Raw genomic sequence first — 288358 nt, forward strand, 5'->3', positions numbered from 1 at the left:
AAAGAAAATAAAGAGTTCAAGGTAGGATGGAAGGTCTACTTGAGATTTGTGTGTTTAGATTTAAAATAAGTCCTTCAACATAGTCCTAATTTTTACTCTAGCTATATTCCCTTTCTTGAGCACAAGCACAGAGGAGATGAAATGTTGAGTATAAACAGGTTCTAGTTTTGCATGCCAATATGAGGTAGTTAAAGAGAGAGATAGGAGCTAAATCTATATTCTAGGGAATGAATGCAGTTCTTGCAAATGAAACCTAAGTTTAATAAAAAGGAATACGAGAATGTGAAAGGACTGGCGAACAATTATATAAAACATCCATATCTTGTAGGATCTCTGGAAGTAAAACTTTTTGGAGTGTGAATAATATATTAAAAATAAGTGATGTGGAACATTCTGAAGTTGCAATTAAAGATTAGGAAGTGTAAACTCACTTTCTATATTATAGTTCTTGGTTTTGAGAAGGTCTAGTGTCTAACTTTGGTAGAAAATAGCTGAACTCAAGTGGAGAAAAAGAATGTTGGAAATAAGATCAAAGAAGTAAGAGACTAGGATGTTAAATGGATAATCCAGTAGAAAGTACTAGCACCACTAATAATGATAATAATTGTGGGAATAGTGGTTACAACAGTTTTCAAGAAATGAGAGAAGTTTTGCATTGATCATAACTCAAGTTATTATCACAAGATGTTATTTCAAAGGAGTCAGGATAAAGTCTGGAATTGTGAGGAAAAACATGGAGGAATCTCTTCATCTTCAGGGGTTATGATATTTGGGATGTTGATATTAAAATAATGAATTCTTGTGAAGGCTGCAGGGATTTTGGTCAGATTAACATGGCATAGAAAGATTCAGAGAAGAGCTGAAGATTATGAAGGATTAAGCAGGATAGGGCAAGAGTTTCTGAGGGTAAAGTTGAAAGGTTGGGGAGTTCGGGAAATTTTCGAGGGGTGGATTGCGAATACTAAAAAGGTATTTGAAGGTGGCAGTGTGGATTATAATTGAGGACCTAGAAAAGTTGTATTTCTGGTTATGATTGAGCTAAAAAAAAGTGACGTATAATGTAGTTCCTCTAATGGTTTTTTAAGAAAAGGCAGGCAAGCATTTTTTTTAGAGCCTTTTTATTCAGATAACTTCTTATGTAGCCAAATCAATACCCATACATTCTGCCAAATACATGGCATTCTTGCCATCTTGATTAAATTCAGGGGCACATTGATCTCTGAGGGCTGTCAAGGGTGAAATAGCTGTGTGGCACCCAGAGTCTTGTGTTCCACCTGAAATTCTGCTTAGGATGGAGCACACGAGGGTATACCAAGGGAAGATGAATCTTTGGGATCACAAACAGCTCTGTGGAATCACAGAGAGATTCTTTCACTTGTCCTATAAGGCAGTGTTACAGCAGGGAAAGTGTGGGGTCATGTTAGGAGGATATGCAGCTCTGTGGGACATTTTGTATCTTGCTCTTAATGAATACTATTTATTACTCCTGAAACTAGTATATGCATGCTGCGTGTTCTAATTTTTCTCTCTGTATCCTGATTTCCGTTTAACATTTTTGTCTAGTTGTATACCTGAATTCTAGATAATGTCTTAGATTGATCTTCTGATTGTCTAACTCTTTCTTCAGTGCCACGTATACATACATACATACAAATATATATACAAGTATATACGTATATGATTTATGTATATATGTGTATATATAGATGATTTAGAATTGCAAATTATATATACATACATACAGATATATATGTATGTATATACATCTATACCTGTACATACATCTATACATCTGTATGTATGTATATATAATATTTGCAACATACATCTATACATCTATATGTATGTATGTATATATATAAAATTTACAATTATAAGTCATCATTGGTAAAATCGTGCCAGTTAGAAAGATATGCACTAGAGTTAGCGTTATAGTGAGAAAACACAAATAAAGTAGTGGTTGCCCTAGAGGAATAACAATTTTACATTGAAAAGACCCCATGAGAACTACTTTGTGTACAGAAGTATGATTCTTGTAATGTTTCTTGTCTCCAGGGTTTGGTCAAAGATTAGTCGTCACCAACCAGGGTCTGGACTAAACCTCCTCATTCTGGGCAGGGTGTGGTAGCTCATGCCTGTAATCCCAGCACTTTGGGAGGCTGAGGTGGGCAGATCACAAGGTCAAGAGATCCTGGCCAACATGGTGAAACCCCGTCTCTACTAAAAATACAAAAATTAGTTGGGCCTGGTGGCGCGTGCCTGTAGTCCCACCTACTTGGGTGGCTAGGCAGGAGAATTGCTTGAACCCGGGAGGCAGAGGTTGCAGTGAGCCAAGATCGCACCGTCACACTCCAGGCTGGTGACAGAGCGAGACTCTGTCTCAAAAAATAAATAAATAAATAAATAAAACAAAGTAAAAAATAAAGTCAAAAACCTAAAATAAAAGAAGTTGTCACGGATACAAATTAAAAAAATAAATTCCCAAGAAGGTTTTGAAATGGAAATCCTGGGCAAAATTTGCCCAAAAGATATAATTCCGAGAAAAATCCTTCTGAACTTTTCAATTCATGGGGCCAAATCAATAACTAATTTATAGGATCTCTTTCTACTAGCATTTTTTCTTATACAAAAATAACATTTATGATACCAGACAGCAGAAGAGGCATTAGATATAGACGTTAGATATCAGGAAATGATTTCAACAAAGTACAATACAAATCAGGTTATATATAAACAGTCCTTCAAAGGAACCTATTCCTAGGAAAATAAACTCAATACTGAAGACATTCAATTAAATATTATAGCTCAATTCATTGTGGTGTACATTAGGAAACTTCAGTGGGTAGAAACACAAGGTGTCTCATATGCACATTTAATTGAGTGAGAGTCTTAGTCAAAGGCACAGAGTATTTCGCTAATTCTTAATGATTCTCCAATTCTGTCAATGTTGAAGGACAAAATTGAAGACTTTAGAAGACATCCACAGACCTGAAGAAAAGCCCTTTAGCCAACTTTTCATATGTGTAAACTAGAAATAATTGTCTAATATAAGCTACTGAGATTTGGGGATGGTTTTTTATACAACATTATTGCTACAGTGCCTGATTGATAGAGCTAAGAATATCAGAAATATGTTTTATTGCATCCATAAAGATTATAAACCTTGAGTAATCATAGTATATGGCTGAGAGTAGAGAGGTAAGACTTTTGGGTTATAGAAGTAAAGTATATATTATTTACTAGATATACAGAACATATATTAACTCTATCAACATGACCTGCTTTTATTCCTAGTCTCCCAAAGTGAATTCTGCAGAACACACTCCGTTGAATATTCATAATTTTAAAAGCTGTGTGGCCAAATTGTTGTTTTACATGTTGTATAAAGAATAACAAAAAAGGCCAGGCGCGGTGGCTCACACCTGTAATCCCAGCACTTTGGGAGGCCGAGGCAGGCGGATCACGAGGTCAGGAGATCGAGACCATCCTGTCCAACATGGTGAAACCCCGTCTCTACTAAAAATGCGAAAAAATTAGCCGGCCTGGTGGCGGGCGCCTGTAGTCCCAGCTACTCCGGAGGCTGAGGCAGGAGAATGGCCTGCATCCGGGAGGCGGAGCTTGCAGTGAGCGGAGATCGTGCCACTGCACTCCAGCCTGGGCGACAGTGTGAGACTCCGTCAAAAAAAAAAAAAAAAAGAAGAATAACAACAACAACAACAAAAAAAACAGGCACCATCAGTCCAGGGATTTCTTGGGGTTTTGCTTTATTTCTTCTGATTCTGATTACACTTTCTCATCCTTACCACCTTTATTCTAGGCTATTTTTCCCTATGCATTTAGCATTTATATGTATCTGGTTAAAAAACTTGACCAAATTATCACAGGGATTGGGAATTTTTCAAAATTTCCTATCCATTTTGTTTTTAATATCTTCAATCTTATGGAATGAATTGTGTCTCCCCCTCACTGACCCCCAACCAAAATTCATAGGTTGAACTTATAATTTTTAATGTTACTGTATTTGGAGATAAGGACTTTATGGAAATAATTTAAGTTAAATGAGGTCTTCAGGGTGCGACAATAATCCAATAAAACAGGCGTCCTTATAAGAACAAAAAGAGACACGAGGAGCATGTGCATTCAGAGGAAAGGCCATGTAAGTACACAGCAAGAAGGCAGACATCTGAAAGCCAAAGAGAGATGCCTCACCAGAAACCAACCAAGTCAGCACATTGATCTTGAAATTCTAGACTCCAGGAATGTAAGAAAATAAACGTCGGTTGTTTAAGCCACCCAGTATGTGGTATTTTGTTATGTCAGGATAAATGTCTGTGGTTTAACCCACCCAATCTTTGGCATTTTGTTATGCCAGCCCTAGCAGACTTAACACATGCAATTAGATGCTTGAACATATCTGAAATATAACATGATTAAAACTGTATCATTGATTTTCCTTATCACTGTACTTTCTTCCCCATCCCAGGCAATTAAAACTACATCCAACCAGTGGCTCATAAATATATTTATACTTATATTTGAATAATCTGTTTCTTTTATACCTCCCAATATGCAATTTATAGCAAGTTCCTGCTTAATTCCATTATACCCCAAATTGATTTGTCTATTTTTCTCTCTTGCTGCCAATCAATTCCAAATCACCCGTACCTCTCACCAGTACTACTACAATAGCTTCCTCACCAATTTCCCTCATTCTACTTCTACTCTCCCATAATTTGACCTCCATAGAGTTATCATTGTAATATTTGGGAAATATAAGCCACACCATGTCACAATGCTGCCACTCCTCTCAATGATTTCCTATTGATAAAGGCCTTTCCCAACCTCATTTTTTACTCCTCCATGTCTTGTTCACCACACTCATTCACAAGGTCCTTTTCTCTGTGCTGATAAATCACCAGGTTCCTCCCATTTCACTCCTACTCTGTTCTTGCATGGAGTGTCCTTTTACCAGAGCCCTAAGTCCTAGCCCAAATATCGCCTTCTTAAAAAAGGACTTAATAACTTTCTTATATAAAGTTTTCCTTTATTGTCAATATCTCTTTAGCTTTTATCATGTTTCTTTATGAGTTCCTTCTTAACATTTAACATTATCTGAAAATATTTTCTAGTTCTTGATAGTCAGAAGGTTTTCAATAAATATTTATTGAGTAAATACATGAATAACTATTCAAGAGTTATGTTCTTCCAGCAATGCAAACATGATAGGACTGGAAAAGTATATGGGTATAAGGACAGAAGGCATATAATACATGCATACACATATGTATGTGTATATATGTGTGTCTATGTATATCTACCCGAAACAGAATTCTTTTCGTTGAAAGTGAAAGAAGGAAAAACAAAAGGGGGAACTTAGAATAGTGGGATATTGAAGGAATTTGGGGACAAATCATCTTAAAGAACAATGAAAGTTGGGCTTTGGGATCAATTATAAGTAAACATTTGGATAAAGTCTGACCTACCTTCCTTCCTTCCTTCTTTTGCTCTCACTTACGTTTCAGTATATGGGTTTTATTTTACTTTTTTGAAAATTGAAGGAGTCAAAACTATTGTTAACTTAAAAGTTTCATATCTGGAAGAAATTTTTTTAATTCCAGTTTGAAAATTCTGAGAGTTTAATCTGAGTGAGTATGTTAGTGTCTGTAGCTTGTCCGTACGCCACCATAGCTAGAAAAGTGGGGCCATGTAAGACTGTGGAATCCCAATGACTATCATGGAGATACACAGATATGTTGGGGGAAGGGAGGAAAAGAGAGCCTAATTTCCAGAAGGGACAGATGCTGGTAGTACCATACCATTCATGCCCTTTTCAACAGTTACAAAAATAGTTATGTGCTAAAATGATCTCCAACAGAGTCTAAATCATAGGGATCTGCAAAACTACCGTACAGCCCCACTCTGTTCATTCAATATGCTTGGTATAAAACCTATACCTAAGAAACGTGAGCCTGCCAAAGGTTTAACATTGAAACTATTCATTACTGCTTATTCTAATTCAATACAGAAAAAAAGTATGTTCTTTATGTAGATGTGTAGATGATACTTTAATAAAAAATTATAAGATATCACATTGAAATAAGACCATTTGGTTAAAACATGATATATGATATATATTATTTTAGTAGTAAAAATGATAAGATGTCTATTTCAGGATAATCTATAAATAAAGTTTGATTAAAATCTATTGTTTATATAAATAAAGGGAGAAAAACATCCTCATTCTTTTTTTGTACACAAAATAAATTAGTTGTAATGAAAATAACTAACTACCATTAGCTTAGTTCTATAATGCAATTTTAAGAAAAGCCCAAGGTGACTTAGCATATTTTAGAATTCATTTATTTCACTTTGGGATGAACTTTTTACTCTGTGATTTGAAAGCAGCACACTTCCTGTATTCCATTGTTTTGATGTAAAAGTGGATCATAAAATGATTGTGTGATGAAAAATAGCTTATACCATTATATTCCTGCCCAACTGGAACTTTGCTTTAATATAGTTTTATCCTTTGATTAATGTTCCATCAAGGTGGAAGTCACATTGTGATTTCTGTTCTTGATAACATAAATCATGATCATAGTAAACGTAAACTTTCAGAACAATATCTATTTGTTATGCTTTGTTAGGTGATGGACACTATGGTATTTAACTATGACATAAATCTTTTCTCTATTCAGTACAAAGCTACCTTGAACTAAAGCTCTGATGATAAAATACATGATGGAAGAACATAGTTAGATTTGCCTGTCCAGTGATTTAGATGCCTTTGTTTCAAGAACAGTATTTATTTAAAAATATAAACATTGTCTAAAAGCCTCGTTTCCAGTACTTTGTATACAGATATTTTTTTCTAAGTTAACCTAAAACACTTTATATTAATTTTGAATCTGAGATTATATTTCATTTTATGTGCTTTCTACATAAAAAGACATTAATATCTCACAATAGGAGTGTGTTATATATTATTTCTAAGAAACAGATTGGAAAATGGAGGACGAAAGCTATCAAATTACCACATGAATGACTAGAAAATAGTTTTTTTTTTTAAGTATTCAGTGCTTTCTGTCTTGTTTTATTTTCTTCTGTCCTATTCCGGGAAAACATTTTGCTTCTTTCATAATATTTATGCATGGAAATATATGTAAATTTGAAAGTAAAACTGTCTTGATTAAATGTCAATTGGTATCTCTGCTTCATTGTCTTTCTACAGCTTTAGGATAAATTCTCATGACACTCTTTACTTATCTTACCTATGTCAAATACCCCCCAAAATATAAATAATTAATGGGTATTCATGTTTCTTATGTCAATCTTTCATGTTTTGGTCAGCATAATTCATAGATGGCCGAAGATTTCTCACTCTACCCTGCCAATTACGTTACGTGATATGACACAGTGGACCTTAACCTAGGTGGATTATATAAGACAAGGGGGCCTAACATCACCGCACAAATCTTTTAAAAGAAGAAAGGTTTGGCCAGTCACGGTGGCTCTTGTCTGTAATCCCTGTGCTTTGGGAGGCTGAGGCAGGTGGATCACAAGGTCAGGAGTTCGAGACCAGCCTGGCCAATATGGTGAAACTCTGTTTCTACTAAAAATACAAAAATTAGCCGGGTGTGGTAGCGGGTGCCTGTAGTCTCAGCTACTTGGGAGACTGAGGCAGGAGAATTGCTTGAACCCAGGAGGCGGAGGTTGCAGTGAGCCGAGATTGTGCCACTGCACTGCAGCCTGGGGGACAAAGCAAGGCTCTGTCAAAAAAAAAAGAAGAAGAAGAAGAAGAAGAAGAAGAAGAAGAAGAAGAAGAAGAAGAAGAAGAGGAAGAGGAAGAAGAAGAAGAAGAAGAAGAAGAAGAAGAAGAAAGGTTTCTCCAACTGTTAAGGGAAATGAGAGAAAATTGGAAAGTAAGAAGGGTTCTTTACTGCTGAGATTGAGGAGGAGACACATGATAAGGACTTTAGGGTCGTTCTTGAGAAGCTGAGAACTGACAGTCTGCAAGAAAATGGGAATCTCAATCTAATATCCACAAGGAATTAGACTCCACCAGAAACCTGAAAGAGCTTGAAGGTCAATTGTTCTCCAGAATATCCAGAGAAGAGCTTGGCCTGACTGACAACTTGCTTTAAGACTCATGATAACTTAAGTAGATAATTCAGCACTGCCTTTTTGGGACATTTGACTTACAAAAACTGTGTGATCATGAATCAGTATTGTTTTTAAGCTGCTGAAATTGTACTTTGTGACAAAAGAATAAGAAACAAATATATATACTTGCATATAACTTTGTAAGTGTAGGCAGCAAATCTATATTGTCATGCATTGCTTAATGACAGGAATAATTCTGAGAAATGACTCATTAGGTGATGTTGTTGTTTTGTGCAAACATCATAGAGTATACTTCCACAAACCTTAACGGTAGAGCCTACTACTTACCTAGCCTATATGATATAGCCTATTGATCCTAGGCTGTAAATCCAGTTATTGTACTGAATACTCTAGGGAACTTAACGTAATTGTATCTGTGTATCTAAACAGAAAAGGGTACAATAAAAATAAAATAAATTATAATATTATAATAAAATTATAATTTTATGAGACCACTATCATATATGTGATGTCATTGACCAAAATGTTATTATTCAGACTGTAGTATCTTCTACAATATCCACATTGTTTAGCATAATATGTTGGATATATCAATGTTAAATAAACATTTGCCAAATAAATAAATAACTATGTCCAGACATAAAAATATTCTAGATATGATTGTGGTTTCTGGTTAGAATTAAGTTTCTTTGTTCTGAAATTATAACTTTTTGGACCCTCCATATGTGATAGGCAGTATATTAATTGTTCTACTTGTATTATCTCATTGAATTCCCACAATTATCCTATAAGAAAGATACTATTACAGTCAGTCTGTCTGAGTGACAAATATTGGTCTTAGAGAGAATATGGAAATTTTCTGAGGTGATTCAATGGTGAAAATTAAATTTCATCTCAGATGTGTTAAACTCAAAAGTCCTGTGATCAGTCATGTACTTGAAATTATAAACTCTTTCACAGAGACAAGTACACATTGTTTGTGCTGTGTTCAAGCCATTAATTCAGTGCCTACTCTTTTGTATGTATTTGATTGAGAGGATATATTACTTATGTAAGATATCATATTGAAAAATGAAACACAAATATTTATTTAAATGCATCCTTGTCTCTCTCCTTCCCCATCCCTCCCCTTCATTCCTTTCACTCTTTCTTTTTTTCTTTGCTACTATTTGCTAGTCAATTAAATCATTAAAGAGTTGCTGGCATCAAAGATTATATGGGATTAGTGGAGTTAACATCTTATATAAATGACATAAATAGCAACAAATACCTTACACCTCCTTCATTTCTCCTTCTATCTTTGATGCTGCAAGAAAGAGCAAGGAGGGCCACGTTTCCTTTTTTATACAGTAAGTGCCAAACATTGAAGAATTGATAGTGGTCTAGCTTACTGTCCATATTTGGGGTTGGGAGAAGCACAGAACATTTTTGATTGGACAAGTAGAAGAAAGTAATTAGATTGGCTATTAAATTTGCGATGGCAGAATGACTTCTTAAAAAGGACAGTAATAAATCTAACAGCTTATTTGTTCTGTGTTTGAACAGAGCTCGTCCATATAACTTCATAGATCATAAACTGTATGAACTGTATGAATCCATGAATGGCATCCCCTAGATTTCTACAACACACAAATTGTAGAATTGCACCTAAATAACTTGGATGGATCCTGTTGTACTATCAAGAAAAATATTAATCTATTCTTTTTATTGTGTTGCCTTTTAGAATGTGGTAATGCCATGGAACCCCTTCCCTTGACGAAATAAACTAAAATATTGACCACTATGAATGTGTGATTATAATACTTGTAAGGACTGTTTTTAAAAGTGTCAAAGAAAATCACATCCTCAGATGATTCTCAGAGTGCGTGTTCACTATGAATCTGATATGAGTTAAGACAGATGAAACATGAGAGATGGTTCTGCACTCTCAAACATCCCATTCTTCACCATTTTCCCTTCTCCATTGTTTCTCTCCTCTGCTAGCAGTATATGAAGAGCCCACTATAAGATACTGATTTATAACAATAATTATAAACTAATAAATTTAGTTATCTCAAGGTAAAAATAAGATATGATTTAATGTGCTAATTAGGGGTAAGGCATTAGTGTTAGTAAGAAGAGGGAATACATTTGTGTTGAAAGATATTCAGATTATACTTGAAGCCAGTTAGGAGTGTTAAGAAAAATCCTGGGTGTCTAATGTAAAATACATAAATCAAAGGTACTGGATAAATACTGTGGTTACAAAAACAAACAAAAATACCAAACGATCAAGTAATTTATTATGAAGAAATAGGCCAGGGTGGTGGCTCACGCCTGTAATCTCAGCACTTTGGGAAGCTGAGGCTGGTGGATCACTTGAGTTCAGATGTTCAAGCCCAACCTGGACAACATGGTAAAACCCCACCTCTAAAAGATATACAAAAAGAACTAACAAATAACCAGGCATGGTGCTGCACTCTTGTAGTCGCAGCTACTTGGGAGGCCCACGAATTCGAGGCTGCGGTGAGCTATAATCGTGCCACTGTGCTCCAGCCTGGGTGACAGAAGAAGTCCCTGCACTCCCAGCCCCCACAGAAAGAAGTAAAATATGGTTAGATGACACATTTCTCAAGAAGCAATGCTACTGAAATTTCAAATTGCACAATTCAGAAAATATCTGGGGCCAAGATGGCTGTCTCTATGCAGCCAGGTGGAACAGCTGCCATGGAAGGACCAGGATGACTGGCGGCACTTCTAACAGATCTTCAGATGGAAAGCACTGAGAGTGGACAGAGGGAAGATACAGAAGCTGGGTGAAGGAGGAGGAAGTCGGGAGCCCTGGACGGGGCTACTGTGCACTGGTACTCATTGCTGGCTCCCAATAATTCCTGGAGAACTGGCAAAGAACAACCTACTTACACCTCTGCACTCTGGAACCCTGGAAGGAGGAGACCCCTTGACCACCAGAGATAATTGAGTTGGCAGGGAGAGCTCCTTAGACAAGTAGTAGGGGCAGCTGACCAGCTGTTGAAGAGCGAGGAGGGTTTGCCATGGGAGCATCCCTACTGGAGCATGGCCGAGGACATCCATCCCCCTTGGCTTGACTGGTTCCCATAGGAGAATTTAGCTCTAGGGGAACTATTGGACTGAACTGTGCAGAGCAGCCTTGCCCCTCAGGGGCCAGTCCAACCTGAGCAGCCTTGGTCTGTGGGTCTCTCCTGGGGCCACAGCCTGGCTGAACCTGCTTGCAGTGCAGCCTCAGGTTCCCTGGGGACCTGCATCATAGCTTCTTTGCTAGAAGACAGTACTTGATCAGCTGAGAGCTCCAGCAGGGCAACCCTTGCAGCCATACACCAGCCTGCTCACTCTCTCCTCTGCTGCAGCTTACCCCCCGGGCCACAGTCACCCTGCACATCATTTTGTCAGCATGTGTATAGGCAGGTGGATTTTGCCTTCTCTGCCCCACCAGCATGCATGTGTGCATGCACCCTGCCCTGCCACTGCTGCTGGTGGGAGTGCACTTCTCTCCTCAACTCCCACCTTATCACCATTGCAGTCAGAGCCTTAGCAGGCACACAGTCACCAGCCCTGCCCCTGCCAGGAACCCAGCAATTTCATATTTGGCCATACTAAGCTTCTTAAGTAAAGGAGAAATAAGATCCATTCCAGACAAGCAAATGCTGAGAGAATTCATTACCACCAGACCTGCCTCACAAGAGCTTCAGAAGGAAGCACTAAATATGGAAAGGAAATATCATTACCCGCCACTACAAAAACACAGGTAAGTACACAGACCAGGTGGCACTATAAAGCATCCACAAACAAGTCTTCATAATAACCAGCTAACATCATGATGATAGGATCAAATCCACACATATCAATACTAACCTTGAATGTAAATGGGCTAAATGCCCCAGTTAAAATGCACAGAGTGGCAAGCTGGATAAAAATCCAAGACAGCAACCGTATGCCATCTTTAAGAAACCCATTTCACATGCAGTGACAACCATACGCTCAAAGTTAAGGAGTAGAGAAAAATCTACCAAATAAATGGAAAACAGAAAAAAGCAGGGGTTGTAATCTTATTTTAGACAAAACAGATTCTAGACCAACAAAGATTTTCAAAAAGACAAAGAAGGGCAATACATAATGATAAAGCATTTGATTTAATAAGAAGACCTAACTATACTAAATATATATATACACCCAACACAGGCGCACTCAGATTCATAAAGAAAGTTCTTACAGACCATTAAAGAGACTTAGACTCAAACACAATAATAATGGGATACTTCAACATACCACTAACAGTATTAGACAGATCATCAAGGCAGAAAATTAACAAAGATATTCAGGACCTGAACTCAGTACTGGATCAAATGGACCTGATAGACATCTACAGGATTTTCCATCCAAAAACAACAAGCTATACATTCTTCTCATCACTACATGGTTCATACTCTAAAATCAACCACATAATCAGATATAAAATAATCATCAGTGAATGCAAAAGTTATCATACCAAACACTCTTACAGACAACAGCAGAATAAAATTAGAAATCAAGACTAAGAAAATTGCTCAAAACCAGACACTTACATTGAAATTAAATAACCTGCTCTCGAATGACTTTTGGGTAAATAATGAAATTAAGGCAGAGAGCAAGAAGTTCTTTGAAACTGATGAAAACAAAGATAGAACATACCAGGATCCCTGGACACAGCTAAGGCAGTGTTAAAAATAAAATTTACAGCACTAAATGCCCTAACATCAAAAAATTAGAAAGACTTCAATTTAGGACCCTAACAACACAAGTAAAAGAACTCAAGAACCGAAAGCAAATCAACACCAAAGCTTGCAGAAGACAAGATATAACCAAAATCAAAGCTGAACTGAAAGAGAATGAGACATGAAAAATCACTTAAATGATCAGCAAATCCAGGAGTTGTTTCTTTGAAAAAAAAAGTAATAAAATAGTTAGATCACTATCTAGACTAATAAAGAAAAGAGAGAAGATTCAAATAAACACAATTAGAAATGACAAAAGGTATATTACCACTGACCCCACAGAAGTACAAATAGCCATCAGGGAATATTATGACCACCTCTATGCACACAAACTGGAAAATCGAAAAGAAAAGAATACATTCCTGGACACATACACCCTCCCAAGACTGAACCAGGAAGAAATCGAATCCCTAAATGCACCAACAGTGATCTCCAAAATTAAAACAGTAATAAATAACCTACCAACCAAAAAAAGCGCAGGACCAGGTCAATTCATAGCTGAGTTTTACCAGATGTACAAAAAAGAGCTAGTACCATTCCTACTGAAACTACTTTAAAAAAAAAAAGAGAAGGATGGATTCCTCCCTAAGTCATTTTATGAGGTATCATTCTGATACCAAAACCTGGCAGAGATACAGGAAAAGAAAACTTCAGGCCAATATCCACCAATGAGCATCAATGCAAAAATCCTCAACAAAATACTGGCAAACCAAATCCAGCAGCACATCAAAAAGCTTATCCACCATGATCAAATAGGTTGTATCCCAGGATTGCAAGGTTGCTGCAACATATGCAAATCAATAAATTTGATTCATCCCACAAACAGAATTAAAGACAAAAACCTCACGATTATCTTAATAGACACAGAAAAGGCTTTTGATAAAATTCAACACTATTTCATTTAAAAAACTCTCAATAAAGTATTGAGGGAATATACCATGAAATAATAAGAGCCATGTATGACAAACTCACAACCAACATCATACTGAATAATCAAAAGCTGGAAGCATTCCCCATGAAAACCAGCACAAGACAAGGATGCCCTCTCTCACCACTCCTGTTCAACATAGTAATGGAAATCCTGGCCAGAGCAATCAGGCAAGAGAAAGAAATAAAGGGCATCCAAATAGGAAAAGAGAAAGTCAAACTATCTCTGTTTGCAGATGACATGATTCTCCATCTAGACAACCTCATTGTCTCAGCCCCAAACCTCCTTAAGCTGATAAACAACTTCATCAATATCTCAGGATACAAAATCGATGTACAAAAATTAATTGCATTCCTATACACTAACAACAACTGAGCTGAGTGCCAAGTCAGGAATGCAATCTCATTCACAATTACTACATAAAGAATAAAATACCCAGGAATACAACTAACCAGAGAAATAAAACATCTCTACAATGAGAAGTAAAAAACACTGTTCAAAGAAATCAGATATGACACAAACAAACGGAAAAACATTGCATGCTCATGGGTAGGAAGAATTAATGTTGTTAAAATGGCAATACTGCCTATAACAATTTATAGATTCAACGCTATTTCTATCAAATTACCAATGACATTCTTCACAGAACTAGAGAAAACTATTAAAAAATGCATATGGAACCAAAAAAGAGCCCAAATAGCCAAGGCAATCCTAAGCAAAAAGAACAAAGCAAGGGGCATCATGCTACCTGACTTCAAACTATACTACAGGGCTACAGTAATCAAAACAGCATGGTACTGGTACAAAAACAGACACACGAACAGACACTCTTCAAAAGAAGACCTAAATGGGGCCAACAAGGATATGAAAAAAAAAAAAGCTCAACATTACTGATCAGTAGAGAAATGCAAATCAAAAGCACAATGAAATCCCATCTCACACCAGTCAGAAAAGCTATTATTAAAAAGTCAAAAATAACAGATGCTGGTGAGGCTATAGAGCAAAAAGGAATACTTACACGTTGTTTGTGATTGTGGAAAACAGTGTGGTGATTCCTAAAAGACCTAAAAGCAGAACTGCCGTTTGACCCAGCAATCCCATTACTTATATACTCAAAGGAATATAAACTGTTCTATCATAAAGACACAGGCACATGTATGTTCATTGCAGCAGTGTTCACAATAGCAAAGACATAGAATCAACATAAGTGCCCATCAATGGTAGACTGGCTAAAGAAAATTTGAGACATATACACCATGGAATACTATGCAGCCAAAAAAAGAATGAGATCATGTTCTTTGCAGGAACATGGGTGAAGTTGCAGGCCATTATTGTTAGCAAACTAATGCAGGAACAGGAAGCCAAATACCACAAGGTCTCACTTATAAGTGAGAACTAAATAAAATGAACACATGGACACACAGAGGGAAACAACAGACACTGGGGCCTACCTGAGGGTAAAAGGTAGGAGGAGGGAGAGGATCAGGAAAAATAACCAGTGGGTACTAGGCTCAATATCTGGTTGAAAAAATAATCTATACAACAAACCCCTGTGATATGAGTTTACCTATGTAACAAATCTGCAGATGTACCCCTGAACTTAAAATAAAAGTTAAAAAAAGAAAGTCAATGTCTTATTGTGCTATGTAAATAATTAGTTCTTGCGTATTATTTCCTATTAACATTGTATATATCTCAGTCATTAATTAATCTAACATGATTAACATTAATCAGTATCACAATGTGACTAAAGGTAAACTGATTTCAGTCACAATCACATTTCTAATTTATATTTCTGAAACATTTTGTTTCCACATTATTTGAAGACATATACTATTTCAATGACTTTAAAATGAATACCTAGATTGGTAAGCATAAATTTCTCAGTTTATTTCTCCAGGTTGTGCAGCAAATTATAACTGTAGAAATTATGTGAATTTTAGTACTGCCTATGCCACATTTTGGCAATGTGATCTTGAGGAAGTGTCTGATATTGTCAAGAGGTTTCTAAATGTCTAATCTTATTTCTTCAAGAGATTAACCAGTTTTAATTAAATTACTTATTATCAAGACAAGATATACCAATTTAAACAACGTTTAATGTGGATTTTAATTTTAAAATAATCAATGTAAACATTTCATTAATTCTGTTCATATTGGAAAACTTTTATGGTTTAAGTGTGCATTGTCTAAACAGAATAAAGTGTTTACAACACTATAATAAAATATAAAATATGCATATGTTAATGTTTACATAACTTAATTGTATACATTTATTTTAAGCTTTTTCTTCTCTAAATAGGGACTGTGAATTGCAGAATAATATTTTTTTCTGAAACTATTAATTATGGAAAAGGTAAAAATTTTACATCAAATTTTGGAACTGCTATGCCTGGGAGAAAAATACATTTAATTAACATCAACACCAGCATTTCCGTTGCATAAGCCAAGTAGACATAAAGTACTGAATGTCTCAGCTATAACTTCTTTAAGAACATTATTGTATTTTCTTGAATAACTACATGATTTACAGAGTGTTAGTGAAAAAAAACTTTATGTTCAATGCTATTGGGATATACGTTAACCTGATTAAATGTCTAAGAATAATAAAACTAGAATTTGATGTTATATTTCCTTACAGGCAACTATCAATTTTGAAAGAAACCATCTATCACAAAGACAAAAAAAAAACTGTTTTCAGAATATTTAAATTACGGAAAATATGCAATGAATCGCATTCTGATGAACCCAGGGGGCTGATAAGAAAACTGGAACTTGCAGATGAACATAGTACACAAAGTTCTTCTCGGTTTTCTTTTCATTTTCCAAACATTTTATATAGGCTTATTAGGTACAAATGAATGTATAACTGTGAATTTGCATCTAGTTAGGGACACTGGAGAGAAGGTTAATAATATTGCCATCTTTTAAAGACGTGGCTATTAGCTGTAAACATAATTAAATTGGATTTTTGTTAAAACTATGCTATAGAATTGTGAATAAAGCTATTTAAATGAAAGGTCAGGGCTGTACAGGTAATGATGTACTAAGTTTCCTTCCACATAGGTTCAATATTTTCTGTACATCCTTTGGAATGTTATCCTAGTGTTCATGTCTGCCAATATCGATGGAAACAACTATGCAGTCACCCCTGAACTTGGGTGTCTGGGTTTGGTGGAATGAACACTACTGGGAGTCAGTGTATCTAGAGTTTTGTACTGCCTGTGCCAAATTCTAGCTCTGTGGCCTGGAAGAAGAGATTAAAATTGAGGAAGTGATTTCTAATTTAAAAATTGGAAATTCTAATTTAAAAATTGAAAATACAAAATACCAAGAAATTATATTATTGCAACCATTAGATTAAAATAGAATATAATACTTTTTAAAGGACAGTTTCTAAATATTTATTTTTATCTTATGCTATTATATTAGGCTCCAAAATGCTTTTTTTTTAAAAAAAAAAACAGCCTTATGGAGGTATACTTGACATATGATAACTATGCATATTTCAAGTGTGCAAATTGATGAGTTTGACATAGATGGATATGCATCCACCCATGAAATTATCACCACAATCACAATAGTAAACTTATTCACCACCCCAAAAGTTTTCTTGTGCCTCTTTGCAAATCTTCCATCTCATTTCTAAAAGCCAACCTAATTCCTAGGCAACTCCTGATTGGCTCTCTGTCACCATAAATTAATTTGTATATTCCAGATTGTATAGAAAAGGAATTATAGGGCCTGGCATGGTGGCTCACGCCTATAATTCCAGTACCTTGGGAGGCCAAGAGGGGCGGGTCACTTGAGGTCAGGAGTTCAAGACCAGCCTGGCCAACATGGAGAAAACCTGTCTCTACTAAAAATATAAAAATTAGCAGGGCATTGTGGTGCGCACCTGTGATATCAGCTACTGGGGAGGCTGAGGCAGGTGAATCGCTTGAACCCGGAAGGCAGTTATTACAGTGAGCTGAGATTGCACCACTGTACTGGAGCCCTCGAGCCTGGGCGACAGAGCCAGACTCCATCTGAAAAAAAAAAAAAAAAAAAAAAAAAAGGATTATATAGTGTATACTCTTTGCATTTGGCTTTTTTAACACAGCATAATTATTTTGAGATTCAACTATGTTGTTCCATGTCACAACTGCATATTAATTTTTATTGCTGAGTAGTACTCCATTGTAAGTCTACAACACAACTTATTTATTAATTCACTTGTTAAACACTGGTGTAGTTTCCAGCAGCTTGCTACAGGAGATAAAGATCCCATTATCTTAACAATTTTATTGTCTGTATAGTAATATCTCACTGTAGTTATTATTCCCATTTTCCAAATGATTCATGATGTTAAACTTCTTTTCATGTATCTGTATATCTTCCTCGGAGGGCCTACTTTTTATTCACCTTATGTACACTGCACTTACCACAGTGTCTTGAATATGATACACACAGGCAAAATATAACTTAACATAAATTTTGTCAGATTTTGAGTAATAATATAGTTTTCATAGATTTGTCATCTTTAAAAAATGAACTTTTTTTGTAGAATGAGTTTAGGTTTATCTAAAAATTTGAACAGATAGTACAGAGGAAATTCGTATACCTAACACCCAATTTTCACTTTTATTAACATTTTACAAGAGTATGATACATTTGTCACAATTAGTGATAGAATATTGATACAGTTATTAAATCAAACCATATTTCATTCAGCTCTTTTCATTTTTACCCAATTCCCTTCTTCTGTTCCAGAATCCCATCCAAGATTCCATATTACATGTAATCGTCGTGTCTCCTTAGCCTCTTTTTGGCTGTGATAGTATCACAGACTTTCCTTCTTTTCAATAATCACAGTTTTGAGGAATAATTGCCAGTTATTTCATATACTGCCCCTCAACTGAGATTTGTATATGTTTTTTCTCATTACAGATAGGGGTTACGGGTTTTTGATACAAAGAGCATAGAGGTGAATTATCATATTCATCAGATTATACCAAGAGCATCTACTATCAACATCACTTGGTTTTGTGACAGTTGTTAGAGTTTACAATATTCTATAAAATATATTTTGAGAGAGTGGTAGCTAATTTTTAACATATATATAATTTGGTCCATTTCTCACAAGATTAAAAGAAAACTAGTAGTCTCATTAAAATTCACACATTTTGGAACCAAAAATATTATAGCTGTCTCACAACAGAATAAATATACATGTTTGAAATGCAATTGTCTCTCACAACCAAGACATTATCTAAACAAATGTCTCCTTCTGTCTGCTCAATTCCTGTCCTATTTAATATAATTAGTTTAGCTTTCTAAATGCAGGTTGATAAATAGTATATCATTGTAAAACAGAGTTGAAATATTCTTACGTCTTAAGCAAAAGTCTAACTTACAGTTGTCTATTTTAAGAAAATAAACGGGCTAAATTTTATTACTTAATGAAAATCTGAAATCATCCTAAAGTGTCTCAAGGGAAACAATTTGGTTCATGGTGCAATGTAAAAGGCACACACTAAAAATGTCCTAAGTTTGAATTTCATAAAAGCCACTAACAAGATGTTTGCCCATTAGAAAGACTCTTAACTCCCTTGAGTTCTGTTTTTCCATAAAATTGTATCGTAATGGTGGTAAGATGATCTATGAAGATTTCGTTTTTTTTTTTTTAAGTTCCAGGATACATGTGCAGAATGTGCAGATTTGTTACATAGGTACACATGTGCCATGGTGGTTTGCTGCAACTATTAACCCGTCATTCAGGTTTTAAGCACAGCATGCATTAGGTATTTGTCCTAACGCTCTCCTTCCCCTTGCCCCGCAACCCCCAACAGGCCCCAGTGTGTGATGTTCCCCTCCCTGTGTCCATGTGTTCTCACCGTCAACTCCCACTTATGAGTGACAACATACGGTGTTTGGTTTTCTGTTCCTGTGTTAGTTTGCTGAGACATTGAGAGATGACAACGTGCTAGCAGCCCTTGCTCACTCTGGGCGCTTCCTCGGCCTTGGCGTCTGCTCTGGCCGGCTTGAGGAGCCCTTTGGCCCGCTGCTGCTCCGTGGGGGCCCCCTGCTGCTCCGTGGGGGCCCCCTCTCTGGGGCTGGCCGAGGCTGGAGCCGGCTCCCTCTGCTGGCGGGGGGGGTGTGGAGTGGGAGGCGCGGGCGGGAGCCGGGGCTGTGCACGGCCCTTGTGGCTCTGCGCAGGTTCTGGGTGGGCCAGGGTTCCGCGGCCCCGCGGGCCGGCACTCAGCGCCGCCGGCCGGCGGGCGCCTGCTGGGCTTGATTAGGGGACCAGCTCCCTCTGGGCTGCCGGACTGCCCAGGCTAGGTGCTGCAAAGTCCCTAGGCGAGTGCCACTGAAGGATGAAGCCAGCTGGGCTTCTCGGACCGGTGGGGACTTGGAGACCTTTTCTGTCTAGCTAAAGGAGTGTAAACGCAACAATCAGCACTCTGTGTCTAGCTAAAGGTTTGTAAACACACCAATCAGCACTCTGTCAAAACGAACCAGTCAGCTCTCTGTAAAATGGACCAATCAGCTCTCTGTAAAATGGCCCAATCAGTAGGATGTGGGTGGGACCAGATAAGGGAATAAAAGCGGGCCACCCCAGCCAGCAGAGTCAGCCTACTCAGATTTCCTATCCGTGATGTGGGAGCGTTGATTTTTTGCGTTTTTTTTTGCTCTTCAGGAATGAGTCTCGCTGTTGCTCATTCTGTGGATCCCTGCTGCGTTTATAAGCTGTAACGCTCAGCGCTAAGGTCTGCAGGTTCAGTCCTAAAACCAGTGAGACCAGCGACCCACCAGAAAAAACTAGCAACTGCAGACGCGACGCCTTTAAGAGCTGTAACACTCATCGCGAAGGTTTGCAGCTTCACTCCTGAAGCCAGGGAGACCACGAACTCACCAGAAGAAATAAACTCCGGACACATTTGAGCATCTGAAGGAACAAACTCCGAACACACCATCTTTTAAGAACTGTAACACTCACTGCGAGGGTCCAAGGGTCTGCAGCTTCATTTTTGAAGTCACCAAGACCAAGAACCACAAATTCTGGACACAACATCATTTCCTGTGGGATCATATTCTGGAATCACAGAGGTAATTTATTCCAACGCAAATCAGAATTGCAATCTATGTAACAATATTACCTACACTTTTAATTGTTCACCTCCCTTCTATTTGAGCACCTTTAGAGACAGGAACTCAGAATACTCACTCCACTTGCATATCACCATCTACATGCCGCTTACATGCTGAAAATTTTATATTTACCAATTGCCTACTCACTTGAATTTTTAATAGGTATCTCAAACTTGACGTGAGTAAAACTGGGCCCTGACCCTTTGTGTGTGTGTGTGTGTGTGGGTGGGTGGGTGGAGGGGGGGGTCAAAAAACAATATATTTTCCATTTTGTTTTGAAAATTCTGAAAAATCTAAAAAAGCTTAAAATATCTATAATCATGCTATTTTGAAAATCATAAAGAAGTAAAATTCTATTCCCCAACCCACTTTCTAGAGAAACGTTGAGTATCATGACACATTGTTTGGTGGAGAAATAACCAAAAAAAAAAAAAAAACTAATTTCTGGGAAGATCAGGTTTTACTGCAGAGGAAAAAGAATCTAGCTGGTTTAGAGAGAAACAGTTTTATCACTGGAGTATTACATAAGATTTTATGACTGTTGGGAGACTTGAAGAGGTGAACTCCAAGCTGCTCTTCCAGCAACAAATTCCCAAGCAGAGTGGGGTGGTGCCAGCTCCACAACCAGCTGATCTGTTATTGTCTTCATCAGCAAAGGGGTGGCTCACACCCTGACTGTCTTCCAGGTTATCTCAGTTTCTTTAAAAAAAAAAAAAAATTCAATAGGTTTTTGGGGAACAGGTGGTGTTTTGTTACATGGATATGTTCTTTAGTGGTGATTTCTGAGATTTTGGTGCACCCATCACTTGAGCAGTGTACGCTGTACCCAATGTGTAGTCTTTTCTCTCTCACCCCCATTTCACCCTTCCAAAGTCCGTTGTGTCATTCTTATGCCTTTGTGTCCTCAAAGCTTAGGCCCACTTACAAGTGAGTATATACAATGTTTGGTTTTCCATTTCTGAGTTACTTCACTTAGAATGATAGTCTCCAATTCCATCCAGGTTGTTACAAATGCCATTATTTTGCTCCTTTTTATGGCTGTGTAGTATTCCATGGTGTATATATATATATAGAGAGAGAGAGAGAGAGAGAGAGAGCATTTTCCTTATCCATGCATTGATTGATGGGCATTTGGGTTAATTCCATATTTTTTTCAATTGCTAATTGTGCTGCTATTAACACGTGTGCAAGTCCTTTTCATATTATGACTTATTTTCTTCTGGGTAGATACCCAATAGTGGGATTGCTGGATCGAATGGTAGATCTACTTTTAGTTCTTTTTGGAATCTCCACACTGTTTTCCATAGTGGTTGTAATATTATGATAAACATTAATTCTCACTACTCTAATTTGAAAGCAAAATTTGTTAGGTAGTTACTTCTACTTTTAAGACCCACATTATTTCTCTTCTGAATGTTTTAGGTTATGCTTCTTTAGAATACCACAGTCAATTTAATTCATAACTCTGACTCATAGTTGTATTAAAATTCTGCTGTCTTGTATATCTTTTTGTATATATATATATATGTGCATTTCATGCTCATGCTTATTAAATATAGAATTTAAAGAGTATTAGTTTTGTCCCAATCCAGAAAAAATTTGGATGATAACTTTGTTGAGAAATCAGTATTATTTTCTCTCAACGTATTGTTTTATTTTAATTTTATATCATCCTGATTTTCTTCAATGAAATAAACTGGGTAGTATTTTATATATCTAATATTTCATATCCCAAGTTCTGCTAACTTTGACTTCAGGATTAAGACTCTTAATTGCTCATGGATGTTTATCAAAATCAGATTAATCAAAAGATTTAGCAAATGTGCCTCGTTTTCTTGATTAAAAGCAATCAAATGCTGAATGTTTTCCAAGTAATCTAAGGGGGAAAAAAAGATCTAAATGACACCACATGCTTCCAATTGAAAATAGAGTAGAGTGCGTGACAGCTTCATTAAAGCCTTGTTATAAACCACTTTTAACAAAAACAACAAAAATCAACATACCCAACAAATCTGAACCGTGGGAAGAATACTACTGGATAACTTTGCCATTCTTTTCCTCCCTCTGGCTAAGTAACTTTATTCAATATTTTTATCTGGTAGCTAAATACTCTTATGTAATCAACAAGATGTCTAGAATTTTTCTTCTCTCGTAATGTTAGTCTTGAAGCAGTATCACTTCCCTTTAGTGAAGAAAAAGAGTATATTATACTGATTTTGTGAAATATTTTTGATTTAGTATAAAGAGCAACCATACTTTCACTGTCATGCAGTGTTCAAATAAAAATTATATATCTGGCGATGGTGATATACCTGTAAAAATTCAAACTTTCTCTTTAAAATAATCTATTGATAATGTTCCAGAAAAGTTAATCTAAGAGTTTAGCAATGATCAAAGTTTTTCAATTTTGCCAACTTCATTTCTATAAATCTATTGTAATTTTGTTGAGATTTTGTTTTGTTGTCACTACTGACAAATATAAAAATGGTACTATATGATATTCAGTTCTATCGGATGTTTATTTGTATTTATCAGATGTTTACTTTTTAATTCTACAGAAACATTTTCAAGGTAATTTATTGGAGAGTTATCTGAGAGAATTTTCATCAGATATTTATATGAACTGAGTCTATAATTCTTTTGTCTATCAAATTGATAATGCAGACTGGAAAATCCACTTAATAGAAATTGAGGCAATTTAGAATAAGAGAGGAAATTACAAAGAAAAGCTAATAATGGCACTGAAACAAAAAGAGAATTCAGAACATGATGGCTGGGAATGACCTAATCTTTACCCCGTCTCCTTCTGTTGTTTCTGTTGCGTGCCAGAGAGCTCATATTTAAGCTCAAGAAAAACAAAAATGAGAATGCCTAACAGGCTAAATTGTATTTTCTATGTGTGCATTTCCTACACAAAAGTATAGCATTTTATGATTTCCAACATATTTTATTAAAATGCATAATATATCTATTCACACGTAAATGTTCTTATAATGTCTATCACATTTAAGTGGAAATTTTTACATTTCCATCTAATTTTAGTTTCTTTAACTATAAAAGATTTACGCAGGCTCTGGTTATATGTGATTCATACACACAAGAATGTACACACACACATTTTTAAACATGTATAATGGCAGTGTATGCGTTAAAATTATATTGACAAAATATGAGTAGATTTCTGATGTATCTGTGAACTCTTCAGTACATCAAAAAGGAAATAAATTTCTTTACTTGCTGTTTTCTCTTTCTACTGTGTCTGTAAACATGCTGCATTTATTTCTCCCTTAAGTGGTATATTTACTTTCTGCAAGACCACGAGGCTCTATTTCCATGGTACACTTGAAAAAAAAAATTAGCCCAAATAATTTCAAACCAGAGTTTTTCAGTCTTCACATGATTCACCTACTCTACTTTTATACTCGCTTTCATGTAAAGATCTAAGTAATGTCAGATTTGGGGAGAGAGGCTTGGACAAATATATAAAATATGGCATGTGCTGCCTGCTATGAGAGACTACAAATTTTCTATCACTTGAGGTCAGTAGTAGAACTGAATATTATATGCAACATTTATGAATCAGATGTGAAAATATGGCCTGTATGGATTCTAAGGAACTTCACAAGTACACTTTTCTGAGTTAATTTACATATTTTTTATTACTTACATGTATATGATAGTGTTTTTATATAGTGCATGTTCTTATTTCCAGTTCATTGATATTCTCTTGTCCTCTTTATTACTTGGCAGATCATAGTGCTGATAAGCAACTGAAAAGGATTAAATTCTAACATCTCTTGTAGTGTGCTTGCATCTAAATGAATGCACCACAAATATTTGTGGTCTTCTCAACTGTCAGCACCAGAATAGTCATGTGTGCTATTGATGGTTCTAGTTATCTCTTGTTACATAACAAACTGTCACAAAACTGTATCTTAAAGCAAAAAATATTACTTCTTTCAAATTTGTAGATTGAGCTCAGTTGACTTCTTGATTGTGGTTTTCTATGTGGTTTTAGTCAGATAATGGCTAGCATTGTAGATATCTCAAGATTTCTTTACTTACGTGTCTGATGTTTGGGTTGGAATGACAAGAATAGCTGTAGGCCGAGGAAGCTTTTTTGTCTTTAGGCAGCCCCTTCCTGTGGGCTTTCTCAAAACATGGCAATCTCAAAGCTATTGGACATCTTGCATGGTGGCCAGCTTTCCCCAGAGTGAAGTTTCCAAAAGACTAAAGCAAGAGCCAACAATTTTTCCTATAATCTTATAACCAGAAAAATCAGTGCCACTTTTGCTGCACTCTATTATAGGGCCAGCCTAGATCTAAAGAGGGAGGAAAGGGAATTTACAAGGAAATGAACGCTAGGAAGTGTGGTTCACTGGGTAGGAAGGATTGTCTTCTAGATTAACTACCACAATGTTAACCAAATCAAGAAAATTTTTAAAAATCTGATTTTTAAAAATAATTGTTACTAGAAAGATCAATCCAACAAAATTTAAATAATTATCTTGAGATTTCATTTACCTGCATTGCAGTGGGTGTTGAAATGTAATTATGTGTGAAAAATTTATCTATTGATTTACTTATTTTGCTATAAACACATTCTGCTAGATCAATGAAGTTCCCATTAAAATATGATGTTTCTCAGTAGTCACAATAAATCTGCTTCACAGTGTTAAGACAGCTAGCTGATGACTTTCAGCTCTTTATCGACTGTATGACAGAGAACTCTGGGACATCAGTCAATCATTTGCCAAGAGAATGTAAAATGTACAGAGCTATTTTCCCTGAAAATATGATAATTTTCCCCATGAAATTCCTGTGGACTCCTTATGAGATTCAGGATAATCCTCAATTTGTGCAAACTTACTTAGATTTCAGTACAAACTTTGGTCTTATTTCTAATATTTATTGTTCTTTTTTAAATCAACAATATAAAATCATTGTATCCCACTCGAGATCATTCAGTCTAAATTTTAGCATTAACTACCTCTTGACAAAAGAATAGTTTTAAAACTTGATGATTAGAGAACATTTCTAAAGGAAATCATAACTATACTGAAATTATTTTACCACTGACAGTCACTGATAATCATTTTTTGGGTTGGTCATTTTTGCCTGTGTCTGCAAGAGGAATATTGATCAGGTTCCCTCTGCTCTAATTTGACCCAAATAAGATTAAACACCTAACTGCATGGCGTATTTTGCCAATGGAACTACATTCTGGGATAGGGCCAAGCCCATTCAGCAATATTAATTGATGCATTACTTCTAGGTCAGATAGACTTTCTAGAATATTTCAATCCATATTAAATTCCTCCTCACACATCTTAAGGATCAATTTGTGTGTAATTCTCGAGGATGATAATGTTTTATTCACTTGATAAAAATAGATGATTGTGTCTAGATTATTTATCTATCCATACTTAGAGATGTTACATTCATCGAGTTTTACTAAAATTATTACTGTCCCAAACTTTTAAGCTCTTGTTTGGGAAGTATGTCATCCAGATTTTGTAACACCCAGGTGTTTTACACATTTCAAGTTCAGATTATTCAACTAATCATTTTAAATACAGCTTTTAGACTCATATGCCAGAAAACCAAAAGTGATATTATTATGATTTTTCAATTTTCTTTATTTATGCTAACCAGATTATTAAAAAGACTCAATAATCGGTAGTTTAATCACTGTACCTTAGTACTCATGCAAAACAAAGATGGTAAAAATAATCTTATTGAGGCTTCAAAAGGTTTTTTTGGTCAATATTAAATTTTCTTTAGGTGCACATTCTTTTTTACTTATTAAGTATCTGACACCATTGTTAAATAAGTGGCATAGAAACAATCACACTCACGTTTGGGAAAAAAAGACTTTAGAGTAAATTGTGTATTTTCTGTCAAAACGGGCAAATGATGCTACTAAAGAATCACTATAAAGAAATAATCTAAAATTAATTATTTTAGAAGTGAATATTTTGGATAGATATGTTGCAACTATGAGATACTTTTTAAAATGATAAACATATAACCTATTTCATTTTTTTTACAGGTAATATCCTATAATTCATGAATTTCAAGTATATAATTCAGTTTTTAGGTAAATTTACCAAGCAGTGCAAACATTAAAATAAATCCATTTTCAAACATTTCTATCATCCAGTAAAATCCATCCAGCCTACTTATTGTCAATCTCTTCCCACCTCCCTCAACTCTCACCCCAGGTAACCACTATTTTCCTTTCTGTCTCTATAGATTCCAGATTTCATGTCATTTCTTATAAATGGTACAACAAAATAGATGGTCATTTTTGCCTGACTTTTTAATTTACATAATATTTTTCAAGTTTATTCATACTTATTATGAATAATGCTACTGAGAGCATTAGTGTACAGTTCTCATGTGAATATGTTGGGTATTCACATACCCAAAGAAAATTAAATTGATACACCATATAGTAAAACTAGGTTTAACTTTCTAGGAAACTATCAAACTGTTTTCTAACATAGTCATTTAGTGTGTGTAAAATAGTATATCGTTGTGGTTTTAATGTTGTTGACTATCTTTTCATGTAGTTATTAACCATTAGCACATCCTGTGTAATCCTTTTGAGAATATTTTGTCTTTGGAGGTCACAGCTGACAGCAGTAACTAAACCATTTTTTTAATAGAATGATTTATTAAGACTATTTTGAAAAAGACTGTGTGAGAATCCTCATGTCATAATTGGTGTTGGGATGGGCTTAAAAGTATAAAACTAAAATTGCAGTGCTTTGCTTGAGGATGTTCTTATGCAATCTGAATTTCATGCAAAATAATTATCTGGGGATTATTATGATGCATTCAGCATATAGTGTCTTAGCTCAACTCAGACTTAAGTGAGTAAATGACTTCTCAGGTAGATTTGCTAGTTAGGCTTGTCATTAATAAAATCATGTTAACCCTGTTCTTAACTGGATCCTTAAGCCATGTGGTTTCTATGCAATTGGCTGTGTAACAATAGTTTTCTAGGTATTTCTTTAGGCATTGACTCTAACCATCAGTCTTGAAGTAATAATTACTCAATATTTGTCAAAATATCACTTAAGACCTCTACTTCTAGAAATATGATGGTTGAGATAATATGAAAATCCACCTGCTGTATCACATACAGGATAAATGTCAATAAAAATAATTTTATATGCCCAGAAGATCTTGTAAAGCAAGAGAAAACTCCAAATACTACTCAGCCCCCACCCCTCAAAAAAAAAAAAAAAAAAAAGAGTAGCAAGAATGTGACTTCAGAGTAGAATAGCAAACAAACATGGACTCTGGAATGTACAGCACTTTTGAACCTTGGTTTGAGCCCATGTCAGTGGACAACAAACCTGAACCTACAAAAAAAATTGTATATTCTCAATAGGTGAATAGGTAGACTAGAACAAAATTCAACTTGCTAGGCATGGTAAGGGCTTTATAAAGAAAAGTGTCTGCCTGTACCATAACCTAGGAAAAGAATTATTAATAATAACAAGCTAATAATAACAGCAATAACAAAAAAAGCCTGACTTTAAGTTGTCTTGAGGTTTGAATTTTTATTATTTGGATGATCATGGAAAATGGAAATCACAAGTTAGGAAAATATTTAAAGCTTGATAGTGTCTCTGACACCCAGAAGAAGCAAATACACAATTTCTCTAGAGAAATCATGTTCTACTGAGGCTATTAAGGATTTCCACAGCAAATATTTAGCCAATTATTAGCTACCAATAAAAAAAGTACAAGTTACATTAGCAAGATACTGTCATAAAAATGACAATATCCCTCACGGATTTGGTATTCTGGAATTATGAAATACAGAATAAAAGGAAACGCTTAATATATCCCCCACAAATTTTTTAATGAAACAACATAGCAATAGCAAGAAACCATTAAAAATAGGTTAAAACAAGGCACTTAAAAACACCAAGTAGGACACCTATCTGGATTCTAAAGGTAAGCCATTCTTTCCCATGTTGTCCCCACATGCTAGACTGCTCTGCATCTCATCTCAGTTTCTTTTTTTTTTCCTGCTTTATTTGGCGCCGGGGAGACTTACCTACTCTCTTAAAAGTTTAGCTGAGCATGTAAAATTATATTTATTATGATTTATAAAGCATCCGGGTGATATAGTGCAATAGTTTAGATGTTCATCTCTCCAAACTTTATTTAAATTTGATCCCCAAGTTGGAGGTGGGGCCTAATGGGAGGTGTTTGGGTCATGGGGGCAGATCCTTCATGAATAGAACCCTGCTCTCTGGGACAGAGTTGGAGTGAGTGAGTTCTCATTCTGTTCTCATGAGGGCTGGTTGTTAAAAAGAGCCTGGTGGCCGGGCACAGTGGCTCACACCTGTAATCCCGGTACTTTGGCCCAAGTGGATAGATCACTTGAGGTCAGGAGTTACAGATCAGCCTGGCCCACATGGTGAAACACTGTCTCTACTAAAAATACAAAAAAAAAAAAAAAAAAAAAATTTGGCAGGCATGGTGGCAGGCACCTGTAATCACACCTACTCAGGATGCTGAGGCAGGAGAATTGCTGGAGCCCGGGAGGCAGAGGTTGCAGTGAGCCGAGATCATGCCACTGCATCCTGGTACCTAATTCCCCTCCTCCTCTTGTTTCCTCTCTCACCATGTGATCTCTACACACAAGCTCCCCTCTGCCTTCTGCCATAATTGGAAGTAGCTTGAGGCCCTCATCAAAAGCACACGTCAGCACTATGCTTCTTGTACAGCCTACAGAAGTGCATCAAATAAACCTCTATTCTTTATAAATTACCCAGCCCGAGATGTTTCTTTATAGCAATACAAATGGACGAAGACTTACAGCAAGAGGATTTTTAAGAATATTTCATTTTTAATATTCCTGGAGATAAAAGTGTCAAGTAATATTTTGACAGAGAGTAATCTTTACAATACCTTTTAAGAAAGCAGTTTAATGCATTTGTCTTCGACATTGATAAAAATAAAATTTGTTTTATCTTGCATACTGTGTAATTGCTAAATGCTCCTCTCATTTTGATGTTTTCTAATCATATAATTTTTGATTTTCCACAAACCCTACGTAGATTCTATTATTTGTGAAAAAGATTATTTTATTCTACCTTTCCTTTCTTATTTCTTTTATCTGATTTAAGTTTTTAGAAGTACAGTCACTTTAGAAATATGTATGTTACAATCTATTGAAGCTGAATTTGTTCATATCCTGTAATACAACAATTCCATCTCTAGTATTGACCCAAGGGAATGCATAAACAACTTCTACCAATGTCATGTACTAGAAAAGTACACAATTTGTCTGAAAACCACTGCCAACCGGTAAAGATTGTTAGCAGTCTGAGAAGAGATAAGAACAGACATTTCTGTAGCATGTTTACATTGCGACTTATCCAGTGTAGGCATGTCCAGTGAACTAAACGATGTACTTATTGATCTAGTAAAAGTTTAGAGTTACATAACATCTAGTGCATTAAATTCTAGAATGTTCTGTCCTGCTAATTAACTGTGGCTTTCTCCCTTTGAATTTATAATTGTAACATATACACTTTCCTTTATGTATCTTGAACTTCAATAAAAAGGGTTTAAAAGTCATTCAATTCTACAACTTCAAACAATATAATTAGAAACATGCCTAACAGAAAACGTGTGAAATGTCCATGGAAAAATATACATTCTTAGTGAAATGCATTTTGAAGGACCTAAATAAATGGATAAATACAAAATATTAAAAGTCAGAATAATATGTTTATTCTATTCAAAATTATAATCAAATGTAATGAAATTATAAATTACATTTGAAAGATATTTTTATGGAATTTAATTTTAAATTTTATATTGAAATAGGAGTAAAATAAGCAATGTACACCTGAAGAAAAACTGTATAAGAAATTGTCCTACTGGAAAAAAACCTGAAATGTCGGGCGTGGTGGCTCACTCCTATAATTCCAGCACTTTGGGAGACCTGAGATCAGGAGTTCTAGACCAGCTTGGCCAAGACGGTGAAACCCCATCTCTACTAAAAATACAAAAATTTGCCGGGTGTGGTGGCATGCGCCTGTAGTCCCAGCTACTTGGGAGGCTGAGACAGGAGAATCACTCGATCCTGGGAGGTGGATGTTGCAGTGAGCCAAGATCATGCCACTGCACTCCAGCCTGGGCAACAGAGTGAGACTCCATCATACAAACAAACAAAACTATTAAGGACAAATTTTAAGACAGTGTGATATCAATGCAGAAGCCAGACCTAGAAACTGACCTACATATATATTAAAACCTTGATATATTACAGGGTAATATAAAGTGATATATTGCTTATGTATTATAATTTCAGTGAGGACCAGATCACCTGAAAATTGTGTCCTGACAATTTCTTATTTATACGAAAAAAACGTTTCTTAGCATTATTTAATATTTAAAAGGCTCCAATAGAAAACATGCATTTATGCTTTGGAAGGAAATACAAGAATGTACATTTATTTCATCAGCAAAAACAATTTATTTTTTTGTTTTTGTTTTTGAGACTGGGTCTTGATCTGTTGCCCCAGCTGGATTGCAATGCTGTGATCATAGCTCACTGCAGACTCTAATTACTGAGATTAATCAATCCTTCTGCCTCAGCCTCCCAAGTAACTGGGCAGAAGCCACTACACCTGGCTAAGAACAGTGTTTTAACAAAGATAAAACCAAGCTCTGCCTTAAAGAAGCATGGAAAAGTCAAATATATTAAAATTAATATATTATTTTTTAAACCAAAGAAAATACCTGGAAGTGCATATACAAAGTGAATATAATGAACAAATGATTATTTTTTTACCACATATTAATTAGGAGATTGAGGGCTAAGCAGTGAGAACAAATAAGAATTAACATTCAGATGAGTACTACATTGAAAGTTGTATTTCTTTTCTTACAGTGCAAACAGAGTGACCTTGGTTAGTGGTGGCAGTATATGTGTGTGGGGGAGTATGTATGTATGTGTCAGGGACAGGTGAGAGAAGGTAGGAAGAGGGTTTGTTTGACACAATCATTTAGGGAAGAATCATTAACTTTCTTTTCCAAGTTTGTGCTTTGGTCCCCATCCCAATCTTCAGAAAGGGAAAGCATTGAGTAAGACTGTATTGAAAGGTTGTTTTGTATCTGTCCTGGATGTGACACACGTAATTTCCACTCATATTCCATTGGCTGGGACTCAGCAGCATGATATACTCCATCATAAAATGAGACTGAGAAGTGTAACCCGGAATGTCCCAAGATAAAAAATAAGAATAAAATTTTGGTAACAGCTATCAGATCTTCTCACAATATGCAAACAACTCACATAGTCAATAGAAATGGTGAAATATACCCTATTTCAAAAGTAGCTGAAAATCCATACACATATTTTAAAGAAATGCAACAGAACTGTGACTAAATGCAACATTATAAATAAATAAGGATACACAAAACCAAACCAAAATAAAAAATATTTTACCCATTGTGGTCAAAAATTAAAATGAATACAAAAGCCAGGTGAAGGCGCATAGCTAGTTATATTGTAAATTACACTGTAAATTAGTACACCCAATTGTGAGTTGGTTCAGACAGTTAGGGAATAATTTGGCAATATCTGATAAAAGACAAGATTCACATACTCTATTACTCAACAATTTTGTTCCTTTACATAAATTCCTAAAAATTCTTTCACATGCACACCAGAAGAAATATATCAAAATATTTAGAGTAATAGCATTCAGAAAAGTGATCATCTAGAAATAATTCAAATGTTCACTAACAAAAAAATGGATACATATATTATGGCTCATTCATAGAATAAATGCCTGCAACAACTGTGAAATAAACTAATGATACTGATAGCAACATAGATGAATTCAAAAACATAAAATTGAATTAAAAAGGACAAAATCATAGAAAATTATTTATCATAGGATATTTTGTATAGTTTAAAATTCAAACTAAAAAATGCATTGTCAAACTAAAACATATTTTATATGTGTGCATATATATATAATTTCAATTAAAACCAATAAATGTTGAACACAGAAGAACAGAGGTTATCCACACTGAAAAGACAGAAGAATGTCATCTGAAAGATGATCATATTTGGGTTTTTTCCTTGCTTTAAACTGAGTTGCAGATCTAGACCATTTATTTATTTTGTTTAAAAATTATATAGATTCAATATAATATATTTTTTCTTTTATATAAGTGATACTTCTTACAATAAAATATTTAAAATTGATTAAGATCAGCAAGACAGTTTATCAATCCACTCCTCCTGATTTTCAAAATTATATCACCAAATAAAACCAGATCAGCTGAGAGATATGTAACCACCCATATAGTTTCTGATGTTCTACTTTAAATTTATTTTACTCTTCTGTTGCCCTTTTCTATTTTTATAGAATACTTAAGTGCTATATTCACAGATTTACCCTTACAGATGTCCTGATTTCATTTTATCAATTTTCTATCTTGTAATATTTTATATTTTATATACTTAATATAGTTTCTGCATATACTTCTGTATAATAGGAATTTTGCATATGTTTTATGTAAGTAGCAATTCCAAAAATATGACTATAATACTATATTCTAATTTTATGATAATTTTAAGCATTATGCTTTTATATTCCTAAGAGCAGTTTAATAAAGAACATCCATGAAATTAATTAAGCAATGCTACTTAAAAACTGGTGAACACAATTTTTCAATATGCAAAAATTTAACAGTTCTATTCATGCCCAGTGAAGTTTCTGCTAAAATCGTATCCTTGTTTACTTCATTCCCAGACAGCGTAAATGATTTAGTTAGGAGAAGCAAGAATTCAGAAAGGAAGCAAGAAACCAGGAGTCAAAAAGCAATTAGCAGAAGCTGACAGTGTGGCTGAACTTAATAAAACACTAATAATTGTCTCTCTAATTCTTAAAGGAAAAATTTGAAGCCATTCACTGCTGAAAATTATATTTGAAAATAAAACATTCTGTCAGTCTTTAATGATCTGAGATCTATTCTTAATTCTTTGTGATACTCTTTTTTTTTTTTTTTTTTTTTTTGAGACTGAGTCTCACTCTGTTCCCCAGGCTGGAGTGCAAGCTCCACCTCCCGGGTTCACACCACTGTCCTGCCTCAGCCTCCCGAGTAGCTGGAACTACAGGCGTCTGCCACCATGTCCAGCTAATTTTTTGTGTTTTTAGTAGAGACGGGGTTTCACCGTGTTAGCCAGAATGGTCTCAATCTCCTGACCTTGTGACCCACCTGCCTCGGCCTCCCAAAGTGCTGGGATTACAGGCGTGAGCCAGCATGCCAGGCCATTTCTTTCTAATAATTTTAAATGAGATATGTAATCATAAGGCCTAGTATTGTTATTTTCATTCCGTATTCACAATAGCTGTATACTGTCTGATAAATCTTGTTATCTCCAATGATACGTTGCAGAGTCATGCAGTTATTGTGGAAAACAAACCCTTAAATCATATAATGTGTGTGTGTGTCTCACCAGAATTATTTTATAAGTTTAGAAAATCAAATCATGTAAAATATGGATATATATTATATGATATATATGATACTAGTCAATGGGAATTAAACTCTGGAATTAAATTCCTTGAGTCAATGATAGTAAAATATGTAGGAAGATCATGTGTCTAACTATTCTTTGTGAAATAACATGACATTGAGATCTATAGACCCAGCCAACACAATAGACTCAGTGGCTCAACGGAACCTGCCATACTTCTGAGTTGAGGTCTAGTTCAGACCATTCACCTACAGCAGGCCTTGAGGATAGCATGAGAATCTGCACAGAGCTGTCCAACATAAGACTCAGACATTTCCACAAGGCCATTACACATTTCTCAAATATGCACCAGGTGTGTCATGATGGTAAACATAGGAGGAGAAGAAATCTGAAAAGGAACACGTGTCTAAGAAAAACTGGATCATTTGAACATAGGTTTGCAAACTTATGTTCAAAAGAATCTAAAATGGTATTAATTCACAATGGTATGCTCCCCTAAACTTGTTAATTTAGATCCATGCTAGAACTTGAAGAGGAACTTTTTTATTTTTTATATTTTTGAATTGTGCTATCATGAATATTTTATCCTGCTATACTAGGAAAGGTAATTCTTATTATTAGTGAATAATAAATATTTTTAAATTAGATTAAGAAAAGTTAATGAAAAGAGCTCTTGAATAGAAACTATAAATTCTTTTTTTCTGATTCACAAGTAATCTTGTGAAAAATGACGATGGCTGTCTACTAGATTTCAGATATCCTGTGAAAATTAGAAAAGAATATTCACTTTCTGGGTGGCTCAAAGTAAAGGTAGTACATAAAGAATGAGGATAGTACTCATAAATCCATTTTATATCTATTTATAATGACATGTTGATAAATTGGCTATATTTTCAGAATTATTAACCCAAGAACATTTTGCAGCCTATTTATGGAGAAGACACATTAAATCTCTACTACCAGCTGCAAACATTTTCTTCTCCTAGGAACACTTCCCATTTTCTAAATTGTCTTGGTTAGTGTATTTTTTTTCTCTCATGTCATGGAGAATTAGCAGATGACCTTATATTCTACTTTTCAAAGAAAATAGAAACCATATGAAGTGATCTCTCTCAAGAACACTTATTTCTACTTTATTACCTCCATTCCTTTCTCCATCCAGTGTAACTGAACTTCCACAGCTCCTACTCCAATGAAAGTGCTAGATACATTGATCAAGAAAAATATATGGAAACCACAAACTCTTCTTTGCTCTGTGATTTTGGATTGCATAAGTCAATCCTTTTTCTCCCATGGCTTCTGAGACAATACTGTCTACCTTTTGGCCTTTACACTTTACAAAACAGGTACACCTCATTTCATTGAGATTAACTTTATTGCCCTTCATAGATACTGCAATTTCTTACAAACTGAAGGTTTGCAGCAACTGTGCATCCAACAAGTCTGTTTGCACTATTTTTTAAAACATCATATGCTCACTTTGTGTCTCTGTGTCACATTTTGGTAATTCTCACAATATTTCAAATTTTTAAATTATTTTTACATCTCTTAACCTCTTTACATCTCTAATCTATGATAATTAATATTACCATTGTAATTGTATAAGACAACTTAATTGATAAATGTATATCTTCTGACTGTTCCAGCAGTCATTCTCCCATCTGTCTTCCTCTCTTTTTGCTTCACTATTCCCTGAGACATGACAATAATGAAATTAGGCCAGTTAATAACCCTACGATGGCCTGTATGTGTTCAGGTTAAAAAAAGAGTCACATGTCTCTAAATTGACATAAAAAGCTAGAAATGATTAAGCTTAGAGAGAAAGGTACATTGAAAGTGGGGAAAGGCCAAAAGCTAGGTCTCTTGCATGAAACATTTAGCAAAGTTGTGAATGCAAATGAAAAGTTCTAGAAGGAAATTAAAAATGCTACTCCAGGGAACACGTGAACGAGAAATGAAAGTGAAACAACCTAATTGCTGATATGGAGAAATTTTAGTGGTCTGGATATATCAAACCAGCTCCAACGTTCTCTTAAGCCAAAGGCTGATCCAGAGCAAGGCCCTAACAGTCTTCAATTCTTGAAGGCTGAGAGATGTGAGAAAAGTTTAAAGCTAGCAGAAGTTCATTAATGAAATATAAGGAAAGGAGCTGTCTCCATAACGTAAAAATACAAGGTAAAGTAGCAAGTGCTGATGCAGAAAGTGCAGCAAGTTATCCTGAAGATCTAGTCAGTATAATTTATGATGGAAGCTAACCTAAGCAAAATATTTTCAATGTAATTGAAACAGCATTATACTGGAAGATATCATCCAGGACTTTTCTACCTAAGGAAGAAAAGTCAATGCCTGAATTTCCAGCTTCAGAAGACAGGTTTCCTCTCTTGTTAGGGGATAATGCAACTGGCAATTTTAAGTTGAAGCCAGTGTTTGCTTACCATTTGGATAATCTTAGGCCCCTTAAGAATTGTGCTAAATCCGTTCTGCCTGTGCTGTGTAAATGGAACAGCAAAGCCTGCATGACACCACATCTGTTTTAAGGCATAGTTTTTTTGAATATTTTAATCCCACTGATGAGACCTCAGAAAAAGAAAAAAGAAAAAAAAAGATTTCTTTAAAGATATTACTGCTCATTGAAAATGCACCTGGTCAACCAAGAGCTCTGATAGAGATGTACAAGGGATTAATGTTGTTTTCATTCCTGCTAACACAATATCCATTCTTCAGCCCATGGATCAAGAAGTCATTTTGACTTTCAAGCCTTGTTATTTAAGAAATACATTTTGTAAGGCTCTAGTTGCCATAGAGAGTGATTTACCTGATGAATCTGAGCAAAGTAAATAGCCTTCTGTGTAGGATTCACCAGTCTTGATGCCATTAAGAACATTTGCAATTATTCACAGAAGGAGGTCCAAATGTCAGTATTAACAGGAGTTAGGAAGAGGTTGATTCCAACCTCATGGATGATTTTGAGGGATTTTAGACTTCAGTGAAGTCACTGTGGATGTGGTAGAAATAGCAAGATAACTGGAATTAGAAGTGGGCTTGATGCTGTCACTGAGTTCCTGCAATCTCATGTTAAAACTTGAAAAGATGAGCTGCTTTTTAAGGATGAGCAAATAAAGCAGTTTCTTGCAACAGAATCTGCTTTTAATGAAGATGCTGTGAACATTGTTGAATTGACAATAAAAGATTTAGAATATTATATAAACTTAGTTAATAAAGCAGCAGCAGGGTTTGGAAGGGTTGATTAATTTTTAAAGAAGTTCTACTGTGGGTAAAATGCTACCAAACAGTATGCTATGAGAAATCTTTCAAGAAAGAAAAGAGTTAATCTATGGGGCAAAGTTTATTATTATCTTATTTTAAGAAACTGAAAAGCTATTCTACGTTTCAGCAAACACCAGCCTAATCAGTCAGCATCCGCCAATGGAAGGCAAGACCCTCCATCAGAAAAAAAAAAAATTACTTTTTGAAGACTCAGGTGGTTAATAGCATTTTTTAGCAATAAAGCATTTTAAGCTTAAGGTATGTATATTTTCAGACATAATGCTATTACTCACCTAATAGACTATGGTATAGTGTCCACATAACTTTTATATGCACTGGGAAACCAAAAACTTCTGTGATTCACTTTATTGCAATATTTACTTTAATGCAGTGGTCTAGAACCAAATCCACAGTATCTTCAATATACGCCTGTCTTCATTTTCTCTAGTTTTCTGCCAGCATTCCCTTTCTTCTCTTTCTGTTTATTTGTCAATGAGCTTTCATTATGTAATTTTGCATCTATCTGTGATGAATTTCTAATCTACACTTACCAAATCTCTTCCCAGTCTCCAGATTGATATGTGCAATTGCTTGTTTGATGTTTTCATTGGGTTATCTCACACAGACATTTCAAAGATCTCTGAATCTCTGATCATTACTTATTATGCAAATTGGCTTTTCTCCTTTACCTTGGTAAATATATCTACAGACCTCATTCTTAGAGTTCCCTCTTTCAGACTCTCACATCCATTATAATCAAGTCCTACAAATGATAGCTTCTAAATAGCCTATAGTATATTCTTACTGCTCTGTCTCCATTTCGCTCTATTAATTGAGTAGCTAACATTACCATTTATAACTGATGACTATGATGATAATTATTACAATGATCCACAATATAATTTTTACTCTTGTAAGTAATGTTATTAGGTATCCATTTTACTTGTATGCACACTATCTTTCAGACAGTTTAAGCCACTTACCCATAATCTCATAGGCTCTAGTACCCATGCTTTGTAACTAATCTCTTTAGACACCAGTTTATCTGCATATAGGCCATCTTTCACAATAAATCCACAATTATTTGCTTACTAAAAAACAGATCTGTATTCTACACTTTTAGAACTTTTTTGCATTTGAGGCAAATCTACAATTAAAATTTATGTTTCACAATGGCATAAAAAAACTCTCAGACCTACCTAGGAGGTCCTATGCTCACATAGTTTCTCTCAGAAACACAAAGTTTCAGCCCCTTCAAACATCTGACCTTTCCCCCGTATTCTTTGTCCCATTTATACCTTCTTCTATTTGAAATCTAGTTCTTTCATTGAAATTCACTTTACCTCCTTTCTCCCTCTCTAAATTAATAACTCATATTCGTTAAACTGTAAACCATTCCTTAACAGCATTAGTAAAAATTAGCATTTTTAAGGTTAATTTATTTGTTCACAGAGTAAATTTGGGGAGCCACAACATTGTGCCAGTGACAGTGACAGGGCATTGGGGGATATGACTGAAAAATCTCTGTCCACACAGAAGCTACAATCTAGTATTTCCTGATATTTTGTTGTGCTTAAGATATAGCAGATATTATGCCAACTTATTTAATATATCATTTAACCTTTCAGGAAAATATATGAAAAAATTATTAATAATTACTATCCCTATTTTACAATTAAAAACCCGAGACAGGCAGTATGTGACAAACTCAAAGTAATTGCCTCTCTTTTAGTCATTAAATTATGACTATTTAATAAAAACATTACAAATATAGTTGAGTACCACTTAAAAGTTCAAACTCAAGATGAAGATGTTTGCAAGTGGCATTTACAAAGACTAGGAAAAACTTTTTTGCATGTTGATAATAAGATAATTTGGTATGCCGGAGAGCATGAAGAAGTTCCCAACTTTCACATAGTTCAATTAATTAAACCTTAATGACTTCAAAGATCTGGACCTCTTGAACTCAAAGAAGCCCACAGCCTAGCGAGGGAGAAATATATATGAAAAAAACAGGCAAGCAAATAAATAAATTGCAATGTAAAAATGCTGACTCTACTACTCTGTATAATGTATAATGGACACCAAGAAGAAAGTAACATAAATTCTCACAACTAGGTCAGGAAACATTGTATAGAACAAGTGTCTTTACATACTGGTTTTGAAAGTAAATAAGGAGGATACAAAAGAGTTGTAAAATATTTCACACTGGGGACAACAGAGAAATGTGAAAATGAAAAGTTTATGTTTAGAAATAGCAAGTAGACACCTACCTGGTTAGGATAGAATATAAATGGCAGAGGTGTGTTGTGAGGCTAAAAAATTGGACTGGGAATCAGCAGTGAAGGTCTTTTTGTGCTAGGATAGGAAATTTGAATTTCATTCTGAAAGCTCTTGATGGTTTCTTGACATCATGTCAGAAAATGGCATGTTTTTCAAATGTACTTAAATATAACCCTGACCAACCTGGAACTCCCAAAGAGATAAATCATGCTTGGGTGGAGAATCCTCCTAGGTTCACTTGCGGAACCCTAAATATTGCAGGCACTTCAGGCAGGAAATACAGTTCATTAAATTCTGCCTCAAGGGTTGCTAAAATGGTGTCTAAAGATGTTAAAGCAACAGAGCATGCCAAAGCAAATGATGAATTCAGTTTTATTCAATGCAGTTCACACTTTAAAAGTCTCAAAATACTATTAAAGTTAAGAAAAAACATGCAACTATGTAAGCAAAAGCTCTACCAAAATGATAACCACAATTAGGAGATAATGATTATATCTGCAGATATGGGTATTTAATTCTCCCTCTACCTTCTCCCTCTGTGAATTTGGGCAAATCTCTTAACCTCTGCACCTCTAAATGGGTGAAAATATTTTTTGGACTTTGCTTTTGTACTTCGCTTAAAAGTTTGTTTTTACCCTTAAGTGTAATACAGTAAATAAAAGACCACCGTATTAGGTACATGGTATTTTATTATTTATAGTAAAACTTAGCTGATTTAGTATCATGATAGTTACTAATGTAAATTTACTCTGTGGATTAATCAATTATTTTAAATTGATGTTATAAAAATAAAAATAATTTGCTTTCTCTTGGTGACAGAAAATTAGCAGTGTGGAATTTGTTGGCTGGAACTAGACAACTAGAGTCTGAGTAGAAAAGTGCTGTAGCAAAGCTTGGGGAAAATGGCTCAGAAAAAAAAATTTACCGTCAATACAGGATCATGACATTTAGAGTACTGAAAAGTCTGCATATACACAGTGTAAAAATTACTTACGAAGCGGTTTTCTTTTTAAAGTTATATATTTATTGGTATTTAAATTTTATGTATTCTTTGTTACTAATGAAGTTGGCAAACTTCAATTTAAATAGGACTGAAGGAAAAATCTACATGAAAAGGAACAACTTTACTTTTAGTTTGTGTACTTGCATAAACTTGGAGTATAATTTTTCTGCATTAGAATCCAAAACTGTATTTTCTAGGTGAAAATACAATTATAACTAAAAGTTGTTTTGAGTGGACATTGAGTGGACAAGATCAACATGCCATTCTTCATTGACTATTACAAAAATGAGGGCATTTATTTTGCCCTGACAACATTACAGAAAATTGTAAGGTACTGTTAGTAAGAGGGTCCCTCCATCATTCATGACAGGACCACTTTACATTCTTTTTATTTTCAAATTTTTAAAAATTAACACAAAATCGAATGCATTTATTACATGCAATATAATGTTTTAAAGTTTATATACATTGTGGATACTTTCTTAATGATCATCACATCAATAGTTTGGGAATCTTTCTCTGGGCTCACTTAAAGCTGTTGCACACCTATTCCACATAGAAACTATACATCCAGGATCTACTCTCTCCATAAGGGCTTGATCGTTGCTATATGGCAGTGGGAAATTATGAGTTATTGGGTAAAATCTGTTTCTTAAAAATGAGTTTCATAGGTAATTCTGTGTCTTAGAAGCAACATTAAATATTTATGCAAATAAATTTATTCAAAAACTAAAATAGTGTTTTAGGAATGGAAATTATTCCTGTAACTTCAGCAAAAATAGGTGAGATGTTCCTGTAGAGCTAACACTTCTTCACAAAGTCTTTTCCACTCCACTTACCAGCCACACAACACTTGCTTCTCTGCAGAAGGAGTGTCACAAGGATGGTTAGTGCTACGTTTCCCGAAGTGCTCCACTTATGCCTGCCACAGGACATGGCATTTGCCATGTTAGTGTAGCTGGTTGGTGCCCTGTATTCTAAGCGAAGTATCTCACTGCAGAGAGTGTCTTTTCCATCATTGCACAAATTGGGGTTCTTAATTCTAGGTTTGCCTGCACCCTATAAACAGCCCCAATAATAATCCATCAGTAACATCTCCCATTACACTTCAGTTCCAGATAAGAGATGATATTACTGATCCTCTTTCAATAAGGAAGGGGGCAAGGAGAAGGATGCATGTGTGTAATTTGAAAAGACCTCCCGGAGGTTATGATGCATTGCCTAGATAGAAAGTCACCTCCTCAGGAGGATTATTGTTACTGTTTTTAAATACAACAATCATCGATTTTTGGCACAAGAAAATCTTCAAAATATTGAATCTGATTAGTAACTTTCAAGATAAATGAAAATAATAAAGTGGTGTGAAATGTTTAGTAGTATAAGCATAAGGATACTAAAATAAATAGAAATAAACATAACTAAAAGTAACAATAACATACACTGGAAAAATAACATACATTGCCTTTTTCTCCTTTATTTCAGTTTTCTATTATTTAGACTACCATTTCTAAAATCCTACACTCCCAGAAGGACAGATTAATGGAGCTTGACAGAAGCTTAGGAAATCACCTCTGCAGCACCCTGCCTCTAGGCAGCACATGTCTAAACCATCTAGGACGGTTTCATTGTCTATGCTTCTCTAGAATATCTCACTATGCAGACACCATAACCTACATTGGGACTTTCACACCCTGACTGCCCAGAAGTTTTTTCTGGCATACAACAGAAATCGATTAGATCTTAGAATTTTAACCTATTCTTTTGTTTAAAAAGTTTGTAACTCCAGAAAAGAACACACATATACAAGCACACACACATACAAGCACACACATACAGCGAAAGAGAGAGGGGAAAAGAGGGAGAAAGAAAGAGACTTAGTTGTCCCAAGTGAATTATTAAGAAACATTTAATATTTCCAAAAGGGAATTAATTGTTCAAATAACTAGAATAACTTTAGGCATTTGAATGGTAGAATTTGATATTGTTTTATTTGTATGTTAATATCTTAATATTATAAATTGTCTCTTTAAGCATCTTGAATTTTGCCTTGTTTAAATTATTTACAGTCTTTGAACAGCACATTGTGTGTGTGTGTGTGTGTGTGTGTGTGTGTGTATGTATATATTCATAATATGCTTTGGTGGATCTTTGTCATATGTGAAACAAGCATTTTATTTAACATATATCAAAAATGTAATTGCAATCAGCTGTTAAAAATTTTTTTTTCATATATACTCTTTTTTTACAAAGTAACATGAGGTTAGTTGGAAATCCTGTGGTTTTTCTGCTACCTATTGAACCATGACCATAGCTTCTGTCTCTGAAATGAGAAATACACATTCTCTGTAAGGTTATTTCACTGGCAAAAATGCAATGGACAAAAAGGACTTTGCCCTTCTGCTGTTACCTTTGCTTTGGTGGTCTGGATGCTTTACTTCTAATCTGTGACAAAGACTTGACTTGTCCATCCGGCAGCGTGTCTGCTACGCTGAAATGAGATAATAGCAGTCTGAAGTATTTCCTTTGTTTTCCACTCTGCTGTTTGCTTACCTCTTTTTAGAGGTCAGCTATTGCTGTGACAATCTTGTGTAGCTAGAATTAAAGCCAATCCTTATTACTGCAGCTCTTTAGACAAATTGATCTCAGAGAATGCCAATAGCATTAAATCAGCCTTGCAAATAATTACCAAAATTTATTAGTCCCCCAAAAGTCACAATCCTTTCCTTTCTTAAGAGAAAGAAACTGTAAAATAAAAAGCATCCACATGTGCAGACTAATGAGCCAAAATAAATTATTTTGTGCCAGGAAAATATCCAAATGAATTTGATCAGAGAATTTTTTAAAAAATGTTTATTTTAGAGATTATAGAACTAAGGAAAAATATGTAAAGCCGTTTTCTGATGTGAGAGTTTATTATATAGCAATGGTGAACAGCAGGTTTTCATCTTCTCTGGTTATAAAAGCAAATACATTTTCAAAAATCAGTTCAATGTGATAAGTTTAGGTTGAAAATGAGGTTAAATTTCCTGACAATGCTTGTTAAAATAATGTGGTTCTTGGGAAACTGTTAAATTGCCTTTGAAGATATTTTAAGATTTCTGCTGCATACGATTTTACTCATGTGTTCCTTTATTCTATAAAGTGTTTCCTAATTTTTCTTCTCTTAGTAAAGTTAAAACTTATGAACCAAGACACATTTTCACAAGATTTTTACATCTTTATTACTGTCTGGAGGCCAAATATAGACACACAAATAAGAAAAGTGTAGTCCTACTTTTGGCATAGAGTAATTATCTAGAACAAAAGTACTATCAGAACAAAAAACCAAAAAAAAAAATAAAAATGTTATTCTATCACTGAATTTTCATTCTAAACTTTTAACCTCCTCAAACTCATGCAAATGTGTATGACCTGAGCATTATTATATTTGTATAATGATTATATAAATATACAAGTATTCATAATATGATTGAATATAATTATCACCATGTGAACTTTTTTAAATCACTTCAAGTTACTTATCAGAATGTGCTATTGGATATAAAGGAAAACTGAAAGGTCATCCAAGCTCTTGTTTATTGATGTTTGGTCAATGGAGCATCTATGTCAAAATAACCTGGTTTGCTTAGTTAAAATGGTCTACACTGGTATGACTAATTATCATCTCTGGAGTTAGATTTTATTAATACAGATTTTTAGTAGGATCTTTGGCTGGGTTAGATTCTTACTGTATTTAAGGATCATTTACGAATCACTGACAAACTCCTGAAAGTTTGTTTAGATGCTACACACTGGGGTAGGTTCAGAGAATACAAAAATGGATATTGTAATCAATGAAAAAAAATCTTGCAGTATGATAAGCAAATGCAATAATAGAGATATGAAAACAAAAATATAAATGAAATGTTTCTAACACATGCAGCACTGCAGAAAATACATCTAAGTAAAGGTAAAGCTTCTTGGGAGAACTGATGCCTATTCAAAGGGGGAGAAGCATAGGAAAATCAAGAAGGAAGGGGAATAAGACAAAATCATTAATATAAGAAGCAAGAAAGTATCTGCAGGAATTATTTTTCAAAAGTCCTATTGTTGAATCATAAATTTTAAGGGATATAAGTGATGAGGATAGAAAGGTAAGTAGGAACAAGGTTAAGAGGCAAAATTTACTGTTACAGTACGTGGACTTACCTAGAAGTAATGGGTAGCCAACCAAGGAAATTAAGAGAATAACACTGTTGGATGTGTATTCCAAAAAGATTCTTCTAGGAGCTCTGTATGAAATGGTTTGAATGTTTCTGAGGGCTCTGTTCTGTTCCATTGGTCTTTACCTCTGTTTTGGTATCAGTACCATGCTGTTTTGGTTACTGTAGTCTTGTAGTATAGTTTGAAGTCAGGTAGAGTGATGCCTCCAGCTTTGTTCTTTTGGCTTAGGATTGACTTGGCAATGCGGGCTCTTTTTTGGTTTCATATGAACTTTAAAGTAGTTTTTTTCCAATTCTGTGAAGAAAGTGATTGGTAGCTTGATGGGGATGGCATTGAATCTATAAATTACCTTGGGCAGTATGGCCATTTTCACGATATTGATTCTTCCTATCCATGAGCATGGAATGTTCTTCCATTTGTTTGTATACCACACATATACAACTATCTGATCTTTGACAAGCCTGACAAAAACAAGAAATGGGGAAAGGATTCCCTATTTAACAAATGGTGCTGGGAAAACTGGCTAGCCATATGTAGAATGCTGAAACTGGATCCCTTCCTTACACATTATACAAAAATTAATTCAAGATGGATTAAATACTTAAATGTTAGACCTAAAACCATAAAAGCCCTAGAAGAAAACCTAGGCAATACCATTCAGGTCATAGGCATGGGCAAGGACTTGTGTCTTGCCATGGGCAAGGCATGTGTCTGAAACACCAAAAGCAATGGCAACAAAGCCAAAATTGACAAATGGGATCTAATTAAACTGAAGAGCTTCTGCACAGCAAAAGAAACTACCATCAGAGTGAACAGATGGTATTCCCTACAGAATGGGAGAAAATTTTTGCAATCTACTCATCTGACAAAGGGCTAATATCCAGAATCTACAAAGAACTCAAACAAATTTACAAGAAAAAAACAACCCCATCAACAAGTGGGAGAAGGATATGAACAGACGCTTCTCAAAAGAAGACATTTATGCCACCAACAGACACATGAAAAAATGCTCACCATCACTGGCCATCAGAGAAATGCAAATCAAAGCCACGCTGAGATACCATCTCACACCAGTTAGAATGGCCATCATTAAAAAGTCAGGAAACAACAGGTGTTGGAGAGGATGTGGAGAAATAGGAACACTTCTACACTGTTGGTGGGACTGTAAACTAGTTCAACCATAGTGGAAGACAGTGTGGCAATTAGTCAGGGATCTAGAACTAGAAATACCATTTGACCCAGCCATCTCATTACTGGGTATATACCCAAAGGATTATAAATCATGCTGCTATAAAGACATATGCATACGTGTGTTTATTGCAGCACTATTTACAATAGTAGCAAAGACTTGGAACCAACCCAGATGTCCAACAATGGTAGACTGGATTAAGAAAATGTGGCACATATATACCACGGAATACTATGCAGCCATAAAAAAGGATGAGTTCATGTCCTTTGTAGTGACATGGATGAAGCTGGAAACCATCATTCTCAGCAAACTATCGCAAGGACAAAAAAACCAAACACCTCATGTTCTCACTCATAGGTGGGAAATGAATAATGAGAACACTTGGATACAGGAAGGGGAACATCACACACCGGAGCCTGTTGTGGGGTGAGGGGAGGGGGGAGGGATAGCATTAGGAGATACATCTAATGTAAATGATGAGTTAATGGGTGCAGCACACCAACAGGACACATGTATACATATGTAACCTGCACGTTGTGCACATGTACCCTAGAAATTAAAAGCATAATAAAAAAAAATTTATATATATATATATATAAAAGGTTAAACATTTGCTTAAATTGTTCAAATGGCACACGGGATGTTATCCTAAAAAAAATAAAAAATTAAAAACTTAATACATAATAAAAGCAATGGTTTGAATGTAAAAAGACCAAAGATACTTGATATAGTTTGGCTGTATGTCCCCCACTCAAGTCTCATCTCAAATTGTAATCCCCACATGTCAGGGAAGGGAACTGACCCAGAGGTGACTGAATCATGGGGGCAGATTTCCCCCTGGCTGTTCTCATGATAGTGAGTGAGTTCTCATGAGATTTCATGGTTTAAAAGTATATGGCACTCCTGCTGTCATGTTAAGATGTGCCTTGCTTCCCCTTTGCCTTCTGCCTTGATTGTAAGTTTCGTGAGACTACAGGCATGTGCTGCCACACCTGGCTAAGTTTTGTATTTTTAGTAGAGATGGGTTTTCACCATGTTGGCCAGGCTGGTCTTGAACTCATGACCTCAAGCGATCCACCCGCCTTGGCCTCCCAAAGTGCTGGGATTACAGGCATAAGCCACAGCACCCGGCGACTGTGAGAATTCTATGTAGAGAAGTTGAATAGGCATTAGATACATCAGTCTAGATCTACACAGAGTGATAAGTTGGATACAAATCTGTTTTCAATGTGAGTGTGTGTACACATATAAATATATATATTTGACATAAAATTATAATTTACTTATGCAAAAGATAGGGAATAAAAATGATTAAACTGACTTTATTCAACAAGACCTTAGTTTAGCCAATAAGTAGCTGAAGATCATGCTTAGATAGCTCCCCTTTCTATTTTCCAGTTTTCTCTTTTATAAAATGAAGAGTTCAGTTAGGTGATATATGAAGTTTGAACCTTTAGGAAGAATCATACATATAAATATTCATATATTTAGTGTTTGCAGAAGGAGGGAAATCTCATACATAAATGGAGTATATATGTTCCATTTTCCCTGCATAACAGGAGGAAATATTGCTCTATGAGAGTTATAGAGAGGGACCTGGATTCAGATTTAAGTCCACAAAAAAAAAAGATTGAAAGAATCTTTGTGGAACTGAAAAAAAAAAAGATTAAAATAACTCTTAAAATCTCAGTAGGCAGTATGAAGGAGCCAGTTATGTTTGCTTATCTGAAATTTAGGGATACAGATATGTAATTCATCCTTAGTTGCCATTTATGTGCATGGTGGGAAATGTGAAGGGCTATTAGTGTTATCTAATGGTTTGGATGAAGAACAGCAAGGCAAGAGAATAGCAGACAAGTGGGGCAAAAATATTTGTAGCATTGTTAGGATACCCTCTGAGAAGGGAAAGAGGAATATCTTAAAAGAGTTGGGGAAATTCTTGTTCCGGACAGGTGGTACCATTTGGATTATGGTGCCTTTAGAAAGACATTATCTAAATGCCTAAATAACTAAAACAGAAAATGAAAACAGGAAATTGTAAGCCATGGCTCCAATAAAGGAAGTCAAGACATTAAGCATTCTAATGTGTTTGAGGAATCATTATGCCGGGTGTTATTTGTGTGAGCAAGTAGTAAATATCAAACCTTGTGATCAGAAGTTTAGATGTGTGAATTAATGATTTCAGAAATAAAGTTTTAGAGAATAAAGATAACAGAGTCCAGGATGTCACCATGAGAATAGATGAATAGATAGAATAGAGGAGTGATTAACTGGAGATAATAAACACAAAAAAGTGAGACGTTGAGTTTGAATACCTTGTGAAGATCTTGGCAGTATTAATGGAAGTGATTTTGTTTCTATAGTGAAGGGTTGCCACCAGTCCCAACTAAATTAGAAAAAGAGTGGTGAATGAGGAATGAAGACAAAAAATGTCACCAGCACTCTTGAAGAATTTGACTGTGAAGGAAAAGACAGCCAAGGATAATAAAAATAAAATGATGTAAGATTTATAGAGTAGAAAGATTGGTGAAGGTAGTGCCTATTTCATAGATGAGAATAAAAGTGACTACTATAAAGATGCTTACATATAAAGACAAAAAGATGGATCCTTTTTGAAAAGAATTTAACATAATAAAACTGTGAAATAAATCAGTATACACATAAATATTCACTTTTCTCAAGGCAAAATCTCAAATCTTCTATTCCCGTAAAGGAAGCACACTTTCAACAGCATTGAGTAATTGGATTATAATCCCATCGAGTCCATCAAAATGATCCTCTGTTTTTCTCAGGGGAGAGATTGGGTTATGGCCTGTTGCTATCTCCTGGCTTTGCCCTAGACTCTGGTTGTATGCATATCTGACTGCCACCATTTTGCAAATATCTGGTAAAACTACATCATATTCCTTCTTACTTAATGCAAGAGTAAATCAAAGGTCAGTTTTCAAAGTCAGTTTTCCATGTGTGACATACCCATATATAAGTTTTCTTAATTTCATTCTTTCAGAGATACTTTTATGTTTTTGCCTGTGTGTTTTTGTGGGGGAGAAGGAGACAGGGGAGTAAAATATTTGTGTTGTTAACTGGGGAAAACTTGTTGAGAGGTTAATAAGAAAGATATTAAAATTGTGTAAAATGAAGTACAGATTATAAATCAATATGTAACATTCTTGAGAAGACATAAGTTATTCAAAATCTTGTACCAGGCAGATAAATAGCCTTTGAATGAGTCTCCTATTTATTGAGGAAAGAGATTGGAGGAGAAAAGCTATTAGGCAATTTAATTTTAGGTGTACGATAAAAAAAAAAAAAAGCACATTATGGTTTGAGGACTTCTAGTTACCCGTGAAGGAATGATACCATTACCAGAGGATTTGCGGAAAACTGTGATCTCTTTCCACATTGGATTCCGGCCCATAACTGCTTTAAGTTACACTAGTCACTTCATTGTGTTAACATTCCTGAGAAAAAGTGATTTTAACAGAGATCTGAGGAATTATTTAGTATAAGCTAAAGATAACACAGATTATTTTTCAGGCAAAAAAATTTCAAATTTTGAGATGCTTTTTGGTACATACAGTCAATTGGAAAAAAATCCAGGTTGACTAAAATATAGAGATCGAGAGAAACAGGGAAATGAAAATGGAGAGGGAGGCAAGATCCAGGTCATGCTGATCTTTACAATCCCTGCCAACATTTTCAGAGTAATGTAAAGGGCAAGCAGAATGCAATGAATAATTTAAGTCTGGAAGTGACAATCATGTTTATATTTTGAAAAGAACCCTCTGGATTTTGAGTGGAAAGAATGATTGTGGTAGTAGAGGCAGATGTATTCATTTATGAGCTATCACAGCAGTTCAGAGGAGCAATTATGACAACCTGCAGGAGTTACTGGGGACTGAGGGAAAAAATATCAAGATATATTTAAAAAAAGCATTTGATTTTTGATTTGATGTGTACGTAAGGATGGAAGGCAGTTAAGAATAACTCCAGATATTTATTGAAGATAGTTTTAATTCAACAAATATTCATGGACATCTTTCAATTCTTAAACAATTTAGGACATGCAAGTTATGAAATCTGTATTCTTATCCTTAAAAATGTGCAAAGCAATTATTTCCAGAGCTTTCTCAGTTCCATATTTATGTGTTAATCAAAAGAATAATTCTGTAAACGGGGCTACTTAATTGATAGATTTGTTTTGTTCTAGAAAGAACAAATGAGAGTATTATTCAAAGCCTGCTAGCCAATTTCCTTACCTGCCTTGATAAGTCAATGATACTATTTAGAAATCTTGTCCTAGTATAGTTGTTGCTATTTTATGGAACTCTACATTTTTATTTGGGAGTTTTTATACTTTTCCCTTTGTATTTATTGTTCTAGCATTTCAGGATAATGTGTCTATATGTTTTTATTTTTCTCTCGTCTAATCTATACGGCACTCTGGACATTATTTCAGTCAGAAGTCTTACAATTTCTGTGATTCCTGTTTTACTGCAATCTATTATACCTGGACTTATTTGAACTATGTGTTCACTCTTAAAATTTTATGCCTGCTCATGGATTCATAAGTTTTTTCCATATTCCTTATCTGCTTTGCTTAACACCAACACCTCTCCCTTTCTCAGTCTAGGAGGTATTGACCTTATTTTTATTTTTATTTTTTAGTGGATACTATCACATTTTAAAAATGCATAATGTGTTAGGCTGTTTTTGCATTGCTGTAAAGAAATACCTGAGATTGGGTAATTGGTAAAGAGGTTGAATTGGCTCATAGTTCTGCATGCTGTACAGAAAGCATGGTGCCAGGATCTGATCAGCTTCTGGGGAGGCCTTAGGGTGCTTTTATTTATGGCAGAAGATGAAGTAGGAGCTGGCACATCACAAGGCCAGAGAAGGAGCAAGAGTTGTGAGACAGGTGCCACAAACTTCTAAACAACCAGATCTCACGAGAGCTCACTCACTTGCCACAAACTTCTAAACAACCAGATCTCACGAGAGCTCACTCACTTGCCACAAACTTCTAAACAACCAGATCTCACGAGGGCTCACTCACTTGCCACAAACTTCTAAACAACCAGATCTCACGAGGGCTCACTCACTGTCATGAGGACAGCACCAAGCCATGAGGGACCCGACACCATGACCCAAACACCTCCCACCGGGAACCTCCTCGAACATTGGAAATTACATTTCAACACAAGATTTAGGGTAACAAATATCCAAACTATAATATAAGGTAAACTGTTTTTTTTCCTAACGTCATCTGAAGTTATTCTGCATCTCTAGCATCTTTTTGATCAAGTAAGTCAAGGACTGTGGCCGTTTTAATCTCCTTATTGAATACTCCCAAAACACTGGGTAATTATTTTGCTATTCTTGTTATTTAAGTTTTAATTGCTTACAGACCAATAATTTTATTGTTTTTGAGCAATTTATTTGATCATCAATTTCTTTGCATCCCACTTCTTTATTCCTTGGTCATTTAACTTCATTCAAAGGTGCACCCAATAATACTTTTCTGGTGGAGATCTGATCGTTGTAAATTTAGTCTTCTGTATCTGAAATATGTTTATTCTATCTTCACTCTTCAATGACTATACAGAAATATTGGTTTTTATCCGATTACTTTAAACTTATTATTCCATTGTCTTCTGGAATATATATATATACACACACACAAATATATAATATGTAATATAGAATTATATATTATATATTATATATTAATATATAATATATATACTTATATATTATATATATATTATATATTAATATATAATATATATACTTATATAATATATTAATATATTATATAGAATTATATATTATATATTAACATATAATATATAGAATTATATAATATGTTAATATATAATATAGAATTATATATTAATATATTATATAGAATTATATATAATATATTAATATATAGTATATACTGTATATAGTCTATATAGTATATACTGTATATAGTCTATAGTATACTATATTTTATATATACTATATAATATATAGTATATATAGTATATATACTATATATACTACATTATATATAGTATATATACTATATATACTACATTATATATAGTATACTATTATATAAAATATATAGTATATATACTACATACACTACGTTATATGTAGTATATATACTACATACACTACGTTATATGTAGTATATATACTACATACACTACGTTATATGTAGTATACTATTATATAAAATATATAATATATAAAATATATAAAATATATAGTATATATACTATATATACTACGTTATATAGTATATATACTATATATGCTACGTTATATATAGTATATATACTATATATGCTACGTTTTATATAGTATATATACTATATATGCTACGTTTTATATAGTATATATACTATATATGCTACGTTTTATATAGTATACTGTTATATAAAATATATAGTATATATACTATGTATATATACTATATATATACTATATAGTATATACTATACTATATACTATATACTATATAATATATACAAATATATATATTTATATATGATATATATTATATATTATATATATTTATATTTATCATTTATATTTATAATATATATATTTATATTTATCTTATATATAAGACAAAAAGAATAAGGTAAATATGGGATTCCCAGAGTTTAAAAATAAAAGTTCAGTGTGCCTAGTTAAATTTGAATCTCAAATATGTTTTAAAAATTTAAATGCTCTTTAGCTTTTATTTTAAGATCAAGTATACATATGTAGGATATGCAGCTTTATTACATAGGTAAATGTGTGTCAAGTGGGTGTATTGTATGGATTATTTCATCAGCCAGGTATTAAGCCTGGTACCAATTAGTCATTTTTTTCTGATCCTTTCCCTCCTCCCACCTTCTGCCCTCTGGTAGGCCCCAGTATTTGTCATTACCCTTTAAGTGCCCATGTGTTCTCATCATTTAGCTCCCATGTATAAGTGAGAACATGTGGTATCTGGTTTTCTGTTTCTGTGTTTGCTTGCTAAGGATGATGGCCTCCAATTGCATTCATGTACCTGCAAAGGACATGATCTCATTCCTTTCTATGGCTGCATAGTATTCTGCTATCATTGATGGGCATTTGGGTTGATTCCACGTCTTTGGTATTGTGAATAGTGCTGCAGTGAACATACACATGTATGTGTTTTTGTAACAGGATGATTTATCTTCCTTTGCGTATGTACCGAGTTATGGGATTGATGGGTCAAATGGTATTTGTGTCCCAATATCTTTGAGGAATTGCCACACTGTCTTCCTCAGTGGTTGAGCTAATTACCAATTTACACTCCACAAACAGTACTTTTTGACGTTTTAATAACAGCCATTCTGACTGGTGTGAGATGATATCTCGCTGTGGTTTGATTTGTATTTCTCTAATGATCACTGATGTTGAGCTTTTTTTTTATACTGTTTTCCACACGCATGTCTTCTTTTGAGAAGTGTGTATTCATGTCCTTTGCCTGTTTTTAATGGGGTTCTTTGCTTTTTGTAAATTTGTTTGTTTCTTATAAATGCTGGATATTAGACCTTTGTTGGATGCATAGATTGCAAAATTTTTCTCCCATTATGTAGGTTGTCTGTTTACTCTGTTGATAGTTTCTTTTGCCGTGCAGAAATTCTTTAGTTTAATTATATCCTGTTTGTCGATTTTTGCTATTGTTTCCATTGGTTTTGGTGTCTTCCTCATGAAATCTTTGCCCCTGCCTATGTCTTGAATGGTATTGCTTAGGTTTTCTTCTAGAGTTTTAATAGTTTTAGGTTTTACTTTTAAGTCTTTAATGCATCTCGAGTTGATTTTTTATATGGTGTAAGGGGTCCAGTTTCAGTTTTCTGCATATGGCCAGCCAGTTCTCCCAGCACCACTTATTAAATAGGAAATCCTTTTCCTTTTGCATTTCTTTGTCAGGTTTATCAAAGATCAGATGGTTGTAGGTGTGTGGTCTTATTTCTAAGTTCCCTACTCTGTTTCATTGGTCTATGTGTCTGTTCTTGTGCCAGTACCATGCTGTTTGGGTTACTGTAAGCCCTGTAGTATAGTTTGAAGTCAGGTAGTGTGATGTCTCCAGCTTTGTTCTTTTTGCTTAGGATAGCCTTGGCAATTCAGGCTCTTTTTAGGTTCCATATAAATTTTAAAATAGTTTTTTCTAGTACTGTGAATTATGTCAATGGTAGTTTAATGAGAATAATACTGAATCTATAAATTGCTTTGGGCAATATGGCCAGTTTCACAGTATTTATTCTTTCTATCCATGAGCATGGAATGTTTTTCCATTTGTTTGTGTCCTCTCTGATTTCTTTGAACAGTGGTTTGTAGTTCTCCTTGTAGAGATCCTTCACTTCCCTTGTTAGCTGTATTGCTAGGTATTTTATTCTTTTTGTGGCAATTGTGAAAGGGAGTCTATTTGTGATTTGGCTCTCAGCTTGCCTGTTGGTGTATAGGAATGCCAGTGATCTCTGTATCTCTGCCAGGTTTTGGTATTGGGATGATGCTGACCTCATAGAAAGTTAGGGAGGAGTGCCTGCTTTTTGACTTTTTTGAATAGTTTCAGTAGGAATGGTACCAGCTCTTCTTTGTATCTCTGGTATAATCCAGCTGTGAATCCATCTGGTCCTGGGCTTTTATTGGTAGGCTATTTATTCCTGCCCCAATTTCAGGACTCACTATTGGTTGGTTCAAGAATTCAATTTCTTCCTGGTTCAGTCTTGGGAGGGTGTACATGTCCAGGAATTTATCTGTTCTAGATTTTCTAGTTTATGTGCATAGAAGTGTTTATAATATTATCTGATGGTTATTTATATTTCTGTGTTGTAAGAGGTAATATCCCCCTTATGGATTTGTTGCTCTTTTGAAGGGTTTTTCGTGTCTCTGTCTCCTTTAGTTCAGCTCTGATCTTGGTTATTTCTTGTCTTCTGCTAGCTTTGTGGTTTGTGTGTTCTTGATTCTCTAGCTCTTTTAGTTGGGATGTTAGGTTGTTAACTTGAGGTCCTTCTAGTTTATGGGCATGTTATAAATTTCCCTTTAACACTGACTTATCTGTGTCCCAGAGATTCTGGTATGTTGTATCTTTTTTTCTCATTAGTTTTGAAGAACTTCTTGATTTCTGCCTTAATTTCATTATTTACCCAAAAGTCATTCAAGAGGAGGTTGTTCTGTTTCTATGTAGTCACATGGTTTTGGGTGAATTTCTTAGTCTTGTGTTCTAATTTGATTGTGCTGTTGTCCAAGAGATAAGTGTGTTATGATTTCAGTTGCATTTACTGAGGAATGTTTTACTTCCAATTATGTGATTAATTTTAGAATAAGTGCCATGTGGTCATGAGAAGAATGTATATTCTGTTGTTTTGGGGTGGAGAGTTCTGCATGTATCGATTAGGTCCACTTGATCCAGAGCTATGTTCAGGCCCTGAATATCGTTGTTATTTTTGTCTCAATGATCTGTCTAATATTGTCATTGGGGTGGTAAATTCTTCCACTATTATTGTGTGGGAGTCTAAGTCTCTTTGAATGTCTCTAAGAATTTGCTTTATGAATCTGGGTGCTTCTCTGTTGGGTGTGTGTATATTTAGGATAGTTAGGTCTTCTTGTTGAATTAAACCCTTTACCATTATGTAATACCCTTTTTGTTTTTTGATCTTTGCTGTTTTAAATTCTGTTCTGTGAGACACTAGGACTGCAATCCCAGCTTTTTTCCATTTTCCATTTGCTTGGTAAATTTTCCTCTATCTCTTTATTTTGAGCCTATGTGTGTCTTTGCATGTGAGATGGGTCTCTTGAAGACAGTATAGTGATAGGTCTTCATTCTTTACCCAGCTTGCCACTCTTTTTTTTTTAATGGAGGCTTTTGCCCATTGATATTTAAAGTTAGCATTATGTGTGGGTTTGTTCCTGTTATCATGATACTACCTGGTTATCTTATAAGCTTATTTATGTGGTGGCTTCACAGTGTTGCTGGTCTGTGTACTTCAGTGTGTTTTTGTAGTGTTTGGTAATGGTTTTTCCTTTCCATATGTAGTGCTTCTTTAAGGAGTTCTTGTAAGGCAGGTCTGGTGGTAATGAATTTCCTCAGCATTTGTTTGTCTGAAAAAGATCTTATTTTTTTTCTTCACTTATGAAGCTTAGTTTGGCTGGATATGAAATTCTGGGTTGGAGTTTGTTTTCTTTAAGGATGTTGAATATTGGCCCCCAATCTCTTCTGGCTTGTAGGGTTTCTGCTATAAGGTCTACTGTTAGTCTGATGGGTGTCCCTTTGTAGGTGACCTGGCCTTTCTCTCTGCCTGCCTCAGCCCAGTTCTGATCTGTTTCTGGAGAGGTGTTTTGGTCATTTGGAGGAGAGAGGACATTCTGGCTTTTTGAATTTTTAGTGTTTTTGAGCTGATTCTTTCTCATTTTTGTGGGTTTATCTACCTTTGATCTTTGAGATTGTATTGCTGACCTTCTATGGGGTTTTTTTGGTTTTTTTCGGGTTTTGTTTTCGTTTTCTTTTAACAGTCTGGCCACTTTTCTGTAGGGCTCCTGCAGTTTTCTGAGGATCTGCTCCAGACTCTAATCATCTCAGATTTTCCAGTACCTGGACATATTACCAGTGAAGCCTATAAAACTGCAAAGATGGCACCCTGCCCCTTCCTCTGGGAGTTCCATCCCGGGGGATATGGACCTGTTGCTGGCTCACACACAACTATAGGGTGTGTCTGGACACCCTGACTGGGAGGTCTCACCCAGTCAGGAGTAACGTGATCAGGGACCTACTTAAAGAAGCAGTCTGCCTGTGTTTTGGTAGAGAATCTGTGCTGTGTTGGGGGATCTCTTCAGGTCCCAATCAATTTGGGCTCTACAAAGACCATAGGCTGGAATGGCTGAGTCACCCAAACAGCAAAGGTGGCAGCCCATCTCACCTCTTGGGCATTCCTTCCAGGGAGAAATTAGAACTCTGTTGGTCATAGAACACAGGAGGGGGTAGCTGAAGCCCCAGCTGAGAGGTCCCACCCACTAAGGAAGAATGGATTGGGGTCCCATTTAAAAAAGCAGTCTGGCCATGCCTCTGCAAAGCAGCTCTGCCATGCTGGGGCATTGCCTCTGCCCTGGTTAGCTTGGACTCTCCAAAGCCCTTAGGCTAAGAACAGCTGAGTTGCCCAAACAGCAAAGGTGAGTGGCCTTCCCCTCCCTCCAGGCACTCCATCCCATGGAGAAATCAGAACTCTGTCTGTAGAATGTGGGTGGGGTTGACTGGAGGCCTCAGTTGGGAGGTTCCATTCAGTGAAGAGGAATGCATCAGTCTCCTGCTTAAAGAAGAAATCTGGCCATGTTTTGGTAAAGCAGCTGTGCTGTGCTGGGGGATCCCTTTCTCGTCTGGTCCATTTGGACTCTCCAAAGCTTGCAGGCTGGAACTACTGAGTTGTGTGAACACCAAAGATGGCGGCCTGCCCCTCCCCATGGGAGCTCCTCCCATGTCAGATAGGTGCTACCCTGTTCCTAGTGACTGACTGGAATTCCAAGTCAGTTGGTCTTATCTTGTGAGGTGCCGTGAAAGTGGGGCCTGCAGACCAGTGCTGCTCAGCCTCCTGGATTCAGCCCCCTTCTAGGGGTTATGTACAGACCTCCCACCTTGTCTGAATTGCAGTCACCTTTGCTGGGAATCCCAAGGGCTGGAGTATGTAAAGCTCCCAGGTCTCTGTGTATGTCCCAGAAGCTGCTCTACCAAGAGTCCACATAGCTTTGTGTCAGACCTAAGTCCCTGATAGAGTGAATCCACGAGGGGATCTCTTAATCTGAGGGTTGCAAATACCTGTGGGAAAAGCATGGTTTCCTGGTGTTGCTCATTCACTCAATGCTACTCTTTGCTGAATGTGGGTGTTCTCTTGGCTCTGCTTGGCTCCCTAGTGGATTATTGCCCTGGCCTGCTTTTCCCTGTTTTGTATGGATCAAGCTGTTTCCATGATCAGTCCCAATGCGAGTACCTGAATATTTTAGTTAAAGGTGCTGTATTTACTCACCCCTTTTGTTCCTCTCCATGAGTGCCATGCACTGTAGCTGCTTCTGATCAGCCATCTTGGCCCTACTGTCTAAATGTTCTTTTAATGACGGGGCAAAACATGCTGACACTTTGATAGATGAAAAGCAGGAACGTTTTGTTATCTGCAGATCCAAAAGGGAGAAGGCTATAAAACAGGAGCCACACAGGGGCTTTACCCAGGGACAAGATAACAGTAAGCTGGAGCTGTTGTGAGCAGCTTACTCATGCCAAGTAGTGTGGTGTTAGCTATATTTTCTGGACTCCCTATGGACTGGCTAATTAAAATAATTTTGCAGGTTTCTGAAACGTGTCAAAGAGAAGTGTTGGGGTACAGATGCATATTACCTTTAAACGTAGGTATATGCTTATGAAACCATCACCACCATCAAGGTAATAGGCATATTCATTACCTCTAAGAGTGTCCTTGTCCTCTGTTTTGTTTTCAGGTTTTCTTTGTTAACATGATTTCAACAAGTTTTTAACTGCATCATACATTATTGTTAACTATAGGCACTGTGTTGTATAACAGATTTCTAGAATTTATTCATTTATATAACTAAAAATTTATACCCATGAAACAGTAATGCCCCATTTATCCTCCCTACAAAGGCCCAGATGCCTACTATTCTATCCTCTGCTTCTATGAGTTTGCCTATTTTAGATACCTCATTATATGTGGAATCATACTGCTTTTTGTATTTCTATGACTGGCTTATTTCACTTAGCATGATATCCTCAGGGTTCATTCATGTTTTCACAAATTTCATAATTTCCTTCTTTTTAAGACTGAATAATATTTCCTTTTATAAATAAACTACACTTTCATCAACCTTTGTAGAATAAGTATGTTCTATGAAATATTTGAGATATACTTAAATTCATTTTTATCTGGAATTTAAATTTAGCCAGGTATTTTATATTTTACCTGGCAATCCTTGTCTATTATCTTATATTTTCTATAATAGGCAGTCTGTCATGATCTAGAGAAATTGCCTACTCTATTACAGGAAGTCTCTTTTAATCTCCCTGGTAAGGTTGAAGAACATTATACCTTTGTCCTTGACATGTAAATATTTTCACAAAATATATCTAGATTTTGATTAAATCTTGTTTATGGTCCCATATACTAATGTGTATTTTTCAACCTAAATTCTCATGTGTTTCCTCAGTTTGGGAAAATTCTTAGTAGTTGTCCCTTCAAATATAATTTGTCACTACTCCATCTATCGCATTCTCCTGAAACTCTTAGTACATCTTAGCTCTCGAAACTATCATCATATCTTTTAAATATTATTGTATGTGTTTATGTCATCTGAGTGAATTCTCAGTTCTGTTGGTTAGGTTCAGTAATTCTTATTTTAGATTCATTCTATTGTTTTTGCTTAGTATCTGTTGCTGTATCTTTCATTCCCATTATTTCTGATTTTTATTATAGTCATTGATTCTAAATTCTGTATTTCATAGTCCTATTTTATATATGTTCAAATATTATTTTTAGTAGTAAACAAACTTAATATACCATTCAGTTTTTTTGTTTTTGTTTTTGAGACGGAGTCTCGCTGTCGCCCAGGCTGGAGTGCAGTGGCGCCATCTCAGCTCACTGCAAGCTCTGCCTCCCAGGTTCATGCCATTCTCCTGCCTCAGCCTCCCAAGTAGCTGGGACTACAGGTGCCCACCACCATGCCTGGCTAATTTTTTATATTTTTAGTAGAGATGGGGTTTCACCATGTTAGCCAGGATGGTCTCGATCTCCTGACCTCGTGATATGCCCGCCTCGGCCTCCCAAAGTGCTGGGATTACAAGCGTGAGCCACTATGCCCGGCCCAGATTTTCTTTATTTTAAATATATCTGGCTAATTGCACATAGCAGTTGTTTACTTTATGATTATCTTTCTTGATGTTAATGTCTTCCTATTGTGTTTCCATCTCAACTATGGTAGGAGGTCCTTTCTTCTCTCTCTCTCTGTCTCTCTCATCCTCTCTGTGTGTATTCTTGATTACCTTCATTTAGCTTTCTAGGCTTCTAAAGGAGACAACAATTTTTGAAAGAAAGTTAGGGCTCCTACTACCCGAAAATATTGTAAAAATACTTCTCTAGTCACCAAGCCACTAAGCTGCTTGTCTAACTTTCAGAACAATAAGCTATGTCTTGATCTCTACTCATTAGGACCACAAAGCTGTAAATTATAGCCCATGCATTGGTCTTTTGAAACATTTTTGTGGTACTTAATTTGTGAAATTACATATAACTTTATTCCTGTTGGAACTACTATTTTTTAATTGTGGTAAAATATATACATAATAAAATTTACCATTTTAATTATTTTAAGTGTACAGTTTATGGAATTGAATTCACATTGATGTGTAACCATCCTCACTGTCTATCTCCAGAACTCTTAACATTGTCCAGAACAATGGAAAGTCGTGTGGCCAATTTTAATCCTTGCCACATCATATGATACAAAATACTAACTGTAGCTTTAGAATATAACATGGTTGGATTCTCCGCATCCAAATCTAATTTTGAATTATAATCTCCACAATCCCCAGAATCCCCACATGTAAAGGGAGAGACCAGGTAGAGGTAATTGAGTCATAGGGGCAGTTTCCCCACGCTGTTCTCATGATAGTGAGTGAGTTCTTATGAGATCTGATGGTTTTATAAGTGTTTGGTATTTCCTCCTGACTTTGTTCTCCTTCCTGCCGCCCTGTGTAGAAGGTGTCTTGCTTCCCCTTCACCTTCCACGGTGATTGTAAGTTTCCTGAGGCCTCCCCACCCTGTCTCTGGTAGTTCTTTATAGCAGTGTGAAAATGAACTAATACAGAATCCTTGTCCTTTGAATTTTTATTCCAAGGGATCTTACTATAATTTTGAACTTGAATATTGGTTTGCATCATTTTAATATTTATTCATTGCCATTTATAGAAAGACTGTGGATGCAGACTTAAAGAAAAAGACTTACAATATCATCTTCAAGCTGAAATGTTTAATATGAACACATGTTTAGAATGTTTTGGCATAATCTTGTTTCTTTCCATTCAGTTTTCATACTCTTCATTTAACAGTGTGTTCACCTTCAGTGGAGGTTAAGCAAATGCTATTCCTTCTATATGGAGTACTCAGGCTATTTATCACCCCTGTAGAGGACATGCTAAACACTCCACATTCCTATGCTTCTTTCTCCTACGATGTTCTGGATGTCGTCTCTTCTATTCCACTATATAAGAGTTCTTAATCATAGAAATGTGTACTTAAAAGTTCACTCTTGTTTATCAAAAATTACAAGGCAAATAGTAAAATGCAGTTACATAAAATGTCAAGTAATTCCATAACAAAAAATAAATTTCTTTGAAACATTTTTTTTTTATTGTGCCAGAGACCATGATGTTTTGTCCAGGAACCTGATATTTTTCTTTATAAAATGGAAGATAGTAGAAATAGTCCCTGAATGCCACCTGAAGAAACAAATAAGTGAACATTTGTTGAGAGTCAATTAATACAGTCACTTGTATTCCTAGTAGTTATATTATTTTAAGTTACCTGAAATGCTCAGCTAGTCAATAGTGAACTATTGTTCCTAGGGAAATACAGGGCTAGGTTCCCACCACTGTCTAGTGATAGACTTTTATCACCTGTTCAATATATAACCATGGCTCATATATGTTTCCGTTCAAAAATACTGAAGCAGGGAATTTTTCCTGACCTCTTCATGGGCAGAAACTGCCCCTGCCGGCGGTGCCAAAGCAACTGGCACTGGAGCCAACTGGCTGCTTCAGCACAGGCAGACTCGAACTCCACTCACTCAAACCCCTTGTGCTCCACCCCTCATGGGAGGGATCATGCAGGTAGTGGGTGCAAGAGCTGGGGACAGTGCTTTTGGGCACCAGTAGGAGCAAAATTCTGTGTGGGCCCCGCATCAGCAGCATCTAAGGGAGAGTACCCATGACGGCCCAAAGCCGCAGAGTGTTACAGTCAGCCGTCTTTTAGCATTGTCATCAGTAGACAGCTTACGTATTCATAGCTCAGTGGGCCCTCTGTCTTTTTGCGTGAGGCAGCTGCCTTCCACCAGCAGCGGCAGAGGGTCAGTGTGACAGCCTTTTGCATCCTCACCCATGGTACCCAAGCTCTTGTTCAGCGTCCCTGAAAAATCAGGACACACAAATGAATTGAAGGGTGATAATATGGTTTGGCCGTGTCCCCATGCAATTCTCATCTTGAATTGTGGTTCTCCTAATCCGAACACATATTGTAGGAGGGGCCAGGTGGAGATAATTGAATCATAGGGGCAGTTTCCCCTACACTGTTCTCATGATAGTGAATAAGTCTTACGAGATCTGATGGTTTTATAAATGGGAATTTCCCTGCACAAGCTCTCTTGCCTGCCACCACGTGAGATGTGACTTCGCTCCTTTTCCTTTATAAGTTACCCAGTCTCGGGTATGTCTTTATTAGCAGTGTGAGAATGAACTAATACAGGTGGTGAATGCAATGGATTTTATTGCTGATGAAAGTGGCTCTCAGCAGGAAGGGGAGCTGGAAAGGGGACAGAATGGGTAGATTATCTTCCCCTGGAGTCCAGGCTTCCCCAGCCAGACTTGTCCTCAAAGCCACACTGTCAAGCTGTTCCTCTAAAGTCAAGCTGCTTCTCTCTGACATCCAGCTGTAGTCTCCACCACCCAGCTACTGCTTCTCTTCTCAACGTTCAGCCACTTTTCTCTGCCAACCAGGTCAGGGGTTTTCTTGGGTACAGGATGAGAGACGGGGTGGGCAATGGGTGCTTTTGCAAAAGGCAGCATTCAAGTGGGAAAACAGGAATGCGTGTTCTCACTTTGGGCTGTGGTTCCAAGCTTGAGGGTGGGGCCTTTGCCAGGGACACACCCTCTTCTGCCCAGAATTTCCCTGCCTCCTCTCCCTATACTTTATTTGATACATGTTGTTGATTTATTAACATTGAACTTATGGCCAACAGCACCATAAATTCTGCCCCATCAAGATTTGCGTAACACATAGAATTTCTCCATAAGGCATGGCGTAGCCTTCTTGTGCTTAGGAACACAAAACAGTATTTCAGCATTGTATTTGAGAGACATTTTAAACAGCAAAACACACACAAACATGGAAAAAATTGTGGCAGCAAATATATCACATAAAAGACACTTGTTTAGACTCTGAGAGCTGAGATGAGAGAGAGCATTGTCTTGTTCAGCCTCAGCTGGGGCATGCACACTGGGAAACTCAAATATTTTCCCTATCTGTGCATGTCCACAGATGACTACAAAAGTGCTATAAGTATGGATTTTGGGGATGCAAATATATTTTAGTGAGTAGGAGAATTTGGAATATGAAATCTGTGAACAATGAGGATTGCCTGTACCAGGCAAAACTCTTGTGTGAAATAAAATAAAAGCCCAGGAATGAGGTGATGATTGGGAAGATCAAATGATCTGTTGTATAGAAATTGAAATGATGAGAATATCAAATCCCGATATTATTTGATTTCTGACACACTGTATAGGTTTAAAAAATAAAAGTAAAATAGATTTAAATAATTGAAAATATAAAATTTGTCTTGGTGACTTTTATATATCTCAGTTCTTAGGTTAAAGTGAATTTTTACTAAATATGAATCAGAAAGAAAAAATTTGTTTCGCACTACTTAATTTACCAAGAAAAAATAAATATTAGCATTTAATATATTATTAATACAGAGGTTAAAGTGAACTAATTTCTACAAAAAGACCAAAAGAAATAAACTTTATTTATATATATGTATATATTACATATATAAATACACATGTGAAAGAAAAAGTCTTTATATATGTGTGTGGAAGTAAACAAATTCATCAACACAATACCAAGAACTTTATACACACATTAGGATAACATATGTACATTTTTTGGTCTTAACATAAGAGTTTCAGTTTAATATATAGGTAATCATTAGCAGTTTGTTTTAATGGTATTTGTATTTTTCTTATATCATTCTTGGGGACTTATACAATTCTAATTCCACATAGTAATGGAAATGAAATAATTTTGTAATATGTTCTCTTCTTGTTCTTTGATACAGAAATATATTAATAGCATTTTAAATTCTTTTTACAATTACAATTTCAAGTTGAAAGATTACACCTTCAAATGGCCAATACCTTTAGCAAAAATAAGCACAATATGACAGTGACCTTTTACATTCCAAATTTGCTTTTCTCAAGATTACGTCCCTGTACACAGGAAGAGCAGCATTGAAAAGTCATTCAAATCAAAAAGGAAAAGGTTAAATTAATAACTACTATGTAATATTGCTTTAGTGTCATGAAGAGTGACTACTGTCGTTTTTATATTTCTTTCCAAAGATTATAAAAATAATACATGGTACATTCTTCATGTTTTCTATAGGTAAGAAGAAAGTGATCAATATGCCACCCCTTTCACTGGCACTTATGTAGATTAGTAAATTCTGGGTCTTTGAACACAATCATGATTTTTCTCTTCTTAGATGCCATTGCTTACTAGTCAGCTTAGACTGTACAACCTAGGATATATAGTATTTAAGTAATCCAGGTAGTGACTCTAGAAAGAGTGAACAAGATAGGAATCTTACCTGCACCCTGCAGGAAGCATTACAAGATTAAGCAGAAAACATGTAAAGGACTTGCTTAACTTTCTCATTTTGTGTCCTTAGCTCCTTAAAACACAACTGAATTTACTGAGTGAGAGGAATGCTACTACAGGGGTATTGGTCTATTGTTTTTGAAGCAAATAATTACAAATATCTGTATTTTGTTATTAGCAAAAAGTTACTTCCATCACCACACCTATTTACGAAACAAATTTTAAGAAAATGTCTAGACCTCAAAAATGTATGATGCTGGTAGTATTTCGCCCTTTCAAAATAATTACATTAGAAGTTCTGTGTTTGCCCTTCTCTTAATTTCTTCCAGATGACCACCATTTCAAATGCCTTCACGGTGCATGTTTTACAGCACAGCTGAAAGTTATAAGACCATGATGATCATCCTTCTTGGATGACTGACCTATCAATCATTTTGGGAAATGCATCTTAGAAAAATTTGGTTATGAGACTGTATCCATTTGCAAAGTATCTATTTGGACTTTTTTTTAATTATAAACTTCTCAGGGAAATTGTTGCTACTGCTTATTGTGAAAAATTACAGTTGTTATGAGTATGAATATGCAACATGCAATTAGCAGAGATTGCAGCAGATATTTAGAGTTGTGAATATTCATATTGTATACGCATTTTATAAAGAATATACCATTTACATTTTAATCATAGAATTTTTAAGTGACAGTAAAGTTAATAAAACCATATTCTGCTTGCTAAAATGTTCCTGGCAATAAAAATGCTGCTGCAATACTAAAACTATGCTAATGATTGAGTAAAATTAATTTATTATACCCTTTACCTTCAATTTTATGTTCTTCAGGGAGTAATATAAAAGTGAAAAGGAAAAACTTCACTCAAAACTTTCAGTCTGTTTGGGTGATACAGCCACGGAGAGGCACTGCTCAGATGATCCTTCAAATATAACTAGCCAATCAGCTGGAACGACCTCCTGCTCTTTCCAGGCAGGTCCTAGCCAATGAGTGAGCCTTATGTGACCAATGGTAGGCCGAGGAAAATTTTCCCACAAAGCAAATTGATGGATAGCCCAAATTAACACACTAACACAGAAATATTGGTGTTGTTAAAATATTTATAATTTACTTTGAAATACTTTAAGATTGTGAGATGAAGCTCATTCTGTTTGAGTTATATAGTATCTCATCTGACACTGGTAACAATCAATTGCCCTGAGTGAGAATCTACACTCCCAGGTAGTTAGTTAACATTGTATCATTGAGCCCAAGCACACTAGAGGCAGCACTCAAGCCCTTCATTTATCTATCTCTTAATTGACACATAAAGTTTTATTTATTAGCATATAAAATCCAATACAAATAGTTGTATTGGCAAAATTCACAGCTTGTTTTGGAAAAATGAATAGTCTCTTATTGACAATGCTAAAAATAAAGAAAATAGACTGGACAACATGGTTTATAGATACTTGCCATCATGTATGCGGATATCATTAAAGCCCAGAGGGACCTGAGCCCTATTCCTTCAGAGATGGCATGATTGGCAAACAAGTCTTTGATGAGCTGCTTGCTCAGAAGCATTTCTTGTTGCTGATTTTAAATATATCAGTGATAGGCTCTTATCTCTGGATCACTGATAACTCTGCCAAATGTTGACTTTTCATAAAATATGATGAGACCATCTAAAGTACAAAGAGTTGAGACTTCATGGAGACAATAGGATAGATTTTATGATTGCCTTTATCCTTCTTTCTAAAGAAAATCTGATTAATAAATGCCTGTTTGTGTGGAATAATTTGCTCTAAGATTTAGTTTGATATAACTATCAGAAAAAGAAAAGAAAAACCAAATAGCCCTGACATCAAGGAAATACACTTGTCCTAAAAGTTAGGCCTTGGGATTATGAAGAATTGGCCTGGTGTGCATACATAAGCCATGACATTCTTCTGAAGAGCAGTCACATAGCAGAGCGACATCACACAAGATTTAAGACTGTGACCATAATGAAGTAGGGGGAGAAAACCACGAAAAATACACCACTCTGGTCTTTTTTTTTTGTCTGAGCATAGACAGAAACAAGGTAATTGAGCAACTACAAAAATGACCAGGTAGTCCTTTTACTTCTAGCTAATACAAGTGACTAGTGATTCTTTATTAATTACAGCCTTAATTTCCTTCTGTTCTTCCCACCTTCTAGATAATGGTAATATGTAAAATCATAGAATTATTCCCACTTCCTGATTGGATTTAACCTACAACAAAATAACATTTTCTTACACCTTGTGCACAATTACCTAACACAAGCACAAATCCTGTAAGTTCTTCCCAACACCCTCTGACTAAAACATCCCCAGTTACACGTGTGTCCTCCCTTTCTGCAACTTGGTGATCAACATGAGTTGTACAACTACAGATCTGTTCCCACTGGTCTCTGATGATGGGAGGGCATTGACACTTAGGAATGCTCTAATTCCAATTCTTAAATGTTCCTCTATTTTTATATGGTAGAAACCATTTAGTTAAAAATAACACTAAAGATTTTAGCTGATAAAATTTAAAGCAAGGTTCTTTAACAAGGATGTGTGTATTTGAATAGGGTCCCTGGTTCTAGAATTAGTCAACACTTTGGCATAGGGCTTCCTTGAGATATTTTACTCCCTATTTCTTTCCACATTAATATTAAATATTAAGTAGTCATAAGGAAAATCCTCTGTCTTAACAAGTTTGGAAATGAGATATTTATATTACAACATGGCTTTACCAACTAAACTTTGTGTTTTGCCCTGCTGTCACTCTGTAGTCTCATTCAGTTATAAAAAACGCTTAGAATGATCTCAAAATCCTGTTTGTTGCTTTTATTCGCATTTAGATGATAGAGTAAATGCTCTTTATTTCTGGCTCATAATTCATTCTATTTAAAATTATTTTCACCACTGCTCAATTTTGAAAAATATTTTGTACATCTCTTCCCAATGACATTGGCAACCTAAATACTGTGCTTGTGTATATGCAAAATTGAACTAATGTAAAGCAGATTTTAGTAACCTAATTCTTTTTAAAATTAGATTATTTTAATTTTGTTAATGTTTTTATTTTACAACAAATTACCTATAGATGAAGTTCTGCTATTAAAACAGTATCAGATTAACCACATCCTAAGTTATTAGCATACTTTTTTTATATAGAAAAGATATGCTGAAGTTCAACCTCTATGTTATCCTAATGTGTGTATAAAGTTCTTGGTATTGTGTTGATGAATTTGTTTACATCCAAAGAATGTCTATTTCTTCTTGATGCTATGACAAGCCATGTAACAAAGCTTCCTTGACGATAAAAGGTCAGGTAGATATAAAGGGCCCATAAGAAGAATACTGGACAAAGAGGTGAAAGAGAGAGAGAGAGAAGCCTAGTCCAACTCCACTTCTTCCAGCAATTCCAGCTGAGCAAGGATAATATAAATCTGATAATATAACTGTAGGCATCTTGGATACTTCAACCTCACTTAAGCTGCTAGCTGATTGCAGATACCGGAGTGAGTGAGTGAGCCCAGCAGACATTCCTTGGAGCAGAAAGGAGCTGCCAACTGAATACAGTCCAAGTTACAAAAACAGTCAACTCTTTTAGAGCAAGGACTCAGTCATCATCATCACTGCATCCCATAGGCCTAAAGCACTTAGTAATACTGTTGAAAAAAAGTGAATTGAGAATAACCTGACATGAAGAGATGGATTGAGGCTTCATGAAATCATAGGATAGAATCAAGTAAAGAAAGCCACTGAGAAATGGAGTCATCTTATATGAAACATATTTGGGGAGGGAAGCAGCAGGGAGACAGTGATGAGCCTAAGAGAAAGGATGTAACCATCTTCTTAGGGCACTTTATAGAAACATTGATGTCTCATAATGTAATGAATAAGTACTTTCTTAAAAATCGCATTGATACTGATGAAAATTTATAAATATTAATATAATTCAGGGCTGGGCGTGGTGGCTCCTGCCTGTAATCCCAGAACTTTGGGAGGCCTAGGTTGGGGGTGCTCACCTGAGGTCAAGAGTTCGAGACCAGCCTGGCTAACATGGTGAAACCTCATCTCTGGTAAAAACACAAAAATTAGCTAGGCATGTTGGCAGGCACCTGTAGTCCCAGCTACTTGGGACTCTTGAACTCCGGAGGTGGAGGTTGCAGTGAGCTGAGATTGTATCAATCCACTCCAGCCTGGGCGACAGAGCAAGACTCCATCTCAGAAAAAAAAAAAAAAAATACACACACACACACACACACACATATTACTTCCTGGATCATTCAGGACACAGGTCAAATGTCCCCCACACCATAAAGCCTGCCCTAACTTCCCAAGTCAGAGTAAGATCCTCCCTTCTCACTGCTCCCACAGTACTTGGCTCAGTGTGATCTCCATGTGAATGCTTACTACTTGGTACTCAAACTTCCCATTTACAAATTTCTATAGGCCAGAGAGTATACTCTAAATGCTAAAAGTAAAAAGAAAGAAAAAACCCAACAACAAAAGCAAAACAAAACAAAAACTCTCATTCCCCTAACTTGTCAAATAAGAGAATGAAAGAACACATTTTGAAACTATTCAGTAATACATAAAAGCTAAAAGCTATGTACTGTTACAATAGCAGTAACCAGCTTTGCACTCATCCTCATCTCTTCTCCAAGATCTCTTACATTTCAATTTCTATTCTAAGTTACTTACAGTGGAAATTTCTAGCTTTTCTCTGTAAATCTGCAGACTAAAATGATCTACACTAGTGCTGAGGCTTCCATTAGCAGGAACAATTGCAGTTAATATAACTCTTCTAAAGGACAAGTTATTTCATTATAATCAAAATGGAATTACATGCTTCCCCAAGATTAAACAAAGATGTTTGGTAAGCAAAAAACTCTACTTTAGCCTCTGAAGTCACTTGTATTTTAAGAAAACAAGTAAATGTATTTTAGGGGGGAAAAAAGTGACTCAATTCAAAAGAAAGTGTGCATGACGCACATCTCTCCTATTAATGGAGTATAAGTTATTTCCATTATGTCCATACATGTTCCACAGTGTTTACTTCTTTTTTTATTCAACACATTCTCATTAAGTAACCAAAATGTGCCAGGTTCTCTTCTTAGCCCTAAATATACATCAGTACAAGACAAAGTTGCTTTAGCAAGTGAAGTTAAAACAATGCATGTAAAACATATCATCACAACAGATAGTTGCATGTGCAATTAAGAAATGGCTCAGAAAGAGTAGAACTCTAGATGTGATGATGAGGTGAGCAGGAGGCCACTTTACCACTCTCAGGAAGGTTTCTCAGAGGAAGTGATATTTGTGCAGAAACCTGAATTAAGTAAGAAATATTCAGAGATCTAAGTAAGATCATTTCTGACAAAACGCTAATCATGTATTTGCAAACGTCTTGTTATAGAAAAATTGTGGTATGGTAGAAGGATAACAGAGAAGAATTTTTTGAAGTAAATCTAGGATATCTGTTAAAATACATTGAGACATAATCTGGCATAATTACCAAATAAATAGTTACTAGGTTTATTATTCTGTGATACACACAAAACATTATTATGCAATGTTGTGCAATATTTTGCTTTTAGGCAGTGGTTGTATGGTTTAAACTCACTTTATAAGCAATTAGATTATGTTGGGGTGTGAGGGTGAGTATCAAAATTTCTTTCTTCCATTCCCTATTTACTCCTCTATCTGGATTTAGAAACAACTGATAAACAAAGGAAAAATAAAAAGATAAGAATGTCAGCTTAGGTCACCTAAGGTCAGGAGTTCGAGACCAGCCTGGCTAACATGGTGAAACCACATCTCCACTAAAAACACAAAAATTAGCCGGGCGTGTTGGCGGGTGCCTGTAGTCCCCACTACTCGGGAGGCTGAGGCAGGAGTTATTTGCAAGTTGGAGGATATAACATAACTATAGATAAGTGAGTTCCTTAATATGACATTCCAGAATTAGGTGCAGATTTAATTACATAGTCTTTGGCAAAGATGAAACACTCCACGTAGCTTCTATCATGAAGCCCAGAGCAGACTAGAATATATATGTTTTCATAGTTTGGCCTGTAACCAAAATAGAGCCCAGAACTATTTCACGTCCAGAAGAATCTCTCTCACATCTAATTTCCTTCTCCACAGACCAAGACTGTTACTCTAGAAAAATCTTTCATAAAGAATTAAAATAAATTAAAACTAAAAATCACGCCTAATGGAAAAACATAAAGGGAAAGTGACCCTATGTCTTAATTAGCTGAGGACAGACCCAGTTAGCATTACTGATTCCACCAAATTGGTTTGTGGTAGCCACTTCTACTATAAACGACCCCAGTCACTCTAGGAATGTGTGTCCTCTACCAGTATATTCACATTTTGCTTCTTGTCTTTGGAAAGACATTTCAATTCATTTCATTTCTCACAGGTATAAAGAAATGCTTTAAACAATGAGAAACTTCTATATTTTCACTAAACAATTATGCTTATGCAGGAGGCTGATTTCAATATTAATTTAAATTAGGAATAGAGTGATCTTCATTTTAAAAATATTTTCAGTTATTATTAAAAGATATACCCATTACAAGTCTGGAATAAAAAGTCCTAATGAACAGAATAATTTCTAAAAGACCTAACAAGATTGACAGTCTCATCACTGACTCTCATTTTAATTAGGTGGTCTCCCTCTTGTATGTGGTTTTCACTGCCTGCTCAGATCTACTCCTCTAAATTCTTTCTGTTCTAACTTATACCATCGAATATTATCCCTAGTATCTCTTGTTCAAAGTACTGTAAAACTGCCAAACCCACAAATCAGCACTTTATTTCATCACATTTTTAATGAGGCGTATTTAAAAAGTTTATTAGTGGTAAAATTCAAATTGTAAGAAATTACAACTTATTCATAGAACTAGCTGCATTACATTCAAGTTTCCTATTTGATCTCACTTCAGCAGAATTAGTTATTAGGTATTTCATATGAGTTATTTGGTTGACATGATTTAGATTTACTAGAACTCAGTTGCTAAATTTTGGAAACATTTTCTAACTCTTTTGCTAATAGGAAAGTAATATATCCTTTTAAAAGAGGAAAATTTTTTTCACACGTGTGCATAATTACATGCTTCTACAAGGGATGTTTTTCTACATTGCCAAAAAACTTTGACAACCAGGCTTTAAATTTCCTTCAGACTAATTCCTTTACATTTTTTATATTTTAGTCATGGATTGCTTTATTCTTGAATGACACATTTCATATTTACTATTCTCCCCTTTCTAATACTTTTTATTATAAGAAATTTGATCAAATTCTTTCATACTGGATTATATAAAAAAAAGAACAGTTTGTTTTTAGTGTTTAAAAGCTATTAAATCATCTCAAGCACACATACACGTTTCCAAGAATATAAATTTTATGGGACCACAATGCAATAATCAAAAGAAGACATTATTCTTTAGTGTTCACAATAATATAATGCATTACCTAGAAAAAAATTACATCTCTGAATTATGTGCTAAAAGAAAATGGAACAGTATTTCTCAATAAATAACATCTATGTATTGGACTATTTTACCATTAAGTACAACTGATATTTTTTCATCAAACATGTAATAGATAAAATAATCATGCACAGATCTCATATTGAACACTTCATAAAAATGTATTGATATTTGTATTACAGCCAAATTTTTCAAAGCAAAATTATTGTGGACCAGATAGTTAATTGTTTCCTCATGTTGATTTTCCTGAATTCTATTAGTCTTTTAATGAAATAGACATTTTCTCTATTGTGCCCTAGTTAGAAGACATATCCCCTAGAAGAGCTAAATAGCTATCTTACGTCAAAAGATCGAAGCCAGTATTGAAATTGGCAGAACATTTATTCATGTTCACTGGCTGCTATGCGTCAGGCACTTTTCTAAGTACAGATGGAACTATGAACAAGGTAGATGAAAATCTCAACAATCATGTAGCATTCATTCAAGTGGATATTAAAAAAAAATACTTCCAGGAGAAACACAGGGAACACAATTGCTGATCTTCTAAATCACCTCTTAAAAATGTACTGTTCATCGAAAAGGAGGGCATCTCACCATGAAGGCCAGCTTCATATAATAGTATCTTAAGTCCTCTTTTTTCCTCCTCTTTCTCTGGAGCCAGTTTCTTCCTTCCTACTCTTTGGACAAAACTAAGAGGAATAGCTATGAGGGGAGATAGCTAACCTCCACTACAAAGTTCAAATTATTTAACTGCATATGGCAACATTCCAGGAAACAAATCTATCTTGTAAAAATCTCATGTTGCAATCAGTCACCACATAACACACATTAAAAATTAATGAGTGGTTTGTGGAGCCTAGGACCTCAACAACAAAATCAAAAAGCTCTGCTCTGACATCCTTCTAGATTCTACCATAATAGAATTGCCCCAGGTACACTCAGAATATTATAGAAGAGAAATGAACTTGTTTAACTTTTTGTTCTTTAGCCTTTATTACAGCAGCCAAACAATAATACAGCAAAACAATGAGTAAATATTGAATGAGTTTACAAACTTGCAATTGTTATTCATGAAAATATTATGCATTTACTCATTTCTACGTACTATATATGAAATATAGTCCTTATATTTCAGTACTACAGGGAAGTAATAATTTTATTGATGGAAATTGTTCCATCTAAAAAATAAACAGCAATGAAATTTAAGTAGTTTAAATGCACCTGTTTTGAGGTTAATATCAGGGTTGCAGTATAATTTTCTATGAAAATGTCTACTCATTCTAAATGAAACTTTCATCAGTCACTAGATACCATATGTTATAACTAACTAGTATTGTATGTTATATTGCATTTATCTGGCATAGAATATATAAATATTTCCCAAGTAATTAAAATTAAGAAGTTTATGATTGGCTACACTTGGCATTATCAGGCTAATTCTGTGTGTGTGTGTGTGTGTGTGTGTGTGTGTGTGTGTGTGTGCTTTTAAAGTAGAAAAAAAGCATTTGGCGAAATAAAACATCAGGTCTTCAGTTGTATTGCATCTGTGAGAAAACATTTTAAATGGTCCATTTTCTTTTCTTTTCTTTCCTTTTTTTCTTTCTTTTTTTTTTTTGAGACAGGGTCTTGCTCTGTTGCCCAGGCTGGAGTGCAGTGTGCAGTGGCGCATCTTGGCTCACTACAACCTCCACCTCCCGGGTTCAAGTTATTCTCTTGCCTCAACCTCCCCAGTAGCTGGGATTACAGGCGCGCACAACCATGCCCAGCTAATTTTTGTATTTTTAGTAGAGACGGGGTTTCACCATGTTGGCCAGGATAGTCTTGATCTCTTGACCTCGTGATCCGCCTGCCTCGGCCTCCCAAAGTGCTGGGATTACAGGCGTGAGCCACAAATGGTCCATTTTCAAGGCCTGATAAATCTAAGTACTGGCCGCCAGCCTGCAGATGTGACAAACCACATGGACCATGCACTTAGAAAGTGACAATAAGCGAACAAGATGTAGAGGAGGGGTCAGCCCATAAAAGGGAAGAAAGTTTTGCTACTGGGAAATCAAAACTTAAGCAGGGAAAGGGACCGGTTATAACTTTATCGGGGGATAATGAAACTTAGGTGATGTCCGGGAAGATAGTAACCCCATCGTACTCCACCAATGAGGAACTGGGGGAGGGACTTGTGTGCTAGGAGATAAATTACCTGCTGTAGCTGCCCTGGGTGTGCCTGCTTACCAGACACCGATCTTGCAAGACCGCATTAAAAGTTTCACTTTCGCTGTTCTTCGTGTCTCTGAGATCATTTGGGTTTGGATGGGTGAATGTGTTTCTCACATATCTAAATCTGAATTTATCTTTTATTGATTCTTTTTCCCTACCACTTTAAATTTATCCTATGTTGTGCATTTTGAGAAAGCCACAGATAAGATATGGCCAGAGCTCAGAAGAAGAATACTGTATTAGTCTGTTCTCACATTGCTATAAAGAATTACTGGAGAGTGGGTAATTTATTTAAAAAACAAATGTGGTTTAATTGGTTCGTGGTTCCACAGGCTGTACAGGAAGCATAGCTGGAGAGGCCTCAGGAAAATTATAATTATGGCAAAAGGCAAAGATGAAGGAGTCAAGTCCTTACATGGCCAGAGCAGGAGGAAAGAGAGCTGGGGGGAAGGTGCCACCCTCTGTGAAACTACTAGATCTCATGAGAACTCATTAATTATCCAGAGAACAGCAAGGGGGAAGTCCACCCCTATGATCCTCTCACCTCTCACCAGGCCCCTCTTCCAACATTGGAGGTTACAATTTGACATGAAATTTGGCTGGAGACACAAATTCAAACCATAAAAATGTACCATGTCCTCCATATACTCTCTGCAAAAGCAGTTCTTTAGCCCTCAAAACATATCCAATTGATATGAAAAATAGGAAAATATTTGCTTGGAATATATTTTGAAGTACAACACATTTATGCTTCAATAGGAAGCATAATCGCACTAATACCTACTTATTATCTAAATGCTTACTTGGAATAACTCATGTAATTCAGCCAAAAACATAATGAGTTGTTATTTTTCCCCTGTGTAAATAGGAAACCAGTCACAAACATTTAGGCAGTTTTGCCAAACCCATTCTTTTATGCTTTCAAATGTCAGGCATTCAAATCCTAGGACCATCATTCTTTAACAAATTCTAATAACATCCAAAACATTAGCATTTGGTATTTTAAGATGAATAAATTCTTTATTCATACCATAATTACATTGTTTTACAAAACCAGTGGCATCCATTTTCAATTAAATAAAATTATCTTTAAGCTAATAAAATGCTCACTTTGCAAAATACCCCCACTTTCTGTCAGCCATAGAACATTTTCATATAAAACCACTGATTTTGTATCACAAGTATGTGCTTAATCTTGTTATTATTGTCTTCATACTAAGAAATATTTTGTTTTATCCTAAAATTTGGGTCATCTGGAAGAAAGCTCCTTTCAATACTCCCACTCTAAATCACCAGCAATGGCAGCATGCAGCCTCTGTTCCAATCACCTGGAACTCTTTCCTGCTTCCCTAAATATATAATGTTCCAAAATGTATCAATCTATTTTCTATAAAGGGCCATACATTAAATATGTTTGGTATTATAGGTCACTGAGGCAGTGCTAAGGTAGCTATGGACAGGAAGTAAATAATAAGCAAACACATGGATGTGGCTGGGCCCTTATATACAATACCTGTATTTACCAAAACATGCAGCAGGCCAGATTTGATGAACAGCCCAGGGTTTGCTGAACCGTGTTCATACATCCCATGCCTTAAATGCCCTTCACTTTCATATATGCTTATTACAATGTTCTGGTCATTTTTAATTTCCAAAACCAATCTGTTTCCCCATGAGACCTCACCAGAGCTCTTTGTTCAACCATACCAGCCTCTTTCTCTACAGTGGTCCTATGTAAATGTACATTAAAAACAATCACAAATCACAGCAGGCCAGACATTTTAGTTACTTGTGCCTGCGTGTGACTACTTGTTGTTTTCAACTTGGTTACTCATCATGTTATTCCCCCATAGTACCTAAGATAATGACTTATTCATGTGAAGAATTTATTCATATATGGAAGTAAAAATCCATACAAATCCAAGATAGAAGTAATTAAAAATCCACATATATACACACACATATATATACACATATACATATGGATTTATAATTACTTCTATCCCAACCCATATAGCCAGGATTTTATCCATATATATAAGGATTTTAAGTGAATTATTTTTAAAAATGTATCTATCACACTACAGATCTGGGAATTTTGTATGAGAAGTTACAACTGAGATTGTATCTAAACAATGCCAAAACATCTAGATTAAAAGTGAAACATTCGGTCAACCATGACATTGTTTCCAAGTATCTATATGCTTGGCATTGGGAAAGGAAAATATTTAGATGATGGATGTTACTTTTCAGTTTCCATCTGGATGTTTTGGCTTCATGTAGACACAGTCTCTGACAGTCAACACTGATGACAAAACAATTTTAGGTTTCAGATTTGGTTTTTAGCCCACCCACATGGAGGTAAACAGATTAGTTTGAAGAAGAGAAACTGTTGAATGTCTAATGACATTTATGCTTTCAGCCAAGAGAAGTCTCTGAGGAATGATGATCTCCATTTACATCTTCCCTGACTGTAATTCTACCCTGTTTCATAGAAGAAAGTTGGCCTGGAAATATCCCCAGCTCAATTACCCAGGCGTATCACGAATTTTCAGTAAGACCCAAGTCACGCTGGGCCTCCACATCCAGTGGGGAGAGGGCAATAATTCTGTCCACTATGGTCAACACTAAGAATTAACTGGCTGGAATTGTCTTTGCAGTTTTCATAATGAAATATATCTTCGGGAGGTAACTGGGAGAAACATGGTTATAATGCGATAGAAAGATATGTTTTTTGGTTCATTTGAAAAGGGCTTTGGATTCTGCTTTGCATAGAAGCCAATCGAGATAACATGTAAAACTTCAAGAATACTGCATATTTACTTATAAAACAAATACACTTAAAATCTCTGTGAAACTTTGAAAATAAAAAGTTTAGATTGGTTTCAGAGTGACTGTGTGCAGCAGAGAATTATCGAGTACATATCTGGGTGAACTGTAGGTTAATTATATGGGATTTTCAGAAGTTATTAATGGATGAAATACCCGCATGCACACACACATATCTAAAACTATAAAAGTGAACCAGCACACACTGGAATATTAATATATACATGTACAAAAACTTATACACACATCAATCTAAATACCACAATTCAGCTATTTTAAATGAAACTAAATTTAATCTACCATGTTAATATTTGTTTGTTTATAGTCTTTTGTAAAACCACAAAATTGTATTTGATAGGATACTGGTCTTCAAACCATATTTATCTTCAAATAATAATTTAACAGTAAAATAAATAAGAATTAGTGATTTTATCTTTTCAGGCTATTGAAAATTTACAATTTTCATCACCACTGATCGAAATATAGGATTCAGCTATGTTTAGCCTTCTTAGCAGTCTTAATCTTTTAGTCTCATCCCTCCAGAGTGATGAAAACAAACTTCTATCTTGATTTATATAGCCAAGCTTACTGTCTGATTGGATAATGGATGTGGTCGATCCCACATTTTATCAATGCTGTTAAAACTCTTGCAGTTTAGATAAGCGTAATTGGCACTATTAAAAAGAAATATTATTCATTCTAACATAGCCTGTTGTGGAATTTATAATATCGAAAGACTAGTAAATAGTATACAGAAGGGGTTTTTCTTTGTTTGTTTTGAGATGGAGTTTCACTCTTGTTGCCCAGGCTGGAGTGCAATGGCATGATCTCGGCTCACTATAACTTCTGCCTCCCAAGTTCAAGCGATTCTCTTGCCTCAGCCTCCTGAGTAGCTGGGATTACAGGTGCCTGCCACTAAGCCCAGCTAATTTTCCGTATTTTTAGTAGACATGGGGTTTCACCATTTTGGCCAGGCTGGTCTTGAACTCCTGACCTCAGGTGATCCGCCCACCTCGGCCTCCTAAAGTGCTGGGATTATAGGCCTGAGCCATCGCACCCGGCCAGAAGGGCTTTTCTAAAACTTCACTTAATTGCAACTTTATTTGCACTGTGTTATTCACTATATAGAGAGAGGCTATGTCTAACATTTGTATATCATAAGTTAAAATTACTCAAAAAACTTAAATCAATATCCTACATATTTTCAAATTCATGATTGGCTCTGCACTCTATCATCCATTGTAAATATCATGTCTGAATTTGGAACAATATTAAACCACTTGGTATTTGTAGTCATTTACAAGTCTAAGCTCTTATTGCTCTTACATTCAATTGTGTGACTTTAATCGGTTATAAATTTTTACATGGGATAGAACTGTATATTACATTTTATTTGAATTAGCATGTTTCTGGCAGCAAATAACAGACACAAATATTAGTGACAACTTCTATGGAGGTTTATCATCTACTATAACAAGACTTGAGATAGGGCAAGTGCTTAATCCAACAGATTAAAACACATTCGATAATTTAGGTTTCTTTAGGCTTGTAATTTCTTTCTGTTATCCATTTTCAAAGTTGGTTAGCTTCTCTTGAGAGCTACACATTTCTAGATATCACTCCTTATATAAATATATCCAAAGGTTATGAATGTTTTGAAGACTCAGATAGCAACAAAGTCTCCTACAAGGGACTTTCATCTGTAAAGCACAGTTACCTTCTCCACTGTGCTTATGTTCTTGTCTTTGGAGGCAATGTACCTTATAGAACGCTCACAGGACATTGAGGTCCTTGAAACTTCTAGTAAGTGACTTAAAACATGAGATTTTACAGTTTAATCATTTTGTCTATAAAAGAAACAAAATAAATACATACTTCACAGAGTTCTCCTGTGTGTTTAAATAAATTATGAAAACAGTACTGCACAAAATAGGGCAGGCTTGTAATAAAGTTTTATTTAAGTATTTATTTTATGTATTTAAAATTTTTAATTTTAATAAACAAAACCTAATACTTTCTAAAATTATGTATTTATTTTATTTACCACATAAGTAAATAAAATTTCAATTAAAATATTTCTAGATAGCCCAGCCTCCATATGTCCTGGAATTTCACTGAATACTACAATGACCAGATCCCATATAAAAGCATCTTTATCAAGGTTGGTTTTTCATTCTTTCCTAAGGTTGGCCTTGTTTTCAGCCCCCAGCAGTTATAGGCACCCAGAAGAAATCAGTTCCATTCTTTATCAATGAAGCTGCTATATCAATGTGACTTTATGGGAATACTTGGGTTATACAGGTTGATTGGGCCTCTCCTTTTTCACTTTAAAGTTTCATATTGTTGAAATATTTTTTATTTGCCCCAGAAATAATGTGAAAACAGGTCATTTCTGGGAGATTCCATATTTCCTATTTTTCATACTCACCTGGATATCCACCTTTTTCTCTTTACATTTTTATCTCAGATAATCACTTCTTTTATAACTTTTGCCATTCTTGCCAAGGAATTATTTCAATAGTAGATTCTTTCACTATATTTCTGCCAAAGTCTTTTGATAGTTACCATATTTTACTTAATACTATTTTGAATGTTACTCTTGAGTTCTACTGGCCATTGTCTCTCAATTTCATGAATATATTTTCTCTAAACTGTTTGTACAACATTACTATTAGAATCAAATGACAGGACTGGCTCTGATGTGCGTTAAACCGAACACACCCACGTGGATTGGGAGTAGCCATGGACCAAGAGAATGGACCCCTGGAACCCTTGATCTCCCTTCCAGGACACATTCCTGGCGTGGCATCTTCTACCCAATCACCATAGGCCAACTTTAGGACCTACAAGTGTTTCTTCCCTATGTCCATCTTCCATATAATACCTTTTAGCCTGTGAAACTCTAAGTGTTGATTAAGGTGCAGCACTTTAAGGGGGTTATGGTCACAGCAAATATATACAAGCTGAGATAATCACCCAGGTTTAGAAGAGTCTTCCTGTATTGATAAACAGAGCCACGATGTAGGGGTGAGTAAAAGGATGAGTCTCAGGTGAGGGGCCGGGTGGCCATCCCCAAGCCACATAATTCATAAATGCAAATTTGATAAACATAAATTTGAGAATTCTAAATTTGAATCTAACTTTCCATTTCATTAAAGGGCATATCTGTTAAAGTACTAGGCTAGAACCAGTTTTCTTTAGCAATTTCTTCTCTTGATTTATAACTGCTAAATATTAGCTAGTAACACATTGGCCTACATTTGTATTATCTCCAGGGCTCCCCAGATGGGAGGTTTAGGACTGTTTGTATGCTCTGATTCAATTTTTCTGTAAGGATTTGTAAATTCCGTTGAGCGTATTCTTTAGACTGTATTGACATATTCTCTTTACATAGAGGCATAATTTTGTCATCCTGAAGAGAAAGGACATTAGAACATGATTACCTGTGTTCAAACCCAGTTGTGTGAATTACTCAAATCCTCTGAACACTATGTGCCTCAATTCCTCATCTAGCAAATGCGAATGATTATTTTACCTGTCATATAGGATCCCTTAAAGAAGAAATAAGATAATATATGTTACTGACTTAGAACAGGACTTTGGACATGGTAAACTTTAGGCAAATTTTAGTTACTCTCAATGGTTGATTTATTTCCTAATTTTAATCATCAGTGTCTTTAAATAAATGTCAGAATGGCATGGTTAACTGGATTTCACATCTGTAGTTGCTTTTTTCTGAAGTTTTATTTATGAAATTCTTTTGTTGAGCAAATCAACATATTGTATCTTAAGGAGAGAAAGAATAAAGTTAAGACTTCATTCTGTCTCCAAGAAGGTTAAAACATCAGACAAACCAAACTGATACTTATGGAAAAACAGTAAGTAATACAAGAGAAAAGTTAACAGGTGAATGATTATCTAAAGCAAGTTCTAAGAGCTAGAAGAGTTAAGAGAAAAGTAAGAGGTCAGAGAAAATATTTATGTGCTTTGTTTGTAAACCATATGTGTAGAAAAAAAAAAAAGAAAAATAAGAGCCACAAATAAGAAAAGAGGGGGTGGAAACAAGAAAGCTTTTGATCAGCCTTCTGAGTAACTAGACACAGCCCCAATTACTGGAGTCTAATTTTACATTCTATTTTTGTGCTGTCTAATTTGCTCATCTTAGCCCCAGGTTTCCCTTAGTTTTTCTTTGCTCAATTTTATCTATGTGTGTCTCAGAAAGAAACATAGACTTTCCAGTTCTACTTAATTTCTCCTTCCACTGAAACTAGCCTCTTTGATGCACAAAAAGACGCCAAGTTTGGCTAATCATCATAATTTCAAAGAAGTTCTCTCAGACTATTTACTAAATTGTTACAGGGTAGAAAACTTAGTATCCTTTCGAGTACAGTTGCATATAAATAGGAAACCCAAAAAGCCAAAGAAATATTCTTAACTTTAAATGAATGGATGTCTAATGCTGGAATTTTAATTTGGGACTGAGGAACATCATGGATGACGTAAAGTAAATTACACCATATAAGCAGCATCCTAATATATTTGTACATAAAACTAAGCCATGGAGATGAGTTTGGTCTACATATTTGATTAGATCTCTGGAGAGGCACTGAAGAGAATCCTCACTGTGGAAGGAAACAGAACTTTGTAATAAATACAGACAGGTATAAGCTGCCTATGAATTTGTGTTGAAAAATTAGGTGGTCAGAAGAAAAATGCCACAGCACTGACCTCTAAAAGTAGATGCTAAATCTCTGCATCTTAGAGAAAAGTGTGTGCCTAACAAACATTTTTTTTCTGATGTTTAGGAAACATATTAACAGAATAAATATATTAGCATTTTCTCAAATTTTTCTTTTAAGTAAAAGGATGCATTGTTAATTAAGTAAGTAGATATGAGGAAATGAAATTTTCAACAAGATTGCAGTGCAAAACTTAAAATATCACATTGGTATTGAGGGAAAATCTGAGAAAATCAAGTGAAATGTAAAAAAGATTATTTTCATGTATAGACATTTGATTACAACTCCATTACTTTATATTTTGAGGGTTGTGCTTCATGGCCTAGGAGCTCAAACAGCTTCTTTACACTCATTTTTACCCTAAAATTGTGATATCATAAGAGATGCTGAAAATGTCTTCAAAGTTAATCTTATTCATTAGTTTCAGTGAGAAATACAGCACGTCTAAAGGGACATAAGGGATTTTTAAAGTCACACAGTTTTAATGCGGAGTTTATTTAACCTGCCCTGGGAAAGTGTTTGGTTCAGTTTTGTTTTATTTTAGACTTTATCAAATTACTCTGGAATATGGGTAATGGGAAAATGTAATATTTAGCTTGCATACATTAAAAACTCCAATTATGCTGCTGTATAATCAGTCTGAATTGATAAATAGGTACTTTCTGGAAATGGATTGTATGGTTGGTAATCTTTAAATCTTTCTGCCTATTAGCTGGCAATTTATATTTCTCCTAAAGAAATCCCATTTGGATCTTCTAGTCTCTTTTTAATGAGTGAAGTATATACAAGTGTTCAAAATTAAATACCTATCAGGAAATTCAGATTACCCAAGTGAGTTTAATATGCCAGATGGGGATGGTGTAAATCACAGAAGACATTCTTTGACTAAAAAGAGGAATCTACTATTTAGTGACAGCTAAACTTGGCTTTTGAAAATACAACATAAGGGATGCCAAATATTTCAGGTTTTTCAAGAAAAACCAGAAATATAGAATGGCCTTTAAGCTTAATTGTACTGCCTAATATTGTTATAGGGACTCATTTAGCGTGAAATAAAAGATACAGTGTATGTGACAGTCCTTTCCATTATAGCATTTGATGAGCTTAAATGCTTTATATTCTTTACAATAAATAAAGATTTACATATTCAAAGATGGTACAAAGCTCTCTTAACCTTTTTTCTTTTTATTTAAGATGGAGTCTTGCTCTGTCACCCAGGCTGGAGTGCAGTGGCAGGATCTTGGCTCACTGCAACCTCCACCTCCCGGGTTCAAGTGATTCTCCTGTCTCAGCCTCCCAAGCAGCTGGGATTACAGGCACCCACCACCACACCTGGCTAATGTTTTTGTATTTTTAGTAGAGAAGGGATTTCACCATGTTGGCTATGCTGGTTTCGAACTCCTGACTTCAAGTGATCTGCAAGCCTTGACTTCCCAAAGTGCTGGGATTACAGGCCTGAGCCACTGCTCCTGGCCGTCTGTCAAGACTTTTTAACTGCACATCTCACAAACATAATATCTTCATACTGTATAACATTTACAAATATATTTGACTGATTTGCCATATTTGTATATAGTTTATCCTGATGTTAAAGCTCTCAACTGAAAGAGGCCCTAGACTGTTCAGCTGACCTAGAACAGGGTTGGAAAACTATAGCACTCCAGCTAATTCAGTTTACTACCTATTTTGTGGTATTTACCACTTATTTTGTGAGTAAGGTTTTATTGAAATGCAAAAATACCTATCTTCCATATTGTCTGTGTCTGCTTTCCTGCTACAATGGCAGAATGGAGTGTTAATGAAATAATTATATGGCCCATAAAGCTGAAAATATTGATTGTCTGGCACTTTACAGAAAATATTTGCTGACCCTTGGTCAAGAGGAAGATCCAGGAATCTGAATATCTTTCAAGGTTTCTTCTAAGTAACAGTTATGATCAAACTAGTTTGGCTCTTTCTATTCAATTTTGTGTGCCAAGTTAATTATCAAAGTGTTTTGCAAATACTGGATTGCTGCTGAATGATGTAACTATGAGACAAATCAAATCTTGGCTATTGGCCCAACCATTGCTTCCTTTTTAAGGAGCTGGTCACCTTGCCATGACCTTTCAAGAGAATTCTACTAAAATCTAGAATTCCTAAGTTTACTCACATTATTCACATGAAATAAATAAATAAATAAATAAACTTTATGTATTGAATTATCCAGCTTTCATTCATTCCCTTTTAAAATCCAGTTTATATTGTATGAGGAACAATGGTAGACCATGGAGAACTACCTTAAAGAAATATTTCCATGAAGGTAAATAAATACAATAGCAAATTGGTATACATAGTCTCAAAGTTTTGCCACAGGCATTAAAATAACTTATCTTTTTTTTTGCTTTGTTATCACACAAGAGAAACACATTGATTGTAGAGAAAAACTAAGTAAAATATTTAGAAATATGCAAATTCCAGAAGACATTTAAAAAACATTATTCTTTTAAATCTTTTAAATGCAAATATAAATAAATATTTAGAATTTTAAAATGGGCCGGGCGCGGTGGCTCACGCCTGTAATCCCAGCACTTTGGGAGGCCGAGGCGGGCGGATCACGAGGTCAGGAGATCGAGACCATCCCGGCTAAAACGGTGAAACCCCGTCTCTACTAAAAAAAAAAATACAAAAAATTAGCTGGGCGTAGTGGCGGGCGCCTGTAGTCCCAGCTACTTGGGAGGCTGAGGCAGGAGAATGGCGTGAACCCGGGAGGCGGAGCCTGCAGTGAGCCGAGATCCCGCCACTGCACTCCAGCCTGGGCGACAGAGCGAGACTCCGTCTCAAAAAAAAAAAAAAAGAATTTTAAAATGATAGAACTCCTTGGTGTTTAAGCTCCCATTCAATGCAAGGAATTGTTTCTAGTAACTTTATTTTCATACAATATTATAATCAATTTGTGGTTTCAAAAATATTTGCATTATATATATTAAACCTGCCTCCAACACAGCACCTAAATAATAATAAAGCTACCATATATATAAATTATGTGCCTGGCACATTTCTAAATTGTTCATGTGAAACAATCCACTTATTTTTATAATATGCCTACTAGATAGATATTTATTATAACCACTTTACAGATGTGATGATTGAGGCATAGAAATACTGTATTGTTTGCCCAGAGTTATGGCATCTAAGTGGCAGAACAAGAATTGAATAAAAACTATTCAACTTTGGAAAGTTATTTTTAGATAGTGTCCACAAATTTTCACTGAGTGAAAAAAATCTTTTATTGAATCACTCTGTCTCTTCACGTTTGAAACTAAGATCTGCTCTTGAAAGTGTTTTTTTAGGTGTTTTTTTTTTTTTCTGGAATATCTATATTCTTGTCACTACTCACAGAATTGAAATAACAAAATCTTAAGACAGCCTCACTAAAACAGTAATAACTAAGTTCTCAAGCATTTATAAACTTAAGAAAGCAGAGATAACCAATTTTCTGAGGAGTTCACAATTAAATAATTAAGATAAATCATTTTACACATGCAATTACACAAAATTAATGGCCAACGGATGTACCTGCATACTTTGTAGTAAATATTCATGGTATTCCACTTAGCGTACCCACACTAACCTTAGTTTAAAATCCTCCATCCACACAGATGGTACAGGGGAAGCTATCCACTGTGGCATGATTTTGGCCCTTGACAAAGGTGACTACCAGACAAAAACTAGATCATCCAAACTGCTTCTACACTGTGACTTGAAATCTCAATAACTGATTAAAAATCCTTCCCTTAGTTGAAGTGTAAAATATAAAATTGGATTGGTTACTGATGGCAGCCATGTGTTCTGACTTGAACAGAAAATGAGCGTGAAATGAACCCATGGTGGGAGGCGGTGTGGAGAGGGAGAAAAAGAAAGAGAGGATTTAGCTATCACTGACATGTAAGTTTCTGGTTTCAGTTTTTCTTGAGGCCCCTAAAAGTGTGCAATTTAATTATTCCTTGTTATCCAATATTCTCACAAAGAATCCCAAGTAATACAGTATCAGATCTAACAATTAGAGTTCAAATATTGTGACTTTTACCCATTAAAAGGAACCATTGCCTTAAAATAAATAAAAAAAATTTTCTGTTGGTGCAGGTTTGAAGTAAGTAGAGTTCCTCTATCCAAGCCAGATGGAGCTTTGCTTTCTCTATAAAGAAAGATAGAAATTTAAATTAGTAAATAAAAACCTGATGGTAGGTTTAGACTCAGAAGACTTGCTTTACTGTTAAATCCAACCTTAGGAGAAAAAATAGTAGAATAAAAACTAAATTGTGTGTAGAAGACAATGTTAAATAAACAATAATTCTAGCCTATAACATTTTTATTTTTATGTAATATATAGGGCCTAAATTTTTTAGAAAAAAAAAAGTATTAAAATCTGAAAATCACCCTGTTCATTCTGAGAGAAGAATGAAGCTTTAAAGAATCAAGCTTTAATTTATTGTTTTTTTTTGTTAGTCTCCTCACCCATACTTAATTGGGACCTCTAATAAACATAGTTACCTATTTACTAATCTCTTATGTTGTTTGTTTTTAACTTGTAAGGTTTTTTCTGGTCTTGCATTAAATGCTTAAGAACAACTTTATTTTTAGATGAAGAAATATATTTCAGTTTACTAAACTCTTCAATGTGCTACTTTTTATTCTCTTATGAAAGAGTGGCATTTTAATTGTGACATTACTGATTTAAACTCCTGAGCCCATCTTTAAGAAATAAACTGAAAGGGATGGGTGAAAAGCAGTCTAGTAATTTCATCTAGGCATTGCTTTGTCAGAGAGTCTTTTACCATGAATCATGTCAATCAGTTTGAAAGTGGTGAAGAGCTTACTTAGCAGGTAACTGAGGATTATTTATGAACCATCAAGGCTATTAGGTGAAGTAGTAAATGCTGCAAGGTTAATGAAAGTGCAGGAAAATCTACCACATCCAGTCTTAATGGAAAATTCCTTTACTACTTTCAGACCTGAGAATAGAACCAACTGTGCCTATTTTGAAATATAGCATATCTAGTGATCTGTATTTATGTGCCACAGGAAGATTCATGGCTACCAAGAAATGAAATGCCTTAAACAGTGTAATCATTTGTCCAGTGATGGCAGCAGTGGCCCATCTGGAGTGGCTGCTGCCATGATGCCAGCTGCCACTGGGGAGGTGCGGTCAGGGCTGCATGCTTCATGGAGCCAGGGGTAGTTGGGAACAGGCAGAAGCCCTGCCCCCTTACAAGTTGGCCCAGGTGGGCTGACAACTGGGGCATCCCTGCGCTCTTGGGCAGGAGCCCCACCCTGAAGGGTGCTGCTGCAGCTGCAGCTCCCCTAGCCATGGCTGTGGACCTGGGCATTCCTGTGTTCTTGGGGTCTGGGAGCAGGCAAGGGCCCCACCTTCCCAGGTTCAGTTGCAGCCACCCAATGGTGTCCTGGGCATCTCTGCACTCTTAGGAGCCCAGGAAGGCCCCTCTCCCCACAGAGGCTCAGATGTTCCTGCTCCCACCCCACTTCTGGCACCCACTCCAATCTTGGAGCCGAGTTGAGGCCGAGCCTGGGCACTGGTACAACCTGGCCAGGTGTGCATATGCTTGGGGCACTGCTAATGCACCAGCCCCCTCTGGACTTCAGGCACTGAGGAGCATGGGAGAGAGGCCACGGTGGGGCTGAGGGCAGCCAGGTGCTGCTCTGCAGGCGCCCCTCAGCAAAGCAGAGTGGGTGCTATGAACAGAGACAGGAGGCAGACAGGCTCCTGGGTGGAAAGAGGAGGGCTTGAGGCCACACCTTCAAGCCAGGGAAGGCCTGAAACCTGGGGACCAGGATGCATGTTCTTCAGACGGGAGTAGGAACTTACGTTGCTTTTTCCAGGCTCACTCATGACCACCCATGGACCAATCAGCACACACTTCCTCTCTTCTGAAGCCCATAAAAGCCATGGACTCAGCCAGACTCAAGCAGACAACAGAATGACCAGCTGAGGAGAGGAGCGACCCACTGTGGGTCTCCACTGAGTTGTTCTATCACTCAATAAAGCTCCTCTCCACCTTTCTCCTCCTCCATTTGTCCACGTATCTCATTCTTCCTGAATGCAGGAAAAGAACTCAGGATCCACCAAATGGTGGGGCTGAAAGAGCTGTAACACAATCGGGGCTGAAACATGCCCCTTGCTCACCATGTTGTGGATGACAGGAGAGAAAAGCTGCAGCCCTTTGGGGATCCCAGACTTACGAGCACCTCAAGCCAGGGCTGCGACACCCTTTTTGAGGCTCTGTGTTTCCTGACATCTCCACACTACCGAGCACCACCACATTCCCTGGTGCCAGTCGTCGAAGCTGCTTGTGGTACGCTTGGTCCAGCCACAGCTTCACAGAGAGCTGATGCCTGTGCTGGTTCTTGGAGCTGCTCACCCCACTGTAGCCAGCACGCCTGGAAGTGAGCAGTGGCTGGACCCCATGGTCACTCACTCACATACCTCTTGCTGCTCTGCTCACCCTTGGCAGGCATGATATCCGGGCCAGTAGTATGAGCTGAGTGCAGCCTGCCAGGCCAAGTGGGCCCAGTGGGCCTGGGCAAAACTCGGGCAAAGGCACCACTGTCAACAGATGTTTCTGGATGGCGAAGTGACACCCCTAGTATCCCCTAACACCAGTACATGCAGCTGTTATTTATTTTACATTCAAAACAACTTTATGTGCATATCCTCACAAATTTTTATGCATAAATATATGACTTTTATTAGCACTTAATCTGGATCATTATTCAGTAATTATTTCCAAGTCCATAACAAATCAATGCTATGAAGAAAAAGTCAATTTTTGTGCTTGGTGGTAACAAGATATTGAATATTCCCATATGTCTATTGACATCTGTAAACTTTGAACACTCCAAAATTATTTATGTGTCAATAAAAAATGGTATTCAAAAGTGCACACTGATGTTGCATTTATTCAAAATTTTTTCTCCCTTTTTAGTAGTATCTTGGTTATATTGCTATTATTAAGCAGCTATAACTTTTCATTCATCCAATAGCAAAATATGATTAGAAGACCTAAAAAAGATCAGCGTTTAGTGATACACCGATTTTAACATTTGGAGCCTACTCAATTCCTGTGATGTTTTGATATTTAATAGTAGTGACAGTGGCATTGGTGAGCAAAACTATTTTTTTGATAATCCTAATTGACCATATGTACCATAGAAAGCCTTAAAACTAAATGGAAATAACATCTCCAAAGTTGTCTGTCCTTGGCAAACTCCTAGATTAGACAAAGTTTGTCTCCGGTCACTCAGTTTTTATGGTGCTTCTGTAAACCACTGACAATTCACTCCTGTTCATATTCCTAGCCAACATATTTTAGGTGGCAATCTCTCCCTCTAAGGAAGTGATTCCAAGAATAAATGTCTAACACTTACACAGCACTTCCTATACTGTAGTGCCAAGAACTATACTATGCTATCACCTCATTTGATTCTTAACACAAACCTATCTGGCTCACCATCTCTTTACTCTTCTGGGATCATCTCCTTATTTCTCTAGGTTCATCTCCTTAAATCTTTTTATCTTGTTTATTTCTAGTCCAGCACATTGGGCTTCTTGTGAATATTGCAAGGCACAGCCTTTAAGTGGTCTTGGCACTTCTTTTTCCTCTGCTGGGATGTTCTTACATCAGATTTCTGTCTATATATCACTCTACAAAATGGTTCCCCCTCTAAACGTATATAATTCCTCTCATTACTTTGCTTCAGGTTTCTGTCTATTGCTAAATTACATCTACTGTGTATCTTGTATGTGTTTCTTTGTTCATTTAGAATATATTTAGCGAATAAGGGAAACTTGAGACATATGAAGCATTTATAAATTATATTAAATGAATAAAATAAAAATCTCTGAGGTAATTCAGTTGTGGTACCCATTGTGCAGACAAGAAAATTGTGCTATAGAGGAGATGGCAATTTTTTTGAGTTCATATGGGAAGTAGCAGAACTAAGGACTAGAGTCTAGGCCTGATGTTAATGTTCCCAAGTATAATCACTTCTACTCTCACATTAGCCATGAGTTGACCCATTACCCTTAAGGACATAGAGATTGAGTGGGCCAGGAAGATAGTTTTATTCTTACAAGAGAAATAAGAGGAAGGGAGAGTCCTCACTCTAGAGCTGTTATATTTTCCCTAGGATCACAGTTTAATAACTTTTGTCTTCAGTATATCAACTCTTAGTTCTTAGAATAATAATTTACTTGAAAGTGTTTCAGTACATATAGTGTTCAATTATATGTGTGCTATTTAAGTGCTAACGGTCTAATCAAGGATGTACAGTTAATGGTTGACTATTGGTCAACGAGAATGTTCACACTCTAGAGGCAGCCACTATAATGGGCTCTGCTACTAGTATCTCTATCAACACCTATTTACTAACTCATTTAAAAAATGTCAAATGCAGTGTCATAGCAGAAAATAGTAGTGTTTATCTAATATGATGAATATTATTTATGTTTCTTATTGGAAACATTGAAAGTATCCCAGATGCAGATTGGCTAATATACATTAAAGATCCTCCATCCAAGACACTAAATTGTATCCAAGCCTATAACATGCACCCTAGGATGACTCTCCAGGCTGGTTCCCTAATAGTTCTTTGATGAGGATGGACTCAAAACTTCTGGCTGCCTGATGCTGGCTAAAATGACGACAGAATGCAATCTGTGGTTTATTGTCACTATGGTATAGGTTCAACTTTCTATGAGGAATTGGTGGTAGATAAAGACATGGAGATTTTTCAAACCTAGAGAGTATAATAAAGTTTTATTTGTATGCTAATAAATACTCAATACATACATGTCTGTGTCGTGCCTGAATTTGTTCTGAGACTAGCTTTTATTGTAAATTCATAGGGAAGCTGTGGGCCTAGTAGCCAGCTCTCATCAAACTCAAAATGTTTCCAGTAGCTATGATTATATACAAAAAAAAAAAAAAGAGAAACAGCTTGAACAATTGTATGTGACATATATTGCAAGGCATATTCCAAACTTTAAACAATTTTCATTTATTTCTGAGGTTGTGGGAATTTAAAGGGATCAAAAAGCTTAGTCTAAATGATGAATGCTGTCATTATATCTACTTATCTGCTTTTCTTTGAAGTTAAATGATTTTTCAGGAATTTCTTTTATCATTTCAGAATAGGCAACCTATAAATAGAATTAATAATACTGTGATAATCTAATATTTACTCAGAGTACTCTTTAGGTTAATACTCCATTATTTAATTTTCTATAGTATTAGAAATTATTCTGTTGATATCCTCAGGTTTTTGCACTGCACACACTTAACAGAGAAAAAGTTTATTTATAACCTAAAAACCAATTTCTAATGATATAATATTCCAAACTGTAAATTACCATATTTAGGATAATTATACTTAATTTAACTTAATTACTCAAAAATAAGATATTGCATATTTGTGTAAATAAAACTGTTGATAATTTACTTTCAATGATAACTGGAAATGACAAGACATTTGAAACTACACAAATAATTAGATTAGTACCTTATTGCTGAGTCATCATCTACAAAGCCATCATCAAGGTTATTTTTAACTATTTAACTAAAAAAATTTTTAAAAATAGGAACACAATGTTGAATGAATTCTTAATCCTCTTCAAATATATGACTATTTTATGAATGCTACTTTTTATGATAAAAAATAATGCCATTGTTTCTTCAATAGAAAAATCAATGGTAAATTTTATGAACTAAATAAATTTGGTGCCAAATTAACTTAATTTTAGACTTTTTTCTTTTCCTTCTTCAAATTCTTGATATATTTCTTGGATAACAATACACTATTCTTCTCTTACCTATTGAAATTTATTGCAAAATTCTTGTATGATTATATAAGTTCATACATACATCAGCCTGCTCAAATTTTCAACCCATCAGGATTTTCTGACCACATGTCGATATAACATACCCTAAATTGTAAAATGTAAGCAAGTATTCATATGTCATGGAAAAATCACAAAGTTTTTTTCTTAGTCCCACAGTAAGCTGAGTGTAAGACAAAACACTAAGAACACAAAAACTAGCGCAGTTGAATTCCTCATCAGAAGGACTAAAAATAAACAGCATGTTATATACCACCATACTATGATCCCTATCAGAGACTTAAGCCCAAGATAAAATAAGGGCACAAAGAATGCACATGTGTATTAGTTTTTGCACTAAACATTGACCAGAAAAATTAAAAAAAAAAACCTCTCAAGCCCTTTTATTTTTGGACTTAGATATAGTTATCTTTACTTGGAAATGCCATTTAAATTTCGTATTCATGTGCTTAGTTATCTTCTTGACTCCTACATAATTTTTTTAAAGCAGAAAAGATGATGGCAGGGATAATACATAAAAGTGTATTATTGTCTGTCTTTTTCAACTTACTATTCAGCAAAGGGTTTTACTTTGGACATTCAGTCATATTTCCCAAGGAAATCAATTTCTCCAATGTGTTTGCTTAGGCTCTTTAGAATCTGCCAGTTAATAAAAGTTGTGAGTGCCAGAGCTCAGTGTTTTATTATATAAAAGCCTCTTTACCCACTCCTTTGGGTCAGCTTTATAATGATGAACTGAGCTTTTTCTTAGAAGCTTGATTGTCAAGTGGAATTGAGTTAATTTAGATTATATGAAAAGAAGCAGGTACTAGTAAATGGGATATAAAATGCTTAATTGGTTCCAGAAATGGAGTCAGGCTATAGAAGAAAAGAAATTAAGATTGAGAAGAATGAAAATTAAAATAGACTGGCAAGTGATTTACCCTGCCTTTTAGGGCAAGGTGGCCCGCATTCAGGTAAATTAACCTAACACATAGCACAAGAAGTTCTTCTGATACATTCTGCTTCTTAAAACTTCTGAATCTTAGAAATTATTTTAAGTGTACTTTAAATATGGCCCAAAGTGAAGAAATAACCTGATGATTCTTAATATTGTTATTATTATATTGTTGAGGTGTAGATAAAGATCCTGAGAAACTTAATCAAGATAAAGTAATATTGACTGTATATTTCAAAATATGCTGGGCCTTTGTGCTTAAGTATGCTGGTTTTCTTCCTTCTTTTAATTTTCTCAAAAAATACGAATTCGAAGGCAACATTAAAATTAACACACTTTTGATAAAATTTGATTACAGTTGATTTGGGCCTAATCTCAGAAGATGTGCACGTTTATACATTAGAGTGAAGAGATGAAGTGGAACAACATTTAGATTGTCAGTTAAAGCAGTTTAAATTATGCTAATGACCCCCAAAGCATCCTGGCAGGTGACAGTAAAAGAGGAGATAATAAAATGTTTGGATACAAACTTGCACCTGAGAATAAGCCTATACAGTTGAGGCTAATGGACTCTGGGACCTGTATCCACATTTCTTTGCCAACCCTTAGAAGCTCTTCAGCACCTCTGAGGGGTTAATGTAAATATGAAGAATCATAAAGTAAACTGGAGCCACCTCTGCTCAAAAAACAAATGTAAAAGTATTAAGGATCAGTGAGTCAAAATATTTGTAAGACTAAAACTACCTTAGTGAGCATGTGGTCCTAAGTCCTTCTTTTAAAGAGAAACTCACAAGGTTAAATTAACTAACCAAAGTCACACATCTAGTTTGTGGCTGAATATGAATGAGAGGAATATCTGCATTCTTTTTACTTCCACTGCTGCTTTTATCACAATGCTATAGAGATGAATATATATATATATATGTGTGTGTGTGTATATATATGTGTGGATATATATATGTGTGTATATATATATGTGTGTGTGTGTATATATATGTGTGTGTGTGTGTGTGTGTGTGTGTGTATATATAATGACAACTTGAAAATGTAGCCGTGATGTAGAAACTGTGAGGAAGAAATATTATGTGTGGTTTTTTTTTTTGCTGCAACAGAAACATTAAGAAAATGTAATGGTGCCGATGCCCTATATACATTAATTTGTTTACAATTTCAAGGACCTCTCTCACATCGGCCCTTCCCTATATCTTTCCCTTTTCAAAGACACATTATAATGACATATTCGTAGGTACTGGAAACATATAAAAACATTTTAAAAGATGCTTAAACTCAACCACAAACAATGGAACAGCAATACTGCAAAAACACATTTTATCAATGGAAAATCAACTCATTGAATTGATGACATTAGTGAATAAAAGTAGGTAAAAGGGTCCTAGGATAAGCATCAGTTTAAATGTAAATGGGGAGAAAAATAAGAAAACCTAAAAAAAGGTTAAGTCATTTATGTTGACAAAAAAGCAGAAATTAACAGAGGAGTGCAAGGTAATGGAAGCTAAAGGAGGATGATATTTCAAGGAAGCAAGGAGGAGTCAACATTTTCAGACAATACATGAAAATGTAGACAGAATCCTAAAGTGCTCATTGCAATTAAAAACACAATAATAGTGCTCTGTGTGCTTTTTTTGTAATGTTTATGGAGAAATGAAGATGACTAAATACCAGATTTGGTGTGTTGAGAAATGTATTGAAAAGAGGAATTAACAAGAGCAGACGAAAATTATTACAAAGAGAATTGCTAAGTGGCCAAGCTGAAGGAAAGCTCAGATCTGAAGAAAGCAATGCATGGTTTCAGAGAGAAGTGTTCTATTTATTTTTTATTTTTTACATTTTGTTCCAAGATGGGTGAATTTAAACACATTTAAATGCTGCATGCAAATGAAAGAAGGCAGTAAAGAAAAACAGGTTAGAGGTATTATAAGGATGGAGAAGTCACTTAGATTATTAATCTTTTGACAAATCAATTTTTTTTGAGAAAAGGGTACTAATGTTATGTCAAGAAGAGGTCTTGACATACAAGATCTCAGTTCCATTGTAGTGGATACGAAGAAGGAAATGCTTAGTGTGTTCTGAAAAATGTATGGTGATTTAGAGGTGGAAATGTCAGGCAATTAGGGTTTTTTAGTTTCTATTTTCTCTGTGAAGTGAAGATGGAGATTACAGTTGAGAATGAGAAAACATGACTCTCCAGGAAGTTTGAAAATCAAGTAGAAAGGTGTGAAATATCCACTTTGTGGGAAGCAGACAGCTAGCTATTGATGGAGTGAAGGACTGACAGACAAGGCTGAAGAATAAGAAGTAATGGTGTCACTGAGAGGCAGAATTGGGGTGTTTCCTAAAGTTCTTAGCCATCAGGTGAAAAAGCTAAAAAGGCAAAGATTTAAACTGAATCAGATTTTTTTTTTCATGGGTGTACAACAGAAGAATAATGGCACAAAGAGTTGAAAATATTGACAAGAAATTGGGTCAAAATGATGCACCGTAAAATACAAACTAGATAGAGAAATAAGTGACTGAGAGGAGACCAGGGTGCTTAAAATACTTCAATGACCTCACTATTAAGGAAAAAAAAAAAAAAAGTCACAAAGAGCCAGTAGCACACTCTCACAAAAAAACTCGTCTGCTCTGTATAAGATCACTTTACTAGTGTTGGCTTAATTTCAACCACATTCATTCCTATTTCAAGGCCTTTTGATACGTGGTTCTGCTTTTGTGAACAGTCTCGTTTCTGTATTAACCTGGCTAAATTTTCCTCTTCCTACAAATCTCAACTCCAGCATCACTTACTCAGGGACACCATCCACCACCAAACTAGCCAGGTAAAGTTCCCTGGCCATATGTACCCAACACTTCTCTTTTTCACACTTTGTTCTTTTAAATTCCTTGGAATACATAAACATCTTGTTAACCTTTTCCCATATTTTCTGATTGATACATCCATGAAAGTCATAATTGTCTGAGGTGTCCTTGCTACCCCCTTTAGGGTCAGAGTAGGAACTGTATATTGTAATAGTTCATTTTACCTTGAAAAAGATTTTCAAATAATAGCAGAAAACTATACTCAGGTAAGGAAAACCATCTACTAAAATTGCATGTTTTTCTAATATCCACTTTAGTCACTTCAGTATAGGTTATTAATTCTCATTACATTTATAATATTTTTTCAACATTTGTTTTTTTAATATAAATTACATGTTCTGTGAAGACAGCAATTTCATCTATCTTACTTATCAAACTTTCTTAGATATAATACAGTGCCTAAAATACAGTCAGTGCTTGAAAAAAATCATTAAAAATTTAATCTTTTCCAACCTCTTCCTTTAGGCTTTTGCTAATAGCCTAAAGATTTTAATTCACTAAAAGTTTGTGGTTCCGTGTGTCAGAGATAGATTTTCATAATTTGTTTTCTTTAAATTATCAAGTTAAAAACACAAATCGTAAGCATCTTTCAAAAATTTCTGTTGAAAAATGACAAAATAAATTGGCAAGCCAAAGTGATACAGATTTAGATAGTTATATGCCAACATCTGAGACCACATGTTAAGATTTTACCATAAAATGGGCTACAGGCAAGAATTGGTTTCATTAGTATGGTTCAGAAAATAAATGTACTTGTGAACCATTCTGGCAATTTAAAAAAATATATGTTCTGAATCATAATCATAATCCTGTTCACTATTAAGTATTAAGGACAGCCAAGAACCCTAACTTATGTATCAGAGATGAGTAACATAAAATATATATTCACATAGGATTAATATTTACTTACAGATTTCTAGAGTAGTAAATGGTTTGCCAGATAATCAACTAAACTACAACTATAGGAAAACATTTTATATTACCATAGGATATCACTCCTTTTTTAAAAAAATGTCGATAACATTGAATGCAGTTACTTTTATTGGAGAATATTATTTTTTAAAGGGAGTTAAAAATTAATAGTTTGGCCCATTGCTGCTGTGCCTTTTCAATAAAAAGCACTGAGAAACTGGCTTTAGGTCCTTTTTGGTATTAGAACATAGAAATCCCAAGTTGTTCAATTTCTAGTCCAATTTCCAAAAAAAAGTTACAACTGTAAATGAGAATTTGAACTTTTAAAAATGTTATGGCAGAGGACCACATTATTATTAATTATTATTATTATTATTATTATTATTTTGGATTAAAGGTCAAAATACCTTTTACTGAGCTTTTAGATTTACAGAAACAATTTTGCCAAACCACTATTCATTTATGAAAATAATATTTAATGTTATTTATTCAAGCTATGCGGTTATATTGTTTGCAATTTTAGTTAATATGTAAGCTTTCTTACTAACTCTTTGAAAAATACAGTTTTTAGTCAAAGTAGGTTTGGCTTCAAATTGGTCCCTGGACGTCTTTTTTTTTTTCTCATCAATATATCAGTAACTATCATTCTTTTCTAGGTTGTTCTTACTACAGATTCCTATATCAGAGTAGTATTTGTATTTGCTGTAGCTCATTTTAACCTGTGAAAATCCTTCTATTAAGAGCAGAAAGCTTAAATCAGTTTAAGGAGATCATTTATTAACATCACATATTGTCATATATTAAGGAGATAGTTTGGTTCTGAAATAAGACATACAAAACCTGATAATTAGAAGAAAAGTGAAAAAGAAGATGATTCCAACAAATAGATGGATTTTTAGATATAGATCTAATCCAAAGCCTTTTAGAGGTAGAAATGGGTCAAAGCTGAGTCTTCTTTAGTTGTGTTTCCCTAAATTTTGGTAGCAGTTCTCTTATAAAAATTATTTGTATGACAGACACGTGTCTTTCCCCTAGGGAAGACATGACGTTGCTATTTAACTTTCCAGTAGACAGTAGTGAACCTTTACTCTTACTAATATTCGCTCATTATATCCAACAGTGAGAGCTAAGATTAGTGATTCTTATTGGCAAAATGGAGATCTGTTTTGCATTTACAACATAAAAAACTCAAATAATCAGTCTGTTTGTTTTCCATGCTCTGGCTTTAGCCACTCCGAATTTTCTCTTTACTTCTGAGTTATTAAAGTCTTGCAAGCTCTTATAGGTTTCTTTTTCTAACTTCCGTTTTTCCTGAGATTCACTTCACTTCCACTTTGCATTCTGAATCGGAGCACCATTAAAACATGCGCTGTGGGCTGGGCACAGTAGCTCACGCCTGTAATCCCAGCACTCTGGGAAGCCGAGGAGGGCGGATCATGAGGTCAGGAGATCGAGATCATCCTAGCTAACACAATGAAAACCTGTCTCTATGAAAAATACAAAAAATTAGCTGGGAGTGATGGCACACGCCTGTAGTCCCAGCTACTCGGAGGCTGAGGCAGGAGAATCGCTCGAACCTGGGAGACGGAGGCTGCAGTGAGCCAAGATTGTGCCACTGCACTCCAGCCTGGGCGACAAAGCAAGACTCTGTCTCAAAAAAAAAAAAAAAAGTTCTGTGTTTTTTACCTCCATTTGTGTGTTACTTCTCACTCACTGCTCTTGTTAGTGGGTCTCTCTCATCCTCCCTACGCCAATCTCTTAGAATCATCATGAAGAATCATTCTAAAAAGATTTCCTGTGATAGATACTCCACAGATAATAGCAACAACAACAAAAATCTGATTCTGAGGATGTAAAATATAAAACAGGCATTCTAGACCACTAAACTTTCATTTTGTCATCAAATATTTTGCTACATAAAATCTGACACATAATTCAAATTAGATACTAGTCACAGAAATTTCACAAAAGCTAGAAGTTAGAAAAAAAAATGTGATGACTATGCAAAGAAAAAGCTGAAAATAAAATATTTTTAGTTATTTTCCTGAGGAAATGTTATTCATTATTTAATCTGATAAGTTTTAGAATGCTTTGAAACAAAGACGATATTAAATGAACAATAATCTATTTTAATATATGAAAGAGGGGGACAATTTTGAGCTTTCATTTGGCTTTTTTTCTGTCCATTCTACAATTAAGGGCCCCAATTTTTTTCATGGCTCTTTTAAAATTAAGCACCCCCTCCAAACAACAGTGTGGTGCGTTCTCAACTGCTTGGTTCTGGGTTGCGCAGATGTGTGCTTATTCCTAGCAGCAGTAAGATGTGACCGTCTTCCTAGAAAGTTGCCTGACACCTTTGTAACAGAGAACAAGGATTCGACTACTGACCAAGTCTCTTTCATTCTCTCCATGTCCCTCTTTCTCTTGCTTATCATCACATTTATCCATCTAACTGCCATCTCCATTCTAATCATATATACATTCATATGTATGAGAATATACTTATCTTTCACTCATTGGATATTCTATTTTAGATACATACATACAATATTGTTATATATTGCAATGTATACATTGCTCTGGTCTGAATGTTTTGTGTCCCTCCAAAACTCATGTGTTGCAATCCTAATCTCCAAGGTGATGACATAAAGAGGTGGGGCCTTTGGGAGGTGATCAGATCATAAAGGAAGTTCAGCCATGAAGGGAATTAGTGCCCTTATAAAAGAAGTCCAAGGGAAAGACTGTTTGCCCCTTCCACCAAGTGAAAAAACAGTTAGCAGACACTGTCTGTGAGTAGCATGCCTTCATTGAATCTACTCTCACCATAATTGTGCATTTCCCAGACTCTAGAATGTGAGAAATAAATGTTTGTTGTTTATAAGCCACCCAGTTTATGATATCTTAGAAATAGTTCAAGACGTATTTTGCATGCAATTATAGTTTTCTTCTACAAGAAACTATTCAAAATGAAATTCAAAGTTATCTGTCTCAAGAAAAATCAATCAATAAATTTAAACCTTTACATTAAGGAGAAAATATGTTCTCTTAGATCTAGTGACATATTGTAATAAAATATACTAGAGACTCTAGGAGTTTTATTTTTAAGGTAACATAAAATATTTTTCTGTAGAGCTGAACTAGCTATCTTCTTTGCTTAATTTTTAAAGAAAGCTAAATCGTAACCCAGAGTCAACAAATCCATGTGTAATAAATACCCACTGTGGGCTCAGCACTTTGTTAAGCATTATTTCTACTTCTGGACAGCTTCGAAGTTGCTTGGAAAGGAATGCTTACATATATAAAATAAAGGAAGCAGAGTAAAATGGGACCAAACCAAATCTGATTCTTGTTTTGATTTATAACATCAACTGTATTATCAATTAGCCACGTGATTCACTGCAAGATAATTCATATCCCTGAGACTAACTTTCCCCAATTACAACACTGGGAATATCAGTTATTATTAAATGTATTTTAACACAGAAATTCTAATTCTGGAGAAAGAACAGTACAACAGAGAGTCTAATCAACAGCTGGGTCAAGTGGGCACAGCTTATGAGGCCTATTAAAATTTTGAAAAGAAAGTTTGACATAAATTGCTATGATGAATTCAATAGCAGACATGAAAATGGAAAGAGAATAATTTAGTTCAAAGTTCTAATATCTCCTAAAGCACAGATATTGAATTTAATAGGCACACATTTTATTACAGAATTAGTTCTCAGCCAGAGTCAACTAAAAAGTTTTCTTAAACCTCTTGAGTCTAATAAGAAATAAAGAAAAAACAGACTGAAACTGACACAGACTTCTAATTTAACTTCTACTAGTGACATGTTTAAATAATTCCATACAATAAAATGATCTAACAAGAGATGTTTACTTTTGCATTGATATTCATAAGCTTTTAAAATTGTGATGGCCATATATCAACTTCTTATTCAATAGCTAGATCTCTTGATACTAAAAAATCAAAATATGGAAAACATTTTAATAATTATTTCTATTAATTGAGGGAAATATATATAGCTCACTACATTTTTAAGTAAGTTTTGGCAAAGTATATTTTTTTTAATTGGCAACACTTCCATTTTGATCATCAGTTCTTTTGACATTTCTTCCTATTATGGTTTCTCTGAATTTAGTTTTCAGGTCAAATACCCCTGAATGTCTTCTAATTAGCCATTAGCCATCTTACATGCAATGCCCAAATTAACCGAAATATTACTTCCCACTATTTTATTATTCTAAATTTAAAATTATGTTTAGCTTATACATTATTTATTCCTATCCTGGATTTATAATGGTGCTTTAGTCAACCCAAAAGAGTATGTCTTTATCCAATATAATAGAAGCTACATTTCCATTAACCTGCTTCTGCTGAATTGAATATTTTAACTTAGAAATGCCATTTTACATTTATTATCGTTGAATGTTACTGTTTTTATTTCAGACATTGATTCCAGCCTATTGGTAATATTTTCAATTAACAAGTATTATTTTATCTCTCATACTTACTCTGTTCCATTTACATCTTCTTCAAATTTAATATGTGTATTTTTCTTTAATCATTAATTTCAAACAATATGATTCCTAACAGTGAAAGGCTAAGGAAGAAGTTAAGATTGACCCAGACAATCAAAATTATTTTTTACCTGTCAATACACATTGCAGTCTTACCATCTAATTCACATTTCAAAATGGCAGTTATTTTATGAAATATTTTGTAGAAAGCAAACAATTATTTCTGTGGCATTACTGTGATCTTAAAACTTAGTAACTCAAGAAAAAAAAAAGAAATGGGGGGAAGAAAAATAAAGAAACTGCTAAAATTTGGTAGGGTAAATTATTTTGGCTCTAAAATGTCACTCTAACTGCCTATGCACATGTTTATCCTAAATAGCATTTTAAAATTATTGTTAAAATTACTTATTTTTAGGATCTAGAATCGATCTTTCCCAGCTTTTGTAATATAAAAGAAAGCATCCTCCTACTAGAAGTTGGCATTCTTCTGACCCTCTCATTGGTGGAAAATAGCCTCCATGTTCATTTGGGGCTGTATTTCATCTGGACCTCAACATTATACTTCTTTTAAATGCCTAGAAAAGCTTGGATTTTATTAGTCATTCCATCGTTACTCCCATCAACACCTTCACTTGTTACCTCCCTCTCCCAACTTTAGCTGACATCTTATTTCATATAGAAAGTGTGTGTTTTTTTTTAATCTGAACTTCATTTAAAAGTTATTGACTTATCCTTTGCCTGTTTCACCTAAAATATTTCAATTTCTCTATGAAATCTATATTTTTATTTATTGTATCCATATTTCTTACATTATACTGAACATTTTAAAAAGTTCCTTTAAAATTTTTTTTAGCCAATTTCAAAAATTCTGTCAATTATAAGTCTATATTGTCCATTATAGGTCCAATATAAGTCTATATTGTCCATTTTTTTCTTGATTTTGTTTCTGTAGTTCTTCCTTCTGTATGCCTAATAATATTTTTGTGATATTCAAGAAAGATGTGCTAATCAGCAATTGTGCTGAGTCAGGGCTGGATTGAAAACCTGGAAATATCAGGTCAATCTCCATTTCATTCCTGTAATTCTAATTTTTATCTCTTCATAAAGCTGTGAAAAAATTCCAGTTCTCATTACCTCAACAACTTTTTACTGGCTTCAAACATGTCATTTCTAGCTTTCATCCAACTCTTTGTAAAAATGTGATTTTTGGTATGTCATAAGCTAAGCTACCCTATCCAATTTAATAGCTGAAATTTCTGACCTAATTCTTTTTTTATGTTATTCACATGTACTCTCATCTGTCTCTTTTTTTCTCTGTAGATATCTATTAAACCATCTATATACATACAGTAAAGTGCTCAATGGAGCATGTACTTTTGAGATACCTCTATTAATCACAGAAAGATAATATTGATTTTTCATATTAGTAATGTTTGCTACTCATTTGAAATTCAGAAACAAATGAATCATGGTAATAGAGAAATGTTTTTGAAGGAATATCTATGATTAACTTCCATAAATTTAGCTTGCTTTAGTCACACTAAAACTGTGCGATTTCTTCTACATATTTTCACATATTCAGTTTTTTTGAATCTTATATTATTTTTATTTTTCTCATATCTATGGAATTATTTTTTAACTATAAACTATTAGACCCTCCTAATAAAATAGAAAATAAATAATTTTCCTATACTATTTTATTTTCTACTTTTTAAAAAAGATAGTCAAGATTCAACTTCCAGAATAGAGAATTTATTCTCACAAAAGAAAAGAATATATTACCACCTATCCTGCAGATTTTTTCAATAGTTTACTTGGTCTAATTTCCCAAGTTTCTAAGAGAAGAAGTAGTTCTTTTAAACTTTCCCTGGTAACTGGAAAATAACTCTTTCTGTCTAGCATAGAGATCTGGGCATCTAACTGCTACTATATTCATTAATATTAGTACTTGGAAAGTAGTTTATACCATTTCCAATAACAACATCCACAAAAACTTACTGTATTCTTGTCAAGATCTTTTAACAAGATTTTACTAAATAAGCAAAAACTAAACATGGAATATTCTAATATTCTAATTCTTTCTAACTTTATTGTTTCATACACACACACACACACACACACAGACACACACTCACACTCACAGAGGTGTCCTCCTCTTGTTCCAAAATCCACAATTCATGACTTCTCCTTTATTATTTAAATTCCTACTTAAGCTCCAACCATAATATCTATAATCCACTTAGCTAGAAAAAAAACCATATTTTTTAAAGTGGAAAGAAATAGTCACCTTAGTTACATTTCCAGTAGCTAGAACACATATCTTTTTTCTTATATTCTAGAATTTAATTATCAGTTGCTGGAAAATATATGTTAGTTTAGAGAATCAAGCATCCAGCTAGAAATCAGTGATATTATTTCAAAGAAAGGAAGAACACATAATAGAGTGGGCAACAGGGAGTCTCTGCCATGATTATCCATTTCGAAGAGGATCTCATAATCTTCCTGAATTATTCATTTCAATGTTAATTTTAGTTCTACTGTCCCTGACTATCCTTAGGCCTGATATAATGGCTTTTATAATAGCATTACATTTTACAACTTCTTAAACAAAGTGTATTGATGGTTTTAGTGGTCAAATGCCATGTCCTTTATTTTATGAGTGTATTATTTAGTAAATGGCTACATTAGTTCACTTTATTAAGCACAATCCTGCTATCCAAAACCAGCCTAGACTCAACTTTATATGATATAATTGGATTCAAGGGAATCACCATTTGCCACATTAACTAATTTTCATGCCATTAAGAAACTGTACTATGAATCAAAATATCAGTTTGTCAAATGCAATCAGAAGATGAGTAAGTTTGGTGTCCAATCGTTATAGCAGATTGTCAGTTTTAACCATAATGGAAATCTTAGCAAGTCATCCTAGAGTATTTAGTGAAAGACCCTCTAGCATTATTTCAGACATTGCCACCTACTAAAGTGTGTTTTAGTGAAATGACTCTCCTCAGGATATCACTTATATGAATAGCAAGGAACCTATTTAAAAGGAATGCTTGAAAGGAAATATTTACAATTTTATATCATTTGGTAAAATATTTCTTAATTTTAGGAAAATTATACAGTTAGCTTGGTGAAATAATTGTGTGCATTACGTGACTGTATTTATTTCATCCATTATTAGATGCATCAGAATGCTAAGCAGGAAATAATGTCTATTTTATTCTTGACAGGATACTTTGAAATACGTATTGTAAATTGAGCCTGTAATTGGGGAGATACATATATATATATATATATATTATACATAGATGTATGCGTGCGTGCGTGTGTGTGTGTGTTTTCTCACCAAAATGGCCCTTGCAATGTTTAGAATATTAGAATGTACCCTATTTATTGCCATGGAAAAATAACTTTTTTAAGTGCAGAAAAGGCATATTATATTAAATATATTATTGACAGGAATAAATAAACGGGTTCCCTTATTGTTTACTAGAAGCTATTGATGTGATAGTAATAGTTTTTACTGTTATAATTAGTATATAGTGGTATATAATTGCTTGAAGGTCATTCTTAGGGGGATAAAAACAAGTATTACTGCACAATGGTATAGAAACAGTCTCGTTGATTCAAATGGATATGAGTGAATTCATTTCCTTGCCACTTAACAAGCATAAAACTAGTAGAATAAGTTCATAGAATAAGACTTCAGTGCTAACAGGAAATAAAAGTGGTTAAAATAAATGAATATATCTTAAATACAATGTGTAGAATGGATGCGTGTATGACTTCTAATAGTCCTTATGTTTCTAAATAAGTTGTTTTCAAACAAAAAGTGCACAAAGTTTGTGAGGAAAGGTGGGATGATTTCTTTGATGATTATACTCATTAGTGAGGAAGTAGTAAACATTTTCAGCTCTTTTTTTTTCTTTCTCCAATATTATATTTAAAAAGTTCAAATAAAACTTGGGAATGCTATTCTGAATTTATACATCTAAGAATTTATAGCTCTATTCTTCAGTTCTTCAGCAATGTTGTTTCAAGTAGACTTACCACAGTTTGCAATAACAAATCACTTTATTTTTAGGATTCGGATGAGTTCAGTATGAAATTGGCCCATAAAAATGTCAAAGTCAGTTGCTATGAAAAATGAAAAGAGCTTTCGAACTGAGCATAATATTTTTAACTCAAATATATTTCAGAATATTTTAATACATAAATTATTCTACACTCTTTTTTCTTGTTGTATATCTACCTACATACATATACATATGTGTACCTCTTCAGAAATTAAGAACAAAAAAAGATAATGCATACTAAAGATGTAATTGGAGACATTTTTATAATGAGAGTATTTACAAAAGTGTGGACAAAATTAAGGGAAACCAGCCGGTGTAGCAAAATTTAAAAACACCATTACCATCTCTAGGCCTGAAGGGGTAAGAGGTCTGTTGGTACCAGACATGGAAAAGCTAAAGAGGTCGAGCCAGAAGATTACCTGATGTAAACTATCTTTTTCTGAAGATGAATGGGGTGGGGGTATTATCTCCCCTTCAATTGATTGATTCCAACAACTAATGTAAACAAAGGTTTAATGCAGTCTATAGTGATCTGCCTTTCAGGGCAGAGAAGAATAAAGTAGACTGAGTTGTTTTGAGAAGAGAAACAGAGTTTATCTGCTATAGTCTTTTTATAATTCCATTAGAGGTGTTTCAGAAGCAAGTAAAAGAAATACAACTGAGCAACTGAAACAAGGTTGGGGGAAAAAAAGAAGAAAAAAAAAAACAGCAACAACCTACATTCCTGGCAGAATTGTTTGGGAATTTCAATTACATTGGGATAAATTTCTGAACCAAAGACTGAGTTCTAGGAAAAAGTGGGGATTAATCATACTAAATCTCTCAGCCCATCTGTCCATTGCTCATATCTACTTGCGATTTCCTATAATTTCTATAGACAGAATTTTCTCATAGAGATGGGATGATGACTGCCACTGGCTGCACTCTTCTGTCAACTTAGGGACTATAGGAAAAAATACAATTTTCCCCCAATTCTACTTATTAATGTAAAGGAAAATTTTGACACACCCAAATTAGATGACTCACTCAGATAATGACATATTACATTGGGAGAGGCGTGCATCATTTAAATCACAGATGACCAAAAATCTTACATATTTTGTATGCATTCATTTACATGAATTTACATCAAAAGAGGTACCTAGCCTCTCCTTAATCTGCTTAACTGATCTATTGTACTTTATTTTAACCACTCACATGCAGGTAATGTTCTGGCAGTAGTTATAATCAGAGTTCATGTTATCTCTGATGTCAAAGCATAAAATTTAACATCCAATTTTCTGACTACCAGTTCTTAACCTTATGGCTCTTTGATTAAGCTATCTTAAAACAGTAGTTCTTCAACTACTACAAGATTTAAAATACATGAAACTTTCCAATACTTTAATATTCTTTAGACATATTCTGGGTTCCTTTTTATTCACTTAGATTATCTGAGATAATCACTTTATATTTTTGGTGAATATACTCACCCTCCACTGTAATAACGTAGTATCACTATAAAATCCACTTTATCTCTCTTATACTCTCCTGTAATCACCTAGACTCGCCCTAGATGAACTCAGTTGAATCTGTGTTTGCAAGTAAGTTTTGCTGGATAAAATAGGTATTTTTAAATAAAAATAAACTTTTATTTATTGACTTCAATACGAGCAGAAAGCACTGCCTGGAAACTGTATGTCATTGCTCCTGTGGTATGAGCTTTCCATCACCTTAAAGACTATTTCATACTCTTCTAACACTCACATTTCCTCTTCTTGTTCCCTGAGCTTATACCATATCTAAGCTGAAGATCCTTTTTTCATGATTTATTAATGAATTTAAACCATCAATTACTAAATATGTTTTCCTTTTATTATATCCAGAGCTCAACCTATATACTTGTCTTCTCTCATACTGAAATCACCTTTGCAGCAATCATGACAGTGGGAAAATTATGACATCTTGCCTTTGAACTCCAAACTGCCCTTGGTCACTCCTGGGGGTGGGCAAAGCTATCTTTGGGAAAAATTTGATTTTAGTTCAATCTTAAGGATGAAAACAGAACTTCCACAGACTAAATTGCCTTTGTAAAACTAAAGACCCTTTGTAAAAAATGAAAGACCCTGAAGTTAATATTATGAAAAAGTTTTGCTAAGATGTAGGCATAGTTAAACAACAACCAGCTATTGCTCTGGAGGTTACAAGATTTGTAACTTCCCCAGTGATTCCTGTAAATAATATGCTGATTGCAGAACCAAAGATTGGCCTTTTGAGTTGTCTTTTCAGACTTTTCTATTTCTGATGACCTGATGACTCCACTCTGACATGCAACTCATGACACAACCCCCACTCAAAAGTGGACTCAGAGCAGGAGAACCATTTTCCATACCCCTGTGATTTAATCCTCAACTAATCAGCAGCACTTGTTCCCTAGTCTCCTGCCCACCAAACTATCTTTAGAAAACCCCAACCTCGGGCCAGGCATGGTGGCTCATGCCTGTAATCCCAGCACTTTGGAAGGTCAAGGCAGGCAGATCAAGAGGTCAGGAGTTTGAGACCAGCCTGGCTAACATGGTGAAACTCTTTCTCTACTAAGAATACAAAAATTAGCCAGGCGTGGTGGCACGCACCTGTAATCCCAGCTACTTGGGAAGCTGAGACAGAAGGATCGCTTGAAACCAGAAGGCGGAGATTGCAGGGAGTCAAGATTGTGCCACTGCGCTCCAGCCTGGGCAACAAGAGTGAAACTCCATCTCCAAAAACAAAACAAAACAAAATAAAGAACCCTAGCCTCCAAATTTTGTGGGAGGCTTATTTGAGTAATAATAAAAGTCTGGTTTTCCATTGAACTGGCTATACATGTATTAAACTTTCACTATTACAATTCTCCTGTCTGGATAAATCAGCTCTATCTGAGCAGCAGGCAAGATGAACCCATCAGGTGGTTACCATATTATTTTTTTTCAAGGAAATACAATTTAAAAAATTTTTATTTTGGATTCAGAGGGTACATGTGCAGGTTTGTTACATAGGTCTATTGCATGATACTGAGGTTTGGGGTGCCCATTACCTTGTCACCAGAGTAGCAATCAGAGTACCCAATAGTTTTTCAGCCCATGCCTACCTTTCTCCCTCTCCCCTCTAGAAGTCCCCAATGTCTATTGTTCCCATATTTATGTCCATGTGTACTCAATTTTTCGTTCTCACCTGTAAGTGAGAACATGTGGTATTTGGTTTTCTGTTCCTGCTTAGGATAATGGCCTCCAGATCCATCCACATTGCTGCTGTGTAGTAGTCCAAGGCGTATGTGTACCACATTTTCTTTATCCAATCCACTGTTGATGGGCATCTAGGTTGATTCCGTTATGTCAAAATATGTATTTCTAGTTAAGAAACCTTTTCATGTTTTTCCTGAATGTCTTTGCTTTACTTAGGCCTTTCTAATTCCAGGTAAATTTGTGAACCAATTGATGAAGCATCCTCCAGAATACTCTATTTTTATTTTCTGAAAATCACTTGAGTCTATATATTACTTTCTGAAAAATAGACATTTTATAATAATAATTTCTTCATTATATTCTCCACTAATATTTCATAGTTTACTCTTCCTTTACTCTCTTTTCTCTTTAAATATTCACTCTGTGTAAAAGTAGACTAACTGGGCACTAACTAAAGTCTCACAAGAATGTAACCATTTGCCTTACCACGTACTTGCCCCTCTTCCTACATACCTTCTTCACCTTTAAGAAAATATATAAATACTAAACCTCCTGAAAACCTCTTTGGAAAAACCTACCACAAATGCACCTGAGGTTCTTGTTTTTCCCCAGAGGTGCACTAAAGCTGGTTTAATAAACCTGAATCTTTTGCCTTAGTCACTCATTTCAGTTATGTTTCCACTATAGAGCTGTTCCTAGATTTATAGTAGCACATTATTTGTTACATTGTAAATTATATTTTTTAAATTAAGTTGATGTTAAATAGAAATGCAAATTGACTGGCATATAGTAATTATATGTACAAAACTCTTGCTAAATATGTTTTAATATTTTATTTTAAAATTATTTAGTTTTAAGAAAAGTGGCAAAAATAGTGTGAAGAATTTCTATATACCCTTCACTTAGTTTCAGCATCCCTTCATAATAATTGCCTAAAAAATTATGTTGATTGCCAAATAATGATATTCTAAAGCTATCATTCCTTCTACCTGTTTAATTGAGATTCTACTATAACAAAAATCCAGTTTTTCTCTGATATGTTGTATTCAATTATTTATTTATATCTGTATGGCCCTGTGAATTAGTGGAGTATCCCAAGGATTATAATTTATTTTATTTTTTTAGTTGATAATCTGATTATTTCATATTTGTCTAGGTGTGTTTCCTCCTGACCTGATGACATTATTATATGCCCATTTTCTTATTTTCTGTTGCAATATCATTTTCCAGGTCAACTTGTAATGCCCTTGTCCCCGCCCTGGAATTAGTTGTTTATCCAATAATCTTTGATTCCTTTAAATGAAGAATGACATTTTGAAATTACAGTCTGAATGCTCTATGCTTACTCATTGCTACTGAAATATCTTGGATTCCAGGCAATCAGCAGTCAGAGTTGTACCCTACTATTATAGAGATGTGTGTGTATGTGTGCTGGTGTGTGTATTCTCTCTCATTCTCTTTCTCTCTTCTATTTATCCCTTCTTGAACAAAAACATGAGTTGATAATTAGATCTGTAATTCCAGACCAATATTTTAAGGTTCATTCTAACATTTCCCTTTTCTCTATAGTAACCACATTTTCCACCTGTGCTAAACCTATCTCTTTTCTGCAATGTACTTGTTTTATTAATCTTATAACACACAAATAATATTCATTCTGAATTGCCAACCCATAAAATCTTGGAAAATGAACTCACTAGCCACAGTTCACATTTGTGTATAGTTCTTTTTCTTCAGCATGATAATATGAAGTCCAAATATTATGTTCAAGAATATTTCTCACTAATTAAATATGGCCACTTTATTGATTATAATTTTACTTACATATATTTGCTTTTTTTGTATTCTATTTTTAGTAGTTTATTATCTTTGCTATGTGGGTGTTTGTGTTTGTAGCAAAACTTCCATGTTCCTAAAGTCAAAATTATTTTTAAAATGTGTTTTTTAATAGTTAAAATAATCAATCCTCTCTACTTCCTATCTCCTCCCAGTTCGACTCTATTCCTACCCTCTCTTCCCATGTAACCCATCTCACCGGTTCGTTATCATCCGTAAGTTTCCTTTTACACAAAATACAGATAAATGTATGTTTACTTACACTTCGTTTTTGCTCACTTGAATGGTAGCATATTATTGATACTCTTTTACAAACTTATTATTTGTTTTGTTTTACTTAATGTGTTTATAAATCACTCCAGTTCACACAACCCTTTAAGTCTTACTTGGTTTTTCATTTCTTTCTTTGACTAAAGCTGCAGAGTATTTTAAACTTCTTAATTTAAGAAATAATTTTTCCATATATTCTCTTTGTTGAGTAAACAATTATACCTTCTGCAAACAGTGAACCTTTTTTGTTTCTTCCTATCAAATCTATATTTTATCTTTTTCTTACCATTTATAGCCTACAGCAAAAGATTGCATCTAAACAGGGAATGAGGGCACATTTGTCATGTTCTGAAGAATTGATTACTTTGCATGAATAGTAAATTTGAGGCATGGTGTTTGTAACAAGGATGGAAGTGTTCCTAGATGTCTACAGCAGGTCACAGTGATGGAAGAAAAAATACATTCCAGTTCTGGGTGCCTGGTGGCCTTTTTTTAATTATTCTTTATCATACTCTCTTCTGGCTTGTACCTTATGTTCCACCAAAACTACTCTTGCTAAAGTAACTGATGAACATGTTTCATTCACCCTACTTTACCAGTAAGGAGCATAAGTAGTTTCATGACACCACACTCCCCTGGTTTTCTTCCTATAAATTTGGCTGCTCCTTCTGTTTTGCAGTTCTTTCTCTTTGGCCTGACTTCTAGACATGGGAGCTCCCTATGTATCAGTTATGGACCCTCTTCTATACTGACTCTCCACCATCTTCCTAATGATCTCATCAACTTCAATGGCTTTATACATATTTTACTTGTGTGTGCCACTCAAATGCATAAGTCAAGCCCAGTCCTTATCTCTGACTTCTAAACTTCTATATCCAACTTTCTTCCTTATAATTAAATTCAGGTATTTGACTGGCAACTTTAAATTTATTATTTTAACATTTACCACATTTATATTAGTTATAAATCTAACTAATTTAAACCTATTTCCAAACCACCCCATCTTCCATATTTGACTTTTCTCCAATTTTTCTATATTAATAAATGATAAATCTACCTGCCTTGTTAGCCATACATCTGGCTATATTTTCCCCCCACCCCATATTCAATACTTTCTAATTCAAATCTGTCAGTCTTCTATCCTTTCCACCCTTCTTATTAAAGCTACCATCATGTCTTGCCAACTGTATAATACATCCCCTAGACTGTATCCATGAGTTCTCTCTTATCAACCTCCAAGTATTCTTGCATAGATGATCTTAAACAAACAGCAACAAAAATAACACAATGGCTCTTCTTAAAATTGTTTGTTTTCCATGAATATCCCCCTTTTCGAAAACTCCAGGGGACCTACCTAGCACCCTATGAATGTTTGTTGTCTGACTACCAATCTTGTTTTATGTGCTAAGTTCTTCCTTATTAAACGTTGGTTCTTTTCAAAATGTCTATGTCCTCTTTCCTCAATGTTTTCAATTACAAGAATTTCTTCTTCTCTGTCCACACACTTGGGAGTGTGTGTGTGTGTATTTATACACATTTAAGCATATGTTTCATTCCATTTTAATAAATATGAAGCCCAATTATTTTTAAGCATCCATTCTGTGATTATGAAACTGCCTTTGCATAAATTAAAACCATGCAAAAACTAAGGCAGTCAGGGAGATCTGATCTAGCCAGCCCTCATCTTGCCTTTAGCCTTCAAGCTGTCCTTAATTATTGCTGGGATTGGGCCAAGCGAACTTTGAGAGACATTTAGTTTATAGTTTAAATGATGATAGCCCTTCCCTAATATTCGACCACCTTTGTAAATTTAATGAAAGGCCACCAGTGTAGGAGAATGAAAGGAGCCTGAATTCTGCTAAGGTGTAGATGTAAAGGATTGACAGTGATCATTCCAGAGGTCACCAGATATGCAACTTCCTCAATTACTCCTGCAGATAACATCACTATTATAGAACCTAAGAGTGGCCTTTTAAGATATATTTTCAGGGTTTTTGCATGTCTGATAACCAGTGGCTCCACCTGACCCACTCACCAATGGTTCCATGTAGACCCACCAACTTCTCCTCTTGCCTAATCAAGAAAAAGTTCAGCAGCATGAGAACCATTTCCACATCCCTATGATTGCAACCCCAACCAATCAGCAGCAAGCACCCATTGCCTAGCAAGCTCCACCACTTCCCTCAAACTGTCTTTGAAAAACTCTAGCCCCCAAATTCTCAGGCTGATTTGAGTAATAATAACACTCTGGTCTTCCATTTAGCTGGCTCTGCATGAATTAAACTCTTTCTGTATTGCAATTTCCCTGTTTCGATACATCAGATCTATCTGGGCAGCAGGCAAGAAGAACCTATTGGGCAGTTACACTGAGAATATTTCCTAATTTATTAATACTTAACTTTTTATATATGAACATTTGATATGGTTTGGCTGTGTCCCCACCCAAATCTTATCTTGAATTGTAGCCCCCATATTCCCCATGTGTTGTGGGAGGAAGCTGGTGGGAGGTAATTGAATCATGGAGTCGGGTGTTTCCTGTGCTGTTCTCATAATAGTGAGTTCTCAGAAGATTTGATAGTTTTATAAGGGGCTTTCCCCTTCACTCAGCTCTCCTTCTCTCTCCTGCTGCACTGTGAAGAGGTGCCTTCCACTATGATTGTAGGTTTCCTGAGGCCTCCCTAGCCATGTGGAACTGTGAGTCAAATAAACCTCTTTTCTTTATACATTACACAGTCTTGGGCAGTTCTTTACAGCAGTGTGAGAAGGGACTAATACAGTGAATTGGTACCACACAACGTGGGGTGATACTCTAAAGATACATGAAAATGTGGAAACAACTTTGAAACTAGGTAATAGGTCAAGGTCGGAACAGTTTGGAGGGATCAGAAAAGGACAAAAAAAAATTGGAAAAGTTTGGAATTTCCTAGAGAGTTGCAGGGCTCAGAAGATGTGGGAAAGTTTGGAACTTCCTGGAGACTTATTGAATGGTTTGACCAAAATGGTGACAGTGACATGGACAAAGAAGTCTAGGCTGAGGTGGCCTCAGATGGAGATGAGAAACTTCTTGAGTACTGGAGCAAAAGTGACTCTTGCTATGCTTTAGCATAGAGACTGGTGGCATTTTGACCCTGCCCTAGAGATCTTTGAAACTTCAAATTTGAGAGAGATGATTTAGGGTATCTGGTAGAAGAAATTTCTAAGTAGCAAAGTGGAAGAGAAAGCAGAGCATAAAAGTTTGGAAGTTTTGCAGCCTGACAGTGTGATAGAAAAGAAAAAACCCATTTTCTCAGAAGAAATTCAAGAAGGCTGTAGAAATTTGCCTAAATAATGAGGAGTCAAATGTTAATCACTGAGAAAATGGGGACAATGTCTCCAGGCTATGTCAGAGGTCTTCACAGTAGCCCCTCCTATCACAGGCCCAGAGGCCTAGGAGAGAAAAATGGTTTTGTTTGCCAGGCCCAGGGCCTCACTCCTCTGTCCTCTCCTGGGGACATAGTGCCCTGTGTCCCAGCCATGGCTAAAAGGGGCCAACAGCTCAGGCTGTTGCTTCAGAGGGTGCAAGCCCCAAACCTTGACAGCTTACATATGGTGTTCGGCCAGTAAGTGCACAGAAGTAAAGAATTGAGGTTTGAGAACCTCCACCTAGATTTCAGAGGACGTATGGAAATTCCTGGATATACAGGCAGAAGTTTGCAGTAGGAGTGGAGCCCTCATGGAGAATCTCCACTAGGGCAGGGCAGAAGAGAATTTTGGGGCTGGTCAGAGCCCCCACACAGAGCCCCCACTGGGACACTGGCTAGTGGGAATCTGTGAGAAGAGGACCTCCATCCTCCAGACCACAGAATGGTAGATCCACTGACAGCTTGCACCATGTGCCTAGAAAAGCCACAGGCCCTCAATGCCAGCCCATGAAAGCAGCCAGGAGGGGGGCTGCACCCTGTATAACCACTGAGGCAGAGCTGCCCAAGGCCATGGGAGACCATCTCTTGAATCAGTTTGACCTGGATGTGAGATACGGAGTCAAAGGAGTTCATTTTGGAACTTTAAGTTTTAATGACTGCCTTATTGGATTTCGGACTTGCCTGGGGCCTGTGGCCTCTTTGTTTTGGCCAATTTCTCCCATTTGGAATGGCTGTAGTTACCCATGCCTGTACCTCCATTGTGTCTAGGAAATAACTAACTTTCTATTGATTTTACAGGCTCCTCGGTGGAAGGGACTTGCCTTGTCTCAGATGAGACTTTGGATTTGGACTTTCAAGTTAATGTTGGAATGAGTCAAGAATTTGAGGGACTGTTGGAAGGGTATGATTGTGTATTGAATTATGAAGACATGAGATTTGGGAAGGAGCAGGGGCAGAATGGTATGGTTTGGCTGTGTCCCCACCCAAATCTCATCTTGAATTGTGGCCCCTATATTCCCCAAGTGCCAAGGAGGGAACCTGGTGAGAGGTAATTGAATCATGGGGGTGGGTTTTTCTTGTGCTGTTCTCATGATAGTGACTGAGTTCTCATGAGATCTGATGGTTTTATAAGTGGCTTCCCCCACTGCTTGGTTCTCATTCCTCCTTCTGCTTCCCTGTAAAGAGGTACCATGATTGTAAATTTTCTGGGTCCTCCTCAGCCATGCAGAACTGTGAGTCAATTAAACCTCTTTTCTTTATAATTACCCAGTCTTGGGCAGTTCTTTATAGGAGTGTGGAACTGGCTAATTAACACCATTAGATCATAGAATGAATAGCATTGTCTTTCCCTTTAATGACATATTTAAAACCTGTGGTTTGGAAGAGAGACATTATCAGTAAGAGATTTAATCAATTTCCCATGCAATGACCACTACTATTAAAAGCTCTCTTCTAATTTTTCTATCTAAAATCCCCTACACAGCAAGAGTAGCAGCATCAGCCACTCCTCAAAGAAGGTATTTTCTTGCCTGATTTAAGTTGTTCTGCTCCTGTTGGTCATCACTGGAGTAAGACACATTCGTAAATATCTAAGTTGCCTCACATGCACATGATTCACATATTTTTAATTAAACTTGTTTTACCTTGAGATAATTGTAGATATATTTTCTATTATAAGATCATGCAGAGACCACCTGCACATAATATAAATCTCTAATGCAGTATCATAACCACGATATTGATGATGGTATAGTCAAGATACAGATTAATTAGTTCCTAACACCATAGCGTTTTCATAATGCCCTCTTATCTACATTCACCTCTCTTCCCTACTTCTCTGTATTTCCAAACAAAATATTGGCACATGGTCTGACAATAAATTAATGTCTCTGTGGGGTTAACACATTTATATCAGCATTCTTGTATAATGTAAGTTGTTTTTATCTATACTGTGCGTTGTGATTTGCAATATATCTTGTGAATGAATACTATTAACTAAGCACTTTCTCTGTCACCAGTCAGCACCCTGTAAAAATGCACCAATCAGCACTCTGTGTCTAGCTAAAGATTGTAAACGCACCAATCAGCACTCTGTAAAATGGACCAATCAGCAGTCTGTAAAATGGACTAATCAGCGCTCTGTAAAATGGACCAATCAGCAGGATGTGGGCAGGGCCAAATAAGGGAATAAAAGCTAGCCACCTGAGCCAACAGCGGCAAACCACTAGGGTCCTCTTCCACTCTGTGGAAGCTTTGTTCTTTCACTCTTCACAATAAATCTTGCTGCTGCTCGCTCTTTGGGTCCACACTAGCTTTATGAGCTGTAACACTTACCACGAGGGTCTGCTGCTTCATTCCTGAGGTCAGTGAGACCATGAACCCACCAGAAGGAATAAACAACTCTGGATGCACTGCCTTTAAGAGCTGTAACACTCACTGCAGAGGTCTGCAGCTTCACTCCCTAAGTCAGCGAGACCATGAACCCACTGGGAGGAACAAACAACTCCAGACGCACTGCCTTTAAGCGCTGTAGCACTCACTGCAAAGGTCTGTGGCTTCACTCCTTAAGTCAGTGAGACCATGAACCCACTGGGAGAAACAAACAACTCCAGACACGCCACCTCTAAGACCTGTAACACTCACTGTGAAGTTCTGTGGCTTCACTCCTTAAGTCAGCGAGACCACGAACCCACCAGAAGGAAGAAACTCCAGACACATCTGAACATCTGAAGAAACAAATTCTGGACACACCATTTTTAAGAGCTGTAACACTCACCGCGAGGGTCCGCAGGTTCATTCTGGAAGTCAGCGAGACCAAGAACCCACCAGAAGGAATAAATTCCGGACACACCTACAGCTGAAATCAATAGCAGATCTGTACAGCTACAGACTCCATGCTCTCTACATAAATAAAATGACCACCACTCGGGTGCCTGTAGTCCCAGCTACTTGGGAGGCTGAGGCAGGAGAATGGCATGAATCCGGAAAGGTGGAGCTTGCAGTGAGCCGATATCATGCCAATACACTCCAGCCTGGGCAACAGAGCAAGACTCCATATTTAAAAAAAAAAAAAAAAAAAAAGGCAACCACTTAACACAGCACCTCAGAAAAAAATAATAATCAGAAAAATTTACTTGCAATTTAAAAATTTTTTTAAATGGAGTATATTCTCCCTTATGAGAAGATCTATTTTATAAGGGAGGAGAGATTGTTTTATTGTGTTCTTAAGAAGCAGTTTAAACTACACCGTTATATCTCTCAGATTCAAATCATAGAATGAACTTCAAAATTAGATGTGTGTATGCTGTGATTTTGGAGGATCAGAAGCAGGACTGACAACAAAAGACCTTGGAACACAAATCACTACTCTTTGTAACGAAAATAGTTTACTGCTTGAAGAGTGACTTCTTTGTATATTTCTATTTCTAATATAGATCACTTCAAATAATCATGTTTTTCTTTCATTTGTAGATCTATACATGGAATCATGATAGGTATTTAGAAGTGAATTTAGAAAATTTAGGTGAATCAAGGACAAATAAGAATGCTTATCTGAGGCCAGGCACGGTGGCTCACACCTGCAATCCTAGCACTTTGGGAGGCCGAGGTGGGCGGATAGCCTAAGCTCAGCCTGGACAACAAAATGAAACCCCGTCTCTACTGAAATACAAAAAATGAGCTATGCATGGTGGCAGGCACCTTTAAGCCCAGCTACTGGGGAGGCTGAGGCCAGAGAATCGCTTGAACCCTGGAGGTGGAAGTTGCAGTGAGCCGAGATGGCACCGCTGCACTCCAGCCTGGGTGACGGAGCGAGACTCTGTCTCCAAAAAAAAAAAAAAAAAAATTAAAAAAAAATTGCTTTTATAAGGGACAGCATGGCATGGTGGAATGCTCATAGTCTTTATATGACAGAATTAATCACTCACTCTCCTACTTCCTAACAGTGGGGGAATTACTTAATGTCTGCAGTTACCAGTTACTTCATCTGTAAACAATATATAGCTAGACATTCAATATATGATTTTCTAAATAATAAATTGATATTTCAGAACACCCCAGATGGAGACTGGCATCCAATAGGTAACTGATGAAATGTAACACTAAAATATGAAAGATAAGTTATGTTGAACTCAATTTTTCATATTTCAAAAATTTTAGAGAATTAGCCTTTCCTGAAAAAGAAAAATAATATGGGTTGCCTGACCTGACTTGCTGACTCAAGAAACCTTCATGTCAAACCAATTTTAAGTCTTATGACTGTATTTATGTTCCAAGACAATTAGGACTTGAAAATCTTTTAAATACTGGAAGTTAATCCGTCTTCTTTCAGACTGTCATCTAGCCAAGTGTTATTGGCTTAGTTAGGTAAAAATGATTCCAACTACCAAGAAAAGATTTTCATTTTATTTTTAAAGCACAGTTTGAATCCTGATGCTTTCTACATATTTCCTCAATAAATTAATCTTTGCTTTAACAAATGCAAATTTAAATCACAAAAAAAAAGAAAAATCCTTCTAAAATGTATTAGTCAATTTTATGGATCTTTATAAGTGCTTTAAGATTAATGGAGTATATATGTGCCAAAAGGAAATTTCTTCAAATGCCATATTGTGCTGAAGAATATTTAAGGGGGAAGATCATATTTTATATTTAGGAAGTAAAATGTGAAGTCTTTCTTCTGCCATATTTGCTGGGATTTCCAACTCTTGGCATATAATGTTCTACAGAATAAATATACAGAGAGAGAAATTTTGAGTTAATTAATATCAAGTGTTCATTTGGACTAGCTGATAACTACACATAGCTTGATAAGAATGAAATAGAGAATACTCTTGGATAACAAAGTTTGATGACAATTAAATCAAATTTAGGTTATAGCAAAGCCCTTAATATTTTCAGGTAGCAGAGGATGTATGCTAGATTTCTCTGGATAGCTTCAACTTCAAATGTTGCCATTCTAGCAGCCACATTTGGAAAATGAGCTATACAATATAAATGTCAATTTAGGAAAATAATTATTTAATTCTGACAGTGAAAAACACAAGAAAAAATTCTGAGCTATTGCCTACTTGTCATTGTTTTAAAATGAAATAAAAACATTAATTTAAAAAAACACTTCCCAACCAGAAACAATTAAAAAGAACAACTATAAAAACAGACAATAATAATTTTCCAAAACCTATTTACTTTTATCTGCTTCTATAATATCTCTTACTCTGTGATATCAATTTAAATAAAAAGGGATTGGATAAATTTATGTAAAAAATGTCCATTTTAATGTAACAGTTTTGCCCTCAAGGGCTAATATCACAAGTTTTCAGTAAACAGAACCTGCCACAACATAATATGCTTCAGTGAATGTTTCCCAAGAAGAAAGAAAAAAGCAGTGAAGAAACTTGCTTCTTTTGTTTTAGTAACATTACTATAGCTCAGGCTTTGAAGGCTCTGTTGTATGTCACCCAGTGCAGGATTGCCAGAGTGAACAATTAACAACAGAGGATGCCAAATTCAATTTAATTTAAGATGAGCAATGAGATAACAACATAAGTATATGCCACGCAATGTCTGGGACATAGTTACACTAACAAGAAAATACCTGTTGATCTGATACTCAAAATTGCTTTGTTTTTTAATTTTATCTGGCAACCCTAGTCTAGTCATATTAATTCTTAGTCTGTTAAGATACTTTCTAATTTTCCAGTGAAAATTAGAAAGTAAATGTGGAAAATTAGAAAGTTCAGTGGAAAATTAGAAAGTTACTTTCTAATTTTCAGTGGTAACTGCTTCTTTTAATTTTTAATAATTTTCCAAGATAAAGGTTTAAGGCATATCCTTAACAAGCAGGCCAAAAAATAAAAAAAATACTGGAGTACGTTTTGATGGCAATAAATACGCTTAAGTCATTAGAACTATGTTTTTGCTCTTGCACTTTAGTTTTCTTACTATTTTCACACATCAATTATAAGACAAATGTTATTCCACTCTGGCTTATGATATTGATTTAAATTCAATGTTACTTTTAGAGAGAAAAAAATTCAACGTTACTTTTAGAGAGAAAAAAATTTAGTAGGAAAACAATTTCTTTTATATTCACTTTTTTGTATTAGGCCATCCTTACATTGCTATAACGAAATACCTGAGACTGGGTAATTTATAAGAAAAGAGATCTAATTGGCTCATGTTTCTGCGGGCTGTGCAGAAAGTGTACTGGCATCTGCTTCTGGGGAGGCATCAGGAAGCTTCCAGTCATAGCAGAAGGCAAAGGGAGAGCAGGCACGTCAAATGGTGAAAGCATGAGCAAAAGTGAGAAGCGGAGAAATGCCATACACTTTTAAACAACCAGATCTTGTGAGAACTCACTATCATGAGAACAATACCATGTGGATGGTGCTAAACCATTCATGAGAAATCCACCCCCATGATCAAGCCATCTCCCACCAGGTCCCACCTCAAATATTGGAGATTACAATTTAATATGAAATTTGGATGGGGACACAATTCAAGCTATATTACTTTGGTTACCTTATAATGATATGCCTTTTTATTAGGGTAGAGATAGAAATATATAAATGAAATGAGCAATATATTGTGCATTAAACTTAAAGACATACGGGAATCGCATAGCAGTGCTTTTTGTTTCTTTGTTTTTATTTCTTCTCCTTCATAATTTAATCAGGAACCTAAGAACTCCATATATCCTATCTTTGCTACTGGGGAAAAAGTAAATAATAAATAATTTTTGTCTGATTTCTGATATAGGAGGAATAAAACTTCAGTATTTCTATTGGCAACTAATTATAGTATTTAATTTTTCTTTATTGAAGTTCAAAAAAAATATAATGGGGTAGGATTGTGACACTGGTAGTGAGACTTTTACAATTTGTCAGCTTTTCCCTTTCTTCCCCCCCAAAATGATACATTCACTTATTCTACAAATATTTATTGAGTGCCTACTATGTGCCAAGTGTTATTTTTTAATATACTGCTAAAGAGCTGATTCTATAGAAGACATTGTTTTATTCCTGGAACAAATTGAGAATTAGGCTTGAAGCTTACCATAAGTTGCAAGGCCAAAGAGTTAGTCTTAAGTCCCTCTTCTCCCAATAGGAAGAATAAAACCAAGCTTAGCTTCTGAAGAAGTTCATGACTTTTTCCACCACACAGGGGGACTGTAACATGCCATACATTCGAGAACCCCAGCTATCCCAATGTCTCCAGGTCCTGGGCACTAGCTTTCCTGCATAACGAGTAAAGTGCTGACACTCGGAGTTCAGACTGCCATTGCACCACACAGCCTGCACGTGTTTGTACTGACAAGGCTATTTACTTCTGTTGCGTTATTGGAGGAAGATGCATGGAAGAGAGGATTCCCTCTAAAACTAGACTCACCCATACCCAGCAGAAGCGCAGACCTGAAACATTTCCATGGAATGCTGTGGAGTGTATTAATCAGGGTTCTCCAGGGAAATAGAACCAATAGGGGAGATAGATCAATTGATAGATCAGTTAGTTGATCGATCAATCAGTAGATAGATAAAAATATTTTATCTTCAAATGTGGCTAACCTGCCTTTAAACACATCCACAAAGTTACCAATTTCAGTTATCCAACTTTAATTTTTAATTCCATTGGGCTTTGCTCCTTTCTTTCCTCTCTCTCTTCTTTCTACTTTTCTTTCTTCTTTCCTCTCTCTCTTTTCAGTCTTCTACCAAAATGCAGCTTGCATTTTATTTCTTGAACATATTAATGAAAGTTATTTTAAGTCCATGATTGATAACTACATTATATTTTCCTCTGTAGGTCTGCTATGGTTTGGATGTGATTTGCTCCCACCAAAGCTAATTTTGAAGTTACATCCCCAGTGTGGCAGTGTTGCGAGAGGTGGGGCCTAGTGGAAAGTTCTGAGTCTTGGGGACAGATCCCTCCTGAATAGATTTATGCCTTCCTGTGTGAGTGAATACTGGCTCTAAAGATAATGGATTCGCTCTTGTGAGAGTGAGTTGTTATATATTGAGCTTCCTCCTTCTGTCTGGTTCTTTTTCACATGTAACAGTTCACCCTTTCACATTCTGCCATTTTATTAAGCAGCACGAAAGTCTTCACCATAAGCCAGTGCCGTGGCCATGAACTTCCCATTCACCAGAAATGTGAGCTAAATAAGCCTCTTGTATTTATAAATTACCTAGTTTCAGGTATTCTGTTACAGTAATACAGAACAGACTTAGACAGAGTCTATGTATTTTCTGTTGTTTCTTTGGTTTTACATCATTTTTTGTTTTGTTTATTTATATGGCAGCATTAGGCCATTCTTGCATTGCTTATAAAGAAGTACCTGCCTGTAATCCCAGCACTCTGGGAGGCTGAGGCGAACGGATCACGAGGTCAGGAGATCGAGACCATCCTGGCTAACATGGTGAAACCCTGTCTTTACTAAAAAAAAATACAAAAAATTAGCCAGGCGTAGCGGCAGGCGCCTGTAGTCCCAGCTACTCAGGAGGCTGAGGCAGAAGAATGACGTGAACCTGGGAGGCGGAGCTTGCAGTGAGCAGAGATGGCACCACTGCACTCCAGCCTGGGCGACAGAGCAAGACTCTGTCTCAAAAAAAGAAAAAAAAAAAAAAAAGAATTACCTTAAGACTGGGTAATTTATTTTAAAAGAGGCTTAATTGGCTCACAGTTCTGCAGGATATATAAGAAACATGGTGCTGGCATCCACTTATGGAGAAGCTTCCCATCATGGCAGAAGACAAAGGGGAAGCAAGCAGGTAACATGGCAAAAGCAGAAGCAAGAGAGAGAAAGCACTAGGGTGCTGGGTGGGGGGGAGTGGGGGCGGGGTAGGTGCCGCACACTTTTAAACAACCAGATTGCCTGTGAACTCAAGAGTGAGAGCTCACTTTTCACCAAGGGGATAGCCCAAGCCATTCATGAGAAATCCACTTCCATGATCCAATATCTCTCATCAGGCCCCAACTTCAACACTGGGGATTACATATCAACCTGAGACTTGGGTGGAATATCCAAACTATATTCATGCCTGATCATTTTTTGCTATGTGAAGGGTATTGTACATGAAAAACTGCAGCCATAATTTGAAATTTAGAATAACGTTTTCTTCCTCATATTATTTACAAATATGAGTATGGTTTTGGGTGACTGTTTATATTCAGTCCCTGAATTGCTACAAAAAATATAGTATTAAAGTTAATTGCTTAGCCACTGAAGATAAAGAAATAATATTCTGGGGTTTTTCCTACCTCACATATATCGTCTATGAAATTCCAATTTATTGCCTTCTCTTCACATTCTTTTTGTTTAAATAAAGATATTGCAGTTAATGTTTTCTAGTGTTTCAAGAGCTTTCTTTTGAGAATCAAAGAATGCCAGCCCTGTTCAGAGCAAGTATAACACGTGTATATCTTGAACGTTTTTAGTAAAGTTTTATAGTTTGATATATCTGACTCCTTGAATATATAGCCAATGTCTATATATTGTGTTCCCATTCACCCTGGCCCAGTATGTTATCACATATCTGGAGGAATTTTGTACCATTTAATTGTCTTCCCTACTTCTAATCCTAATCTATTCCACTCTACATTAACTTCATTGTAAAATACCTTTTAAAATGTCTTTTTTTACTGACAATCATTCTGTTGATTTCACGTGAATATAAGTTCATGCACGTACTTCTTAGCAAATCAGTTAAAGTTCCCAACATATAATCCAGTGTTCCTTTTTAGCACTACCTGGTAAAAACTCTTATTCAGGAAGAAAGATCAACTCAACTTTTGGCAGCTGCCCATTGCAATTTTGAATTACTTGCTGTTAGTTTCGCTGTTTATTTTTCCCTGGCATTCATATATTGAAGCCTAATCATGTATGTGCTGTTAGCAGGAGGTGAGGCCTTTGGCAGAGCCCTCATGAATAGGGTAAGTGCTCTTACGAGACACATCCCACGTAACTATAGAGCATCTCCTTCCTCCACGTAAGGACACAGTGAGAAGGTGCAGTGTACGAACCAGAGTCCTCACCAAAAATTGAATTGGCCAGCTCCTTGACTTTGGACTTTCCAACTTCTAAATCTGTGAGAAATAAATTTTTGTTGTTTATAAACTACCCAGTCCATGGTATTATTTTATAGCAGTCCAAATGGATTAAGACACTTGCTAATTCTATTTTCTCATTGTTATGTTCTCCAATTTTACTTATGCTTTTTTTTCTACCACTATTTACATTCTTCCCAGCTCACAATACAAATACGAATCTTTCCGTCATTTAAAATTACGTTGATCTAAAATCAACATGCAGCTTAGTTACAACTTAGTAGTTTTTTTCTTTTTTACATTTGAATATGTTACCTCTCTAATGTGTTAGAAAACACAATATTAAATTATTTTCATTTTTCAGTATTTAGGATATAATTATTCACATATGAGTTATTCATTTAAGTACATATAAATAACTATGAACAAATTCATATCTCTGAAAAGTGAAGTTTTCTCTTTGGAATTTCTTCATTGCCCTGTTATCAGGATTTAGAAACTCATCATTTAGATATTCTAACTAGTCTTAAAGTTTGACTATTTTTTTGCACTCTTTTTTTAAAAAATATTTTTTGTTTAACATAAAAAGCTTTCACATTCTGTGTTACTCCAACTTCCTGATAAATTTCTCTCACAGAATAAAACATCCATTATTGAAAAAACCGTCAATAAATAAAAAGTAAACATTTTAATTATTGTATACATAATTAAGTATATTATATGATAAACAGTATTTTTTTAATAATATATCACAGAGCCCTTGTCATGATGCTTAACAAGACCTGATTCTATGTTAAGAGTCATTGAACTGGCCAGGCATGGTGGCTGATGCCTATAATCCCAACACTTTTGGGAGGCTGATGCGTTCCAATCACGTGAGGCGAGGAGTTTAAGACCAGCCTGACCAACATGGCAAAACCTTGTCTCTACTAAAAATACAAAAAAATTTACCTGGGCATGGTGGCTGATGCCTGTATTTCCAGCTGCTTGGGTAGCTGAGGGACGAGAATCACTTGAACCCGGGAGGTGGAGGTTGCATTGGGCAGAGATCACGTCACTGCACTCCAGCCTGGGTGACAGAGCAAAGACCCTGTCTCAAACAAACACACAAACAAAAAGTCATTGAACTTCCAAAATCAAAGTTTAATTCCTCATCACACTCTAACGTACATAATATTGTCTAGAATTTTTCTGTTTAAAGTATGAAGTTAACTCATGAAAGTGAAAAGTAAGTCTTTATAAAAAGACTATTTTTCTCTTAGTGGCTGTGATAAATAAACGTTATGAATAGAAGTTCTGATCTTACATTGCTTAATAGAAAATGGGAACAAAGTAAATTTATCACTGCAAAATGAGTATTTTCAAAACCATAAATCTTCTAAGATTAAAAGACTTGGTTAAATTTATTTTAAGGTATATTTTCTAAAAATAATTTGATATCAACAATTAATATAACTGATGGAATGTGAAGTCTTATGCTATAATGAGTTAAGATTTACAGCTATGTATCATCATTACATGTCCAGTTTAAAATCTATTTGCACTCACAACTAAAAATAAATCCCATTGCAATAACAGAAAAAAAGATAACATAGCAGTGAAAAGCTACGTACTTTCAGAAGAGATATACTTACCTGCATTTATGTTTAATACTTAATTTTTAAAAATTGGCTCTTCAAAAATGAATCAGTTATTTTATTCTATGAATTTATTAGAAAAAAACATATTTTAAGCTCTTCAGCATTAAACTGCTGCCTCCAAAAAGTGTTCACTATGTGGGGTAAGAGAAAATTATAATAGCTCCCACTTATTGTTTTATATTTTTTATCCCCATTTTACTTTTGAAGACAGTTATTCAGGGAAATTAGTAACTTTTCAAGCACACTCATCTCTGATTTGGCTGAACCAACGCCACTGTAGTGTATCAAGGATTCTGACTCTAAATTCTATGCTTCTCATTTAATTTCCTGCCATGAATAATGTGAGGAGTACTTGAGAAAAGCTAGCTGAGTAGTTTATTTTGAAGTTTTTACACAAGACAAAGTGCTTCAGAGTGAATCAGACCAAGGACACATGCATAATAATATCAATCTGTTAGTGTCATTAGAATGAAAAATATTGCCATAAAATAAGGATTTAAAAGAAATCTGGTCTTCATTATCCACATCTCACCTTTAAGGAATACTAAGGAAAATGACTATCTTGTTTATATAAATGCATTAAAGCTGTAGTGATTTTTCTCTGATGTATTTTAAAGGGCACTGTAAAGACTCTTTACATTAAAAAAACTTGGCAAACATTTGTTTTTCTTTAAAGCTTCTCAATAATGTATCTGAGAATATTCATTTAATTAATGATCTATTTGACAGGCACCCTTTATTTCCTTGTTTTTTTATATTTTACAAATTAGCATTTTGTTTGTTAACCATAATATTCATGTGTCTCTATAAAAACAAGTTAGCTATTATAACAGGAGCCTGTATTGAATTGTAGAATTTTTTTCTCTAAAATAATCTAAGCATTAATTATTATTTATTTTCTTACCATTATGGGAAGCTTTCTTCTTTTTTTACCAAAACATGAAAAAAATTTAACAATTCAGATCACATTGTAATGTAAAATTATCATGCTTGCAATCTGGACTCTGAGAAAAAACTACTGTTTTACAGATAAGGATTTTTGTTTTATTAATTACAAAGAATTAGCTCTTGATTCAGTTGGATACGTGACCAGGAAGTGACCAACTATACTGGAGTAGGCAGAGATAAAAGATTCAACATTCACAGAAAAATGGGTAGACAACAGAAAATTTGGCACCATCTCAGCATGTCAGAACTTACAATCTCAGTGTCATTAAAAAGTATATATAATATTAATCTCACTTTTCATCTTGTAAGAATTATGTTAACATACTTTTTAGTCATCAAGATCAATAGTAGAAAATTCATCAAACTGGATATGCGATTTTTAAAAAGCACATGAAAAAAGTGCAATCCAAAATAGTGTGCAGAGAATCTTTGAACTGAGTGAAGTCACACATAGGAATAGAATCAATGTGGAGGTGTCATAAATTGGAAATTGTTTTGAAGTTGATTGGCAAGATTATGGATGACATTTTCTTTCTCTTGGGATTTCAGAATTGCTTTAAATTGTTCTATCTCTCATCTGTACCTTCTCCTAAAGAGAAAGAAATTGGTCTTTTTTCACCATCGTATGCTGGGTGAGCAAGTTTGGAGAGGTGGGCAGGAAATTTCATTTTAGTCTATATGTCTTTGTACCAAAGAAAGCCACAAGACCTGATGGAGAAAGTTTTACATCACCCAGAGATCCCAGATTTTGAGCAGCCTGCAGTGACTGAATGGGGCACTATATCTCCCAGAAGGAGGAGTGAGTGTGCCAAATATTTGGGAAGAAACATAAAATTAGGTAAGGGGAAGAGCAGTCCGTGCCAAGGGAGCAAGAATACAAAAATTCTTATTTTATGCAAAATATGGTATCTGATTTTCCAAAATCACTACAAAAAATTTAAACAATGAGCCACCTGACTTCAGAGTCATCTTATTAAGGAAGGATAGTGTTCCTGAAATATCAAGAACTTTGAGACTGAGAATTTGCTAAGTAACTGTCATCATGGGCAATCCAAGTAAAGGAAGATAAATCAAGTCTATCATAGGAATAGGCAACATGATATTTTTTAAAGAGAAAGCAGAGACAATGAGACACTATAAGCAGCATTTAAAAATCAGGCTTTTGTATATTAATCTATCTAAAAATAATTTTTAAAAATGCAGAGGAAGTCTTTTGCAGTCAGCTGCTTAGGACAAGCATAAAGCCAAAAGAAAGAATATAGTATAAAACATCTGAAAAATTCTATTGACTCAAATGAAGAATAGTTTACCAATTCCTCAGAAAAAAACGAGAGGTAGATGAGTATAATTCTTATACCATTTATAATCAGACATATATGGAAATTAACTGTTACACAATGCAAAATAAATGGTTTGGTGTTATATTATTACATAATGAGAGACAGATGATATTATGAATTCAAAGGAAGGAGACATCTTTATAGTTTTAAGCTTCAAAGAGAACTTGAATTAAATAGAAAGGAGAAAAAATCATGTAGATCTATGGATATATGAAGAAAAAGCATATAAGTATAAAAAACTTCTGTGAAACAATGATTAGATTTTCTCAATAGCAATCAAGGTATAATATTATGATTCAGCAAAGGTCTTTCTTTTGACTTGTCTGTAAAAAACAAAGAGTCTAGTATGGGATCATTTGGTTCTCAGAATCAAATAGACAGGATATAGACTGTTTTGAGCCTTAATAGAGTTGACACTGGATACCTGGGTCTAATCAGGGCATTCTACTTCCAAAAGGATAGAATAGGGCTGGTCAGTGTTTCAGTGTCAACAATTTAGTAGTCTGGCAGGCTAAGATGCAAGAGTGGTTGAAGAAAATAGAAGCTTTGATGAAGCTTTTACATAAAGACCTTTTATTCTGGCTATCTAGGAGCTAAAAACTGTTGGGTTTTAAAAGGGGTGTGTGGACTCTGTGCCTGAGAAAGTGAAGACTAGTCATTCAGCCTCCAGCATTTGATGTTAACTTCTGACTGGAGAGCAGCACAGGTTGGTGGGGGTGAGTGCTCAGCTAGGGACTACTGAAATGAAAATTGGCTGGTAAATAACATTTCATATATAAGTAAGTCACTAAAAGGCACTGAGGAAAGTTTCAGTTCCTACCTGTTGAATTCATAATGTCTTCCATATCATGTTACCTCTCTGACTCCAGTGTGGAAACAATCTACCCATCTTCTGTTTGTTCAGAGGCAATACAATTACTGTTGGATCCAGCAAAAAATAAATCTGGGTTTGAGTCAAGCTTCCTCTGCTTATGATACCTATTCAAAATTTATTGCAATAATGTATTCTTAATATAAAAATACCAATAGTTTACTGCACGTCAAACACTATGAAATGCCTGAAATACAGTGATTTAGTGATCCCTCGTAGCATCATTTGTTAAGTGCCCACTGTGAGCTTAGAAGTGTTCAGGATTGGTGATAACAGCATTTATTAACAATAATAAATGCCTTTCCTTATGAAGCTTACATTCTCTGTTCATCAAGGAACTAGTGGCATATTAAGGAAAAGAGGCTGATGAAAAGAAACACAGGCCGGGCAGGTGGCTCATGCCTGTAATCTCAGCACTTTGGGAGCCAAGGCAGGTGGATCACCTGAGGTCAGGAGTTCTAGACCAGCCTGACCAACGTGGGGAAACTCCGTCTGTACTAAAAATACAAAATTAGTCGGGTGTGGTGGGGCATGCCTGTAATCCCAGCTACTCGGGAGGCTGAGGCAGGAGAACTGCTTGAACCCGGGAGATGGAGCTTGCAGTGAGCCGAGATGGCGCCACTGCACTCCAGCCTGGGCGACAAAGCCAGACTCTTGTCTCAAAATAAAATGCCACAAAAAGAAGCATTACATACATCCAAAAACTAAGATACCCGACTATAATACAGTTCTCTATTTTCCAAATAAGAAAAGGCAACAAGAATACTTTTGTCTACCTTAGATAAAATGAAGTAGATAAATGCATATTTTGATTACATAATTGATTACATGAACACACTTAAAATAGCACTATATCAAATAAGATATTAATATAAAGTTATGGCTTTCTTCCCTACTCATATTTTATGAAGCAATTTCCTTAAATCTTTCATGGACACCCTAGACATCACCATCTAGTGATCACAGCAGCCACTTCATGAGTCATCTAACAGTTTTCTAAAGCACATCATCTTCATATCTGTCTGCTTTTTGAAAAATAGCGTTTTTAAAAGCCTATATGATGCTGTCACTGGAAATTTTATCCCAAGCCATCACATTAGTAGTGCTGTTTTCTCTCACTCGCTTGTCTTTCAATAATGTTTTAGGTATAAGTTTTACCTGTTAGAAGACTTCTATCTGTGACTTTTCAAAAGTGATCTTTAAATGGGTTATTTTATTAGTATCCATCATTGGTAGATGTGACGTCCTAAATTTAAAAATAACTACTAATCCATCATGGAGTAAATTTTTCCTTTTTTAAAAAAAGTCCTTTTAGGTGACTTATAAAAGCATCCAAAGTCAGAAATAACTATGATTGTTTTAGAGAAATATTTTTCTCAAAAATTATTTGCTTCGTTTCCAAAATGGTAGTTGAATAAATAGAAAACAAGAAGTAAGTTTTGTAGCACAAGTAATTCAAATATAAGATAATTTGTTTTCTGTAGTGTATTTTTATAAAATTGTACCATGTTATGTGGACCTACAGAGTGGACAGTGATGGACCTTCTAAGGAATAGCTATCTCAGTCTGACGTGCTTTATGGAGAAGGCAGTTCTTGACTTGGATCTTGAGGAATGAATATGGTAAATCCAACCTGAGGGAAAATCTGCTCAGAGACGTGATTGAACAATCAGATCACAAAACAACAGACAGGTCTGTAAGGATGGGATCTCCTGTTCTGAGGGAGGGGAGGAACTGCAAAGAGAAGTGGAATAGAATAGGAGGCAGCTCAAAGACAGTTCAGTATGTCATTAAAAGTAGCTTTTGCTTCACTGGCACACAATAAAAAGTCTCTGAAGAATTTGTATACAGAAAAGTAGTATGATTAGACCTGGATGATATGTAGACAGAAGGAGGGAGATATTTAAAATTGGAGGTGGAAAAACAACTAGAAATAATTCAGAGGAAAGATTATAAACAGCTGAAATCAGACTTTGATAGTAGGCATGTGGAAGGGGAAAAAAGACTATGAATATATTCAGGGTATTCTGTGGTTAGGAATGTGAAGAACATATGGTATAAGGGATATTGAGGTAGAAATCTAAGGAATACTTTAGCCTCAACTTACTTCAGTTTGGGCTTTTTGGCGTTTTTTTTTTTTTTCTTGTAATCTGTAAAATGGTAATGTTAATGTTGACTTCACAAAGTTTAGGGAAAATCAAGACTGAGGCAGTGTGCGTTGAAAAAAATCTAGAGGAATGCATAGGACATGGTGGCTATCCAATAACTGCTAGCTTCCTAAAAGAATTTATTTATTTATTTATTTATTTATTTATTATTTATTTATTTATTTTTGAGACAGAGGCTCTGTCGCCCAGGCTGGAGAGCCGTGGCACGATCTTGGGATCTCGGCTCACTGCAACCTGCACCTCCTGGGTTCCAGCGGTTCTCCTGCCTCAGTCTCTGGAGTAGCTAGGATTACAGGCATTCTACCATGCCCAGCTAATTTTTGTGTTTTTGTGGTGGAGACAAGTTTTCACCATGTTGGCCAGGCTGGTCTTGAACTCCTGACCTCAAGTGATCCACCTGCTTTGGCTTTCCAAAAGCTGGGATTACAAGGGTGAGCCACTGTGCCTGGCCCATAATTTACTTTTATTAAGGCCCTTATTACATTCTATTTTGTATCACTGTCATTTAACAAGATGTCATTTTTCTCTACAATGTTACATGCATGTTTAGAGACTAACAGTGGCTATGTACTTTGCAGGGTATGTTTGCTAAATAAATATATTGAATAGATGAATGTGTTATAGATTACCATGCCAGTGGGATGTATTAAAGCAAGAAAAATTTATGTGAAAAAAATTTTAACTGATGAAGTGAAAAAAAAAAAAAACACTTCCCATTTCACTTTGATAGGATTTAGGGCTGAAGCTGGGATGTTAAGAAGAATGGGGATCTGGACACAACTCATTATGTGTTACATCTGCACAGAAGATAAAAATTCTGTCAGATATTTTTCTAATAGCAAGATACTGCTACTAGCAAAAATATTTAAGCACCATATTAAACTATTGTCTGAGTGGTAGTTTCTTATTAGAAATTTGTGCTTTTAATTATATAGTTCAAAACACAGGTGAATATCATCACAGTTTCAGGGCAGTCCACATTATTAAAAGTTTTCTTAGTTATCAGAAAATATTACTTCTATTGCTGCTCTCTAAGTTGTTACTGCAAATCTGAAGATTACACTTTGTAGTATTCTATTCGTAAAAATGTTTTAAATTACCAAAATATATGCCAGTTAGACTCTTCAAAGGTAACAGTGTAGACTCATTATGCTATTGAGACTGTCTCCTCTTTTATTTCTAAATAATAGTATGTTTATTTCTTCTTCAATAAACATTTATTGAACACCTATGCCAATTTTATTTCTGCAGTGTATCGTATGCAATAAGTACTGTCCTAGTTAGCTGGTGTTGCTATAACAAATACCATAAATAACATTTATCTCTCACTGTTTTGAAGACTGGGATGTTTGAAATAACTGCTCCAGTAGATCCAGCACCTGGTGAGGGCACTCCTCCAGGTTTGCAGTTGACTGATTTATCATTGTTTCCTCACTTAGCAGAGAGCAGAGAGCATGACCCAGCTCAGTGTTTCTTCTTCTGTGGAAGAAGAAGACACTGATCCCATTAATGAAGACTCTACCCTCATGACCTAATTGCTTCTCAAAGCCACACTTCCTAATACCATCACATGGGCGGGGGGGGTTAGGATTTCAACATATGAGTTTTGGAGGGATGCAAACATTTAGTCCATAACAAGCATTTTGCAAACGCTGCTTTGTTTAAGTCCACAATAGCCTTAAAGAGCACATGGTGGGCGGGGCGCGGTGGCTCACGCCTGTAACACTTTGGGAGGCAGAGACGGGCGGATCACGAGGTCAGGAATCGAGACCATCCTGGCTAACACGGTGAAACCCCGTCTCTACTAAAAATACAAAAAATTAGCCGAACGTGGTGGCGGGCGCCTATAGTCCCAACTACTCGGGAGGCTGAGGCAGGAGAATGGCGTTAACCCGGGAGGCGGAGCTTGCAGTGAGCAGAGATGGAGCCACTGCACTCCAGCCTGGGCGAGAGAGCAAGACCCTGTTTCAAAAAAAAAAAAAAAAAAAAAAAAAAAAAAACACAAATGGTGACTCTCTTTTACAGATGATAAAGCTGAGAGATAATGGTGAAGTAACATGAATAAAGATCATAAAACTGCCATGTGAAGAAGGCATGCTAAGACTGCCTTTCTCCCCAGGGTCCTGGCTGTGGACCCTTTGGAGTCCTGGCTATGGCTTTGGAGTCGAATACGACTCCAAAGGCCGTATTCGTAATAATTAATAAATATATTTATTCAGACGCTCAAAAGTATAGTGGTCATTGCTGCCTTTTAAACATTTAGTGCTTACTTTTGTCGTCTTTTCTATCTTATGGAAAAATAAGTGAAAAAAGTATCATAATTGTTTGCATGTTAGCTAATATATAGTCTTCCCCATATTTTTATTCATCATACTCTTTTACTTAATACCATGTAAAATTATATGTCTGAATAATTTCATTATGATTTAATAATGTATTAACATTCCATGTTGTCTTATTTGAAATTTTGAATGCTTACATGAATTTATCATTTTTTTGTTTTTTTATCAACGTATGAGTTTTAACAGACTTAATTATTGTCTATCATCATTTGCTGACTTTAAAAATTGTGGTTTCAAAACCTCCAAAACACTGATTGTCACAATTAATATTTGTCCTACACTTTATTCCTACATCTGTCCTCACTTTCCATACCACAGGAAGCAGATGTCATGAACAAAGAAAATTGATGGCAATCAAAGTTCTACCAATGTTCTATGCTAGACATCAAACTCTTGGCATCTCTGAACATGACCTTGTCATCTATAGAGGTACTTTATTTTTACCTCACTCAGAGTCACAAAAATTAGAGTGAGGCAGTTTAGCTGAACCAAGTTTACTTTGTCTTCAGTTGGCTAGGTCAAATTTTGTATCAAGTATAGCTAAATTGCATAAGAATAATTGACTGTCCTAACCTCTCTGACTTTAAAATAAACTTCCTTATAAGACACTTTAACATAAGCAGGTGCTCTCCAAAATAAAAAGGCATTTTTAAACAAGTGTAACCAGTAAATTGGAGAATATTATATGGCATAATTATTGTATACAAAATCATTTATCCAGTGCCTACTGTTTATCAAACTCCAGTAAAAAATAAGACAAAGTGGCAGTCTTACCGCTATTCTTATTTACTATTTTTCCGTTTACTGTTTCCTCCACTTGATTATATGCTCCACAAAGTCAGAGACACTTAGTTTCATTGTCACATTTTCAAAGCCAAGAACCTATTATGTCTGGGGTATAGTATGCATTTAATATTGTTTGATTCTTTGAGTAAAAGAATTTAAAATTGCCCTGTCATTATGGCTTATCTTTCTTTACCACCACATCCAAAATAAAATCTTGTATCTCAATAAAATGACTACTCCAATTAAGGGAGCTGTTCACTAACAGAAAATGGATTAATTGCCAGCCTTTAGGACTTTTTAAAAAAAACCTATTACATTTGCTTTATAAGTAATTATTATTTCAAGTAGTAATGGAGAATGATAATGTAGAGGACAGAAAGTTTTTACAAAAATTAAGGAGGTCTTCAAATACCAATCCTAATTCAAAATGAATTATATTCTGAGAGAATGTGACAAACCATGTGTTTGAAATTTAATCAATATTTATGTCTTTAATAAAGGCTGATGTTTGCTTTGAAGCATTAAGATAGTAATCTAATATAATGAATACAAATAGCAATGAGGTACCTAGATTTGGGGGGTAAAAAAAGAAAAAAAACATAGATTTTCTAAAGAAAAATAAAAACTATTCCAGTTATTGGGTCATGATCATATTTGTGTATCTCATTTAGTAAAGAAAGTTATTAGCGTTATACTGAAATCAGCATGTTTATTTTCAGCTCTAGTCAAATGTATATGAAGGCTTTTGTACATTTACAATACCACTAAGTAAAATTTCTTTAAGTAGGTTATCGAAACTTATTTTTAATGAACTTTTTTGGGGTAAGATTTTCTCCAATCTAATAACTAGTTACTCTATACATTTAAATTAAAGTGTGAATTTTGAAAAAGAAGAGAGAAAACTTATAAATGAGTAAAGTTTATCATTGTTCTTCTGATTACAATTCTTGAAATGTCTTCATATTCTGCAAATTAATATATACTACTAACTACTAACAGGTGCAATTCTCACTACATAATTTCTTATATTTATAACATAAACCCCAGAAATAATATTAAACTTGTAATTTTCTGGTCATACCGAAATTGTCTAAACTATAATCTTCTCTAAAGCAGTGGATGTGTGGAATATAAATGACAAACGTTCACACATTAAAGATTATAGCACTGGAATTTTCCTAATTCATAATCTGAGCAGTGGTCCTGTTTCTGGCCAAAATGGAGGTACCTGGTATAGGGAAAAAATGGTTAAGTAGAGAGATTCAAATAGTTTTCCTACGTTGACAGTCATTTCCTAACATTTTTATTTATCTTTAAAATAAATAAACTTTAAAATTTGATGTTTGACACTGAATATAAAGCAAATAATTTCTTGGCGCTATTTTGGAAATTCTGTACCATCCTTTGCCTCATTATCCTGGGTAGCTGAGAATTAGCTCTGGCTTATAGGAGATTCCAACATAGACCAATAAAATCAATGACAAAAATAATTTTATATTAAGAAATTTTAGTAATAAAATTGATGTGTATCATGTTTTCATCTATTTTGGAGCTCAGTTATAAAGATTATTTAGAAAATAAAGAATAAAATACCTCATGAACATTCTTAGGTTTGCAACCAGTATTTAATTAACATTAAATATAATGTGATAATTAAATAGAGAAAACTGCATCATACATATAGATATACACCATCAAAATTGCATTATTTTTTGAAAATTTTAAGTGAGAGAAGTACAAATAATTGAATTAACTAGGTTGAAAATATGTCAGTACAATTTCAAATATCTATTTAGTCAATAATGTAAATTCTGAAATGAAACATAATAAAATATGGGTCTTTACTGGGAAATAACCAAATAAGTTAAGAAAATGAGAAAACATTAATGAAAATGTAGTTTAAGGTCAGGACCTGAACCTGCTTTTCATACCACTTCCTTCATAGATTATGCAAAAGTACAGAACCTAGTTTGTTTTTCAAATTTTTATAAAAGGTAAGGCATGAAAATGATATTTTTCAGGTGTCTTGTGAATATAAAAAGAAGAAAATTGACTTAACAAACACAATATATAACATTTTCTAATATGCCAATATTTTATATATATATGATTTAATTTAATTCAAAGCTAAAGTTATATGTATATGGAGAGAGAGAGAAGGAGAGAGACTATAATTACATATAAAAATCTTGTAAATGGTGGTGAAGCATATACATATAAGTTTGTCATCACATTGTCCTATTTTATTGTTTTGTATGTTTTAACAAATTTGTATGTATGTATGTATGTGTGCCTGTCTATGTATTTTTCAGGAAGGGGAAGGTGTTACATATTTTTAGAAAGCTATGCAAGCAATGTAATCAGGCTACCAAAAGGCAGGAACTTCAGTTTGGCCCTGGACTGGAAGTTTAGATGGAACTCAGTGTTGTTTGGGGATCCTTACCTTCTATTGAGTGTTTTGATTTATTAGCAAGCAGACATAAGCTTTTCAACAGTAATTGGTTCTGAATTAAGTTTGCTATGAGATTCCAAAGACTTTTTTCAATTTAGTTCATTAAAATTATTTTTAAATCAACTATTAAGGCTTACAATAATAATATTACTGTTGTTGGTGGTAAACTTTAGTAACATCATTTCAACATTGAAGTAACTAACCCATTGACAACATGGGTTTTACCCCACTGAAATTTTTATATTTTGAGATGGAGTCTCGCTCTGTCACCCAGGCTGGAGTGTAGTGGCATGATCTCGGCTCACTGCAACCTCTACCTCCTGGGTTCAGACAATTCTCCTGCCTCAGCCTCCCAAGTGGCTGGGATTACAGGCACGTGCCACCATGTGCAGCTAATTTTTGTATTTTTACTAGAGATGGGCTTTTCCCATGTTGGCCAGGCTGGTCTCAAACTCCTGACCTCAGGTGATCCACCCAATTCAGCCTCCCAAAGTGCTGGGATTACAGGCATGAGCCACTGTGCCTGGCCTAAAATTTTGTTTGTTTGTTTGTTTGTTTTGAGATGGAGTCTCACTGTAATGCCCAGGCTGGAGTGCAGTGGCATGATCTCGGGTCACTGCAACCTCTGCTTCCCAGGTTCAAGCGATTCTCCTGCCTCAGCCTCCCGAGTATCTGGGATTATAGTAGCTCACACCATACCCAGCTAATTTCTGTATTTTTAGTAGAGACGGGGTTTTCAAACTTCTGACCTCAAGTGATCCACCTGGCCTCCCCAAATGCTGGGATTACAGGTGTGACCCATTGCGCCCAGACTGAAATTTTAACCCATTAAAAACATGGTCCATTCTTGCATTGCTATAAAGAACTATCTGTGACTGAGTAAGGTATAAACAAAAGAGTTTGAGTTGACTCAGAGTTCTGCAAGCTTTACAGGACATATGGATGGGAGGCCACAGAAAACTTACAATAGTGGTGGAAGGCAAAGGGGAAGTAAGCATGTCTTACCGTGGTGGAGCACAACAGAGAGCACAAAGGGAAAAGTGCTACACACTTTTACACAACCAGATCTTGTGAGAACTCATTCACTATCACAAGAACAGCAAGACAGAAGTCTGCACCCCTGATCCAATCACCTCCCACAAGGCCTTTTTTGCAAAAGTGGGATTACTATTTGACATGAGATTTGGGCAGGCACACAGACCCAAATCACATTAATCTGCCCCTGGCCTCTTCCAAATCTCATGTCCCTCTCCCATTTCAAAATACAATTATGCCTTCCCAACAATCCCCCAAGTCTTAACTCATTCCAGCATTAACGCAAGTGTCCAAAGTTCAAAGTCTCCTCTGAGACGAAGCAAGTCCCTCCACCTATGAGCCTGTAAAATAAAAAACTAGTTACTTCCAAGATACAATGAGGGTACAGGCATTGGGTAAATGCTCACTTTCCAAAAGGGAAAAATTGGCCAAAACCAAGGGGCTACAGGCCCCATGCAAGTCCAAAACTGTGAGAAACACAGTCACTCATCCAAACCCAAAGAATGGACTTAGAGGCACGAAGAACAGTTAAAGTGAGACTGTTTAATAACCGTCTTGCAAGATTGTGTGTCTGGTGGGCAGGCACACCCGGGACAGTCACAAGTGGTAATTTATCTCCTAGCATGCAAGTCCCTCCCCTAGTTCCTCATTGGTTGAGTGCTGTGGGGTTACAGTCTTCCCAGAGGTCAAGTTTCATTATCCCCCTTATAAGGTTATACCCTGCTCCCCTTCTCCACTTAAGTTTCCATATCCCAATAAAGAATCTTTCTTCCTTTTTATGGGCTGACCCCTCCTCTGCATTCTGTTTGCTTATTGTGACCTTCTAGGTGCACGAGCCATGCAGTTTGTTACGTTTTGCAGACTGGCGACTGGCTGCCAGTACTTAGATTTATCATACCTTGAAAATGGACCATTTAAAATGCTTTCTCACAAAAATCCAGCAGAGCAGTCATTAAATCTCAAAGATCCAAAATAATCTCTTTTTGACTCTGTGTCTCACATCCATGCCACACTGATGCAAGAGGTGGGCTCCTAAGGCCTAGGGCAGCTCTACCCCTGTGACGATGCAAAGTACGGCCCCCACTAACTGCTTTCACAGGCTCACATTGAGTTCCTGTGGCTTTGCCAGGTACACAGTGCAAGCTGTCAGTAGAGGTATTATTTCTGGGTTCTGGGGGACAGATGGTGACCCTTTTCTTATAGCTCCACTAGCTATTGCCCCAGTGGGGACACTGTGTGGGGTTCCAACCCCACATTTCCCATTTGCACTGCCCTAGTAGAAGTTTTCCATGAAGGCTCTGCCCCTGAAGCAGACTTGTGCCTGGATATCCAGGCTTTCTGTACATCCTTTGAAATCTAGATAGAGGCTCCCAAGCCTCAACTCTTGACCTCTGTGCATCTGCAGGCTTAACACTACATGGAATCCTTGGTAGCTTCCAGCTTGCACCCTCTGGAGCAGTGGCCCGAGATGTATCTGGGGCCCTTTTAGCTATGGCTGAAGCTGGAGCAGCTGGAACACAGGGAGCAGTGTCCCCAGGTGGTGCAGAGCAGCAGGGCCCTAGGCCTGGCCCACGAAACCATTCTTCCCCCCTGGGCTTCTAGGCCTGTGATGGGAGAGGCTTCCATGAAGGTCTCTGAAATACCTTGGAGGCATTTTCCCCATTGCCTCAGTTATTAACTGCAGCCAGCTTGAAACCCTCCCCAGAAAATGGGCTTTTCTTTTTTTCCTACTACACGATTAGACTGCAAATTTTCCAAACTTTTATGCTCTGCTTCCCTTTTAAATACAAGTTCTAGTTTAAGGTCATTTCTTTGTTTATGAACAAAAACATATGCTTTTAGAAGCAGCCAGGCTGCCTCTTGAATACTTTCCTGCTTAGAGATTTCTTCTGCCTGGTACCCTAACTCATGTCTCATAAGTTGAAATTTCCACAGATCTCTAGAGCAGGGGCACATTAACATCAGTCTCTTTGTTAAAGTGTAGCAGGAGTGACCTTTGCTCCAGTTGCCAATAAGTTCCTGATCTCCATCTGAGTCCTCCTAAGCCTGGACTTCATTGTCCATATCACTATCAGCATTTTGGTCACAAGAAGTTAACAAATCTCTAGGAAGTTCCAAGCTACCCCATACATTTCTGTCTTCTTTTGAGCCCTCCACACTCTTCCAGTCTCTGTCCATTACCCGTTCCAAAGTTGCTTCCACGTTTTCAGGCATCTTTATAGCAACGGCCCACTTCTCTAATACCAATTTTCTGTATTAGTCTATTGTCACATTGCTATAAAGTACTACCTGAGACTGGTAATTTATAAACCAGAGGTTTAATTGACTCACAGTTCTGCAGGCTGTAGGGGAAGAATGGTTGGGGAAACCTCAGGAAACTGACAATCGTAGTGGAAGTTAAAGAGGAAGGAAGCACATCTTACATAGCCGGAGCAGGAGGAAGTTAGCGGGGAAGGTGCCACAAACTTTTAAAGGAACAGGTCTTGTGAGAACTCACTCACCAGCATGAGAAAAGTAAGGGGGAAATCAGCTCCCATGATCCTGTCTCTTCCCACCGGGTCCCTCCTCCAACATTGGGAAATACAATTTCACATGAGATTTGGGTGGAGATACAGACCCAAACTATGTCACATGGGTTAAAGAAATGCTTCACAAAATTAGTAGAGCAGATAAAACACCCACTTAGGTTAAGCGCCCCTCAAATACTAAATTCCTCTATGCAAATTCCTACACACGTTCCTGGACAGCAATCTTAGTGATTTGACTGAGTACAGTGCACTATTCAATAATAAAATTCATATATATATATATATATATATATATAAAATCAGGTAAACTCTCTATTTGTGTTAATTTGAATCAAAACTAATTGTACATTAAGAATGTTCTTCATCTAGGGTGGGTGCAATGGCTCACACCTGAAATCCCAGCGATTTGGGAGGCTCAGGTGGGCTGATCACTTGGGGAGTTTGAGACCAGCCTGACCAACATGGTGAGACCCCATCTCTACTAAAAAAAATACAAAAATTAGCCGGGCATGGTGGCATGTGCCCGTAGTCCCAGCTACACAGGAGGCTGACTCACGAGAATCCCTTGAACACTAGAGGCCAAGGTTGCAGTGAGTTGAGATCGCGCCACTGCACTCCAGCCTGGGTGACAGAGAGACTCCTGTCTCAAAAAAAAAAAAAAAGAGGAATATTCATCATCTTAAAAAATATATGAAATAGTCATACAGCCACAGGAAGTGATTCGAAGAAACTCACTGGACAACAGTTGAGACTATTTTTATATTAAAAATAATGACAACAATTGGATGATAATATACTAAATTTTTAAGAAGTATATTAAAATGTATAATGACTATTGATAATGAGACACAGGGAGACAAAGAAACAACATCAAAAGTTCATCTTTAGAGAAAATTGCTGGCTAATAAATATAGAAAATGTTGAAATTAAAAAAATCACTTTTGAAATACCCTGTAAAACAACAAATTCTACCTGCAATTATCAGTAGATGCTAAAACCATTGTATGAAATGTTGGTGAGAAATAAGTTATTCACAAGGTTTTAAATATGTCTCCTGAGAGATTACTAATACACAGGGGGAAAATGTACCTTCTAAATAGAGATTTGTTGCCCCTCATGTCAGTGATCTAGTCTATAATTACCAATACTGGCAAAACTTGCATTGTGTTTCTTACAAAATATTTCTGCTACACAAAACTGATAAAACTACATCTGACATGAGGAAATAATCTTTAAAACACTGAATGTAGAATATACTTCAAGATGCTTAATCTGGATTCTTTAATAAAGTAATTTTATTTAAACATATAAAACTAGGGTATTAATCTAGATTAAACTACATTAAAGATAAATAAGGCCGGGCGTGGTAGCTCATGCCTGTAATCCCAGCACTTTGGGAGGCTAAGATGGGTGGATCACCTGAGGTCAGGAGTTTGAGAACAGCCTGGCCAACATGGCAAAATCCCATCTCTACTAAAAATACAAAAATTAACCAGGCGGTAATCCCAGCTACTTGGGAGGGTGAGGCAGGAGAATCGCTTGAACCTGGGAGGCGGAGGTTGCAGTGAGCTGAGAACGTGCCACTGCACTCCAGCCTGGGCGACAGAGCGAGACTCTGTCTCAACAACAACAACAACAACAAAAAGTAACAACCAAATGCAATGGGCATATCTTGAATTAGAAAAGCAAGAGAAAAAGGAGAAAGCAGTAGCAGTGGTAGCAGCAACTGCTGCTGTAAAAGGTATTTTGAAGGCAATAGTCAAAGGAGCTTGTTTGAATACGTAAACCAAATTAAATTACACTTTAACATTATTCTCAATTTTTATAGGATTATAGCTAATTTTCTTAGATACAATAATGCTTCTGTGACTATATAGGAAAATAAGGTTAGACAATTCATACTGAGGTATGCATGGTTTCCATATCATGAATTCTAAAACTTGGAAATTTATTAATATATATATATATAATGTATATGTGAATAGTTATATAAATATGGTATACATATATCTTTATATATAGATATATAAATAGTAGCTGAAGTATTTGAAAGATCTATATATGTATATGTGTAAGAGATTATGAAATATTAAAATTTGTTAAATTTTGGTAAAGCATATATAGATCTTATATTATTCTTCTCAATAACTTATAAGGTTGAAGTATATTAATATTAACACGAATTTTTAAAATTTTGTGTATTTGAAATTGACATGAAGTGTAACAATTTCTCTTTAATGCATTCAATTCTGTTGTTTCATTTCAGCAAATTTGCTACAAAAATATTTACTCCCTGATTCCTCAAATTTTGTGAGATACTCATAAATAAGTTGTCTAAGTTGTTGTGTAAAATTGAGCACTTATATGCCTTTTTAATTGCTGTATAATATTTCCACAAACTTCCTATAAACAGAGATATAAAAGAGTCAAAATAATATACTTTAATCATAACATGTATTTTTATGGTACTGTGTTAAATAAGGAGATGCTTAACATTGAAGGTAGCTGGTTTGACTTTCTTTTTTTTTTTTTTGAGAGGAGTCTTGTTCTGTCGCCAGGCTGTAGTGCAATGGCGCGATCTCAGCTCACTACAACCTCCCTGGCTCAACTGATTCTCCTGCCTCAGTCTCCTGAGTAGCTGGGATTCCAGGCACGCACCACTACACCCAGCTAATTTTTGTATTTTTAGTATAAGAGACAGGGTTTCACCATGTTGGCCAGGATCGTCTGGATCTCCTGACCTTGTGTCTGCCTACCTCGGCTTCCCAAAGTGCTGGGATTACAGGAGTGAGCCACTGGTTTGACTTTCTTAAAGACTGTGTTTCATTTGCTTTATCATTAGGGAATAAAAAATATGTTGTTAAAAATTAGAGAAAGTAGTAAACTATGAAAATCAAAGAATATAGAAAGTAATTACATACACTTGATAGTATGACATAATATATACAGTTGATTTATTACAATAACTGAATAATGATATAGTCAAAACCACCAAAGAATATATAAAGCTAAGGTTTGAGTAGGCATCCAAGTTAGTGAAACTTGTTATCAGCCCAAACTGGCAGATAGATGGATATTTATTATTCACCTACCATCTCTGTGCCAAGGAAACATAGTTTATAGGATTCCAAGTTTCATATTTATTTTGACAGCTCTCCTAGAAAAATTCCCCTGAAGCAACAGTCTATTCTTTTTAAAATTTCTGAGCCTATTTCCTCCCTGACAATCTCCCAGTATCAAGGTCCATGCATGATAAAGCACTATAGCAGGCTTTCTCAGTGTTGAGTTCCAACAATAGAGGACTCTCTATTTTCACTTTGTGAGCCTTTCCATTCCACATGCTGTTCATAGACCACAGGGATCTACATTTTAATTCTCCTTTGTCATAAATAGTAACATAATGTATTTTATCTGATACCACTGGATAAATATTTCTAAAACTCTTGCTTATCATGCCACATTCCTGATTACAACCTACACCAACACCTTATTACCTATTGGATAAAAACAATAGATTTAAATAACCTTATCTGGTATCTTATGCCCCTGCCATTGAGTTCTAGTCACAGATGCACCTCATCTAATTTTTAAAATATTTTTCACTGCAATCAAGTATTTTTATTCCTTCCTGACCACTCACAACAAACAACTGAAAGTTTCTACATATTTTTGGAAATACTGATATCCTCCATCCTTTTGATCTTGTTTCTTGCTATTTAAAAACCAGACCAGTTCTCTCAATTTTGTGAAAATTTCTCTAATCATCTAAAGCCCAAATCCTATATATTTTCACCAACACTAATCATTTGGAATATATTATTCAATTTATTAATGCTATCTAAGTCATATATATATTATTAGGATGCTTATAACATAATCAGGAAGCTATTGGTTTTATTACAAAAAATAGCCTCCAATTTTTACCTAATTTCTACATTGTTTGTAGAATAATCTCCTCACTTTATAAAAATCTCAGTATTGTTCAAGTCATAATGAGTTAAACATATTCTTTCCAGACTAGAAATTGGAACATACCTTTCATTAAATATATTCTTTGTTACTTACCGGTACCGTGTCACAAAGTACATAAAAAAAATTCCTGGAAGAATAATATCTTCCCTTTCCCAATGATATAGTATTTTAAGATTAGGAAAAAAATAATTGAATAGTAATGCTACATATAGTCTAAACTCTTCTAAATTATTATATTGCTTCAAATGAGTTTATTTTTGGTATAACATCTGGACAACTAAAATTATCATAAAATTAGAAAGCATTATGCATTTAATAACGGTCGTGACTTTCTATTTTTGTTCAGTATGGGCACACACAAAAAAGGATAGTTTTTATCCAAACACTTTGCTAATAACTCTGGCTTTAATTATGTTTAAACTGAACAATATCTTGTCTGATTGCAGTATAAAGATAATTATTCTGAAATGAACAAAGAAATTTTCATTGTAAAATAATATAATTTACAAAATCATTCACAAAATCATTCATTGTAGAAATGTAAAAGATTGCTGACCTCTCCATTTCAGGTATAGTCTAGGAACCAACTCCTTGTAGGTTATACATTCAGATAACAATGTTGGTCTTGGTATATAAATGCACAGAAAGTTGTGTTAATAATCCAGTAATTATTTAACTTTTTCTATATATGTATTCTTAAAATCTTCCCACCAGGGTAAATTATGGAGTCATGAATCATGAACCAGATTGCGCTAATAGCTAGATAGCTTTTAGTTTTAAGTTGCCTATTATTTCTTAGAAATAGCAGAGAAAGTTTGATTTAGTGTAAAAGTATTCACTTGGCCTGTGAGAATTAATGACCTGTCTCAAAAATGTAATTTAACTTTTCAAATTATTTGGCTTAATTCACACCCACACATTTAGTCATAGATACTTCGCAAACCCTGTAGGTAATTGCATTGATATTTATTAGAACATATCCAAGCAAATTCCATTTTTCTTCTTGCTAGAGACAGTACTGAGTATATTAAAAATAATTTCACCTAAATAGATTACCCAGTGACTTGGCTTTTATGTTTTGGAGTCTATGCTTTCTTTCTGTTGTAATATTTAGACAGTGACATGAGTGTTATATTTAGAGTAAAAATACTGATCAAGAATATGAAAATTTACCCCCACAAAAGATGCTAACTGAAAAAGTAATACATTGAAACTAACTTGCAATAGTTGTTTTATATATAATATTTGACAAAGTATACCCTTCACTGGAGCCTTTCATTTTGCTAACCATATAGCAAATGGTTATTTGCTATATATATGTATATATATATGTGTACATATATATGTATATATATATGTGTACATATATATGTATATATATATGTGTACATATATATGTATATATATGTGTACATATATATGTATATATATGTGTACATATATATGTATATATATGTGTACATATATATGTATATATATGTGTACATATATATGTATATATATATGTAGTTTCATTTTGATAACCATTTTGTCACCTTAATTTGTCTCGTTTCTTTACAAGTATATTTTATAGAACAGATAATCTAGTGTTGTCTGGACACATTGGCCATGAGGTTCTTTAGCCCAGTTCGTTTTTCCTGGATCTACTTAAAACAATTCAGGTTATTAAAGATATATATTTTTAAATTTAAAATGCCTGAACCACTTCATAGACTCAGACAGACTAGCCATAAAAACAAACCTAAAAAGTGTGTTTATTATTGTTGCATGGCACAGTCCTCAATCTCCTTTAACTTTTCTTCCATGTTATCCAATCCCAGGCACTCCAACAACAACAAAAATATATATGGAAGCTTGAACTCTAGGTTCAAAATACAATAGATGTCTTTCATCTTGTTTTCTCAGCCATATGCTACATATTTTCATTTTCTACTCTTCTTTATTATCTTTAATTTCCTGGAATAATACATGAAATTTTTTAAAGTCATTGTTTTGCTTTTTTTTTCTGTCTCTCTGGCTTCTTGGTCTAATTCTCTCATGCTGACTTCCTCTAACTGACATGTGGCTGTTCCCTTTCTTTAGAGGTCTGTCTTCTCTTGTTATCTAATAACCTTTCTTGAGGATCCCATGCAATCTCAACCTTGAACTGATAACTTTAAGATAACAATTCCTAAAGGTTTATCTCAGTGTGGACCTTACATCTGATTTCCATAACTGCATATTCAAATGTCGAGAGCATTTGAAATTTTTGCAAGGGTCTTATATAGGCATTTCAAAACTAATATCTAATAAATATACACTTTATTTCAATTTCTGAATGTGCTTCTGCTTCTAACTTTCCATTTTCAGTAGACGACACCTCTCTATTCACCTAGTGGCTGATGGTAGAATCTTCCCTCATTAAGAATTTCCAAATTGAATTCAAGATTATGTTCCATTAAGTCTACTACCATAATTTATCTTAAATCCATCTACGGTCTCTCTTTGTCTGTTGGAACCATTATTTGGTTCTAAATGCATATTGACTCCCTTAGAAGTGAGTTTTGAACTGTGTGGGAGTGTTTTGCTTATCACTGTAAGTTGTCAGAGGAACAGTTCATTATTTTATAGAGATAACAAAAATGCTGAACACCCTGCAACATACAGCATAATTGTACACAATAAAGATATTTTTCTACCACTGAAATTATTTTAATAAAGAGAATTTTATATAAAAATTAGTTAAACAGGTGTAGGAGGATTTAAAGAACTATACAAGCTAACAGAGGATACTGAAGTAGTGCAGAAATCACTACTGTAGAGAGTGACTCCCACCTGTAGAGCTGGAGAAACAAAGGGAAATAGTTCTGGTTATTAGAATATAAAGTTTAGAGGTAGATCCTCATGGAAGTCACACAATAAAGAAGAGAACCTGCCCAGTTGGTGCTGGTACCTCAGGAACTCAGAAGAGGAGCTGGACTCAAACATCTGAGAAGGGGAATCTTCTCTACCAGGAAAGCCCAATGAGGCTGGTTCTTTGAGAGCTTGAAAGAAGCTAGAAACTGGAACCAACTGTCGCCTGGGTGAAGTGCCTATTTTCCAGGTGATGCAGATGGGAAGATTTCCCTTTGCTTGTATTCTAAGCACCCTGATGCCTTCTGTTGGTAGAACCTTGCAGAGGGCCACTAGCAAAGGAAAAATGTAGTTTGAAGCCTCCCAGTTCCAGAATCATCTAACATTACTTGGAATGGCAACTTGGAAGTTTAGTGACAGTCGTCATTCTATGTTTTCTATCATGTCAACTATCCAGACTATAGACTCTCTCATTTCTACTGTCATCTTTAAAAATCATTGATCACATGTCACTATTAAACCTTAGTTGTTGTCCCTTTGACATATAATAAAATACAAACCCCTAATTAGCAGGACTCTTATTAGGAAGTACCTTCCTTGCGCCCATCTATCTCTTGTACTATTCTTTCCTTCAATTACTGTGCTACAATTATAGGATCTCTTCTCTAATCCTGCAACGGTGACAGCATCTTTCTTGCTCAGATATAAATTTTTTCAATAGTTTCAGGAGAACTTCTACTCATATTTCTTCACTGTCAAATGAAGTGTAACTTCTAATGAGTGGTTTTCCCTGATCTCTCAATCCAAGTAAGAATCCCATTGAGTTTTCTGTATGAGGACTTTCATAAACGTGCATTGTAATATCATATAATTTGTAATTATGTATTCACACAGATGACTATATTATGTCACGGACACCACAACTCCATGAAGGCATAGACTACACCAGTTTTGTTCAGTATCTAGCAGAATGTCTGGTTTGTAGTAGGTGTTCCTTATGTATTTTCCTAATAAAACTAATAAAATAATTACTTGTGATGAATAAAAAGGAGTAAAAAAATATTTGGTATTTTGCTTTTGTACTCACTTTTGAGGTTATACTGGTCAAGTATTTTCCTCTTTCTGGCAGGTTCCTTCAAAGGACTCCTGAAATCTCTCCAGAGATACAGTTCAGTCAGTGAAAATTTTTGATATTTCTGTTTCAAATTTCATAGTTTGAAGTCTCTTCCTCTTGATCAGAGCTCTCTTTCGTAATACTTCAACAAATGGAACATTTCTGTAAGATAAGACATAAATTCTTAGAATAAGATGAATATTAACATTATTTTTTACATTCATTTCAGATTAAAAGTTCATTACATATCATTAAGATGTATTACATCATTGGCAACACCTGTGGCCCAGGCTGATCTTGGACTCCTGAGCTCAAGCGATCTGCTAGCCTTGGCCTCCCAAAGTGCAGAGATTACACCTGTTAGCCACTGCGCCCAGCCAAAAGGTTTTAAACAGTAAGGTTTTACAATAAAATTAAGCTAATACACACAATATTAACACCAGATAGAAAGTTCTATAAAAGACTTAAAGATATCTTCTTTATGTAAGATTATTCTTTTGGAAATATTGAAAAATATAAATACAACCTGAATGACTAAAACTATATCTATAATAGCAAATCTCTATGCAACAAGGCACATAACAAAATAATGCACTTGATTATCTCTCTTTATTCCAAAATATTTTGACATTGTAACCTATTTGTTTAGGTACAGAACAGTGGTAGTATTCTCATATTTCAATAGGTGGCCAATCACTTGCAGAAGCAAGTTTTCTTTAATCACTTCAGGGCGGACACACTCAGGTTCTAAATAAAACCAGTGATGCAGTCTTTTCTGCAGGCTGTGGTATTCTCAATGAAACACAGCTTACACTTAACACTGAAACAATCGCCAGAGTAGCTCCATGTCAGCGGCACTTAACAGGGTCGATGGAACATGCTGCCCCAGCTCACTCTATTTCTTGTTTCACAACATTGCTAAATTGAATGTCAGGAATGGAGTAGGTTTCTCAAATGTTAAACATAGAGTCACCATGTTTCCCAGCACTTCCTTTACCAAGTAGTTGTCCAAGAGATTAGTAAACATATGTCCACAAGAAAAAGAAAACATTCTACTATTCACAGCAACATTATTTATAATAGCCAAAAAGTGGGAGCTACCCAAATGTCTGCCAAATAATGAATGGATATATCCAGGATATATCCATACAATTGATTATTTTTTAGTAACAGGGAAAAGTACTGATATGTGCTATAGGCATAGATGAACCTTGAAAACACCGTGGTAAGTTAAAGAAGCCAAATACAAAAGCTGCAATTCCTTAATGTGAAGTGTCCTAACAGAGCAATTCATAGAGACAGTAAGTACGTTATTAGTTGCCAGGAACTGAGGAAAGGGCAACACAGAGAATGTCTGCTAATGGATACAGGATTTCTTTTTGCGATTATGCCAATATTCTGGAATTAGAAAATGGTGATAATTGCCCAATTTTGTGAATATTATAAAAAGGACTGAATGTGCATTTTAAAAGTGTGAATTTTATGGTATGCAATGTATCTGAGTATCAAAAATTATAAAAGAAATAAGAATGGAGGCCAGGATTCATATTAGGATAGAATTACAATGGTTTCTTTAGGAAATGAGAATGGCCAGAACACATGAAGTGAAGTCACTGAGGTAGAAGTAAGAGGGTTGAGATATATTTTAAAAGCAAAACTAATAGTTCAGGTTCAGAAATTGCTATTAATTAAGAATTCCATTTCTTTCTGTTTTTACCTTTAAATTTTTTTCAAACTTCAGCTTCCATTTTCCTTGTACCAGAAATTTCACGGCTGGGCGCGGTGGCTCACGCCTGTAATCCCAACACTTTGGGAGGCCGAGGCGGGCGGATCACGAGGTCAGGAGATCGAGACCATCCTGGCTAACACAGTGAAACCCCATCTCTACTAAAAATACAAAAAAATTAGCTGGGCGTGGTGGCAGGAGCCTGTAGTCCTGGCTACTCGAGAGGCTGAGGCAGGAGAATGGCGTGAACCCAGGAGGCAGAGCTTGCAGCGAGCCGAGATCGCGCCACTGCACTCCATCCTGGGTGACAGAGCGAGACTCCGTTTCAAAAAAAAAAAAAAAGAAATTTCACAAAACTTAGCCAACAATTTTTGCCTTTGCTCTTTCTTCTTACTATAGTGTCTTCAAGACTATCTCTGTCTTAGTATTTTGAGACGTAAATTAAAATCAAACTTTTTGAAAACTTCATTTAATATAGACCTCTCCCTTCTTCCTATAAAGGTGACTTTTCCTGCTTTCTCAATGCCTCTATGGTTACCATCCCATGTTGCTATATCACTTAGACAATAAGAATGTATTCACTTGATTTATCAACCACAGATTATGAACATTGCAGCAGACACTACACATCTTTTACTTTTGATCACCTTCATTCTCAACTAACTCAACAGGAGATGCTAGATACATATGGTTGCATAATATCATATGGATAAATAAGAGCTGAGTCAATGACAAATATTTTCTTCACACTATAATTTGTATTCTTATTATACTGCAACAGTATGCATTGATCTTGACTATTTGTGGATTTTATGGTTACAAATTTACCTGCTTCTTAAAATGTATTTATAACCATAAGTAATATTCTCAGTGATTTAGTGGTCATTTGGGTACATGCACAGTGGTGAAACGTTTGAGTCACACAGTTCTCCCATTTCCAACTGAAGTTGATGATGGTCTGCCTTTGTTCTTTAGCTCTCATATTATAAACAAGTGGACTGCTCACAGACTGCTTAGTAGCACATTTTTCAAATTTGTGTGCTGTTTGTTGGTGATTTAACTGGTTCAAATGACCCCAAACATAGCAAGGTAAAGGTAGTGTTCCTAAGAAATCTGCGATGTGCCTTATACAGAAAAAATAAAAGCTTTGTCTAGGCATAAGTTATAGTGCTGTTGGCTGTTAGTTCAATGTTAATAAATCAACAATATATATTAAATAAGGTGTCATTAATCAGAAAGACACATACAACAAGTTTATATATTAATTGGTTGATGAAAATGTGATCAAAGGCTAACAGGAGCCTATCTGTATTTATTCTGTTAGCAATTGTTCAATATTTATTTATTCAGTGTTTGCAGTGACTTTCTAACACATAATTACTGTGAATAACAATAATTGTATGTTATAGAATTTGGGAAACAATTCTGTCTTTGAGCCTCTATACATCTTGTAAGCAAAGGCACCGACTGCCTTTTGTTCCAGAGTATCTCTTCAAAAATGTTTGTTTACCAGTTGAAGAAGATACAATTTCCGCCTGAGCAAATGGCAGGCATACTTACTGCCTGCTATAAAAGATGTGAGTTCCCTAAGCTGAGTTTCCCTCTTGTGTAACATCACCTACTACACATGCAGACATCTACCTGGGACCCGTGTGTCACCCTGTTAGACTTGAGGGGAAAACAAACTGACACATATTTTTTGACAGTGATTCTGTTTACTGTGCCTTATAAATAAAGTCTATTGGCCCTGCCCCAAGAAATGCTGGTCTTCTGCCAGTGTCCAAGAAACTGTGAGTGACAGACTTTTTTATTCGCTTATGAACTGGATAAAATCTCAAATTTTTCCTAGATCTTGACAATAGTGATAAATATTATTAAATCAATTACACATGTATAATACTATATATATACATAATAATTTAATATGTCCTCTTTCAGCTAAAGAATCAGAATATGATGCAGGATCTAATGCTTTGAAATAAATAATACCTTGTCTTCCTTGTAAAAATACATTTCTTCATTTTATATTCAAATACCATGTAATCATCTTTTATTGTTTGAATTCAATTTTACTTTTAAAAAAATTAGTTCTTTTCTCATATGTTCTGGAGCCTCCATTACAGCATAGGAGAGCCCACTGGGCATATCTCACTAACTCTGCAATTAGTGGCACCACATTGGTAGCTTGCAACCAGCCATGGTAGGAGCATTTACAACATTGATACCAGGAAACATACAAATAGAAGAGGTTTTATTTCATGTGTTTTTTGTTGTTGTTGGTTCTCCAAGAGTTTTCTTTAAAGGCATACCACTGATACTTAACCTTGGAATACACAAATTTAGAAAAAAAATTCTATAAACTTTAATTAGGTAAATGTTATTTACCTGTATTTAGTTTTGTGAATTTTGAATAAAAAATTAGATGTACTATTTTAGCCCTCTAAAGATGGCAGATGCTAAGAGAAAAAAATAAATTAACTTTATTCAGAATTCACATAACCAAATAAATATGTGACTTTTAAATAATTAATTGAATGTTCTTTTTTTTATGGTTTGTAGTATTTCAATCCCTGAGGTTTTATAGTTTATAACTGCATTATGAGATAACCTGTGCATCTGTAACAAACATATACCTATATATATTCTACTTTTTGTTTCTTCAGTCTTCTCTTTATTATCCCAAATAATATATAAATAATTTTTTTTGAGGCAGAGTCTTTGTTGTTCAGGCTAGAGTGCAGTGGCACGATCTCAGCTCACTGCAACCTCCACCTCCCAGGTTCAAGCGATTCTTCTGCCTCAGCATCCCAAGTAACTGGGATTACAGGCACCCACCACTGCACCCGGCTAATTTTTGTATTTTTAGTAGAGACAGGGTTTCACCATCTTGGCTGGCTGGTCTCAAACTCCTGACCTCATGATCCCCCTGCCTCAGCCCCCCAAAGTGCTGGGATTACAGGCGTAAGCCACCACGCCCGGCCTATAAATAAAACTTATCTCCTTAGATTTACAAATTTTTCTCTTGTTTTCTTACTAATATTGTTAATAACAATTTAAGTGGTAGAAGTCCTTCCAAAATCGTTTTTCAGGAATGAAAAATCTAACTTGCTTAAAGCAAACCATGGACTTATTGCTTCACCATTCTTGCTTGCGGAGCTGAATGATGTCACCAAGACGCTGGTTCCTCTGCTTTCTGATGTCCTCTGTGCTGGTCTCATGCTCAATCAGGATACCCTTAATGCTGAACCCTTCTCACCTTCTCAAAGCTTCCCATGCAGGAGAAGATAAATCATAGCTTTCCAACAATGGAGAGGTCCCCCACGTCTGGACCTCTATGGCCTAAATTAGGTCACATAAACCATTCATGAGTCATGCCTTTTGTCCTGTAAGATAGGATACACTAATTATTACACCAATCAGGACTGACTTTGTAGCTGGGGTTGTCAACTTCCCCCATATAAATGGGTTAGATAACTGTTTTCAGAACATTGAACTGTCTTCTTTTCCTTTGTTTCCTTTTTTGTCTTCTTTTTTTATTGTAAGGAAAGAAAGGTAAATGAATATGTGTTGTCAAAAACAAGAGATGTTCACTACATTTTATTTTAGTAAATAAACTTTAGTAAATCCATTTAAATTACATAAAAAGGATGAAACGTTTAGTAAATAAGTTTGAAAGGCTTGCCATTACTTTTTTATGAACAGTTTTAATCTAAGAGATATTAAATATAGCCAACACAAAACAGAGTACATTATTTTGTATTCTAAGAAGCAGATGTATATTTTCAAAACTAAAATGAATAATCTATTATTGATACCAATAGGGAGCTCTTCATTTGAATAGCTTTTGGAAAGAGATTAAGATATAATAGATCTAGAAATGGATATTTGAACCTCTGACCCCACAGTGTCTCAATTCACTATCTCATTTTTCCTGCCTAAAAATGTTTTAATTAGGAGGCCCCAGTCTCCAGAGATAGCCTGTATATAGATGTGTGCTTTTTGAAGTTTAAAGTAACTGAATAAACAGAAGAGATTAGTTTTTCCGTAGAACACAAGTCCTTTAAAATTAGGGGGAAAAATAGGGACAATGAGTGACTACAGTTTTAAATCTCAGACTCCCGAAATAGGATTGATCAATATTCAAATAGCCTTTGACTTGGTAAAGAAAAAATGTCCTTCCCAAGATTAAGAATAAACAAAATTCTCACCCATAATATCAGATAACACAGCTTTACAAACAGGATACTAACCCTGATTTTTCACACACTCTTACATCACCTCAATTAATTTTTTAAAAATCCTATTGGGTCCTACAGAAGAGGTTTTCATTCTACATTATAAACATTATCCTAATAAATGAATTTATTTATTTGGAGGTATGTATCTTAGGACATTCTTTATAGAAAGGGAAATAATTCCAGCTAATGTTGCTGCTTCATAGCATACATAGTCTCTCTTGCTGAATCCTTATGGAATATGGCTTCATTGCCAATTCACATTCCTTTTAATGAAATCCCTAATGAGTCATTACAGTAAAATGTCCACACACACACACACACACACGCACACACACACACGAACAGTGGCCAGTGGCTAGCTGGGACTGATTCCTTGTCTTAGTTTAAAGACTTGAGGGAAAAAAAACAAAAGATTGCTATAAAAGACCTCTTTATTCTGTAATCTAGAAAATGCAAGAGTAGTGAATCACAGAGCCTCAATTTATCCTTAAAAAAGTCACCAATTCATTTATATTCCTCATATGCTTGCTTTTTTGTTTTCTTTTGTTTTTTGTTTTTGGTTTTTTTTTTGAGTCCAGGCTGGAATGCAGTTGCACGATCTCAGCTCACTGCAACCTCCACCTCCCAGGCTCCAGCCATCCTCCCACCTCGGCCTCCTGAGTAGCTGGGTCTATAGGCTCCCACCAAAATTCCTGGCTAATTTTTGTATTTTTTGTAGGTTTCCCCATGTTGCCCAGGCTGGTCTCAAACTCCTGAGCTCAAGCCATCCACCCGCCTCGGCCTCCCAAAGTTCTGGGATTACAGGCGTGAGCCACTGGGCCTGGTCATATGTTTGCTTTTGAAGGTTATACAATCTTCTCAATACATATAAAGTTGATAATTTGATTTTAAAAAGTACCACTTCCACTAAGAGATTATGACCAATTGATTCTAAAAAAGTGAAGTTGCATGGGCAGAGAGATATGGTCAGCACACAGGCATAGAAACTTTTTCATCTATGGTTTCTGTACTGAATTAATTTGCTATCACCAAAGGAATGCAGAAAATGCTAATGGGATCCAGTTTTCCCAATACCTTTCTATTTGTTCTAACACATTTCAACTTATATCTATCTTTTGATATATGGTGTCGTTGGTGCACTTCTCTTTCTCTTTTTTAAATTACAGCTATAGAATTTTTCTGAAAACATGTAACTATTGCTAACTTAAAGTGTAATAATTATTCAGTTTATTGTAAATATATCGTAATGATAATTAATATTCCTTTAATTGCAAATAATTAAAAAGCCTATTCTAAATGGGCTTAAGCACTCCAAGAAAATTCCAAGCCTTTCTTTCTAGCTAGGCACAGAAGGAAGACAGGCAGAGACTGGAATGTGAAACTGTCAGAGGCGTGTGAGCCAGAGCAACACCATCTTAAACGGGAGCTGGGTAAAATGAGGCTAAAACCTAACCGGGCTGCATTCCGAGACGGTTAAGGCATTCTAAGTCACAGGGTAAAATGGGAGGTCAGCACAAAGTACAGGTCATAAAGACATTGCTGATAAAACAGGTTGCAGTTAAGGAGCTGGCCAAAACCCACCAAAACCAAGATGGCGAGGAGAGTGACCTTTGGTTGTCCTCACTGCTACACTCCTACCAGCACCATGACAGTTTACAAATGCCATGACAACATCAGGAAGTCACCCTAGATGGTCTAAAAAGGGGAGACATGAATAATCCACTCCTTGTTTAGCATATTATAAAGAAATAACCATAAAAATGGGCAACCAGCAGCCCTTGGGGCTCCTCTGTCTATGGAGTAGCTGTTCTTTTGTCCCTTTATTTTCTTAATAAACCTGCCTTCACTTTGCAGCGCGGACTCTCCCTGAATTCTTCCTTGTGCGAGATCCATGAACCCTCTCTTGGGGTCTGGATCGGGACGTCTTTCTTGTAACAAAACTGAAGAGTCAATGGGAGCACAGGAAATTCAAACTCATTTTATATGACTATCTCTAAATTTCTTTTTTTATTTCTCTCTCCTTATTCCCATCCTTACTTCCTTCCCACTCTTTTTCTTCTACTTATTAAAACCAGGCCGCCAAGCATAAGGTTCTAATGTGTTCAGATTTATAATGAAGAATGGAGCTTTAACTGAGATAGTGTGAAGTTTGCCATAAATTTTAAGCAAAAATCTATAGAAATATATAATTTTGGTTCATGTGCAAAACTAGCTATTTTCTTAATCACAGGAAAATTATATTTAGAAATACTTGTTTTTCATATTTGTGAAAGTCACATTTTTCTATATTGTATGCAATATAAAAATGTATGACATTTTAAAGTTTTTTTTTTTTTTAATTTCTAATCAGCCTTGTTTCTTACTGTGTAAAAATCAGAAATTGCCTTAGGTAGGTCAGTTGACTGGATTAGATACAGAATATGTGTTTTCGTAACAAGAAGACATTTTGGCATGGCTTTGATATTTTTATGGATGTTTTAACTCCTAAATATACGGGCAACACCAACAAAGATAACTTATTACTTTATTATGGAGGAAATGATTGTAACAAAGTTTGCATAGAGCCACACTATAAAGCTCAACTCAAAATTAACACATTTTGTTTGTTTGTTCCTAATATCAGAAGTCAGTCCAAAAACACACTTTTGTATGTTAAGATTAGTATGTTTTCTGTTAGAACACTTTTCTTTTATCATAGCCATGTAGCATGTTATATAAAACAAATTATCCAAGTGTGAGTAATGAGCACTTCCATTTGGATACAGTTTGAAAATGCATAATATTCTTTTCTCACAATGAGAGCTAAAGCTTAGACATTGCTATGATTACCACTAGTTTGGCAAGATTTTGTGAGTCAGTAATCTTGTGTCATTTCTCCAAAAATAAGAATAAAACAAAATGTCAGTCATTTATACATTAATGTAAATAAAAGAATAGAGGAAATAAGTGAACTACAGTTAAATTCTAAATTAAAAAAATATTCTTTTCTGATTTACATATTTTAAATGCTCCTATTTTTCACATAGAATTGCTGCCTTTGTTACGTACATTGAGAAGTCCCTAAATGTAAAACTAAAATTACAAAAGTTAAAAAGCAATATATTTTCTGATTAAAAAGCTAGAAATGTTTTCTTTGTGCGTCTATGAAAGTATTTCTCCTCATAGGTTAACTAATGGATAGCGTATTTGTACTAGAAGATGTTCCTGGTAAGTGAGAAAACCAAAAGCCAAAGTATAATCTAACTCCATCATTTTAAATAAAGTCAGTGTTTCTATTCAAACTACCATTCACGATCTCACTCTGTGTTCTTGCTGATACACATAAATAGGCAACAGCTAAATGGTGATTAAATGCAAATCCTCAGTTTTACTGCTGGGCTAGACAATTGGACAAGTCCCATGCTATAGGGAAATCTATTAAAGTGGGAAATGTAATAGGCTGTCTGATTAACTGCAGCTGACTAAAAATGACTAAGTCACTTTAACAGAGAGTTACTTTCTTTAATGGGCCTGCAAAAGGTAGGTCCCGGCTGATTTCCTTCTTCCTTGGAGATAGATATACAGCAAGAAGGTGAATCAGGCACCTAGGTAAGAGCCCAAGAATGCAAGAAATATTCTGCAATGTGTAAGCAGTTGCATTTAACACAGCAACAATACTCACTAGTAAACATGTTATTGTTTATTGGGAAGAATTATCCAGAATTTTGCTAATCAAACTGGCTACTTAATTAGGGAGCAGTAAGGGTTGGAAAGAGTTGCAACTTCGTCTCTAATACTTCTATAAAAAGCACAATGCTGCTATATCCTGCTTTTATCGGAAAAGCCAAGAAATTCCTTTATACATGAAATTGCCTTTGCAAAAAAAGAAAATTATAACAATGAGAAAATTAGGGCAGTGAAGGAGATCTGATCTGGCCAACCCTCTCTTGCCTTCAAGCTGCCCTTAATTATTCCTGGGCTTAGGCCAAGCTAACTTTAGGAGAGATTTAGTTTATAGTTTAAATAATAATAGCCCTTCCCCAAAACTCAACCTCCTTTGTAAAGCTAATGAGAGTCCAGGAGGCTAGGAGGATAGAGGAACCTGTATTTTGCTAAGGTGTAGACAGAAAAGTTTGCAGGCCCTTATTCTGGAGGTCACAAGATATGCAACTTCCTTAATTACTATTGCAGATAACATCACTATTGCAGAACCTAAGACTGGCCTTTTGAGATATCTTTTTCAGGTTTTGCATGTCTGACACTAATGGCTCTACCCAGACCCACCAACCACTCCTGTGGCCCCACCCAGAAGCCACTCAGCATGCAGGAAGACCATTTCCCATACCCCTATTAAACCTGCAACCAGACAGCAGCCAGCACCCATTGCCAAGCCACTTCCATCCCTTCCTCCAAACTACCTTTGAAAAACCATAGCCCCTGAATTCTCTGAGGCTGATTTGGGTAATAATAAAACTCAGGTCTCCCAGTCAGTCAGCTCTTGGTCAATTAAACACTTTCTCCATTGCAATTACCCTGCCTTGATCTATTGGCTCTATCTGGGCAGTGGGCAAGAAGAATCCATTGGGCAGTTACAGCCAAGGAATTCTTTATATACATTTTTTAACTCAAATAAGCTTCATTTTTCACTCTTACTTAAAAAAAAAAATTAGTGCAACACCTCCCCCATGCCTTAATTACTATGACACTTGATTATATACATGTACAAATACACACATATATGTCATACATAGGGAGAGAAAAAAACTTTTTTATCATCTAAACAGCTTAAAGAATCAAAACTTTAGGAAAGAAAATGTTACAAACCTGTATAAAAATAAATATCCATCAACATTTTATTCAAGAACTATGTATTCTAATCCATTAGAATCTTAGGACATGGGTAAAATATTAAGATAAAGCCACATTAGTATAGTTCTTTTTGACAAAATATCTCCGGTATATACAAGAACCATTGAATTAGTAAACATTGTATATTGTTTACCATTGAATTGAACTAGTAAACCATTGAATTAGTAAACATTGCATATTTTGTCTCAATTTTTCTAGATGTAAATCTTGATTTTATAAAGCAACTTCCATCATTTATATACCTGTAATCACTTTAAAATCGTGTTGGCAATTACTCTGCAGACTGTGGTTTGTATGTAGGAATGTAGTATGCTGTACTTCACTGCAGATGCTAGAAAGCAACAAATTTACATTTTTAGAATCGTCAACAGGTAAAATTCTGGATGTGATTTGTATTCCCTCAGTCAGATGAAATCAAACTGTATCTAGAAGGCAGCAGTGAGATAAAGGACACATATGTTGGATTCTGGTATATTCTCTGGCCAGCATGAGAGTTGTATTTTGCTGGAACTGATCGTACTTACTGTGTTACGCTGCCATAGCCAGAATGGGAGTAGAACTTATTTTCACCTGTTAGCAGCAGTGAATCTGTATGGATCTGCAGAAACCTCAATTCTTGCTTCTTCAGAAGAAAGAATTTGATTGAGGCAAATAAGGCAGAGTAAGATGCTAAGGCAAGTTTTAGAGCAGAAGTGGAAGTTTGTTAAAAAGTTGTAGAGCAGGAATGAAAGGAAGTAAAGTACACTTGGAAGAGGGCCAAGTGGGCAACTTGAGAGATCCAAGTGTCCAGTTTTACCTTTGACTTGGGGTTTCATACATTGGCATTCTTCCGGGGTCTATATTACTGCTCCCCTGATTCTTCCCTGTGGTGGCTGTCTGCATGGGCAGTGGCCTGCCAGCACTTGAAAGGGGCCACATGTCCAGTGTGTTTACTGGAGTTGTACACATTCTTCCTTGAGGCATTCCTCCCTTACCAGTCGAATGTTCCTAGAAGGTCATATACCAGGTAAACTCTGCCATTTTGCCTTCTCATGCACATGCCCGAGCCCACTTGCCCAACTCCTGAGATCTTATAGGGAAACTGATGATCACCAGTTTCAGGTGTTCCTATCTGTGGAAAGACTGTCTTTCCCTGGCCCTGGCTGTGACCAATTTTTATTTTAGAGAGACAGTGTAACAACCACCTGCCCATCACCTCATGGTCGTCTGACATTCCTGGTTGAGGGGGTTGGGGCCTTTCTGCCCTACTCATGTCTGACTAACTACCTACTATAACCCAACCTTCTAAATTATTCTGATAGTCACTTAATTTCTAGAATGAAAATTATTTTTACTAAGTTTAATTAAAATAAATCAAAAATACTCTGAATAATTGTAAGTAATAACCAATAAAATGGAAATCCAAGATTGGGCATCTGATCTACTTGGGGGTGAAGGCATTAAAGATCTAATCAGCATTAAAAAATGAGATACTAGGAGTCCATGGAATGTGGTGATACGTTTTTAGGTATGCTGCCGGAAGCTATTACTGAATAACACATATGGCTGCCAAAAGTCTTCTGGCCTTCAGTCAACAAAGGATAAGTTTGTCTAGTAGGAGTCTGCTGGAAGAAAGGAGCATTGTAATATTGCCTTTATGACCCACTGGGATTATCTTTTGACTGATCAAGATAATATATAGTATATAGGCAATGAGTCAAACAATAATAGGAGAAAAGCAGTGTAGTAACTTAGGATTTTGGAGTAAATCCATGCACATCTCATGAAACAAGTCTCATGAAAACAGACCTTGCCTTGCTTCTGAGTCCTAATAGAGGTTGAATATCTCAACTTAGAGCATCAAATGAGTATGACTACTAAAATGTTTGTTTAAAATGTTGCTGTTGTCTGATCCACCTAGTCATATTTTTTGTCGGGCAGCAGAATCAAGTGGAAGTTGTAAATATGACCTCAGACACAAGCAGGTTCTTAAGACATAAGCACCTTTATGAACTTGTGGCTCATTGCCAAGTACATCTCCTCTTTGATGAACTTCTGCCTTTACTCAACTCACATTGATAGCCTCAATGCTCAGATTATCAAAAAACAAAACATTAATATGCTTGAAAGGTAATTCTGCATGATATGCTGACACTGGGCAATAATGAACTTCTGTAGACTATAGCTCATGCAAGGTGGCCCAAGGCCCTGAGAACAATTTTCTATGTCTGTATTAGTCTGTTCTTGCACTGATATAGAGAAATACTTGAAACTGGGTAATTTATAAAGAAAATAGGTTTAATTGACTCACAGTTATGTAGGCTGTACAGGAAGTATGGTGGCTTCTGCTTCTTGGGAGGCCTCAGGAAACTTACAATCACGGCAGAAGGTGAAGGTGAAGTAGGTACATCTTACATGTCCACAGCAGGAGGAAGTGAGGAGGGGGGTGCCACATACTTTTAAACAACCAAATCTCATGAGAACTCTATCCCAAGAACAGCATCAAAGGTGGAAATCTGCCTCCATTATCCAATAATCTCCCATCAGGCCCCACCTCTAACACTGAAGATTATAATTTGACATGAGATTTGGACAGGGAAACGGATTCAAGCCATATCAATGTCTGATATGACCATCCATCTGATAAATGCAGATGCTCAATTACATTTCACTATGTCCATCATGTAGTGTATGACAATTTGTCTTTGCCAGAATAAACAATTATATTGGGGATAGATTCACTATCCCAGCCCACCATACCTCTCACAGTGGCACCACTCAAAAATTTCTTGAGTATCTTCTAAATTACTGTGACATCCCATTTGATTTTGTTTCTGAACACAAAATCAGTTTACATTTTACAAAATGTAAAATTTACATTTTGTTTTACAGTTTACATTTTACAAAATTTACAAAATGAAAATTTTACAGTTTACATTTTACAAAAAAGGAGACCAGTCACTAGAAAAATTTAAGATTAATTGATATTATCAAGTTTCTCAACAAGAAGTTGCAGCAGATATTAGGAGTACATGAAATTGAGCTCCAGAAGACTCAGTTAGAAAGTCAGCTGCGAGATAAAACTTGCAACTTCAAGGTGGTGTACCACAGGATTTGGTATATGTTTTGAGATAATACATAGTGCTTAATGCTATCTCTCTCATTGCCAGAATATATTGGTCCATAAACTAAGGGGTAAAAGTGGAAGTATTACTTCTCATAGTTACAAACCTGCAAATACTTTGTTTCCATTCTCCACGCCTTTCAGTTTTTGCTTGTTCAGAGGTTTTAATTTCCAAAGGAAATGCTTCTACTAGGAGACACAATGACATTTCCAATACTCTGGACATTTTAGACTGTGATCTGGCAATTTTGGGGTCCTTATGACCAAATAAAGACAAGAAAGGAAAAATATGTGACCTGGATTATGATCATAAGAGGGAAAGAGAGTTGCTGCAACACAATGTTGGTAGAATGGTCTACACATATATGAACCTGGGGGAGCACTCATAGGACTCCCATCCCAGTGATAAGACTGGAACAATAAAATACATGGAAAAATCATGGAGGTTCAGATAATTCAGTAAAAAGATTGATGTCATAGCATGTAGAAGAATCTTGTCCAGAGGAGATGCTATCTCTAAGCAAAGGAAATGAAATGGACAGTGAGAGCAGAAGATGCAACTTTTCTAAATCATTATACACATAACAAGATGGCTCCAGGATGTCCATATCAATAATCAACAGAACTAACAGGATGAATAAGCAAATTAAGTATCAACTATATGACTTTTAACACACTTCTCTGTCAGTAGCCAAAAAATACAAAAAATCAGTGAATCTATAGTTAATATGTGTAACATAATTAACAAATTTGACTTAATTGACAAATATGAACCACCATATTAAACAACTACAGAATGTATGTTCTTTTCAAGAACATATGCAAATTTATAAAATTTCAAATCCTATATCAAGTCCTAAACAATTAAATCATTAAGTGTATATTTCCAATCGCAGTAGTATTAAAATGAAAATAAATTACATAAATAAAACCAGAAAAGGCCAACAATGTGGAAATTAAGTAATAGACTACTAAACAACCCAAGGGCCAAAGATGTAATCACACTGGAAATAGGAAAGTACTTTAAAAGATGAGGAAAATATGCTATATTAAGACTTGTAAGATGTAGCTAAAGCAGTATTTAGTAAAAAAAGTATTGCCTTAAATTAACATATAAAAAGACTGTCTAACATGAAACAATTTAAGCTTGCATAATTAGAGGCAAGAAAATGAAAAGCTTGTATAAAGCCTAAGGATATTAAAAGGAAATATAGTAAAGATAACAGCAGAAACCAGTGATATGAAGAACAAATGTGTAATAGTAAAAAACTAAAATTTAAATGTTACTGCCTTGGAAATATCAATAAAATTGATAAGCCATTAGACTGTTCATAAGAACAAAGGAGAGAAAACACAAATTACTAATATTAGAAATAAAAAAGTATGTATCAATATAGACTTAAGAGGCCTCAAAAATTTTAATGAAGAATACTGAGAAATTTTTAACAAATACATTTGCTATGTTGAGTGAAATAAATTTATATTCCAAAGAATACAACTTACAACTAAACAACAAAAATAAAACAAAAAAAGAAGGAAAAGATATTCAGTCATACTCTTAGGTGACAGAATACTAGTTACACTTGCAGAGGATGGAATTCTGGAGGGTACTTCTTGAATGTTGTGTCCTATTTCTTGGTAGGAGTATTCCATATTTTATGTCATCTTTGTAAAAATTTACAATTGCATAGACTATAATATGCCAGGGTCATTTATTTTATTGTTCAAAACATCTATATTTAAGTTTTGAAAATAAAATAAATGACAGTACTATTGGGTTATAATCCACAGAATAAAATAAGTATCCGTGAGTTTATGCTGATATAAAAGTTATTTATTTAGAAAATTCAGGCGGGGCACGGTGGCTCACACCTGTAATCCCAGCACTTTGGGAGGCCAAGGCAGGTGGATCAAGAGGTCAGGAGTTCAAGACCAGCCTGGCCAACATGGTGAATCCCCCATCTCTACTAAAAACACAAATATTAGCTGGGCATGGTGGTGTGCACCTGTAATCCCAGCTACTTGGGAGGCTGAGGCAAGAGAATTGTTTGAACCCGGGAGGCGGAGGTTGCAGTGAGCCAAGATTGTGCCACTGCACTCCAGTCTGGGCAACAGAGCAAGACTCTGTCTCGGAAATAAATAAATAAATAAATATTTAATAAAAACATATAGAAATAGTGAGGAAAATGGAAATCTGTCTTTAAATTTCATAACATTGATGGCAGTGGCTGTACATATGAAGCAGCCACTGAGGGGATGCCAGCTACAATGGGGGAGGCGTGGATGGGGCTGTGTTCCCCTTGCAGCCAGTGGGAACCAGAAATGGGGGGAGCTTTGTGCCTGACCAGGTTGGCAGGGATAGAGCCCTGTGCTTCTAGGCATAGATGCAGCTACCCAACCATGGCTCCAGACCCGGGTATCACTGAGCTCTCAGGAGCCCGGAAAGCCCCTCTGCCCCTGCAGGCCCAGAAGCACCTGCTCCCATTCTTCTCCACTCCTGACGGCCACTCTGATTTTGGAGCAAAGTTGAAGCTGAGCCCAGGCACTGTCACGACTCGGCCAGGTGTGTGCACACTCAAGGTGGCACTCACATGCCAGCCTCTTGCCACCTTGGCCCCCTCTGGACTTTGGGTACCAATAAGTGCAGGAGGGAGGCTGGGGGAGCTGAAGGCAGCTCAGCGCAGGCCTGCAGGCATCCCTCAGCATGAACAGCCTGGGTGCTGTGGACAGCATGTTGATGGCAGAGGCAGAGATTCCTGGGCAGAAAGGGGTGGATCCCTGGTGAAATCCCACCTTCTGGCCAGGGACGGCCTGAATCTTGGGCTGCCAGTTGCAGATGGAGTGTGGGCCTGGAGTGAGAACCTACGGTGCTTTTTCTGGGCCCATCCATGGCCACCCATGGACCAATCATCACATACTTACTCCCTTCTGAGCCCATAAAAACCTCTGGACTCAGCCAGACTCACACAGATGTCAGGACTACCAGCGGTGGGAAGGAGCTACCCACTTCAGTTCTCCTCGACTTGTTGGGAAAACCTAACTGTGATAAAGAGCTATGCACTGCAGGCTTCCTATTTGCTGAGAGCTGGACACTTGTTGGGACAACCTGCCTGCATAAAGGAACTACCCACTTCAGGTCTCCTGAGAGCTGTTCTGTTACTCAGTGAAGCTCCTCTCTGCCTTGCTCACCCTCCAGTTATCCACATACCCCATTCTTCCTGGATTCAGGCCAAGAACTTGAGACCCACTGAGTGGCAGGACTGAAAGAGGTGTAACACAAATAGGGCTGAAACACATCCCCTGCTTGCCAGGTTGTGAGCCTCTAGAAGGAGGGAAGAGCTGTGGTCCTTTGCGGAGCCCAGACCTAGGGACTCCCTGAGTCAGGGCTGTGACACTCACTTTGGGCTCTGCGGTTTCTGGCATCTCTAGGCTTCCTGGCACCACCTTGCTCCCCTCTTCCAGATATGGGTGTCTGCAGCAGAAGCTGCATGCAGTACATCTGGTCCAGCTGTAGCCTCATATGGAGCTGGCACCTGTGCCAGTGCCTGCAGCTGCCTGCCCCGCTGCAGCAGCCAAATGTGCCTGGCAGTGTGCAGTGGTTGGACCCTGCGCTGGCTCGACCATACACCCCTCGCTGCTGTAGGCCTGGCTTGCCCTTGGCAGTTGTGGGATCTGGGCTGATAGTGTAAGCGGAGCGCAGCCTACTGGGCTGAGTGGGCGGAATGAGCCCAGCAGGCACAAGCAATACTCAAGCAGAAGGCACCGCTGGCCACAGAAGTTTCTGGCCGGTGAAGCAACACCCCAAAGATCCTGCGACAGCATCTGCTTGGAAGTTTCTCTAGAACTATTTTCATAATCACTGTTTTTATTCTTGGCTGGATCTAATCTACTGAAAAGCCTATCAAACACATTGTTTATTTCTGTTACTTTGTTTTTGTTTTTAAAAATTTCTGGTAATTCTTTCTTATGCTTTCTTACATTTCCCATCTTTTCTTCTTACATTACCCACCTGTTTTGGTATATCCTTTATATTAGAAGGCATACAAAATTTTCCATATAGTAGATTTTCCAGCTACTTTTTCCTTTAGAGCCTGAAACATATTAATCATAGTTCTGATGAAATCTTGGTCATTTAGTGGGCCTGTGTCTCCGGGCTGTGGCATTCACAAATATTTATTCAGTGATATAGCTGTTTTTTCTTTTTAACCTCCTGCTCTTTTCTCTATTCAGTGACAACAGCAACCTGATCTACTTTCTTCAAGCCCTGACTCGCACTAATTTTGCTCCCCGCTACGCAATAGCAGACAGTGGAAGGCTGGAGGGAGCTGATGTGGAAGCAATGCCCTAAGCTGGTCTAAAGTTCTGGAAAAGTCTTTCTCTGTAAAGGTTTTTGTTCTTGTTGTTGTTTTAATGGTCTTTGGGTGTATTTCACAGTGATTACTATATCCCCTCTCAGACAGAGCCATGAGGGGTTGTCTTCTCCGTGGAAATCTGATCATGTTCCTGGAGAGAAAGCCTGTGAAAGCTTGAGGGATCCCACTAAGACTGTGGCCCACACAGAGTTTCTGACTCTCATGCTAGTTCTTACTTGTCCTCTAGTAATTTATCAAAATTTACCATGTAAGAGTTCATACTAGCTTTTGGCTCCAGATATGCAGATCTTGACTGTGTCTCTCTTGATGTGGCTGCCTTTCCAGATTTGAGGATGGTGGTTTGCCTCACAACATCAGTTCTCCATGTGGTCTAAGAAAACCCATCGATTTTCAGTTTATCCAGCTTTCTCTTTTTATAAGGATTTGAGTGTAGACAGTAAGGTCTTTATATAATAGAAGTTGTCCTGCCAATAGTTTTTGGATCCATCTACATTCGGATTCTTTCTGTTGTTTAATCTGGTTATTCTTCTTTCTACTACATGTTTTTGCACTTGCTTTACTCTGTCTCAAATGCTCTCCATTCCAGTCTTCAACTAGATAGCACTTCCTTCCAAACTGAAATAATGTTTACCAGGAGAGTTCTTCACTATAACTCTAACGTTGCTACCACCACACTGTACCTAGACATATACAACTGATGCTGTTATTTCTATTCACATATCTTACTATTTCTTGTTTACTTGTATTTGCAATTTTAACTGAAACTATGTAGTTCAATTAATATATGTTATTGCAAAGAGTCTCTTAGCTCCAGTAAAGGAAAATAAATATCTGTTCTTGTTCATTGGTGTATATATAACTGTTTTTTCGAAAGATAGCCATTATTTCCATTTAAGGATTAAAAAAATGGATACAGAGAGAATGAGATAAAATAAATGTATGTCTTTATTATTGACATTTCTATTATTATAATATCTCGTTAAAATAAGTAAAATTAGCAACAATTGCCTGCTAAGAGCAGTAGCTTCTTTTGGAAAGTGGTAATACTGGCCTAATGTTTATTTTAGGGAAGATGAAAATAGAAAATATTCTAAAGCTCCATTTCCCACAATTCTGAATATGTCGTAACTTCCATTTGAGTTTTGTATTACAGTGATACTGATAAGATATTTTAAGTGATAAATTATGGGTCCAAATTTAGCTTACACTGAAAATATCAGTATCACTATCATTTATATTACATTTAAAATGTCTTATTAGTATCACTATCACTATAAGTGTTCAGTGTATCACTTAAATGAAAGTTACTACATATTTGGAATTTTGGGGAAATGGAGCAACAGAACAGAACATTCAATATCTTATTTAATTTTAAAATACATAAAGTGCGTCTGTGTGTATCTGTATATGTATATATGTATGAACTTGTGAAAGTGCAGTCAATCCTCAGTGTCACACACCTGCACGCCACATACACACACCCATGCAGTGTCACAAAAACAGTGACTGCACCCTCACATGTTCTCACAGCATGATGGCATGAGGTTATGTTCCTATTTATCCAAACAGTCCCTGCTTATACGTGCATTTGTCACCACATAGTTGTTATTAAAATATCGATACTATCAAGTCATTTAGTTGGAAAGATTATCATGTGGAAGGCAAAATCCATTTGTATTATGCTTTTATGTACCCTTCCTATGAAGGTATTTACTCCCTGTATTATCTATTTAAATGAACAAATATTATAAACTAACAAATATAAATAAAAAATGCAGAGGAAAAAGCTTGCATATTTCAATATGCCTTGAAATCTTACCTTCCATCTAAACATGCTAAAATGTTAGACAAGATCCAGGGGTGAGGAAAAGCAAGGTTTTTCCTGCTGAAGTGTGCACTAGCAATGGTAAAAGAGTTTGAGAGGAGAGGCCGGGTGCGGTGGCTCTCACCAGTAACACCAGCACTTTGGGAGGCCAAGGCAGGCAGATCACCTGAGGTTGGGAGTTCGAGACCAGCCTGTCCAACATGGAGAAGCCCCGTCTCTACTAAAGACACAAAATTAGCTGAGTGTGGCAGCGCATGCCTGTAATCCTAGCTACTTGGGAGGCTGAGGCAGGAGAATCGCTTGAACCTAGGAGGTGGAGGTTGCAGTGAGACAAGATCATGCCTGGCATTCCAGGCTGGCAATAAGAGCACAACTCCATCTCAAAAAAAAAAAGAAGACTTTGAGAAGAAGCTAAAGAAGACCAAATATGAAGAGGGGAGTCCTGTTATACTCATTGCTTTCAATATAAAAAGCAGTCTTTAATGGTACAGATAAATATGTAGAATTGCTTGTTAGCTAAAACTGTCTTGAGTTGTTTATTTCTCTGATAATCTATTTTAATAACTGGCAATTTTTATAACTGTTAATATATTACTATAAATCAACCACAGTATTATTACTATATTTCTACTTGAAAAATAATACTTGAACGTTAACCATTAAAATAGGACAGTTTGTAAATCTCACGTTTTTCTGGCCTTGGACAAACACTACTGAATTATTGAGAATGAATTGCCCACTGCAGCTTGGAATAATCAGGGAAGACTTCTCACCGATAAAGGATCTGAAGTATGAACAGAAACAATACAAGCAGAGAGGAGTGCATTCTCCGGTGTCTGGAAAGGTAATATATAAGGCATGTCGGTTGATCTGCATCTGGGAGAGTTCACGGGGAGTATGCAGGACTTCCATTGGGAAAAATGTGAATACTCATAAAAATATGACGTTAAGCCTGTTTGCGGGAGTTGAAAGACACATTAGAGGAACATTTATCTTACAGGAAGTACTAAACCTTTGGAGGTATTTGAGCAAGTGGGTGCCAACATGTACAGCAAACAAAAAACATGTTTGCCCTGGAAGATAACTTTCTTTGATATTTAGAGGAAAGAATACTGGCCCCAAGAATATCTCAATCCGTAATACTATGATAATTGATCTGAAAAACTGAACACATGAAATCTTCCTTGCAAACTGTTTGACTGCTGTTTCTCACACAAGCCTGTTCTCCCTCTCCATATGTATTATGTTTTAATTATTTGGTTAATTACATGTATTTGGTTATACATGTTCAGCTGTTCTTAATTTTCTTTCACAAATCTCTATTTGGATATGTCAAATACCTACTAGATCCAGCGAGGACTCTGGATTTTATTAATGTTACTGCCTTTATCATTCTGACCCTTTAACACTTTCACACTCACACATAAGAACTGTCATGGTTTTATTCCTCCCCCTTTGTATTTCTTATTCTCCAAAATGAATTCCCATTTCCTTCTCTCTACTTTCATTAGCAACTAATGTACCAAATCTTTTCTGTAATCACAAGTCAGCATGGTGAATGTTTATTTTCAGAACCCATAACTACACCACATTGCTTTTTTTAGCTTTCCAGAATTGCACTGTGACTATGATACCTTTACAATAGCAATTTCACAGCTTTTACGATAAACATTATTATATTTCTCACTTTGACCATTTAAAACAAGGTTGTTTGGTGAAAAATACACTCAGCTGAAGGTTTTCAATCTGAACAGTGTATGACTTTGAATTGCAAAAATGCATTATGTAAATTATCTATTATTTTTATGCCATCACCAGCCCAAGAGCATGTAATAGAGTAAAAAAGTCTTTGGTGTATACTGTTTATAACTTTTCTTACTTTTGGCTACTAAGAGATTGGGAGAAAAACTTTCTATTTGTGAAGATTTATAAGCATCTTAAAATTGGTATTTAAATAGATGAATTATTTACTGAAATAGTAGGTTTTAATTAAAGCTGCATAATGAGTAATGTTACAGCACAGTACAAAAATTTGTCTTACAAGATTAAATTATTGTTTTATAAACCTTACATGATTTATGCAATGCTAATTAAAGTGTAATGAAGTAATGTCATCAACACATGACTAACGCTTCTCATTTCAAAAACTACTTATGCAAGTTTTGTTTCTTAAAATGGAATTTGTAATTTATTTTTCTGTAGTACTTACATAGTGTGTACTCATTAGGATTTAATGAAAAACATTTACATGTGATTTAAACATTGCTTTTTATTAAAATTATATTTCAACTCTGAATCAGTTTGAACTGTGGCTATTTTTTTCCATACATGTCTTCAATAAGAGATCATCTTTTTGATTTTCCAGAGAATCAGTTCACATCTGCTTATATAAAAATTGCATTCTTTATAGATATCTAATTATTGCTAATCTACTGTGCTTGAGGGAAAGGAAGCTGTATTAAGCTAGCTGACATGAAATTCAAGAACACTGAACCAAAACTTAAAAAGTGGAGGGAAAAAAAAGCAAAAATGCTGATGACTGAGGAATAAAATATAAAGCATCTAATCCTTCCAAATGTTGTAAGTAGTTTTATTATCTTTGTTCATTTTGTCTTTGTTGACCAACATTGAATTATAATTACCTTAATGCTCCAAAAAATAATAACAACAAACTTCCAGAGGAAGTAAATATTGCCATTACAATTTCCTTCTAAGATACTGATAAGCATCCTTAAAACTCATAAATTTTATCAGTCTTTCAGAAAAGAAAAAAAAATGATGGAATTGGCTTTTAATTCTGATGAGTTCTAATATAGTTCACTCCTGTTAAATACTCATAAAAGTATTTAATCTAGGAAAGATCAAATAAACATTTAGGCACATTTCTTTCTGATTTGGCATATGATTTGAAATGGAATCTTTGTACTCCATAGAAGTATTAATTAGTTAAAGAAACATTATTTCCTAAAGGATGTCTCATGAAAAAGATCCAAAAGTTGCTTTTTAAAACAAGGTTCACAGATCAAACATCTTGAGAAAAAAAATATGTTCCATTATCCACTAAGAGAGTCACAGTCAGCTTAAAATACAAAAAAAGGATTTGGAAAAAAATTTTTAACTCTAAAGTTTTCAAATGTTTTTCACCATGGACTCTAATTTTTATGAAGGAACTCAAACATCTTAAGCATTGTTCCTCTTATGGCACCCTGCTTTGTGGCCATTGTGTCTAAGGATGTGTGGTAATATAAGTGATGATAATAGATAAAAGTACTTTATTATACATACGGGAAAGAAAAGATTGCCAAAAGGAAAAGTGAATTGTTTAAGTTTAGTTGCAGTATCGAAATGACTGCTGGTGGGCCGTGCGCGGCGGCTCATGCCTGTAATTCCAGCACTTTGGGAGGCTGAGGCGGGTGGATGACAACGTCAGGAGTTCAAGACCAGCCTGGCCAAGATGGTGAAATCCCGTCTCTATTAAAAATACAAAAATTAGCCTGGCATGGTGTTGGGTGCCTGTAATCCCAGCTATTTGGGTGGCTGAGGCAGGAGAATTGCTTGAATCCTGGAGGTGGAGGTTGCAGTGAGCTGAGATTGCACCATTGCACTCCAGCCTAGGTGACAGAGCAAGACTCCATCTCAAAAAAAAAAAAAAATTGACTACTGGTTCCAACTCCAGGGTCAGTGGAGGAAAGCGGGTATGGTATTACTGGTTTATAATGGTAATGAAAATTACCATACGTCTTTCACTTTTGTTTACTCAATTGTTATTTTGAGGATGTATATTATTAATAAATACGTACTCAGACATGATCCTGATACAGTCTGTAAATTTCTAAAACATCTTAAACAAAAATAAAAATAATGATATGACTTTGATAAAATATTTTTAAAGATAACTTGATCAGTCTCTTTTTAATCTTTGTTTCAGAATTAATATGGTATAATGTTACCAGCTTAATTCCAATGATGAAATTGAAACCAGACCAATTGTCCCAAAGAACTGATATTTTTAGTCTTTTTAAATAAATATAGAACTTGAACCTCCTATCTTAATGCTTGAAACTTATATTTGTCTTATCTGAGTCCCTTCCTCAGGAAACCACTCTCAGTCTTCCCAAATAGTATCAAGGGACTGAAACTCACCAGATCACCACATTCAGACACTGGGAAGACACCCCTTTATCTTTCATGGTTTCCTTTCCCCTCCCTAGTACCTGTTTACCTGCATGTAGTTACATTCCTTCCTGGCTACATAAACCCCCAGTTTTGGTTGGCCAAAGAGATGGATTTGAGACTGATTCCTGTTCTCCTCACTGCAGCACCCAAGTAAAGCCTTCTTCCCTGGCAATATTTGCTGTCTCAGTAATTGGCTTTCTGTGCAGTGAGTAGCAGTACCTAGACCATACACTGGTGTTTTGATAACAGAATCTGCATTTTAAATGGTTAGTAAACGTGTAATTTTCATTTTCTTCATGTGATACCAGAGGTTTAAGTAGTTTTCAATAATTTAAGCATTTATTACATAGGCAATTCAACCACGTGAGCAAATAGCTCATTCATATATAAACACTTTCTAAAATGTGATCTTAGCATTAAATCTTAGTGATTTAATGGATAGACCTATTGCCTTGGATTGAAACATCTAGAGTGTACAGAGAACTATTTCTTTTTCATACCAGGTCTAGGCAAGGCTTGAAAATATAAAGCATGTTATAATGTATCCTCTGACATCAAGGAGTTTAGAAGAGATTCAGTGAAAATCCATTAATGCTATTGAGTTGCATGTGGCTGTAACAAGTAAGTGAATGGCATAAACATGCAACTGAACTACATTGATGATCACTATACTTTGATTAGATTACACTAAATGGAATAACTAATCTCCCTTTGGAGTGAGATATATAATATTAGTATTTTAATTGTATCCCTAAATTTTGAAAATTGAGCCAAATGAGAAGTAATATTTATCAGTCTTGAGATACTTGATTTTTTGGCAGAATATCAAGATTCAGATCCTTTCTTACCCCAGTTTTTACTTTATGATTGAGGGTTGGCTTGTTGACATTTTTGTGCCTCCACTATTCTCATCAATACCAATTTGGATAAACATACCCTGCCTAACCATTTTGCTAACATTCCTATTAAAAGTGTTACTCAGTATATGTTAACATACATAACCATAGCTTTATTTTATGAAATTCACAGTTTAGTATACCTTTTATAGGAAAACCTAGTTTAATAATTAAATATTATAATAATACCCTTCAGTTTTTTGAATGATGCAATCCATTATAAAAAATGAATTGAAAGTAATATTAAAAGGAGATTTTCAATAGAAAAGTCATTATTTAAACATGCTTATAAGTTTTGACTCCTTTATATTTTTTAATTTGTGAATTTGTAAAGTTTAAGAAATGATTAAAATTATGAAAATTTAGGTTGTGTACCTTGAATCACAATAAATATAAACTAATGTTTAAAAAATGGCCATCATAGCAACCATACCAAAATATGTATTTTAAATGGTTGAATTTTTTTTCAGAATAATACATCTATAAATGGTGTACATAGTAACATTTAAAAAAATAATTGTTTGCTGTTTGTCTAATTTTTATTTTCTTCATCTAATACCAGTGGTTTAAGTAGTTTTCAATAATTTAAGCTTTTATTACATAGGCAATTCAACCACATGAGCAAACAGCTCATTCACATATAGGAACTTTTTTTTTTTTTTTTGAGACAGAATCTCACTCAGCCGCCCAGGCTGGAGTGCTGTGTGCAGTGGCGCCATCTCGGCTCACTGCAAATACCGTCTCCCGGGTTCAAGCGCTTCTCCCATCTCAGCTTCCCGAGTAGCTGGGATTAGAGGTACCCGCCATCATGCCCTTCTAATTTTTGTATTTTAGTAGAGATGGGGTTTCACCGTGTTGGCCAGGCTGGTCTTGAACTCCTGACATCAGGTGATCTGCCCACCTAGGCCTCCCAAAGTGCTAGGATTACAGGCATGAGCCACCGCGCCCAGCCCACATATAGGAACTTTCTAAAATGTAATCTTAGTCTTTTTTTCTTTATATGTGTTCCTTACAATGTAGTTTTCATCAAGTATACAATGTATTTTTTACCCTATTTTAGAAAATAATTTTTCCACTAATACGTTGTAAAACTTTAACAATATGTCAGAACAAAATGAAATATAAATAAATACAAAATCCATACCTATTAGTTTATCTTAATTGCAATGACAACTGATTAGCCACACTTGAAATCCTGGGAATCACTCTAAAGATATTCTTTTTCTTTGCTTTGCACAATAAGGTGTATAATTCTACCCTACAAATAGAGAACCTTACATTCAAGTAGGAAATGCATTAACAAATAATTGAAATACATTCTCTTAAGTTCTATATCAAAATATGTGTGTGTGTATATGTGTGCTTTTGTGTACATAAGCACATATGCATGTATATATAAGACTACACCACACATGTAAGGGCAGTTATACACAATGGTTGACATAAAGATACAATCATAAACAAAGGTGAAAATGATCAATTATAAATGGAACTGTGGCTGGTTCAGTGGCTCATACCTGTAATCCTAGCATTTTGGGTGTCTGAGGTGGGAGGATACATTGAGCCCCAGAGGTAGGGGCTGCAGTGAGCTGTGGTCCCACTGCACTCCAACCTGGGCCACAGAGTGAGACCTTGTCTCAAAACAAACAAACAAAAACAAATGCTTGGAATGATGAAATAGGATGCTTTATTTAGGTAAATATATACAGTTGACCCTTGAACACTGGTCTGAACTGTGCAGGTCAACTTATATGTGAATTTTTTTTCGACTAAACACAGACTGAAAATGTGTTCGCCAGATGAAAAACTTACATATGCTGAGGGCCAACTTTTCACATATTGGGTTCTCACAGGGCTGACTGAGGGACTTGAGTACATGTGGATCTTGCTAAATTTGGGAGGTCCTGGAACCAATACCCCATATATATCTAGGGATTAATTTACTATGACTAGCAGAAGGGCTAACAATAGGCTACTGAGTTTGAGATAATAGGAAGGAAAAAGTCGCATTGATCTTTCAAAGAAGTATGAGATGCAGAGCTACTGAAGAGTTAAAATAATTTAATCTTACGCTTCTATAAGATTTTTAAAACGTTATTATTAGAGAGTTTAGGGCAGGTTACAAGGAGTGTCTTATAGGGGCAAGAAGACAATTTAAGAGAGATCTTTGCAGTAGCCCAAGTAGGAAAAGATGGATTTAAGCAGTAATTGTGGTCACTCAGAACTGGCAACAAATGTGAGAACTAGGAGACATCACTGACAGAATACAGCATCAGATGAAACGTGGAGTTTGAGAAAGAGGCAGGTCGTGTTTAACATTAACATTATTTTCATGTTGCTATTAATAAAAACAAAAATTATAGAAGCATAATGAGATGGTAATGGGGGAAACCTAAGTACATATTTTTATTAGATTTGAGAAGCTGTATCAGTGTAAGTGTAAAATACAGGGCTTAGTAAAACAGACGTCAGCTTGAATAACAAAAATTAATGAACCTTCCTCTGTGTCATGTTGGGTATGTTACTTAATTTCTCTGGCCCAAGTTTCATTCATTGTATAATGGGACAATAATATTACCTATTGGTTAGTTGGTTGTGAGAATTAAATATTACAGAATAAAAAAGGTAATGTTTAAAATGGCACCAGGCCCATGGGAAACATTGATTAATGTTGAAAATTATTACTATCTGTTAAAAGTAAATCCCAACAACTACCTCATTAGGTGGTTGGGTATATATATATATATACAAGATAATGTTTTAAAGCTGTCACACAGCCTGACAAGTGTTATGTGCTCTTTTTTTTACAAACAGTAGCTGTAGTTATTATAGGCGTCAAGATATCTACATGGAAACAGAGTTGACATGTGTATATGAAGTCTTTAAAAAGATCCATGATAGAAATACAGATTAAAATTCTGTAGGTAGTTGTTAGAGGAAAGAGTGCCTAGATTATATCACTTGGTGAAAAGAAAAAGGGCAAATCAAAGGGTAGAATCTTGAATAAACACCAAAAGGTTAAAAGAAAGATAGAGTAAATATATTTGGTGAAGATAACTGCCTATAAGCAAATTAGTATTCTATATACATGGTATGTTACATACAATGTACTGTGGGGTCTGGGGCATACTTCTGCAGTAGATATAGGACTGGACACACTCTTCATGTAGTAGGGAAAGACAATTCATGTCATTCACACTCGTTCGTATGATTACGTTTGTCACAAATACAATTTCAGAGCTTTTTAAATTTTAAAATTGTGGAAAAGAAATTGAAATGCTGATATTCAGATAGGATTGCCAAACATGGTAGGAAAATAGCATATAAAATTTGCCTACTTATAAGTCAACTTAAACGGCTTTCATGGTACCTGAAAAATAGGTCAAGACTAAGGCAAAGAGTGTGAATACCAGAAAACTTGGACAGAGGAAACTATATGGAAGAAAGAAGAAATAGGACAATGGTAGCTGAAATTGTGAGTAGAAATGAAGACTGAGTTTTGTTTAAAAAAGCAAAACACAGAGCAGTAACAGAGAGGTGCCAGAGACTAAGTTTATAAATAATGGTTAATAAAAATAGCTAAAAATATAACCCTACAACCCCTATTCCAGATAAAAGAGAAAAAATTAAACACAGGGTTGTTAAAAGGAGCATAGGAAAGAATATAAAAGAATTTATCTATTCTTTATTTTCAATCACATAATCCTAACAATCCTGTAGTTAGTTTGAAAGCCAGAACTTTTTTTTTTAAAGATCTATCAGTTGGAAATGTCCATATTCAAAATATACAAAGTAAGACTTTCATAATCTTTGATTTTGTAATAGCCTAAGAATGGTTCAGTGTGTGTTTACTTTCAGGGAAAGAAGTGGGGAGTGTAACTGAAATTTTACTTCATTTAATCCTTGGTTCCAAATAGTCATTTGGTTGCCAAGAAAATGAGCTCATTTTTCTTCCTCATGACTTTGTGTTTGCTCTCCTTTACTCTGTGAACATTTTAATAATAGGAACCTTGTTGATCTGGGTTTTTTCTAATAAGCATTTTAGGTGCATATTTTGCCTGCATCAGTGGAATAAATTTTAAGAAAAAATTTTGAGCTGATTAGAAGAAGAAAATAATTTATAAGGATCTCTCAAAGCTGTATTTGGACTTCTGGAAAGTCCTTCTTTGTGGGGAGTATAATGGTTTATATACGTCTTCATTTTTTAATTTATTTTACATGAAGTAGTTGCCACATACAATTATAGTTGCAAATAATTCTCTTAACACTCTATTAAGTCAAGTAATATGAGTAAACAAAAGTGATTCACAGGATTTCACTTTGTTTTATAGAAATCATGGCCATTTCAAACAATGACGTAGAAATTTATTATAAATTTTGGAAAAATATTTGGGGCTTAGGTGAGAGTAATAATGATGTGTCCAAGATTTAGGTCCATGCTATCTTAGGGAACACAAGAATGATAGAAATGCTTTACTTAGTATTCTGGTGCATATATCCTAATACTCTTTCCCCCAACTTTGAAATTATTTTCTAATGCACTGTACTTACTATATTTAACTTTGTTATTCAGTGTATCTTCTACTTGTGAAATATTGTGAGTTTGTATGCATAACGATCTCTTAATTTTTTAAGATTAATGAAATGATAATAGTTAAGAAAGATTTCTTTGGGTGTTCAATTTATTTTTAGTGCAAGTTTTGAAGTTATGCACATTGTGTGGGAAAGGTCCCACTGATTGCTTTTCTGAAGGAAATTTTGTGGCAATACAATTTAGGTATTAATATTGCATATTACTGAATGAAATCCTGGATGAATATATACCTGCATTGATTGTCATGAGAAGTATTAGAAATAATCGTCACCACCCAATGAAGGTTTTTGTTTTCAAAATTCTTCACAGTTTCCTGAATGGATCTTTATATTCTCAGAATATGACCACTAGAATTAGTTGCATGGAACAACAAACATTATGAAAAGCCTAACCGTCACACCATTTACAAAGCAAACATGAAAATGATGTGAGATATGTCAACGTACAAAGCACAGATGGTGACTGAGTGCCAACATTTTAAGTGATCCTTTTCAGTTGATCATGCATAATTTAATATGTCAGTCATTTAAGGCTCAATAGGAAACAGCAAACTTGTGGGAAGTAATTCAAAACAAACCTCTTGGAGCCAATATTAACAATAAGCAAACTACAACACAGCAGGCAAAAACTATTATTGGATGACTTTCCTGCATTTGGCTTTCCATTTGAAAATTCTGTATTACTCTTTTCCTATTCCAAAGTGACCCAGAATTCAAAGAATGTAATGTAGTTTTTATTCATTTTGATGAAAGTTAGCTTCTTGACATTAAAGTATTTTTGTAGTAGCCAAATGCAGATATAAATGGAAGAAACATTAAAAATATGATGATTTTCCTACATATGTAAACCTTTATTGATGAAAATATTAATAGATGTGTATAAAGTGAAAACTTAGAAAACCTGTAGATATAATTAAGCATTTCTTTGTTGATAACTGTTACTACATTTTTAGTTTCAAGTAATGTTATTCAGTAATGTTATTCAAATGATTTTAGAGTTAAGTGAGATGTGGACAGTGTAGTAAACTTAGCTGTTCTTTAAATTTTTAATTTACAAAAGTATTTTAGATTTTTAAAAATTAAATTTACCTGTTCTATTCATTGTTGTGTAAAACTGGTAGGTATATGCTGACACAGTTTTATTTCTCTACCCAAGTTAATTCTACTATAAAAGGTAGTGTGATTAACTAGTGATACATAAATTTACATGTGTATAATTCTTTTTAAAGATATTGGAACAAGAAAGAATAAGAGACTTCAATATTAACAACTACGCTTAGCCAATAAAGCAGTTATGCCATAAGGACATAAAAATATTAAGGTGAATTTTTAAAACTATAGGGAAAAAAGTGCTCTGCCAGCCCCATTAGATGAAGCTATAGCAGCACAAAGCTGTAGTGTAAGAGGTTTGCATATGTTCAGGGAAAACCCTAGCAGGAAGAGACTTTCAAAAGCACTGAACATTTGAACTGCTTTCTCACCATAAGTTTCTAGTAATTGTGGCTGGTGGCCCAGGATATTAGATGGTCAGCCGGGCCACCTGCACTTGTCATTGCTTAAGAGTAACTGCAAGCCTGCCTAATATCGAAGTGTTGGAAAAATCAGGTATAAATAACAAATGTAAAACAATGTTAAATCTCCTTTGCTTTGGCCCATGTATATCTTAGCTACTTTTCATCTTTCCTATATCTACTATGTTAATATAAGTATAGCTTTTCAATTACCATCACATGCAAGTAAAATAAATAACATCTCCCTTTCCCACAAACCTATAAAGTGTTGAATACAAAGATGAACAATATGAATGAAAGAATATCTGAATAGGCTATGTTTAAATATGGGAAATATTGAAATTCACCAATTTGTGGTAGAACATTATGATTTGAACAATATGGAATTCAGATGCAAATATAGCTCTGGATATATTAAAATTTTAATCCTATTTCAATAAAAAATATGATATTTAATACATGTCACAAACCATTACATTGAAAGATTCAAAGGTTATAATGTCAAAACTGGAGATTGAAAGCTGGAAAGAGTAGAGACTTCCGTAATGCTATTTTTTTTTTTTTATTTCTGTGTAGCTTTAAAACTGTACTTGGAAATTAGAACAAATTCTAGCTAAGCAAGGAAAATGGTTGAGAAAAGCAAAGGGTCAGTCCGCTTTACTTTCTTCTTTCTTTCTATATTTTTTCCGTTTGTCACTAAGTCAGAAGAAAAGCCAAACAGAAGGCTCAGGGTAAGCTGTGTTTTGGAAATTTTGACAACAAAACACATAAAGCATATGTTCTTAAGAGATTTCAGAAAAATGTAATCTTTAACTATAGCTATTTAAATGTAGCACTGATAATTAAAATTAACTGACAGCATTCAAATTTTTTTAGGGTGTATTTGGGATCATGGATAGCAAAGAACAACATTTTTAAAATTCTTAATTTCCCGGGAATAATAAAGTGTATATTTTTATACAAGACTATATTCTCTGAAAACATAATATAATTGTAGTATGTATTTAATAAAATATATACTGAATTTGTTTATATATTTAATATGTATTATCAATGCATATCATATCCTTTTAGTATATGTTTATTTTATATATACCATATATGTTCTCTTACAAATATGTACTTATTATAAATATATCTGTTCTCTTAAAAGTTTGAACCAGCATATTAAAATGTTGAAAAAACCTTACAATTAAGAAAACTGCTTAAATTTGTTTTACTCAGTATTTCATACATATCTCTATGTTTTTTTCTTTTCAACCAAATAGCTATTAGAATATCTGAAAGATCCAATTGTGAATTAAAGTAAAAATATCTGTGATTAGTTTGGTTTTGTAGATGTTTAGTTTCGTTATAACATATTGTTCTTGGCTCTGGGAGGTTGACAGGTGTTATCACAAGCTTCACACTCTAAATAATTATCTCCTGTTGTCCCATATTAAGGGGAAAATACTTAACAATAATTGAAAGTTGAACATAATTATTTCTGCTAGACAATGAGCATCCTAGCATAATAATTGGAATTTTTTTTCCTGAGTTTTAATTCTCTTCATCAAGAAAAGAAGCTAATTTTTAAAACTTTTAGCAAGTATTTATATTATACATGCCATGGGTATATACATTTTCTCCAAAAATAAATGTCTGATGTTATCAGTCTGATTTCACACTGCTGATAAAAACATATATGAAATGGGATAAATTACAAAGAAAAGGAGGTTTAATGGACTCAATTCCAGGTGGCTGGGGAAGCCTCACAATCATGGCAGAAGGCAGAAGGCAAGTCTTACATGGCAGCAGGCAAGAGACAGAATGAGAAGCAAGTGAAAGGAGTTTCTCCTTATAAAACCATGAGATCTCGTGAGACTTATTCACTATCATGAGAAGGGTATAGACGAAACCGCCTCCGTGATTGAATTGTCTCCCACCGGGTTCCTCCCACAACACATGGGAATTATGGGAGCTGCAATTCAAGGTGAACTTTGGGTGGGGACACAGCCAAACCATATCACCAATTAAAGTGAGTTTGCTATCGTTAGCATGAGAGCCATAGAATAACTGTCTTTTCCCATAGGTGCAGCAACCTGGGATTTGATATCAGAATTTCCACAATGACCTTGTCGGCTTTTTCTGTGGACTCTACCCATAAGGGAAGAGTATGTTCAACCACAAATTATGTCACCTGAATGGCATAATGTCATAGGCTCCTCAAAGTGTCCAAATATCTACTCTACAAATTGCCCTCACATTTTGACAATTGTTATTAGGATAAGTGTCCAAATATCATTTTAAAAACAGAAAAGACAACATCATTCATTATAGTAGTTTTGTGTACATTACACACCTAGGATTGTACAAGCATTTGCCTCACTAAGCCATCATTTAAGAAGTTATTAATTGAGACTTAGGAGTTAAATAACATGCCAAGTGATACACACTAGCCAGCTGTTAACCTGGGATTTAAACTAGAATTCTAACTTTGAAGCCTGTATTATTATTCTGCATTGTTCCATCACATCATATTTTATCAATACTATTGTTAAGCAGAAGATGCTACTAAGTGACAATTAAATTAGAAAGACTGAATAGAAAATGAAATTTCTACTGGATTTACTGAAAATAAAGATGCTAAGAAATGTTACTACTTTTTTTTTGAACTAAGGAGAATTTTAAGATAATAAGATCCAAATTCTTTTTTTACGAAAGGGAAACTTAAAGTATGTGTGACTAATTCCAAACTGCACAACAAATAGGGATTAAAACGGATGTCAGTTGACCTCTATCAGCCTTGACAGAAAGAGAAACTACTCTTTAGTTTTAGAGTTATACTCACTCTTCATTTCCCTTTCTTTATTGGAGCATAAGCAACTCTTCTGGCAATAATGCCTTAAATGTTGCTTTAAACCTGGCTTCTAACTCACCTCATGAGGATATTTTATCATAGGGAGTGGGCAGAGGAAGATAGTCAAGAGTGAGTATGGAAGAGAACCAAAGACCAACTTGCTTCTCCACTTAATTTTGTGGTAAGCTAAGCCTCTCTGTTGACTAAAGCAGTATATGCTGTAGAATATACTCAGTCACACTGTCTAATGGTGCCTTGCAGATTTATTTATATGTGCTTCTAATCACGACTATTTTCCCTGCTGGAAACTGAAAGTAGAATTGGCCCTCCTTTCCCAAAGAAGCCCTTTCTGTATTCTTCATACCCAGGGGACTATGGCACGATGGATTCAGTAGATTTCACAAAATAGAAATTGAACATAGTCAAGTGAAAAATACAGTCTGCAAATGTGAGAAAATAAATTAGGATAAACACTGGTAAGTTTTACTGTCAGAAATTAGTTATTTTTAGGATCTGATATCAGAAGGGATTCATCAAACTATGAATGAGCAGCTAATCACAAAAGAGCAGAGCAGGGGACCACCTTATCTACTGCATAGATTCTAAACTAAACTTACACATTCTTAGTTTTCATGCAGGTCATTTGAAGAACTTTGTTGGCATAGGCAGAGTGCATCCCCTATACCATTCTTTAGATTATCTCTTCCTGTTAGCTATTAACATGGAGGCCTCATGTTCAAGAGCCATTTGGAATCATCGATTTGATACATGAATCAATATAGCCCAGGAATATTATAGGGATCCTCACTAAATATGCACACACAAAAAAACTTCTGTAGTGTTAAGTAGATAAGAGTAGGGTTGTTACTACATCATAGTTTATAACATGCTTATACAATGAACTCAACAAAAACTTTCCATTGCCTAACAAAAGCAAGTGAAAATTAATAAGAGATTATCCTAGACATGGACAAATAGTCCCTTTGAGAGGGTACTTGCTTCTATGGTTGGAAATAGGTGTAAACTCAAACACTGAATAAGATTACAACCACCTTACCTAGTACCAGATCATAGACATCCTATTGGCCAAAGCAGAAACCGACCATCACTAGAAACTCTCTGCTGTAAATAGGGAAACAAAAACCAGAATTCTGGATTTAACTCCATGTTGGTCAAAGCAAAAACTGACCATCACTGGAAACTCTCTGCTTTAAACAGAAAAACAAAAAAAAACCCACCAGAATTCGGGTACCAACTCTCGGTGCCCACAAGGAGCTGATCTTAAGCTGATCCTATGTTTTTCAATGAAAATTATAATCACTGACTAGATTAAGAAGAGGACCCAGAGGATCTACAGTTAATTAGCTAGGACAGGATTTTACAAAGACATTCCAAGGAACAAATAGTCCACAAGATGCCTCCAATAAAGCATTTATAGGCAAATACGTTTGGGAAATCATAGAAATTCAGAAAGCACATTTGCATATTAAAGTCTCCAGTTAAGACATCTGTGCAACTTTGCAGAATGTGAGTTTATTTCTAAATTTATTTGTTCATTGTATTATTTATTTTTGTAAACTTAGTTAATATTGAGTTTCTGGCATTTCCGGAATACCTTTTAGGAATGAAACTAATGTAGAGATCTCTTAGAGTGATGCAGTGGTAACCATGGCTATAGAAAAACACTGTGAAAAAGGAAATGTGTTATATCAAAAAAGGATAAGTCCGAACAGTAAAGCCACATCATACCAAGTTGTATTCGCCTCAACACACTAAAGGCGAAACCATGCGATTGACCTAATCCTAGCAGCAATGGTAGTTGCAGCTGTCAATATATGATCTCATCATGGTAGGAATACAAACATTCTACCTTTACACACAGAAATTGATATGAAACCTGGTCATTTGTATGCCTTTAGGTCATTTTTAGAGATTAAGTTATTTATGTTGTCTGATAGGAATGTCTCATGTTGACATTTTTGTCTTTTATTACAACTTAAAACTTCCACTTGCTATATTGAGATCAACTTGCTTCAAAATAGGAAGCTGGCATGAACAACTTTGACTGTGCAAAGGTTTCTTTATAGGGTCTCAAGACAATAGCAAGATGAGTTTTCTAAATGATAATATGGATATTTAGTGGCATGAGCATTCTTCAAACAAAGATTAAAATACACATGCCAAGAAAGGGAGAAAACACAGTGAGGGAACTAATCACAAGTACCACTGAATTTAGGTTCCTGTTTTTGTGACTTCAAAAATGTACCTTCTAACAAAGCAACAGGAATCTATCCTTGAAATGCTAGTAGGTCTTTTCTGAGTTAGTGATAGACAGTGAAAGCCTTTCTCAAAAAACAAAACAAAACAAAACAAAAAACACATATAGCTTCTGTAAGATACTTGGGAAAGCTCACAGGAAAATAAGAATATGGTCTTCCTGCAAATAATGACAGCAGGAGCTACTTCTCTATATTACTCACAGATATAGATATAGAAAATCTGGAATAAAATGGCAAAATATAAATAATAATTGTCTTTGTGTAAATAACATTTTGAGTGATTTATTTTCTATATTTTGTGTTCTCTGTTGCCCCCTTTTCAAGATAAGTACTTATTATTTTGCCAATCATACAAAGTAGAAAGATATTTTTATAAAATTAAGAAAAAAGATGAAAGCAATACAAAATTCTGAGTGGTTTGACAGGATTTTACACAAATCTCAGAACAGATAGATCCAGACGGTTAATATCATGATATCTAACATTTCCATATAAACACATTTTATTTATTATTTGGGAATAAATAATGAGATCCTCAGCTTTGCCTGTGGAATCAGACCTTGGCAATCAGCACTAGTTTACTTTCTAAAACAAACATCTGTTTTTTCTCAGGTTACCACAGAATCAATTTGAAACATAGTCACCACTGATGAGTGGACAACCTGCTATTTCTTTGACTGGTTTCAAATTATTGTAGTCCTTTATAAACTTCTTTTTCTTCAGCAGCCTGTGTTATTGCCAAATTCCTTAAGAAGTTTCTGCAAGCATCATTGTCCAGCAATGTCCATTAGAAAATGCACAATGTTAGGAATGCTTTAGATTGTTAATCTGCCTTGAAGCAATCCTGGATCATATCAAGAAGATCCGATTTCAGCCAAGATAGGAAGTTGAAAATTCTCAGCGAAAATTGATCATGAAAGTGTATTAGTTTAGCAAAATGCCAATCAAATGATGCAGGCAGAGATGAGCTAGAGAGGCTAATGAGGAAAGTGAGCACATCTTTGGCACACTAACAGATAGCATATTGTCCTCTGGCTTCCAGCTCATACTTTCTACTTAAAATAAAATTCTCAGACAATTCCTCGGTTGTGATACACTGTGAGCCCAGTGGCAATGGAGTCACAGGCATTACAATTTAGCTTTATGGGGCTAGTCTGTAAAAGAGGGTGAATGACAGGAAGTCAAACCACATACTGACTGATAAGTTGAAGAAGGGTGATCACAAACAAGTCAGGCAGAGAAAACATCACAAAACCCCATTATTTGGCAAGTTGAAGCAGTGTGAGACATTGCTGATGGCTGAGAAGTGACAGCAGGGAAAGAAAAAGAAATATATAGTAGCGTGTAAGCTACTGAATAGGGAAAGCTCGATTTGTGCAAAAATGTCATGAAGTCCTTGGGGCAGAGGCAAAAGCCTGCATGATGACAGGTCCTGCAAGCAGTGGTCATAGCCAGTGACTAAGAAACAGTGCACAAATATTCTCCTGCCTGAGCTGCATTGCAAATAAGAAGTTTATGTTTTCAACCAAGCCCATAGAAAAATATTGACATCAAATATTTTTAAAGATGGGATCCTAAAAATGCTATCTTTTGCTGAGTCACACAGAATAGTAATGAATTATAGAGTCGTCATTTAAATTGTAAAGTATGGTTTGTCTGATATAATTACTGAATTGTAATTATGCACAATTAGTGAGATTTAACACTTTTAATTGCTTAAATATGTAAATGGAATTCATTCATTTTCTGTACAGGTGCACTGCTATGAGAGTTTGCAAAACAGCTGTAAAATTATTGACAGTTAAATGAAAGAATAAAGAATGCTTTTACATACCTGTGCTGACATGACACCTCTCCTCTTCTTTCACTGATATCCACATACAGTTTCAGAGACAACACATATCTGTCACTGAAAATATTTTTGACAACCTATCAGAAATGACCTTTCCTGACAACCTGTCTCCAAGAAGCTTGTCCTTCAGGGCTGCTACAATGGCCAATAAGACACACTTGATCCATTGACTTATTTAGGAAGTGGAGTGGACAGAGCTGACTACGTAACAAGAGCCGGGCAAAGTAAAAAGGAGGAATATAGAAAAACTCCAAGATATGATGCTGGGCAAATGTTTAGATGGTGAATCCAAATATAGGTGCTCAATTACTGTAATGCATCATTTTAAACCTAACATGCCAGTAGCCTCTTCCCTCTCAACATCACCTTTTTACTACAGCATATTCAGAGGGTATCTAGTAGAACTGTGGTTCTATATGTTACTATGTGTTACATAAAAATGTCTTTTGACAGTCTGAAATTATTGTGAAATACTAGGTTATGCAAAGTTAAGCACCTTATAAACAGTACGTCAAAGACTTTCCATATTAATGTGTGTATTACACATCTTCAAGAATGATTATGGGATGTAACTTCCTGACACCCTGATTTGTCTAAAACTTATTTGCTAGTTGAACTCCCCCACAACATATTAATGTGTGCATTACGTATCTTCAAAAAATGATTATAGGATGCAACTTCCTGACTTGTCTAAAACTTATTTGCTAGTTGAACTCTCTCATGACATTTTTTAACAAACTAAAATTGCGGTGAAAAAGGCTTCAATCAGCTATTTTCTGTTTAATAATTTAGGGTTATCTGAATATATGTATCTTTCTTTCTCTCAACTTTAGATTCTTTGAGGGGAGCAGTGGGATATTGCCCACCTCTATAATGCTGGGACTTAACGTAATTCTTTAACATAGTGAAACTCAATATATGTTTATACAATTAATAAGCAAGTGATGATGATTGTAATTCTAACACTGTATCACTCTCAAATTAATGTGATGCTATTTTTTTCCAATTTCTGCCAACTTGGGCATAATTTGATAAATCTTGAAAACACGAACATAGAAACAGCTGTTAGAAACTATATAATATTCATTGTCTAAAATTCTTGACCCTTGTGTTATCCTGTATACATATCACTTAAAAACTAATTTGTATAGATTTGATATCTCCAATTATGGTAATCATACATAATTAAAACACACATACTTTCTGGGATAGACTTGCTAAATAAATGTAGTTGAAACCTTTAAGGTGACCCAAAATGAGACACATCCTTGTGTAAGCCCATCCTCTTGATCCTGTGACATGCTTCTACTCAAGAGAATATGGTAAAGGTGATGAGACATCATAGCGATTATGCTTTCTTATATGGTAAAAATGAGATATTTTGTTGATGTTATTAAGGTCCCCAATTGATTGCCATTCAATTAATACAAAGGGAAACTATTCTAGGTATGACTAACCAAATTATACTTTGCCTTTAAAGCAAACAAACAAACAAAAAACTAGGTCTTCCCTGAAGGCGGAGACTCAAAGCAGCAGAAACTCTTTCTTTCCACAGCTGGCTTCTAAGAAGCAAGCTACCGTGAACTATACAACCAAACAAAATAAATTCACTCACCAGGCTGGAGAAATGGATCCTTCTCTAGTCTGGCTTCCAGATAAGAACACAGCCCAGCTGATACCTTCATTTCAAGTATTGCAGACCCTGAGCAGAGAACCCAGATGTTGATCAGAAATGCCCTCGTGTTGGACTTACAGGAAATGATCGAACAAAACATGGATATTGATTTAAGATGCTAAAGTTGTGGTAATTTATTACACAGCATAAAATATCGATATTTGAAAATTAAAGCTCAGGGAAAAAATAAGTTTGTTTTTAGTATATGTATGTCCCAAATATTACATGGGGCAAAAATATTTGTTTCTTACCTGAAATTTGAATTTAGTAGATAGCCTGAATTGTATTATTTATTTGTTTGCTTATTTATTATTTTTAAATCTGCCAATCCTACTTGGGAAATTCTGTTCACATTTATCACTTCTTCAACTCTACAGTTAATTCACTAGTACTTACCATTTAAAGTTTATTCTGGGAAGAGTAGTAAAATCTCAACAAACTATTCTAGGGGAAAAAATTGAGGCCACAAATTAAGGAAGTTTTAGATTCATATAGTGTAGAGAGCCTGTTTTGCTTTACCATTTTTATCCTAGCCATACCCACACATGCCAATAATTCAAAACAGGTTGTCACTTTTAAACACACACATACACGTAAACACACAGCCATTAAAACACACCCCTAAAACCACATGCTGTGCAATAGCTTAGTTCTCTCTAAAGAATATTTTGTAGAATTTCCTTTAAAATCAAAATCAGAACAATTAAAATATTTTTAAAGTCTATATTCATTTAATTTCCAAATTTATCTTAATGTCACAGGGATCCAAGTAAACTAGTAAAATAATCAATACTAGACTTTTGGATTACAGTTGTATTTTCTTTAAACATGGTACCTGCCATTAAGTTCCCAATACATCCTGAGAATTTCTCTATAATGAGGCTATTGTTTTAGACTTTAGATGGCCTTTAAACGAAAAAGAGCCCAGGTTTTGATGTCGGTGAAATTCTGTTTAATCCTATGTTCTTACAGTTGTTCTAAATACAATTCACTTTTTATATATTCACTTCAGGAGTTTATGTAATATATCTGACAGAACTATGGTTATTAGAGAGAGAAAAGCAGAAAAGGGACAAAGGCATGGTGATCATGAGAAATGTGTATAGGCTTGTACTCTGTCAAACGCTTTCACCTATGTATCGTCTCTTTTTACCTTTTACCTTACCCAGATGCTATGAGGCAAGTAAGGAAGATGGTATTAACTTCATTTTTCAGAAGAAGAAAATGAAAGAGCAAGGTTACATAACTCACGATTTGGCACTTGAACCCACAGCTTCATGTAAACTATTTTTTTTCCAATTTATTTTGTCTCAATTACTTTCACTTAGAGCATCTCAATTAAGGAAACCCTACTATTTATTTGTAAACCCCTTTCTTTGTGTGAGGCTACTTGAGAAGAAAAAAGTAAAAGACAAAATTTACAGACACAAATACTGATTCATAATATTCCATTGATGAATAGGAATTCATGGATAGAGGGCAAAGAGCTAGTTCAAGCAGAAAATGGCTTATATCCTGTACTTCACCAGGGAAGTAATTCTGATCTCGGTTTGTTTTGTTCATTCCTCCATCATTGTAGCATGACTATGAGATCTCAGCTATCCAGCTGTCACAGAGGAAGTGGGAATTTTCAACCATGAATGTCAAGTCATCTTTTCAATGTGAAGGTTTGCTACTGCCGAATAAGAAACACCATTTTGTTTTCAGGTATGTGAGAGTAAATCATTATACAGAATACCAGATCTCCATATTTTAAAATATGATAATGATAAAGTTATTTTATCCTGTAGAAAGACTGTTGATAGTTAAGATCAGTCTAGGGTTCACACTGGTGTAGAGGATTAGATCACCTCTTCTTTCTTCTTTTTTTTCAAGGGTCTATTGAAAAGCTCTCAGTCTAGCTGGGTAGCTCACTCTTTGACGTGTAAGTTGTTCTTCTGTTACTGAGACTACAAAGAGGTTAGTTTAACCAAATGTAACCTTTCTCTTCATACGCAGTAATGAATGCACATGGACTCTCACTTAAATGTCATTGTCACCCGGATGTTCACATGAGATAGGCAAAAGTAGTTCACGGCAAGGGAAACCACTTCAGCCAATAAATATCTGTGATGTGTAATGCCACGTTACCTTTCGAAAGAAAGAGGTTTTTTTTTACATGTTGAGGATTTTATTTGTTTTGTTTTTTTTGTATTATATCCCTTAGTCATATACATTTGAAAAATGGCTGTACATATTACAAATGTCATATAATTAATTTTAAATGGAAAACAATAAAACTTCTACATAAATCATCATTGACATTAATTTAAACATGGTCAATGCATCATTTGAATTCTAGGTAGTTCCATATACTGTTTCGCAGATGTGTCTTAATTTTGTGTCTGTTCAGAAATAACTAGAAAAATATTTAAAAGCTTTTTACATGGCTAAATATATAAACATATTTTTACTATAGGATTTTTCATTCCAACATTTGGTTTTTAAAATGTCACAAACAATTGTTAGTTTCCTGAGAGATAACCTAATTTGGGCGGTGTGAAATTCATTGGTTTTAGGTTCACATGCATTTCAATGACTTTTTTATTTTTGTTATTCATCTCAATTGAGTTTTAAGTTATATTTCCTTTAGTTCTTAGCCTTCAAACTTTAAATATGATTCAATTACCTCAAATTCTGGCAAGGACTAATAATATTACATTCCCATAGGGGAACAAACAACCATTAAGTATTGTTGATATATTTTTCGTATGAAAGTAAAGCAGTATAAAATTAAATTTTATTATTAATATCACTGGCAGAATAAATTATTCCCAAGGGTCAAATTATTCTATTTTATATGTAGAATCTAAATTTTGCATGATAATCTTATATTTTGCCATTGTAGAAGTCAGGCTAATTTTCTGATCACAGCTATAAATATTTATCCTTTTTATTTTCCATATTGTGAAGATTTGTTAAACGAAAATAGATTAACTCATTTCTATCTGACCTTATTACAGATATGCTAAGGAAAACATTCCTTGAAATTTAAATCTGGCATAATTCAGAACAATTACTATCTAGAAAAATCAGCAAGTTTTCCTAAATCTTCTGAAGAAAGCTTTCTGATCTTCTTTATTATAGTTTTTGAAATTTTATTTTTTTTTTAAGAAAAGGTAATATAATGCCTATTATGAGCCAGCCACTTTGGAGATATTAACACATTGAATCCAAATAACAACTCTATGAGTACTAACTTATTTTGTAATTGAGGAAACTGCATCACATCAAGATTGGATAACTTGCCTCAAGAGATACATATATGACTTTAAGAGAGCATCAATGGAATATTAATGAGGAAGAGAAATTAGAGAAGTTTATTCTCTAGAATTCTCTACGCCAGCGTTTCAAAGATTTAGTTCTATATCTAACATTAAAAAGAGGCTTGAACATGCACATATGTACACACACACAAACACACACACACTCTACAACTTTCATTTAATCATATTTTAAAAACACTATTTAAAATGTGTCCCTTTTATTTGACCAAGGCTTTATTTCTTTCACATAACTCTAAGTAATGTCTAATGAGACACTGATATTCACTTCACCTGGCTAGGCCAATGCCACTCGGCTCCATATGTCTCCCTGGACCAAACAATAATGTTGGTCCACAAACTGCCATCCAGTTTATAAATTAGAGCCCAAGTGTCAGGCTGCATCTAGGCATATGGATAGCAAACTTACACTAGGGAGGACTAAAAATCTTTTCTTCCTGCCTCTGAAATATCCTTGCTTACACTCTTGTAGGAGGAATTCAGCTAATATCATTCTAAATATTAGCTCAGCAATTTTTTTAACAGCTGTACCCCTGGATTTTCAGTTTATCCAAATAAGCGGAATCAAAAGATGGCTTGTTGAAATTTAATTTGTTCTTGAATCAGCAAAGGAGGTCATTTAAGCATAAAAAACTTTTTCCTAGAACATATCTACAAAACGCAGTTCCACACCACTGGGCACAGGAAAGCTTCTCCATGAACAATTGGCTCCTTAAGCACAGGAGAGAGTCTTGGCCTGAATTCTAAAGTTGAGCTGCCTTTCTTCATCATATTTAGAGGAGGTGCCAAAAACTCTTCATCTATGCTACGTATATTCTGTCTCTATGTATGAAATATTGTACACCAACCAAGAATAAAGCTTTAGTATTTCTTTCCTATAATGGATATGAGTTTGCTTTAGAACTTTCTGTTGTGTAATATTCATATATAAGATATGACTTCACAGGAATGGCATAATTTATAGTAAAACCATCACAACCATTGGAACAGCAATAATGCAGAATTGTGTTTCTGTAATTCACCACTTTGAATGTGGGTAGCATACTGCATTTTATCAGTGATGACACTCCTTAATAGCCATTTTATGTAATGAGACCATCTGCCAATACTTTACCAAGCATTCACTACTCTTCTAAGTGTTAAAAAAAAAAAGTACTTAAAATGCTTTTTTTTTTCTGTCTTTGCAGCGCACAGCTTGTTCCTTTAAAGCTAGGGAATTTCAGAGGTTTGACCTATTTCAGAATATTATTCTCTAGCCTAAGTTCTTTGACTGCATCCCTCTTTAGATTCACATCAAACTAATTCTGGATAGAGTTTAGTGATCTTTGACATCAATATAATAACCTTTGATGCAAAGAAATATATAATTCTATTCACTAAATTACAACCAATTACATTTAGACCTTTGACCCAGTTAATAACTTTGAGATCAAGCAAAACAATTGGAGGAACGGAACACTTTCTTGATCATTGCCTGCAATTTTCTATGAATTGAAAATTTTACAGTGAGCTAATTGGTGGTGCACTGACTTCCTCCCAGAACTGAGAAGCAAAGATACATTAAAATAGTTTACAAAAATTGTATCATTAAAAAGTACAAGATTATAAAAAGATAGAGGACATAAGTTATATAATATGCATTTTATGTAAAGATAGTATCATAATTACACACTTTTTATTAGAAACTGTAAGTGAATTTACTTTGCAGTTTTCATATTAGTTAGGATTCAAACTTCTTTTATGTCCTAATTTATGTCTTATAACTGGACTAGAAATTTAAATACAGTCATACACAGCAAAATGACATTTATGTAAAATACAGACTGCATATACTCATAAGATTATGATGGAACTGAAAAATTCCTATCACCTAGTTATTTGTGTTATAGTTGCTTACTATATTGAGTACAATAACATGCTGTACAAGTTTGTAGCCTATAAGCAATAGGTTACACCACACAATCTAGGTGGATAGTGGGCTGTATCATCTAAATATAACAAGCAATAGGTTATACCACACAAATCTAGGTTTGTAGTAGGCTATACCATGTTAGTTGGTGTAAATGCACTCTATGATGTTTGCACAATGATGGAATAACCTAACAATGCATGTACTCTCATCATTAAGCAATGCATGACTATGTTTTTTAGTTTATTTTTCCTGCTACAAGAAAATATCACATACTGGGTAATTTCTAAATAATAAAAAATTGTTTCTTACAGTTGTGGAGGCTAGGAAGGCAAAGATCACGGTACAGACATTGGTGAGGGCTGCTCTCAACTTCCAATATGGTGCTTTGTTGCTGTGCCTTTGTATGGCAGAAGGTGGAAGAACAAGATAGCACTCTCTTTTACCTGCAGCCCTTTTATTAAAATGCTAATCCTATTCATGAGGGCATAGCTGTAAAGACATAATCACCTCTTATTGGCCGTATCACTTAATATTGTTGCACTGGGAATTAGGTTTCAACATGAATTTTGGAGAGGACATCATTATTCTACCATAGCATTCTGTCTTATAGAAATCATACCTTCTTCAAAGTTGCCATTGTTTTAGAATATATTTGACATGTTCTCTGTAAAGAGTATTAAGATTTTTCTTCCTCAACATTATTCTCCTTTTTAAGTCAAGATAAGAGGAAAAAAATAATGTTTAAATTCAGGTAACAGATTGCCAAACCAAGAAATGTTTTCTTGTGCAGAATATGAAAAATCAAGTTAAGATAAAAATAGAGCAATTATTTGAAATGGAGGAACCATTTTAGAGTGACGATATTAGCACCGACATAATAAACCTTTGAAGATGTTTGTTTATTTTTTGGTTCAGTTAAAACTCTGTTCTATAATAGAATAGAAATTGTGTCCAACTCTTTATGGAACTATTTGTTCCATTCACGATAATTACTATTGAAAGTATTTCATTCATCCAAGCAACTGTATCTGTAAGCCCTGGGCAATAAAAGTTGCCAAGGATTTTAGGCTAAGATCCAATGTATATTTATCTGGAGTTTTGAGAAACTCCTGGAAACTAGGCCATTCTCATGTTATGTATATTAACAATAGTTTCCCATAAAGGATCCTAGAATAAGACTGTTCCCATGAGTTACACTTAAAAATGTTTTCCACATGCAGAGCTTACACTACATATGAAACAAAAAACTTGAAAATAAGTACAAATAACATCATTCTGAAAGGTACTTTAATGAATCTGTGAATGTGTTGTTATTAATTTTATTGTGTTAATTTCTAATATGAACACATACAAAATTATAGGTACGTTAGCAATTCAATTTTGAAATCAGATAGCTTTATTTTTCACAAAAGGGGATATGCAAGTAATCACAATCATATAATATTTATTTCATTGACTATGTATTTCTTTAGAAATGGTATGCTTATGTAATTTCACTACAGATCCATTTAAAACCATTTTATTGTCTTCTCTAACATAAAATCAGTGGTATCATTTCTGTTATTATATTTTTAAGGTTTTACCTATATGTGTTATTTATATTTATGTAATTATTTTAACTTTATTACAATTTTTCTGTGCTTTTGTGCAATTTAGATCTCCTTCCTAAAATGTGTGTGTGCGAATGTTTATCTGTATCCATCTTGCAAGTTAGATCCCTCGTTTAGCTTCTCCGATTTCTGTCTCACGTAGATCTGTGTCAAGATCTATGCTATCTAAAGGTGGGACAGTGATTTATTTACGTTACCAGTTAAATAGAGCATTTTATTTTTAGTCAGTCCTTTTTGTACATGTGGTGTTTATAAATCCAAGGTATCAATGGCTCAAGTACAAAGTCAATTACAAAAAACAATTTGACTTCTGATATGTGAGACGTAGGGGAATGTTTGAAGGCATTAATATTTGTAAATAATTATATGCTGGGCACTCTGTAAGTACTCTATTGTTGCTATTTATTGTTAATTAATTTTTCAAAAATAATTATTGTGTACCTACCTTTTTATCAAGTATATTTAACATTACACAAATATACAAAGGCTTCAGCTTCATGGGATTAACATTCAAATAAACAATCCAGAAAAATCACTTAAACTCACTAAGATTATCAGTGGACTGGGTCGTACTGTTAGGACTAAATACAATATATAATTGCAATTTACATAAGTGTATGTCTTCATTGCCTGACAGCCTTCTAGGAGCTAGAGATGGAACAGGAAGAGAAAGGCAATGATAGGGCTATGATTATAGGAAAGACTAATCGAAGGGCAAAGAGCAGAGGCAGCTAATCTGTCTAAGAAGGGATGAGGTGAAGGTAATGCCGTGGAAGGTTTTCCACAAGAGTTGATAACTAAACTGACAGCTGAATTATGACTAATTGGAGTTAGTCAGAAAAATGAGATGAGGTAAGAAAGGAAAAATGTTCCAGGTAGTTACCGCATTTATGGTACAAAAAAAAACAAAACCTGATTAACTTGGTTAATTTGTCTGTTAGTTAATTATCAAAACTTTATTTTATCACGTAAGACATCTGAAACTCATAGAGTTTAAAACATGTATTGACCTAGGTTCACCTAATTAATGAGAGAGCCTGAATTGAAACCTATTCTCTCTGACTGTAGAGAAGAAAATATTCTTTCCAATTTGCCACCATGATGGTACATCATGGTTTGAGTTAAAAAACCTAGACTAATCAACTCTAGAGAATTTGAACATTTTATAAATTTTTAATTTAAAATGTTGCATATGTTAGTAGTATTAATATTCCTGTATAATACAAAGTAGTAGACAATAATTATTTAAAGCCTTATATGTTTTACCAATATTTATCCAAAAGCAGCCCAACTCTTAATGCTATCTGATCAACACAATTTCACAAACATGAGGTTTATGCATACGGTAGGCTAGGCAACTAGGCAATTTTACATATATTTTCCTAAGAAGATATGACTATTGTTTTTGTTTCTGCCCTAGAGGAAACCTTGAGGTTTCTTGTCTCTGAAAAGGAAAAATTCAGAGCAAAATTTCAATAAGAGCAGCAATCATAAATGTCCCAATAGTTACAGAAATCTAAGTCAATACAAATAACATACCATTGCAGTTTTCAAAGAACAGTGCTTCTGCTGTGTCTTATGCTGTTGTCCCATGACAGCAAAAAAGTGATGTAAAATGTGGATCAAATATCAGTTAATAAAATTTATTTTGAATATAGTAATGCTGAGCTTTGGAAATAGAAATACTGTTGGAAATTCAGCTTTAGTTTTTGAAAACATGACAGGGCATTTAATTATTTTATTAAATGTTCATTTTGAAAACATATAGTTGTAATCCATAATAATTTAAGCTTCAACATTACGTGGGAGATTTTTCATATAAATATATTAAGGTTAAATTAAACATTGCCTTAGACCAGAAATAAACTTTCCATCAAACAAATGCAAAAAAAGAAAGATGTTTTCTTCTTATGTTTTCCAAAAGCATTTTTTTTGCTCTCTGTGACTATTTTGCTGTAGAAAGGGCCCAAACCTTATTGTTCAGATAGATGTTCTGAACAGATTTTTAAAATGTTTGTTATAAAGATGGACAATTTTCTTGTAAGTATAATAAATTTTGACAAGTATCCTCTGTTTCTCTGGAACACATAATTCACTTTTTATTTCTCTCATTGTCTACTTTTATAATTATTATCAACGAACTTCTTTAGTCCACAAAATATGGCTATGTCAAATAAGAGCAAAGATTATAGAACCAAAATTCTAATTAATATTTTAAAAGTCACATTTTGCATGAAATATTTGTGTAGGTTAAATAACTTGAACATATCATTCTACATAAAAACGTACGTTTCTCTAAATAGTCATTGAATAATACCACTTGGAGGGATGATAAATAATTTTCAGCAATTATGTTCATAATATGTCACTAATTTCTGGATTATCTAAACACTCTTGGGATGGGCAGGATTCTAACATGGACTCAAGAATCCTGCCCTCTGGTGTACTACTCACTGTGTATAATTACTTCCCCTGAGGGGAGAGCAAAATCTGTGAATATGATGGGGTAACCATTCTCCCTTTAACAACATTGCATAGCAAAGGTGAAGGGATGTTGCAGATGTAATTCATATCCCTAATCAGTTGACTTTAAATTAATCAAAAAGTGGATTAGCATGAGGTGGCCCAATCTAATCAGATGAGCAGTGCAAAGAAGTCCAAAGACTTTTCTGTATTACACTGTTGCTTTTCTCTGTTAAACATGAATAAAGACAACAACCATTGCATTTCATAAACTACCAAATTGCTGACTTGCTCTGAACTTACTACTAATAAAGACATCATTACAAACTTAATCAACATTATTTATTTTGGGGTTTGGTGTATGTACATCTTATTTCAGTTTTTGCAACTTCTTTAGAAATGTTATTTAATGGCCATGTCTCCATCAACCCATCTTTTTAGAAGGAATTTGTAGTCTTGTAATCTCTTCTAAACAACTGGATAAAATTTAAATGCCTGTGGAACACTAGGGGCTTCTTCAGACACAGCAAAACCTCCCACATTAATTTCCCAATGTATCTTTCAGGCCTCTAAGTCTTCATATTGTAACATTTTCAGCATATAGTTCTAAAAGAGTTTTCTGAAAAATTATATGCCTGGTGCTATCTAAAGTGTAATGCATATTAACTGCATACTAACTTAATTTATGCTCACAAACAAGGCCAATATTTTGCAAGTATGCTCCATACGGCTCACACCTGGTAATAAACTTTTGAAATACTTTTGTTCCACTATACACTCCACTTCTACCCTGGCCATACCAGCTTCTTCCGTGCATTTCCCTGTACCTCAGTATGTTCTAGCAATTAAAGAGTTGATATCCTGCCTAGCAGGAAGCTCACAGGACCACATCAAACAGAGTAGCAAGGGCAGTTGGCTGTACTGGCTGTTAGGTACCTCTGAGCTAAGTATTATTATGCTCTTTTTATATTTGTGTCAGTGTGGATACTGAGAGGTTAAGCAATTTGCCCAAGGAGAGTTGGACTTTACAGCCAAGCAGCTTGACTCAGAAACAAACTCAAAGTGATTCTGTATGGTCCTAGGTATTATAAATTAAACGGAAAGTCATTGCATTTACACTTGTGTTTTAGCAAATAATATTCAAGGAAACTACAATGGAGTGATACAGACTCTTTATATTTCTACTACATTCTACATTTATGAATATATATGTATACATATTATGTATGTAATAAATTTAAGTCCTATTTTGAAATAAGAGATTTAATGTAACCAAATATATTTTATGTAAAATATAGACATACTGAAGTGACCAAAAAACAGATAGTTATATCTTTTAAAGAAACAAGACATCAGGAAAAAAAAATCTTTACATTTCAAAAGTATATCTAAGTGAGTTTCAGCCACAATTGTGCTTTGATCTTGTTTTCCAGATGAAAACTAACGTGGGGTCGAGGCACCAGCCCGCTGTCGGCTGGCACGACCACTCCTGCGGCCTGGGCTTCAGATTCTCTCTCTAGCTGCAGGTTAGTGATCATTTGAGCTAATTTAAGTAGGACTGTTCCAGAGGTGACCTTTCCAGTCTCCTATAATTTATATCATTTGCTGGCAATTGGAAAAGCAGCTTCAATAACATCAGCCTCCCAAGAAGCTAGTGGTTCTGCTGGACCTCCTGGCCAGACAATAGATATCAGTGAAGATCCTGTGCCGAGAAAAATCATGCAAGAAGATACAGGAAGGGATTAAAAACAAAATGTCCTATAAAAGTTCTTACCTGTAATATCAAAAGTTAAAAAGAACTCTTTAAATCTGTTTGCATAAGGCATTACATAAGGTAATTTATTTACAGGAGGCTCAGCCAAAAGTAGGAAAGCAGAAAAAAATATAGCAACAGGGATTCCTTTTTCTTCTTTATTTCAAAACTTGTATAAATAACACTAACAAGGTTTTATCTCTTGTGCCAGAGACACAAGGACATGAATAAATGAGTTAGTATCACTTTGTACAAACTAAGGTGCCTTTTCTTAACAAATTCAAAACGTGTTCTAAATAGGCATTGCTTTTGTGATTGAACACTTTCCTCTAAGAATAAAATTGATAAGCGTATTGCATCTATTTTAATAAAATGGAGCTTTAAGGTTTTCTTTAACATAGTGGGATCTTTGTCATTTCGCTTAGTGGTTTCAAATCAGGCTCAAAGTATAGTGTTCTATACAGAAATGGTAACATGATATATAACATTGTTAAATCAAGTTTAGCCTAAAGCTGCCTCCTCTCATATTTGAAGTTTGGACTAAAGGTTTCTCTGTACATCCTGAAATATAACAAGTAGATGTGTAAACAGACTGTAGCCCACACTTGTACCAAGCCCCGAGTTTTGTTTAATCAAATGTAACCAACTGTTCGAACCATGTTCAAATCAGGCAAATACCAACCTGTAACCAATCTGGCTTTTTCTGTACCTCACTTGCATTTTCTATACATCACTTTCCTTTTTCTGTTCATAAATCTTCTTTTACCATGTGGCTATGCTGGCATCTCTGAGCATACTCTGGTTTGGGAGGCTGCCAAATTTATGAATTGTTCATTGCTCAATGAAACTCTTTTAAATTTAATATGGCTGAAGTTTTTTTTTTTCAATCACCATGAAATACATGAGACAACTCTGAATAAAAGAAAATCTCCCATATTTTTATCACTTTTAATATATAACATTTATATAATATGTATAGTTGAATTGTGACTTGCCTTTAATTTTTAAATTTAAGAATACACACTTAAAATGACATACTACATATGACACTATATTTTATTTTTAGAAATAAAACTTTTTAAGTTACATTTTATGAAAAAAGATAATTCAATTTAGATATGTATGTTTATATACACATATATATTCGGTTTCAGCATCTTTGTTACGAATAAGGTCACTTTTTGAATCATTTAACAATTTTTCTAGGGCATATCACTTTCACTTCCATCTAAATTGTTTGAAATAAAACACCTGTTTAAAATCCATGAGTGATGATGTCACTGGGACCTTTCTTTCATGCTACAAGTACCTATTTGCATAACTAGAACTACTTATTGTATTTTGGTGAATAACACTTACCATGGTGGTTGATAAAGTGATCTTTATGAGTTTTGTTTACTATAACATCCAATACAATTATGAAGCCATACCACAGGAATAATTAAACTTGTGTCAAATCTCTTTGCCTCCTTTACCCACTTTATTCAGTGACTACCATTGGTATTGAAAACTGGCATTGATTGGGTTACTTTCTGTTTTTTAAAAAACAGTAGTGTGTGGTTCAAAATAAAGTAATGGAACCATAGCCCCATTCTATGACAACAGAAGGAAGGCTAGGAAGGCTCCCATACTGAATGTTGGCTAAACTCCGAATTGTCAAAAGACATCTATTTTTTTAAATCTAGCCCATGCTAGTGTTAGTAAGATGTGTCATTTAAGTGGAGAGTAAAAATTGGGGTGTGTGTATACACATATACCCACAATTATACATTATTAATTACATTAATAACATTATTTAACTTTACATTTTTCCCACAGGCATTAAATTATGATGAAGGCCACAGAAAAATGATTAAGGTCAAAGTCTAGAATCAATTGTCAGCCTATGTTATGGACATAACATTTATGTACCATTGGGTCATGAGGGTGGAGCGCTCATGAATGGAATTAGCGACCTTATGAAAGAGAGACTAGAGAGCTGTCTCATCCCTTCTGCTGTGTGAGGACCTGGTGAAAAGATGTCAGCTATGAAACAGAAAGCGAGGCCTCAGCAGACACTACATCTTTTGGTGCCTTGATCTTGGACTTTCCAGCCTCCAGAACTGTGAGTAATAAATTTCTGTTGTTTATAATCTACCCAGTCTATGGTATTTTGTTATGGCAGTCCAAATGAACTAAGGTATTCTCTAAAGTGTTTCTGCCAAGACTTCTCCTTAGTGGGGACCTTGGAAATGCTTTTCCTCTCTTTGACTCAGTACTCAGTACTTTTTCAGGCTTAAGCCCTTCCTCTCTCTTTTCCCTTGACACCACCTTCAAGTCAATAGAAGAGCAGAGCCTTCTGTCTGAGGCTCTCTGTGCACTGAAAAGCCCCCCACATCTGCCCTAATCCACTAGCAATGCCCGCCTGCTGCTGTTCCATGGGGGGAAACTGGAACACTAAGAGAGCTGATGCTTTCTCTTGTTTCATTGTTCCCTTATACAATCACAATTAAGTGATTAAAGGCTTGACTATTACTTTCATTTTTACTTCTCTTAATTAAACACTGTACATCTGGCAGCTCAACTGTCTCCAGCTCAGCTCAGCTGTTGACAATTGATGAGGAGACAGAGGAGAAAGAGATGCTATTGAAAGGTGACAGATCAAAGAGTGAGAGATTTAATGAGAATCATTAAAACAAGTAAATAAAAAGTAATAGATTAAAATATATGTGACACCCAACACTATTTTCATAATATGAATGCAATAAAAGAATCATAGACCTAGATTTCAGAGATATTTCTTGTGTTCGTTTACCATGAACTGTGCAAAGTGATGATAGGGTTCTGATATACATCTGTTTCAATTAAACAGTGTATAGTGCAATGCAAGTACTGCTTGTATCCTCTGTGTCACTTTAGGACTCATTGGATAGGAAAATATTCATGGGAAAAATAATTTGGAAAATAAACAAATTGAAGATTCAAGTAGGGGTATGATTAGTGCTTGTTTTCCTATAACGGCGCATTTAAACACAGCATATTCTATTCATGACAGTATCAAAATTTGCAGCACTTAAACAATAAGAGAAAATCTCCAGTGAAAGGAGACACAATTTTGTACAACTTTATAAAATAGGTAAAATAGATAATGCAAAACAGAAGACAGGCATATGAGTATTTTAATTCCTTGTCTATATTCACCAAAGTTGATGGCATACGACATAGTAAATAGGGAGTAAGAGCTTTGACCCCTCAAGGTTCTTTAAATCCTGAAGGCATTCCACTTTTGATGGGCTTGAGTTCAGAGCAATTTGACATGCTCTCTCTGTGATTAGAACTGCTGTAGTTAGCTTGAGAGCAGCAGAAAAAGCTGTCAGATTAATAAGCGAGAAAATGCTGCTTAAAGCAAGATTTTAGAGTCTGCTTCTCACCTCATTTGCCAACTCTACCTCAGAGACCACGTATTTGAACAGCTCTTACCTTAAATACTATGCATTCCCTATGTTCGTTTTAATTACGAGCTGCCTTACAGGAGACTGAATTCCCAGTCTTCGTCATGATAACTACCACAGCTTCAAATTGTTTCTGCTATCTCAAACACAGGACAAACCTTATTCCTATTTGATTAAGATATTTTAAACACTCCCCTGTCTGCCCCCCAAAACAGCTATTCATCAACTATTGCAGGACTTGAGATTTTTTTGAAAGAAATATATCATGATTCTACTTTGAAGTATGAGGTTAAATAAACCCAACCAATACTGTAATTGAGAAAACTGAAAAACCTAATATCATTAGTGAAAGTTGAGTTATTACAGTATTGATATAAGAAAAAATAGGTATATTAGAGTGAGATTAAATGCACATATAATGTCTATGTCCAAAGTCCAATAAGAGATAAATTCTTTTTTTTTTTTTTCTGTTTTTCTTTTTTTTTGAGATGGAGTCTCACTCTGTCACCCAGGCTGGAGTGCAGTGGTGCGATCTCGGCTCTTGAAGCGTATGAATTAGTATTTGATCAACCATACTAAATGCCAGGCACTACCTTAAATGATAGATTATGTGTTACCTCAAAAATCAACTAAGATGACATAATTAATATGGATGTTTGAACGAGGGTCCTGAGATGCCCACCAAGGGCATCCAGGTCACACCCTTAGCATGTACCTTCTATTAGAACTTGGTTTGCTTTTACAGCACTTGTTTTTTGACCACATAGACAGACCACTGGTAACTGGCAGGTAGTTTAGTATTTTAGGCTCCTCTGGATCATTTCACAGTGTGCATCCACTGTGCTCCGTACTGAGTGTGGACACAGAGCTGCAATGTGCATACCCGTGTGTGCTGCCTAGTCACTGCACATTTCCTAGAGACTGTGTAACATGATGGTTTGGGTATGACAATAAAAACCGTAAGAAAACAGAGGTTAGATCCAGATGAAATTGGCTTGCTAAAAAGGTAGTTTTCAGTGTCACATAGAGTAATTATTTTGGCCTTTCACCATGTTAAGATTATAAATTCTCAGGGATAAGGTCAGAGATTCCTGCAGTGTATTAGTCTGTCATCACATTGCTATAAAAACTACCTGAGACTGGATACTTTATGAAGAAAAGAGGTTTAACTGACTCACAGTTCTGCAGCTTAACAGGAATCATGACCAGGAGGCCTCAGGAAACTTACAATCATGGCAGAAGGTTAAGGGGTAGCAAGCACCTTCTTCACATGGCAAAAGGAGAGAGAGAGAGCAAAGGGGGAAGTGCCACACTCTTTTAAGCCATCAAATCTCATGAGAACTCTTTCACTGTCACAAGAACAGCAAAGGGGAAATCCGCTCCCATGATTCAGTCACGTCCCACCAGGCCCCTCCTCCAATTTGACATTAGATTTGAGCAGGCACACAAATCCAAACCATATCATTCTTCCCCTAGCCTCTCCTAAATATCATGTTCTTCTCACATTGCAAAATACAACTACCCCTTCTCAATAGCCCCCAAGTCTTAACTCATTTCAGCATTAACTCAAAAGTCCACAGTCCAAAGTCTCATCTGAGACAAGGCAAGTCCCTACAACCTATGAGTATGTAAAATAAAAAATAAAAAAAAATTAAAAAAAACAAGTTAGTTACTTCCAAGATACAATAGGGGTATAGGCACTGGGTAAACACTCTCATTCGAAATGGGAGCGACTGGCCAAAACAAAGGGGCTACCATCTCCATGCAAGTCTGAAACCAAGAAGGATAATCATTAATCTTAAAGCTCCAAAATAATCTCCTTTGGCTCCATGTCTCATATCCAGGGCATGCTGATGCAGGAGGTGGGCTCCCAAGACCTTGGGCACTCTATCTCTGTAGCTCTGCAGGGTACAGCCCTCTCAACTTTTTTCACAGGCTGGTGTTGAGTGCCTGCGTCTTCCAGGCACACGGTAAAAGCTGTCAGTGGATCTGCCATTCTAGTGTCTGAAAGACAATGGCCCTCTTCTCACATCTGGGGGCTGCAACCACACATTTTCCCTCCACACTTCTCTAGTAGAAGTTCTCCATGAAGGCTCTGACCCAGCAGCAGACATCTGCCTGGACATCCAGGCATGTCCATACATCCTCTGAAATCTAGGAATAGGTTACCAAACCTCACCTCTTGCCTTCTGTGCAACCATAGGCCCAACACCCATGGAAGCCACGAAGGCTTGCAGCTTACCCTCTCTGAAACCATGCCCTGAGCTGTACCTTGGCCCCTTTTAGCCATGGTTGGAGCTGGAGCAACGAGGATGCGGGGTGCCATGTCCTAAGGCTGCACAGAACAGCTGGGCCCTGGGCCTGGCCCATGAAACTATTTTTCCCTGCTAGACTTTTGGGCCTGTGATGGAAGGGGCTGCTGTGAAGGTCTGTGAAATGCCCTGGAGGCATTTTCCCCATTTTTTTGGCTATTAACATTCAGTTCCTCTTTACTTATGCAAATGTCTACAGCAGGCTTGAATTTCTCCCTAGAAAATGAGGTTTTATTTTCTACCACATGGCTGGCTCCAAATTTTCCAAACTTTTGTGCTCTGCTTCCATTTAAATATAAGTTCCAGTTTCAGATAATCTTACTTCATGCAAAGGAACGTACACTTTTATAAATTTCACAAAATTTACTCTTTTGTAAATACACTTTATTTATATCTTGAATGCTTTGTAGCTTAGAAATTTTTTCTGCCGGATACCCAAATCATTTCTCTCAAGTTGAAAGTTCCACAGATCTCTAGGGCAGAGGCAAAATGCCACCACTCTCTTTGCTAAAGCATAGCAAGAGTTACCTTTACTCTAGTTACCAATAAATTCCTCATCTTCATCTGAAACCACCTCAGCCTGAACTTCATTGTCCATATCACTATCAGCATTTGGTCAAAACCATTCAACAAGTCTCTAGGAAGTTTCAAACTTTCTGACATCTTCCTGTCTTCTTCTGAGCCCTCCAAACTGTTCAAATCTCTGCCAGTTACCCAGTTCCAAAGTCACTTCCACATTTTCAGGTATCTTTATAGCAATACCCCACTCCTGGTACCAATTTTCTGTGTTAGTCCATTCTCATACTGCTATAAAGAGCTACCTGAGACTAGGTAATTTTTGAAGAAAAGAGGTTTAATTGACTCACAATTCTGCATGCTTAACAGGAACCATGACTAGGAGGCCTCAGGAAACTTACAATCATTGTGGAAAGTTAAGGGGAAGTAAGCACCTTTCTCACATGGTGGCAGGGGAGAGAGAGAGAAAGCTAAGAAGGAAGTGGCACATACTTTTAAACCATCAGATCTTGCAATAACTCACTCACTATCATGAGAAGAGCAAGGGTGAAATCCACCCCCATAATCCAATCACCTCCCACTAGGCCTCTCCTTTAATTTGACATGAGATTTGGATGGATACACAAACCCAAACCATATCGCTTAGCCTGGCAGGATCTCCTCTCGAAAGGCCTTAAACCATCAGCACCCAATACCAGTTTATCCATCATGAATGAGAGCTGGGGCATGCTCACAGACTACTCTCCAGCCTGACAAATCCTGACCTGAAATTGCTTATTTTAAGTGTATTGAAAAAAATATTTCCTACGTATATTGTAGTGTGCTCATTTTTACCATCCTCTGACTCTATGTTCTATTTTATTGCGTATAAAAACAAATGTTTTTGTAAAAAAATTACCTGTTGATTTAAGTCTTAAAGTGCAAATAGAATAAGACCCTTCTCTAGAAAGAGATGGCCAGAAACCCGCTGTGATTATTCACAGCAGAGCATGGAGTCCTATGAGAAATCTCTCCCTGCCCAGCAGTGTGAGAGTAGGGTCCAGGAGATACACTGCACCAGCCAAGAAGCACGAAACACAGGAATGGAAGTGGAGTGTCTTCCTGGAAGACATATGTTCCTTTTTTCTCAATTCACTAGACAGGTGGGGGCAGTGATAACTTAATTGAAAGCAGAAGGGGAGAAGCTGCCTCAGGCAGCTTGCACTCTCGGAAAGCACTTGGAATCATAGCAGAGAAAGACTTTGATTGATTTAATTACCACTCAAGTGTAGAGAGGTTGGAGCCCACAGGCATACTCCAAGCATGCACAAGTTCCTTCTGTTAGATAAAATTTATGCTATTGAGAAAGAATAAAGCTGGAAGGATGAGAAAGAATCTGGAAGTATTGTCTTCTAAAGAGGAAATTGCTATTCTTCTAGTTCTATGCATCTATGCAAAAACGGAATGCTATAGTGTTACCAGCATCTGCTTTATTTTCTCCTTTTCACCTCCAGAGGATGGGGCAAGGCAATTCCTCAAACAGGAGGTGCCTGGTAACTGTTTCTGCCCAAGTAATTGTAATTGATGGTTCATACTATAGAATACTTACTATGTGCCAAATATTGTTCTAAGATGCATATTACATTTATCAAGTAATAACCCTTACTACAACTGGATATTTAAGGTTGGTACTATTATGATCCCCATTTTGCAGAGGAAGAAACTGAGAATTCCTGATTTCTCAGAAGCAGAAGAGCCAGCATTGGAATACAGGCAGTCTGGCTTTAGAATCCATGTTTCTAATTACTACAGTATACTGCCTCTGAATTATAGCATGACAAATGATAAAAGAGAAGGGGTGAGAGAGATGGGGCAAATGACAAAGGCTACAAGGTAGTACATACTCAGAAACTTCTATTTCATGTTAGGTATCCCTAGGATGACTGATAGCAACTAAGAACAATGTTTACAAACCTAAGGAATGGTGATGGGTCACAACTGATTTGATTAAATAAAATTGAATTCCACTAGATTGTGTCCCTAATAGAAGACCTGTAGATTTCACCCCTAGCCAGTGTTAGTGGCACCTGGGAACTTACATAGTTATCACCGAATGAAGACATACCCTCTGCCCTTGTTATGCAGTATAAGGGTCCCAGGGAACAAGTAATCATCAAGAAATAGTGATGCTTGATGAAATATGTAATCTATATTATTTTGGTAAGATTAAATCCCATCTCTTGGTAGGGGATTACACATTTCTCTAGCTTTGCGTGTTCTTAGGAGTGAAAAGTGAATTGAGTGAGGATTTATTACTGACAGGGCCTCCTCCTTATTGGAAAGTCCAGATAGATATTTTATGGGAACTCCAGTCACTGTAACCCAGTGAATTAGCATCATTTAAAATATTCCTATCTGGGTGACAGATACACATTAGTTACAGGAGAGCAATATCAATACAGCTCAAAAAACAGATCTGGAGTGCCTAAGGAAGCAGAGTATTCATTAATTAATGGCTCCTGCTATGGTTAGAAAAGTATGGGGAAGAAATAGCTGGCATCCTATATTGGTGTGACAGTCCATTGGAAAAGAACAGGTGAAGAAATCTTTATAGGTTTACTAGATATTACCAGTCAAACTAATACCACCACCCCCAAAATTCCCATGTATAAAAAGGTATTGCTGATAAACGTCTGCTTAAGATCATATTTTCCAGGAGGCAAACTCTGTGTGGAGATTAGTGTCTAGGAAAATTACTAGGAAGAAAGCAGATTTTGAAAAAGGGAAATCTTATGCTGTGGCAAGGTCACAATAATGATTTACTTGGCTGGCCTCGGTGGCTCATACCTGTAATCCCAGCACTTTGGGAGGCCGAGGCAGGTAGATCACCTGATGTCAGGAGTTCAAGACCAGCCTGGGTAACATGGTGAAACCCTGTCTCTGCTAAAAATACAAACATTAGCCAGGCATGGTGGCGGGTGCCTGTAGTTCCAGCTACTTGGGAGGCTGAGGCAGGAGAATTGCTTGAACCTGGAAGGCGGAGGTTGCAGTGAGCTGAGATTGCGCCACTGCACTCCAGCCTGGGTGACAGAGCTAGGCTCTGTCAAGAGAGAAAGAAAGAGAGAAAAAGAGAGGGAGGGAGGGAGGAAGGAAGGAAGGAAGGAAGGAAAGAAGGAAGGGAGGGAGGGAGGGAGGAAGGAAGGAAGGAAGGAAGGGAGGGAAGGAAAGGATGATTTACTTGATCATATATAGGTAGCTGTGAAGGGCATAGCCCTTCACAGTTGTCCTAAATTACAGAGAGACAGATGGGGCTTCATAGCTTTGCAGTGGCCTGTGACTGGGTGTGAGGTACCCTGTGAAAAGGATATGTTATTGACTAGTAACTCTTTTGAGCTGAGGCAGTTCCCTTCGGTTCTCAGTGGATGTCTGAACAACATAGCACAACATTCACGCAATGTCATAGTTTTGGACGGGCCATAACACAGTAGTGCAAGTCAAGGCCCAAATATAAGTATAGGTAAATAGTTATAGAAATTGCAATGGATCTGGCAGAATGCTCTGTCAAAAGCTGATTCATCTGTGGGGCCACACTCTGGAGCTTGGGGCTTTGGATAGAAATAGAACAAATCTCCCGACATGTTAAATGCAAATACCCACCAAAGGGGCAGTTCTCCACCTGCCTTTTGGAATTGCAAAGCAGATATTATTACAGAGATGTCTGAAATTACAACCTGGCCTCACATCTAATAGGCTCAGAATGGCTGGGTGCTATCTTATTGTGGACTAGAAAACACTTTGTGCCACTAACCAAGAATAAAGCAATCACAGCAGCAGCCCTCCAAGCCAGCAAGAAACCTTCATGATTATAGCATCATAAAACTGCTCCCAAGGGCACAAAGGAAGCCCAGGTTTAAAAAGTGGACTACATGACGTCTTTACCATCAAGGCCAGGTGAAAATATGCCTTGACCTGACTGCACTGGATTCTTTCTCTGGATAGAGAAAGCTTGTGCCTGCATCAACTGTAATTATTATCCTCACCAATCTAACTGTACACCCATAAGCATAAACCCAAATGATCACCAGTGAAAAAATAGTAATTTTACAGCCAAAGCTATACAGTATTAGGCAAAAACGGGCCATGTGCATTGGACGTCCCAGTTACTTAATAACCACTAAATTTTGAAATAGACTGATAGTAATTCATGTGAAAATTACCATGCCAATGTTTATCTATCTAGCTAAAAAAATCGACACAGCCACACAATGTGGTTCTGTCTAAAAGGAAAAAAATATTTATTTAATGTTCCTTCAATAATGGAAGAAGTAAGCATGGTGTTAATTTTACACAAACTCCCTGAGGTACAAGCAGAAGATTCACATATTATATCAGTATTCACCACAGTGAATGTCAGTATTCACCACAGTGCAAGTAACAGAAGTTGTCTCACTCTGCAGATGACCTTGATTCATGCTAATACTATAATTTAAATATCCATGATTTCCTTTAAAAAGAGATATTACTGATTGGGAGACTTATTCATTTATACAATATTTTTTTTTGTTGCAGCAGGGATACCAGTAGTGGGGCTTATTGTATCTCCCATCCTTCCACAATGACTTATCACAGTAGTTCACTCACCACTGGGGGCCAGAATTCCTCAGAATTGGGATCTGCATAATGTAAGGTACTAGGCCCCATAGGCCCCACAGATGTTATATACAAGCTCTCTGGAAATAAGGGAATGGAAATTGAAAAGTATGATTGCTAATATTTTCACCACTATAAAAATTATTGGTAATATTGTTACAAGAATTCAGGCAGCTCTTCTAAAGGAAGTGGATAGAATTTATGAAGTTGTAATACTAAATCACTTGGCCCTCAACTTCTTTCTGGCAGTTTGGAGGATTTACACACTATGTTAGATATATCAGGTCCTGGTCTATAAAAATATCTGTATAAATCAGTCAGGGATTTGGGGGAAAAAATTAAAATACAATGGTTTATCAGCCACTGTACCTTAAAACAGGACAACAGGAATTGAAGGTGGTTCCAAAACCGTTCCAATTAGTGTCTGAGGGTGAGTGCAATGAACTGTTCACTTACCAAAAAATAGGATAATGTGCCTTGTAGCAATTAAGTTAGCAATAACATGTTTTCTTACTAGGTAGAAAGAATTACTGCAGGTATTATGTTGTTCTTGATTATTAAGTTTCATCAGAGAACAGGAGATTGCCACTGAGTTAGATTACAATTTCATTGTTTCATTGTATTTATGCATGCATGATACCTGATCATCATCATAAAACATAAAAACAGTAGAGCAAAATGACCTTGATAGGTCAAAGGAAAATATTTTGACCAAAACCTAGATATGAGTTGTGCTAAAGGTACATGCACTGTGATATGAACAGGGCATAAGAGATGCTGTAACATCCCATGGCTACAGTCCCATGGCTGCAGACTATCCATGCCATCCACCTGATGCTCCCCTCAGAGAATATGGAGAGACTCAGAGTAATCTTGTCACTAAATAACCCTGGTCAAGTGCATTCTGGATTCATTTGCTAATAATATATCTTTTCAGCTACCAAAGTAAAATTTTACTTTTATAAGATTTATATGTCGATGTGCTCATTTTCACCAAACCTGGCAGAGCAAGATTTGTGTGCCTACATTGAGAAGCTAAAAATCTTGTCCACATTTTTATAGTGGACTTCACAGTATTCTAATGCACATATGACTTTCTGCAAACCCTGTGCTTTTAATCACTGTACTTTATTGCCACAGACAACTTAAATTATACATATCACAATTACATTATATGACTTGCCACAAAAAAATGTCTCTTCCAGGCCTGGCATGGTGGCTCATGCCTGTAGTTCTAGCACTTTGGGAGGCCGAGGCAGGTGGATCACCTGAGGTTGGGAGTTCGAGACCAGCCTGACCAACATGGAGAAACCCCTTCTCTACTAAAAATACAAAATTAGCCAGGTGTGGTGGTGCATGCCTGTAATCTCAGCTACTTGGGAGGCTGAGGCAGGAGAATCACTTGAACCAGGGTGGAGGAGGTTGGGATGAGCCAAGATCGTGCCATTGTACTCCAGCATGGGCAACAAGAGTGAAACTCGTTCTCAAAATAAAAAAAAGTCTCTTTCAATACATGTCTTATAATTTTAAAGGGTGCCACTTTTTACCAAAGCCAATATTAATCTAAATGCATTTCAGGATTGATTGTGGCCTCCTTCTCCCCACCACATTCAATTGACGATTACATCCATTGATTACACCTCCTATATAATTACTGAATCTTTCTTCTCAGACTCGAGCTTTACTGCTGATTCAATTACCTCCCACTTTGACTCGTGTGGAAACCATATATAAATAATTATCCTGTCTCTAGAATTGGTCCCTAGAAAATTAGTCCTTCACACTATGACCATAGAGACTTTCTAGATCTTCTAGAAACATAGGAACTTTCATTACTATGATCATGTTACTCTCCTTTATAGTGGTTTCCCATGGCTTAATTAATCATTGACAAACCCTTTTAATTAATACCTAAAAACCCTTTATGAATTATAATCTACTTTTAAAATCATTTCTAATGAATGTTCTTTTCACCCTGCTTCTGAAAATTTACATTTGCCAAAATTAGCCACATTATTTTGTTCATCCATAGCTCTGTCATTATCCTCAACTTGAATAGTTTTCCTGCTTGGTAACATATATTCTCCTTTCAAAACATTTTACACTTTATGCCTTGCCTTCGTTGACTTCCAATGATCATTCTTTCTTGTTTAGGCATTGAGACCTCAGTCACAAGTATAATGCCAGGGATTTAGTAGTCATTAAATTAATATTTAGTGAGTAAGTAAACAAACAAAAGATGAATGATGAAATTTCATCATCCATATTTTCAACAGGCACCATATGTAGCTCTATGTGGTAGGAAGACCCTAAGATGGCTCTAATGATCCCAACTCTTGATATTTATGAATACAATATGGCAGAAATGATCACATCACTTCCAAGATTATATTATAAAATAATTGTGATTACTGCCTTGTGGGCTGTCTTTCATTTTCTCTTGTTTTATTTGCCCTGAGGGAAAACAGTTGCCTGATGCAGGCCTATGGAGAGGCAGTTCAGAAGAAGCTGAGTCTTTAGCTAAGACAATAGGTTCAGCTGATGGGGATATAAAGCTTCATCAAAGAATTTGAACCAAAGATACCCAGCTTAGCCACAGCTGGATTTCTGACCTACAGAGAGTAAGAGATAATAAATGTATGCGGTTTTAAGATGCTAAATATGAGGTAACTCATCATGAAGTCATAGTTATCTAAATTATACTATAAATGCATGGCTAAATGTACTCTAGATGTTAAAACAAATGCACAAACAAACATTTAAGAATATTGTAACAATGCTTGTGTTTTTTTTTTAAACTTATTCATGAGGTGAAATCATGTACAAGTTTGTGGCGTGCACTAGTTTAAATATTAGAAAATAGTGGAGAACTAGCATAGATGAACAGCATAAATACGTGTAACGTAGAATTGTGGAAAAAAAAACAGATGATCCATGTAAGATAATGCTAGTATATATTTTTCTTACACGTTTTCCTATAATTATATGGCGCTTGGTTCTGAATATGCTACTTTTTAACAGACCGAACTATTTGTGTTGCCATATTTCTATGATGCTAGGATGGACATTTTGTCACATTAAAACATTTCTTAAACTGGGTAGATCTTAAAATTGATGGCATTGTTCAAATGCTGGTGAGCAGCAGCCATTCATCATGGCTGTCACTGCCTGTGAAACCTGATTGTTGGAAATCCAGGTAGCATGACCAGACAACTGTAACTCCTCAAAGTTTCAGTTGACAAAACTATTTAAAGAAATACGACATCCAGCTATTATGTGCATATCGGCTTAGACTTTCTGGAAAGATCAAGAATGCAATGGCATCAAAATTTGCCATAGGAGGCGATGAGTTGAGTGAAAATCTCAGAGGCAAGAACAGAGTACCATTTTAGAAACTACTCCATTACCAATATTCTTAATATACAGATGGTGGTATTGTTCAAAAAACGGTGAATGTGGGCAACTCCCAGCTGAGAAAAGATCAAGAAAACCTCAGTGGGAAGACAGGAATCCTTATCTACTATTATTTATTAATATTTTCTCTTTCTATATTGATAATATATTTAATAAAAATATGTTTAAATCTGTTATAGTAGCTTTTAAATAAGAATAAAGTATTCTAAATAATTTAAAGTATTTCATCACAGTTCAATTAGCAGCACATTTTTTCCTTAGTGTCGTGTAAATTAACGGTGTGCTTCATAGAGAGGAAGCCTCTGACATAATAAAGTCTAATATATTCCTGGGAACTTCACAGATTGATATCTATCTTACCTGGTTCTTGAAGGAATTTGAGTTGGCCTAAAACATATATATATATATAAACAGACAGTACAGCAGATCATCTAAGTTACATATATGCATTTACAAATCACATCGCAAAATTATAAATACAACTTTTACAATGCTGTAGAACAAAAATAAATATTTTTAAAAATCCTTAAAATTTATGAATCTTTTTATGACACCTGTTGTAGACCAGCAGTCTCTAATGGAGAGGAGAAGTATTGGAATTTAAATATTATGTTCCTCCAGGTTTTAGGGTCATGTAAAGAACTGATTTAGGGCTGTTTAATGCAGGTAATCTGGAAAGCTCTCTTTGACCAGCAAAGAAAACACCATTTGGAGTATTCCTGTAAATTTAGCTAATAGAAAATAATCTAGTCCATGTTTACTCCGGAATAAAACATTGTTAAAAGCCTTGGGAACAGTGAGGTTAAACTAGGATATAAATAAATGCTTGTTAAATAAAATGAAATTTTAAAAAGTGAAGTCAGGTAGCTGTAATGAGGCTGGTGAATGGACGAAATGGAATACTAGTGTTTGGTGTTTGGGTTGAATAGGCAAGAAGCTGTGCTTGTATTTCAGGGCTGTAGTCTTTGCTAAACATCTGACTTACACGATTCCCAGAAGACACGTGACGTTAGTTCATAACAAGGAAGCACAAAAAAGTTAGAACTTGATATTTTGATAGATTAATTTTCTGAGATTTCCCACATTGGGAAAGATAAAATGTTATTTTAAATGTTTCTTCTTACACTCCCCAGTGCCTCTGTTTTACTGTAAAAAGCCTACATTCTGCTGGAAACTATTGAAAAGTGTAAAATATAGTTTTGGAATCTGCTTGGGAAAAATATAAGACCCAGAACAAATGAACATATAAATTATTACCATGTCTTTCTTCAGGACAACAGTAATTTTCATTCATTGTTGTTTTGCTACTGTTTTTGACCTTTAAGTGTTCAAGATCCAAATATTAACTGGCAGTGAATTCTGTCAGTTCTGGAATGAACTTTGGAAAAAGAAATAGGCTCACATTTCTTGGGAACTTCAAAGGAGAGGGGATAATTTACTGCCTTCTTTTGAGGCTTAGCTACTAACTCCAGAAATTAGACGATGCTGCAGGCTGCCATGAATGACTGGGCAGGAAAAAAATAATCAAAACATTATCGTTTAAACCAGTGTAGCTGATTATGATATAAGTATGACAATGAAATGGTCACTTGCTGTTGATTGAAATTTAAAAATATAATAATATTGATTGATTTTTAAATATTGTTATATTTAGCAGAGTAATATATGAATTCAGTCTCAAATCAAAAGCATAAACAGCTTACATCGAATAGCCACTTTCTCCTGTTCTCTCCTTTTCCATCCATGGTTCCTCTCTTAGATGTCACTTCTTAAAATGTTTTTATTTTGATTTTTTGATGTTTATTTTTCTTACTCTCAATATTTTATTTACAGTTACATTCTTTGATTAACAAATGTGGAATATTTTTTCTCCCCCTTTATAAAATGTATGGATTTCAATGGATTCTGCCACCTCTCCTTTTCCCAGTGCTTGATATTTATGTTACTTTTAGGTCTTTTCTTGATTGGTTTTTCTAACTTGACTGAATATATGTAAACTTCAGTTAGGCTTTCCATCTCCTTTAGTCTTCAATATGTAAGGTGAAGATTTTAGCTTCATTATGTATTTTTTAAAACCTTCCTCTCCCTTTCCATGCCTTACCTCCTTTCAGCTCTGCTTTCGATTTACACTGTAACTACATTTAGCCACAACGTTATTCATAGTTGTATTCCACAGTCACAACAAAATCTTCTGTACTGTGTTAATAGGTTTACTTTAAAAGCCAAAAAAAATAATAAACTAGCTCCAGGTTATCATTACTACATAAATATATATTTTTGTAATACTGAGCTAAGCTGTTGTGTCTTAATTTCCTTCTCTAGAAGTCTAATGTAGGATCTCTTGGTTCATGCTACACATTGCCATTAATTAATTCTCTTATAGTCATTCACTCACTTTCAATATTGACTTATTTTTATTCACTCATAGCTTAATCATGTTTTCGTCCTTTTTGTTTTAGTTGTTTTCTTTTTTTTTTCATTGTATTCCAGTTTCATTTGCTGTGTTACATCCTGCGTCTTCTTTGTCTCACACTTGCATCCATGCTTTCCTCTGTCTCAAGCCTCTTTTCTTCCTGGAAAAATTATTCCGATTTTCTCTGTCAACCTTGGATTTCCATTCATTTCTCTCCCGGATTTGGTAATGGCTTTCCTGATATCTGAGTTTCTCTTCCTCCCCCTTTTCCTGGGTTATATCTTTTACTTCTTTTAAAAAGCCTATAGACGTGAAACATTTTGAAACACACCTGTCTACATGGTCTTTATTCTGCACACACAGTAACATTTGGTGCAATTTATTGTGCTCTGACATTTTTCCTCAGAGCATCCCAGTAATTGTTCAACTGTTTTTTGCATCTATTATTACTGATATCAAGCCCAATATCAGTATAATGCTATTCTGTTGCTTTTTCATCTCTTGGTATCACTCAGGTAGTTATAGCTATATATGGGTAATTTTCATCCATTCTTTTCACTGAACCCTTTTAATCTGAAGGCTCAATTTTTTCCAATTGTAGAAAATTATTGACCATTCTTTCTATTTATTATTTTCTCCTTTGTATTTTTTTGCTCATGAACTTGTATTAGATGAATGATAGGCCTCTTCAATTATTCTTTTGCATATATTTTCTCTCATATTGTCTCTCTTTATTCTCGTGTTCCATAATCATGGAGGTTTCTTAATTTTTATTTTATTTAGTTCTTTTTGACCACATTATTATTAACATATTTTAACATATTTAATGCTTTGCCTTGAAGAATTCCATTTTGTTCTATAATTATTCCAGTAGCATTTGTAGCAATTGTTTAATATTAAAAGTTTCTTCAGAAATTGTTCTAGATACAGTAATCATAGAGAATTCGTTTTACCTTTTTTTTCCAGTAATTTTATGTTATTACAATTAGCTTGATTTTTTTCTCTTTTTATTTTTAAATTCATTTTGCTTGTTTTTTTCCATTTATTTTGCTCAATAATCCTTGGTTCACTGTATTTAGGACAGGTCATGTCTGTAGCTTGGATAGCTTTGCCTGTTAATAGGTAAGACTGTTTTATTAATGGGAATCTTGACTACAGTCTCTGGGGGCAAGACAGGGGTGTGGCAGTGAGGCCTCACTCTCTATTTTAATCTGTGGTGCAATCATCCAGAAGAAAATTAGTTCTCTCCAAATAGTATGTTTACGTTCTTTATCTTGGCAGTAAAAAACCAACAGCTAACAGCTTTTCTGGCAGAGAGGGACTAGAAGGGACCACCCAAGGCTCTTATTCTGATTTTATTTTTCACGTTGTTTCATTTTTAACAGCTTTATTGGGTATAATTGACATACCATACACAGCACATATTTAAAGTTAATGTACAGGTTTGGTGAGATTTTACACATGCATATACCTGTGAAATCATCATCACAATCAAGATAATGAACATATTTATCACTCCCAAAATTTCCCCGCAGAAGTTCCCCATGGCTCTGTGTAACCCCTTCCTCTCCTCCCTACCTAAGCAACCACTGATTTGTTTTCTATCACTATAAATTAGTTGGACATGTCTAGAATTTTACATACATGAAATTACATATTATGTACTCTCTCTTATCTGGCTTAATTTCACTTTGTATAATTATTATGAGAGTTCTTTGCATATTCTGGATAAGATACAAGTCCTTTACCAGATAGGTGATTTGAAAAAATATTCTCCTAGTCAGTGGCTTAAGAATGTCTTTGATGATTTTTAGTTATATCTATGTTTTACATTTATGATTATAAATGTAAAGATTGTTTTTGCTAACCAATGCTTTTCATCAACACTTGTTTTTGCACTTCAGTTTTTACTCTCGCCCTTGGCAATACCTGCTGTTACTGAGTCCAGGGAATCTTTAATCTCAACCCAAGAGATCAGTTTCTATCTTTTGTACAACTTTTTCTAAATATGTCAGGATTGTGGTTTGTCCATAATTAAGCTACTTTGAATCTTTTCAAATTCCTGAAATTTCTTTAAATGTTCTGTTTATTAGTACAAGCTCCCATTTTCCCCTGCCTCAACCCTTACATTTGCTTTTATGAAGGTATTTTGTTTTGTTCTACTATAACTTATATTTCCTTTGCATTTTAAGTTAGTTTTAAACTCCTATACCAATAATATCTCAGAGGAATAAAAACAATACATATATGATTACTATGATGTTTTTGTAATTGAAAATACTCATCTGTCCAAATTTGGCATAAATCTCTTCTCCTGGCCTTGACTAATTAATCCCCAGTGAACCATCCACAATAAGAGTTATTTTAGGATATTTCCATTTGCATATCATCAGAGTCTAGCAAAATTAGCAGTCTTGATAAATATTTGGTGAAATGATATCATTTGTTGAAAACAGATATCTATAATAAACATTATTTCCAACCCATCTAAAACTGAAAAAGAGAGTATGTAAACAGATGGATGATTAAATGAATAAATGAATAACCCTATACACAGCATACAACAAGCCCTTGTCCTTATTTAATTAATATTTTATTGTTCCTTAATTCTTTGCAACTAGTTTTGGATATGACTTTTTTTATTTCTATAACAATAGCTTCACAGGAATTCAACACATATTCAAGAAAAGCTCAGATGGCAGAAACTAACCTATACCCAAGGGTACAGCAAAGGATGTGTGAATCCTTGCTCTTATGAATTTTACACTCTAGTTACATGGAAAAGAGAACGAAACTTTAAAATAGATAATGGGGGTAATTTAAAATATTTTAAAAGCAAAACAAAAATAGAGAGTGAAGGATTCTGAGTTTGTCAGACTTTACAAAGGGGCTAAGGCAAAAACTACAGAGTAGGAATGAGTTTGAAAAAGTAAAATAAGGCTAGGGAAAGTGTATCACAAAGAGAATGATGAGAGGAGTTGGTGTAAGATGATGTTGGAAACAGCAGGAGCCAGGTAATGTAAAGCCTAGCAAACTTCCTAGGAATTTAGATTATAAATGGAAAGCAGCCGCTGGATATCAAGCAGCAAGTAATGTGACATGATTCACATTAAAAAATAGATAGATAGATAGATAGATAGATAGATAGATAGATAGATAGATAGGCAGGCCTGGCGCAGTGGCGCACAACTGTAGTCCCAGCACTTTGGGAGGCTGAGGCAGGTAGATCTCTTGGGCTCAGGAGTTCAAAACCCTGTTTCTACAAAACACACAAAAATTAGCCAGGCATGGTGGCGTGCGGCTGCAGTCCCGGCTACCTGGGAGGCTGAAGTGGGAGGAAGGCTTGAGTCTTGGAAGTCTAGACTACAGTGAGCTGAGATCACACCACTGCACTCCAGCCTGGGTGACAGAGTGAGACTCTGTCTTAAAAAAAAATCCATATAACTGTATATATATAGATATATATATATAGTTATAGTTAACAGTTATATATGTATATATATAGTTATGGTTATATATATGTATATATAGTTTGTGTATGTGTGTATAGATTGTGTGTGTGTGTGTGTTTGCTTTCTGATAAATTTATTTTAGGGGGCAAAAAAGAAGCTGGGAATCCAATTAATAGGCTATTGATAGTTCAGAAGAAAAATAACTGAAAATGAGGTGGTAGAGTTGGGGATGGAGAGAAATGGGTGGGAATTAGAATTGAGATGATCTGATGATAGGTTGAATGTGGGGGTAAAGAAAGGAATAAAAGATGATTCTTAGTCTTTCAGCTGGGCACACTTGAAAAATATGATTTTCTTATGTATAAAAGAATAGAAATGGAGAGCAAGTTTTGAGACTTGGTGGTGGGAAGTGAAGAGTTCTGTTTCTCACATGTGAGTGATGAAAGCTGCAGCTCAGGAGAGGGTTGGGGCATCTTTAGTTGTTTGTTTTTAGTTTGGATGTCAAAATTAGAGGTGGTATTAAATTATTATTAACTTCTTAGTTTCATTTTTTTACTACACAGATGTGGACTCACACAGAGACACAGATATAGGCACACAAGCACAGCAACACACAGATACCCTCCTGGGTCTGTCACTCACAGTCACATGGCTCTATGAGAAAAAGAAAATTAGGCAACCATATTTCTAACTTTAATAGGAGTTAGTTTGATTTGTTATTGCCTAATTTAAATTTAGAAAGGCATATAAAGAATTTTCTTTTCTATATTTCCATATGGTCTTCAGATGCCTGGGTGGTATTTTCTAAGCTTTTGGCTCATTTCATCCTACTGAAGACCATACTGTAGTTTTCCTTGCTTGTAAATTGACCCAAGCATAAAATATTTTTCTTCCTTTTCAAATAATTATTTCTATTTCTGTATTTCTCGCCTGACTCCAAGTATTTTTCTCATGAATTTACCAAATTCTAAAATGTTGAGGCAGCTTGTCACTTTTCTCTGCTAAAGTAATGGAATCTAGTTCTCATCTCTCATGCACGTTATTTTATATGGTCATTTAGAATTGCAAGTAAATGTCTTTATTGATTTATTTTATTATTTTTAATCTTATTTTTAATGAAATTAGCCATGGAAATACATTCTTCAGAAGAGATAATAGGGGATTCAGGAAGAGTTTTCAAACAGTGAAAAAATATTATCACATTATAAATCATAGTGATTTAAGTCAAGTGAGTTTCTAAAACACTAATATTTTAATATGCAAGTTATATCATATTTAATCTTTTGTTCAGATTTTACACATAGGCATAATATGTGTATATATGTGAAATCATATGTGTACATAGTGCATCATCATAATTGTCATTATTCATGAGTTCTGTATTTGTAAATTGTCTGCTCGGTAACATTTATTTGCAACCCCAACATTGATATTTCTGGTGTTTTCTTGGACATTCATGGACATGAATATGTGCAGAACAGTGAAAAGTGTCTCTTCTTCCATTCCAGCTAAGATGTGAGAAGGCATGGCTTGGCCTTTCTGTTTCAGCTTTCACACCGTAAACAAGTGTTTTTGCAGTTTATTTGGCACCTCATTTTTCACATTTTGAAAAATGTAATTTACTATTTAAAATTACACCGAAACATAAAGCTAAAGTCTCCTTAAGTGTCCCTAACTGCAAGAATTCTGTGATGTGTCTTACAGAGAAAATTTGGGTTAAATAGGCTTCGTTCAGGCACGAGTTATAGTGCTGTTGGCTGAGTTCAATGTTAATGAATTCACAATATATATTAAGTAAGATACTTTTACGTAGAAATACACATAAAACAGGTTATATATTTATCAGTTGACCTAAATGTGTGACCAGAGGAAACTAAATCTCTATTTCTTCTAAAAGCAGTGACTTAGCACTCTCTAATTCAGAATTCACAGTGACTTTATAAAACATAAGTATGTAAATAATGTGAATACACACACACACACACACACAAACATATACACAGGAGCCTTGTAGGATTGTTGGGTGTGGTATTCAGAATAAGAATAATGCCTCCTCTACAAGATGGCTATGACCTCATGTCTGAAACAAGTGAATGTTAATTTACACAATAAAAGGAACTTTGCCAGTGTGATTAAATTAAGTACTTTGAGATGAGGAGGGTATCCTAGATTAACAGGATGGGTATAATGTCATCTCATTGATTACACTTCCTGAAAAATCCTCAGACATGCGTCTTTTGTTCCTCTTTTATGACCTCTAGAGTTATTATAGCCATTGCCATTTCTAACTTGGACAATTGCCAGTGCCCCCTAGTTTCTCTTTAGTAGACTTCAAATCATCTTCAAATGTGTTGCCAGAATAGGTTGCCTAAAATTCAACTTCACAATTACATTACCTTGTTTCAAACTCTTCAGTATCACCAAACTACCCATTCAATAAAACTCAAGCTGATTAATAGGACATTGAAAGCTTTCTGTGTATGACCTGATCCCAGGCTACCTCTGTCTCTTCTATACTTACTCTTTAATTCACACTTTATGTGCCTCAACACTAAACTGCTTCTGTGTCTACATATGCACTGTGAGTTCCCTCACCTGGTTACTTTTGCTTCTTGGATCCCTTGGCTTGGAATGTCATTTTACTGTTATGGAACATGCCAGTCTATTTTAACTATGTTTTTGTAGTGCATTTAAGATTTCTTCTTTGTAAAATTTTTTCTTTAATTCCTTCTCACTTCCCACTAGATTCACCTAGGAGCTTCTCAACTGAGCTGTCATGACCTGTAAAAAATCAGTATTGTCACAGCTTCCATACCATCACATAATTTACTGTTATGTGTCTGTCTCATCAATTAATACAGCTTTATGAAAATGAGGACCTTAAAATATTCATCCCAGCACAACAAGTATGCAATGTCTAAAGGAATGAATGCGTGATCATCTTTTAGGGACCTATTCCCTGTCTATTTGAATCAATATGTTTTATACACACTGTATGTTTTAGGATAGGGATCTCACAAGTCTTTTCTGGCCGCCACTGGCCCCACCTCTTAACAATGAAACCAACCAAAAAACTTCAGAATGCGTGTAAATAAACAATACATTCCTTTACTGGACATTCATAAAATGACTTTTACTTGCTGCAAATTTAGAAAGAAGCACTTCCTGTCCACAATGAAATAGAATTACACATGGCGTAATATGATAGAACTTTCTTTCCTGAATCCCCATTTTTAAACTCATGTAACGTTGAGTTATTTGTGATGCGACCTTACCACTGACTTATGTCTCAGGAACCTGACTATAAAATATATGGGCCAAAAGTCTCAGGAAAGTAGGTCACTATAACTGTAAACACATGTTTTAGTTTAAAAACAAAAGCAAAAACAAAACCAATATAGTAAAACTAATTGGATTAACAGAAATATGTTATAAAATTTTTCAAGAATATGAGAAATAACTCATGTTTGAAATAAAGACAAGCCCTATTACCAAATCTGGGCATTCCAGTTCATCCTACACTGATAAAATAATTTGGCTTATAACATATAAAGGTAGCCTACACCCCCCTTTAAAAAGTAAATATATGATGATAACCTTCTCAATTTGCTGATTAAAAATTCTCACAAGATTTACTTGGTTTCTGTACAATACTTATGTTGTCATTACTAAATCTAGAATATAAGTTGATGTTTTCTTCTCATAGGAAAAATCAGATCTTTCTAATTTATTATTTTTATAAAGTATCTCTCAATTTTTTGTGTGCTATTTTTGGTCACTTTATTTTTCAGAAATAGCTTTAAGCCTCCCAGTCCATGAAAATTTCTGAAAACCACAAATTTGAGTGTTGACATTGTAGATACATACTTTCATATAACAAATAAAACCATTTCTGACAGCCTGCATCAATTTATATTTATGTTGTTTAATGATCATAATTTTAATTACCATTTATTTAGTATAGTGAATTTTTCTAATTTGTTAAATAATTTTTGTTATTATAAATGATATTTCTATTATTATCAGCCCTTACATCTAGTACATTATATTTGTATATTAAACATATTGAAGGGAAACTTTCTGGTAAATAATTTCTAAGACAAATTATAATGCTTTTTTGGTTTTTGTTTTGTTTTTGAGATGGTGTCTTGCTCTGTCACCAGGCTGGAGTACAGTGGCATGATCTCTGCTCACTGCAACCTCTGCCTCCCGGGTTCAAGTGATTCTCCTGCCTCAGCTTCCTGAGTAGATGGGATTACAGGCACGCACCACCACACCCAGCTAATTTTTTATATTTTTAGTAGAGATAGGGTTTCATCATGTTGGCCAGTATGGTCTCGATCTCTTGACCTTGTGATCCATCCGCCTCTGCCTCCCAAAGTGCTGGGATTACAGGTGTGAGCCACTGTGCCTGACCAAAATGCATTTTTAAATCAAGTATTGGTATGTATTTTTAAAATGAGTTAATACACCAGTATTCTAAATGTGGTATATGTTTTAGAGTCAATCGTTATGTGTTAACATTTGTTTCACTCTATCTTTACTTACCTTGTGAGCTTAAACATTCAGAGTAACTTTAGATCTACATGCTCTACAGACATTATCATATTTTAGTTAAGCCTGTTTCAGTAGTTTTTTTAAACCCAGTTAAAATATGTTATTTAATATAATAAAAATGCCACTAAATTTAGACTAATGAGAAGATTCAAGTAGTAATTTTTTAAAAGATGTTTTTCAGTATGTGAAAATTCTGTTAAGAAAATGTATACAGTATAATAAGTGAACTTTAATTATCTTTGCAAGAATGGAAAGTTGTGCATGACAACAGCATACGAAATCTAATTAGGTGAGTATTGCAGAAGTTGTTTAAACAAGTCCAAATTTTATAAATGTATAGCACTAGGAAAATGATGGTAGCCGAAACCAAAGTAGAGGGAGGAAAAAAAAAAAAGCTAATATTAGGTGATGGGTTTGGTTTTATATAAATTAAGTTTGATGTACCAATAAAAGTATTAATCTAGAGATGTTTACCTGACATTTACAAACTATTAAATAGACAGCATGAGCTGCGTTTTAGTGATCCAGAAAAAGTCCCGGATGTTTAGGTCATTTTTCTCAAAGTTATTTACATATTAATTATAAATTATTTCTCTGCAGAGTTCAGAGAAAAAAGATAAAAACAACAACAAAAGAACAAAAATTAAATATAAGATCGTGGAATTCAAACTGAGTGTCTTAGTATGTTTTCTGTTGCTTTAACAAAATATCAGAGAGTGGGTAATTTATGAAGAAAAGAATTATTTCTTACAGTCTTGGAGGCTGGCTGCCTCTGCTCTGCTTTTAAGGACCTTTTGCTGCATACATAACAAAGAGAAGGGCATCACATGGTGAGAGGTAAAGAGCACAGCAAGTCAGGTTTCTCATTCTCTTATTATAAAGCCACTAGGCTCACCATGGGAGCCCCCGTCTGATAGCCTTATCTAACCCTAATTATGTCCCAAAGGTCCCACCTCCAAATATCATCAACATATTAATTTGGAGATTAAGTTTCCAACACATGAAATTTGGGCTGCTTATTAAAATCATAGCACCAGGTCTGTCTGATTCTAAAGGCTGTGTTTTTGTCCACTCTGCACAGGACCAAACAAGGTCAAAATTAAAGATAAATTTGTATAAGAGAGAAGAAGGAGCAGAGAACTTGGATATACTCACCCAAAGTGTGAAAATTGAGAAAGAGAAATCAGTGAGGCTCATGGTAAAGAGGTCCAGGAATGTGAAAAGAAATCAAAAAGGAAAAATGCAGCAGAAACCAAAATAAGAGAGAATTGCCAGAATTAGAGGATGGTCAGTAGTACGAAAAGCAGCAATTCTGAATAAAAATAAACCTATGGAAAAAATTAGGTTTGGGAATTGATTATTATTATTAATGTTAGAGAAGGTGATTATAATAAACTGCTATAATGAAGGTAGAACTGTGAGAGGAACAAGAGGATAGGTGGTGAGGATGTATGGTAGATAATTGGAGCACCCCCAACCCCATCTGCACCCTTGATTCTCCATACGAACCACTTTCTTAAATTTTGCTTTATTAAAAGAAATTTTTTTCTCTTACCTAACTCATTTTTTTTAATTTTTTTCTGAGACGGATTTTCACTCTTGTTGCCCAGGCTGGAGTGCAATGGCGTGATTTCGGCTCACTGCACCTTCTGCCTCCCGGGTTCAAGCGATTCTCCGGCCTCAGGCTCCTGAGTAGCTGGGATTACAGGCGTGCACCATCATACCTAGCTAATTTTTGTATTATTAGTAGAGACGGGGTTTCACCATCTTAGCCAGGCTGATCTTGAACTCCTGACCTCAGGTGATCCACCTGCTTTGGCCTCCCAAAGTGCTGAGATCACAGGCGTAAGCCAACATGTCCCACCTCATTTTACACATAGCCTGTACTTACATGCATTTTGGGGGGATTATTTTCTTTCAATAACCAAATATCAACTAAAATCGATTTTTTTTTAAATTTCCTTTTTCTTTCAGATGATTGCCACCATTCAAATATTTGACGCCCATTTTATGGTCATTAGTTATGTATAAAATAAAGAAGAAAAGGAATTTCTTCTTAGTATATTTGTGTTTAAACCTCTAGGGCCAAACTCTGCCCTAGAAAATAGAATATGCAGAAGGCATTATAATAGCGAATGTTCTTAGCCTTTCCAAAAGAGAAATTAAAAAAAAAATTCCATCAATGTTCATCAAGGATATTGGTCTAAAATTCTCTTTTTTGGTTGTGTCTCTGCCAGGCTTTGGTATCAGGGTGATGCTGGCCTCATAAAATGAGTTAGGGAGGATTCCCTCTTTTTCTATTGATTGGAATAGTTTCAGAAGGAATGGTACCAGTTCCTCCTTGTACCTGTGGTAGAATTCGGCTGTGAATCCATCTGGTCCTGGACTCTTTTTGGTTGGTAAGCTATTGATTATTGCCACAATTTCAGCTCCTGTTATTGGTCTATTCAGAGATTCAACTTCTTCCTGGTTTAGTCTTGGGAAGGTGTATGTGTCGAGGAATTTATCCATTTCTTCTAGATTTTGTAGTTTATTTGCGTAGAGGTGTTTGTAGTATTCTCTGATGGTAGTTTGTATTTCTGTGGAATCGGTGGTGATATCCCCTTTATCATTTTTTATTGCGTCTATTTGATTCTTCTCTCTTTTCTTCTTTATTAGTCTTGCTAGCGGTCTATCAATTTTGTTGATCCTTTCAAAAAAACAGCTCCTGGATTCATTAATTTTTTGAAGGGTTTTTTGTGTCTCTATTTCCTTCAGTTCTGCTCTGATTTTAGTTATTTCTTGCCTTCTGCTAGCTTTTGAATGTTTGCTCTTGCTTTTCTAGTTCTTTTAATTGTGATGTTAGGGTGTCAATTTTGGATCTTTCCTGCTTTCTCTTGTGGGCATTTAGTGCTATAAATTTCCCTCTACACACTGCTTTGAATGTGTCCCAGAGATTCCGGTATGTTGTGTCTTTGTTCTCGTTGGTTTCAAAGAACATCTTTATTTCTGCCTTTATTTCGTTATGCACCCAGTAGTCATTCAGGAGCAGGTTGTTCAGTTTCCATGTAGTTGAGCGGTTTTGAGTGAGTTTCTTAATCCTGAGTTCAGTTTGATTGCACTGTGGTCTGAGAGACAGTTTGTGATAATTTCTGATCTTTTACATTTGCTGAGGAGAGCTTTACTTCCAAGTATGTGGTCAATTTTGGAATAGGTGTGGTGTGGTGCTGAAAAATAATGTATATTCTGTTGATTTGGGGTGGAGAGTTCTGTAGATGTCTATTAGGTCCACTTGGTGCAGAGCTGAGTTCAATTCCTGAATATCCTTGTTAACTTTCTGTCTCGTTGATCTGTCTAATGTTGACAGTGGGGTGTTAAAGTCTCCCATTATTATTGTGTGGCAGTCTAAGTCTCTTTGTAGGTCACTCAGGACTTGCTTTATGAATCTGGGTGCTCCTGTATTGGGTGCATATATATTTAGGATAGTTAGCTCTTCTTGTTGAATTGATCCCTTTACCATTATGTAATGGCCTTCTTTGTCTCTTTTGATCTTTGTTGGTTTAAAGTCTGTTTTATCATAGACTAGGATTGAAACCCCTGCCTTTTTTTGTTTTCCATTTGCTTGGTAGATCTTCCTCCATCCTTTTATTTTGAGCCTATATGTGTCTCTGCACGTGAGATGGGTTTCCTGAATACGGCACACTGATAGAGTTGGAAGTTCTGGCCAGGGCAATTAGGCAGCAGAAGGAAATAAAAGGTATTCAATTACGAAAAGAGGAAGTCAAATAGTCCCTGTTTACAGATGACATGATTGTATATCTTGAAAACCCCATTGTCTTAGCCCAAAATCTCCTTAAGCTGATAAGCAACTTCAGCAAAGTCTCAGGATACAAAATCAATGTACAAAAATCACAAGCATTCTTATACACCAATAACAGACAAACAGAGAGCCAAATCATGAGTGAACTCCCATTCACAATTGCTTCAAAAAGAATAAAATACCTAGGAATCCAACTTACAAGGGACGTGAAGGACCTCTTCAAGGAGAACTACAAACCACTGCTCAAGGAAATAAAAGAGGATACAAACAAATGGAAGAACATTCCATGCTCATGGGTAGGAAGAATCAATATCGTGAAAATGGCCGTACTGCCCAAGGTAATTTATAGATTCAATGCCATCCCCATCAGGCTACCAATGACTTTCTTCACAGAATTGGAAAAAACTACTTTAAAGTTCATATGGAACCAAAAAAGAGCCCGCATCGCCAAGTCAATCCTAAGCCAAAAGAACAAAGCTGGAGGCATCACGCTGCCTGACTTCAAACTATACTACAAGGCTATAGTAACCAAAACAGCATGGTACTGGTACCAAAACAGAGATATAGATCAATGAAACAGAACAGAGCCCTCAGAAATAACGCCGCATATCTACAACTATCTGATCTTTGACAAACCTGAGAAAAAGAAGCAATGGGGAAAGGATTCCCTATTTAATAAATGGTGCTGGGAAAACTGGCTAGCCATATGTAGAAAGCTGAAACTGGATCCCTTCCTTACACCTTATACAAAAATCAATTCAAGATGGATTAAAGACTTAAACGTTAGACCTAAAACCATAAAAACCCTAGAAGAAAACCTAGGCATTCCCATTCAGGACATAGGCATGGGCAAGGACTTCATGTCTAAAACACCAAAAGCAATGGCAACAAAAGCCAAAATTGACAAATGGGATCTAATTAAACTAAAACGCTTCTGCAGAGCAAAAGAAACTACCATCAGAGTGAACAAGCAACCTACAAAATGGGAGAAAATTTCCACAACCTACTCATCTGACAAAGGGCTAATATCCAGAATCTACAATGAACTCCAACAAATTTACAAGAAAAAAACAAACAACCCCATCAAAAAGTGGGTGAAGGACATGAACAGACACTTCTCAAAAGAAGCCATTTATGCAGCCAAAAAACACATGAAAAAATGCTCACCATCACTGGCTATCAGAGAAATGCAAATCAAAACCACAGTGAGATACCATCTCACACCAGTTAGAATGGCAATCATTAAAAAGTCAGGAAACAACAGGTGCTGGAGAGGATGTGGAGAAATAGGAACACTTTTACACTGTTAGTGGGACTGTAAACTAGTTCAACCATTGTGGAAGTCAGTGTGGCGACTCCTCAGGGATCTAGAACTAGAAATACCATTTGACCCAGCCATCCCATTACTGGGTATATACCCAAAGGACTATAAATCATGCTGCTATAAAGACACATGCACACGTATGTTTATTGCGGCACTATTCACAATAGCAAAGACTTGGAACCAACCCAAATGTCCAACAGTAATAGACTGGATTAAGAAAATGTGGCACATATACACCATGGAATACTATGCAGCCATAAAAAATGATGAGTTCATGTCCTTTGTAGGGACATGGATGAAATTGGAAATCATCATTCTCAGTAAACTATCGCAAGAACAAAAAAACCAAACACCATATATTCTCGCTCATAGGTGGGAATTGAACAATGAGAACATGGACACAGGAAGGGGAACATCACACTCAGAGGACTGTTGTGGGGTGGGGGGAAGGGGGAGGGATAGCTTTAGGAGATATACCTAATGCTAAATGATGAGTTAATGGGTGCAGCACACCAGCATGGCACATGTATACATATGTAACTAACCTGCTCATTGTGCACATGTACCCTAAAACTTAAAGTATAATAATAATAAAATAAAATAAAAAATTCCAAGACTGAAGAACAAGAGTGGCAAAGAGAGGGAGAGAAAGAGAGAGAGAAAGAGAGAGAGAGAGAGATAGAAAAGATCTTTTAAAATTCAAATAAAATAGTAGTTGGCTAGGGAACCATCTGAAGGCAGATACATGCAGTTGGTTGTGTTTTTAACTCATGGGTATATGGGAAAATGGCTTCAGAAAGCTCAGGAGCTGAAATAGAGATCCTGCTTGGACAGGTTTAAGATACGAGATTGTGTTTATGACAGAATGGAAATTCTGAAGTGCATAGTGGAAAGGTTTGGAGGGAGAAGAACTGAGTGAGACTCAAAGTGCTGAAAGGACTGAGGAAGAAAAGAGCATGCTTGGAATCAGTGATCGAGGGTACAGGTTTGAGAAGAAGGATGGATGAAATTCATCCCAACATTCCAGGAGAATTAGCCTAATGGACAAAGGGTGGATGTAAGGACACTGGCTCTATATGGTACAGATGGGTTACAAGTCTCTAGAAAACGATAAGAAAAAAAAAAAATGGCTACATGGAAGGATTCAGAGAAGGTTCCACCTTGAGAATGAATGTCCCAGGAAGAAACTCAGGAAGTTTGTACAAGAAATGCATCCCACAGGAGGACATAGCAGAGTGGTAAGTTCCTCAATGAGCTTTGGAAAATTGCACTCATTAACTAACTTTGGAACAATTTAGGGTACAAGGAGCCCAAGGATGTGGGTAAAGCAAGGGAGGCAATCACTTCCTCTTGATCTCTGAGATGATGCCAGTTTTCATGGCTTCAGAAAACTGATAGTTGTTGAGCTATTGTACTACATACACCTAAGTTCTCAAAAACATAAGAAAAAGGGAATACCACTGATTATATTTCACTGCAAAGTCATTGTCAAGCCCCTAATATGCGAAATGTCGGTAACAGCCATGTCTATTTTCTTTGAAAAGGATCTGGAATTTATAGAAAACAGTGAAAATTTTTCTGATCAAATTTTATTGGGCAATTAGTAAATTTCTAAATTTTGTTTTCTATATTAGCATTTAAGGCATTCCTGCACAGAAAATACTTTGCATTTTGTTAAGATAACCTCAGACAAATAAACTTATTTTATTTTACTGAATTGAAGATAATCTAAGAGCTGTTTCTGAATTTTACTGAGATATTTAGTTTTCAGACATGCATCACAATCATAAAATTAACACCCTAGATGGATAATGCCTACATAGTGCCATATTTTTTTGTAGCGTACCTATTGTCCTGCTCTTGAATCTCCCCTTCAGCGTACAGATATTTTATTTTCTTCCTGAAAGAAGGGAATCATGAAACCATATATAGATTAATCAGAGAATTAAAATGTACTCCAGGCAAATAGTTATTTACTTTGTTTGGAGGTTAGTAATCCAAATGTTCATTTTAAATTATGTAAATGCTTTCTGTGGTTCTACTTTGGCCTTTTGTAAAAGTAGCATTAACATTGGGCCTAGTCCAAATTTTAAGTTTATAGATTTAAAGTAAGGGAATTAAAGAATGCAAGAGAAAAATTATTTGTTTATCTATGGAGATTTAAATATGACACACCAAACTAATCAGGATATGGCAAAAAGGATAAGTTTGAATCCGTCTAATGTTTAGCTCTCTGATATGAGTCCAATTCTAGCAATCAGAACTTCATTTCAGCAGCAAAAGAAATTATTGAATGTTGGTGGTTGCATTTTTGTTTTCCTTTTTTTGCTTGTTTTTGGTTTTTGTTTGTTTCATAGCCTGTTGTGTTTGGTGTTAGAGTTTGATTTTCTTATGTTGTTTTACTTACCTCTCTTTGCATACCATCTGGTGGATCAGATACTCAAAGTACTTTTCCCTCAATGGATTTTAACCCTGAGCAGCGATCAAAGGGAAAAAACAATTTAAAAATACATATTTATTCACTTTCCTGACAAGAAATAAATGAGACTCTTGGGAATTCATCTCTAAAAAGAAATCCTGGAATTATGTGGTTTCTATTATTTCTGAACAAATTTTCCCTTTTTCCCCACGGATCCTCTGAGCTCCAATAAATTCGCTTTTTAAGTTTGCTGAAGGGAGGCTCAGGCTTTCAATCAAAGAACATAACTTATGAAATAATTGGTTTCAGAAGTGGTTTACAAGTAATAGATCCTAAAGAAACTTAATAAGAAATTTAGTATGTTTGGAATTAATATCTAGGAAAGATGAAACAGAAGGCAGGGCAATTCATTGCTCAATTGCTGGAACTGGAACCTAGAAACCTTGTTACATATTGAGGAAAGAACTAATTAAGGTATTGCTTATGGCCATCTGGAACAAAGTGCTCCTAGAGGGCATGGTTCTGGGGAGCCAGGCAGTGGCTGTCATTTAAAATCAGACAGTAAGGAAGAATGGTTTATTGGGAAGACATTACATAATACAAAACATTACCAGGCAAAATATAGGCTAATTGCCTGAATTCTCACCTTAAAATCAAAATTGAAAATCCAGATATTTTTATAACTTTGATGAAGTAATCTCCCTCTGTTAGCTGAGGGACCAATATTTCCAAAAGTTAATTCTAGGGTGATTTTGTAGGCTGTTGAATTAAAATTCAATGAAATTCTTTGGTCTTATCTGAAAGTTTATATAATTGAAGGAGATACAGCTAGCCCCTGACAATGAAATGTCACTCCACGCAGAATTCAGAAGTCTAAGAACACTAAAGCATTTAGATTTTTTTTTTTCACTTCCAGTATTTGCTTGGGGAAGTATCACCTCTTTTGCCCAAAGAAGTTGGTCATCTCTAGCCTGACGCAGCTGTCCACCCTTGAAATATCCAATATGTGATTTCCTTCATGCTGAATTACTTGTGCATGTAATTTTCTGCACCTTTCACTGGTTTCACTGTCCTTCTTTGGCTTGCAAACTTAGAATAGTCTATTGAAATAGTCAAATGGCAAAGAACACTTGTGAAAATGGATTTTCAGCATGTTCAACCAAGGAAACATAATTGTACTGCCTTCTGAATTATTTGATGTGGCTACATTTTTTCTTCACTCAGGACCACATGTGCCGCATCTTGTTGACATCTCTACTTGGATGTATAATAGAAATCTTAAATTTATTATGTCCAAACCTGGTTTCCTGAATGTGGCAGACTTTATTTCCCAGGGATTGTTTCATGGTATTATCTACATATACAAAGTAACCATTAATAATACCATCATTTATTAAGAGGCAGGGCATTATGTTCTCTCCCCTTCAATCTGAGTAAAGCTTTGCGACTGTCAAGGTAGATAAAATAGAAGTGACAATGTTTGGCTCCTAAGGCTAGATTATAAAAGTGACATGTCTTCTGCCTAGCTATCTCTGTTGATGCTCCAAACTTCAGAACCCAGCCACCAGGTTGAGAGGCAAGCACAGGCCAAGTGTAGGTACACTGGCTGACAGCTCCATGTAAAGCCTTATTCAATAGTTAATAACTAACATAAAATTGAGCCTTCCAATGATTCCAAGCCACTCCCCTTAAGCCCTTCAGCTGACACCAAGTGAAACAAAGGAGAGACATTCCTATTGTATCCTGCTTGAATTGCTATTTCATGAGCATTTAAAAAATTGTTTTAAATCACTTATTATAAGGTGATTTGTTGCACAGCCATAATAACTCAAATGCTGTCTCCCCAAAGGCAGTTTCTCTTTCATTGTTTCTTATACCAGTTTATAGCAACTCAATTCTTTCAGTTATTGAAGCTAAAATATTAGAAATTAATATCTTTATTCCTCTTTTTGTGCTCACGTCCCCTCATTAGCAAATCCTATTGCCTTTAATTTTAACATAAATCTAGTTGGGAGGCCGAGGCAGGCAGATCACAAAGTCAAGGGATCGAGACCATCCTGGCCAACATGGTTAAACCCCGTCCCTACTAAAAATACCAAAAAATTAGCTGGGCATGTTGGCGCCCACCTGTAGTCCCAGCTACTCAGGAGGCTGAGGCAGGAGACTTGCTTAAACCCAGAAGGCGGTGGTTGCAGTGAGCTGATATCGTGCCACTGCACTCCAGCCTGGCAACAGAGACTCCGTCTGAAAAAAAAAATCAATCAATCAGTCCATCAATCTAGAATTCTTTCCATTCTTACCTCCCTTCCTCTACTGCCACCACCTATTCCAAAGCATACTTTTCCACTTCTTCTGTATCATTGCAAAATCTTTTAACTGTTTATCTTTTCAGTTACACCTTTCCTTCTAACCTATCATACATTAAATTATTAGAACCAGAGTCTGAGATAATACTTCTGGTGTGAGTAATTTATTGGGAGGCTACATTCAGGAGAAAGCTGTAAGGAAGCAAGAGAAATGGGATACAGTGCAGGTGTGAAACTTAGGCAAATATGGTTTTGTAAGAAGTCCAGCCACAATCAGCCCCCATAGAAAGCTCTGGAGTGTCAATGGTACCACAAAAGTTGTACTAGCAAAGACTGTTTTTTCTCCATTTGTCAGTAATTAGGGAGAGAAGCTCATCCATAAACTCCCAGGGCTTTTATGTTTGGCTGCTCCTGTTGGCCAAGGGCAGTTGGATGGACAAGATGTAAATGCCAACAGTTACAGATAACACTTGTGGTACCTGGAGAGTGACTGCAGCTGGGAGATGACTGCTAGGTCGATGGACCTCAACTGCATCTGCAACATGACCATATTAAAACTTTAACCACTATTCACATTTCATATTCTCCTTCACCGCTTTTTTTTCACTCACAGAGCTTACTTTTGTTTAAAATATTATATTTGTTTTTGAGTATTTTTCTAATTATTTACTTATTATTTTTTTCTTTTCTTTCTAATTAAATGAAGCTCCACTATGACAGGGCTTTTAAAAGTTGTATGTGTGTGTGGGTGTCTTTTTTTTTTTCACTACTGCATTCTCCAAAATTAGAATAATGCCTTGCATTTAATAAATGCTTCTTAAATGATTTAAACGTTGACTTAATATACTAAGAATACTTAGTAAATATAAATTAAGTATGTATATTTAAGAGTAATATAGAATAGTAATTTATAGTAGAATATATAATAATAATAAGAGATGATAATATATAACTAAGCATAATGCATACTTATTACCATATAATTAAGTATACTTAATATACTAAGAAAGAGTAGATTCTCAAGAAATGTTAGTTCTCTATGCTGGGAAAAACTAAACTGTTCATATGAAACTGAAATCCTCTAAAGCAGGAATTGCAAACTTTTTGTGTACTAAACACTTGAATATTTTTGACATCAACATCTCTGTTGCACCCACTCAACTCTGCTTTTGTGGTGTAAAAATCACTATAGACAATGGTTAGATGACTGAGTGTGATTGTGTTTCATTGACACTTTATTTACAAAAGTAGGAGGAAGCCATAGTTTTCAAACAATATATCCTAATTTCAACCTCTCCTGCTGAGACCACTGAAAAATAGTGGTGGTCTCCTTTGCTGCTGTAAGAAGTAAACCTTCTAGGTCTTACCAACAGAATGTTTTTTTAACATTAGGAGAAGCTAGCAGTTGACGTTTTTCTCATGCTGTGTTACCCGCTTATTTTTGCTCAGGCTTTCTTCCTTCTAGAATACATGCTTGTCCTATCTCTTCATAGTACTAAAGGCTCTTCAAGATGCAGTTCAAAGGATCTTTTTTACCATGGCTCCTTCCTTTATATTATTGCCTGATGTAAAGCCATCTCTCCAGCTCTGGGACACCTATGTTATTTTCCAGATTAGTGCAACGGACAAAAATATTAAAAAAAGAAATAACCTGAAATTTAGAGCCTGGGTCATCTGAGTTTGAATATTGGCTCAGCCTCCTATAAGTGGAATAGGGTTAGACCTGTTTCCTATCATTGTTCAGCCGGTTTTCTTCTTATATGAAATGATATTATAATCTATTTTACATGATTACTTGAAGACCTAAAGAATATGGTGATGAAAAGTAAATTGTGTTCTTTAGGTATTGTGTTTCAGTGGATGTGGCAGCAATTTCAATATAATTTGTTTGCATTTATAAATTTTCACTCATATCTAGGTACCAAAACCCATTTTTTTCTCAATGTTTTTAAAAAATATCTTATGGCATTTAATCCTCCTACTTTATTGGATTATTTTATATAATTTTAGTTTCCCTACTTGACTATACACTTTGGACACTAGTGTTATTGCATCTAACAAAATACTTACTGATCAGTGAATAAGTATTTTGTAATAAATAATGTATGATAGTTGAACAGATAAACTCTACACTCTTGATTTATTCTTGATTGGTACCGTGAATGTGTCTGAAGTCAACATATTCAACTCCTTTGAACTAATTTTAATTTTCCTATTCCCTGAACCAACTTTGTGTTAAGTTCACTCCATTCTGTATAATAATAACTCAAAACATAAGCTTTAATTATATACAAATTATTGAGTGTTTTCCTGTCTTGCATAATAGCAAAGTTCTGTTGAATCATTTTTTTCAAACCTAGAGTTTTTCAACTGATGCCAAAATTCAAGCATGTTCAGAGCACAAAGCTTTGTTACAATTCTGCTGTTTTATACACTTGGTAATCCAAACTCTTTACATCTGTGAAATTAGCAGAAACAAGGTACTTCTGAACCATAGAAAGCCCTTCAGCCAGGCACGGTGGCTCATGCCTGTAATCCCAGCACTTTGGGAGGCCGAGGCGGGCGGGATCATGAGGTAAGGAGATCCAGATCATTCTGGCTAACATGGCGAAACCCCATCTCTACTAAAAATATAAAAAATTAGTCGGGCGTGGTGGCACGTGCCTGTAGTCCCAGCTGCTCAGGAGGCTGAGGCAGGAGAATCGTCTGAACCTCAGAGTCGGAGGTTGCAGTGAGCAGAGATGGCGCCACTGCACTCCAGCCTAGGCGACAGAACAAGACTCCGTCTCAAAAAAAAAAAAAAAAAGGCCCTTCAAAGTTTTATTTTGAAACGTGGGTAATATGGCTAATTGTACTTGAAAACCAATTAGAGATACAACATTGTGTATCCAGGAAAGGACTAGGAACACGTGTATTCAGATTGGCCAGGTTCTTCTGCTACAGACCTTGATGCTAATCATGTAGACTAGCAGGCTGGAGGGGGACTCAGGAGCTTGCGTTTCCACTTTTTAATTTGGGATGTATTTGTATCATCTGAATTAGCTCCCTTCATCAGTTTGCAGTGATTGACTCCAATTTCAGTAGGGCTCAAGCACATAAACAGTATTAGTGTTTAACTGAACAGGGTAAACCTCTCACCATAGTTTATCTATAGCTCTCAAAGTTAATAGATGGACTCTAGGGAGCCAAGAAGAAAGATAGAACAGATTGCAGAGGATAAAGGCCAAAATGTGTGGGCACATTCCGGTGGGAACTTAATTTCCTTGAGAGCAAATTGAAATATTTATTGCAAACTCCTTTTTTCTATTAAAATATGATTTTCTTCAGAGAAAAGAAATATATTTAGTTCTGATGGCCATAAAAACAATACACGGGTATAATTTTAAGTTTTGATAGCCGAGTTAAGGGGTGATACTCACTTTAGAAGTCTTCTTTTATTTCCTTGCTTAAATCATAATAGTTCTCAGGAAATGAAGTTCTTTAGATAAACAACTCTTTCCTTGGTGATATAATAAAGAGACCTCTTGGGCCGGGCGTGGTGGCTCACGCCTGTAATCCCAGCACTTTGGGAGGCCGAGGCGGGCGGATCACGAGGTCAGGACATCGAGACCATCCTGACTAACACAGTGAAACCCCATCTCTACTAAAAATACAAAAAAAAAAAAAAATTAGCCGGGCGTGATGGCGGGCGCCTGTATTCCCAGCTACTCGGGAGGCTGAGGCAGGAGAATGGCGTGAACCCGGGAGGCAGAGCTTGCAGTGAGCCGAGATTGCGCCACTGCACTCCAGCCTGGGTGACAGAGCGAGACTCCGTCTCAAAAAAAAAAGAGACCTTTTGCTTGTCTGCTAGTTTTGATAAGACTTTCTATTTAAACAACTATTTCAAACTGGTTATTTTTCTGTGCTGTTGTTTCCCATGTCTACTTCATCTTGAGGCTAATGATGTTGTTAGAGAGAACCATACACCAGGATCATTTTGCTTCTAACTGTTCACTTTTCATGTGTTTATGTCCTTCATAGGGACTTGGGTTCCTCCCCTCTTATTATTAAGAACCATTAATTCTCAATTAAAATCTAAAAGTTAAAATTATCATATGATATTTCATGTTTATGACCTTAACACTGTAACCTTCTCCTTTCATTCAGGCAAGGAAGAGGGTATAGTTTTATATAGTAGAAATATTATGAACTTAATCCTGATAGAGAAGGATATTGTATTACATTGAAAATTATAAAAGGCATTGACCAAAATAAAACATTCTTCCCAGCTTAGCTAAACTTTAGACAAGTTTTTTCTGACTATAGATAGGATCATGACCTCGCTTTTTAAATAATTTTTATTTTTAAAAACTTGCCTATGTAAATTGTTTCTGAAGCCCTTTTGAGATATACATCTTTCCCAGCCCTCTGCTATTCTTGCAACCTAAGAATGTCTTTCTCAAGTACCTGAGAGTCATACCTCTGAAATTTAATCATAGAAAGAGACAGCAGCATTTTCTCCAAGTCTCGGTTGGAGGATAGCAGCCTCCTATCCAAACAGGATAATTAGCAAACAAGGATGACCTTATCACATTCACCAACATCCCGTCTATTGCCCTTCAGTACTTTTCCTCTACCTAACCCAGCATTTAAAATTCCTCCCACCTTTTGTTTCAGTGGAGTTGAGTTCTGGTCTCTTTCACGTTGCAGTAGTCTTAAAGAAAAAGTCTTCTTTGCCTGTTTAACTCTATCCGTTGCAAATTTTCTTTGGCAACGCTTAAAACCTATGTAGTCTATGGCAAGTTACTTAATTCCATATACCAGCTAGTTATTTACTTTTTTTAAAAAAAAAAAAGAGAGAGAGAGAAATCAATATTATTTTCAGGGTTACGTTAGGTATTATAAAGGTATTATAAAAATACGTTAGGTATTATTATACTTTTTAAATTGATACATAATAATTGTACATATCTATGGGTTACATGTGATATTATGATACATGCATAAAATGTATGTAATGATCAAATCAAGGTAATTGGGATATCCACCACCTCAAACACTTGTTATTTCCTTGTGTTGGGAACATGCCCAGTCTTCTCTTCTAGCGATTTTGAAATATACAATAAATTATGGTTCACTACAGTCACACTACTGTGCTATTGAGCACTAGAATACATTCCTTCTTATCTAATTGTATTTTTAAAGTTATTTTTAATTCTGGATACATATGAGTCGTACATATTTATGAGATACATGTGATATTTTGATGAAGCATAAATTGTGTAATAATCAAATCAGGATAATTGTAATATCCATCACCTCAAGAATTTATCATTTATTTGTGTTAGGAACAGTCCAATTCTGCTCTTTTAGTTATTTTGAGATATACAGTAAATTATTGTTAACCATAGTTACCCTATTGTTCTACTGAACACTAGATTTTATTCCTTTTGTCTAACTGTTTTTGTACTAATTAACCATCTCCTTTTTATCCTCCCATCCCATCACCCTGTCTAGCCTCTGGTAACCATCTTTCTATTCTCTATTTCCATGAATTCATTCTTTTTAGTTCCTTTATATGAGGGAGAACATGTAATATTCATCTTTCTGTACTTACCTTATTTTACTTAATGTAATATCCTCCAGTTCCATTCATTGGGTTGCAAATGACAGAATTTTTTATGGATGAATAATATGACATTGTGTACATATAACACATTTTCTTTATCCATTTATTAATTGATGGGCACTTAGGTTGAATCCGTATTTTGGTTACTGTGAAAAGTGGTGCAATAAACATAAGAGTGCCAGTATCTCTTTGATATACTGATTTTCTTTCCTTTGGATATGTACCCAGCAGTGATATTGCTCATTCATATGATAGTCCCTTCAGTATGGGTAAAGGTAAACTAATTTATATGGTAAAATTTCAAGACGTGAGATTTGATACTCATTTTCCCTCTCCTGGTGAGTCAGAAGATTATAAAACAGGAAGCTCTGTGAGTCAAAATCTCAAATATAAAATGAGACACCAAAACAAGAATGGGCAAGAGAGGGAGCACCTTGATCAACCACAAGCCAAAACTAGCAGAAGCCTGTACATTAACTAAGAAAACAATTGAAGAAAAGCTTCCCTCAGGGTAGGTTCTAAAACTATGCAGATCCAAAATGAGTTTAAAGAGTTTTGAAAATTGGAAAGCTATCATTGCGACTGCAAAGGTTTGGATTGTTTGTTCATTTATTAATTCCATTGTGTTTTTGGAAAAAAAAGGAATAAAAATTGAAGGGATACTTGATGAACTTTTCTTTCTCGTATAACATTTACCCTAACATTAATTGTTGGCATTGTAATTTTTTTTTTTTAAGACAGTGTCTCATCCTGTTGTCCAGGCAGGAGTGCAGTGGCATGATCATAGCTCACTGCAGCCTCGACCTCCTGGGCTCAAGAGAACCTCCTGTTTCAGCCTCCTGAGTAGCTAAGGCTACAGGCACACGCCACCACACCCAGCTAATTTTTTTGTTTTCTTAATACTTTGTAGAGACAGGGATCTTGCTATGTTTCCAAGGCTGATCTTGAACTCTTGGCTTCAAGTGATCCTCCTGCTTTGGCCTCCCAAAGTGCTGAAATTACAGGTGTGAGCCACCTCACCTGCTGGCATTGTAATTTATGTTGTTTAATTTAATACCACAGCAAATATTTATAGATCAATGTATTTTATGTCAATTGAAATTCAATGACTGGAGCAGGAAGTCGGATTCATATCATGGAACTCAAGGCTCATAACCTAAGTCTTTATTATTATTTGCACAGCAAATGATGCTTTTTTCTTTATTGTAAGATCTTACAGGAAATGGAAATATTATGCACCACCTTCCCTGTCATATTAAAGGAGCTATGGGAAAATGGTCTATGTACAGGCAGAGAGGTGACTGTTGGATACCGAACAACTGAAAACACCTTTATTGCATTCAATTTTTGGATTACTTTCCCTTTAGAAATAAGACATAAGTAGAATAGAACTTGGCACTTCAAAATTTCAATTTTTAAGAAATTTTTCCTATATAAAAATATTTCCCTAAATAAAAATATATGAGCTACCCATTTATGGATATATATAAAAATGTATAATTAAAAAGAAATTATGGTTTAATTGTTTTGGGAAAAAACATAATTTGAAATAGCTTTGATTACTAATTAACAAATTACATGAGAAAGTTCAGCTGAACCTCTGATACACTAAAAATAAATGTAATATTTTTTCATGGTAAAAAATGCTTACTTTTCAACCAGAACAACTCATTGTAATGTGTTCCTGTGTGAAAATATAAATGGATATTTATTCCTGTAACTTTTTTTGCTAATATAATTAGCCTGAGTAATAATATGCCTAAGCCTAACAAGAGCATATTAGATGGTTTTGAGAAGTTTAGTTTCGCTTCATAAATCTCTTTTTAGTATTTATTTTTATTTTATTATTTATTTATTTTAATACAAAGCTTTGCAATTAGCAATTTTATTTAAAAAATAAAAGGTACTAAAATAAATGCTTGTGTGGTGTGATTGGTAAATAATCCAAAAAAATAGGTTCTTTTTTTTTCCTTCAAGGCAATCAGCCAGAAAGCAGGTTTTGTTCTTCAAAAAAATATGGAATATTTCATAAATTTGCATGGCATCATTCTGCAGGGGCCATGCTAATCTCTGTATCATTCCGATTTTTTAGTGCATGTGCTGCCAGAGACAGCACCATAAATCTTGTTAAAGTATATTTTGCTCATCTGTGGAATTGACTCAGTTCAGACTTGCTGAGGCTGGGAGATCAAAACTCTTTGTTTAATGCGTTCAGGAACATAGCACTGTTGAGAACATCGTATACATTAAGTAAAACAAGACACAGTTTTTCCTACTTGGGAACTTTAATGAGTAAAATACCTACTTGATCTTTCTTCCCTTACTATTTGATATGTCTTTTATTTATATATAAAAATGCATTATAGCACATTTCTTAAACCTTTCAAGGAATAAAAAAAATTCCATTATTCATTTTTCCAGTACAATATGAGCTCAGCTATGACTTGCAGCCTCTACAAGTGTCAGACGACAGGTACATTTTAAAGCCATTTAAGACCCTTTAGTGATGGAAAACAATGGCAGCATCTGCCTCATTTTGGGAAAAAAATTTAATTAATTAATTTGATTCAATTCCGTTATTTGCTTAAAGCTATATTCTAAAGATTTTGGAAATAAAGAAACATAAGATATAGTAACAAAATAGTGAATAATGCAAGGCCATCAGCTTATAAGTAACATTAATTAATGTAGTATAGGCCACTGTTTCCAAGACTCTAATGTTCACATAAGTTACCTGATGATCTTGTTAAAATGCAGGTTTTGATTCAGGAGGTTGGAGCAGAGCCTGAGAATGTGTGTTCTACCAATATCCCAGGGGATGCCACAGCTGCTGGCCTATGAGCTCCCTGGAGGTATGAAGGGGATGAACCAAAACTGCTGTACATGCTACAGGCAACATGTTAAAAGGAAGGAAGAAAATCAGAAGTGACTCAGTGTCAGGAAAAATTGTGAAAGACCTTGAAATGGGCACATACACAGAAAGATTACTGAGCATTCTGTTTTATGCAATCACGTGGGTTATCTGATTCCCTGGGTATGCCACATTCATTGCCTTTAAGATATTTTACAACTCTATAAATAATAACTCACAATAATGCAAATTATTCCTAGTGAGGGGAATGAACTTTGTCTAACATATTTCCAATTGATTATTGTAACTGCCCAACAGGTTCACCTTACTGGCTGCCTAGACAGAGCCAATTTATCAAGACAGGGGAATTGCAATAGAGAAAGGGTAATTCATATAGAGCTGGCTGTGCCGGAGATTGGAGTTTGATTATTACTCAAATCAGCCTCCCGGAGAATTTGGGGATCAGAGTTTTAAAAGATAATTTAGTGGCCGGGCGCGGTGGCTCACGCCTGTAATCCCAGCACTTTGGGAGGCCGAGGCGGGCGGATCACGAGGTCAAGAGATCGAGACCATCCCGGCTAAAACGGTGAAACCCCGTCTCTACTAAAAATACAAAAAAATTAGCCGGGCGTAGTGGCGGGCGCCTGTAGTCCCAGCTACTTGGGAGGCTGAGGCAGGAGAATGGCGTGAACCCGGGAGGCGGAGCTTGCAGTGAGCCGAGATCCCGCCACTGCACTCCAGCCTGGGCGACAGAGCGAGACTCCGTCTCAAAAAAAAAAAAAAAAAAAAAAAAAAGATAATTTAGTGAGTAGGGGCTTGGGAAGTAGAGAATGCTGATTGGTCAGGTTGGAGATGGAATCATAGGAAGTGGAAGCTGACCTCTTACACTGACTGAGTCAGTTCCTGGGTGGGGGCCACAGGATGAGATGAGCCAGTTTTTCCATCCAGGTTGTGCCAGCTGATCCACGGAGTGCAGGATCTGCAAAATATCTCAAGCACTCATCTTTGGTTTTACAATAGTGATGTTATCCCCAGAAGCAATTTGGAGAGGTTTGGAATCTTGCAGCCTCCAGGTGCATGACTCCTAAACCACAATTTCTCATCTTGTGACTAATTTGTTAGTCCTACAAAGGCAGTCTAGTACCCAGGAAGGAAGGGGGTTTGTTTAGAGAAAGGAGTGTTTTTGTCTGAAATAAAGCTGAACCAAAAGAACTAAGTTCCTCCCAGAGTTAGTTTGGCCTATGTCCAGGAATGAAGAAAGATGGCTTGGAGGTTAGAAGCAAGATGGAATCAGTGAGGTCAGATCTCTTTCACTGTAATAATTGTCTCAGTTACAATTTTTGCAAAGGCAGTTTCATTATTGTCTTATAAATATTGAATTTTTACTTCTATTAGCAACTAGTTTAACATTTCTTATTGCATATGTGCATCTCCTCTCTGGATTCTTCTGTAAATTACTTGTTACAGCCTCATGGCTGCCTTATTGTTTAATGAGTAAATAAAATATTTGGCCTGTAGTCATTTTATGTTTGAATGAATCATAACATTACCCTTTACAAAATTACCTTTGAACTAAGGAAATACTTTGTTTAAGAAATAGAGCTTTGACATATAGGTAAGAAAGATTTAGGCCAAAAGGATGTTAAGAAAAATATACTGTAGTAAGAGAGAGATGAGAGAGGAAATAGGACAAGACATTGATGCATTTATATAAGCAGCAGGTAAAAGTGTTTGGTGGTGAGGGTCAGTCTGGGTGAAGAGCCAGGCAATCAAAGAAGCATTTCAACACACATGCAGTATTTAGAGGAAATTAGTCTAGATATTGAGAGAAGAGAGTACATGAGATAAAAAGAAAAATGAGAATTCCTAATATTGAAGTAATTTGTGATATGGTGATGGACATTTAGGCCAAAAATGAACAAGATTTAATAAACGACTATATTAAAAGGAATAAGAGAGAAAGAAGACAAAGAGACCATATGTTTTTCTTTTTAATTTTTATATTAAAATCTTTTCAAATGGCTGGGTATGGAGGATCATACCCATAATCCCAGCACTTTGGGAGGTCGAGACCAGCCTGGCCAACATAGTGAAACCCTGTCTCTACTACAAATACAAAAATTAGCCAGGCGGGTGGGGTGGCATGTGCCTGTAGTCACAGCTACTCAGGAGGCTGAGGCAGGAGAATCGCTTGAACCTGGGAGTTGGAGGTTGCAGTGAGCAGAGATCATGCCATTGTACTATAGCCTGGGCGACAGAGTGAGACTCCATCTCAAAAAAAAGTTTTCAAACTTATAGAAAAGGAACAGAATTAGTATAGAGGGTTCTCGTGTAACCATACTGACCATTTTAATAAACATTTGAAGTATTTAGTTCATTATTCTCTCACCTGTTTTATTAACTTTTTGAGAGTAGGTATGAGTATCATAATTGCAATAGGTTTGAAGTGGACTTTTAAAAGAGAATGTCATTTCTCCTAAGAAGAAAAATAATACATAGTTAAAAAATTTAAGAAAAGCAGAGACTTGGAAGATAAGCTATTTTGGTGAATATATGTCTCAGTCAACAAAACACAATACAGCATTTAACTTGAAATTAAGCCTACACACCACAATATTTCAGCTAAATTTTTGGCTAAAAACCTGTGAGATACTTCTCTTTGCTTCTAAGTACTGTAACAAGTAAATATTTTTCTACGTACGTCAGTGAAAGATCTCTAACTTCAAGAGACAAATAGCTTTGTCCACACCATTTCTCTCATTTGTTTGATAAGAGACAGAAATTTGTTAAGATGTTCAAATGGGTAAAATTTTCTTGTGTGCAAAAGTGAAAGATTAAAATACCCACACCACATTGTATACATAGCTCTTTATTGACATCAACTATTCTTTAGTCACTATGTTACTAGGGATCCCGAATCCCTTTCTTTCTCCTTTATCTTTCAAATACAGCAAAGTATCTTGCACAATAGTGGCACCTGAGCTGATGAACTTGGCTAAGCCTAGTCCATGGGTGGCCATTCAAGGTCAGGTGTTAAACTATAGCTCGTGGGTTGTATCTGGTCTGTTGCCTGTTTTTGTACGGTGGGTCTAGAAAATTAGGAATAGTTTTTACATTTTTGAAACCTATAAAATATTAACTTAGTAAATAATATTTTGTGACATACAAATATATATCCGTAAATAAGGGGTTTTTTTTGTTTGTTTGTTTTATGTTTTGAAATGGAGTCTTGCTCTGTCACCGAGGCTGGAGTGCAGTGGCACCATCTCGACTCACTGCAGCCTCTGCCTCCCGGGTTCAAGCGATTCTCCTGCCTCAGCCTCCCGAGTAGCTGGAATTACAGGGACCTGCCACCATGCCTGGCTAAGTTTTGTATTTTTAGTAGAGATGAGGTTTCACCATGTTGGCCAGGCTGGTCTGGAACTCCTGACCTCAGGTGATCTGTCTGCCTTGGCCTCTCAAAGTGCTGGGTGTAAGGGATAATTGGAAGGACAGCCGAGAAAGGAATGAGGCCAGTAAACCTAAGTTCAGGCAAACTGATTTATTGTCAGTCCTGCCGGGCTACCTCCTGACAAAAGCAGAGGAGGCAGCCCCGCTTACAGACTACAACAGGGCTTCATAGGGCGAGGAAATGGGTCAGGGTTGGGGAGCTGAGTTGGGTGTGCAGGAGGGCTGAGTCGGGATGGGGAAGCTGAAATGGGTGTGCAGGAGGGCTGAGTGGGGGGCTGAGTCAGGGGTGCAGGTGTCTTGACTGCACCCTGGAGATGTTTTTGCCAGCTTTGTTATGTGAGGTGAGCAGACATGTTAACTGCATCCTGTAACTGCCTAGACAAACAGTTACTGGAGGGGTCAGTGAAGGGGAGTTTGTCTTTAGCCCTGGGGGAGCCATGCAGAGGTCACAAAGGACTGCACTGTAAGACCTATGGGAAGGGAGGGGAAACAGTCTGGTTGGGGTTACCCTAACACTGGGTTTACAGACGTGAGCCACCGCACCCAGCCTGTAAATAAGGTTTTATTGGAACACACCATTCCATTCACTTATATACCATCTTTGGCTTCATTGAACTAGAATGGTAGAGTTGAGGAGTTGTGACAAAAAAGGTTTGTCACACAAATCCTAAAATATTTGCATCTGGCCTTTTGCAGAAAAACTTGTTGACATCTGCTCAAGGAATGCAAGGTGACCTGCTCTCTCTTTTTTTGTTTTGTTTTGTTTTGTTTTTGTTTGAGACAGAGCCTTGCTCTGCCCCCAGGCTGGTGTGTGGAGTACAGTGGTGTGATCTTGGCACACCACAACCTCCACCTCCCTGGTTCAAACAATTCTCCTGCCTCAACCTCCTGAGTAGCTGGGACTACAGGCGCATGCCGCCACACCCAGCAAGTTTCTTTCTATTTTTAGTAGAGACAGGGTTTCACCGTGTTGCCCAGGCTGGTTCCAAACTCCTAGCTCAGGCAATCTGCCCGCCTCACCCTCCCAAAATGCTAGGATTACAGGCGTGAGCCACTGCACCCGGCCGACCTGTCCTCTTTTTTAGTTTTGAAACAATGGACAGTGATCATGGTGCTCAAATGTAAGTGTTTGTTGTAGTTTTTAATGCTGGAAGGCCACTTCCCGCTCGTCTTTTGGTTAAGTATTACAGGTTGCACAAGTTAGAAAATGTGGAAATGAACTGCTCTCCATGACATTTCTTCCTCTCCCTTGGGAATTGAATGGCCTAAGTCTTTTTCTACAATTCCCTTCCAGTAATTTTTTTTCAAGCCTAACTTTTTCCTAGAGGAACAAAAAAATGTTCATCTGGAAAATGGCCAAAGCATCTTAGCTGAAAGGCTGGGTTCTCCAAGGGTCACATGGCCCACTTCGCCCTTCAAGTTTTCATTCACTGGGAACAGATGAGTGCAAACCTCATAGTAGTTCTCAACCTTCCTAGGGGCATTTGGAAATATTTAGAGGTGCTTTAAAATTTTTTCTTAAAAACATGGGAACCAGCTATCAGAATTTTAATAGGTAAATACCAGACGTATGAAACATCATGCAATGCATATTACAGTGAACAATTATCCTTTCAAAAAATTCAAGGGTACACACATTGAGAAATACTGTTTTAGAGGATAAAAGACAAAACAAAACAAAACCCAAAGCAAAACAAAAACTTTTTTTGCCTCCCATCTCTCAAGACAATCAGAAAGGACTTGGTGCCCATCTGACTCATCAACTACAGGCCACAAGTAAAATAATAACACCCAGATGATGACAAGTGTCCAAACATCCCAGCCACATGGAATTTTCCTGCTGCCTTTTGGGAACAAGTTTTATATTCTTTACTATTTTTTCCCCACAGGTAAATGTAATTTAAAACTATGTTCATGGCCGGGCGCGGTGGATCATGCCTGTAATCCCAGCACTTTGGGAGGCCGAGGGGGGTGGCTCACCTGAGGTCAGAAGTTTGAGACCAGCCTGGCCAACATGGTGAAACCTCATTTCTACTAAAAATACAAAAATGAGTCAGGCATGGTGGCGGGCGCCTGTAGTCCCAGCTACTTGGGAGGCTGAGTAGGAGAATCGCTTGAACCAGGAAGGGGAGGTTGCAGTGAGCTGGGATTGTGCCACTGCACTCCAGCCTGGGCGACAGAGCCAGACTCCATCTCAAAAAAACAAAACAAAACAAAACTATATTCTATCGCGATATTTTTAAAAGTATTACAGCAAAAATGTTTTCTTTTCTTTCTTATTTATTTATTTTTTGTTTGTTTGTTTGTTTTGTTTGAGATTGACTCTTGCCCTCCCACCCAGGCTCAAGTGCGGTGGTGCAATCTCAGCTCACTGCAACCTCCACCTCCTGGGTTCAAGCGATTTGCCTGCCTCAGCCTCCCCACTAGCTAGAATTACAGATGTGTACCACCATGCCCAGCTAATGTTTATATTTTTAGTAGAGACAGGGTTTCACCATGTTGAGGGTGGTCTCAAACTCCTGACCCCAAGTGATCCGCCTGCCTCAGCCTCCTTTAAGTGCTGGAATTACAGACATGAACCACCATGCCCAGAGGAAAAAAATGCTTTCTTTTAATTTGACCCATATTAAAATAATCTCCAAATGGCATCAAAATGAAAACCATGACCTTTAAGGTTTTACTCCTATTTCTATATATTTTCTGAGGTGGACCATTTGACTTCAGCCAATGGCTAGGAGGTACACAGCTTTGTAGATTTTGGCCCTCACAGTGGTAAACTGAGGGCTTAGTTAAATTGGTGCACATGATTTTTTATACTCAATATTAGAATTTACCAATAATTTCCCACTCTCAACATAGTAGCCCAGTATTAGACCTACTGACCTCCTGGATTAAAGCCAGGTATTTTAATAGTTTATATAATTAAAAGAATTTCCAGATTTTAAATATGAGTTGATAAAACAAACCCACAATGGATGAAGGTAGTCATAATTTTAATAAGTTGGTATGTTACGGTTTCACTCTGTAAAATATTACCTGAGAGCTACAGATACTATGTAGGTCTTGAATCTCTAATTAATTCACCAACTACTACCAGTTTTTTTCTGTATATTCATGTGACATATATTATGACTCAATTTTAAATATACTTTTCACTTTCCTAAACTCGTAAAGGCAAATGTTATTATGCCTATGGTTATTTTTACCTAAAATAAAACAGCAGTTCTTTGGGCAGATTATGGGAAAGTCAGACTGAGTAGAAAACAAACTCTTGATTCATTTAGTTATCTTAAGCCAGAGTGGAAAGGTTGCGATTAGATTCTTAGAATGCCTGGCCCACCCTGGGGCAGAGTTGTCTATCTCCCAAGAACACTTGTCAGGCTTCCACCATCCAATCCATTTCAATGTTTGCCTCTATAATATAGTCTTATTAATGTTTGGAAGGCCTCCAAGAAATTCAGGCAAACTTTATGCAAACATAAATTTCTGTTAGAGCATACTTTTACCCTGATGACTAGGGAGTGGCTCGGTGTCATCCACCTTCCTATCATGGGAAGGTTTCATGTCTTTAGGCATAGCAGGTAAACGCCAAAATCCCAATCATTTTGGTTTGGGAATCTCACAGGATCTCGAAGCACCATACTCACTTTAGTGCATGCTTCCTTCACAATCACTATCTTGTTTATGCACCCGTTTGTCTGCCTCCTGGGATTATACCATCTGCTTTGAGGGGACATACACATTTTTCATTGTGAATACTTTCCTATGCTATAATATGTATTTTTATGGGTTATTACAATTCCGATTTTAGTTTGTTAGGTATTTGTTATACACAGAAAATTGTCCTGTACAAACCTTGACATGAGGCCCTAATCATTAGAATACCAGTGGCAAGACCAATATCCGTATAAATAAGGATCATGACTGTTTATAGTGCTGGACCCCTGATACATGCCAAAAATGTGTTTTTACACAGTGAGACTAGGTCCTTTAATTCTCTTTTATAAAGACTCACTTGAGACCAAGAAAGGAAGACTGAAAACAAAATATTACCTTTGAATTAAAAGTTGAGGAGCCATCTGCAAATCACTCAGCAACTCTAATGCCTAAGGGCAAACCACCTACGAGAGGAGCTTCCAGGATTCTCATAAGACTCTTTTCTGTTGGTACAGATTTTTCTTTCCTAGAATATTTCTCTAGTAAAGCAGCCAAAGTTCTAACAAGAAGTAAAATTTTATTGGTGTTGGTCTTTGTCTCAATCTACCCATAGCACTTCCATTAAAGGGGGTCTGGTGTGTCCATCCCACCTTATGGCAATGAAATAACTTTCTTCAAGAAAGTCTAAGTAAGCATCTAAGAGCTGACATTTAAATGCAGAATTCTATTTTAAAGCTCAGAGACCAATATCATCAATACTGCTCAGGGACCTGCCACAGGCTGCATGTAGTTATATTGGCAAGAAAAGAAACCTATAGGGTCGCATTTGATCTTGGGAATAAACACCAAGAAAAATGTATGCATGAAACCTGTCTATGAGGCTCTCCTGGCACTGAGATTTTGGGGTTCCATGCAACTGTTTATGCACTTTGATTAATAGTTATCTTATGAAAACTCTATAATCTAATACCTAGATACATGATATGTAATCTTCAGAAACAAACCATGCTATTTTTTCCCTCCTTTCTATATTTGCCTCCAAAAAACAACTATACTCCCAAAGAATGCTTTACGTGGGAATCTCTGATTTTCCCCTGTTGAACAATTCATTTGTTTTCAAGTATTAAATCAATAAGTGAGCTAATAGCCTCAGTTGCATTTCTTTTCTAAATCTTTCTGATCATTATACCATCTAGGCAATGAATTATGTTAACATTAAATTATGTTAGACTATACTATATTAAGTTCTAACATTTAGATTTTGCCATAATTAATAAAAGTATTAATTAATTAAGTATTCCTGTGGCAGAGGAAATAAAAGATGAATTGCTGTCTCTAAGAAGTAAAATTTCTATTGAAGACTGAAATATACTATCCTAAAAATCATTATGGTCAGTGATGACATACCAACAAAGTGGGTTTTAATAAAGAGTTACAAATATTAAACAAACAAAAGCACACTGAGTTTATAGAACTTGTACCACTTCATCTAGTTTTCTATAATACTCAGGGAATGTTCATGATTATGTATCTCTTTCACAGGCTATGATAATGAGTTAAAAGAAGAAGTTTTGGAACATGCTATTACTTAGTTCCTTCACTCTGCAATTATAGTTGTAACTTTGCTTGAATCTTGTTGCAAAGAAAAGAGAATAACAAATGACTTTTTGGAGCAGGGAGCTCCTGAAATTTCAACTCTGCACGTCCCCTTATCAGTCTATTTATGCGCTTGCTATTGAAGAAGGACCTTATCCTTTCCCCAAGATAAACACTACTCAGCTCTAAAGACGCACATAAAGGAGTTAAAATTACTTCCAGAAATGTCTTTCTCCACTGTATTCAAGTTGTGCTGTTAGTACAATTCAGCGGCCTCCTGACTTTCAGTGAGCTGTGTCAGGCTACTATGATGGCCACCAGCACAGGATTCTTGCCCCTTTTGTCAGTTACCAAATACAAGAAGAAAGAAAGGTGTGGTGGTGTGTAATCTGGTGTTCCCACCAGCAGCGACCATCTGCAGCCAATGGAAATGTGAGGAAAAGGAGGAGGCCTAGCTTTCAAACCCCAAATCCCACAAGTGCTATAAACCTTCAAGAGAGGAATTCAACTCTTCTTGTCAAAGAAATAGGACAGAGTAAAAAAAGTAAGGGAAGAAAAAAAAATTCCTAAGCTTTTTTTCCCTGCTAATTTTCTATTCTACAGTCCTCAGTTTCCCTGAGCATTTGAGCTTATAGTAGCTTTGAACTATATTATGAAGGAAAGCTTAGGACTTATTTCCCTCATTGAACAAAGTGACTTTGGGTCATAATGCAATCAATTAATTTTTAAATTTGCCCTTTTATAACCATATTACTGAGAGGTGAAGCCAGCTGGACTTCCTGGGATGAGTGGGGACTTGGAGAACTTTTCTGTCTAGCCAGAGGATTATAAACGCACCAATCAGCACTCTATATCTAGCTAAAGGATTGTAAACACACCAATCAGCACTCTGTAAAAACGAACCAATCCGTGCTCTGTGTCTAGCTAAAGGATTGTAAACTTACCAATCAGCACTCTGTAAAAACGCAGCAATCAGCGCTCTGTGTTTAGCCAAAGGAATGTAAACACACCAATCAGCACTCTGTAAAAATGCACCAATCAGCACTCTGTGTTGAACTAAAGGATTGTAAACACACCACTCAGCACTCTGTAAAATGGACCAATCAGTGCTCTGTAAAATGGACCAATCAGCGCTCTGTAAAATGAACCAATCAGCAGGACGTGGGGAGGGCCAAATAAGGGAATAAAAGCTGGCCACCCCAGCCAGAAGCAGCACCCAGCTGAGGTCCCCTTCCATGCTGTGGAAGCTTTGTTCTTTTGCTCTTCACAATAAGTCTTGCTGCTGCTCACTCTTTGGGTCTGCACCATGTTTAAGAGCTCTAAGACTCGCCATGAAGGTCCAAGATTTCATTCTCGAAGTCAGTGAGACCACAAACCCACCAGAAGGAAGAAACTCCGGACACATCGAAAGGAACAAACTCCATACCTACCATCTTTAAGAGCTGTAACACTCACTGCCAAGGTCCACGGCTCCATTCTTGAAGTTAGCAAGACCAAGAACCCACCGGAAGGAACCAACCACATTTTCATTGCCATATTGTATTACCCTCCAGTTAATATATATATACACACACACAATAAGCAATCAAAATATCAAGAGATTTAGAGGTCAGCATTATCACTTGCTCCTACTTTCTATTACATATAATATTCAAATATCACTATAGAAATTTTAGCCCTCTGCTTGAGTCATGAATTACCTTTTCATACACCAAAATATAGTAATTTTGAAGAAGCAAATGAAAATGGTTTTTTCTAGAACTAAGCTGCTGCTTCAAAGTGAGAAGATTATTTGCAGTATTATATATTCTATGCTGGAAAAGATCTGATTGATAATGATATCGAATTTCAGCTTCATGATATCATTTCAGGGAGTCTTAATTTACAGGTACTACTTTATTCTTGGAATTGGCATTGAAAAATAAGTTTGCCTATTTCAATTGGGCTCTTTCTGAAATTGCTTAGAAACAGTTACTGAAATGGAGTTAGGACTCCAAAATTTTAATAGGGAAAAAAAGCCTGAGAAAGATGCAAAAAGAAGTATGATTGGGTAGGGGTTACTGTCAGACTGCAATGCATACTTGAACAAATCTTTCCAAATGAAGAAGGAGGCCCAGAGAAGGACTGCTCACTAGAGGAGTCCCAAGTAGGGTAGAAATGACTGGTTTGTTTTTTTATCCACTGCCTTGCTCTTTTATGGGCTACAGTTTGTCACAAGAAGAGCATAGCCTTAGCTTACAATCCAAATTGGACACTGAGTTAACAGTTAACTGCATTTCTTGCAAGAGAGCATTAAGTTTTCTTCTGAAAGGAGGTTTGAGCTGAGCATTTACATGTCTGAGAGTAAACCTGCAACAAGGAGATTTGTGAAAAGAATTACAGTCCCATCTTTGCATTTGGTCTTGGGACTGCAAATAATACTTATCATTTTCTTTCCCACTATTCATTCTAAATTATTCTCTCCTTAGCTACCACTTCTTCCAGTCCCTGTAGTTTGCCTGATAGTTTGACCTAAACCCTTATTTCAGAGGCATCTGAATAACTGATAACCTTTCTCCAGAATTAGTTATTGCAGGTGTTCATTTACAGTCACAGTTGGCAAAGATATACCAAGAGATAAAAGAGATTTTTGCCTGAATTTAACATATGCACCTCTGTGCCACTTCTGAGTAAATACAGAGAGTTACCTTTGCCTAATCAGGGTCAACTACCTCTGTTGAGATGAATACTCCCCTTATTGCATATTGGTCCCTGGACATAAGGAGCCCAAAGTTTCTAGCCAGCAGCCATAGCTTTTAAGTCAAGGAAACCTGATCTGTCCCAAGGTAAGAGTGCACACTCTGAGGATCAGAGTTACAGGGACAGGAAGTACAAGTCCCTTAGTGAGTCAATAGAAGTGATAAGTTGGCCAAGTTTGCCCCTGCCCTCAGTTTCCCCAACACACGTATTCTTTCTATAGGAGACAAAGTACCCTTTGATGCAATGCTCTCTAGTTTTATGTGTACACTATGCCCTGGAGGATGGCAACCAATATTTACATGCTATTTCCTCCAAGATGACACTTCAGTGTGTCTTTGAAACATACCATTCTAATACTCTATTATTCTAATACTTCTAGACAGAGCTGCTGGTGGTAGGGGTATGTGATATGATCAATAGATCCCATGGTCATAGGACCATCCAGTATCTTCTACACTGTTGAATTGATTTCCCGTTTAAATGTTGTGCTTGAGAATCAGATTTGTAAGTTCCTTCAAGGAGTGCTAGCTGAAGCTCTGTGGGTAGCAAAGGCAAAATTATAGCTGAAATTGTGGTCTATTCCTGTAAGAACAAATTGAGATACTTCCCATCACGGCCAGTTCATCTCTTCGAGTAGTAACATCTAACTGGGGCTGTTAGTCTATGTTGCTGACAGGTTGCACTATCAAAAGCAGAAGTAGCTAGATCAGTAAGGGCAAGTGGTCCATGTTGTTGGAATAATGCATAACTTGATTATCTGAAACCATGATGCCACAAAATTCTTAATAATTTTCTCTTGGAACTTGTGTTTTGTAACTGAAGTCCGATGAGACAGTACAACGTACAAGTAAGCATAGGAGATATGCACAGTATCTGAGTCCACCACAATTCTCAATAGTGCATTTATATGTAGTGTTCATGATGAGTCACGAAAACAAAATTTTGTGGATTGGTAATGTGTGGGAGCTTAAGGAGGCCCAAAGCAGTGAGGACAAGGAAAGCATGTTATGTCTGCTACTCAGTAAGCACAGGTGTTGATGCCCCTGAATCATCGTGTTCAAGCCAGAATTTGCTTTGCTGACAGAATAGCAATAACATCATGGATTGTGTTGTTCAAAAAATATGTTGAAGTATTAACTTCCAGTACCTGAGAATGTTAACTTATTTAGAGGTAAGGTTAAAATCCTGACCTCCAGAACTATGAGACAATGTGTTGCTGCTGCTTAAGCCACATAGTTTGTGGTACTTTATTACATCAGCCCTAGGAAACTAATTCAGATGATGTAAGAAACATGAAAGCACAGGGAACACTATTAAATGTTTTCTTTCCTGTATTACCTCCCTGTATTACTTCTGCATAGTTGTCAACCTCTAATGCTGGAAATGGCTACACAGGAAGGAAAAGAAAAACAAAGTAACCCATAGTTTCTTTTCCTTTAGTTCTTTCTTGTTTCTCAGTAAAAGGCAGAATGTTGATATAATGTGCAAATATCAAAAAGGGAAAAAAAAGAGTTAAGTCAGATTGGGTAGCATGTCCAGTGTTCTAGCAAGAACAAAATAAATATGCAAGTATGAAATATAAGTTGTTTATTAATTGCACTCTGGTTTTTATTATCCATCTGTGGGGTATTGATGCAACTGAGATATAAACATCAGATTCCATTATTTTCTTATTTATTATTTTATGCATACATTATAGATGCCTCAGTCATCACACCAGTTAATGCAACCTCCTACATTGACAAATTTTTCCAGGAAGACAAGTCAATTTTTTTTTTCCATTTGGATCTTCACCTTATGCTAGAGGGTGGGTCTGCCCTCCTGAAGACACAAGATGAGACCCTAATGCTCTAGTAGTCAGCAAGTGATCTCATCTAACTACTTCCTCTCCTGGACCATTCCCAGCATCGATATGGTGGTTGGGTTCTGAGACAGATTTAGGAAGGCAAAAAGGATTATTTGGGTTATAATCCCAAAGAAAAGAAAAGCGTCAAAGCTTGATTGGGCAGGGCAGCCATCAAATTAGAAACAGTCCTGACAAAATCTTTTCCCTGAGAAAAGAATATATTGGCTAAGAAGCTGAAGCAGACCCTGAGGCAGCTAATCATTGTGTTCAAAGCTGGGCAGAGAGTCTTTCCCAAAAAAGTATTTAAGCAAAAAAAGCTGTGTTTTCCACATTACCTACTTTTTCTATCAACATTTCAAAAGGAAATTTGTAAGTATTAAATATTATATTGCAGTAATAACCGGAAGTTTACCTTTTTGAGAAAAGTTCCCATCCACCTTAGCAGTTCTTACTTAAAAAAATGGTTAGTAGTCTCAATTCTTCTTGCTAGCAGAGAAGAGACAAACTTAATAGGTCAAGAAATCTTTAAGTCTTTGAAGGAGAATGGTGTCTTGGAATAAAAAAAAAAACTAATTTTAATGAGAATATCACATATATTCTCATTAAAAATCTATCTTAGATCTAAATTGGTGTTTTCATCAAATGCTAGGAGAAGTGTGGTAGCTGTTATCAGAATTACAGTGAGATTCTAGATTTTTTGCATAACGAGTGTAGAGTATATAAACTCAATATATTTTTGCTAAATTAATTAGGATTGGGAAAATACATTGTGGAACAAGTAAAACATTGTCAGAACTCAATGCAATACAAAATTAATTTCTCCTTTTTTTCATAACTCTTTAAGCTAATTAAGTCCTTGTCCACCAAAGACAGGAAGCCCTCTAGTCCAACTTCCTTTCATCTATTAGAATTACCTCTACACAATGCTGGAGGTTGGGCCTGGTCAGAGGTGATTGGATCATGGAAGTGAATTTTCCCTTTGGTGTTGTTCTCATGATAGTGAGTTATCATGAGATCTGGTTGTTTAAAAATGTGTAGCACCTCCCACTCCTCTCTCTTTCTCTTGCTCCTGCCATGTAAGACATGCCTGCTTCCCCTTCACCTTCTGCCATGATTGTAAGTTTCCTGAGGCCTTCCAAGCCATGCTTCCTGTAGAGCCTGTGGAACTGTGAGTCAATGAAACCTCTTTTCTTTATACATTACCCAGTGTCAGGTATTTCTTTATAGCAGTGCAAGAGCAGACTAATACCCTGAAGGACAGGATTTATACATGATTGCAAAACTGAAATAATTATTAGTTACTTCACTGGCTATCAGTATAGAAGTGTGCTAGAACACTGAGGAAATTTTACATTTCTCATTACCATAGAAATCAGAAATACATGGCCGAATTACAATATTTATTATGGTGTACCATGAGATGTGATGCAGTAAGTGCTATTAAACAAAATAGAATATCATACATGCAATTTGTTGATCTGTTAAGGACATGTTAAGTTTAAAATATAATAGTGTATTTAATAGCCCTAAACAATATTATTGAGATTTTTAACTTATATGGTCCTTTAAACAATATACTGTCTGTATCAGCTTCATTTTACCTTTGGTGTACCATTGGTCTTTCCCTAAAGAGAGTACAATGACTAAAACCCAGATTGTGATTTATCTTTCTGCAAGAACCTGTCCCATGCATTTTGCAGCTTTTCTTGTAAAGTAGATCGATTATCTATCTGGCGGTACTCAGTTTTCAGCCTTACATGGATGTGTTGGAGGCCAAATTGCATGTGCCTTCTTTACACTGGGCAGGTGCTCTCCAATGGACTTAGTTGTCAGCATTGTTTCTTATAAACAGCTTGTAAGAACTCCTTGTAATGTTGAGTTTATACGTTCTGAACATTATTATTATTATTATTATTTTGATACGGAGTTTCACTCTTGTTGCCCAGGCTGGAGTGCAGTGGCACGATCTCGGCACACCGCAACCTCTGCCTCCCGGGTTCAAGTGATTCTCCTGCCTCAGCCTCCTGAGTAGCTGGGACTACAGGCATGCACCACTAAGTCCAGCTAATTTTGTATTATTAGCAGAGAGGGGGGTTTCTCCATGTTGGTCAGGCTGGTCTCGAACTCCCAACCTCAGGTGATCTACCCACCTGGGCCTCCCAAAGTGCTGGGATTACAGGCGTGAGCCACGGTGCCCGGCCTGAACATTATTTTAATAGCTATAGAACTATAAGCAATGGATGTGCCATGATTTATTTCATAAATCCTTTTAGATTGACTTTAGTATTGATTGGATGTATGTTTTTTCTGTTGTAGAGTTGCATCAAATAACTCTGGACAAAATATTCACCCATTTCTTAAACATCCACCCATTTCGTAAACATTTCTTGTGATGAACTCTTAAACTAGATGTAGAATTGCTGGATCAGAATAGACTTAGAGATTTTAGAAACACTTTAGTCTTTCGGATCATCATCAGGCCCATGAAAGCATCCTGTATTTTTCGTTTGCACTATGTTAAGCCAAACACTGACCACTGCATATGTAAAAACAAATTTTAAAACATAATTGGTCAAAAATTGTGTAGTAGTTAATTTTCATTGTAGAAAAAAATAAAATAAAGAAAAATTTAAAGGAAAAATAAATGTACATATATGTTTGAGAATTTTATAAATGAGGAAAAAAAATTAAAAAATTGTCCTGTGGAATATGTGGACCTATTACTAAAAATAGCTTCTCAAAACGTTGTTAGCACCTCCTAGTTCTCTCTCTTTCTTATTACTCACCATCTGCAACCTTGTCCTTACAGAGTTTTTTACAGTAATGTCATGCTTATGTTTACAGATCTCAGCCTCACATCCTCAATAGAACATTCCCAACCCTCTTCACAGTGTACACACAGGCACTCTCTCTTTGTTACACACACACACACACACACACAGACACACACACACACACACCCTTTCCCTTATTCGGGGGTGAGGGGAACAAGAAGAAGCTATGAGGCCCCAATCTAAAATGATAAAGAATACTGCTCCATTATGCAGTATATATATTATGTATTAGTTTGCTCGGTTGTTCCACATTTTTGCCTTTAAATCATATATTTCTCTAACATTTTAGTTGCTAAGTTTAAAGCCATGGTTTATTCTATGTATAATGGGATAAAAGTCCTTATTAGTAGGTCTTTAATACGCATCTATATGTGTGTTATTTCAGGGGAATTTGAAAGGCAGGCTTTCTTCCTCAATAAGTCTTCCCCAAATCTCCATGTGTCTTAATTTAATTTCTTTAAATCGCATTTTGGAGTGCAGTTTTTATTGGTTTTAAATTGTAAATACCTCTGGATTGGTAACAACTTTGTCACAACACTTGGAATGAGAAATTTATAACAGCCCTGTCCTGCTTGTGAAAAATACGTAGAAACTCCCCAAATTAAGAGGACTCAGGTTAATCATATTTAATATATATGCTAAATTTATATAAGTATAGCTATGTGTATATAACATATTGGTAAGCATAATTATTTGAACACTTTTAAAGCTCAGATGTTAAGATATGAATACTTCATTTGCTTAAGTTTACAGGATTACTCTGAGGAGTAATCCTATAAAATAAGTAACACTGTTATCACCATTGGGTAGATGAAGCTTAGGAGAGAGAATTGGAGTAAAGCCATTCGACCAATAAAGGTTAGAGCTGAAATTGAAATCTAAGCTTAGTCGACTACTGTGACCAAAATTTTAAGTACAAGAGAAAGCATATAAAATAATTCCAGAATCCTGGATATTACTTTAGATGGACAGGCCTCACTAGGAAATTATAAGGGAAAGCAGAAAAGTCAAGAACCAGTCCAATTTAGCCACTATAAAGTAACTTTTATAGAAGTACTAAATGGTAGAAAGGTAAAAATAATAATAATAATAATTTACTGTTTTGCTTGGCTGAACTTATTAACTGGCTGCTGTCTCAAATTCTATAAGTTTGCAGTTTATTTTTCATATTTGAAATCAATTATTAAATCACATGTTTTTGTTTGTTTGTTTGCTTGCTTGTTTTTGAGATGGAGTTTCACTCTTGTTGCCCAGGCTGGAGTGCAGTGGCACGATCTCGGCTCACTGCAACCTCCACCTTCCGGTTTCAAACGATTCTCCTGCCTCAGCCTCCCCAGCAGTTGGGACTACAGGCACATGCCACCACGCCCAGCTAACTTTTTGTATTTTTAGTAGAGACGGGGTTTCACCATGTTGGCCAGGATGGTCTTGATCTCTTGACCTTGTGATCCGCCCACCTCAGCCTCCCAAAGTGCTGGGATTACAGGCGGGAGCTACCGCACCCGGCCCACATGCTATTTTTTACTCCTACCTTCCAACTAGAACAAAATGCCCACTGTTTGTTAAACTTTCCACATAGATATTCATTTCTTAATTCTATCATTATTTATTAGGTGACTGCTGTTTTCCAGCCACTGTGATAGATGGATGAAATAGTTACATAAATCAAAAGTAAACATTAAGAGTGATAAGGACAGGGATAGAGATATGCGCAGCTTACTGCAGAATATTTAAGATGGAGTTCCTTACGCAGAAGTGGCAAAAACATTAAGCCAAGGAATTGAAACACTGCTTCACTCTTTCATAGTGTTTTTGTGAGTACCACTTCTAAAAAGAAGTTCTTATTTAATGTAGGTAAAGGCTTTAAAATCCAAAACTCTCAAAAAAGTATAAACTAAGTAAAAAAGATTAATTTCAAGAAACAAACAGATACGCATTGAATTTATTGCTAAATAAGTTCTGCTTTTTTTACAAAGTTAGATACTCAAAATGAAGTCCTCTGTAGTTTTTCAGCTTTAGAACTATTACTAAATAGGCATTTTCCACTGTCAATCAAATTATATAGTTTTTATTTTAAAAGAGTCATTGGAAATGTAATTCTCTGGTGAAGGCTTATTACTCATGGAATCCTGAGGTTAAGGAGCAGACAAGTGACAGACATTGGTTAGCACTGCCATTGTGCTTTCTGCATGGGCCCTTAAATTATAGATAGTTAATTAGATTGAGAAGACTTAGCATGTTAGAAAAACAATATGAGAGAATGACAACTTGAGAAAGACCAGACCACAAATTAAGGTGTAGTCAGTTTGTTGCAATGTGTAACTGAGGGCATTGGTTCAGCGAAAAATGATAACTTTTCTAAAACAAGAATTAGTAGTCTATATAAGGATGCATTTGATACAGCAAAACACAGCACAATGAAGTAACAAAAAATTTCTGTCTTATGCGAATTGACTATATATATATATATATATATATATATATATATATATATATATATATATATAAATAAAGAACCTGGCATTTAAATTTTGACTTTTGCATTTGATTGACTCTGTCTATTATCAGTTTGCAGATTTTATGTTTCTACGTAACTAAATAAAGCACCTGATTCTGTTTCTCAATGTTTCTCTAACAAATCAAGAAAAAACCTGTATCTTTTGAAATAGGAACACTCTTAATAGATAAAGTGTCCTAAAACAAAACCGCCTTGGGTTTTTATGATACAATGTAGAATTAAATGAGTAATTTAAATTTGCATGCTCATTGGCTTGATGCCACGGTCCTGTAAAATTGCCAGCTTTACTAGTCTTAAAACTAAGGAGATAAGTAAGACTAATATTCTGAGTACCATTAATCTTTTCCGTTGAATTGTTTACCTGGGAGACGGATGAGTACATAGATCCTGTACCAGCAACTTTATCTAAATTGTTTCTGTGTCACCTTGATATTTCAATACCTAAAAATATTAGCTGGAAGAGATAATCTATAGAAGACCTCAAATTGCCAGGGTTTATTTTAACCCGCTACACTCCCCTTGTAGTTGTTGATAGTTTGTTGAATTAAGAATCAGAAGCATATTCTTTTAGGCATTTTTCTATCCAACTTTAACTACAAAATAAGATGTGACATTGACATTATTTTGCCTATATTAGAATTGATGTTAGAATTTAAACCATAGCTTATGATGTATTTATTTCCTAATTAATATTTTTCCACAGTGAAGAAAAAGTTAAATATTATTCACCAAATACTTGATCTAACAGACAAGTTGGCCAGATGTGGTACCTTACACCTGTAATCTCAGCAGTTTGGGAGGCTGAGGTGGGCAGATTACTTGAGGCCAGGAGTTCGAGACCAGCCTGGCCAGTATAGTGAAACCCCATCTCTACTAAAAATATAAAAGTCGGACATGGTGGTGCATGCCTGTAATCCCAGCTACTCGGGAGGCTGAGGCAGGAGAATTGCTTGAACCCAGGAGGCAGAAGTTGCAGTGAGTGGAGATCATGCCACTGTACTCCAGCCAGGTGACAGAGTGAGACTCTGTCTCAAAAATGATAATAATAATAATAATTAGTAATAATATAGAAGTTGACAAACATTTTTGAAAGGGCCAGAAAATGGCAAGATAGGAGATGGATCATGTACAGCTTTGTGGGTGAGAATTTTGTTTAATTCTTTATCTAATTCAAGCTCGTCCAACCTGTGGCCTGTGGACTACATGCGGCCCTGGACAGCTTTGAATGCGGCCCAACACAAATTTGTAAACTTTTGTAAAACATTATGAGACTTTTTGCAATTTTTTTCTTTTTTAGCTCATCAGTTAGTGAATTTTATGGGTGGCCCCATAAAATGTAGCCCAGGGAAGCCAAAAGATTGGACACACCTGATAATTGAAACTCATAATGTATTTGAAGTAGAGGAGTTAATATGATCTGATTTAGGCTTTAATAGTTTGTGTCAGCTGCCGTGAAGAGACAGCAATACGGAAAACAGTGAGAAAACTAATGTAATTGTCTACAAGGGTAATAATGGAGCTTGAGATAGGGTGTTGGTAGTGACAGTGGCAAAAAGGGGACAAATTAGGATACATTTTAGAGATAGACTCAACAGGATTTTCTGATGAATGAAAGAAAATGGGATGGAAATATGAGAATCACAGATAACTACAAGATTTGGTTTGACCCACTGAGTGTTTGCTCATGCCTGTGTTGAGATGAGACCTGAAAAGAAACAGGTTTTTTGTGGGGGGAGCTGGTTAACAAGGGTTCGGTTTTGATCAAGCTGTAAGTGAAACATCAGTTAGATATTCACATGGAGAGGTCAAGTATGCAATGGAATATACATGCCTGCAGTTCCAGAGAAAATGTATGGGCTGTAAAAACGGATTTGAGATATGAATCTCAAATGTGTGTATTGATTACATTAGAAGCCATAGAATAGGATGAGGTTATCTGCAAAGAATATTTCCATGGCAAAGAAAAGGACATCCATATCAGAGTCATAAGATACTCCAACATTTCAAAGCTTGAACAGAAGAGTAAGAGCCAGTATACGTGATTAAGAAGAGACGGCTTTTGAAGTAGGAGAAAACACAAGAATTTGGATTCTTAGACTTCTGTCGCAAGAAAGAGAAAATGGTCCGTTATCTCAGATGTTACTGAGATGTCAAATAAGAGAAGAACCTAGAAGTCATAGGTAAATTTGACTGCATCATCTGTGTTGATCTTTACAAGGACATTTTCATGAAGCTGTGGGAATGGAAGCCTTATTGAAATAAATTGAGGAAAAAATGTGAGACGATAGTTTAGAAACAATAACTTACATACTTCTATTTTCAGAAGTTTTGTTATTATATGGGAACAGGAGAATAGAGTGGTTAACTAGAGAGGTTTGCAAAGTGCAGGGAAGTTTCCTTTTTTGAGACAGGGTCTTGTTCTGTTGTCCAGGCTGGAGCGCAGCAGCCAAATCTATTACTCTCTGTAACCTCAAACTCCTTGGCTCAGGTGATCCTCTCACTTCTGCTTCCTGAGTAACTAGAATCACACTTGGCTAAGTTTTTAATGTTTTGTAGAGACAGGGTCTCACTATGTTGCCCAGGCTGGTTTCGAACTCCTGGGCTCCAACGAGTCTTCCATTTAGGTTCCTCAAAGCATTAGGATTACAGGCATGAGCCACCACACTCATTCTGGGAAGTTTCCTTTTTTAAAAGAGGAAATACTGACTGGGATGGGGTGGGTATGGCAAGGCACTGGGGAAATGTTGGTCAACGGATACAAAATTTCAGTTAAATAGGAGGAATAAGTTCAAGACAGTAATTGTACAACATAATACAGTTAATAACAATGCACTGTATGATTGAAAATCACTGAAAGTAGATTTTGTTCTCACCATAAAAAGTGTGTAAGGTTATGCATATGTTAATTAGCTCAATTTAGCTATTCCACAGTGTATACATATTTTGAAACATTATGTTGTCATTGATAAATATATGCTATTTGTATTTGTCAACTTAAAATATGAAATAATTAATTATGAATATTAAAAAGGCAATACAGGATTATGATTATGCCTTTGGCAATGTCGTCCACATAGTGTGGGGGTAATTAATGATGCAATAACACTGAGGAGAGGAATGAGCACAGAAGCCGGTGGCTGAAACAGGAGGAGATCCGGAGCATACTGAGAGACTTTGGTCATTGACCAGCACAAGGTCATATCATTCACAGTAAGACAAGGGAAGGCAGTGAGCGTATGTAAAGCTGAAGATGGACAACTGACTTGTTAGTGGAAAAATGGAGGAAATCCCCTCTGCATGCAAATTTGATATAAAGTCATGAGCAGCTTTAGGGCTAGGAAGCAAGGAGAAATGGAGATAGAATATGGAAAATAATTTAAACAGCAAAATGTGAGTACACAGGAGGACTGCACTAAAATTTCTAGGCATTATTGAGTGTCCCTTTGAAATCTGGAGTGAGGTTAAAGTGAGGCCAAGAAGCATGGACACATTCAATTGCTAGTAATGATATGCATTAAATGGAAATTCATGTTAAATTAGGTTATGATTTTTTGGTTGATACCAAGGGAGTAAGATTTAAGTGAAGATATTTACAAAATTTGGCAAATGTTTTATCAACTGAAGTTATAATTATTAGAAAAACAATAGAGAAACAACACTAGATCATGTAATTTTAAGATTTACTTCTTAAGACCAAAGGGAAAAATTTAATGTTATTGCCATGTTTTGACGTTTTATTAATTTTGCCTTTAAATCCAATGATTTCTCTGTCTCATAAATATATAAAACCTGATTTAAAGCTATCCTTTGCTTCAAGCAGTTAAAAATGAATCTGGAGTACTGTTTAAGGCCCAGAGTAATGGAGCCAAACAGACATGGGTTTGAATTGTGGTATCGGCTATTATTTATGTTCTCTTGGACAAATTTATATCTTTTATGATCTACTAGACTACATAATAATGGAATCATATCATTCATATAATATCCTAAATCAACATCTGGCATATAATAGAGCTCCATAAATATCGACAATTTGCTAGTGTCACTGTCATTGTTGCTACCACCCATGGACACGGCATTCTTTCGAGGACCCTTAGATGGACCCTAGGAGGAGCCCTAGCTGCTGTTCCCCATTCAACACCCCCATTCAGTAAGAGGTAGCCAGAAGGAGTCACCACCCAAAACCCCCAACGGCAGTTAGGGTGACATCTCCACAGGGAGTTATTAACAAATTACTTTAGGCAGATAGATAGGAAAAGGGGTTCTTGGGAAGTTTTTGTTTCCTTTAAAGCTGCTCCAGAAACCTTTGTCTACCAGGAAAGCCCCCATGCTTAGAGCCAGGCAGCAAGCTTTGGTATGCAAATGCTGGCCATTAGAAACTGGGTCCACCCAAACATGGCAATTCCCGCCCTCTTCTCCTTACCCTTGCCCCCACATGTGCCTGCCCCCACATATCCTCAGGTGTGTAGAACACCATGGCACCCTGCATTTACATATTAAAAGGCTAGGGTGGGAGGGCCGGGTTTTTCTGTGGGCTACGAGAGTGATATGACTGGTCAAACCAATTCCCTTAGCCCTATGCAAATCAGACACCACCTCTCCAGCCTTCCCTTTGAATCCCCACTCCCCTCGTCTCTATCTCTGTATGGGGGAGCTGTTTTCTTCTTCCTTCCTCCTTTCTTGCCTATTAAACTCTTCCCTCCTTAAAAACAAAATAATAATAATAATTTGGTAAATCAAGTTATCAGATTATGTTTAGTCCAATTCGGCATGCTGCCCTTGTCTGAAACCTCAGAAAAATCGAGACTATCAGTTGTGTACTTACATGAGATTCCCCTTTTCATATCTGTAAAACTATCCATATCAAGATAAAATCTATCTTCGTGAATTCCCCACAGGTTCCCCATTCTCTTTTTATTCCTCAGTCCAGAATTTCTCCCAATGAAATCACTGAAAAATTTCATCAGTTATTTCAGAAATTACACATCTCTTAGTCTATATTTAATTCTTACAGTGCTTGAATTATCTATAAGATGTACGTCTGACACCTTTTTATTCTTGAAACTGTTGGCCTCCTTGTTTTTACAGGATTCTGTTCCATTTCTTCCACTTTCTTCCCCATCTTATTCACTAGCTGTTCCTCCCATCACCCACTCACATACTGATGTTTTGGATTCCTAGTATCTACTCTCTTTTTGTCTTTCTCTCCACAGTGCTCCTCAACCTTTTGTGTAAATATTAGCTTCTATAGAATTTTTTTAGTGTCTAGATTGGTCTCTGTTCAGAAAGCTTTTTATTCAACAGCTTGTAGATGAGGCTTCAAAAAGTATAGGCCCTAAAGCACAGAAAATGATTCTGGCATATAACTCAAGATGAGAACCACTGTCTACACATTCTCCATGGGCTGTCTCACCCAATCCCAGCTTGTAATCTGTTCGGAAAGTCACACCTTTAATAACTCATAATAATAAAAGTCAGAATTTACATATCTGACTGAATTCAATAGCCTCTATATAATCTTCTTAACAGGGAAGATTTTAAAAAATAGTTAAAACTAGTAAGTACTCAATGAACATTTGGTGCATGAAAAAAGGAACAAATGATCCCCCTGCAAAAATAAAAAATAGATCAGATTTTTTTTTTTTAATTTTTGAGGATGGTAGTAAACTGGCCTCATGACATTATCATTGACAACTTAATTTGAAATTATTATCAAATAGGAAAAGGGAAACATATAAGTGGAAGACAAGATAGAAAGTGTTCTTCAATATCGCAATGTCAGCTTACTGTTATCTACTTCTGAAAACCTTGAAATGCAAGTTTCTTACTTAGAATCTGCCCTTTTAAAATTGTCTGCAAGATTATTAAATAAACCAGTAAAATATGATTTCATGCTATTGTGTTTACCAAATTGCAGATAACCAGTTTCTTCGCAAAACCAAAGGAATGTCAAAGTGCTGCTGTATGTCACAAACTCTGGCGCCAATTCTCAAGATGTTTAACTTTAAAATGTACCCTTAGTAAACAAAAGAAGATGAAAACCTTGGCAGAAAGTTAAACTGCCCACAGATGCAGACTATCATTTTCTAAAAGCCTCTAGTAGCATAGATTCTTCTTTCACTTCAGGGTGACACAGTCTGTCTTTGTTATTTTGTGAATCTATAGCTTGCACATCTGCATTGAATCTTATTTAAAAGGAAAAATATTATAAATTATTTTGCCTATTCATCATAATCGTAGTCAAGATGACTATTTTTTTTTAAAGTTTTACTTACTAAAATGCAGCTTTATTATTTGAATTAGGCATTTAGTTGGTTTACATTTACTTTGCAAAGACAACTTTTTGTTTGTTGGAATTATCACAAACTATGCTTTAAATATTAGAAAGTACACATATTATGAGATTTTAAAGAAAAATCTTGAGCAGTGTTGTCATGAGCATTAACTGGTATATATAAAATGTACCTAACGGAGTAGCTGACACATAGAACATAGCTAATGGAAACATTAATATTACTTGGTTATAGAATGGTGTTATATATTAGCTTAGTTTTGAGTTGGAGTCCCTACTGACTACAATTTAAATGTACAAACCACTTAGGTGATCTTTTGTAGGCCATAGGAGATGGAGAAAATTATGAGATTGTTCAATAAATTAGTGGTTCAATAAATATTTGAAAACATGTTATGTTCAGCCCAAGTAATTTGTCTTTCTGTTGGGTATAACTACAAATTAATAATTAGTTCCATGTGGATTATAAGTTTTACTTGGTAAATTAACTTGACATATACATTGGTATCCTGTAAAGTGAAAATATAAATATACAATTAAGAGAAATAAGTTTAAGGTAAATGACCAAGTAACATATGTACATCTTTCTGTTAATCAGCAGATCACCTTCAAAGCAGGTGGGAAGGTAGGAGCATACCAGAAATTTGGAGATGACTTTTGAACTACACCCACCCCTATGTTTACCCCACCCTACTCCTTCCTTCTATCCAAAATCTTATTTAAGGATCTTTGAAAAATTAGAATTGTTATTAAGGGGAGTAATTCTACATAAGAATACAGAGAATGCAGATCACTGTAACGTTAAAAATAACATGTTAATCATGGAATATTCTTGTCACTTAACATAGTTTAAACAAGATTCTGTGTATTTAAACAGAAAGATAATACTACTAAACATTACACAGCTTCTTGATATTTTCATTATTAATACACATGTTAAATTATTAAGTAAAATATTTTTATATGTATATGTATATATAAATTACATGTTTGCTGGGGAAAAGACAATATTTCTGCTTGTTTTTACCACAAAATAGATTAAAGAGGGTATGTACTGAATTCATATTATCAATACTAAAAATTATTAGTATTCTGGTTTCTGATCAGGTAAATACATTATCATTTTTAGTAATAATAATCATTCCCGGACACAACTCAGTGAGCATTTGAGTTAGAAATTGTAATAAGCCTTTCACTTAAAGTTTTTGCATTTTTCATATAACTTGAATTATTTGTTTTGTTAATTACTTTTAGTTATATTTATATATTTTTATACTTTACTAGTTCCTGGGATTACATATTTGATTATTCACAAAACACATAATTCGCTATATGTTTGTAGATACCACCGTAGAATACTTGAAACAATCATCCATTAACTCAAAAACATTAAATAATTTACACATTTATAGTCTTAATTTCATCAAGATCATACTCTAAAGCATTCTCTTTACCTACTGATACATCATATCACTGATATTATCTTCACGGTAATAGACCATATAAAGTAATGAGGTAGTAAGACATATTTAGGGCATTTATTTAAAATAGTATTTGTTTTGAAAACATTTGCTTTTGTAAACATCTTAGAAGAAATAATAAAACAGTACTGTAACTTTGCTCAATGTTGAGTCCTTACTTTTTTATCAGATAATATTGTTTTGTGTGCTTAATATTTTACTTTTTCAGAATTTATAGTGATTGTGAATGGAAACATAATATAGGCTGTATGCATCTGTTATTAGTATGCATGCATGAAAATAAAAATACTTAAAAATGATAGCCATTTAGAAAACAATGTATGATATTTAATATGCTGAGTTTGTCAGTTATATTTGTGTATAATGCTTATTCAAAAATTACCAGTGGTATACATACGTTTAAGGGTACATTTATTTCAAAGCAAATAATATAATTTTTAATTTGTCGATCAATTAACCTGTAATTTATGTTATTTTAAACGAGATTCTGTACCAAAGTGAAATGGGGGAGTTCCTTCACCCCTTCATGGGACTTGGGACAGGAGTGCGGCTCCTTTGCTTGGCTTCTGTGTGCTCAAACCCCTTACGGGATAGGGAGCACACAGATGAGCAGGTGCAGTAGCTAGGGTGAGCACTCTTGGGCTCCAGCCCCACGGTAGCATCTAGAGGTGTGTTAAAATTAATGCTTTTTTAGCTCTGCCATCCGCAGACAGTTTAGTGTCAAATCAGCTTGGTGGAGAATCAGAGTGACAGCCTTTTACACCCTGCCCTCTTGGTACCCGAGTCCTTGTCTGGCATCCAGGATGAATCAGGTCACTTGGACTTGAATGATGTTGACTGAGGAGATTTTACTGAGTGATAGAGGTGCAGCAGGATGGATGGGGAGCTGGAAAGGGAATAGAGTGCAAAGATGATCTTCCCCAGGAGTTTGGTGGTCCTGTGGCTGATCTCCCCTCTGACTGTCTCCAGCCAAACTCCTCTCAACATTCAGATGCTGTTTCTCTTCTTTCCTTCTCTGCCACTTCAGTCTGCGACTCTGCCACTCTTCTGCTCCTCTGTTCCTCTGCTCATGGAGCTTGGGGTTTATATGGGCACAGTATAGAGGCATGGCGGGTCAGAGTAGTCTTGGAAAAGGTAACATTAGGGCATGAAAATAGGAATGGCTGTTCCCATTGAAGATGGCAGGTTTCCAGGATTGAGGTGGGTGGGGCCTTTGCTGCGGACCCATCCTCTTCTACCCAATATTTCTCTGCCTCCTATCCATATCAGTAAAAGCATTGTAACCCCTTAATAAGACTTAGATATCTGAAAATCATAAAGAATTATAAAACATAATATAAATAGAAGTTAAAATGAATATATACCTATTAAAAAATAATTAGCTGGGCGTGGTTGCTCATGCTTGTAATCTCAGCATTTTGGGAGACTGAGGCAGGGGTACTGCTTGAGCCCAGGAGTTCAAGACCAGCCTGGAAAACATGGAGAAACCCTATCTTTACCAAACATACAAAAATTAGTTGGGTGTGGGAGTACATGCCTGTGATCCCAGCTACTCAGGAAGCTGAGGTGGGAGGAGCACTTGAGCCCAGGAGGTTGAGGCTTCTGGAAGGTTGAGGATGCTGTAAAGTTAAGGCTGCTGTGAGCCAAGATCACATCGCTGTACTCCAGCCTGGATGACACAATGAGGACTGCCTGAAAAAAAAGAAAAAAAATCTGAAGTAAAGTAAGGTTGTTTGTGTTATTACAGAATATTATAGTATCACTTATTGTTTAAGGGTAGAAAAGTATTGATTTAAAAAAAAAACCAGGTTCATACTCTGCTCCATCACCTCCTAGCTATGTAATCTTTCACATACATTTCAACCTCCCTGTGCTTGGGTTTTCTTGTTGACAAAATGGGGAATGTAGTATTTTCTGTCATATAAAAGATCTATGAAGATTAAATGTGATTATCTGTATATCTTCTTCCTGTTTCTCCCTCCCTCCCTCTCTCCCTTCCTTCCTTTCCTCCCTCCCTCCCACCTTCTCTCTCTCTCTTTCTCTCTTTCTTTGTTCTGGGTTGTAGTTGTCTACCTGTCTCTAAGCATGGTTTGGCAAACAGTACTAGACTTTTTCAGTATCTGTTCATACCTTTTCCCATTGTAAAAAAAGCTATCCGCTCTCCATGTTTATTCAGGATAGAGATGGCATTTCCAAAAACTCTTGTAGCTAGTTATGAGCATATGACTTGTTTCTGGATAATGAAATGTAAGTAAAAATGTTATTCGTGAACTTTTGGAAAACTATAAAATGTAGTCGATGTTCAAATTTTGTTTTATTATTTGGTGCTTATTTCATCTTGTTGCCTGATATGTAAATGTGATAGTGGATCTCATTCTAATATTTAGAAACAGTAATTAAAATCATACTTCAGGATTAGTAGGATAATCCAGAAAAAGTCTGTATTTATGAAGAATTATAGGACATAGTCACACACAATCTTTGGATTTTCTACTTCTGAATTTTAACAAAGTAGAGAAAAACTTCTTTGTCACATAAGACTCTGTTATATTGATTTTTTGTTGTTTACTTATAAACACACTAACATTCCAGATATTAAATTGACACGAGTATTTTCTGTAAAAGAACTATAAAGTAAGCAAAAGAATCTTAAATGAGAACTAATACTTTTTCTCCTTTCACATAATGTAGAGTTAAATGGTGACCTGAATGAACCAGAATGATATTAAACAAATTTTGAATTTAGGATTTGGTGTATTGTCTCATTTTATGGCATTGCATATGTCATTTACTAAGAATTATTTCTGTCATATTTGAAAACTGGAAAAGGTACAATCAAGAATGACTGGATTGGAGGTTATTGAAGTTGCTGTTAGGCAGGGACACCAATAGAACTCAGCCCTAAGGAATGCTGTTTTCTGAAGATGGCTCATTGATATTCAAATATAATTAAAGAAAACTGGGTGACTTGTGAAAATATTTATATTTTGAGGTCCTTAGTAAACACTTTTGAAGTTTCTAAAAAGAAAAAGTCAACAGCTTCAATATCTAGTTTTCTGTTTTGCATGTGTAACCTGTTGACTACCAACATTTTACAGCTGTTGTTGTATACACTGAAAATAAAGTTGACAGGCTAAAGTGAAGCATTTCCTAATGAATTCTTTGCCCAGTGATACAGGGCTGATGGTACATTAAGTTTTATTGTTGCTGTGACAAATTATCACACATTTAGTAGTGTAGAGAACACAGTTTATTGCCTTCGAGTTCTGCACGTAAGTCTGGCAGGTCTCACTGGACTAAAGTCAAGATGTCAAGGTGTTGGCAGAGCTGCATTCCTTTCTAGAGGGCCTAGGAGAAAATTTTTCAGAGTCTTTTCTGTCTTCAACCAGACACTTCTATTCTGTGGCTCATGGCTCCCTTCCTCCATCTTCTTTTTTTTTTAACTCTATATTTTATTTTTTTTATTATTATACTTTAAGTTCTGGGGTACATGTGCAGAACGTGCAGGTTTGTTACATACGTATACATGTGCCATGTTGGTTTGCTGCACCCATCAACTCATCATTTACATTAGCTATTTCTCCTAATGCTATCCCTCCCCAGTCCTCTACCCCCTGACAGGCCCCAGTGTGTGATGTTCCCCTCCCTGTGTCCATATGTTCTCATTGTTCAACTCCCACTTATGAGTGAGAACATGTGGTGTTTGGTTTTCTCTTCTTGTGTTACTTTGTTGAGAATGATGTTTTCCAGTTTCATCCATGTCCCTGCAAAGGTCATGAACTCATCCTTTTTAATGGCTGCATAGTATTCCATGGTGCATTTGTGCCAAATTTTCTTTATCCAGTCTTTCATTGATGGACATTTGGTTTGGTCCCAAGATTTTACTATTGTGAACAGTGCTGCAATAAACATATGTGTGCATGTGTCTTTATAGGAGAATGATTTACAATTCTTTGGGTATATACCCAGTAATGAGATTGCTGGGTCAAATGGTATTTCAAGTTCTAGATCCTTGAGGAATCACCACACTGTCTTCCACAATGGCTGAACTAATTTACACTCCCCCACCAACAGTGTAAAAGCATGCCTATTTCTCCACATCCTCTCCATCATCTGTTGTTTCCTGACTTTTTAATGATTGCCATTCTAACTAGTGTGAGATGGTATCTCATTGTGGTTTTGATTTGAGTCCTCTCACATGGCATTGCACTGATCTACAGTTCTGCCTCCTCTTCCACTTTTAATGAGCTTTGTAATTTCATTGGGGCCACCTAAATCATCCCAGATAATCTCAATTCAAGCTCCTCAACTTAATCATACCTGCGGAATCTTGTTCCCATGTAAGGTAACACATACATGGATTTGCAGTATTAGAACACAGACATCCTTAGAGGAGTCATTATTCTGCCTAACACATATGGTTACCAAAGAGATTTATAAAACATTGCATTATGATCACTAGGTTTCTTTCCATGTATGTATATTCTATGACTCACTAAGTACATATACTGCTGACTCAGGAACCATTACGTTTTAGATAATTGTATGTTTTTACTGCTCATCTTGAGTGTTATTTTTGCTATCAGTAAAATATAGCTATTCTTATAAGTTTGTCTAAAAGTTGATTTAACTAGAGAGGGAGGTCTTAAACATTGAGTGGCAATTCTAGAAGTAACTAAAAGAATTTTCAGAGAAAAGAGGTGCCTCTGTCTAACAAAAAGGATCATCTGCAAATTTTGGAGGTCAAAGAATTAGCATCTCAATCTACCACATCAGCTTTATATTTTATTTTCATTTTTATATTATAGCATTAAATACACACATATTTGCATAAATATAGCAAGTAAGTATGCATTTGCAAAAATTTATAGGTATAAACTAGGGTATATATACATATGAGTATATCTGTATATGTTTATCTTATCAATTTTATTTTAGAATCACATTTGTTATTAAATATTTGAAAGTTTGGCAAATTTATACTTTTTAATTAGCATTTTAACTTCTATAGCTTACATGCTAGAGGCATATTTGATATTGTTGTTACAATATCAATATAAATATTTAATATATTTTATTAAATATTTAATTATATTTAAATATAAATATTTAATTAAATATTTATATAATTTTATATTTATATAATATATAATTACAATATATAATTTTATATTTATATAATATTTATATAATATATAATTAAATATTTAATTATATAAATATTTAATTATATTTTAGAACATATTGCTCATTCATGACAAAGTAGCGGGAGTTATAGAATATAAATAATATCAATGAAATGGAAACACTTCATTTTATTATTCATATCATAGTCACTAATGCAATACAGTTTGAGAGCAGCTAATGAGGTATTTTTTAAATTACTTCCAGAATTTAATCAAGGAATCAATTTGAAGTCACTGTACTATTAACAAGGATTCTAATTTTAAAGAAAAAATAAGGACCATGTTGCCTCATAAGGTTGTGGGGTTCAGATGTTCACATCTGTACACATTTCATTCAGATCATATGTTTATTGTCCTTGGGTTCACTATGTGATTTCTCACACTCATCTCTTTACCAAATGTTATAAACAATTTTAAATTGTTTTCATTGTAATCTCAAATTCTGATTGTGTATGTAATTTATTTTGATGGGAAGAGTAAAAAGGAATGGAAAATTTACACAATGTTTACATTTGTTTCAATATATTTCAAAATATACTTCTCAGCAGAAATGAAAAAAAAATCCGTTTCTTGAAATTGTACTTACAGCTGTGCATGACCTTTTTTTTGTTTTTGCCACTTTTAGTGGTCACTCATGTTTATGCAAATCTCCAATTTAATCAAACAAAACCCACCAGTGTTTCCACTGAAACTATTTTTTTTACTTTAGCCCACAGAGTTATTTCTTTAAACAATGCATGTACAGTTTTAAGTGTTGTGTTTAAATATGTACACACTTAGGTTTTAATTTATTTTTTCTTTTGCATAGAAAATATCACAAGGATTCTTCAATAATTAATAATTGTTTTTAAATTGTACCACTTCTGTTTTTTGGGTTTGACATAATTTGCCTTTAGTATAAGCTTGGTTAAATTATCTTAATGTCATTTTTAGTTCGTTTGGTTAAGCATAATCAAGTTAGCATATAATGTCCTAATAAATTATAAAAATATTTAATTTTAATACAGCATCAACTTTAACTCTTTCCAAACAAGATATAGCTATTTACATGAAGGTTGTGTAATATCAGCGTTCCTCTCAGGTGGGTTTATATGCATGCAGTTTATTTTTCATGTTTTTAAAACATAGTCATTAAATGTAAATCACATAATATTACCTACTGATTAATTTTCTTGTATTGATTATTTAAAATAGATATTCAGAAGAGATTGACCTCCCTTCAATGTTTGAATTAGTAGTCTTTGAAAGATGGTTATTAAAGTATGAGTAATGTATAGGGAGAAAGGAAGAAACATGTCTTTCAGGAAAAAGAGAGAAAAGAAGAGAGAGACTTTCTTTTTGCCAAGATCACTTTTAGTCACTTTACTTTTTTAAAAACCTCCACTTTTCCTTATGGAAAGCAGTAAGCATGTTATTTTTGTCACTAGTTACATTCTTTACTCCTTGCATAGTTTCCACGCCTAGTATGTTTAAAGAGATGGCTATAAAGCTCTTATGATGTGGTTTCTCAGGGACACATTGCTCCAAAGAATGGTCTGTGCATGTTTCAGCACACAGTGAGCAGATGTGGGAAGTCATTCGGTCTGTGAAAGGGGAGATATGGTGGTGGCATATTTCCTGTATTTCAGGCGTAGATTCTAATGGCTTAACTAATATCGGGTAGCAGGCGTAGAGCAATAATAAAGATCTAAGGACATTGAGATAAAGACCTAATAAAGAAGCCAATTTCTTAAATCCAAATATTATACTTACCAAATCTCATATCTTCTCGAGGTTGATCAACACCAATATGCTTTCCTTTTTCTTTTATGGTTTATATAGTTATTTTTAAAATTACTTAATGTGATTTCTCTTTTTAAAAAACTTCATGATTTTTAATTAACATTTTATTTGGAGGTAATTGTAGAATCATATGAAGTCATAAGTGTTAGGGAAATATAATTAAAAAGAGTCTTCTCCCAAGTCCATAAAACCTCTCCACAAAGTAAAAGAAATGAAATTATTTTAATATTTAATAAGCATTAAATTAGAATGTAATATGCATTATAAGCAGTCAGCTAAGAGATGCAAAGACAGAGAAATCTGATCTTTTCTTATAGCCAAGCAGATACAACTCATTACGTATGTATTTTCAAATAAGCAATAACTAGTCCTCAAGAAAGAGGACAGACTTGGCACTATTTGTCACATGTAATTCATCCTAAATTCACTTGGTAATTGGGGTGACCACCATCTATGTTAGCTAATTGGCTTTATCTAGAGGGAAAACAAACTGCGTTATCTCTTGATGATAGGAGGTAGTTATGCAAATTGAAGCAAGGGTCTCGCCTTGCTAATTTGGAGGTTAGGCTCCTGCCTTCCCATAGAAACTAGGAGATAGGGATGATGTCTCTCTTGAGGTTTGTATTTCAGAGAGAAGTCTCTCAAGTTCTTGAGAAAGCCAATCCTGGATCATAAGAGTGACAAAAAGGCCATCTAGAAGTCAAAAGGATTTACATACATTTCAAAGAGAGGAGAAAGTACTTACAATTACACATTTTCTAAAGTAAGTGCCTTGAGAAAAAAAGAGTACTTCTTATCTTCCCTTATTGTCCACAGAGAGAATTATGCCTCTTATTTTAATTTACATTTGTAATTACATAAGAAATAATAACGATGAGATCCTGTGTACCCTTTACCCAACTTCCCCTATAGTAATGTTTTACAAAACTGCAGTACGTTATCAAAACTTGAATATTAATGTTGATAAAGTAAAAAAAAAAAAAAGAAAATGTGGATTTGTTGATATTTGTTTCAGTTGCGCTTTGTAAGAGAAATAGGAAAAATGCAACTACTGCCTCTTCTTGGAAGAAAAAATTCCATCCTTATGATTTTTAAGCCTTCTGTTTGGTAGCCAACCAATAGACAATTATCAGTGTCTATGGTTTATTAAAGACAATATATTCCCATACCTTTGAATATATAATCAAATAAAACATGAATTATTTGAGTTTTATTCATGATTTTGATTAGGTATACCTCTTCTCTCCTTTGTGAAAAGTATATGGGATGGATTATACTGGTATGTTTCATCGACACATATGTAGGTTAAATCAGTACTTGACAGGTTTACACTACATGAATCAGTAAAATTGAAAGAGAAAGATTAGAAGTTACCAATATTGAAGATTTGCCAGCTATTTATTTTGTAAAGTAAAAATGAAACAAAATTTTTAAGATAAACATTCACTCTTTTTTTTTTTTTTTTTTTTTTTTGAGATGAAATCTTGCTCTGTTGCCTAGGCTGGAGTGTAGTGGCACTACCTTGGATCACTGCAACCTCTGCCTCCCGAGTAGCTGGGACTACAGATGTATATCACCAGGCTGGCTAATTTTTTTTTTATTTTTTTGTAGAATAAGTTTTTGCCATGTTGGCCAGGCTGGTCTCGAACTCCTGACCTCAAGTGATCTGCCCATCTTGACCTTCCAAAGTGCTGGGATTACAGGTGTAAGCCACCGTGCTCTGCCAGCATTCACTGTTTATTATCATAATAATGTATTTCCAAGTAATGAACATTTATTTTATCACCAAAATGCATACAGGTTACATATTTAGAATAAATAACTGATATTCATCACATAGGATAGTTAGAAACTTTATACAGCCAACATTTTTCTTATAAGTGAGGCATTTACAATTTTTAATAAAGAAAAATACATAAAACTTTTTGATAGTATAAGAAAAAATGGCATACAATTTTATTTTGTGGTCAATCATTGATATAGTAGGTGTCTTGACCCAAGTTTTTAAATGTGGTAACCTGTTTCTTGCAGTACAACATAAAGTAGAGCACAACATCCAACGTGTTTATATATTTCATTTTTATGGGCCTTATAAAACAATTCAATTTTATATAGATATTTTTTAAAAATTGCAAGTACTACTAATTTACTTGATTATTCAGAATATTCTAGAAAACTAAGAAGATCTAAAATTCAGTGCCCTTTAGGCTGCCTATGCCACCAGTTGGTGACATTTCACCAGGTGTGTAGCCAGTGAAGGCTCTAGACAGGAGGATTCATTGTGTAGCCAACATATTGGCTGAGGAACACAGGGTTGTGATTGTTCCACAAGGATCACCTAAAAATTTAGCTGAATTATTCACAGTAGCCGCAATATGGAATCAATCCAACTGTCCATCAATGGATAAACAGATTTTAAAATGTTATATCTATGTTATATATAATATATATAAAATGTTATATATAATATATAAATATATATATAAAATGTTATGTAATATATATATATACACTGTGTACATATATTATATATACACTATATATAATATATATATAATGTACTCTGTGGAATATTATTCAGCCATAGAAGAGAAGAAAATCCTGACATTTGTGACAACAACATGGACAAATATGAAGAACTTATGCTAAGTAAAATAAACTGAACACAGAAAGGCAAATATTGTCTGATTTCACTTACCTATGGAATCTAAAAATGTCAAAAGTATAGGAACAAAAGTAGAACAGTGGTTGCCAGGGACTAACTCTGGGGGAAATGGAAGGATGTTGGCCAAAGGTTTCAAATTTTCAGTTTTAAGATGAGTAAGTTCTAGGGATCTAATGTACAACGTGGTGACTATAGTTAATACTGTATAGTTTACTTGAAATTTGCTAAGAAAGCAAATTTTCAGTGTCCTCACCCCCCATCCCCCCGCACCCCCAACACACAAAGGGTAACGTAACCATGCATGGCAATGGATGTTAATTAATTTGACTGTTGTAGTCAGTACACAACATATATGTATAGCAAATCATCACACTGGGCCCCTTGAATGAATACAATTTTTAATTGCTAAATTTATATTTTATAATTAAAAAGTAATTAACTGAAGTTGAAGCCCTGGGCTGTAAATGTTGCACCAAAAGTAAGTATTGGTTCAGTGATGTGCAATAGTGAAGTACTGAGTAAATGAAAGACTAGACCTAATCCAAGGTCACTCTAAATGTGAGCTCCTTTCCATCTAGAGAGAAATGGACAAGCAGCAAATGATCTTTGGAGAAGATGTGGAATCCTAGCCATTGAAGGCAAGGTATTTTATTAAATTTTTGCTGTCATAGAACATCTGGCATCCTCATGGATGGGGGAGTCAATGTTCCAAGGAGAGAGGTAATTGCACTTCTAGGACAAGATAGTAATAACAGCTAGATAAAAATGTGGTGTTAGTAGATTTTTTGAAAAGTGATATATGGAGGAGTTTGCAAGATGAGGAAGGCAGTAAACTTGGAAAAAGGGTGACAAAAACAAATAAATGCCAGGCAAATGAATGTTTCAGGCGTGTTTTTAAAAATATTAATAGTTTTTTAGATTACTAAATCACCATGTTTGTTATAGAAGTTTAAGGAAATATTGAAAAATATACAGAAGAAAAATATCAAATCATTCATAACTCTCTAACCTAAACAGATTTGCTGTATAAACATTTTTCCTTACTTTAGGAAAATAATTACAAATGAACTTGGAGATTTTTGCATTTGTTTCACATAAAAGGCATATACTGTACAAAGACCCACACAGATAAGAAAATGAGCTTGATACAGCTTGGATAGGAAAGAGGTGGTGACATACAAAGTCAGAAATTTTAAAAAATAAAAAAAGACTGGCATATAAGAAAACCTAAAATATTTTAAACATGGTAGCTCACTAATGATCACTGTTAGACTTGTCCTTGAGTCACATCAAACATTCAGTTGCACAGAATTCTTCTTGAAGATTTGCTCATAGTTTAACCACACTGCTGTGAAAATGTACATCTAGGAAGCCGATAATAGAATGGTAAAACATCATTAATTTGAGGGATACAGCCTTACGGATAAAATTGTCTTTATTATTGTAGTTATCCTTGTGGTGCATTTGGAAATTTTCGCAGGTAATTCCCTTTGTTTCCATTGCAACAGAACGCGGGAAAATAATCTGGTCATTTATACGTCATTTAAAATGTATTATATTTTTTTGTGCATGTGTGAGACAGTCTTGCTTTGTTGCCCAGGCTGGAGTTCAGTGGCATGACCTTGGCTCACTGCAAACTCCGCCTCCCGGGTTCAAGCTATTCTTCTGCCTCAGCCTCCCAAGTAGCTGGGACTACAGGCACGTGCCACCACGTCCGGCTAATTTTTATATTTTCAGTAAAGATGGGGTTTCACCATATTGGCTAGGCTGGTCTTGAACTCCTAACCTGGTGATCTGCCCTCCTCAGCCTCCCAAAGTGCTGGGATTACAGGCATGAGCCACTGCATCTGGCCAAAATGTATTATACTTATTAAACATCCTTAAGCCTTGAGGATATCATAAGGAATTCAATTTCCTAGTTAAACACTTACTTTAAATAAAATATGGCATCTAGTGGCACACATAACCTTCAAATGAGCCAAAATTAATCACTTGTGATTCTGAACTAAATTCATAGATTTACTATTACCAAATTCCTGGAAACATTTATAATAACTATTATTGTTGACAAGATAGTTTCAAGGACATTAATATAGCAGCATAACATGATTATTTAATATAATAATGTGATGACAATACACATATGGTTGCTACATTTTGAACATAAAATTTTTATTTTCTAAAGAACCGTATTATAGATTTTCAAAAACTGAATAGTGATATTTTTATGTAGCCAAAGAATAATGTTAAAAGTATACAATGTTTCTTCTTGGTACATAATTTAAGGATAACAATCACTGATTTCTCGCCTACTCATGAATATATGTATGTGTGTACACACATATATGAGCAAGCCCATGTCTACTATACAGACTATCTGAATACGTAGATATGAAAGATAACTGTCCTGAAACTTTTCTCATTGTTAACCCAAGTATTAAAAACAATGCTGACCCTTTAGCTGTGAACTCTTCTGAGCCAGATATGTGAAAAAGAGTGAATATGCAAGAGAGGACAGAGCTATTTAGATCTCTGGTTTTTCTTGGGTGTTAGGAGAAAAGTATAATGAGGTGATTAGCACTGACATTTTCCTCCGATACAGCATTAATTATTTCAGAGTCACTTTGATGCCAAAGAATGATCAGAAATCACAAATAAAATTATTTATTGAAATACAGATATATTTCCAGAATATTACTAATTTCTAGTTTAGTTAAATATGGTATTCACCAATTTGAACTGGGGCTAAAAAACGGTCTCCAGGCCCAAAAGATCACTTTTTACATATCAGTTTGCCTGTAAATAAATAAATGAGAATTGTACAAGGTGCAATGTGGAATTTCAAGCCGGAACAGAGTACAATGAGAACAGACATGAGGCTGATAACAAAATTTATGCTAATAGAGATTAATGGTTGAGGTTGTAAAATCAAGGTCTGTAGCCTTCAGAACATATTTTCTGATGATTTCAAATTAGTGAATTATTTCCTTTCTTGAAATTTCTATTCAACTTAAAGGTCATGATACATATTTTTATTTATTATAAATACTTTCTTAAACGATAGGAATTTTTATATCACAAAATTAATTGTAATCACTCTTGAGAATAGGAGTCATTGTTTCTAATGTTGTGTTTCTCACCATCCATCACCACAAATGTTCAATAGAAATTTCTCAATGCTTTTAAATCAGTGAATTAATCAAATGATTAATAGATGAGATAAAATAAACCAGAGTTGTTTTTATAAAATAGTATAAATCAAGAATCATGTTTTTCTAAACTTTGATTTTTAATATCTATTTTTTTCCTAAGCTACCATGCGTCTTCAAAGATTCAATTTGAATCTTTTTAAAATAAATTGTGATTAATGATAAATTAATAATAAATATTATTCTAATTAATAATAAATTAGATTTTTTTATACTTGTTGCAATCGCTAACTACACGTTTTGTTTCCTATATTGTCATACTTATAAAAGCTTATAATTTAATATAATAGCTTTTTATATTATATATACCTATATATGTATATACACACATACATCTATTCATGAGTAGGCTAGAAATTAGTGATTGTTATCCTTAAATTATGCACCAAGAAGAAAAGCCATCTGCAATGCTTACATATACACAAGACACTAATTAATACTCCTGTCTTTACTGTCACTGTCAACACCTGTATTTTTTATTTCCCTAGTTTAAAAATTATTTTAAAAGTGTAGAGGGCTGGGTGTGGTGGCTCATGCCTGTAATCCCAGCACTTTGGGAAGCCAAAGTGGGAGGATCACGAGGTCAGATGATCGAGACCATCCTTCTGGCTAACACGGTGAAACCCCGTCTATACTAAAAATACAAAAAAAAAAAAAAAAAAAAAAAAATTAGCCAGGTGTGGTGGCACCCGCCTGTAGTCCCGGCTACTCAGGAGGCTGAGGCAGGAGAATTGCTTCAACTTGGGAGGCGGGCGTTACAGTGAGCCGAGATCGCACCACTGCACTATAGCCTGGGCAACAGCGTGAGACTCCATCTCAAAACATAAACAAAAACAAACTCAAACACAAACAAAAAAGTATAGAAACAGGTTTTATAATACACAAAAATCATTTTAAAGAAGAAACAAAGTAATTGCAAAATAGACTCCTCATATAATCAGATAATCCAAAAATGTTTAAGCCAAAAAAAATTGTATTCATAAAGAAGAAAATGGTATTAAAATTTATGGATAGTGGTAGAAAAAAAAGACAATTTTGAAGTTATCTTTAAATTATATTTAATATGTTCAATTTGTCTTTCAGAGATATTTTAGGTTATCAAAATGACAAATTAACTTCTTAGAGTACACTAATTTAATGGGTTAAAAATGTAAATGAAAAATTGCCATATAAGGCAACTGTTTTTTAAAACAAGGATGAACCCTTGTTGAAGAGAAATAGACGTGTAATCCACTAAAAATAGAAATAGTTACCTGTTGTTAAAATTATTTAATGTTTAATAATTTACTTGTTATTATACTTTAAGTTCTGGGATACATGTCCCAGAACTTAGAGTATAATAATTTACTTTTCTCTTCAGAAAACAACATTTGTTTTAAAAAATACTTGCATTTTACTCAATAAACTATTATTTCAATTAAAGAAAATGAATATACATCCTTTACATTAGCTAAATGAGTTTGGCTTAAAATGTGTATCTCCGATGTAAAGAGGTATTAAAATAATGTAGGTACTTACAGAAAACATACCTTTGCTAAGGTTAACTTCGTGAAGCAAATGTTTAAATCAAAATATTAAAATCTTGAAAATTTAGCAAAAGTTACATACACATACTATTTAATATACATACTGTTTCAAATAAAAGCTTAGTTTAAATAAGTTCAAGTTGTACACCAGTCTCTTCAGGTAAAGCATCAGACATTGAGACTACTTTTAATTTTATAAAGTGAATTCATAATAAAAATGTCTACAATATATTAATATTTTAATTTCAGAAATGTATATTTTTATTATAATAGTGAATATCACAGATAAGAAAAGAACAGTGATAGACTGAGGTTTTTTTTAATGAATGTCAATGTGCAAAGTAAAAATGCTTCAAGTCAAGGACAGCAGTAATTGTGTGAATTCTAACACGCAGTAATATAAAATGCCCATGTCAAGTTAAGCAGAAATGACATTTTGAAAAGCCTCGACATGTACTCAAAATGATATTGTGTGATAAAAGAATTGACGAATGGAAAACACTTCTAAATTTCCTAGTACTCTCTTGGGACTTTCCAATTCTAAAGATTTAATACATACTGAACAAAGTGTGGGGATACCTTTTAAGCCTCATCTATCACTAAAGAGCCACAAAGTTATATCCCGAAAAATAGTTTCATGCCATAAATTTTACTAAATGTATTGAGTTATCCAAAAATAAAAGATCAATCTTGAAGACAGTCTGATTTTTGGCATTTTGATACATAAAACCATTTATTATTTTATACAATTGAATAATTGCTTTAATCGCTTACCACAGTAATTGTATTTTCTAATTAATCGAACCAACAAAGTTTTACTTATGTTAAACCTATAAATATTGACTATAATTTGATTATAACTTTGTAATTATTTATTGTGAACTCAAAATATGTTTAAACATAAAATAGTTTTAACCTGTATCATCAAGGGTATATAACAAATTAAAAGTATACTAAAATTTCGTTACTCACCTACTAGATTGGTAAAAATCCTATATTATCAAGATACACTGGAGAATCCCGAGTAATGTAATTTTGAAACATAATTGTAAATAACTCATTATATTTCAAATATAAGTTTTCTAATGTTTTCAAAAGCTGTGGTTGCTGAAGAGTCTAGAACCTCTATGCCCCAGTTACCTCCTGCCAATGGAGCATTAGTGATTGTGCTAACCCAATATCAGATTCAAGATGTGAAATTCAAAGTATTTGAATGTTTCCGAGGCTGATCTTCACCCAGTACATTCACTGGCTTTGGTGAGGTGGAAACATATGTATCAAGCACATTGTATTTATATCCATCTGTGGAAACATGACGATTTTTTTTAAATTTAAGATTTAGTTCAAGAATCTTATTAATGTAAAATGGCAGGCTTTCAGATATAGTGGAATAAAACCTATTTCTATTATTCCAAACTATATATATATTATTATTCCAAACTATATATATATATTATTCCAAACTATATATATATAATATATATTATTCCAAACTATATATATATATTATTTCAAACTATATATATTATTCCAAACTATATATATAATATATATTATTCCAAACTATATATATATTATTATTTCAAACTATATATATATTATTCCAAACTGTATATATATATAATATATATATAATTCCAAACTATATATATATATATATGGCTCTACTAGTTTACCTTACCATCAACAGAGTGTAAGAATTCCTCTTGTCCACATCCTAGACACCATATATTAGCTTTCATCGTTTTGATAGTAGCCATTCTAATTGGGGTGAGGTAATATCTCATGGTAGTTTTGATTTGCATTTTCCTAATAATTTGTGATTTTGAGTATGTTTTTGATATACCTGTTGGTCATTTGTATCTCTTCTTTTGAGAAATGTCTATTCAGATATTTTCCCCATTTTTAATCACATTATTATTATTATTTGCTATCTCGTAATTTGAGTTTTTTTAATATATTCTGGATATTAATCCCATGTCAAGTGGCATATAGTTTGCAAACATTTTCTCCCATTCTTTAGATTGTTTATTCTGTTGAGTGTTTATTCTGTTGATTGTTTACTTGGTTGTAGAAACCTTTTAGTTTGACTTAATCCTATTTTTCTATATTTGTTCTTGTTACCTTTTTTTTTTTTTTTTTTTTTTGAGATAGAGTCTCTCTCTGTCTCCCAGGCCGGAGTGCAGTGGCGCGATCTCAGCTCACTGCAAGCTCCGCCTCCCGGGTCCACACCATTCTCCTGGCTCAGCCTCCCAAGTAGCTGGCACTACAGGTGCCCGCCACCACGCCCGGCTAATTTTTTGTATTTTTAGTAGAGATGGGGATTCACCGTATTAGCCAGGATGGTCTCGATTTCCTGACCTTGTGATCCACCCACCTCGGCCTCCCAAAGTGCTGGGATTACAGGTGTGAGCCACCGTGCCCGGCCGTTACCTATGTTTTTTAAGTCTTATCCAAAATATCCTTGCCCAGACCAATGTGATAAATTGTTTTCTCCAAGTTTTCTTTTAGTAGTTTTATAGTTTTGGGTTTTATAAGACTTTAATCAATTTTGAGTTCATTTTTTAAAGTTTTATATGTATAATTTAAAGCCTTTCATTATATATATATATACACACACATATATACACACACACACATACACACACACACACACACACACACACACACACAGCCATCAATTTAAATGACATTATCTTTCAGAAGAAATTGTTCCTATGGTACCTAATACAAGATAAAGATATTACATAGAAAAAAATACTAGAATTCTTTAAGGGGTGACCATCCAAAAAGATGCATGTCATCCTTTTGCACTTAAATATGCCATGTTTTAAATTTTTGAAGAGGAGAGGATGCAGGGGAAGGTATTGTCATTAGCAATACACGTGGTCTAGAGTGCAAATCATGTAGACTTTTGTCTTGTATGTTGATGTTATGAAACTAAGAGTTCTGAATTTAGTAAAAAAAAAACTCCAAGGAGGAAGAAAAAATAAATATATTTATATAAAATATAGGCACTATGTTATATATGGGCACTATATTATTAGGCATTCACTGTGTCATAGTCCAAGCTTTGTTTTTATTCAGTTGGACATTGCAGACTGCAAAAACAAAAGGACCAGCATTTTCATCTTGCACATTTTATTACCCCTTTGTTTAAATAACAAAAAGTACTGCTGGGAGGCCAATTGTAGAGCTCACAGGCCACATCAACTGATGAACTCCAGGATGCTATTCAGACCTCAGTATTTTCTAGAATACTAAAAAATGCTGGCAACAAAATAGAAAATGGATAAGATTAAAAGAAAGAGATTAAAACATATTCAAAATCCTCATCAGACATTAAATTATTCTCCTAAAATCATGCAGTTTCTATTTCATTGTCTACCCAAAACAAAATAATCATAGCAATTGGAATGTCTTCTTTTATTTATAATGCCAACATATAAGGTGGTCCTGTCAAGATTAATTGTTTTCATTATATTGTTTTGAGTTTTTATATTCTTCACTTTTATTACTAAGAATTTCACTGCTGTCTTTTCTGTTTATTTTTGGAGAAGAATTTCAAACATATGAGGGTAATTTGGGTGTTTTTTACTGTTTAAAAACAGTGAAAGATCTATTAATAGTCTATAATTATTGATTTCAGTATCTGGAAACAAATGTCTAAAGTTTATTCAGTTTGATAGTAAATAATTAGTAGGCCAATAATTTCAGTGTTATTGATTCATTACATATTAGCCAAATTGTATTTGTATGTAGAAGGATTTAATCAGCAAGGGGGCACTTTCTGAGGTTCTCTGTACTGGCCCTGTGGCCCTACACATCTGATTTCTCTTTTGGCTGAAATTTTCACTGGGAATTGTCCCATCTTCTATTCTGATTTCCAAACAAAGCTTTATTCTTCCTTTCCTATGTAAACTCCTATTTGTCCTGTGAAACTTGTTTCACATACCTGCTCACTAAAAATTTTCAACATTATCTGATTAGCCAACCGATATTTATTTTATCCAGTCACTGAGTTATTTACATTCTTCAGTCTCATAAATTTGCACATTGTGAGAATTCCTCACATGCAGAAATCTGTTTTTTTTTTCTGAAATCCCAAGGCTTAGCATAATTTTTTCCTTGTATAGAAGAAACTAAATATTTGAACATATCAGTAAGTGGAAACTTCCATGTATCCTCAAAATGATGTCTCTTGTAAATAATATCAACGACAGGTTCCAAGACTCGCCATTCAGATGGTATTTTCCACAAGCGTCATTGTAAGAACAGTATCTCATTGTAGATGAAAACCTTTTATTTTTAACCACACATAATGGTCAATAACCATCCAAACTGAAAGTGCCCCTTGTCATTTGGGAGATTCTGTCCCAAAACAGTGGTTAATTATAATGTCACTGTATGGTCAGAAGCAAGTACTTAATCTTGGGCAAGCTCTACTCCAGTTATTCTTTGAGCTATGCCTAAATGGAGAGAGTAGGAATTACCTTCTCATATTCTAGAATTAAGCTATGCCTATGGTACCGTTCAAATACTCAACAAATGTATGCCATTTTAAAGGCCTCTAGTCTGTCACCCTGATACCATCCATTACTGCATTTTGTTTTCATGTGATAGCACAGCAAGTGATATTGAATAAGTTGTATATGAGAAGTATTCTGATTCTTCTAAGAATACTTTTTCCAGGATTTTTACTGTTTGAGTCATAGGTTAACTAGAGAATAAGAGACTGAGACACTTAGAGCTAATATAAAATAGTGAAATCTTTTTCTACTAAATTTGAATAATAGAAGTAAAATGAATAATCCCAAATATTTTGTTTTCTATACCAGAAAGGGAAGAAGGAGACTTAGAATTGATAGAAAAAAGTCATTTTTTAAAGAAAGTTTGTTTTATGCCAAGGTACAAGTGATTATAGCAGTATGCATTTTTGTACTAATTACCACTTATTTATATATGGTATATGCCTCCAAAAGACATACTGTTTCACATAAAAATAATAACCATCATCTAGAATATATTCTAAGGAAAACAACACATTTTAATGAAAATAATGACTAACAATATTATTGCACACTTACCATGTGCCAGAAACAGATATTTTAGATGGATTATCTCAATTAAACTTAACAAACATATTATGAGGTAGATTTATTTCATTCCCATTT

General features: G+C 35.5%; 1 long non-coding RNA gene and 1 pseudogene across 1 annotated transcript, besides 3 other annotated features; one reads left to right on the top strand and one right to left on the bottom strand.

Moving 5' to 3' along the window:
• Positions 1-20417: 20417 nt before the first annotated feature.
• LINC00351 (long intergenic non-protein coding RNA 351) lies at positions 20418-201477 on the top strand. The gene is made up of 4 exons (NR_046989.1): positions 20418-20910; positions 189891-190018; positions 199053-199145; positions 201191-201477. It is a non-coding gene; the product is annotated as a long intergenic non-protein coding RNA 351 (long non-coding RNA).
• Positions 88873-89373: an enhancer, noted in NCBI's record as "H3K4me1 hESC enhancer chr13:86006193-86006693 (GRCh37/hg19 assembly coordinates)". NCBI's record gives its function as "activates a minimal SCP1, AML or CMV promoter by ChIP-STARR-seq in naive H9 embryonic stem cells {active_cell/tissue: H9 hESC(naive)}" and the evidence as "EXISTENCE:reporter gene assay evidence [ECO:0000049][PMID:30033119]".
• On the bottom strand, positions 241563-241668 carry RNU6-72P (RNA, U6 small nuclear 72, pseudogene; annotated as a pseudogene).
• Positions 265023-265678: an enhancer, noted in NCBI's record as "OCT4-NANOG hESC enhancer chr13:86182343-86182998 (GRCh37/hg19 assembly coordinates)". NCBI's record gives its function as "activates a minimal SCP1, AML or CMV promoter by ChIP-STARR-seq in primed H9 embryonic stem cells {active_cell/tissue: H9 hESC(primed)}" and the evidence as "EXISTENCE:reporter gene assay evidence [ECO:0000049][PMID:30033119]".
• Positions 276160-276671: an enhancer, noted in NCBI's record as "NANOG hESC enhancer chr13:86193480-86193991 (GRCh37/hg19 assembly coordinates)". NCBI's record gives its function as "activates a minimal SCP1, AML or CMV promoter by ChIP-STARR-seq in naive H9 embryonic stem cells {active_cell/tissue: H9 hESC(naive)}" and the evidence as "EXISTENCE:reporter gene assay evidence [ECO:0000049][PMID:30033119]".

This window comes from Homo sapiens, chromosome 13, assembly GCF_000001405.40.
Source record: "Homo sapiens chromosome 13, GRCh38.p14 Primary Assembly".
NCBI lineage: Eukaryota > Metazoa > Chordata > Mammalia > Primates > Hominidae > Homo > Homo sapiens.